This window comes from Camelus ferus, chromosome 6 (assembly GCF_009834535.1).
Source record: "Camelus ferus isolate YT-003-E chromosome 6, BCGSAC_Cfer_1.0, whole genome shotgun sequence".
NCBI classification, from domain to species: Eukaryota; Metazoa; Chordata; class Mammalia; order Artiodactyla; family Camelidae; genus Camelus; species Camelus ferus.
The window spans coordinates 18,847,575-19,135,932 of record NC_045701.1 but is presented as its reverse complement, the minus strand read 5'-3'; the positions used below and the strand labels follow the sequence as shown (position 1 = coordinate 19,135,932).

The following is a 288,358-nucleotide window of genomic DNA, read 5'->3' as shown; positions in this document are numbered from 1 at the left end:
TAATTTTGATGATTTAAAAAGCAGTGGTTGTAGGGACACATATCAGGAAGAAAAGAGGGTATCTATGCTTCTATCCTGGAACAAAGTCCTTTCCACCAGTCCCGGAGCTATTCCCCACATGGCCTCTCCGTAAATCAATAGTGATGATTTGTCTTCCGTGGAAAACCATGTTTACAAATAAAGGTCTCTCTCCCTGTTGGGTTATAGTAGGGAGATTAATTCACCTTCTCTTAACCTTTAATGCTTCAGCCAGTTCTGCCCTGTTGCGAGACCAATGCATTTTCTTTGCAGATAACTGTGTAGGTCATTTATTCATTATATCTCCACTGCTCCATCATCTCTATCCTGGAAAACCACAAACCTCCTAATTGTCTTCCTGTTTCTACTCTTGCTTACCCTTAAGTCCATTAGTCAGAGTTATCTTCAAACATGTAGATAAGATAACTTGTCACCCCCTGGTGTAAAATCCTCCAGTGGCTTTCCATTTAACAGAGAATGAAATTGAAATTTTCTCCTGCAGCCCATCAGCCCTGTGCAGTGGGACCTTCGCTCTTTCCTCCTGAGCTGTTCTGTGCCTGGCTCACTCTGCTCAGCTCACTGGCCCTTTTTCAGTGTTAGGATTCACCAGACTCCTCTCCATCTCAGGGACTCTGCACTGCTGTTTCTTCTGTCCCCTTTCCAAGAATTTTCTTCTCCTAGTTATTTGTGGGGCTGGCTCCTTCTCAACATTTGGGTCTCAGCTTAAATTACTTCCTTGGAGAATCTTCCTTGGTTCTGTCTAAAATACCCCCTCTCAAGGCTCCTTCCATTTTCTGTTATGCTTTCCTATTTATTTCCATCTTCGTACTTATTACAGTCAGTAATTATTTGGCTTATATGTCTGTTTATTTATTGTTTATCTTGATGAGACTGTAATAATAGCAGATGACTTTTATAGAGTACTTGCTATGTGCCAGGCAGTGGTGTTTAACATGAATTAACTTGTTCATTGTGACAGTCTTATCAAGTAGGTACTGTAGTATCACTGGTTTACAGGTGGAGAAACTGAGGTATAGAGAGGTAAAGTATCTTGCTCAAGGTCACACAAGCTGGGAAGCAGCTGAGCCAGGATGTGAACCCAGGTGGTCCAGCTCCAGCACCCACACCTCTCCCCTCTATGCCCTGTTGCCTCTGTGGTGGCATGTCTGCCTTTTGACCGTTTGCACCCAGCCCAGCAGAGTGTCTGCTGCAGGCTGTGGTGAGGACAGCTGTCCCTGTTTGGTGTGGGTGAGAATCAACCATCTCCAGTGAACCAGGGAGCCAGTGGGGCAGTGCAGAGAGAGGGGGAGAGAACCAGGGAGATGAGCTGCTTCTGTAAGGAATGCCGTGATTGTTGGAAGGGAAAAGTGAGTCAATTCAGTGTCCATTACTCAGATTGCTCTCAGACATCAATCCTTACTGATCCTACCTGAGGCCCCATGCAGAGCAGGGGTGTGCAAATTAATCATAAAAAGATAGTTTACCTACAGATGTGTAATAAAATTGTGGCATGAGCTATATTGTTTCAGGGCACCTTGAACAGAGGAGATTGGCTTTTTCTGATCTGTCCTCCTTTGCTAAGGACCACCACCATGAAGACTTGGGGCATCAGGGGAGGTGCCAGAAAGCAGCATCAGTGACTGATGGAGACCGTGGTGAGGTCAGGTTGAACAGAGAGCTCCTGCAGGCTGAATGCATCATATGTAAGTACTTTCCTGAGCACATTTTACTGTGTGTGCACATGTGTGTGTATATTTGCAGGATCTGAGATCTCATGTGAAAAGTCAGAGCCTTGATTCATTGGACTTTGAACTTACATGTTAATATGACTTCATTGGTGCCGTAGCTGGTGAGGCCTGGGGAAGCTTTGTAATTCACTCTATGAATATTTTTTATTCAACCTGCACTTATTGAAATACCTGCTATGTTTCAGGCACTGTGATAGGTGCTGTCAATACTGAATATCAGTGTGGCTTAAAATGTAGAGGATGTGAATATATAGAAAATTAATTATGAAATGTGGTTATAGAGTAGTGGGGAGTACAGAGTGCTTTGGGATTCACAAGAAAGCAGCACTTAATTCAGACTGAGAATGTGAGGAGAAGGGCAGAGAAAATATCCTGCAAGAGATGAGAGCTGATGTGAGCCTGGAAATGTGGGCAGACCTGAACAGACAGGAATGGGGGTGAAGAGGTCTGAGTAGACACACCAGTGTGTGCAGAGTCATGGAGGAACGAGAGAGTGCGGGAAACACAGGCACTGAACATACGTGGGACAGTGGGTGTTGAGATGTGATACTGGACAGGGAGGTGGGAGTCAGATCACTGGCACTTCAGGGGTTTGGATGTTATCCAGAGGCAGTGAGATCCACTGACATTGTTTAGATGGAGAAATACTGTTATTAGATTATGTTTTAGGAAGGCCAGTGTGGAGAATGGCTTGATAAGGGTTAAGACTGAAACAGGAAGCCAGTTAAGAGACTGTTGCAGTAATTCAGATGAGAAAGGATGAAGTGAAGTGTGGCAGGGCCAGTGGACTGGAGAGGAGGAGAGTGATTCTAGAGAATTTAGGAGGTAGACGCCACAGGACATGGTGACTATTTGGAGGTGGTGGCGGGGGTGAAAGCAACTTTAAGATTATTACTAAGTTTCTCACTTGGCTGACTTGGTAGATGGGTGGTGTCGTTTACTTAAATAGAAACTAGAGAAGAAGAAATTATTGTGTGTGTGTGTGTGTGTGTGTGTGTGTGTGTTTGTGTGTTTAGAGAGACAATTTCAGTTTTGGACATGCTGAGTTTAGTGGGTCATTCCAGTGGAGATGTCCAGTGGGGACGGCTATAGATCTGGCACTTAGCAGGAGCTCCTTATGTATTTCTCAAATAGAAGAAAATGATAAAGTTGTGGGATGCGAGTATAGACCTGTTAGTCATCCCTGCACCATAGTACATTTATGGTCATATAGATAGTAGTTGCTTTTATGGGAGTTGGTAAAGTCATCCAGCCAGAGAATGCAGGCAAGCAATGAGGACTCAAAGTGGTCCTAATTGAAGGCATAGAGGGATAGAAGCCTGTAAAGGAGACATAAAGAGTTGTCAGAGGTAAGAGAGCCTCCAGGAGAGAGAAGGGACCTGGAAGCCAACGGGGGAGATTCCAGAGGAGGTGCTACTGATGGAGAAAAGTCAAGTAAAGGCAGAACTGGAAAGCTCCAATGTAGTTCACCAATTATGGGGGAGACTGGCCAGAGAAGTTTATTGTCGACCTTTCCCCATACGCCAGGCATGTGTGATGCACCACCTGTACAATGACACAAATATACTTCAGTTAGGGTTCAGTGAAGTGGTAGAGGCTGAATCCAGATTGTATTGAGCTGATGAGAGAATAGTTGATGAGAAAATGGAGAAACAAGTGGAGAGCATAGTTCTATGGGTAGGAGTCTGTGGGGGGAGGAAAGAGATTGAGCGAAAATCAGAGGGATATTGTCTCAAGAGAGTTTTTCCTTCCTTCCTTCCTTCCTTCCTTCCTTCCTTCCTTCCTTCCTTCCTTCCTTCCTTCCTTCCATAGGGCAAGGTCTCTGAGGATGTGAGAACGGTTGGGATGGAAGCCCAGGTCGAGAGATTAGTCCCAGACAAGAGGAGGAACATCTGACAGGGACAGAGGTGTGGTTAGGAGTGGAGGCAAAGAGGTGAAGATCTGGGAGCAGGAAATAAAAGGAGTTTAGTCCTTGGGTCCCCATTTTTCTCTCTGTGCAGAAAGAGGGGAGATTGCGAGACAGGGGCCTTAAGAAGGGACGAGAAGTTTAGGAATTACTGAAGTGAGGAATGGGAGTGGGACTTGTGGAGAGATTGCAGAGCACCACAGGAAGTGGAAGGCTTTTGATTTTCTGCTTCCTCACCCCACAAAAGTGCGTGCGTGTGAGATTCTCTCTCTAATGGTCCTGATGCGGCATGGCAAGGTGGTAAGTGGCACTGAGCCAAGATGGGGATTCCGTGAATATTTGTGGCAGATTCTTCAAAGTCTAGTCCTTAGGTAAAACTCCTAAAGATGAATTAAAAAGAGTTGCAAGCATACTGCCAATTCATAGGACTAAAACTTTGCTGAAATAATAGAGAGTACCTCCCTCTGTTCAAAATCCATAAAAGCTAGCTACCAGGTCATTGCACTAAGACAGCCAGGTGGCAGAATTCAACACAGATGGCTGGAAACCCCAGCAAACAAATGGGTGAAAGTGTGAGCAGTGATGTGACTCTTAACTGGGCAGGAAGAATGGAACACAAAGCAATGAAAGGTGTGGTATGTGGCTTTCTTATAATTACTTACTATACACATTAACCTTCTCTGTGGAGGCACTGAGATACCTCCCACCCCGCCCCAAACCCTGAGTTTTCATTTCTATAATAAAGAGGATCTGATGAGATAAGTAACATAGCCAGGGAAATGTCATAGACCCAAGGTCTAGAAGAAGAATCTCCTCTAGGCTTTTGGGTGATAGGGTAGGAATTCACCACATAGGAAGAAAGGCTGGGGGAGTCTGTTTTTTCCCCTGCAGCTTTATTGAGGTGTAATTGACAAATAAGATTGTAATATATTTAAAGTCTACAGCATGCTGATTTGACACATACATACCTTGTGAAAAGATCCCCATAATCAAGTTAGCATACCCTTTACCTCATAACATCGTTTGTGTGTGTGTATATGTGTGTGTGTGTGTGAATGCTTAAGATCTACTCTCAGCAAATTTCAAGCATACAACACAGTATCATTAACTATAGTCATCATGCTGTGACACCATCCTCAGAACTTATTTAACTTATAACTGAAACCTAGTACCCTTTGACCAACCTCTCCTCATTTCCTCCACCCCAACAAGCTCCTGACAGCCACATTCTATTCCCTGTTTCTGTGAGTTTGACTTTTTTTTAAAAAATTATTCAGCTGTTAAGTGATGCTTTACAATATCTGTCTTCTGCTGTCTGACGTTTCACTTAGCATAATGACCTCCAGGTTCATCCATGCTGTCATAAATGGCAGGATTTCCTTCTTTTTTAAGAGTGAATAATATTCTGTTTTCCTTCTTTTTTAAGAGTGAATAATATTCTATAATATTATAATATTATAATAATATAATAATGTTATATATATACATACTGCATTTTAAAATCCATTCATCTGTTAAGGGACCCTTAGTTGTTTCCATATCTTGGCTATTTTGAATAATGATGCAATGAACAGGGGAGTGCAGATATCTCTTTGAGCTAGTGATTTCATTTTCTTTGGATATATACCCAGAAGTGAGATTTCTGGAGCATATGGTTAGTTCTTACTTTAATTTTTTAAGGTAACTCCATGCTGTTTTCTGTAGTGGCTACACCACTTTACATTCCCACCAATGGTGCACAGGGTTCCCTTTTCTGTACATCCACGCCAGCATTTGTTACCTCTTGTCTTTCTGATAAGAGATATCCTAACAGGTGTGAGGTGATATCTCATTGTGATTTTGCTTTGCATTTCAGGGGACTCTGGTTTTGATGCTGCTCTGAGCTGTGTTTTATCACATAGTTTAATGTGGGTGTAAGTTGCCGTAGACTTTTAGAGCTGGAAGGGGTAAATCTGCATTTGCATGCCAGTCAGGGTTTGAGTAATAGCCCACAGACAGCTGCATTTGCATTTTGTCTCTGAGGGGACTGACTTGCAGGTCCCTTGTGAAGCTTTCTGACAATGATTGGTGGGATCTTCTGTGATCCTGCCTGACCCACCAAGTCTCATTGCTTGCTTGCTCTCTCAGCTTAAGCCTGTTATTCTGCCCTGCTTGAGATGGACAAAAGCCTACTTTTTGCAGAATAGAGGATCACCATAGTTGGAGTTGCATGCCTCCTCCTGTCTCCTTCACCTGAACATATTTTGGTCTCAGATAAAACATGAAAGTAGGACTTGGGTATTCTCTCCAAGGGTGCAGGTAGAGGTGTAGGAAGTAGTGATTCCTATTAAGGGCCGAGAGGCTTCTAGCTGGATCTACTGGTTTTATATCCTTCTGCACTCCTCAGCAGAGAATTGGGCTGATGATGTCATTTCTCATCTAAACTCCAAGAAATTGACACTCGTATCTGATTGTCTCGTAAAATGACTTCCATCAATCATTATCCTTGCCTAATAGCATTACAATGTTAATAACGAATAGTTCTTGCCAAAGACTTGGGATTTTTAATATAGTTAAGTGTTGGTCTGTGGCCATAGGTTCCCTTTTCTCCAACCCCCCAGCTGAAATCTTGTTAATTTTCCTACGCTAGTAGGAGCGAGTGGAATGCCTTCGGGAGAGCACACAGTGCACTGTTAGAGTTGAGTGGTGCTGCAGTAGGTGGCGCTCTTTCCTCTGAATCCAAGCCGGCTTCCTGTTCTGCAGTTGGATAAGGGGTGTGTCTCATTCCGGGTAGCAACATTCCAAAGCAAGAGATGAAATGAAGACCTGCCTGCTAATCCACCCAAAGCCAGATTTCACCCCAAGCCTCAGCGTATGTATGGATCTTTGAGTTTCAAGCAGTGATTAGCTTGGCTAGATTAATAAACCTAGAAAGCGTTTGTACATATAATAACTTCAAAATTCAATTTTGGCCAAGCTGGGCCTTCGCTCAGCTCCCTATTTCTTGGAGCATTCTATGGAGTCAGAGATGCGATCTCACTGTTGTCTTTTTAGAGACAAAATTTATTCCTACATATATGAAACCTAAGATACCACTCATCTTAAATACAACTTTGGTTTCATAGGACTTCTTGTTGCCTTTCATAGGCCTGGATGTCAGCTTCACAGTTTGGGAGATTATGTTTTCCTGAGTGTAAGCAAGGCTACATATAATCCTGCCTGTAAGAAATTCGCTGTTTACAAACCATTGCTCAATCTCCGGTTTGAATCCTCCTTTTGTTCCTTTTTTTTGCCAAGCTACATCACTGGTTTGTGTCTCTAGCTCTGATGTCAGACAGGGAGTCCGGGTTAGGGATGATGAGGAATGAATTGAGTAAGAATGTAGATTTTTCTATAGACGATTAGCATTATTAAAAGATGTATCTTTTGCTTCATTGCATTCCATGTTTACTGTAGAATTACAAAATATAGTAAGTAAAAAGAAAAATTGACTCCACTTACACACACACACACACACACACACCCCATCAGGCTGTTACAGTTCTGGCAGGAGGCAGCAGCACACTCCCTATTTACACTGCCCGGGACAATTCACAAAGGTGCGGCAGGCCTTAGGGACACTGAGCAAGTACTGGAGGGCTGGCTGTTACTGCTCCTTCACCTGAAGGTCCTGAACTGAGAAGGCTAATGGATGTGTATATATACCACAACTTCTCTGTTTAATTATCTGTTGATGGACATTAGGTTGCTTCCATGTCTTGGCTATTATAAATAGTGCTGCTGTGAACATTGGGGTGCATGAATCTTTTCAAATTAGAGTTTTCTCTGGATATATGCCCAGGAGGGGGATTGCTGGATTGTAGGGTAAGTCTATTTTTAGTTTTTAAAGGAATCTCCGTACTGTCTGGCTGCACTACATTACATTCCCACCAACAGTGTAGGAGGGTTCCCTTTTTTCCACAGCCTCTCCAGCACTCATCGGGGATAGATTGCATCCTCCCTTGCCCTTTGGCTTCCAGGAGAGGTCCATCAGTGAGGGTCCCAGAAGAAGCTCTGAGGGCCAGGGAGAGTGAGGTCGATGTGCTTATTGATATTCTCCCTCTGATACAGGAAAATAGGGTGCCAGAGGATGGTCATGACCCAGGTCTCAGGTGAGTCCCTGGGATGGGCCCTGCCAAGTGAGAGTCCTTGGCTTCACACAGGAAAGACTTCAGGAGTGAGGCATAGTTGAGTAAAAGTAGATTTATTCAGAGAGATACACACTCCATAGACAGAGTGCAGATGATCTCAGAAGGCCAGAGAGGCCATTAGATGTGGGGGTGGTTAAAGGAAAAGTGGATACACACTCCATAGACAGAATGCAGGCCATCCCAGAAAGTAAGAGAGAGCCGCCACGCGGTGCGGGATTGTTAGTTTTTATGGGCTCATTATCTTCGTGTGCTAACAAGTGGGGAGATTATTCCAACTCCTTTGGGGGAAGGTGCTGGGATTCCCAGGAATTGGGCTATCACCCACTTTCTGACCTTTTATGGTCAGCCTTGAACTGTCCTGGCACCTGTGGGAGTGCCATTTAGCATGCTAATGTATTACAATGAGTGTATAATGAAGCTCAAGGTCAGCTGGGAGTTGAATCTTCCGCCATCTTGGTGCCAGTTGCTGTGTCATTCTTTTCATGGTTATGCCCTGCCCTCTTCCCTCCCAGCTCACCTCCCGGCTCACTTACCAGGGGTCGACTGCACCCCTCTACTGAAGGCACAGACCTTGTTGTGGGCAGACTTCGTACAGCCCTTTCTCTGAATTCTGGTAACCTCTCCTTCCTTGACCTTCCAGGCTCCTTGCTCTTAATAGCCCCTGGATATTTCTCTATCCCTTGTTAACTTCCCTGAACCCCACTCTCATCTTTGTAAATAGTCCCTTTATTAAACTTTTCTCAGATTCTCATTTGAGAATGCTGTCTGTTTTTCTGCCTAGATCCTGACTGACACCCATATCTTTCATCAATCCTCACAATTCTGTCATTGTATTTTGATTATTGCTTCTACCTCATTCTTTAATTTCTCCTCTTCTGGAATCCCAATGAGATGTATTTTTAATCGTCTCATCTCTCTTAGCCTCTTTCTTGTATTTTCCATTTCTTTATCTCTTGTTGCTGCATTTGGATGATTTCCTTACATCTATGTTCTCATCAGCCGTCTCTAATCTACTCTTTCATTTGCTGAATTTTACATTTTCACTTCTAGAAGTTCTGTTTATTCATTCTCAGATCTACCAGTTCTTTCTGCACAGTGCCTTAGGGTTCTTTCCTCAGGGTGTCAAGTCTTTTTATGTTATTATTTGAAACATAATTATTTAATAGTCTCTTTCAGGTTGTTCTATTCTTGACCGTGCAAATTTTCCTTTCTGCAGTAACTGTGTTTTGTAACTTCTTATTGTGAGCTCATTTTCAGCCAGAATATATTTATTTGTGTGTTTGTATGCCTTAGAATGTTCTATGTGTTTTGGGTTTAGAAGGCTTGTGTCTAAACAGTTTTGTGTTTACTTTTGCTGGCAGCTCCAAGGGTTTCACTTATTTGGGGTCCATTTTTACATTAATTTCTTGGCTGGAGACTCCCACATTATGTGAGTTGTGTGAATTCAGATGCCACATACATGTGTGGAAAGGCCTGGGCCTGCTGTTTCTAGTGGGAGATCTTTTCCCTGTATACAGGGCACAGACCCACTTTCTTACATCTTCCCAGAGCTGATGGGTGGAGCTAATGTCTAGCTCCACTGTACTGAGAGATAGCCTTTCAAGGGTCCTGGCTTTATGCGGGAGTGGAGGAGGAGTAGGAGGGGTACAGGGGAGGAGGAAGAGGGGGCTGTTTTCAGTTTCTACTCCTTGCATCGTACATTCCAGTATATTCCGAGACTAAGCTTCTTGTTCCTTCGTGGATGTCCAGCCCTTGTTCATAAGCTTATCACTTTAGCTTTATGTTCCTCCTTCATTTCTGGCTATTGGGGATTTTCCTTTCTTTTCAGCTCTGCTAGGTATTTATTTTTTTTAGTTCCTTATCCAATATTTCTATGAGCTTTTGTGAAGGAAAAGCTGGGCTGGGCTAACAAGATGACTCACAAATCTAAGTATCGGAACACTGATCTGAGTTCTGCTGGACTAACTCGTAAATCTGAGTTAATTAGTGTTGGTTTGCTGTTCATGTTTTTTTGCTAACCAGCTGGATTTTCAAAGAGATATATCTGGCTTTGGAATGTTGGTTTGCTGCCTCCCTGCCTCCACTTGTGTGATAATGATGCTGCTAAAGCTGTTCCATGCCTATTGGCCGAATACCCCAGGCTTGTACTTTACCCTATAAAACCTCATGCGCACGTCTTGGAGGTGCTCAGAGCTTCGGAGCAGAAGCCCCTCTGAGCCCGCCGGCGTAATACATCTGAGTACTCCAACCCTCCGAGTGGTGCTTGTTTCTTAAGAAACAGCCCAGCCTCTCCTTCACATTCCTAGACCTGTGAGTTATCTTGTTAGACCAGCCCGGTTTTTCCTTCACATCTTGGCTGGCCTGTTGTTTCAGTAACACTTTTACTAAGGTGAGGTTCCATGTTCATTTACCAAAGTAGCCCTACATATAGTTCGTAACTTGGTTTTTTACATAGTCATTTTGATATGGAAAGGTATCTGCTCTATATAGTGATTGTTGACTGAGAAAAATGCACAACCTAAAAGTTGAGAATTATGTTTTATTTGGTGGACTCTTTGAGGACTTCAAGCCCAGGAAACAGCCTCTCAGATAGCTCTGAAGGACTGCTCTGAAGAGGTAAGGGAGAAGCCAGGTTCTATAGGGGTTTTTGCTACAAAGACCGCCTAGTCGGAACATCAAAAGATTACTGTTAAATAAAGAAAACTAGATACCTCAAGTTAATGAATTTAGCTTTTCTACATATGGGAAGATGCAAACGTCTGGGCTTATTGAGATTATTCCTTTGATATGCACCTGGGCTATCTATGGCCAGCATCCTGTGCTTTCCCACCCTGAGTCTCCACGGGGATTGCCTTTGGGGTTAGCTTCAGTGGCTGAGAGCTTGATGGCTGCATTGTTTCCATCCTGAGTCCCCTCAGGGCTCACCGTGGTGGGGTGGGGGCTGCAATGTGATGGTTTGATGACTGCAGCATCCTTTGTTTACTGATACTGCAGGGGATTTTTTTTCATTCACATTATCATCTTTAATGACTTCTTGGCAGAAAAAGTCTGAAATAGAGGTTGTAAAGGGCTGTATTTAGAATCATGTTTCCTGGGTTAACATCCTTTCTTCACTGTTTACTTAATGGAACTTGAACTGATTACTTGAACTCTTCATGCCTCTATTTCCTTACCTGGTAAGTGGAGGTAATAATACACGTGCTTGGTGTGTTGGTTTTCTTGGTTTCCTAGGAATATAATAGATCACCACAAATTTGGCGGCTTCAAGCAACAGAAATTTTTTCTCTCACCATTCTGGAGGCTGGAGGTCTGAAATCAAGGTGTCGGGAGAACCAAACTCCCTCTGGAGATTCTAGGAGAGAATGTTCTCACTTCTTCCAGCTTGTAGGGGCTGCAGGCCTGGCTCTCTTATTCCAGTCTCTGCTTCCATCTTCCCATTGCCTTCTCCTTTGTGTTTCTGTCTGGAACTCCCTCTGCCTGTCTCTTACTATGTCTTTTTTTTTTTTAACTTTTTTTTTTCTTGAGTTATAGTCATTTTACAATGTTGTGTCAAATTCCAGTGGAGAGCACAATTTTTCACTTATACATGAACATACATGTATTCATTGTCACATTTTTTTTTGCTGTGAGCTACCATAAGATCTTGTATAGATTTCCCTGTGCTAAACAATATAATCTTGTTTATCTATTCTACATTTTGAAATCCCAGTCTGTCTCTTACTATGTCTTGATTCCCATGTGATTCATAACTGATGTTAGGCTTGAGGGAACAGCTCTTGCCCTGTGGTTGTTGATGTGTGTCTCAAGCAGGCTCTGGCCTTTGGCTCCCAAAAGCATCAATACATATACTCACGTGTTCAATCCTGTAATTCATTTACAACAGTTACAGGATTGCTGTGCCGATACCTGTACAAGAAACAAATGTATTAACAGAGTTCAGGATTCATTTGCAGCTCTAGTCATCACTCAGTCTTGCCCAAGGCTGGGGATACAGTCAAATATTATGTTCATAAATTACTTGGATTAGCTCTTTGTTTTGTTTTTATCTCCTTCACTATGATATAGAATTTGCTTGAAATACAAGTTCATTTGTTTCAGGTTTTTCTTTCCTCTTCCCATCATTGTTGATTTCATTTTGTTTTTTCAATGTGCAGAATTTTAACATGCTTTCCTAAGTCAGAAATATATCAAATATATACTTGGAGAGATGTCACTCCCATTTTTATCCCTTCAACCCTGTACTTCCCCTTATACCTTGTAAGTAACCAGATTTGTTGTTTTCTGTTTTATCTGCCCCGAGTTTCTTTTTGGACATGTATATGTGTGCTTCTTATTTCCCTTTCTTTCTTAGACAAAATATGCTCTTTTGCACTTTGGGAAGCTTCTTTCTTATTGGGAGAGGCAAGAAAGAAAGGATGAGATACCACTTTCACGATTTTCAGAACTCTTTTTAAGTTCTCCTTTCTTGCCCCTCTCAATATGTTTAAAGGGTGAGGACTTGTCATCTGAGTTGGCTGTGAGTTTTAACGTGCATATGTATCACCTAGGATCTTATAAAAAGGCCAGTGTAGTAGGTCTTGGGTGGGGCTAAGGTTATGCATTTCTAATAAGTTCCCAGGTGATGCTCGGGCTGCTAGTCCCGGACCGCACGTTAGTAGCTGGATCCCAGACGGCACGTGGGTGGGACTAGGCTGCACCAGGGGCAGTCTCCCTGGGCTCTCGATGAACTTCAGGCCACACTTTCTGGAATATCTTTTGAGAACCAATATGCATATTTGTCTAAACTGATCTCCGTTGTTCGAAAAAGGAGCATCTCTCCATATGACTGATGCTTCATTTTGGCATGATGGCGATAGTATGCTGGAGGAGATAAACATGAGATACTATTTCCTATTTCAGTGAGATATAAAATATCTTTCTCATTTCCTGCTCCTGTTTCCTTCCTACTACTCTGTCCAATGGTTTCATAGACTGCTTGCTTTTTTCTTTTTTTTTAGTTTTGTTTGTTTTTTGTTTTGTCAAAGAGACTCAAGTCATTGAGCAGGGATGTTAGCCATTAAGCAATGCACCAATTTTGCTCTCAAAGGAAAAAAGTGGGGTGTGGCCTATGGCATGGTGTACTATGACAAAGGGAATGCTGTGTTTTTTTTTCTTGTCTTTTTAAAAAACATATTTTTATTTTATTATTTATTTATTTTATTTTTCCCTTTATTGGAGGCACTGGGGATTGAACCCAGGACCTTGTGCACACCAAGCACATGCCCTACCACTGAGCAATACCCCCAATCCCTGGGAATGCTATTTAAACCCAGGTATGTAGGGTCATCTATGTCCTCCAGTTTCCAGTCTTTGGGAACAGATATGGTAGTTTTTGAGATCCACATTTTCCAGTATTTACACTTCTTCCTTCTCACACAGCCACTCAATTCCTCCTCAGAGCCCTCATCCAGCCGAGGGCACTTCTGGGAGTCCTTGGGGACCCATCTCAGTGGTGCTCAGGTCCAAGTCTGTTCCTGCTCATCTGATTCATTTCTTGGGGGCTGACACCTGCATCTCCCTCCTGGACTTCCTCACGCAAACCCCACTCTCCTCCGTACACAAACAAAACAGAAAGTCATGCGCGTCAGTAAATATCTAGAAGATGTCAACAGCCCGCTCGTCCTGCAAAGAGTTAAACCCCAAATGTCAGTTTGGGCTAGTTGTTCTCTAATTGACTATTATGACATTGAAAAATTGACCATCTCATTTATGTCTAGCTTTAATTGAGGTAGAGCTGTGTCCAGAAATCTATCGAGGGTGGTGTGTTTCATTCTAGGAAGAGCGGCAGTGGTTATCCTGGGCCCATGGCTTCTAATTAGTGAAACTGCTTGGGTTCTTCCCACCTCCCCCAATAAACAGAAAGTCCAATTTATAAGAAGAAGACCCTATGCCTTTTTACTCTGGAAAGAAGCTTAAAAAAACAACCAAACCAAGTCCCCTCTTACTGCATGGGGCTCTTCAGTCCTTCCTGGACAATAGTTATAATTGAAAATGTGTTACATGTAATTTCAACATCATTTAGCACAGCTGTCAATCTGCCAATGCAGAGCCCACAAACTGAGCTTCCGTGGAGACCACATCAGCTTCCTTTTAAACATGTCGTCTGCACAGTTGGCTGGCAGTCACCTGGAAGAGAGCACAGGGGAACTTTGTTTTGTCCCTTTGTTCCTGGCTACTTACCTTCTCATAAAAATGTATATTCAATTTATAGATGCATCAGCATAAGCTTCTCCAGCAAGTGTCAATATTTCCCTGGGAAAGGAAAACAAAATGATGTCTGAACTAGAGCTTTCGTTTTCTGTTCGACTTTGATGTTACTTTTTTATTTGAAGTCCGAGGAGAATAACAAATTGAATTCCTTTTGTCAAAGTGAGACATGGCAAAGGTTGGATAAAAATTCAACTCAGTTTGTAAGTTAGCCAAGGAGAAAAATGCTGCCTTTCACGATTAGAATTCATATAGCCTATATATTGTTAGCAACATTTTTAAGGATTTTTTTTTTCTTTTGAGCAGGGCATGGGGGAATGAGTTTTATGATAGTGTGACTGAGTTGCTGATTGACAGAGTTCATGGATGGCTCTTCTGAAGTGAGAACAATCTAATCCTGGAGTCACAGAACCATCCACAGATGTCACCCTAGGTCTCAGCTGTCAATATGCCATCTTATTTTATTGCCATTTTCTTTTGCTGTTGGCTTTCGTCAGCCATTGTTATTCAAGTAGCTGGACTGAGTTGTAGCATGTTGTGAACACATTTTTTTTCCCATGGGCAAAGTTAAGGACTGATGTTGCATGTCTGTTAAATTCACTTTTAGGGAATTTATCGTTTAAAGATATATCCAGTGACACTTTTTATGCACTAGAGTTACTCATGCCACATAGATCTTGGAGGGTAGGTCAGTTGGAGATTAGGTATCTTTGTCAACCAAAAAACCATTTCTCTTTATTTTTTAATTTCAATTTTTTACCAGTCATCTTTTATTAAGTATTAATTCTCCATCAGAATATGAAAGGATTCAGGGGTGCTGGGCAAAGGTCCTGGTCAGGAGTACTGGGTGCACCCCCTTCAGTGGTACTTGCATAGACGTTTACGTTTGAGTTCCTTGTAAGAACCATAGTAGTTGAAAAACACGTAAGCTGCCAGCACCACAGAAAGCCCAGCGATGCTCCCTTTCTTCACGTGACGTGCTTCTTGTAATGCTGGTACTAACTTCTTTTAAACCAGCAATGCCTATAGGGGTGAAATCCCGCATCAGTATCCAGCTCGGCAGCCCCCTAATTTGACATTCTGGAGCTTCTTCTCCTTCAGTGGTACGATTGGCATCATCTTGGAGTCCTGGCTGTCTGCTCAGCCAGGCCCCATTTATCTTTAATGTGAAATGATGTGAGAGAATGCAGGGACAAAAAAGGGCTATTTAGGATATCTGCTGAGATTTCGTTTCATAGCAATAGGAAAAAACTCTGGGGAGTTTTTGATGTCAGACTGCATCCTTGTACCTCTAAGCCTCAGTGCACATAATTACTGGTGTATAGAAGATCTCTAATTGTTGTGGTGTTAGGAAGGATATGGCCTATGCCAAGGCTGTGGGTGTTGGGGTTCAGGCCTGCCTGGGTATGCCCAGTCCACTGCTGGGATGGGCTGTAAGCTGCTGGCTTTTATGAGTTTATTTGCATGAGGGCGTGCATTTTTGGCTGAAGGAGGAAGGAGGCCATTTTGTGTGAGCTGTGTTGGTGGTGCTGGTGGAGGGTGGGGAGACTGGGGACAAGGGAGAGAGGAGGGACAGTCCTTGGGCTGGAGCTGACACCAAGAAAGCTGTCTTCAGTGACTGAGCCGCTGGGTCTGAAACAGCGTGGCTTGTACTGTCCCAGCTCTGAGTGTGACCTGGGGGGAAAGTAGCATCTTCCCACTTCTGCGTGAGGTGCACCATGGCTCTGGCACAAGGAGAATGTGTCATCAGGAGGGTGTGATGGCTTTGGAAGCAAGGAAGGTTACACTCAGTGTGGTCTTATGGTGGGCATGGGCAGAGAGGTGGCAGGGAGGAGCTGCTCGTGGAAGGAGATACCAAAGTGGGGCAGGGGTGGGAGAGGAGAAACATGGCTGATGCCATGTGGTGACCACAGCTGACATATTGATTTGTTTCTTTTTTTTTTTAATTGAAGTATAATCAGTTTTTAATGTTGTGTCAATTTCTGGTACACAGCATAATGTTTCAGTCATATACATACATATATTCCTTTTCATATTCTTTTTTGTTATAAGTTACTACAAGATATTGAAATACAGTGCCCTGTTCTATACAGTATAAACTTGTTGTTTATCTATTTTATATATAGTAGTTAGTCTCTGAAAATCTTAAACTCCCAATTTATCCCTTCAGATTGATTTCTAAGTGTGTGTGAGGTGCCCTTGGGAGGCATGGAGACAGAGCTGGGAGAAGCCAGTAGAAGCTTGAGAACTGGAACTAGAAGCTGGAGTTAGTTAGAAGTTAGAGAGTGAGAAACATTAAAATTTGGGTATTAATTATGATTCTGTACCCACAGCCTGGTGAAACTTTGGGAAATTCCAGTTATATTACCCAAGACTTTCTTTTTGCCAACAACTGAACAATGATTAATGCTAGGATTAGTGAGATTTATTCTCTAAGGTGAGTAGCAATCACAAAGGGCCAATAAGAATTATCGTAAGGTGTGTGCCCCCACCTCACATCCTTTGGCTCACCTTTCTACTCTGCTTGTTGCTGTGGCAACCAGCTGTGCTCAGGTGGAACGTGAGGGCACCTCACCTCAACCGCATCATTCATCCATTGCTTTCTGTCCTGGGGCATCTCTGCTGCCATCACCTGGGACACCTGCAGAAATCTGCTCAGTCATTCTGACACAGCCACACACCCAAAAGTTTTAGGAGGGTAAGATCCCAGAGGTAACCCTTGACCAGTGGGTAACGGGAGCATATGGATGAATTCTCCCATCTTCTTTCCCTTGGGGGGACAATTCTGAGATACTTCCTACATGGCTCTTCAGAGTGTTCCCAGTAGGTGAGGACCCCAGTTGCCCAAGAGGGGACTAGCTTGATATTTTGACTTTCCCTCCTTCCCTTTTTCACTCTTCCCAGCCCCTCCACCCACACTTCTGCTCCCAGAAGTCCTTTTCTCAGGCTCCGCTTTTTGGGAGAACCCAGTTGAGGACAGGGAGGAAGACCACGTGCGTTGTCGATTCCCTTACGTTCATATCAGTGACCCACTTGGAAAAGGGGACAGTGGGTAGGGAAAGGGGCGCGTCCAGTTTCCAATTGATAGCAAAAATCTGTTATTGTCAAACTCAGTGAACGTTTAATACACTTCCGTTATGATCTAGGGACTGCTTATACTTAGAAATTACCAAGACAGACCCCTGACATTAGCTAGTTCACAAGTCATTTGGAGAAGCAAATATGTTCATAACTTAGAAAGTAAAGAGTGCTAAGGAGAGGGTTAGCATGCATTGAGGGTGTAGAGGAAAGAACTGTTAGTTTTGACTGGAAGTGGGAAGGGCTGGGGTCATGGAGGTCTCCAGAGAAGAGAAGGCATTTGATCTGGACCTTGAGAGATGAAAAGGCTACTGAAGATGGTGAATTGAAGAGTTGGAGAAGCTTAAAAAGAATCTTCCTGAAATAGAACTGGGGTGAGCTTTACCGTCCTCCCAGCTTAAGGGGCAGTGGCCTGCAGCCCTCCTTGGCCCTAATTCCTCTCCCTTTTATTTCCATGAATAGTCCTCTCACAACCTGCTTTCTTAGAGGCCTCCTGCATTACCCTTTCTCTTTCTCTTTTTCGTTTGTGCTTTATCGTCTTTTCTATGGGAGAGAGTCAGAGCGCTACTTCCTTCCTTGCCCGTGCTCACTACGGAGGCCTTGTCTCTGGATACTGGACACTGGGAGGAGGCTTATGGTTCCCAGGAGTCTCTCTTCTGCCAAGAAGCCTTAGTTTCGAAGGGGGTTTTCAGGAGCGATTGATTCACAAGATCGCTGAATGAGATACTCAAGGACAAGTACCTTTACCTGTAAGTGGAGAGTTCACATTTGCAGGCTTACTTCTCTCCTGATTCTGTCTGCACTGCTTATCATCAAGTCTGGGTTCTTATGTCACTGAGGCAGTGGTGGACAGGGGTGTGTTACTGTTTTCTTTCTTCTTCTTTCAGGAGGACCAGAGATGCATTTATTTCCTGAAATGTAGAGATCTATGAAGAGCTGTACAATGTGGTCCCAGCAAGGGCAGGCTTGGTGGGAAAGGCAGGTGACTAGAAGGGCAGGACAGTGTCCTCCTCAGTCAGATTCTCTGCTGATAACCTCACTTAGTGACCATCTGCATGGCCACATCTCTCTGTCTCACTGGCATCCAGATGACACCTTTTTGAGTTTTACTCTCCCAGCAAGGTCCACATCATAGGTGGGCACTGAAGGTTGATGGGGAAGTGGGCATGGTAGTTACCTGTATTGCTGTCTCAGTCCATCTCATCTCTGGCTGCCAGACAAACACTCTTCTCCCTAGATGTACAAAGATGCCCTCCCTAGCATGTTTTATCACACGCATGTCTGGGGAGGCACTTCAGAGGCAATCCAAAGACGTAGTGTGTCAGTCAGGGTACCAAGGGTGAATGGTGATCCTTTCAAAATAATATAGTTTGATAAGGCTCATTTCTAAAAAGACTGTTTATAAAATTGTGGGTGAGAAGAACCACCAAGGATAGTGTAATACCCCAGAGCCTGTGGTGTCGGAGATGTTATCACCTTTTGTTCCAAGGGGATGGAAAGAGGAAATGATTTTTGGAACCTGAAAGAAGAGAATGACAGAGTCACCTGTGTTGAGAAGATCAATGACTTTTAATTGAGGGGCATAGCCAGACTGAAGTGACTGCAGAGAGATATCTGGGGAAACCATGACCTTGCTCTCACTGCTTCTTCACTTGTATCTCCTGTTGGGGCTCTCCACTGGCCAAACCAACCAGAGCCAGAGGGCACACAGTCCTGTTTATATACTGTATACATGTCAGCCTCTGGGCAGAGAGCCGGGTGGAGAAGGGTGGAGAATGGATGTGAGGGAAAATTGGCACAGACACACAGCAACTATACCAAAAGGTGTCTCAGGGTCAGTGTAAGAGTGCTCACCAGTCTCTCCACCTACAGTCCATCAACAGTCCAATGTTGTCCATCCCTCCTGGTTCCTTCGTGACCTTACCTAGCTGTTACTATTCACTGTTCTTCCATCTATGCATTAAAATGAGGTGTGATAAATACTTATTGACGATACTGCTAATCAATCATAGTTCTCTTTTTCACTAAGCTTGGATTTAGTATCAACATCCTTCTTAATACAGTGGTCCAGGCAGCCACCCTCAATCAATTGGCATTGATTCGAGTTGGAAGAAATTTGCCAAACCTCGCCTGTGCAGTCAGTCTACCACTTAACCACTTCATACACAAGAGTGGAGGAAGAACAAAATATGACTGAGACAATTAGAATAAAATGATAAGTCTCTTGTTTTAAAAAAATGGAAAAAAAAAAAACCCAAGAAGGTACTTTTTCAGTTCTTGCATTCTCTAGCAAAAAAAAAAAAAAAAAGGAATCTTGCATACAGATGGTGGCACAACCCTTGTCTCTAGAATTAGTCATGCATCCACAACTGGCCTGGAAGCCTTTCTCCACTGGTGCCTGAACTTTTTTTTTTAACATCTACAGTGGCCTAGACACTGTATTAAGGACATTACATAATTATCTCACTTATTTCTTATAGCAGTCCTCATAGGAAGTTCCTTATTTTCTCCATTGTACAGCTGAGGAAGCTGAGGCTTAGTAAAATTAGATTATTTGCCCAAAGTGATGAGTGACTGGTAGAGATGACACTCAGACTCAAATCTTTCTGACCCCAGAGCCTATGTTCTTTACCTTCCGGTGGTATGACTTATCCTTCAGTGTTCTCTTTTCTTTGGCAAACAAGTCTGCTGGCTAGAGAACCAGTGAGGTCCCCCTCTCCAGTCCCTCACCCTCCCCCAGCTTAATAAAAGCAGTTGACTTCTTCCTGGTTCTCTAGTAAGAAAATTCTGCTGCGCTTATGCCTGTAGCCCTTGTATCTTACATGCATATGTGTAAAGGGCTTGGGGAATCACACATTGTATCACAATTTCACCAGCTCCAGCTCCCAACAGAACCTTGAGGAACTTCCTACAGTGGGCAGCGAGGCAGCAGGCTGGCATCCTCCCACCCTATATAGGAAGGAGGTTGGCCACAACATAGATAGGTAAAGTGTTAGATAAAGTAAAGAAAGCCAAGACTTCCTCTGGTTAAGCTTTATTTAACAGCTGTCCAGTGAGATAGCCGGTGAATTTTATGTGTCAAGCATTATGCTAGGTGCTGGGAGTATTAGGTATCAAGGTGCTTAAAGACATCAGAATAATCCAGAGTTCCACAGAACACATTTTCCAATGCCATTTTCTCTCTTAGGGCAAGGTTAAGTTCATTCAGGAACCCCACCCACATTCATCAACCTTGGGCTGAAGGAACCAGTTTCCCCATTCTTCTCATCAGCAACTTTTGGCTGGGATCTGTTTTGAAGGGGATCTGCTCCAGCCACTTCTGTATCAAAGCACTTGGCTGGGTCCTGCTCATGTTGATTATATCCTGCTCGATTGCTGCTTTCCTAGTGTGGGAGGGTATCAGCCATGGGAGGCTGGAGAGGGATCTGAGGAGGTGAGCTGCCCAACTGGAAGAAGACGCGAAGAGCCGACATAGAGTAAAACAGCACTTTATTGCAGTACAAGTGGGTGGCGTGTGCAGGTGTACACACTTGTCCTTTTATAATGCCCACACATGCGTTTTGTTCATAATGCTGACTCATGCTGTTGGCACACGCGTATTGTTCACAATGCTGACTCATGCTACTAGTGCATGTGTACATTTACTTGTTACCTCATACACATGCAAGTTGCTGATGAGAAGAATGGGGAACTGGTTCCTTCAGCCCAAGGTTGATGAATGTGGGTGGGGTTCCTGAATGAACTTAACCTTTGACCTGGGTCCCACGGCCTACTCACTTCAGACTGCCGACATAGGGTCTTCAACGTCTCTCCCAAGCACTGAATATAATATACTGAAAAAACGTACACACTGAGGAATCAAGGGTCCTGAGTTTGGACCTCAGTTCTGCTGTTTACTTCCTGTGTTCTTCTGGGCAACACTTTCCCTCTCTGGGCTTTATACTTTTAGATGACAATAGCTTCTACAACCTATGGTTTTGTGGTTCTCATAGACGCTCATACATTTTTCTGGAACCAGGCTATGTCAGGCGTTTTAGCAACATCCATTTCTCTTGATAGGGGGAGTCTTTTGGGGGTTGCTCTGGCTATTTACAGCTTTATTGCCTCCAGATGGGCCAGCCAATGCAGCATTTATTTCACTCCTTTCTGCTCCAAGTGTGGTCTGTGGACCGGTAGCACTGACATCACCTGGGAGCTTATTTACACGGCAGAATCTCAGACCTGAACCAGACTTGCTGAATTAGAAGCTTCATTTTTAAAAGACCCCCAGGTGATTGGTACTAACATTAAAGCTTGAGAAGCATGAAGCCCGAGACACACGAGAATCTTGATTCCCATAGCAATTAAATCAGAATCACAGTGGTAGAATTCTGAGCCCTCAGGTGCTCAGGTGAAGTTCAGCGTGCAGCTAGAGTTGAGAGTCTCTGACTAGCCACACGCAGAGTGGACGTCTGTGTCTTTGTGCAGAATGTGAGATAGAAGGTGGACCTCTAATTCAGCTGGGGAAGGATCAGGGCAGAGAAAGCCTTCTGGAGGTAAGGTCTGAGCAGCTTGGGGAACATGGGAGGTCAGCTAGGCTGAGAGGAGCTGAAGGGCACTGACCGCAGGGAGGGAACTGCTGGTCGGTGTGGCTGGAGCATGGGGGTGGGGGGTGCTGCCGGAGATGAGGCAGGGGCCACCTCTGCCATGCTTGGGAGTTTGTACTTCATCTCGGGGACTTTGGGGGTCGGGTGGGGCAATAGCTGAAAAGATTGTTTAAAGCAGAGAATAATGTAATTAGATTTGTGTTTTAGGAAGCTCTCCCTTCCAGTAGGTGCAGCAGCTTGGAGGAGAATGAAAGCAGAGAGAACACTCTGGGGACTATTTCAAATAAGAAATAGACTAATGTTAGTGTCAGGAAGGATGGCAAGGAAGAGAGAAATTGAGAGATACTTAGTTGTTGACTAATTTTACAAAAAAAGACAATGAGGGAGGAGTTTCAAATGAGCCCAAGGTTTCCGGTGTGATGGTCTGGGGGATGGTTCACCAAGGTAAGATTTAAAGTATAGCAGAAAGAACAGGTTTGGGATGGGAGTAAAGAAAAGGGGAAAAGAGAAGATGCGAGTGGCTTTGACCTGTTAAAGCAGCCTGTGAGAACTGTATGAACTATAGACGTCCAGGAAGTAGTTGGAGATCAAAATTCAGAAGAATGGTCTGGCCTAGAGATGTAGACTTGAGAATTATTAATAAATTTAAAAAGTAGTCAATTACACATATTTGGATTTATAGGAAATCTTCCAAGGAGAAGGTAAAAAGAATCAGGAAAGGAGAGGGCCTTGTGTGGGATGTCAATCATCTGAAGATCCGATGAAGAAAGAGGTGGCATTTGCAGACTGCAGAACTAGCCAGAGAGGTAAGTACAAAAACAGAGGGGAGGGTGTCATAGGCGCCAGAGGAAAGAGCAGCAAAGGGTGGTGCGCAGAAATCAGGAAGGATAAGGGGTAAAAATATTTCCTGGACTTGCGAGTCAGGTCATCCTCAAGACAGTGAGACTTCGTGATTAGTGGTGGTATTAGAGAGGCATTATTAGTGTGCCAGACGTAGGTTCTCCCTGTGATACTTAATGGCTTGCCTTCAAGCAAATAACTTTTCATTTCAACAAATATTTCTTGAATGCCTGGTTTATGCTAGGCACCACGGCTCTAAAGATCAATAAATGTAGGACCCTGGCCTCTAGGAATTCCCTGCACCTCAGTCAGTTTTTCCAGTGCAGGGACGGAGCCCTCTATCTCCCGCACTGTCCTCAGGTTGGCCGAAGACAGGTCCACAGATGCAGCCACTTATTTTTTGAGCCCCTATGATGTGCTGGGAACTGTGCCAACTGCTTAGGATGCAAATACACGTTTATTGTGTGCACTGATTCTCTGACCTTCTGGAGTTCTTTGTCTGGTGGGTGAGGTAGATGGATAAATAGTTAAACTCTACTACTAAGTCGTAAGTACTCTAACAGAAGTTTCAAGATGATATCATAGGGAGAACATTCACTGAGCTTCTAATACACGCCTACGTAACCTAGTAGTGTGTCTTACTTGTTGTGCTTCTGCTTGGAAAATCGGCTCCTGTTTGTGAACGAACAGAGACTATGGGATTGCAGGACCCAACCACGTGGAAGTAGGCTGCCTGCAAGTGGCTGTTGCCTAGTTAGGGACTGGGGTTACATTCCTTTAGCGTCATTGGAACAGCTTCACGTAGAGACATTCTACAGAGTAAGACGGAGGGAAGGTGGTTATCAGGAACAGGTGGCTAAGGTTTCATTGTTTCATCACAACATTTCAAGTTACTTCTTTGGGAAACAGACCTCCTTTGCTCAAACTGAAGTTGGGGGAGATGGGAACTAACTGGTGGTTAAGTGTGTAGACTCCAGGCTCTATGGAGCAGGTATTGGTATGAAGATGGCAGGGGTGGGACAGACTCGGACTGAATAGCTTGGCTGTTGGTAATGAGCTTCAATCACAGGTGTTTTTCTCTTTGTGGGTATCTGGGGGAGAATCCTACTGGGTGAAAGTCACTCTGAATATTTCAGACTGAACAGCCTTTGAGTGGTTTGGAAAGCCAGACCTGCATTTTGGGGAGTTTGGAGGTTGTTTCTAGGTTTTCCTTGGTGGGGTGGGATGACCGGCTGGGGAATCCATGATCTTCTCTGCCATGTACGAAGCACCAAGCCTGCAGGTTGAAATAGCATCATATGATTATCTTTATAGTCATATATTTCCTTGAGGGAGAGGATGAGATTCATTCAATGCTACGTCAAAGCACAAATTTGGAAGGCAATTCGATCAAACACATAGCATGTTGACAAAAGTCCTTTTTGTGTATCTGGAGATCAGAGGTAAATATGACACTTACTCCACTCTCAAGAAAAACAGCCTGATCGAGGAGATGACATAAAAAACAAGAAGTCTAGTCCAATGAATGCATAAGGTATTCCGGAAACCTAAGAGAGCAGTTGACTCTTCTGCAGGATGTGTTTGGGGAGGAGGTAGTCATAGGAAGCACAGAGAGGAGGTGGCACTAGTGCTGGCCCTGAATGATGAGCAGAGCCTCCCAGCAAATGGCAGCCCTGAGAAGGACTGTAACAGAGGGTGTGAGAACTGGTGCTGCCCAAGTAGCCTGAAGTGGGCAGCTTTGGTTCGGGAGTTTAATCCTAAGAAATACACTCGATATTCAGAGGCCTGAACTTGGGCTGTTGGACTAGAAGAGACCTCCTTGGGGTCATGCATCCCAGCCTCTCAGAGAATAGTAAGGAAACTAGTTGAGTTTCCGAGAGTGGGGGATACAAACTCGCTACGGGGTCTTGGGCCTGTGCTGGGACTTGAAGCCATCCTTCATTTCCAGTGCTTTCCCTAGTATAGTCACTGCCCTTAGCCTCTCTCCTACATCTTCAATCCTTATCATTACTCATGCAAGAAGGGAGGAAAGATTTAGAATAAATCCTAATGTTCGTGGACCAGTAATACTGTTGGCAAAGTAGGACTGGGCCAAACCTGCCCTCTTAAGCCAGTGATACTGCACATAGAATCCAAAGCTGATTTCAGCTCACTGTGGTTACTGTCAGGAGGATTCTGCTCAGTGAGATCCAATTCAAGACATGTATGTATGTATTTATTTTTGAATCCATATTATGTGCAAGGCCCAAAGGAAGTCAGATCCTCCATTTCAGGAGTAGCATGGAAGCTGCTGTGATTTCACATCTGTGTTGGGCAGCCTGGACCACTCTAAGTGTGCCTTGTGCCACTGTCCAACCCAGAAGGATGCTTATCACAATATACTTAGTTTGTAGAAGCATATGCTCAACATATCTTTAAATTTCTGTAAAGCAAATGTGCATTTAATAATGATAGACTTTTCTGGGTGCCTGGCTGATCTTAAAGGGGGTCTGTCCACACCGGGTGCTGTGTCAGATGCTGTGAGTGGCACAGAGCATTTCGGACAGAGCTTGTGGTGGGTCTCTTGTCCATCTCTGGGGCACTGTCAAGCAGTGGCCCCCGGATTTTCATCAAGTGTAGGTCATGTTCCCCACACCACCTTTGCTGAACATGCAGGGGTTAGTACCATTTGGTCTTTTAAAGGGCTGACGTATCCTCTATTTGTTTCTAACATGTTTATTTATCATTCTAGGAGCTCAGCTCTCTGTTCTCTGAACCGATCCTTGCTTCTGTTCTGTTTTTCTTAAGGATGTTGCTTAGAATGCTAATAATTTAGTGTTGAAGCCAAAGACCACCAGGGACACACCTGGAGTAAAAACGAAAAGTGAGGTTTATTGAGCTTGCTGGAGCAGGGAGAATGCACTGGAGAGGAACTGTGGGCAGGCTCTGGTGCAGGATTCAGGTTTATGTTGGTTGATTCTAGGGGGGGCTTTGGAGAGCAGGCGCCAGTTCTGAATTGGGTGATGTCAAGAGCAGGGGCAATTGCGTGACTGGATATCTCAGTAAATTTTATCCAGGAGGCTGATGGATTAAAGGTGGGCTAGGAGTAGTTATTGGAAGAGAAACAGCAGCCTCTTGTGCTACAGGAGGGGTCGTCTCATCATTGTTGAGGTTATGGCATGGCCGTGTCTCTCTCTTATTCCAAACACAGAAGCAATGTGGCCTTGTCTGAGCACCATTCACATTGGTTGTTTTTGTTCAATTGGTAACAGCACTGTCTGGCTGCTGGCAGGGCAGTTTTTCATGTTCTCAGTAGCTTCCTCATTTGTAAAATGAAAGAATTGTATAAGTTTAGTGGTTTTCAAACTCTGCTCCCCAAGAAGAGGGTTATGTGGAGGAGCCTTGGGGACCACCGTAGGTGCCTTGGGGAGGCAAGAGTGAGCAGGGCTTCTGGTGCTCTGACCTCTTCTTTAACAGAGAACTGATGCTGTTCCAGTTTTACATTTGGAGGTTATGTGTTAAACGACATTTTAAACAAAGATTCCTTTGCTAAAGAAAAGCTTAAAAATTGCTGAACCGGACAAGCTCCAAGGTCTCTCTATTGCTTCAAGGCACAAAGAAGCAAAACAATTTGACCTAAATTTATAGAGCTGATTGGATTTAGTAGTCTAGGTTTGAGCCTCAGCTCTGCCACTGATTTCAGAATTTTGTTTATTTTATTTATTTTTCCCACTGTGTCCGAGTCCAGCCTGCCATGTCTAAAGAGCTGGCGGGACAGGCACACGGGCACACACATTTATTTGCATCGAGCCAAATCTTATGAAAAGGATTGCATTTAAAAAATGAAACTTATAATTTGGCTCAACAGTGTGGCAGGACAAGAATGAGAAAAAAATCCCGTAGTGGATCCATTTTTATCATCCAGTAGGTGAGTTCTGGGGAGTCATGGGCTTCATATTATTCCATGAGCGATCAGCTGTGTAATAGGACAAATTTAGCACAAATTAAACTGGGTTCTCATTTATTATATAATTCTTTAGGGGATAACTATGCTTCCATTAGTTCTATGAGATTAATTCTTGTATATTTACATTATTAGCTACTTGCTTATTAGATATTTATTTTCCACTTTAGTGGCAGTGTGGCTGTTGGAATTTGCCCTTTATTCTAAAGGTACAGTCTTAGCAGATTTTCACTCTGTGTGCACATTGGATGTTTTGAGATACTAAAGTGTTATGGTTATAATTTATGCCTTAATAATTATCCCTGATCAGACTAGCAATTGATTCAGCTCCTAACTTGTCCTAATTTGGACTTCCTTTGAGTTGACAATGACACGAGAATTTAGCTTTCTCTGGGGATTTAATAGCTGCTGTTACCTCTGTGTTACACACACCCTTTGCTCCCTCAGATGTGAGATGGTTATATAAACTTGAGGGGAACAGGGGAAAAACTCATAATACTAATTAGAATCTTGAAAGAACTTTATTGCACCAGGAGAGAGAACTCTGTTCCTGGAATCTATTCTTCAGTTGTCTGATTGAACCAATTTACCAGAAGGAAGAACTGCCTGCAAACTGATTAGATTATAGCTCAGAAGAAAGTTTCTCAGTAAACAGAGCAGGAAGAGTTGGACATTATGAAGCTATATTTCTTTTTTTTTTTTTTAACATTTTTTTATTGATTTATAATCATTTTACAATGTGTCAAATTCCAGTGTTCAGCACAATTTTTCAGTTATTCATGGACATATACACACTCATTGTCACATTTTTTTCTCTGTGAGTTATCATAACATTTTGTGTATATTTCCCTGTGCTATACAGTGTAGTCTGTTCTACAATTTTGAAATCCCAGTCTATCCCTTCCCACCCTCCACCCCCCTGGTAACCACAAGTCTGTATTCTCTGTCTGTGAGTCTATTTCTGTCCTTTATGCTTTGTTTTTGTTTGTTTGTTTTTGTTTCTGTTTTTTAGATTCCACATATGAGTGATCTCATATGGTATTTTTCTTTCTCTTTCTGGCTTACTTCACTTAGAATGACATTCTCCAGGAGCATCCATGTTGCTGCAAATGGCATTATGTTCTCGGTTTTTATGGCTGAGTAGTATTCCATTGTATAAATATACCACCTCTTCTTTATCCACTCACCTGTTGATGGACATTTAGGCTGTTTCCATGTTTTGGCTATTGTAAATAGTGCTGCTATGAACATTGGGGTGCAGGTGTCATCCTGAAGTAGATTTCCTTCTGGATATAAGCCCAGGAGTGGGATTCCTGGGTCATATGGTAAGTCTATTCCTAGTCTTTTGAGGAATCTCCACACTGTTTTCCATAGTGGCTGCACCAAACTGCATTCCCACCAGCAGTGTAGGAGGGTTCCCCTTTCTCCACAGCCTCTCCAGCATCTGTCATTTGTGGATTTTTGAATGATGGCCATTCTGACTGGTGTGAGGTGATACCTCATTGTAGTTTTGATTTGCATTTCTCTGATAATTAGTGATACTGAGCATTTTTTCATGTGCTTTTTGATCATTTGTATGTCTTCCTTGGAGAATTGCTTGTTTAGGTCTTCTGCCCATTTTTGGATTGGGTTGTTTATTTTTTTCTTATTGAGTCGTATGAGCTGCTTATATATTCTGGAGATCAAGCCTTTGTCGGTTTCACTTGCAAAAATTTTCTCCCATTCCGTAGGTTTTCTTCTTGTTTTATTTCTGGTTTCCTTTGCTGTGCAGAAGCTTGTAAGTTTCATTAGGTCCCATTTGTTTATTCTTGCTTTTATTTCTTCTAGGAGAAAATTTTTTAAATGTATGTCAGATAATGTTTTGCCTATGTTTTCCTCTAGGAGGTTTATTGTATCTTGTCTTATGTTTAAGTCTTTAATCCATTTTGAGTTGATTTTTGTATATGGTGTAAGGGAGTGTTCTAGCTTCATTGTTTTACATGCTGCTGTCCAGTTTTCCCAACACCATTTGCTGAAGAGACTGTCTTTATTCCAATGTATATTCTTGCCTCCTTTGTCAAAGATGAGTTGACCAAAAGTTTGTGGGTTCATTTCTGGGCTCTCTATTCTGCTCCATTGGTCTATATGTCTGTTTTGGTACCAATACCATGCTGTCTTGATGACTGTAGCTCTATAGTATTGTCTGAAGTCTGGGAGAGTTATTCCTCCAGCCTCTTTCTTTCTCTTCAGTAATGCTTTGGCAATTCTAGGTCTTTGATGGTTCCATATGAATTTTATTATGATTTTTTCTAGTTCTGTGAAATATGTCCTGGGTAATTGGATAGGGATTGCATTAAATCTGTAGATTGCCTTAGGCAGTGTGACCATTTTAACAATATTGATTCTTCCAATCCAAGAGCATGGAATATCTTTCCATTTTTTAAAGTCTTCTTTAATTTCCTTCATCAATGGTTTATAGTTTTCTGTGTATAATTCTTTCACCTCCTTGGTTAGATTTATTCCCAGATATTTTATTACTTTGGGTGCTATTTTAAAGGGGATTGTTTCTTTACTTTCTTCTTCTGTTGATTTATCGTTAGTGTAAAGAAATGCAACTGATTTTTGAACGTTAATTTTGTAACCTGCTACCTTGCTGAATTCTTCAATCAGCTCTAGTAGCTTTTGTGTGGACCTTTTAGGGTTTTCTATATATAGTAACATGTCATCAGCATATAGTGACACTTTTACCTCTTCTTTTCCAATTTGGAACCCTTTTATTTCTTTCTCTTGCCTGACTGCTGTGGCTAGGACTTCCAGGACTATGTTGAATAGGAGTGGTGATTGCGGGCATCCTTGTCTTGTCCCAGATTTTAGTGGGAAGCTTTTGAGTTTTTCACCGTTGAGTACTATGCTGGCTGTAGGTTTGTCATATATAGCTTTTATTATGTTGAGATATGTTCCCTCTATACCCACTTTGGCGAGAGTTTTTATCCTAAATGGGTGTTGAATTTTATCAAATGCTTTTTCTGCATCGATTGAGATAATCATGTGGTTTTTGTCCTTTCTCTTGTTGATGTGATGTATTACACTGATGGATTTGCGTACGTTGAACCAGCCTTGTGTCCCTGGGATGAACCCCACTTGGTCATGATGTATAATCTTTTTTATGTGTTGTTGGATTCTATTTGCTAAAATTTTGGTGAGGATTTTGGCATCTGTGTTCATCAGTGATATTGGCCTATAATTCTCTTTTTTTGTAGTGTCTTTGCCTGGTTTTGGTATCAGGGTGATGGTGGCTTCATAGAATGAGTTTGGGAGTATTCCCTCCTTTTCAATCTTCTGGAAGAGTTTGAGAAGGACTGGTATGAGTTCTTCTTTGTATGTTTGGTAGAATTCCCCGGTGAAGCCGTCCGGTCCTGGACTTTTATTTGTAGGGAGGTTTTTAATTGCTATTTCTATTTCCTTTCTAGTGATCGGATTGTTCAAGTGTTCAGATTCTTCTTGATTCAGTTTTGGTGGACAGTATGTTTCCAGAAACTTGTCCATCTCCTCTAGGTTATCCAGTTTGGTTCCATATAGTTTTTCATAATATTCTCGTATGATATTCTGTATTTCTATTTTGTTTGTTGTAATTTCTCCATTTTCCTTTCTTATTTTGCTAATTTGTGCTCTCTCTTTTTTCTTCTTTGTGAGTTTGGCCAGAGGTTTGTCGATTTTATTTACTTTTTCAAAAAACCAGCTTTTGGTTTGGTTGATTTTTTCTATGGTCTTGTTAATCTCTATTGTATTTAATTCCTCTCTGATCTTTATTATTTCCTTCCTTCTGCTGCTTTTTGGGGCTTTTTGTTCTTCTTTTTCTAATTCATTCAGGTGGTGGGTTAAATTGTTTATTTGAGATTGTTCTTCTTTTTTGAGGAAGGCCTGTATCGCTATAAACTTCCCTCTTAGCACTGCCTTTGCTGTGTCCCATAGGTTTTGAGTGGTTGTGCTTTCATTATCATTTGTCTCAAGGTATTTTTTAATTTCAGCTTTGATTTCCTCATTGATCCATTGTTTTTTCAATAACATATTGTTTAATCTCCATGCTTTCCTTTTTTTCTCCTTTGTTTCTCTGTTGTTGATTTCCAGTTTCATGGCATTGTGGTCAGTAAAGATGCTTGAGATAATTTCTATCTTCTTAAAATTGTTGAGGTTTCTTTTGTGCCCAAGTACATGATCGATCCTGGAAAATGTTCCATGTGCACTTGAAAAGAATGTATATCCTATTTTTTTGGGGTGTAATGCCCTGAAAATATCCACCAAATCTAGTTTTTCTATTGTAGTATTTAATTTCTCTGTTGCCTTGTTTATTTTCTGTCTGGAAGATCTGTCTAGTGATGTTAATGCCGTGTTAAAATCTCCAACTATGATTGTATTCCCATCAATATCCCCCTTTATCTCTGTTAGTAATTCTTGTATGTACTTAGGTGCTCCTATATTGGGTGCATATATATTAACAAGTGTAATATCCTCATCTTGTATCACTCCTTTAATCATTATAAAATGTCCTTCTTTATCTTTCTTTATGGCCTTTGTTTTAAAGTCTATTTTGTCTGAAACCAGTACTGCAACACCTGCTTTTTTGGCTTTTCCATTTGCATGGAATATCCTTTTCCATCCTTTCACTCTCAATCTATATGTGTCCTTCTCCCTAAAGTGGGTCTCTTGTATGCAGCATATTGAAGGTTCTTGCTTTATTATCCAGTCTGCCACTCTGTGTCTTTTGACTGGAGCATTTAGTCCATTAACATTTACAGTAATTAATGATAGATGTGTGTTTATTGCCATTTTGAACTTATCTTTGCAGTTGAATTGGTATATCCTCTTTGTTCCTTTCTTCTTCCTTTTGTGGTTTGGTAATTTTCCTTTGTATTATCATGGATTTTATTTAATTTTTGTGACTCCTTTGTAAATTTTTGGCTTGTGGTTACCCTTTTTTGTAAATCTATCAACCCATTACTATAACTGTTTTTATTAAACTGATAGTAACATGATCTCAAACCCATCCTACTGTTAAAACAATTTAAAAAAGAAAGAAAAAAATATTCTATATTTCCCTGCCTCCCTCTCCCACTCTCAGTGATTTGTATGTCTTCTTTTATAATTTCATGTTTACTTTATTTGTAATTCATGAGTTATCACCTTTCCAGTTGTGTGTTTCTCATTTCTGTAGCATCCTGCTGCTTTTCTATTTAGAATAGCCGTTTCAGTATTTCTTTTAGCATGGGTTTAGTGTTGCTAAACTCCTGCAGCTTTTTTTTTGTCTGTGAAACTCTTTATTTCTCCTTCTATCCTCAAGGATATCCTTGCTGGATAAAGGATCCTAGGCTGCATCTTTTTTTCATTCAGGGCTTTGAATATATCTTGCCACTCCCTTCTGGCCTGTAGTGTTTGTGTAGAGAAATCAGCTGAGAGCCTTATGGGGGTTCCCTTGTAACTTACTCTTTGCTTTTCTCTTGCTGCGTTTAGAATCATTTCTTTATCCTTGACTCTGGCCATCTTGATTATGATATGTCTTGGTGCGGGTCTATTTGGGTTTTTCCTGTTTGGGACCCTCTGAGCTTCCTGTACTTGGATATCTGATTCCTTCTTTAAGTTTGGGAAGTTTTCAGTCATGATTTCTTCAAAAACCTTTTCAATCCCCTTTGATCTTTCTTCTCCTTCTGGGACCCCTATTATGCGAAGATTGGGACGCTTTATATTATCCCATAGGTCCCTTATGCTATTTTCATTATTTTTATTTGCTTCTCTTGTAGTTCTTCTGAATGGGTGCTTTCTATTGCCCTGTCTTCTAGATCCCTAATTCGTTCCTCTGCATTATCTAGTCGGCTTTGCACAGCTATTAGATCATTCCTCATCTCTGTCAATGAGTTTACCCATTCTACTTGGCTCTTCTTTATAGCTTCAATTTCATTTTTGACATATTTTATATCTCTAAACACTATCTCTTTTAATTCCTTCAGCAATTCGATCACTCCTTTTTTGAAATCTTGATCTAGTAGGCTATCGATGTCTATTTCGTTGATCTTTCTTTCAGGGGATTTCTCTTGTTCTTTTAATTGGGAAAGGTTTTTCTGCTTCTTCATCTTGCTCATACCTCTTTGGCACTGTGGTTTATGGAGTATCAGTTGTTTATTTTGGTCCTTAAGGATTTTATCTATCTGATGCCTATTTAGGAATAGAACTTAGGAAAAAAAGAAAAAAAAATAAGAGAGAGAGAGAAAGAATTTTAAAAGAAGGGAGAATGAGGGTTTGAAAACAGTGTATAATGAATAATAGAAGAGTGAGTTGAAGCAGAGTATTAATCGGGTTGAGACGTCCTTTTAAAACCTTTACAAAAAAAGGTGGGGGGGAGATGAATAGATGTATTTGAAACCTGTGTCTAATCAATAGCAGGACATCAAAACCCAAGAGAAATAGAAATGAATTAAGAAATAAAGATTAAGAGAGTAATAGAAAATAGAACAGGTAAAAACAGATTTAAAAAAAAAGGGGGGGGGGTGTTTGTCGGTGTTCTCCTGGAGTCTGTGTGCTTTTAATGTGAAGTCTTTCTGTCTTCATCCTGTTTTGGAAGCTCAGCTTGCTGTTTTCAGAGGCCCTCCGTTGGCGCCCTCTTCTGTGCTGCTCCCAGCACCTGTCGGCAAGCAGATCGCGCCTCCTCCTAACACTGGGTCAGGTGCAGCTCTCTGCTGTGGGCGGGCGGGTCGCTGCCCCTCCGGATGCCGCAGTCAGATGTTGCAGACTGGCCGGGTACGAGGGCGGGTCGTGCCCCCTCCCAGCACCTGGGTCAGGGGCTGTGTTCCTGCCCGAAAGGCGGGGGGCCGCTCTCCCTCTACCTGCACCTCCAGTAGCTCCGCTGCTCTGTGCGGCTGCGCGCTCCGCCCAGGTCGACGCTCCGCGGGTGGGCTCGGGGAAGACGAGGGACAGCCCTGTCCCTGCTCCGAGCCAAAACCCAGCTCCTTGTTTGTCTTTGTGGAGCAAGTTCTCTGAGGGACCAGGATGGAAGGATCCTGTCTGCCCCCGGCTGCAGGCCAGTCTCAGTCTGGCCTTTGAGGCTGCTAAGCCCTTTGGTGCGGATGCGGGTTTCACCCCCGCCCCCGCCTGAGTGCTAAGCGCGGAGGATATGGCGGCTGTGCCTGAGCCCCGCCTCTCTTACCCCGAAAACTTTCCGCGGGTTTTCAGAGATGGGGGTGTGCACCCTTCCCCCGAGAGCACGTCAACCTTGCTGTTTTATGGAGGGCCCAGGTTGTTCTGCCCTGTGCACCCACAGCCACGGCGCGCAGCCCCTTGCGTTCCCCCGGGGCTGCCTCCGTGCAGCCACTTCCGTCCTCCGCCCGGCTTGTGCAGCCTGGCCCTGCCCGCCGCTGCCGGCCCGCGTCTCAGGCTGGGTGTCGGGGGGACGCTCTGTGCCCGTTTAACTTAGTTCTGTTAGTCAAGGGCTGCTCTGTACAGATCCGAGCCTTGGAGGCTCCCCCTCCGTCCCGCTGGCCTCTCAGTTGGAGAGGGGAGACCCAGCGAGCGAGCGCCAGGCCTCCTTTGCTGCTCCCTCCCTGTGGGACCCGTCCCGCGCTGCTTTGCCTTTTGTTCTTTCTTTTTTCCTTTTCTCCTACCAGATTTTTGGCGTCTTTATCTTTTGAAGAGGGCGATGTTCTGTCGGAGTTCCACAGGTGCTCTGGTTGGCTGAGTGGGTCTGTAGATGTGGGTCTTGGTGTATTTGTGGGAGAGGGTGACCTGCGAGCATCCTTCTACTCCGCCATCTTCTCCGTCTTCCAAGCTGTATTTCTCAGTGAGGTGTTTTGAGAATCACTTAGGTGAACAAAAGTTGATAGTCTACTTCAGGGGTCGGCAGAGGATGGCAAATGGGCCAAATCCAACCTGCTGTCTGCTTTGTTTGTCTCCTGTGCTAAGAAGTTTTCAGCTTTTAAAATCACTTTAAAAAAATCAAAAGGATAATATTTCATGAGATGTTAAAATTATAGAACGTTTAAATTCCAGTGTCTACAAATAAAGCTTTATTAGAACACAGCCATACTCATTCATTCCCTGATTGTCTTTAGCTGTTTTGTGCTGCAATGACAGAGCTATGTAGTTGGAAAAGAAACCTTATAACCTGAAAAGGCCAAAATATCTACTATTTGACCTTTTACAGATAAAGGCTTGCCAACCCTTCATCTGTATATTAGTGTTACTTATCCTTAATAAATAATCTCATTGAATTATGATTGCTTGCTGGAGAACGCATTCTAATATTTTTCTGGGGGGTAACCTTTTGGAATAAACATGTTTTGTCTTATAGGTAGGACTAGAGAGGGTTTTATTTTTCTAAATTTTTTAAATTAAAAAACATTTTTTTTCCAGAGAGGGTTTTAAATTTCTTTCTCTCCACTTCCTCTTCATTTAGAGGCACATTTTCCAATTACTGCATTGATCTTTACTGCTTTATGGAAAAAGTCATATTCTGTATCCCAGTTACTAATTTTTTCCATGTTTCTGCTTGTGGATGTTTTAGACATAGCCAGGTTTATGTATGCTCAGTTAGCTCATAGGTACTGGGAAAGTGAGTGTGTTGAGGCTTCAAGTCATTGGTGTCCAAGTCAGGAATGCACGGAAGAAAGATTGACTACAAGGCTGCAGAGTTCTAAGGGGCAGGGGAAAGGAGATAGAAGTCCTTAATACAGTCATGATGGTAATTTGTCAGCAAGTACAGCCCAGCATAATGCTGCTATTTGAAACTGCTTGGGTTGCAGTTTATATTGTAGTCAGGATAGAATCTGGAGTAACTGGGTAGAAAATGCCTATTTTTTGCCACTTCCCAGGTCACCGAAGGACAGAATGAATTAATCTTTGGTTCAGGGCAAATGCAGAAAAGAGAATCTGAGTTCTCAAGGAGCAAGGTGAATGTGAGCGTGCTGTTTGTTCTGAGCTACCAAGAGTTCACAAGAAGACAACTAAATTTCCAGTTGAGAACTCCTTGCTGGGAACAAAATATTTTAAGTTGAGGAGCATATTTTACGTTTGCAGGCTCATTCCATCTGTCTTTTCTAATCATGCTTGTTACTTACTATAGAATGTGGGTTGTTATGGTGATGTGAGGACAGGAACCATCTGCCTCACAGAACCTTAGAAAACTTTATGGATCTTGTAATGTTGGCAAAAAGAAGGGAGGAGAGGATGTGACATTTGAAGACCAGCTCAGAAGTATAAGCTTTCACCAAGATTTATGTCAGTTATATTCCACTCTTCATGGCCTGCTCTTCCAGAATATTTACTCAATTCCATCCACTCGTATCACCTCTAGAAACTCCTTTTAAGTAAGTGACTTCTGTCCTGTAAACCCTGTGACCAGTACATGACCCCAGTTCTCTGGGTACCACCTTCTTAAGCCTTCCTCAGCTGGGCAGTTTTGAACATCTGGTCGATCAAGTGAATATAGTCTCCCATATGTTATCAACTTTGTAGTAAGTAGACTCTATTTTCAGTACAATTGCTGAGGGAATTTATTAGCATTTGCCTCTTCACTGAGAGGGAAGACAGATTTTCACACTATCCAGTTCACACTTAGAGAAGAGTGGACTTAAATCAAGAAAGTTCTGAGAATCTCTGCCACATTCTCTTCTAGTGGTATGTGCTAATCACAGGCATGAAGATGTTGTGACCTGCTGTATAAGTTTAGCCAGTTTTCTGATCTCCTCACCATTCACATTGCTTTCTTGCTACCAAAAATTTCTAAGAAAAACAAATTATAAAAATGGAGTCATAGAAATAGAAGTTACAGGACAATATTTGTTTTATCGCAGAATAGAGAAGGACTTTCTAAACACAAAGGCAAAGAGAGAAACCGTAAAAAAGAAAATCTGACCAGTTCTAGAACAGGGTTTCTCAGCTCCAGCACTGGTCACCTTTTGGGTTAGATAATTCTTGTTTGTGAGAGGTTGAGCCTTACAGCGAGTTTAGCAGCAGCCCTGGCCTCTACTCCTCAGATGCCGGCAGTACCCTTCCAGGCATGACAACCAAAAATGTTTCCAGATGTTGTCAAATGCTCCGCAGAGGGTGAACTCACCACTGGTTGGGAGCCACTGTTCTAGAACAATTGTTGTGACTGCAAGGGGAGAAAAGCCCTCTCATAGTCAAGGCATGGGGGCTCATCACGTGCCTGTACAAGGCCTCGTCCAGGAAGTGTAAAATGTCAAGGCCACAAAGCAGATGAAGGGGCTGACTCTGGTCTCTCTCTCTTTCAGGGCAGCACTGCCTCTGCCCCCATACCCACCTGTCCTTTGTCCTCTCTCTGCTCGCTGGCTTCTTCTGTTTCTTTCACATCTCATCCTCTTTCTTCTGCTTGCTTATTCCTTTAGCTTGTCAACTCTTCTGGTGGAATCTATTCCTTTCGTATTCTGCCCTGCCGCTACCTGTGTGAGAGAGAGGTTCAGCGCACTAATAATCACATCTCTGCTAGTATGTCAGGCTGCAGGATAGGCATGGGCTGCAGGTTACTTTACGGAGAAGCTGTTCTTGGGTCAGGTGTATATGCCTTGTCCACCAGTTGTGACCCAGAAGGAAGGGTCACTTGGTACAAAGCATGGGTGCCAAGGAGCAGGAGCCGTGCTGACTTACTCACAAGGAGGGGTGGACAAGTAGGTACTGACTGACCTCTCCAGACTAAAGAGAAATGAAAAATATTCCATCTATTAAAAAAAAAAAAAGAAACCACCACCCAATAAGCATAACTAATCTGCATGAGATAAACTGGGTAGAAAATTTAATATGTAACCTGGGATTATTATAAAAAAAGATTCTATAAATCAGTATGTAAAGGACACATGCAAAGGGCAGGAACAAGGAAAATCACAAAATAAAAACGATCATGGCTACGAAAATTTGAAAAAATGTTCACACAATGTAGAAAAGAAGTGTCAAGTAAGTACACTTTAGTATTACAAAGCAATTAGAAAGTCTAGCCTTTCAAATTAGTCAAAAATTAAAAATGAAAATCTGTCATCCTGTGTTGGTGAAAGATGATTAGAATTGTCTTTCTGGCCCCCAAAGGAAAATTGCTGATGTTCATGAAAATCAGTTCAGTAGGTTTTTGGATCTAACCTGGCAATATAAATCAAAGCATCAAAAATGCTCATACCTTCTGAGTTAGTATTTTTCTTCTAGGAATTTTCCCTAAGTAAATATTCAGAGATGTGAGTAAAGATTATATAAGAAGATGAAATGTTCATCAGAGCATGTTTTATCTTAACAAAAATATTGAAATTAACCTAAATATCTAAAAGGGGATTGATTGAAACTATTGTCAAAACATTTAGTGATATGAGAAATGCTCAGAATATTATGTTTAGTGAAATTAATGGGTTACAAACTATTTCAAGTATCATTCATATTTTGCATGTATTTCTAGAGATACATACACAAAATTCAGGCTAGAAAGGAATATTTCAACTATTTAACAGTTATTTACAGTTGGTAAAATGGTCTTTATCTTCTTTTAACTTTTCTGTATCTTCTGAACTTTCTGCAATAAGAGTCCATTACATAGTCAGAAAAAAGGTTTGGTTAAAAAAATGCACCAGTTAATATGGTAAGTTTTAAGACGGTGTATAAGCTGTGCTCTGAGTCCTCTCAAAGTGAGAATCCACTACAGTCCAGAGTCCAGACTTAATGGTTGAGAAATCTGTTTTTTTTCAATTCACTAAATGCAGACCAATTTCTAAGGGACAGACTCGCATTGACTAAGTTTATAGAGACCGAGGTCTAAAACCAGAATGCCAGTGAATTAAGTTGCCATAAGAAATAGATGGAGGAAACTAGACGCTTGTGTCTTCTGGCTAACTTATTTTCTCTCTGTAGCTCATTTTGTGGGAAACCAGATTACAAGCATAATATTGTCTTCTAAGCAGGGGATCAGAGGTAGGGATGTTAATTGTAGCATTTTAATGTTTCACTGCATGAAGCTTTAATTGCATGAGGCACCTGGTCTACAGTAGGGATAATGTCACCAGGACCAGATACGTGAGTTCTCTTATGCAGGCTGATTGAACAGGTGTTGCCAAAGTTTGCCTTGATCTTTAAAAAATCATGATCACCTCCTTTCTTTAAATTATGTGCAGTGTTTCTGATGAATTTTACATTGGCATACACACACCTGCACACACTCTAAAGTAGTTTCAGGTCTCAATTTATTTAATAAAGGACACAGAACTTACTGAAGGGAGGAGCCACACGAAACTAAAACACACACTGTGTCTCAACCCAACTTCTTGAGACAGTTGAGCCACCAGTGGGAGGGCATATGGCTAACAGTGACATTGTCCACATAAAGTGGGGCTTGCCAAATCTGAGATGCTTGATTTTGAGTTTCAACACTGTTCCTTTTATACCTGAGACTTACATATCACCAATCTTTATATATGTATACACATATATACATATATACACACACACACACAATATATATATACACCATATATATACCACATATATAGACATATATACCATATATATAGACATATATATATACACCATATATATACATATAGACATATAAACCTGTATACAGACACTTATGTCTCATAATTTATGATATATAAAATTGAAGGGCTGGTTTACAAACACAAGACTCTCCTGGTCCTTTACCTAGACTCTCTTCCTACCAGTGAGGCCAGGCCTCCTGGGAAGAAGTAGTGTCCCGACCCCAGCTTTCTAACGCTCCAGCCTTCAAATTTCCCTGATAAGTCAAGAAATGTTGTGAAATCGGGTGAAAAATGAATGACTCAGCTGTGTCTCAGTCTTTACTTTCCCTGCCCCACTGAAGAGGTTTCTGGGCTGGTCCAATCAGTTTGTTCCCCTCCCCACCCTATGAGTGGGGTCCTGCCTCCATAGTCAAATTCTTGGGGGCTTTATTATGCAAAATCTGGAGAAAAGAGAAAGGTGGAAAGAGTTGGAGGTGCAGGACTCTAGGCCTGAGGGTGCAGTTTTGCAAGGACTTTGGAGAGAAAAGGGGAGAAGCGTTCTGATGTGAAGAAGGGAAGTGGAGCAGAGAAATAAGCTCCCTTCATGGTATTCAAGAAGTGCAAATAAAACATTTGACTTTCTCTAAAATTCCTTTTTCTGTCTGCTGACTATATTTCTCTGGAGATGACATTGTTCTGAGAACTAGACCGTATGAACCATTGTTTTATTTCTATTGTATTAATTTCTGATTAATTAGTATATGTGCATATGGTAAAAATTTATATAGAACTAAATGAAAAGTAAGTCTCCCTCCATCTCTGACCATGAATTGTCCAGTTCCTTTTCCCTGATGCAACTACATTATCAGTGTACCTATCTCTATAGTTTGAGATAGTCTATACATAGAGAAGCATATATGTGTAAGTAACCTCTTGACTGAAAAAAAAATAGAGCATTATACTCATTGTTCAGGACCCTGCTTTTTAAACTTAACGTATCTAAAAATGTTTCGTATTAATCCATGTATACGTCTATATATCTGTATCTACTTCATTAAAAAACATCAATCATGCCTTTATAAGCATTGCAGTTGAATGCATGAAGAAGTGCTGTATCATTGTAACTGTCAGCGGTGGCCACGGTTCCATGCAGTATCTTACTTGAGATTTCTGCCAGGTGTTCCGAGCTTGCCCACTGGCTGTTCTGGGGTCCTCACTGCGTTTCTGCTCATTGTAGGTGGGCACAGTCCAGTGGGTAGGCAGATGAGGTGGGAGAAGTGAGGTCTGCTCTGTTGAGCAGAATGCAACGATTGGAGAAGAGAAATGAAATGTGAGAAAGAAAGGAGGGAGGGTGACCACTGTCCTCTGAGTCTTTACTGATTTTAGGTTTGGTGGATTTTTACCCACATTTCACTTGACGTCTCTCCCAGACCCAGGCCACACAGCGCACAGGGTCTCTGGATTACACACAACTTTTCACCATCCAGAAGCCCGTAGCACATCATATAGTACAAGTTTTGTATATTAGCTCAGTAACTCTCTGAATAGCAATTTTACTTTCAAGTACCCTTCCTGGGCCATGTTCATATACTACACACATAATGGAAGGCTGAAAAAGCTATTTTTCATATTCTCCCAGGTAAAGTGAAAATGGTTTCCTCAAGTGTGTCTAAATAACCGTGGAGACAAAACTCAGTTATCACTGCTCCCAATCTCCTCACTGGACACTGCCCTTTATACAGCCACTCTTCGAACTTCAAGCCTACAAGATCCCCCATAACAAAAACCAGGGATGTTTCTTTTAATATCGTGCTAGGACTCAGGCTTTTTTTTTTTTTTTTTTTTTTTTTTTTCCAATTATAGTTGGGGGGAAAAAGAAAATTACAAGACCGGAGAGATGAAACAGATTTCCCATAAGACACTTTTATTTATTTATTCAGGCTTTTCTCATCTCCTTTCTCAGTCTAGATCTCCCTCCTTCCTGCCACTTCAGCTGAGAAAGTAATTATACACAACGCCGAAGAGCATATAAACACTTCCAAAGCCAATTCCTGTTATAAATGAGCCTTTAGGAAGTAACGGGCTTTGCAGCAGTTTAAAAAATCTCTGAACCTGTCTGGGATGTCAGGACTAAGGTTTTGATCCATAAAAATTTCCTCAACAGCTCCACAGAAATTGTAACCATATGTTTACAACTTTAAAATGCATATCTGAATTGCGATAAACCTGCCATCCCATGCATATGCCGTTGATGCAAATAAAGCATTTTCTCCCAAATACAATTTATTTAAACGAGGAAGCAAGTTAGATCTGGTGAGGTCTCAATGTTTCATTTTAGCAAATTGCCTCGAAGTGGTGCTATGATTTTAAAATTGGCTGCATCTCATTCTGCACCAGGTTTCCACACGTAGGCTGTCCCAGTGACTGTCACCACTAGAATGACTTTCCCTCTTGGGGTTTGATTGTACTGATTCTTCTGATTACAAGGATATGGATATTTTAGGACACCTAGAGTCAGAGTAGTCACAGAGTTTTCATTCACCTTTTGTTTCCTATCAAATAACATGTCACATTATCTTCTGATAGTATCTGCTCTGTCAGATAATGCCTCGTACAGCTGGTTCCTCTAAACTCAGAACACAGTTTAAGCACCAGAACTGGGATTTCAAGCTGGCTTCTAGATTGGTGTTCATATTGGGGACTTTGCCTGCAGCCCATTGTAGGGACCTGACCAGCCCGGGGACCGTTAGACATCTGTGCCAGCAGAAGGTGGAAGAACATTCTGATCTCATTTATTATCTTCCTTGGGCCTGTTATATATCCAGTAATAACTTTCCTTTGCCTAATGAAGGATACCAAGGAATAAGTTTTCCATCTATTTTTTAAAAGATATTTCTACCCATCCATGTAAATGTCAAGAAAGCAGAATTTCTAGTCAAAATACATCTACTTTACAATTTTTAATGTTTCCCTTTTTTTGGAGTAGATACATATCATATATATTACATATTTTGTATCTCTATAGATTTTGAAGATGTATAGCAACTTTGGCAGTGCTGTGCTTAAGGACAGGTCCCACCCACTCCTATGAGAAGAAAACATTATTACAAGATGAGGCCAAGGGTCAGAGACCCCGTTTAGGGAAGTGTTCCAAGGTGCCCCTCATACGCAGATGAATTCTTTGAAAATACACCAGGTGATGGTAGGAAGCAAGAAAGTCTTCCGAGATGAATTGAACTGAGTACCCATCAGGTATTCCTGGTCTGATTCACAGGGACTTACTTGTTTGCTGGGTGTAGCACAGTGGTGTGTTAGAATATAGTATATTTATAGAAAATTTGAGGGGTAAATCAGAACAGGAGATGTTAACATTGACAGGCTAGTTTAATACAGTTCCCAAGAGGAGGGGGCACACCATACCACGGGAGGCCACATGGAGAAGCACAGGGGTTGGTCAGAAGGCCGAGGAAGAAGGAGAAGCTGAGGGCAAGAGCCCTTACTGCGGATTTCATGGATGAAACAGGTGAGGCAGGGTAAACAAGCTTAGGATTGCCTAAGCTTTAATTGCCTAACACTTTCAGTGGCTCTGGGGCATAGGGGCTGTCCCTGGTCCTCTGCTATCTGGCCAGAGGGTAATTCTGGCTGACAGATAGTGGTCTGGAGTATGAGAGCCCGACAGAGGAGGTGGTTGGGGGTGTGAGCTTTGTATTGCTTGGTTTGAATTTGAAAAGCCCAGGGAGGATGCCTCTTCTCTGTGGCCTCAGCCTGGGAGCTGAATGCACTTCCCTTTATCTCTTCTACCCTCCAAGGGCAAGTCTTAACTAAAGAACAGTATAACAACCTGCTCAACTGTGGCCATGAGATGTCATGAAGGGAACAGGCGAGCATCCATAGTGATGGAGGAGAGAGAAGCTGTGACTGAGACGAGCATGCGTCAAGCAGGAGCAGAATCTATGTGTAGGATTTAGGATATGCCTCTTAATTCTGAATGCTGGACTCAGCCTATCTTTGGCCTTTGGTCTTCCTGGCTTCCAGGAAATCTTGGAAGCAGTTTCACTCAAGTTCCAAGTTCTGAAATGCTTCTCTGTGTTTCAGCTGAGATTCGTATAGAGAATCTTTGGCTCCTCAGCCAGCAGAGAGAGCCTTTCTGAACAACAACTTTTAATGACTTCATAACCTTTGTCTTTCTCTAGCATTCCTCTGTTACCATTTTTTTTTTTTGGTGGGGGTGGGGGTGGGGGTGGGGATGGGGATGAAGGATCTTTTATGTTCCCAGGCATATTACTTGCTTATCTAACCAAACATGTTTACATCAACCCAACTGCATGGCCTGTGATACTGCGCTCAGTATTGTTCATTTGGATTGTTGGGTTAGATGTAAGGAGGAAATGGGTGTGAGGGGTTTTCAGCAGGAACAGCTACAGCAGTTTGGAAAACTTGCATTCCTGTGTTCAAACAGTGCAGGCTAAACCCTCCTCTGTGCAAGTGTACAGATAACAGTGTGGGGGACCCTGTGGGGACTACTCTGGGATAACAATGTTTCACTGATCCGATGCCAAGGAATTCTAGACAACAAATAATCAGCACAATAGCTACTGTGTCCAGCAACGGCTGTATAGTAGTCACTCTTCCTGATTAAAGTACCAGATTGTTCTGCAAACCAGCGAGCTGGGCTCTATAGAAACAGAATATACATTTATTTTGGAGAAATGTGAGTTCAGAGCAATCAGTAAAACCCCCAACTTTATTTCCTTCATAGCAACATTTTAAACAAAGTTCCCTTCAGCTCCCAGTTCCTGGGGAGGAGTTCTTCAGCCTAGTTCTTCAGAAGGCATAAGAAGAAGCAATGAGCCCAAAACAGACCCAACACTTTTTCTTTAAGGAGAGCAGAAATCGATCTTTGTACCCAGTGTATGCATATATTCTTGACTTACGGTGACCATTAGTTCTGGGACTTAATGTGTGAAGATTCCTGAGGACATAGAAAGGATGCTTTTTTGTCTTGCTAGAATAGGAACATTTGAAACCTCTTGCCCAAGACTCAGACCGAATCTCTTCTAAGATCCACAAGCGTGGATTGAAGTCCAAGTACTCCTCTGGCTGGGCTGGATGGACTTTAGTAAATCATTGCATTTCTCTAGAGGTCCAGATCCTTCACGAGTATCAATTTAACTTAAAAACTTAAAACACTCATCAGTTTATGTAGAAAAATCAGGAGTGTCAAAGAACAAAACGAAGGATCTAAATTATTGTCATAATTTCACCACTTACAAAAACAACTCTTAGATGCTGGTGAATATATTTCTATTCTTTTGTTCCCTCTCTCTTTTGTCCATTTATCTGTCCATCCATCCATCCATCCACCCACTCACACATTCAGTGGAATCATACTGTGCCTAGGTTTGTATAATTTGCTCTTTTCTCAACAGTGTTCTGGAATATCTGTCTTTGTCACTATTGTGTTTTGTCTTCTTCTTGTCTCCAGAAAGGAAGAGCTGGACAATCCAATGTAATGTAGTCATCAATTAATACTTAAATTAGTTTATAGATACTTCAGTAATATGAAACCTTTATTATTTGGCATTTGTCTTTATTCTTTTAAAGGAAAAAGTAAACCTATTTCAATGTCAGGCTCATCTTCTATTTTTTCATAATGGATGTTTTTCATTTTTCCAGCTGTGCAATTTTTGGACATCCAGTTATAAAAAGGAGTAAGAGCCCATGTGAATTGGAGTTTGCTTACACCACAGATTCTTGGTGCAGAGTGTTACTTTTATGGCAGTGTTGTGTAAACCTCTTCCTGATGTTTAAAGTTTATGATTTGTGTCTGTCCTCCCAGATGCTGGGGAGCCAAAGTCTCATGTTCTGTAGAGTGAGGAATCCTACAGGCCACACCCTGTGATTTTACTTTATCAAAATGAATTTTTGAGCAATTATTGTGACGTATTTAAAAAATTTATATTTTCCCTTTTTAAAAAGTAATACATGTTTCTGGTTTGTTCTCTATCTGAGTCTGTTTCTTTTTTGCTCTACTTGTTCATTTGTTTTTCAGATTCCACATATAAGTCAAAACATTTGGTATTTGTCTTTATCTGTCTAACTTATTTCACTTAGCATGAAATCCACCAGGTCCACCCGTGTTGTCACAAATGGCAAGGTTTCATTATTATTTCTTTTTTGCATCCTTTTTTTAAATTGAAGTATAGTCAGTTTACAATGTTGTGTCAGTTTCTGGTGTACAGCGTAAGGTTTCCATCCTTTTTTTATGGCTGAGAAACATTCCATTGTATATGTGTGTATCACATCTTCTTTGTCCATTCACCTGTCAATGGGCACATCAGTTGGTTGCTTCCACATCTTGGCTATTGTGAATAGTGTTGCTGTTTATAGTAGCATTAGCATGCATGTCTTTTCAAATTAGTGTTTTTGTTTTCTTAGGTTAAATCCCCAGGGGTGGAATTGCTGGATCATATGGTAGTTCTGTTTATACGTTTTGGAGGAACCTCTGTACTGTTTTCCATCATGGCTGCAACAGTGTACTAGGGTTTCCTTTTCTCTGTATCCTCACCAACACTTGTTATTTCCTGTCTTTTTGATAAAGCCATTCTGACAGGTGTGAGGTGATATTTCATGGTAGTTTCAATTTGCATTTCCCTAGTGATTAGTGATGCTGAGCATCTTTTTGTGTGTCTGTTGGCCATTTATATGTCTTCTTCGGAAAAATGCCTATTCAGTTTCTCTATTCATTTTTTTCTTTCAGTTTTATCGAGATGTAATTGATGTAGAGCACTTTATAAGTTTAAGGGGTACAGCGTAATGATTTGATGTATTTACATCATGAATGATTACAGTATGTTTGGTGAGCATTGGTCATCTTGTGTACAAAATAAAAGGAAAAAAATTTCTTCCTTGTGATGAGAACTCTTAGGATTTACTTTAACAACTTTCATATATAACATACAGCAGTGTTAATTATATTTATCATGTTGTACATCACATCCCTAGTACTTATTTATAACTGGAGGCTTGTACCTTTAGACTGCCTTCATCCAATTCCCCTTCTCCTACTCCCTGCCTCTGGTAACCACAAATATGATCTCTTTTTCCATGAATTTATTTGTCTGTCTGTTTGCTTTTGAAGTTTCATTGACTTACAACACTATGTTAGTTCCTGGTACACAACATAGTGATTCAGTATTTCTATACATTTCAAAATGATCACCATGGTAAGTCTAGTTACCATCTGTCCGCAAAGATGTTACATTATTATTGACCGTATTCCCCATACTGTACATTTCATACCTGTGGCTCATTTGTTTTGTAACTGAAAATTCATACCTCTTAATCTCCCTCACCTATTTCTATCCTCCACCCACTTGCCTCTGCCCATTTTTTAATCATATTGTTTATTTTTTTGATATTGAGTTGTATGAGTTCTTTATATATTTTGGATTTTATTTTTTTATTTTTTAACATTTTTTATTGGTTTATAATCATTTTACAATGTTGTGTCAAATTCCAGTGTAGAGCACAGTTTTTCAGTTATACATGAACATACATATTCACTGTTATATTTTTTTCTCTGTGAGCTACCATAAGATCTTGTATTTCAAAATTATAGAATAGATAAACAAGATTATACTGTATAGCACAGGGAAATATATACAAGATCTTATTTTGGGTTTTAATTCCTTATTGGACATATTTACAAGTATATTCTCTCACAGATACAGACAACAAACTAGTGGTTACCAGGGGGGAGGGGCAAAATAGGTAAAGGAGATTAAGATTAAACTACTAGTTGTAAAATAAATAAGTCACAGAGATATAATGTACAGCATCGGGAATATAGTCAGTATTTTATAATAACTTTGTATGGTATGTAATCTATAAAAATATCAAAGTAGTTTGTCATACACGTGAAACTAATATTGTAAATCAACTATAGTTCAATAAAAAAGTAATACATATTTTTTGAAGACTAGAAAATACAGAAAAGTATGGAGAAGGAAATACAGAGACAAATTCATTTCTTTGTGCAATTATATTGGACGTACAGTTCTTTTTAAATGAGAAATACTTATTATAAGTTCAGATAGTATGATTATGAGAAGTTCTTTTCCACGGTCCACTTTCAGATTTCCTCCTCAGAAGTAAACACTGTCAAAATGATTGTGTATGCTTCTGTATATTTTCCTATTGAATTACGCATTCTTTAAAGACAACTTTAATGGCTTTGTGTTATTCCTTGTGCAGAGAATGACAAATTTCTTCTAGAATTATCTAAATAGTGGACATTTAGGTTGTTTCTAAGATTTATTATAGCATATCCTTAAAATATATGAGAGCCAAATCTTAAGGCTTTTGCAAATCCCGGTTCTGCAAGTACCTCCAAGTTGAGAATCAAAGCACAAAAAAGGCTTTGCTTTATATTTTTGTGATCTCATAATGATGGTTTTAACTTGAAAAGGAAAAAGCTCATGAATATATTGTCCTGATGGTTTGTAGTCATTGAACACAATCCAGAATTGCCAAACAACCTGCCTTTCCCCCTATTTTCAAAAGAAAATATTCCACTAACCTTTTTATTCAAATTCCCCAAATCATCCACTCTATAAATTTACTAAGGAACCAGGCTACCTTCTGTAGCGTGCAGTTTAATATTTGAAACTGGGGCTGAAATGGAAATTACAACAGTTGCTCTAAAAGTTTCAGGTTACTGTTACCATCCCTGTAAACTGTCCTCAGTTCAGCCAGCATCGGGTCTTGTCTTCATCTTTATTTGAACTCATAAAATGTGACATTATAAATTCAGAGATTAAGCAGCATTGCTAATACAGAACTACTTCTGGAGGTGGTGCATGAATGCTAATAATCATCCTTAAAATAATCCCTTAGACACCCAGCATTTTCTGAAATAGCTCTGTTATAATAAATACATCTGCACATCATCACTTTATGGGCATGACTCATGTGTGCACACATTTCTGTTGGTGATAAAGTGTAGGGAGTTAGAAGAATCTTTTTCACTCTTCCTGGAACCTTCCTGGTCACCAGAGAGAACTCAGGTTGTCCTGGTGAGCTCAGGTAGAGTGCCTTTATCTTGGATGTTTTATGGTAGATAAGAGGTGGATTCATGACTTAGTAACTTTATTTCTCCAAGACATACAGGGTTCAAATCTGAACAAAGTTAAATTTTTTTAAATTATTGAAGTATAGTCAGTTTACAATGTTGTGTCAACTTCAGGTGTACAGCATAATGCTTCAGTCATACATATACATACCTATGTTCCTTTTGAACACAATTTTTTCTTATACAACCAGCTTATCTTGGGCACGGGTGGAGCTGGAGTCTCCCGCATGATTCCATGTGAAGCTGAAGGGGGGCCCTCAGCTCTGTTTTACCCATCTCCTTGAACTCCTAAAATTCTACAGTTGGGAACACATTTCTTGGATAAAGGAACTATCCATACAGGTTTCTTCTTTTATATTGGATTTACTGTGCAGAATGAGAGTTAAAATACAGAGCTGTACTTTGGCATACAGCTGTCTAGGTACGAGAGAACTGCATGGGGGCACTACATTAACCTATTGGACAGTGAAATCAGTATAAGTAAGTTTACAAAGCTTAGAACAAATATATAATTGATTGAATGACTCTTGGCCTTGACTCTATTGCTTTGAGGACTCTGAGGTAGAACGAGGCTTCAATGGCAAGGAGCTCTGTGTTCCAGTAACAGTTTCTGCCGTGGGTGTGGAAGGAGGAAGTTGTGGCATTCAGAATGAGTTTTGGCTAAACAGGGCCCAGATCTTTTGACCATGGCTGAATAGCTTATTTTTTAAAAATAAAAATTGGGATAAAAAGTATAGCAAGAGGGTTTTTGTGCTATTTCTGGGCACAAGGGGGCATCATTTAGATGTGGAAAGAATGGGATTTCTAGCATAACGTATATGATTTATGGGAACAACCAAACATTTAACACGAAGACAGTCCTGGGAATTCCTTGGTTAACAAAATATGCTGAGTTAGCTGGATCCATAGCATTGAAGAAATGTGCATGCTGATGGAGGGATGCGAGAGAGAAGACAGGCAGGCAGGCTGGCAGGCCGGCCGGCAGGAAGGAAGGAGCCTTTCAGAAGATGTGTTAGTGCTAGGGAAGCCCAGGCTTGCGCAGGAAATGCTTAGGGTGAGACACTTCCCAGTGTAGCTCCTAAAGTGAATCTTCATAAGCTGTCCCTGTGTGGGCAAAATCCCACTACTCAGGCTGTGAAGGCAGGTGTCTCCTCCAGGCTGAGCCTGGCCTTTAAAAGAACCCAAATGACTTTCCTCTGTCTAACCAAGTGAAAGGTACATGGTCACACATGTCTAAGGAAACTAAACCAAACCAAACCAAAGCTGGAGGGACAGGTCATTTGAAACAATTGTTTTGTCATTAGTCCAATATTCATTGGGTCATTTAGAAACTGGATACATTTTGAACTACTCAGTCCTTCCCTAGGCTCCACTAGGCTGGTGCTGAACCTCCTACACCCTCCACTTTCCCCAGTCATGCAAGGGTGCCATTTGAGTGCAGAGCAGAGCCACAAAGGAGTGCGCACCAAACATTGAAAACAGCCTCCAGGAATTGTCACAAACCTCCTTCCGGGTGTGTGGTGCTCACAGCCCATCACGGTCTGGGTGCAGTGTTGCCTGGCCTTCCTTTTGCCCTTTTCCCACTGACGCTTGGGCCAGCAGTTGGCACAATTTGCCGCAACTGCTTTAGCCATTCTGAGGCCATGCACACAGCTGATGCTATACAAGTGAGTACTTAGGGAGTTTGGAAGCACTGCCGAGGTTCAGCCGGCTGTGGCCAGCCAGTGGCCTCCGAGTTCCTGGAGAACTCTCACTGGCTTCTGCTTGGCCTCTCGCCATCCTGATCAGGGAATTGGCAGCCTCCTCTGTCAGATGGTCTCTAGCTTTGAGTAAAGTGGTGAGCTAACCTCACACTTTTATGATTATTGACTCCTTGGGGTTTTGACTTAAAGAACCTAGCTGGCAGGTGATGGGTGTTGATGTAGAGACTATTTCTTCTTCCATTCCTCCTGGGCAGAAGACATCAGACATCTGGTCCTATTTAAGGAGGGTGGCTGGGGAAAATAACACAGCCTTTTACATAGGTGTCTGATTCAGTGGTGCCAGCTTTTGTTTTTACTTATGATGCCTCTAATTTCTGAAAAATCTTCTACCCTCTGTTAAAGAAAAATTCTGTCTCCTAGATGACTGAAATTAGCTCCATTTATCATCTACGATGCTTTGGTTTCCATATCCTTTCATTCTGCTCCCCAACTTGGCCTCAGGTTTTTCATCTGTAAAACAAGAATAATGATAATATCTACTTTTCGGGTGGTCATGAGCACAGTATGCTAGTTCACTGAGGCACTAAGTCCTCACTCAGGTTCTCCAGGCAAGACAGGGGGGCAGTCCAGGGGAGGAACACTGGATTGGGTCAAGAGGTCTGGGGATCAGTGAGCTGAGGTTCTCCTGCTATAAAATGAGGTTTATAATGCAAAATCTACCTTTTAGCCAAGGTCATGGTGGAGAACTAATGAGAATGAAAGCTATAAATTGCTATTCCAACCCTCATAGGAGTCCTTACTTGTTCTGTTGATGGAGTGACCAGATATGTGAGTCTGTGCATGTGCTCCTGCATGCTCATTCAGAAAAGGCGATCACCTTAAGCATGTGGCTATTGTTGCTACTACTACTACTATTTTTAAATCTTTAGGAAAAATAGTTTACAAAAGTACTATGGCTTGCAACAAAAATTTACACATATTTTCACTTTCCTGAGGCAACCACTGTCACCCCTGTGTTAGTCTGGATGCTCCAAGAAGCAGATGCCAACCTGGGATGAGAAATGCAAGAGATTTAAAGGGAAAATGCCTGTGAGGGACAGTGAAGAGTGAGTCAGAGGAGATGAGGACAGCCACTGGGCTGCAGTGCAGGTCTGAGCCCTGTGAAGGAGGGAAGGAAGGAAGGAAGGAAGGAAGCAAGGTCTCAGATTGTAAGGAAGTTTAGATTAAGCAAATGGGGAGTCTTTGAGACAGTCTTCTGTCAGGCGTCATATGTCTTCCAGAAATGGGCCTATATCTCTGCTGCTTTTAAGTCATTGGCTGAGATCCACCTCTGGGGAATGTGGCTTTCACGGTATCAGCGATGGATTTCAGAGCACAGCTGCTAGGATCAGTTGGTCAGTTGTGCTTCCTGCAGTAGAATATCTAAGAGGTACATTGTTAAGGCCTCTGCAGGTCATAGCTTTTCAGACTTTTTCATATGCTTATGTAATCTCATATATTACCCACACATTTATCTGCATGAATATGCATGCATATCTACAGAAATATTTATAGTTTCATGAATGGGATAATATTTTACATTTTGTTTTAGAACTTGCATTTTTCATTAAATAATAATTTCTTATGAATATCATATCAGTACATATATATCTTCTGGATTCTTTTTTTTTCTCATTCTTTTTTACTGAAGTATAGTTGATTTACAGTGTTTTAATTTCTGGTATACAGCATACTGGTTCATTTATACATATATATATATGTTCCTTTTCATATTCTTTTTCATTATAGACCATTACAAGGTATAGAATATAGTTCCCTGTGCTGTACATTAGGACCATGTTGTTTATCTATTTTATATATAATAGTAAGTGTTAATCCCAAACTCCCAATTTATCCCTCCCCACCGCCTTCCCCGCTGGTAACCATAAATTTGTTTTCTATGTCTTGTCTGTGAGTCTGTTGTGTAAATAAGTTCATCTGTGTCCTTTTTTTTTTTTTAGATTTCACATGTAAGTGATATAGTATTTTTCTTTCTCTTTCTGGCTTACTTCACTTAGAATGATGATCTCCAGGTCCATCAATGTTGCTGCAAATAGCATTATTTCATCCTTTTTAATGGCTCAGTAGTATTCCATTGTGTGTGTGTGTGTGTGTGTGTGTGTGTGTGTGTGTGTGTGTGTGTAGACACACCATATATACACCACAACTTTATCTAGTCATCTACTGATGGACATTTAGGTTGCTTCCATGTCTTGGCTATTGTATATAGTTCTTCTGCATTCTTTTTAATGACTGAATAGAGTTTCATTGTTTGGCTATACTTAATTTTATTCAACCAATCTCAATTGATTAGCATTTCCATTCTTTCTAGTTTTTCACTACTACAAATAAGGCCATAAAATCAACTCTCTCATGCATATCTTTATGTACATATATAACTTTTTAAATAGGGTGAATTCCCATCATTGAAATTGCTGAGCCAAAGGGCATGAAATGTAAACTTTTGATAGATACTGCCAAATTGATATCCAAAATGATCTTTAGCAATTTGCTCTTCCATGAATAGTATATGACAGTGCACCTTCACCCACTGCTGTACCAACACTGGGTATTGTCATTCTTTTCAGTTTTGCCAATTTTATGAGTGAAAAATGAGTGTATGTGCTTTGAGTAAATCAGTTTAAAAGGGGGAGTTCTAATGTCCATGATTCCTGAAACTTCTGTTGCTGGGTGGAACCATCCTCTGTTAAGAGCCTGGTGTTTGACTTTTCTGGACTTAGAACTCTGAACTCAGAAGCAGAGAAGCAAACTGTATATGGTCTCCTGTGCCAAATCTCAGTCACCAACTCTGAAAAGGTATCTGAAATGGCACCATTAGAGACTTGTTCCTTTTGAAATCTGAGAAACTTTCAAAACCCTCTATTAAAGTGAAAATACTCCCTTTGACCCTCAGATTGAATTCAACATCTATGTTTCACAGATGGGAAAATGAAATTCTTTCCCGGGGGGTGCTTTGACCACGGTTACAGAACTAGTTAATGACAGAGTTTATACTAAAATCGGATTTTCTGACTTCCAGTCTAGTACTCTACACTGAGAGAATACAAATAGCCGTTATTTTATCATAATTGCAGCTAGAAATGCTGGCGTTAGCAAACTCTATGAAAATCAAGGTACTAAAGTAAAACAGAGAAAATGAAAGCTAAAGGCAATGATGTTCAATATTTGGAGAATCACAATTTATATATTCATCTCACTATGTAGCATATATTGAGTCAAACACTGTGGCTACAATAATTAAAAAGATAAAAATGTTTGACTACAGCAGTGTTTTAGGGGAAATGCCTGTGATGCTTTAGCATTCTGACAAGTAATCTTTATCTGTAGTTACTCTGCATATATACATGCATATTAATAGGAAGTTTGGTGGTGTACATAGTTTAAGTAGTTGTCAAAAGACTTTCATAATTTCCAATTTAACCTAATAATGTGGAATCTAAACAAGTCACTCTAAACAGGCGAGTGCTTCTTTCCACGATTCCTCAGAGCTGGCAAACAGCATTCTTTTGATCGTATCACTCTTGTACCCTGCGATGTAATTTATTTTAATCTGGAAATCTGAATTCTTAGGGAGTAACTAGACATCTCTGGGTAATTTTTTACCAATCTTCTTTGAGTCAAAAAGACAAATTCTAGTTAGGAAAGACTGAAGATCTTGCTCTCTAGTTGAAGATGGAACTTCTCGCTTCTTATTTGTGCTGTCACAGGAACATGTTAACATTAATCCTTTTTCCATGAGTAGTGAGTCTGCTTTTTCTTGTTTGTATTTTTGCTTTAAATTGATTCTGCACTATCCTGATTGAATTTAGTCCTTCTTTAGGTTCTATCTATTGTCAGGCCCTCATTTTTCAACTTTTATGTAAGTTCTTTTCAGTTCTGAGCACTGAGATCACACTGCTTTTTTTCTTAACCTTTTTATTGTAAACTAAGGCACAGATCATAAAAGCCACATAAAGCAAATATATGGCTTAGTGAGTTATTATGAAGCAAGTATCCTTACAACTATCACTCAGGCTAGGAAACAGAACTTTGCCACCCAGAAGCTCCTCTTCGTGCTCTGTTACAGTTTCCTTTCACCTTCCAGAGTTACCACTCACTGTTACTATTATTATTCATAATAATCTTTTCTTGATCCATAAACACTGTATTTAAGTCTTGCTCATTTTATTTGCTTTTAAGTCTTTTTAAATATACAGTATCCTTTTATCCCTTTATTTTCCTTGTAACTTATCTGTTGAAGAACCTGAGGCATTTGACCGATAATACCCACCACAATTACCCTCTACTGTAGCATTACCTTCAGTCTGGATTTTGTTGATTGCATGTTCATGGTGCAGATCACCATGCTCTTCTGTCCTTTGAATTTCCTGCAAGTTGTTAGCTGATGTTTCTTCATTTGTTTTGTTTTTTAGATTCCACATATAAGTGAAATCATATGATATTCCATTTTGTGTGTGTATGCATGTATGTATATATATGCATGCCACATCTTCCTTATCCATTCATCGATCAATGGACCCTTAGGTTGCTTCCATATCTTGGCTATTATAAATAATACTACAATGAACAAAGGGTGCATATATCTTTTCTAATTCTAGTTTTTGTTTTCTTCGGATATACCCAACAGTAGAATTGCTTGATCTTATGGTAGTTCTATTTTTAATTTTTCGAGGAAACTCCATAATGTTTTCCATAGTGGCTACACCAGTTTAATTTCTATCACCAGTGCATAAGGGTTCCATTTTTTCCATACCTTCACTACCATTTGTTATTTGTTGTCTTTTTGATAATAGTCATTCTGAAAAGTGTGAGGTAATGTCTCTCATTGTGGTTTTGGTTTGTATTTCCTTGATGATTACTGATGTTGAAATTCTTTTATCTGTTGGCCATCTATTTGTCATCTTTGGAAAGATGTCTATTCAAGTCCTCTGCCCACTTTTTAATCGCATTTTTTTTAATATTGAGTTGTATGAGCTCTTTATATAGTTTGAATATTAACTTCTTATTGGATATATCATTTGCAAATATATTCTTCCATTCAGTAGGCTGTCTTTTTGTATTGGTGGTAGTGGTTTCTTTTGCTGTGTAAAAGCTTTTTAGTTTGATGTAGTTCCATTTGTTTATTTTTGCTTTTGCTTCCCTGGAATAAGGAGACAGATCCCCAAAGGTGTTGCTAAGACTGATGTAAAAAAGTGTACTGCCTATGTCTGGGAATTTTCTGGTTTTGGGTCTTATGCTTAAGTCTTTAATCCATTTTGAGTTTATTTTTGTGTATGGTGTAAGATAGTACTACAGTTTAAGTCTTTTGCAAGTAGTTGTTCAGTTTTCCTAGCATCATTTATTGAAGAGACTGTCTTTTCCCCCTTGTGTACTTTTGGCTCCTTTGTTGTAAATTAGTTGACCATATAGGTGTAGGTTTATTTCTAGGCTCTCTGTTCTGATCCATTGATCATGTGTCTGTTTTTTGTGCCAATACCATACAGTCTTGAATACTACAGCTTTATAGTATAGTTTCAAACCAGGGCATGTGATACCTCCAGCTTTATTCTTCTTTCTAAATATTGATTTGACTATTAGAAGTCTTTTGGGTTTCTCTACATATTTTAGCATTATTTCTTCCAGTTGTGTGAAAAATGCCTTTGACATTTTCGTAGGGATTGTGTTGAATATGTAGATCACTTTGGGTAGTATAGACACTTTAAGAATGTTAATTCTTCTAACCTCTGAGTGCAGTATATCTTTCCATTTGTTTATGTCATCTTCAATTTCTTTTTTTATTAATCTGTTTTAATGGGTCATTTAAGGGCAGTGATTCCTTTTGATTTTCCATCTAGATATTGTCTCATACTATTATTGTATTACTGAAAATTTCTACCTTTTTATTTGTCAATATTTGCTTTATGTATTTAGTGTTCCTATGTTGGATTTATTTCTATTTATAATTGTTATATCTTCTTGTTGAATTGATTCCTTTATTGTTTAGTATTGTCCTTCTTTGTCTCGGTACAATCTTTGTGTTAAAGTCTATTTTGTCTGATGTAAGTGTTGCTACTCAGCTTCCTTTTCATTTCCATTTGCATGGGGTATGTTTTTTCTATCCCTTCACTTTCAGTCTGTGTATATGTCTTTAGATTTGATGTCTTGTCATTTTGTTAATGGTTTTCTAGTTGTTTTTGTTGTTCTTTTTGGCCCCTTCTTTCTTTGCTCTCTTCCTTTGTGTTTTGATGACTACCTTTAGTGTTATGTTTGGATTCTTTTCTCTTTTTCCTGTGTGTGTATGATTATAACTGTGTGTGTGTGTGTGTGTGTGTAATTATTTTAGGTTGATGATCTCAAATGCATTCTAACAATCCGGCAGTTCTACTCCCTCCCCAACATTTAATGTTTTTGAAATCATATTTTGTATCTTTTTGTTTTGTGTATCTTTTAACTTATTGTGGATAAAGATGCTTTTACTATTTTTGTCTTTTAACCTTCCTGCTAGCTTTATAAGTGGCTGATCTAATACCTTTTACTCTATGTGTTTGCCTTCACTAGTGATATTTTTCCTTTTATAATTTTTATATTTCTAATTATGATATTCTCTGCTTGGAGAAGCCCTTTTAGCATTTCTTATAAGGCCAGTTTAGTGGTGCTGAACTCTTGTAGCTTTTGCTTTATCTCTCCTTCAAATTTGAATGATAACCTTGCTGGGTAGAGTATCTTAGCTGTAGGTTTTTTTCCCTTTCATCATCTTAAATATATTGTGCCACTCCTTTCTGGATTCAATTCTCTTTTTATCTTTAATTTTTGCCATTTTATATTTTTTAAGTTTTTGGGGGGTGGGGGATTAGGTTTATTTCTTTATTTTTAGAGGCAGTACTGGGAATTGAACCCTTGTGCATGCTAAGCATGCACTCTACCACTTGAGCTATACCCTCCCCAATTTTTGCCATTTTAATTATAATGTGCCTCGGTATAGACCTTTTTGGGTTTACCTTGTTTGGGATTCTCTGTGCTTTCTGAATCTAGATGTCTGTTTTCTTCCTCGGGTTAGGGAAATTGTCAGCTATTATTTCTTCAACTAAATTCTCTGCTCCTTTCTCTCTCTTCTCCTTCTGGAACCTCTATAATGTGAATGTTAGTATGCTTTTTGTTGTCTTAGTGGTTTCTTAACCTATCCTTATTTTTAAAAGTTCTTTTTTTCTGTTCAGCTTGGGTGATTTCCACTACTCTGTCTTTCAGATTGCTGATCTGTTCTTCTGCATCCCCTAATCTATTGATTCCCTCTAGTGTATTTTTCATTTCAATTATTGCATTCTTCAGTTCTGATTGGCTCTTTTTAATATTTTTTATCTCTGTGATGACATTCTTTCTGAGTTCATCGTTTCTTTCTCTCAATTTGTTGAGCTTCTCTATTTCTTTGTACTCTTCTTCTGGCTAGTTGCTTGTCTTCATTTCATTTAGTTCTTTTTCTGAGGTTTTATTTTGCTCTTTCGTTTGGAAGGTGTTCCTTTGTCTCCTCGGTTTTGCTTCTCTGAATTTGTTTCTATGTATTAAGTATATTAGCTACATCTCCTAGTCTTGAAAGAGCAGCCTTGTGAAGAAGGTGTGCTGTGGGGCCTGATGAGGCAGTCCTCCCTCACCAGAGCCAGGTGCTCCAGGGGGAGCCCCTCTGTGTGGTTGGGCAGCAGTTGCTTCGGGTACACTGGTGTGTGGGGCTGGACCCGCAGAGTGGGAGTCACTTTGGAGAAGTACTGATGCCAGCTCAGTTCTCCTGCTGAGTAGGGTACAGCCAGACCCCTGAAGTGGGAGTCACTTTGTAGAGGGTTGGTGCTGGCTGGGTCTGCTCACCAAGTGGGGTGTGGCTGGCCCTCCGGAGCAGGAGTCCCTTTGGAAGGGCACTGGTGCTGGCCAGGGCTACCTGCTGGGTAGGGTTGAGGGGAACCACTTTGAAGGGGCTGGCTGGGTGCTGGTTGAGCATGGCCAGTCCTCAGGGGAACACCAGGTATTAGCTGGGTTTCTGGAGAGTGACAGAAGTGGCATTAGCTAGGTGGAAGCAGAGTAAAATAATGGGGCCCACCAGCACTTTTGTCCCCTGAGAAAGTTTCACCAGATCTCTGCTCCTCTAACACATACCCTAAAAGTAGTCAATGAATCTCCTTCTTACATGACTTAGGGGCTTTTGAAGCTGCTGCTTCTGTGCTGGCTCTCGGAGTGAATGTGACTGTGTGTGAACCTTGAAGAGCAGAGTCTCAGTTTCCCACAGTCCTCTAGATGTTAGCCCCATTGTTTTTCAAAGCCAGGTGTTACGGAGTCTCGTCTTCCCAGTGCAGGTCCCCCAAGTTGGGGACCCCCTTGCCTCTCAGTGGGGAACTCCGGGATTGTGATATGTCTCTTGCTCTGTGGCTCTGCACTCGGGGCATGGTTCTGACTAGACTGTGTCTCTGCCCCACCTGCCTGTCTCAGTGTGGCCCTTTCTTTACATCCTGAGTTGTGGAAGATCTGTTCTGCTAGTCTTCAGTCTTTCTCAGAGATCATTGTTCTAAATGCAGTAGTTTTGGTGTGTCTGTGGGAGGAGGTAAGCTCAGGATGTTCCTAGTCTGTCATTTTGATCTGAGAGCCTAATGTTTCTTTTTCCTCTCGAGGTCTTCAAGACTTTTTCCTTGTCTTTGGTTTTCATCAAGTTGATTATCATGTATGTAATTAAAAGAAAATTTTTCCTGCTTTGATTTCTCTGAGGTTTCTGTACCCATGGTTTGTTGCCTTCATTAATTTTGTAAAATTCTCTGCTGTTATTCTTCAAATGTTTCTTCTTTCCTTCCTCACTCTTACTTCTCCTGTTGGGGACTCCAGTTTTACATATTTTAAGATATTTGATATTTTCCCACACATCTTGGATTCTCTGTGCTCTGTTCCCTCTTTTTTCCTGTTTGCTTTTCCATTTGGATACTTTGTATTCAGTTTTACATATTATTATATGTCCAGTTTGCACATAAAACCATTGAAGAAATTCTTTTCTAATATTGTATTTTTATTGCTAGCGTTTCTTTTGATTTTTAAAATAATTTCCATATTTCTCCCCTAATTTCCCCATTTGTTCATGCATGATGTCCACATTTTCTACCAGTTACTTTAATATATTACTAGTAGTTACTTAAAGTTTACATTTAATAGTTCCTCCAGCTGAGTTCTCCCTGGGCTTGGTTCTGTTGACTACTTTTATCCCTTGACAATGTGTGAATGTGTTTCTTTTTTGTGTGTCTTATACTTTTAAAAATTAGATCTTGGACATTACGTATACAATAGTGAGCCTGAGGAAAACAGAACTTATGCTTGAAAACAGGTAGTTCTCTTATGTTATGCTTTTAGTGTGAGGTGGTTGAGTTAATCTAGTTAATAGACTTTTCTGAGGTTGCCTTAATAGTTCTCATCCGTCTACCGCAGACCTCAGATTCCTTCAGCGCTAGGCTGCTGGTGAGCCCTGTGATCTGTGTGAGCCCTGAGGCTGCGGCAGGATGTTCCCCAGATTCCAGTCCTCTCTCAGCTTCCGCTGGCCTTGCATGCCTGTGCTACTGAGAGGCCTCTCTCCCCGCTCCTGCACCTTCTCAGAGGCGAACTGCTGTTACCTAGTTCTCATTGCTGGGCTTAAGATAGGGCAGGATTCAGGGTTGTTGTTGTTGTTGGCTTGTTTTTCGTTTTATTTTTAAATATCTTACCCTTTAAAACCTGGAAATTTACAATGGTAACATTTTCCTTTCGAGATTCTTTAATCTTGGGAAAGTATCTTCCCTTTCAGGTAGTCTAACCCTAGGATCTCATGTATATTCAGGAAGTGTCTAGGGTACATGCCCAGTTATACCAAGATTCTCATCACTTGCTATGACATATAAAATGATTTCTTTAGATTTATATCACAACTGCTTTATGGACTACTACTTTCTTATTGGCCAAAGTATGGAGTATCAGTTTCCTTAACTTTTTGAAAGATGAGATAGCAGGGCAAGTCATGCACTAAGTCTTTCTAATTCTTTCTGGAAGGGCACAGAGTTTAAATAATAAATGGAGAGATAAATTTTTCGAAGCTCTGCTTTTAGTAGAAAATGACTTCCAAGGAGGTAGACTTTGATAATGTCAAACAGGCTTGGTTTAAAATCTTGGTTAGCTATGTCATTTTCAGCAATTTAATTACTCTGAGTCTCAGCCTACCATCTGAGAAATAGAGACAATTATATTTATTCTTTTTTTGGCAGCCAGTATTTATTAGATACTTTCTAAGTTGCAGAAATTGTTTTAGATTCTGGGGACACAGCAATGACTAAACAGACAAAAACTCAGCCCTCAAGGAGCTTATCTTCTGTACTCACATAGAGGGCTTACAAAGATTAGATGAGACTTATTGTAAATTTCCTAGTTTGGAGCTTACACTTGGTAGTTGCTCTGTGAACATTGGTTCCCTTCTGCCTCATTTTAATAGATGTTTCCTATCACTTCCAAAATTGATACCTTTAATTTGTTTAGCTGTTTGGCATTATTATTTCAGGAGTCAGTGGTTTCCCAAGCAACAACAGCCTAGGCAATATAATTAAGGCATAAATCAGTGCACATTTTTGTCCTGACTCACAGCAGTGCTAGCAGAATCTACTGTCTTTGTTTCCAAATGCCTCCAACCTCATCCGGAGAGTCACCCGCAGAGCCCCTAGGTGCCTGTCTCTCCTGGCTAGCTCACAGCATTTCTGCCATCTGTGGCTCCCTTTCCATGACCTAGTGCCATGTTCTTCCCTACCCTAAAAACGTCTCACTTGACATTATCCACATTGGGATGGTAGTAACTTTGCTCTATTTGTGGTTAAATTCAGAGGGTAATATTCTCCCTGCACCTTTAGCTTTTTGAAACTAGGGCATGAGATGGACAGACCTTACATTTTCAGTTCCCTTCAGTGACCTTAGCATTTTTACCTTTTTTTCCCCTGAAAAGTACAACTACTGTTTTGTTGACTCAGGATTCCTTCCCTGCTCTTAGATACACAACCTTCTTCTTTTGGAAGTGCCTAATTCATCATTCGCATGGCTTTGATCTTTGTGTGTATGGCCTCCCATGTCTTTACATGTCCTAAGTTCCTGGTCCCCAGACAATCTAGGGTGGCTAACTTTTAAATCCCAGTACTGTGCATACCTGGTCACAGTTACTAGGTCCAGGTTTGGCTGCAAAATTCAAGACTTCTAAGATTCAAGATTCTGGATTTTTGAAGGTAAAACTGAAAAAGCTTGAATCCCTTTACAGTAGTGAAGTTGTGGGATTGATTGAAAGTCTTGCCTTCCCTCATTCAATACAACGTTGAGGGGTTAATTGAAGGGTATTTTTTCCCCCTAATTACTGGGAAGTCTTAACCCTTGTCTTGGTAAGTCTGTTAAGGCAAATTACCATAGACTGAGGGGTTTATAAACAACAGACATTTATTTCTCACAGTCTGGCAGCTGGAAGTCTGAGATTAGGGGGCCAGAATGGTCAGATTCTCCTGAGGGCGTCTTTCAGGTTGCAGACTGCAGACTTCTCATCATATCCTTATATGGAAGAGAGACAGCTAGCTTATTCTCTGGCCTCTTCTTATAAGGCCACTGATCCCATTCATGAAGGTGCCACCCTCAGGACCTAATTACCTCCCAAGGCCACACTGGAATTAGGGCTTCAGCATATGAATTTAGGGAGAGACACAAACCTTCGGTTCATTGTAACCTCTGATATACAGGAAAACATGCCTGGAAAAACATTTGTAGATCTATCTGATTCATTGTAGATCTGCAACTGAGGTTCTTGCTGCTTACTTCTTGCTCTTTAGAATATCCTATGAGAAAATTAGGGCAGATGCAATCTTGTACAATTTCAGTTTCTCTCTTTCTTTCTCTCTCTTTCACACACACATACATATGCACAATGAGATTCAAAGTGGCAAAATGCTTTGTCTGGTGTCATGCAAGTAGAATATTGCAAAGCCAAAATTATAACTCAAGATTCATGATTTTAAGTTTTGTGTTCTTTCCATTGGTTTATAAGGACTCCTTATAATTTTTATAGTCTGTGTTAGAAAAATAATATCCAGATATGTTGCCTGATGTTGCCTCAAAATTGTATCAGTTTTGTTATCTCATCATTTTTTTAAATGCTACCTAAGTTCTTCCTTAGGGTTTTCCTCCTTTGGCTTCCAGATTTCCCTGCACATTTCTTGATCCTATGTGTTGCTCCTCATCTATCTTTTACCAACCCTTGGCATTTCTTGGAGGTTCCATCTCCTTTTTGTTCTTATGTTACTGGTTCTTACTGACTACAAACCCGGGTATGTAGGTGCCTAAGGTCTTCAGGTTATTCTTGGGCTGTTTCGAGGTTGTGTGTCCCTGCAACAGAGGATCGTATTAAAGAGAAAGAATCTAGGTTTTCCATAGCATTCAAGAGAGAAGGTACAGAAAGGGGAGTAGGAAAGTTGGCACAGAAAAGCCAGAACAGTCCTGTTCTTCGTGCAGAAGGCAGGCTTGTGTGATGCTAAGTAGCAGTCACTCCCTGTTCTCACTCTGCTCACTGGCCTGTTCTGCTAGATGCGTGGTGTTGATGAAGTCAGGTTGCAGATATCATACCCACATAACCATCTTCCCTCCACTTCAGGGCCGCAGACACCTCAACCCAAGACAGACCCAGGATGGTTTAAGCAAAGGCGGAATGGTGTCAATAGTAAAGGAGAGAATGGCTTTTTCACTCACTGAACATCAGGGGGCTCCTTCTTTATATGAAAATGTTCTTTTTTTCCTTTTTCTATTTCCCCTGAGGAAACAAGGGGAGCCCTCTATCTTGCCCTGGGAGATAGGGGAGCAAATAGGGGGGCCTTCTGTCTCTCACGGGGAGATACGGTGAGGCTCCATCAACTGTTGGTGGATAGAAGAAACACTGTATCTCTGAATGGGTGATAAGGGCTTCCCTCCATACCCGGTCAGAAGATGGGGGCAGCCCTCTACCTGTGGCCAGGTGATAGGAGCAGCCATCTGCCACTGGCCAGAGATAGGAGCTATAAGAAAATATTCTTGAATGAAAGAATGTTCTGTGCAAGTACTGAAATGGTCAGCTTGGTGGTTTCAAAATAGGTCCTAAAATTCTTTGATGTCTTTCCCTCACTTCTAGATGTGGACCTTAGTTACCCTTCCCCTTGAGTTGGGGCTGGACTTTGTGACTTGCTTCTGACACTAGAATATGGTAGAAGTGATGGTGTATGATGTCTGAAATTGGGACATAACAGTCATAGTGACTTCCTCTTGTTCTCTTTCTTTGATTATCAACCTTGGGGAGAGCCTGTTTCCCCATTCAAGCAGCCTGATGGAAAGACCCATGTGGCTAGGAACTGAGGCTTTCTGCCAGTAGTCATATGAGTGAATCATTGAAAGTGGATTGTCCAGCCGCAGTCAAGGCTTCAGATGACTGCAGCGCTCACCGACATCTTGGCTGCAGCTCAGGAGAGTTCTTGAGCCAGACCCAGTTAAGCTGCTCTTGAATTCTTGACTATAGAGACTGTGATAGGAAGTGTGTCTTTTTAAATCCACTAAATTTGGGGAGCAGTTTGTTATACAGCAATAGATGAACTGAATTTGGTCATGTTCAGTTGGACTTGGCCAATGTCCTGGATTTTGAGTTGATGTCATAAAGGGATAAGACTTTTGAGGGGTCTCGGGATGTGACTCCATTTGCATAGCGGAGGGAGGACTGAAGGTAATTTTTGACCAGAGGGCAGCTGTGGAAGTTGTAAAATATGCCCCCAAATTCTTTAATGCTCCTCTCTTCAAAGGTAAGGCCTAAGTTTCTTCCCCCAGCAACAATTAACTGAAACACTTGGCTTCTTCTGGGGTGGATTCAATCTGTCCACTTGCAGGGTCCCTTTGTCCAGAAGGGCCACGCACTTGACCTAATGCTCAGTTGTCCCGTCTTGAGGTTCTTACTAATTTTTAAACAAGGAACCCCACATTTAGATTTTTTTCTGGCCCTCACAAATTATGTCGCTATTCCTGAGCTGCTGCTTCTGCCCTAACCTGGAGGCCACTGGACTTTCTTGATAGTCAGCCTTAATTCTATCCCCAGAGCACTTAGGGAGCTCACTTTCTGTGGTCTTTGGGAATATGGGAAGTGGCTACTTATTTCACTTCACCTTAGTTGGAAAAACGATTTTCTTCTGGTCCCTTGAACTATCAGCCCAACTGGTGACCACCGATCTCTGAGATTTTACTTAGTCAATGCCCACAGTCCCCCAAGGTCCTCCCTTAGCTCAGGTGGCACTTCATTTAGCCAAGTCTCGATTCTCCCCATCTCTTCCTTGATCTCTGTTCCTTTATGGGACAACAGAGAATCCAAAACCTGTTATAGCTCTTTCCTTTTTCCCCAGGGATCACCACATCTTTCTTCACTTTCTGGGAAGCCCTTGCCCCAGCTCTGAACCAGATTATTCTTTGATAACATTAGCATTTAACTTAATTACAATTAAGTATTGTTTCTATCCAAGTTGGACACATTCTTTAATCTATAACAATTCTCCTTGGGAGAAGAGACTTAAGTTCTTGTGGGCTAGAGATTCACTCTTTTTGAGAATGTTCAAAGCTTCCCTAATGTGTCAACAAATGGGGTAGTTCCTGAAAATGGTTCTGTTTTTAGCTCCTGAGGAGCCACTCCTTTGAGCAATAGCTCTTAAGGAGGAACTTATAGTGTGAGTGTCTTCCTCACCCTAGTTCAGCATTGTAGGATTTCTTATACGTACTCAGAAATACTGTAAACATCATAAAATCAGAGCTTAGGCTGTTATTTGTCTTCAGCACTTTTTTAGTATGGCTGGTGTAGTTGAAGCGGCAGAATGCCAACTTGGGACCTCTTTGACATCCAGAGCCTGGACTGGAGAACTTGCAGCCATGACTTAGGTTTGTCTGTTTGTTTTTTGGGGGTTGATCCGACTGTATTTGACTTCCTCTTCAGAGCAAGCTAGTTAAAAAATAGGATGTAGTTTTAAAGGTGAGGGTACTTTTTAAACTTGGCTCTCTCACTAAGGTTATTCCCAAACTCCTTTGACAGGGAGATGTCAAGAAGATATCTGGGTACCTACTAGGGAAAAAACCCGAGAGGAACTTGGAGATGAAAGAGGGTCGTGGGCCTCCTTAAGCCATGTAGACTTTGTCCAAATACCCACAAGGGGCAGTCTGGCCTTAGTTAGGTCAACATTTATTCAGGTCCACATATAGGGCAAAACTATTATTTTAGCTATCATAGTGGCAAACGCAGAGATGCATTGTTCACATCCCCCTTCAAGGAAGGACTTACTGCTCAGTTGTAAGGAGTGGTTCATTGGCAGCCTCCTGCTGTTTCCTTCTTCAGATCCACCTCAGCTTTTGAGCCGGACTCCCCTGATGGGCGACATTTCCTTCAGAGTCTCACTAGGTGGGCAGAGAGGTTGTCTAATATGCATTATGGTCTGCCACCTCTCCCTGCTCAACCCTGCCTCCTCACCTTTCTCTTCACAAGTATTACACTTCAGCCTGCATTCTTAACTCTGTCTCAGCATCTCTCTGCTTCGCAGAGGACTCAGCTGACACAGTGGTTCCAGGAGGGCTCGAAGCAAACAGGTGGTAGGATGAGGTTGTGGGCCTGGATCACTCGCTGCCTGGTTGGCAATGAGAACCCTATCCCAGGTGGTATGCAGCGACACCGATAATCTCTGACACACGCTGTTGGCCCAATTGCAAAAACTTTCTGTGGTGAATTGAGAGGTGTTCCAAAGCAGTGGTTTAGGCATTTGAAAAGTACAGAGGAAAAAAGAAATCATACAAGGGAAATGGAATTGGCTGGTTGTTATTAAGTTGCATTGGTGCTTATTAGAGGGATAATGAAAAACTGAAGGTGGTTAAAAATTGATAGCTAAGGAGTTCAGAAGACCATTTTGATAACTTAAAATGGAGCCTTTATCTCCAGCACTAGGGGAGAAGAAAAATACCAAAGTCAAGATTAAATAGAGTCCTGAGCTTCAAAGGCAGTTGGTTTTACAGCTGAGGCAGGACTGTTATGACAAGGTCAGGGCTCTGGTTGAGAAAACTATGCCCATCCTGACAGATGGGATGGGAACAGTTTGTTGCCTGTCTCTCTTCAAACTCCCCTGAATTCTCAGAGCTTGCAGAGGGGGTCTGCTTCCCTAGTTAGAGCTTATATACACCTCTTTCATGAGAGAGGCCACTGTAAGCCATTCTCCTGCAAGACCTTCATCCTGCCCCCATCAAAATAAGGCCCCACCTCTTTTCTTGGCTACTAAGCCTACAACAAGGGTTAATTCATAGCATGTCCACGTTGGGGATGTCCTAGGTCTTAGAAGGGAGGACTAGAATTAAAAGACTAGCCAGCATGTGCTAACAGGAGCTAGGGGAAGTGCCCATGGTACTGGATTTTGAGGGTACTTGAGAGTCCAGAACATAAGACTGGATGAAGAAGAGTTTACTGGCTTGGAGGCACTTTAGGACAAAGATTTACTACCTTGGCAAAAACTCCAGGGCATAGTGCAAACTCACTGCTTGAGTGGCTTCTAGAAGCAAGAGAAAATGATTACCCATGCTGAGTAAATTAGGAATGCCAGCATTCTCATTGCAGACACTGGAGGAAGGAAACCAAAGTCCCAGGGAAGTGGGCATGCTGGAGTGGAGATATTATGTGAGGCCAGAAGATTCACCAGAGGATTATGTTCCACGGGAAGAGGCAAAGGACACTGATCATTTACTAAAGCCACCAAGAAGGCACTTGTAAAAGTTGCACCAGTGTCATTAAGCATTTCAATATTGGCTCCCCTTTGCAGATCAGGCCTTTTGGTAGGAGAAGCTATCATAGAGCTTAATTCTTGTTAGCAATGGGGTTTTCAAGGTACCGTATTCCAGGTTTAGGAATGGTGCTTGGGCACATATACTTTGTAACATAAAAGATTGCCATCTTTGAATGGGCTCTGAAACAAGAAAGGCATCATTTCATCTCCAAGTTGCAGCACAAGCAGGTTGTTGCTTGGGATAGTTGATCCAACAGATCCTATCAGTGTAAGAATAAAAATGCAGACCCCTGAGTTTCTGGAGCAAGGACCTAGTACCTTTTGAAAAACAGCTCTTAGCACCAGTAGGTACCTTGTAAAGACAGAATATTTGTTGATGGGGGCACAAAGTGACCATGAGTCAGGACGTCCCATCATTTGTAAGATCTTGTCGAACCAGCAGATCATAAAGTCAGCCCAGCAGTGTTCCACTGTAAGTGGGAAGTGGTGCATTTAGGAGCTAGAACAAGCAGGACATATGAGTAAGTAGCCCAGATCCCTGTGGTACTCACTAGAGTTGCACCAGCAGCCCTTCTTCACCGCACTTAGGGCGTTTAACACATCGCATCACCCAGAAGCAGAGGCCTAGTAGAGTACTGGAACACTCGCTGAAAGTGCAGCTGAAACACAGGTCGGAGGCAGCACTCCGAGGACGTGGTGTCATCCTCCAGAACGCTCCTCGCACATGTATTAATAGAGCCGTCTATGTGGGGCTCTCTGCCCCTAAAGAAAGAATGCACAGGTCTAGGACCCAATTTAAGAAGATAGATTGAATTGTATTTTTATAATTATGTAAAAGAGGGAGGCTTATTAAGTGAATTAGTGGTTAAAAAGGGTATGTTTCATGAATGAAGGACAACATTTCCCTGATACTTTATTACCTAGGGTGTTACATTTACATGTATGCCTTACATCCCTGGATTATTTACATTTTGCATTCACTTATGGGAATGTTTAATGTACCAAAAGTAACGGAAAAGGGCTTAAAAGTATAATCTTTTGAAACAAATAACATTTTATTTCTTAAAATCTGTTGTATAAGTGAGCTTTTACTGATACCAGGAGTATATGTTCCTGTGCAATCCCTGAATTCGATGAAAAATGAAGACTTTGGTGAAGTGAACACATCACTTCCAGGGTTCCTTTTGGGCCTTTAGGAAACATTAGGCAATGTTTGTGCCACTGGTACACATAGGAAGGCCAAATGTTAGCAGAACTACGAAGAACCAGAATGCCTGAAGATATTAAAGTAGTTTGACTCAGGGTTACATACACATGGACTCCCATTTAAACTTATATTGAAACATCTTTCCTCATGTAGTAAAAGTTAACCTCTGAGTTTTCTTTACAGAATCTTTTAGTGCCTTAGCATTGTTATTTGGGAAATAAATGATCACACACAAACTCAAACTTTGGTGGGACAAGTTGTCGTATCAGTAGGTATATTAAGTAGTAAATACAGAATTAGAGAACACAGAAGGAATATGCAGACTTGGTTGAGTGTACATTGTCCCAAGAACAACCCATTTTTAAAAAATTGAAGAATAGTTAGTTTACAATGTTGTGTCAATTTCTGGTGTACAGCATACAGCATAATGTTTCGATCATACATATACATACATATATTCCTTTTCATATTCTTTTTTATTAGGTTGCTACAAGATGTTTAATATAGTTCCCTATGCTATACAGTAGAAACTTGTTATGCATCAATTTTACATACAGTAGTTAGTATCTGCAAATCCCAAACTCTCAGTTTATCCCTTCCCACCCACTTCCCCCCGGCAACCGTAAGTTTGTTCTCTATGTCTGTGAGTCTATTTCTGTTTTGTAAATAAGTTCATTTGTGTCTTTTTTCAGATTCAGCATATAAGTGATATCATATGGTATTTTTCTTACTCTTTCTGGCTTACTTCACTTAGAATGGTGATCTCCAGTTTCATCCATGTTGCAGCAAATGGCATTATCTTATTCTTTTTTATGCCTGGGTAGTATTCTATTTTTTATATATATATAAAAGTAATGTATTTACCACAACTTCTTTATCCAGTCATTTGTTGATGGACATTTAGGTTACTTCCAAGTCTTGGCTATTGTAAACAGTGCTGCTATGAACATTGGGGTGCATGTATCTTTTTGAATTAGAGTTCCAACCCATTTCATTGTTGTTGTTGTCTTAACTAGATTCCTGAGGCAATTGATAAATTAATATTTATTGAGTGCTTACCTTGCAAGTCTTTCCCTGTTCCAGGGGCTGTGGAGAACACAGAACTCTAAAAAAATGTCCTCTGCCTTCAAGTAGCTTATATACTAGCTCAGAGTAAGAGGTATGAATGCATGAAAAAGTTAGTGAACAACACAGCATTATACATGATTAAATGCTAATTCTGTATAAGAGGAGATGAGGGCTTGAGGTACCCTAGCCAGCCGTTGTGGCTGCCGCTCCCTGGTTCCCTTCTAGGTTCAGTGCTCTGCACAGGGCCATTTGATGGCCTTTGTGTGATGTGACTCTTGATTGATTGGATCAGAGGTGGTCATATGGCCCTGAGGCAGCCAGTCAATAGACTAACCAGCTACCTATAATATGGACCGGTGCAAACAACAAAACAACAACAAATCCAGGCAGCTGGGTCTGATTCTGCTGGGAGTTTGCACCAGGAAATAGTGAGAAATGGAACATTGTGAGCTGGGAGCTGAGTCTCATGTTCTTTCCTTCCTTCTCCCCTTGGGAGGTGGGAACAAATGAGTGAAGAAATTCTAAGTCAGCAAAGGCTTTAACACTGAGGAGAGAGATGGAGAGGAAGGGTGAGAAAGCCAGCTGATGGAGAGATTTGGACACACGGAAAGTTGTTGGGTGATGTTGATGGCAGATCACTTTATATGCCTCAACGAGGATCTGTGAACTTCTTCTCCCAAGAGTTACCTTGGGTCTGTAATCCCCTGCAGTGAGGTCTGGATTTTGTTTGTCCTGGGACTTCTGTGCTTGCGCATCCTTTCTGTGAGCCTGGTAGTACTTGAAGTGATTTGAATGAGTTTCAGTTTCTTGCAACCAGATAAACGTCTCTAGAATAGTGCAACAGGAGACTGGAGGGGAGGTAAAGTCTATAGATAGAGAAAGTGTTTGATCTGTGTGGAGAGTCTAGATGGAGACATGTTTCTCTACGATTGTCTTCTTTCTTCTGATGGGCTCCAGAAATGCTGGTGCATTCAGAGTTCCAATGAATCTAGAGTTTACTGCCATTCATTCACAAATGACGATGCACTGATTGTTCTCATGCACAAAAAGCTAGGCTTGTTAGGTTTAAGCTTGAAGTCAGAACTTTCTTCCACTAGGTATGGAATGTTTTTGTACATTGTACCTTTAACTCTGTTTTTTCCCTTTTTGAAAAATTAATTGTTTTATTGAAGTATAGTTGATTTACAATGTTTCAGGTATACAGCAAAGTGATTCAGTTATTTATCTATCTACTTTTTCAGATTCTTTTCCATTATGTTATTACAAGATATTGAATATAGTCTTCTGTGCTATACAGTAGGTCCTTGTTGTTTATGTATTTTACATACACTACTGTATATGTGTTAATCCCCAAATTCTAATTTAACCCTCCCCTCTTCCTCTTTGGTAACCATAAGTTTGTTTTCCTATGTCTGTGAGTCTATTTCTGTTTTGTAAATAAGTTCATTTGTATCATTTAAAAAAATTACACATATAAGTGGTATCATATGATATTTGTCTTTGTCTGTCTGACTTAGTTCAGTTAATATGATAAATCTCTAGGTTCATGTATGTTGTTGCAAATGGCATTATTTCATTCTTTTTTTTGGCTGAGCGGTATTCCATTGTATACGTGTATGTATGTATATATATATGTATATGTATACCACATCTTTGTTCATTCATCTGTTGATGGACATTTAGGTTGCTTCCTTGTCTTTGCTGTTGTAAATAGTGCTGCTGTGAACACTGGAGTGCATGTATCTTTTTGGATTAGAGTTTTTATCTTTTCCGGATATGTTATACCTTTAACTCTTAATAGTATTGCTCTAATTGTACCTATTATTAAAGTATCAAAACAGTATGAAAATTTCCATTTTAAACAAGTAAGTTGAAGGTCTTAAAATTTCTTTCCTAAGGATTAAAATAACTGATATGCAAAGAAATCCATGAGTGATTATTTTTTATAGATCCCTGAGGCTAAAACCTTCCTTAGGTGGGGAATACTTCATCTAAGTGTAAGTGAGCCACAAAGTTAACAAAGTTAGCAAGAAACTCTGCAGCACTGCTGAGCCCTGTGGGTCTCATTTTGCCTACATTTGATACATACAAAGGAAGCCCCATTAACAACTGCTATCCCTGCTGGTTGACGAAGATGAAAAGCTTAGCGATATGGAGGGTGGAGGAAGCAGGTTTTGTTCTCTCCTGACAAATTATATTCCAAGCAATCTGGTGAGAGGGGGAGGAAGGCAGGTCTGGAATAAAAATAGCACCCCTTTAATTTTGAAAAGGATGAGAGAAAATTAAAATAGCAAGAGCAAGAGCCAGTCCCGGAGGCAGACAGTTTGTGACACGAGCACTGATGAAATAGACAAGGAAAAAAGATTACAGGAAAATGTGGGGGTGATGTAGAAGGAAACTTTCCTACTACCTTACATCATTTATTTGTCAAATTTCTGTAGTCAGCCCAAGCACTAGTTGTGGACCATAGAAAGTCTGGGATTAACATGCATGGGGGGATATTTGCCATCTTTCTCTACTTTGAAAGATTCTGTCCCCTGAGCCCACACTACCACATACATTCCTCGCAAGGTGTGCGGGGCAGGGCTCTAATGGTGAAAGCAGGGTGCCCAGGCTAGCTAAAGTGGCCAGAATGGCTGTAGGGTAGAGCAAAATATTCCATGAAGACTTAGGAGCCCTTGGGACTCTTTTGTACTTTTTCCACCGAACAGTAGATTTCTTTGCCTAAGAAAAGTCTTATTTAATTAGTGGAGAAGCAGCCATGGAATTGTGGAAAAGAAATACTAGAAACAAGTAGCTCTTGCTTTGCTGTGAGTCTAGGCAGGCGAGATGAACTGAGTGTGCCAAGAAAAGGAGCCCTGAAGGTACAGCGAGAAGAAATCTAGTTCCACTTTCCCAGCTGTCAAGCTCAAACGTTCATCAAACACCGGAGTCTGCTCAACTTGAATTAAGGCCCTAGGCGGGGCATTCAAGTAGGTCCTTCAGTCTAGATAGGAAGACAAGATATACCTGTGCATGTGCACCTGTACATATGTGTATACATATGTGTGTATAAATATAGAACACCATAAGATCAAAAGTAACCTTGCTTGGTTTAGACAATTAGAGATGCATGGGTTCTGAAGAGAAGGATATTAGCAAAGGTTAGAATAGTCTGAAGATTTGGGGGAGCACCTCAGCGTGATCCCCAGCTACCTCCTCTTGCCTCTTCTAGCTCTCTCTCTACCCCTACCCTCAACCCCCACTCAGTGCAAGAAGGAGCACCTAGGAACATAGCCTCTCATTTATGGACAAGGTCAGCTTCATAGAATATAAAGTTTGAGGGGGACAGAGGCTGGGGCGGGAAGTGTGGCTGTGAAGGTAACAATAACGGTAATGTTGATGATGATAGCTAATGTTCAGACCTTGCATCTAAGCACTTTAAAGATGTTAATGATTATAATCTTTTCAACAAATCTATGAGGTGATAACAACAACAACAATAATAACTGTCTTAGCCTTTCTTAGGTCCCAAGAAAGCAGAAGCTTAGGTAGAAGAGTTTACACTATTATTTTATGAGGCAGTGCAGTCTCAGGTACCGAGAGTGAGGGACCAAGGTGAATAATGCAGGAGAGGAGGGAGAGCCCATATGAAGATGCTGCCCATCTGGCCACCAGTGTAACTAATTGCTCAAACTGTGGGACCACATCTCTGAGAAGCTGTATAAATTCTCAGAACTGTCCCAGGGTGGGAAGGAAGGGCTAGGGGAAGAATCTATACACTGACCCTTGCCTTCCACTGGCTCTTCACGTAATTCTCTTGCCATTTCAGTAACTCCTTCTGTGTTTGCTGGTCTACTAACACGAAGAGCAAGTTGATCAGGTGTTAGTCACAGCTTCAAGTTCAGCAGAACCCTTACTGCATGCTTTCTCAGAAGCGCTTCCTACCCTCTCCCCTGAACTGAGATTTCTAATCCAGTTGTGGCTAGGATCATGAGGATAGGAGGCAGAATTCTCCAGTGGGCTTCTGGAAGGAATAATCAGAGGAGCCACTCTGACTTCTAGTCCTGGATTCTCAGACTCATGTATTCTAGCTACTAGGGACAGAACACCATAAACACATTGGCATATTCTCATGTGTGTGCCTGTATATTCTCACGTATCCTTAATACCTAGAAAATGTGAAGTTGTATACCACTTCACAACTTCACAAGGTGTTATTCCCAAACTGGCGTCTTATCTGAATGTTGTGTGTTGGCTTGCCTGGGTGGCTGACTCTGGGACAGAGATTAGAGTGTAGGAGGTGTATTAGGCAGTTCTTTGGGCTCACCCTCTGTTGAAGGGAAGGAATGTCAAAGAATTAGGATTGGGCAGAGAGAGAAGTTGGGCTGTGATGCAGTTCTGAGTTGGGGTGAGGAGGCTAAGTCTTTATACCCCCATGCCAATCAGTCATAGCTACCCTGGGAAGGAATCATGCCCTTGGGAGAGTGACCCCTTTCGTGGAGATAATTCCTAAAAAGGGCTGGTTGCTGAGGCCTATCTGTTGTCAGCAGTCCTAGCACCTGGAGGAATATGTCCTTCATTGCTGAAGAGGAGCTTGGGTAGTGTATCATGACATCCACCTTCCTGAGCCCTTTAAAGGACATGTCACTAGTCTATTAGATTGGCCCCCTCTAAGGATAGGGTAGATGGTAAGATCACTGTCATAGGCCTATTATTATACCTCCTTTGCTGTAGGCTGCATTCCCTCAGTTTGAGGCACAGTTGTTTGGGGTCCCACGTCAGACATTCTGTAAGCCCTTAGATGATGGGGCAGAAGGGGACACTGAGAATAAGGAAGGTCAACTCATATCTGGAGAAATGTGCCTATTACAATAAGGATGATCTGTTACTTCTTCCAGGGTGTCAGGGATCTGATGTGATCAGCCTTCCACAGAGTGGTTGGTTATTCTTCTGAAGGAGTGGTTCCATCAGAGGCTTGACATTTGGATCTGCAGTACTGGCAGAGGGTAGGTCAGCCTTGGTGACAGAAAGGCTATAATTTTGAGCCCTTGCATAGTCTCCACTCTTGTTGTCATGACCAGTCTATTTGTGGGACCATTGTGCAGACACTGGGATGGCCAAGGAGGGAGCCTGGCTAATATCCACAGGTAAGTTATTCTCCCTGGTTGTTGAGAGTCTTCTCTGTGATGAATGCTCACTGTTGAGCATTAACAGGAGGAATAGACTGTGCACTGCCATAAGCCCACCCGCATACCTCTTCCTCAGAATTCCTTGTTTGCCATCTTCCACACCTGTTTACTTCCAGGACCTTAACTGTCCAAGCCATTTGCTACTACCTGGGAGTCTGTGGCTGGCTGTTTTCTAGCCACTTTTCTCTCCGCACAAATTGGAGCATCAAGTAAACCAGTTACAGATCTGCCCAGTAGGATGGTTTGCCTGCCTTTTCCTTTCTCCTTTAGGGCCACTCTTGAGGGGGACTGTATTATGACAGTAGGGCACTTTTTGATAGCACCAGCATATTTTCCCAGTCTGTCTGTGAACCAAGCCTGATTATTTTTTCTCCCTTAGTTTGCCCGAGCGAGGGAGTTTGTCATGAGCTGAAGGAGAAGCATCATCACAGTAGAGGTCAAGGGCGTGGGATCTAGGCTCTGTAACTTAATCATGCCGTCTGGACTTGTTCTATCTCTACTAAGGCCCAGTTGCATACCAGAAGCTGCTTTTCAAATGGTGAATAGTTCTCTGCTGTAGAAGGCTTGGCTGTGCTCTAGATCACCAGAGACAGGTACTAGGTAGGCTTCTTCTGTTTGGGCTTGCTGAGGATTTTACACATCCTTGATATCCTGCAATGGATACCTTTAGCAACTGGTTCATACAGCCTGAGTGGTAAGGAAACTTGCGCCATACCCTGTGTCCCACGCAGAATTGTCAGTTTACGAAGTCACCTGCTACATGCGTCAGGTGTGACATATACTACTAATATTTTAAAGTGTGACATATGCTATCTCCAAAATACAGGGAGATAAATCAAACACTTAGTATAGGAGATAAGTATTGAACAGTAATATCTTTACAGGGCATGTAATGACATTCCCCAGACCACTGCATTTCCCTACACCTCACTGATGTGCCAGACTCCTGTATCTTCCTAGGGTTTTTCTTGTATCTTCCAGCATCGTGTGTCTTTCCAGGGCATCCATCATATTTGCCACATTAGTGCAGTTGGTTTGATATCGTAGATGATCACGGTCCCTGTGGGTTATATTTTGACAGAGAATAGGAGAATTAGCTCGGTCCTTGGGCAGGAAAGTTAAAGCGTAATTCTGTCCTTGCCTCCCTTTTGATCTTTTTATCCTCTGTCATGATGGAGATAGAGAAGAATACATTCACTAGGTCACAGCTGAGAGCAAGCACCTGAGACCATTTTGTTTTGCTCCAGAAGAGATGCCACATCTGGAAACAGTATCGGCATGTGAGGCTCCCACGCGTCTAAGCTTATGATGGTCTACTGTCCTCTGCCACGTTTCATCTGCTTTTCTCAGGTGTCAAATGCCAAAGGGGGATGTGGTGGACAGTACCACCCTTGTTTTCTTTCAGCCTTGGAGGGTAGTGCTAATCTCTGAAATTCCTCTTGGGATTCAATATTATTTGTGACTTACTGTTTCAGCCAAGGCTGAGGCTGTTTCAGAGGCTCCCACTTGGCCTTTCCCATGATAATGGCTCTTATTCTGCAAGTGAGACAACAAATGTGAGGATTCTTTTAGGAGATAAATATGTGTATCCAATTATACACTTGGGAACTGAGGAATAACTGCAGGGCAGGTCTGCAGTCCTACTGGACCCTCTCTAATATGGTCTTGGTGTAACACTCCATTTACCACCTGGCCTCCACGGGCATACACTTTAACCACAGAATTATTACGGCATTTGGAGTTTCTTTCTAGTGGTGGCAGCTCAGATCCTGTATCTCAATATCCTCAAAAAATTTTGGATATGCTGGACATTCCTTTTCCTGGTGTACAGTTACGCTGGGAAATGGCTCCAGATCTTTAGGGGGAAGAACTGGGGAAGTGTTCATTGTGGTGGGAGCCACGGTTCTTCTCAAGAGGGTCTGGCTTCCTCTTCAGTCAGTGCTTTCGGAATCTGAGAACACAAGAAGAACAAGAAAATAAAAAGGTCATGGAAGCCAAGGAACTAGAAAATTTCCAGGAGACTGCTCTATATTTACCTAAGTCAGTGTCCTTCATTTCCTGGGCAGGTAGCTAAATGACGTTTCTCTGGCAGTTGCTTGAGGCCACGTGACTGAGTTCTGACCAACAGAACACAGGCAAGGTGATATACATGACTTATGTGGAATGCTTCTTCCATAGAAATCTCTCACATAATTTTCCATCTTCTCATTTCACTCATCACAGGGAGCAGAACGGAAGGATGAGGGGGCACCAAAGACACATTTTGCCTGATTTCTGGGTTTCCCTTTGTCTTCTCTCAGGTCTCCAGTAATTCATGCTCTTTAGATGGAAGATGATTGGAGCTGGAGTTAGGAGACCTGGGTCTGCTTCCTGGCTCCATCATCTTCTGTCAGCTCAGGCAAAGCATGTGTTCTTGACTGTCTAGTTTCTTCATCTATTAAGAGGAAGCATTGGGTAAGGGAGTCTGTTAGCCTCTTCTAGTCCCTAAAATTGTGTACATGTAGAATACCGTCTGAAGTCGATTCACGGTGAGGAGCCAGAGACTGATTTTGGGGATTACCCATTTCCAGGGTCTTTCATTTTAACGGGTTTCGTGAAAGCCCCTCCCTGGCTTGGCTTGTTCTGCTAGGGAGTTAGAGCAGTCTCGATCCTAAGTCTAATAAACCCCATTCCTTTTTCACTTTAAATTCTACTGCAGATTTGATGCTGGTCCTGAAGATTAGTTTGGGACCTCGATATTGCTGGGGAACTGCAGCAAAGCAACATACTGGGATGTTCTTAATCTGGGTAAGAGTGCACAGCAGGCCCCGTATACTTAAGTCCTCTGGAGAGTAAGATTGAATATTCAAGGAAAGTTTCCATGAATGGAACTTTTATGCTTAACATCTTCTGCCAAAATAACGTTTTCTCTTTTGATCTTAAAGAAATCCTCTGAAGAACAAATATAGAACAAATGAAACGTTCGCCCCCAGTAAGAATACTTTATAATCATAATTATATTACTCTAAAAGGCTATAATAAACTTTAAGCAAGTGCTTCCTATTTTATTCTCACTGCAAACAAGTTACACGCAGAGCTGTCCTCTTGACACGATAATGGAAGAGCAGTCACACGTGTCAGCTGGGGCAATTATGTTCTTCAGATGTCTGCCGTGAGCATTATATGATTCCTTCCTGCTGACACCTTCTCAACTGTGACATGCATATTAAAAAGAACACCCGAGAGAGCTAACTTTAAAATTTTTGAGTACTTTCAAGAAGTTCCATCTGTATCAAAAAGCCTTGTATCTCACCTTCCCAGATAGTCTTCTTTGCTCCCTGATTTTTGGATCTCAAATGGAAAAGAACAACAAAACCCCCACAGAAATACGTATTTTGATAGTAAACAGTAGCTTGGTGACTGAGAGCCTTAAAAATATACTTGGTTTATTATCTCAGTACGTAAAAATCCAGAGTCAGACAGATATGGGTTCAAATTTCAGCTCTGTCATTTCCTAGCTTTTTGACTTTGAAGGGAAAATTGTTTGAGTTTCATATATAAAAAGTAAAGATAGAGACCGTATGGCCCAGATTGCAGGGAGGTTAAATGAAAGAACAGGGACCAGAGCGCTAAGCTTAGGGCGTGTCACAGGAACACTGACATTAGTCCCCCTCCTTCTTGCATGTGTTTAGCAGGACCCAGAGGGTGCCTGCTCTGGGTGTGCTGTGGATGTTACCTAGAGGGTCCGTAAGCCCTGTGGCCTTTCTGTTGAGGAGAAGGAATAGGGGCTGAGGGGTCAGACAGCGTCTTGCACCTTAGTCCAGCTCCAGAATTCTCGGTCTGTAGGTTAAACATTTTTTTCTTGCTCTTCCTTTCCCATCTCTCCCTTCTCAAGACCAAGTCATCCAGCCCATTTCTTTGAAGCTGTCACTGGCCATCGTCAGTGCCAACTACCCACAGGCCTCCCAAGGGTCACTGTCCTCCTGCCAAGGAGTTCCTCCCACTCTTCAGTGTTACTCGTCAGGGGCCCAGGGCCCGGCGCGGCCTGGCACCCTCTGGTCCTCTCCTCACCAGCACAGCCTTCTTGTGTCTGTTCTAAGCAGTACAAGCCCTTCCAGGTAAAGACATCCAGGACTCCTCTGTCAGCCTTTCTAGAGCATTGTTCTTTTTTTTTTTTTCAATTGAAGTATAGTCAGTTTACAATGTTGTATCAATTTGTGGTGTGGAGCATAATGTTTTAGTCATACATGTACATATGTTCGTTTTCCTACTCTTTTTCACTATAGGTTACTGTGAGATGTTGAATATAGTTCCCTGTGCTATACAGTATAAACTTGTTGTTCATCTGTTCCAGAGCATTGTTACCTGGATGGTCAGGACACTTCTCTTTTATGAATAACCTGAATCTTTCTGACATCTCAAGTTTTGTCCCTCTCACTTAGTTACCTTTTGGCACCAAATTCCATCTGGTACTCAAACCCTCCCTTTTCTAGCCATGGTCCATTTAATAGGAAGGAAAGTAGGTCCTACATGAAAAGGTGAATCATCTTTTTTCCTCTATACTGAATTCTCTCCAGCACAACCACCTCTTTTTTAAAGTTTGGGGAACAAACTGCATGATCTTTAAGAGGGATTTTAGTGTATAAAGGAAGAATGGTATCTGGGCTCTTGGTCTTCACACTACTTTTGTTATATTCTGGAATCCCTGGAATTGGTTCCCTTATCTTTTTGTTCACAGTGCTGTTGTGTTGCTGACAGATGTTAAAAATCTCTTGCTGTAGCTGGTTGATATATACTAGTCTTTTTAGTGATTGCTCATTAGTGGTAACTATTCATTTTTATTTGTGGAATGTATGTATGAGAAAGATAGAGAAAGAGAGGTTCTGAACCATTCATTCATTCATTCATTCATTCACACTGGAGTCACTTTCTTGTCCCTTAGCTGTGGTAGAAGTGCTCTCAGGTGTGAGTTCAGGAGGACCAGGCTCTTGACCGGGCTAAAATCAACTTGCTGTGTGATCTTAGGGAAGTAGTGACAACCTCTTTAGATCTTAGAATCCCCAGCTGTAAAATGGGAGGGTAGGACTAGATCTATAAAGCACCTTCTCATGTCAGTATTCTAGGAGTCTATTCTGTTACGTTTTATGCTTGTCTTTCTTTAAATTAATTGATGCTGCTGTACCAGTGTCATCCATAGGGTATGGCAAGTAAGGATAGCTGTCTGAGATTTTAAACTCTGTGTGTGTGTGTCTGTCTGTGTGTGTGTGTCTGTCTGTGTGTGTGTGTCCTGCTATTGCGGGAGGTGAGGAAGCCAATCAGACAGTCAGCGGAGGACCAGGAAGTGATACTACAGTTGACATACATCTACCTACAAATTAGGTGGTAAACTTCCCTTCATTTTACCCTTTCTTCCTCTGACCATCGTCTAAAAGTTTGGGCTGAGTGCTAGATAATATCCTCCCTTTCACATAGACTGCACACTTCTTCTGTAAATGTCTCTTTTTTAAGGTTGTCCTTGACTATCATCTAAACCAAATTTCTGTAGACTGAATTATGAGAAAAATAAATGGGTTATTTTGGTTTATCTTTCCAGGGAAGAAGCTTGTGATTACTTGTTACAAAGTGGGGTTTTGATGATTCCTGTTGGCCTAGATTCTAGAGACACAGGCTTGAGTGTGAGCCTTAGCTCTGCCACTTACCAGCTCTGGCCTTGGACAACTCAGATTTGTGTTTTCCAATTTGCAAGTGAAGAAAATAACTACTTTGCAATGTTGCTGAGGAAGTAGGGAAGGAGGAAGATGACAGGTAATGTGTGTGTAATTAGTAGCTACTCTGTGACTTATTCTTGTGTTCAACTATGTCTGTAAAGGATGGAAGTAGGCTCTGGGTCTTTTTCTGGAAGCAGTCACTCTGGGTTAAGGACAAGAAAACCCTGTGAGAGTTCTGTGCTCCAGACCAACTCCTCCTAACTTGCCTGTGAAAAACCTTCTGAGGTTGAGTCTCTAAAGTTGCACTGTGGTCAGGAGAGACTTCTCTCTGCCTCTCCCATCCCGCCTGCCCTTGTTTAGATAACCTGCCCTTCTGTTAAATTAACGCGCTGTGATCAGTAGCTCCCAAAGCTATTTGATTGCACTTGTTGGTTCTTCGTTTTCCGAGTGATTATACATCGATCATTTGATGATCTGTTGCATTATCACCCAGGGTCTGTGACATTAAGGTGACTTGTCTATCATTTGCAGGGTCATTCTTCTTTTCTCCTTTCTAAGTTGGTTCTGACATTTGCTCTTTTCCAAAATGTGGGGACCTCTGTAATGGAATTTATTAAAAAATACTAAACAGCAGCTTGACAGTGATGTCCACCCATTGATTTGCATCTGCCACTATCATCAACTCTCGTCCTGGAAGGACCTGGCATATAAGAGGAGCCTCTCTTTTTGGTGATTTGGAATCTATGAGAGAAAGTCTTTAATTTAACCCTTAATATCACTATCTGCTTTCACACCTTCTAGGCACATGTACAGGACAGTAAAAATCCTTACGTTCTTTAATTGAGAAGGCTCAGTTAACCTCACTCAGGTGGGACTTGCAGTGGGTTACTAAGGTGCATTTCTCATCCCTGCCATCTAAAAGGAAGGGCTGCTGTGGCTCTGTGGGAATAATCTGATGTGGCACCTGCTTTGTTGCAGTGAGTAGTCACTGAGATCAAGTTGGGGAGAAACTCAACCATCTCTTGTTAATATAATAATGGTCAACACTTACTGAGCACTTCCTATAGCCCCCAGGCACTGTGCTAAGCACTTTATATGGATGATCTCATTTAGTGAAAGTGTTCTTATGAATTATATTCTATTACTTTTCTTATTTTACTGATGAGCTTGGGTTCGGCTCCAGGCTCCCTGTCCATCATAGCAGGGTGGATTTGGCCAAGTACTGAGTAGGGCTTCCAGATGACTTAACCTAGACAATATGGCCTTTCTTAATACTATCAAGTGTTATAGGCCTCAGAAGTGGCCTGAAAAAATCAGGAATAGAGTCAGAGAATCTAGGTCTTAGCAATTGAAATCACCTCTAGAGATCACTTATCTAGCCCCGTTTTTAAGGCAAGTTTTGAGACCAGTGAGCTCTTGCTAGCTTTCAGATCCTCATTTGTTAGAAACCCTAATGCTGTTAGTCATTGATAACAGGGAGGACCTGCAGCACAGTGAGAGAGAGAGAAGATGGAGTAGTTGCAAGTCTTGCATAGGCTTTTTTCAGTGATAAACATTTGATGTTAACATTGTGCCCACCTTGTGCTGACTCACTATGAAGTCCATGGTGTATTGTGAGCAGGCAGATGGACTGGCACATATGTGAACATAAAACGTGTCTGAACAGGGTGTAGGGTGGGAGGAGTGGTGTATGGAGACCTAGTTAACGTACAAATCTAAAATAGAATTTAAATGTAGGGAAATGGAAGAGTGCATAGAACTAATTTGGTGAGAACACCTCTTCCTCAGCATTTTCAAGTCAGAATAGTTCAGAATGTTTATTTTTTAAAAAACAGATGTCAGTCAGTAATGTAATAAAACATCTGCTGTACACTGATAACACATAATACTCAATTGTAACAAATGTGTTTACATAAACATTTTTAATCTGCCTACATATTAAGAGGACTGGTATTCTTACGAGATGGTTTTCCTAAGTCAACACACAGTTTCCTTCCCTTTTCCCCTGGAACTGTTTCTAAGTGACATTTCTAAATGGTAAGTTCAATGTTTCTTTTCTCCTGGAATTTCTCCAGCCATAGAATATTGTAAACTAATAAATACTAACTCTGTTTTCCCTAATGCCATTTTGGTTCTTGGATGTATATCATAGAGAAGGTTCAGTGTTACAGGAGTTGGGTCTAATTAATTCCTCAGGAACTCTTCTTATGATTTTTAGGTCACATAGCTTAACAATTCTTTCTAACAGTAAAAGAAGCAGGTATGTGGATGATAAGGAGAAACAACCCAGTTGTGGAAGTTTTTATAGGTAGTATTTTGTTGATGAGTAAATATAGGTAGTATGTAAATAAATTAGTTTAAATAATTTAAACCCTATTTCCTACAGGGTACATTGAAAATTAAATTATATACTTGATGGAGAATGGTGGTGAAGTTTTAAAACCCCAAACCAAGTGAGTTTAGAACCTGGAACTCTTACATTTTAAAGAAAAGAGCACCAGGAGGTGTACCAATATTTGGGTCTGTAAATTCAGTCTTTTCCCCCTGGTTCAGGAAAGACTTCAGAATTTGAGAGCAGGCGGCAGAGGTGAACAGAGAACTTGGGTTAATCCTGGAGTGTCTACATGAGTCAAGAGTTTAGGGATATTGACTGTATAGACATAACCTTCTCTCTAAAGTGTCTAAAATGAATGAGACTATTTAGACTCATTGACAGAAATTGAATTCGTTTCCTGTCCTCCAAACAAGGTTTTTTTTTTTTTTACTGTCACGGTTTTATACTCTCACGGGTATTGGACCAAACCCAAGTCTTTGACAAGAAATGAGGATAAGAAACCTCATTTGCAACAAATCTCAAATACACCCTTCCTTTCTGTTCCCTTTACCACAACTCTAGGTCAGGTCTTATATGCAGTGTTGCCTAATAATGATAACGTAGATGATAATAATGCAAGCTAACATTTATTAAGCGTTTGCTCTGTGCCCCATATGAAGTGCTTCACACATATTAACTCATGTAACCCTCACAACCAGTTTCTGAAGTAGGTAATATTTCTGTGCCAACTTTACAGGTGTGCAAATGTGGAAATGGGTGTGTACGCGGGGTGGGGGAGACTGAGGAACTTGCCCACGTTCACACAGTTAGTGCCAGAGCAGGAATGCCACATCAGGCAGTGGGACTCCGGGCCCTAAGTCTGTAATCTCTAATGCTTTGTTGTCTTCTAACTGAATGTCTGGCTTCTTGGCTAGCCTCATGATGCTGTTAGAGTTAATGTTCTTAAAATACTACTTTGAACATTTTATTTCCGTGCTCAAAAGCCTTCTTGGCTTCTTCCCAAACACGGAGTAAAGTCTAAACTCTCCAGCCAGGCAGTATCCGGTCTGGCTGCAGCCTAGCTTGCCAGCACCACCTTCTTTACTGCTCCCACTGAACTTCCCCTCTTGGAGGGCCAGCCTGCTCACTGCCTCCTTAACCCCCAGTCTACTCTGCTCTGAACTCACCTGGTATTTTTCCTCGTTTTGAGTCTTTGGTTATGCCTTTTCCTCTGCCAAGTATTTCTCCCCACTTTTTTTTTTTTAATCGAAATGTAGTTGATTTACAATGTTGTGTTAGTTTCTGGTGTACAGCATAGTGATTCACTTATACATATATATTCTTTTTCATATTCATTATAGGTTACTACAAGATATTGAATATAGTTCCCTGTGCTATGCAGTAGAACCTTGTTGTTTATCTGTTTTATATATAGTAGTTCGTATCTGCAAATCCCAAACTTCTAATTTATCCCTCCTCACCTCCTTTCCTCCCTGGTAACCATAAGTTTGTTTTCTGTGTCTGTGAATCTGTTCCTGTTTTGTAAATAAATTCATTTGTGCTTTTTTTTTTTAGATTCCACATTTAAGTGATGTATGATATTTGTCTTTCTCTGTCTGACTTAACTTCACTTAATATGATAATCTCTAGATCCATCCATCCTCACTCTTTTCACCTATTTAAACTCAGCACAAGACTTGCATTCAGCAGGGAGTGACCAGGATGTGATAGGATTTTAAGCCATGCCTCAAAACATGGGAATGTTAAGCCTGGAGGAGAAACGACTGAGTTGGACCAAACCAACCACTTTTAATTAAAAGTCTGGGGTTAGGGGTATAGCTCATTTGGTAGAGTGCATGCTGAGTGTGCATGAGGTACTTGGTTCAATTTCCAGTACTTCCATTTGAAAAGATTAAAAAAAAAAAAAAAGAAACCAAATAAAATCTACCATGTGGAAGAGGTTCATGGTAGTGTTGTTCAGTCCATCATCCTGCCGGGTCAGAAACAGATCCAGAATTCAAGTCCTTTCTTAACACAGCATCCACCCAGAGGACACAATTCCATTGGATTTTATTTTTATTTGCCACAGAAGGTGTCTGAATTAAGGTTTACTATATTTGGTACTCATAAACCAAAATATGTGCTCTTACCAGCTTCCTGAGGGGTAGTAATTGAACAAATGGTTTTCAGTAACTGACAGCGTGGCACCACCATTGTGCATACTTTCAGACTGAGATTAGGAGCTCTCAGGAAAGTCCCAGACACATGGTTTCATGATTAATTACTGCCTTTCTTTTTGAACTATTATAAGCATAATATTTATCATGCATTTATGACAAAGTTTTTTTGAATTAAAATTATTACTTTATTGTTATTATCTAGTTATTTGTGTACATTGTTACATTAATACTACAGTAGGATATATTTGCTTCAGAGCATTTTGCACCTATAATTTTCCATTAAATAAATTTTAAAACCATGTAATTAGCTCAAATATGAGTTATCCTTACCTCTATTGACACATTTCTGTCTCTAAGTATCTAAACCCAACCCCCACCCCCACCCACTTCCAAATTGCTTCGCTTTTTCAGTGATTTTGTTATTATTAGCACCAAGTACCACTCCATTCCCAAAAGAAGAAGGAATCCTGGGGTCTTTTTTGCATCTCCCAAGTATGGTCCTGAGAAAAAATGTCTACTTGATGATTTTTTTGTGTGTGTGTGTGCAGTGAGGATTCAAAAGCCAGATGGATGATTCAATGAAATGACCCTTGTGCTTTCTTCTGATTTTGATATTTTATGCTTTGCCGACTTTCTTCTGCAGTGAAACCTGGTGGTTATTCACTCCTCTTAATGCGTAGACTACCTCACATAGTTGAGCATTCCACAGTTTTCTTTCCACCAATAGAAGTTATAGTGTGACTGGGAAGTGGACTGGGCGGGGGTTTTGACCACCACCTTGCTATGGAGAGGGCTTCCCTTGGATCCAAAGCATTGGAAATATGAGTTCAAAAGAGAAGGAAAAGGAAATGTGTACCTGTTCCATAAAAATCAGTTTAATTTCTTTTGTTACTGAGCAGTTCTTTTTTACAAACAGGCCTTTTATTTTTAAGACCAGCTAGTGTTTTGACTGAGTGGTTTAAAAAAGGAATGATTGTTCATGCAGATAGCAGCAAGGTATTCCAATAGGGCTTCATTTCTTACTATTATAGGCTTTCCCTAAAAGAAACAGTAATCTTTGTGGTGAGCATGGGGAACTATTTCTTCAATACAAATCCAATTTATTTTGGTCAGCTGATTGGTGCTTGAAACCCGATCAATGAACGTGATATTAATTATTCATTAAGGTACTTAGAAGGATAGAATTTGCATTCTCATGCAGTCAAAATTGATGAGGCTTTGCATTTGTACTAAAGGAATAGCTTCCAACTCAATGCTAAAACTCAATATAGTCTTAATAAAATTTTTGAAAAAGCACTAATAATTTGAACTTTCTCATATCCACAGAACATTTGTTTTATTGGACCCTTATGTCCTATTAAAAGTGTGTTGAAAATACTCTTTTTATATCTAATCATATGGATGTGGTTTTAAAAAAGTCTCAAGAACATTTCAAATGAAAGGTCATAATCATTGTAATAGAGCTTAAAAAATTGTGATTTGGAGAACAAAGTTGCAATTCATATCTTTATGAAAGACATTTACTATAGCACATCTTCAGCATTTTAGTTCTCAGATAAGAAAATATTGGGACTGTAATGATCTTTAGTAGAGAGCTAAGTAGTAGTCCCACAGATTAGAAAAACCAAGCACAAAGCAGACTTGTCTTAAATCAGGAATATGTTTGGAGATATTGCATAGAGCCAGGCAACAGGCTTTGTCTGAGATTCTGACTTACGCGTGCAGCCACAAATAGATCTACAGAGCGCAGCCACTCCATTTATCTCACACTCTGAAGGGTGTGTGGAATGCTATTGTAGCACCTGGCTGGAGGGCATCTGTGTCTGACTCTTTTGTGCTTCTCTCAGGAGGTAGAAATGGCCAGTGGTACTGTTACCCCGAAACGGGAAGGGAAAAGACCCCAGTTCTTGTTGTAACTGAAAGATAAGAATTCAGACAGGAGGCAGACGTTGTGTAGTGAAAGATTTTAAAGGATTTATTTAGCAAAGGGAAAGTATACCTCTAAGGGTAGGAGGCAGGCCGATCTAAAGGGGGAAAAGCAGTGGTCTTTGTTTGCCCCTTCTCTTATACCCTTGCTTAGAGGTGGTCTTTTGATTGATGGATGGATCTTGCCCCCTGGAATGCTTAGTCATGTTTGCCCCCTTTGTGCATGTCCTTACCCATGATGCACACAGAAAAACCCATGGGGGGCCTAAACTGCAATGCTAATTACATTATAATGAACATTGGGTCATATCCAGTTAGGTCCTTCTCACTACCTCGCTGTTGTGGCTGTTAGATTCTAACCGGTTTCTTGCTGGCACTCATTTAGAGCAAGTTAAGTCCCTTTACGCTGGAGGTGGACATACTGCCATCTTCCTGATCATCCTCTCTCTCTTCCACCGATCTGCCTGGTGCCTTCACTTATCTAACTACCTAACAGTACTGATTCATATTTTTCTGTAGTATGTTCTGAACTCTGTTAAAAAAAATTCAGTTCCAAAGGCTGCACATGTTTTGGAAGGAGATACTCTAGGAGAAGGGGTGTGTGTGTGTGTGTGTGTGTGTAGGTGTATTGGTTAGGATGCCTCTGGCCACAGGAACAGAGAGCCTAGACTCTTGCAGACTTAAACAATAAGGAGACATGTCTCACGTACGTCTGGGAGCCCAGAGGCAAAGTGGGCACTAGGCGTGGTGATCGGAGGTTCAATGATGGCATCAAGGACCCTGGTTCTCTCCATTTTTCTACTGTGATGCTTTCTAGGGCTGTTTCCCCTATGGCTGCAGAATGATCACCAATGGCAATCAGGGTACATGCTTCCTTATTCACAAACAGCAGGAGAGAGAATGAGAAAAGTCTTCCTTAAGCATGGAATATACATTCTTTCCTTTGGTACAATTGGCTCATCCTCGGTCATGGGTCATGGGCTCATATCAGGACGAATAATCATCAGGAAAGTGTTATATACAGATTGGGTTACATCTATCAGGATTTCAGGAAATGAGTGGATGCTTGGACAACAGTGGGGTTCTGTTAGAAAGGATAAAGAGGAGAGATACATCTGTGTGAAAAACCGAAGTGTCTTCTACCAGAGAAGAGGACTGCTCTTTGTTACTTAGGGAAAGCCTGTATCTGGGGTACCTTCATCCAGATTCTTATCATAGTGGTCTGCCTTCCTGTCTCTATTCCTCTTTTCTTGCTCTCAGACTTTAGTAAATGCCTGCAGTATACACTGGTATTGCTACGATGACTTGATAATAATCTGGTTTTGTGTGTTCCATATTGCACAAACCTCTTCAGATAGGTTTATCTCCTCTAAATTTGAAGTAATGGAGAATACACTTCTGATACGTACCGCCCTATGTTCCTCTAGAAAAGTTTTACTAATGTGTGTTTGAACCAGCTCCATGTGAATATCCGATTTCTATTACTTAGATAATATCAAGGTAGAAAACAGATTTAAGAAATAATAGCATATTTTCTTGTTTTAAAAATTATGCTTTTGGGACCTAACAAAACTAGAAGGGACTCTAAAACATCTTATTTTTACATAATATTTTTTAATAATTACATTTCATTTATTCTAATTGATTGATCTTTTATATTTTTATTTTCCCTTTGTAAATCTTTTTGTGATTACCTGAGCCTTTTTTCCATTTATCGATGGGATGAGATTATTTTCTTGATTGATTAATTATATTGTGGGTTGCATTAATGGTCTCAAATTTTCACTTTTCCCTGTAAACATTATGCTTTGTCCTGTGACTTTGGAATTCCTCCCATAACAGCAGAATCTATTTCCCACCCCCTGGAACTTCTTTGATCAATAGAATGAGGCAGAAGTGACTGTGTGCCACCTCTGAGCCTAAGCCGCAATAGCTGTGCATATCTGCACTTTCCTTCCTGTACCTCTGCCGTCATTGTGAGTACATGTCAGGTCTGGCTTGCTGGAGGATGAGAGACATGGAGAAAGATGCAGAGACCATGTAAATCTGCTGACGTTAGCTGACTCCTAGACGTGAGAGTGAACACAGTCAAGATCAGCAGAGCCACCTGGCAGATGCCGAGTTAACCCCAGACTGTGAGCAATGAATGCTTATTGCACTCCTCCCAGGCTTCGGTTGCTTGTTAGGCCGTGTTACTATGATAAAGATGCTATTATCCTCTTTCGTCCATTAACTTACAAATATGTCCTAGATTTTGGTTTTTAGTTTTGTTTATAATGTTTTGACTTGTAGTAGTTTAAGAGGTTTATAAAACCAAGCCTGTTTTTCTCCTCTGTGATTTCTTCCATAGTTTTAACTTGCAGAAAATCCTTCTTCACTGAAAATTTAAATAAATATATACATATATTTTCTTCCATTTTGTGGTTTCAGTTTTACATCTAATTTTTACATATATTTGGGTCATTTGGTTATATGGTATGATCCAAGGAGCTAGAGGTTTTTTTTTTTTTCCAAAAATGATTTTTCCAACTAGTATTGAAAAAAATCCTTTCCCAATTTGATTAATGAAACCACCTCCATATATTTAGCTCTTAAATGTATATCAAAATTTACTTTAAAAATATTACTTTAAAAATATTTTAGGTATTGTAGTTTTATATATCCTAATATTTATGAGGATTACATGTCTCTCATTTGTGAAAACAGCAGAAACAAATTGGAAAAAAAGAATGTATTTACAGAAAACCTTTAGAACCACTTTGGCAATCTCCTAAATTTTTTTCCAATTTTGGTGGGCTTTTTATTAAATCTATAAATTAATTTGGAAAGACTTTTTATATTTGTAATAGTTAACCATCCTATTAATAATCATGCCAGATTTTACCATTTAAGTCATTTTTGTATCTTAGCATATTTTTGTATGTCTTACACAGAAAGTTGTTTTTCTTTAATTTTGTTTGGCTATTATTATTATTGGTATTTTCCTTTTTTTTTTTAGAGTACACTGAAGTTATATTTTTCCTTTTGTGTGTTTATCACAAATCAAGCTATATTTTCAGAATTATTAATTTCAATAGACTATTGGTTTCGTGATCTAGTTTCGAAGGAAACTACTTTCTTTATTTGAGTAAATAAGATGGACAAAGATGGAACCAAATTAGAGAACTCAGCTCCCCTTCCTTCTGATGAACAGCACTGGAGGGTGGGAGTGGTGGTCGCTCGCATCTCTGATACTGGATGAGCAGAAAAGGCCCGCATCATGGAGGGTAAGAGGAATAGGGGCTCATTCTCCTCTGCCCTTTGGTGGTAGCAAAGGACTCATGTCCCCTTCATCTCTGGGGACACAGGACAGGAGATTGTGCCCCTGTAGCACATTCTAAGAACCACAGCACTTATAAGTATGGTGATATAATTCCTAGTTTGCCCAGGACCATTTTGTTTTATACCTCTTCTAGGATAATTGCTTATAGTTCCCTCTTTCACTCTCAAAAGTGTTCTGGCCTGGATGATGCATTACACGGTCCTCCTAGTCATACTGCACCATGAAGCAGTGGGTGCAGTTACACTGACCACTGTGTCCTTAGACTGAGAACTGAGATGGGAGAACAGATGCTTAACATTCAATAGAGCCTTTGATGCCATGGATACAGGGCTCAGACTGCTAATTCGGGGAGGTAAAGGTCACCTTTGTGAGCACAAGCCCCCTACTTCTCTTTACAGGCCCATGTGTTTTTGATGGAAGGAGAAGTGGCAGAGGAGCAGGCTTTTATCAGCTTTTGGACCAATCTCTGCCCCAAGTAGCGAAGCCTTTTCAGAGCCCTGGGCTATTACATTTGCTTAATTGGAAGAAAATAATGTTGGGTTGCATCCTGGAGCAACTAAGTGAATCATCTCAAACCTAAGCAACAAGCAAGGCTGAGGCTGAGAAGGCAGTGGGAGAGGGGATTTTGGAGAGTGACTCTGGGGAAAGCCCGTGCCCTTCCTGTGTTATCGAAGGGGCTAAGCAGCAGCAGCAGATGCCAATGTCCTTGCCATGCATGACTTGATGACCTCACACGGGAAATCATCACCTCTCCCAAAGCCTTCTCCTCAGAGATCACTGGCAGAAGTGCAGACTCCTGGAAACCTGGCTCATGAAGGAGGTCTTAAATTAGGCTTGGTCATGCTCCCTTTGTTAAGCTGCCGGCCTTTTGTTCTTTAGGGCATGGGGTTCCTGTGATTTGTTCATATCATTTCCCTTGAACAGCACTTCCCAAAACGTGTTCTGCAGAGCTCCAGTACTGAGGGGGTGACACAAGCGGTACTAAGAAAAAGGGGGCAGATTTGGGAAGCAGCAGTTTCACGGTAGTCTGCATCTGTGTTCTCTCACTTTAACTTCAGCATCTTAGTGAAGTTCTCTGGAACCCGCAGACCTGGGAGGCAGCCTGAATGTGACAAGTCTGACTAAGGAGGGCCACCAACTCAACGCTCAAATTATAGTTGTTATCATGCCACAGGGGCATGATTAGGGTTTTGAAGGATTGTGTCAGAGTCAGGAAAAAAAAGTTTTTGAAAAGGTGAGTAGAATTTAGAGAGGGTGAGAGGGTTATATTGTGGAGATTTGAGTGACAGGATAAAGTGTACTAGAAGGTGAATTTCGTTTTTTACCCTGTGCAGAGAGGAGAGGCAAGGAACCAGAGGCAGATAAGGGAGACTGTTCTTGGACACCGTAGCAATAGTTGGTATAGGTATGACATGGTCAGAGCCTGAAGCAGGGTGGTAGTGATGGGAATAGAAAAGAGAAATTAGATGTAAGAAAATCATAGAACTACGGAAGACCTGCCCATGGGATGCCTACCTCTGTGGCCTCAACAGTCAGCAGCAGCAACAGTATGTTAACAGCAGCTAAAATCTGAGACCTCACCATGAGCTACGCACTGTGATGAGTGAACACAAGCTGTGGAATATCTCACCTAATCCCCCTAAGGACACTTAGAGGTAACGTTTGCATTTTACTGATTAAGAAATGGAGATTGATAGAGGCGAAGTTGTTTAAATAACCTAGGGCTAGTAAGTGGTGCATCTCACTTTGAACCTCTGCAGAGCCCCAGAGAGGAATGCTCAAGGAGGGTAAGTCCAGCTGCCCAGAGAGGTTGCACAGAGGTGATGTCCAGAAGGAGCAGGTGGCCGCCTGCCTTATAAATATTATGGGCTAATAATGCAGATGATAATTCTAATTCCACCACAAAGGAGGTGGATTTAATCCTCCTGTTACTTTGGAGGTGGTTAGTGGAGGGAGATTTGGGAAAAAGAGTGGCCTGGCTGATTTTGGAGGCAGCCTGAATGTGACAGGTCTGCCTAAGGAGGGCCCCTAGCCTGGTGCTCTAGGGGCTCTTGAATAGGTCCAGTGCTTTTTTTTTTTTTTTGCTTTTTTGCTTTTCAGTTACTCAGGCTTATTTTGTTTTTTGTTTGTTTGTTTGAATTAATAGACTTTATTTTTTAGAGCAGTTTCAGGTTCACAGCAGAATTGAGCAGAAAATACAGAGTTCGCACATAGCCCTCCCCACCCACACATGTATACTCCCCTACCCTCAACATCCCTCATCAGTGTGGCATATTTGGTGCAGTCGATGAACCAACATGGACACATTATCAACCAAAGTCCATAGTTTACATTAGGGTTCACTCTTGATGTTGTATATCCTATGGGTTTTGACAAAAGCATAATGACATGTAGCCACCACTATAGTATCATACAGAATAATTTCATTGCCCTAAAAATCCCTTGTGATCCACCTTTTCATTCCTCCCTCCTTCTCTCTCCCCAAGCCCCTGGAAACCACGATCTTTTTATTGTTTCTGTAGCTGTGCCTTTTCCAGAATGTCATTTGGTTGGAATCGTACAGTCTGTAGCCTTTTCAGACTGGCTTCTTTCATTTAGTAATATGTCTTTTAAGTTTCTTCCATGTCTCTCATGGCTTGATAGCTCATTTCTTTTCTTTTTTTTTTAATGCACATATATTTTCAAGTAGTGCTTATGATATTAATTTCAATCTAATATTTAGTCAAAGAAAACAAGTGATAAAATCACCTGCCCCATCATTTGAAATGGGTGTCAAAATCCTATTTAAAAAATCTGAGGATGACTGAAGACTGCAAATGGGAGGAAAAACAGTTTCTAGTTTTTGTGAAATAACTATGGAACATGTCAAGTATTTACTTCCCATTGCAGTTATAATGGTACTTCAGTATCTCCTGTGGTGAGATTGGGGAGCGGGGGAAGAGCATTTTTACAATTTAAAAAATGAATTATGATGCCAGATATTCTTCGCAACAATTTGAGTCAGTTTCTGAGCAGGTCCGTAGAGGCTGTTAAAATGCGAGATTACAGCAGAAAACCAATTTCAATATAAGCCTATGGAGATCCCATTACAATATAAAAATGAAATGTTGCCAATGTATGCTATACACTACACCCAGAAATAGAAAGCAATACAAGTTCCCTCATGCCTGTATAATATTTTGGTTCAGACATTCATCCATTGATGGAGCAGCATTCTCTAAAAGGAAGCTGACACAGCATCCTTGCCTCACATTATAGTTGTTATCATACCACCGATGATGTTTTATTAAATGGATTATGCTTTAAGTCGCCTGGGAAGACTGCAAAGAAACTGAATTCAAAGTCTTGGGCCATCACTAGACAACTCAAGGATGTCAACCGAGAAATGCAGGCAATCAACGTGTTTATTAATACACTAGTAATTCTCGACCCTGGATGTATATCAGAATCCCCTGGAAAGCTTTAAAAAGTACTTATGCCTGGGTTCTACCCCCAGAAAGTCTAATTTAATTTGTTTGCTGGTGATGTGAGGGCATCCGTATTCTAATGGGCAACACTGATTGACATAACCCCCCAAAGCTTGATTCAGTGGGGTCCGCTATGGCAACATGGATGGAGCTGAAGATCATCATATTAAGTGAAATAAGTTAGAAAGAGAAAGGAAAATATATGATATGACTTATATGTGGAATCTAAAAAAATAACACAAACAAACTTATTTACAAAGCAGAAACAGACTCACAGATATAGAAAACAAACTTATGGTTACTGGGGAGAAAGAAGGGGTAGAAAGAGATAAATTGGGAGTTTGGGATTTGCAGATTCTAACTACTATATGTAAAATAGGTAAACAACAAGTTTATACTGTATAGCACAGGGAACTATATTCAGTATCTTGTAGTAACCTATAATGAAAAAGAATAAGAAAAGGAGTATATATAAAATAAAATTTCCTCACAACCCTTTTATATTTCAAATGTTAAAAGGAAGGAAACATACCTTGTAATAGCCTATAAAGAAAAAGAATATGAAAAGGGATATAAGTATATATAATATACACATATATAACTGAATCACTATGCTGCACACCAGAAATTAACACAACATTGTAAATTGATTATATTTCAGTTAAAAAAAGGAGGGTCTGCTATGTGTGCCACTGGAAAAAAACAAAACAAAACAAAACTTAAGCAGGAGCCCTGCCGGCCAGGAACAGAAATTGCCTGCAAATAGGTACAATAACTTATGCCAATTTCTCTCTCTCCTCTACTGCTATATCATTTTGGAAGTTTGACGTTTGATGGAGGAAATGTTGAAGAATAGTCAAGTAGAGTTAGGAGCATTTAAGGTGACCTAGAGCAGCTTGCATTCCTGGCTGCTTGCACACTGATTTGTTACTGAGGCCGATGCACTTAGTCAAGCCAGATCCATTACCTAACTCTAAATAATGGGTGGATAACAGCGCTTTGGGTCTATTCAAGTATCTGCCCCATCTCCAACTTTAAAGGACCAGGAGCATAAGATCTTACACTCTTAATTGTGCATAATTTATTCAAACTAAGTTAAGCAATGAAGAACTGTATTATCTAAGAGGTCCAAAAGCATAAGATCTAAGTTTGCCAAATTGGAAGGGCTTATGTTTCTTCCCTACCTTGCATAACCAATATTAGCAAGCAAACACACAGCTTCCAGTAACAGTGCTCTCTTGAAACCCTGGAAGGAATCAGATTTAGGAGGAAGTTATACCTAGGAAGGCAGAGTGGAGAGATGGAAAGGACCTGGGTCTTTGGTGAGGGCACTGAGTTGCTGACAGTGGGGACCTTGAACCTGCTCTGTTTTGGACCTGTTAGATAATATAGTTCATCTTTGTTTAAGTTAGTTTACTAAATTATGCATAATTAGTGAATTACTTCAGATGGGCAGAAAGAAGAGAGCCTTCTAGTTAGAACTAGGAATCCCATTCTGACTTAATTCAAAGATCTTAGACCAAGGGAAATCTCCCTGAACCTTCAGTTTCCTCCTTTTGCGAAGTTAGGGATCTGAAAATGATCTCTGATTCTTTCAGCACTATTAAGAGCTAAGCGTACGCTGAAGAATTTTATTTGTTACAAAACATTTTCTATTATATCTCTTATTTGTAACCTAGCAGTTTCAACCTTTTGTAGATTGTTATTTATTCTCAAGTGAAATTTTAATACATCTTCATTAGTATTTCAGTTTGGGATTGTCAGTTTGGGGGTATAAAGGCCAATCTAGTCCTTGGTTCCTATTTTCTTTTTACTATCTGTCTTGGACTGTTTTTTCCCCCACTACAGTAGCCTTCTGTCTGGCTATAGCCTCTTGAAATGGCATTATATAGGTAGACCATGTTACATTTGCTCACATGGGGCTCTGGGCTCAAGCTCATGAAATGGGTAACATGTTCAGAAAAAATTATCTAACAGGGAACGATGGAGGTGCAGGTGGAGTGCCAGGAGTTTTGCTCATTTTGAGCCCTAGAATCTTGAATCTAATAGTCTCGCAGTGTCTATCCATGTGTATACCAATACCCAAAGAGGTTTATTAACTTCGGCTTTATAAAGACTTTTGTCACTTTCGACAAATCTTTTTGAGTTTACATTGTGAAATGAAAATGGTATAAAATTTACCATCTGTACACACCAAACAAATCTGAAGGTGTACCATGCATCTCAATGTCCGTCTTCAATTTTCTCGCATTAAGACTGAGGATCCATAGCCCGTGTGCTGATGGCAGTAATCTCACAACTCATTTGGTCTCTACCTTTTTCTGTTTCCCCCATGGCTCTCTTCCTTCTCTCCTCTCCTTCTTTCAGCAGTTAGTAAAGACCTATTAATGTGCCAGGCACTGTGCTAGGTAGTAGATATGCAGAATTGCTCCCTGTCTGATATGGGAAAACACAAAAACAAATGATTAACAAGAGTATAATACTGAGTTTGAGATTTGCAGATACTGACTGCTATATATAAAGTAGATAAACAACAAGTTTCTTTGGTGTATCATGGGGAACTGTATTCAATATCTTGTAATAACCTATAATGAAAAAGAAAATGACAACAAATAAATATATGTATATGTATCACTGAAACATTATGCTGTATACCAGAAACTGACACAACATTGTAAACTGGCTATACTCCAGTAAAAAAAAAAAAAAAGAGTACAATAATTTCTATATAAAAGGAGGGGGAAACCTGCCTCTTTGGCAAGATACAGTTTGACAAGAGATGACATTGTAATGAGTTTTTGAACTAAAGAGGAAAAATTTATACTTTTTTTTTTAGCACACAAAAGGCATACCTAGCATGTGTGTGGTAAAAACTGGCATAGTGTATATGAAGTTCACTGTAATATACTTCCTCTAGTGCCTTCTTCCACTTTGTCCATAGCTTTGTGACACTACAGGGTGGTTCTACAGGGTCTGAAAGCATAAATGAAGTCTACCGAGGTATGTGGAAGGGTGACTTGGTTTGTGGTTACGTATGATAACTGTGCTTTAGCCCCAGTGTATTTCTTGTTTTATAAGATCTTTAGAAAGAATTTCTTTTCTAACATTCTCAGTTTGCCTCTCCCTGACACCCTCTACAGACATCTTGCAAACCACCGAGGAAGTAGCCAGTCAAAATCTACAATCTTACTGTCACTCTAGGAAAAACCAAAAACTCTTTACAGAAGTTTTTTCTCAGAGTAGATGCTTCCGCAGAGCAGTTCATGGCTCTTGTATTGACAGCTCTCATTCACTTGTAAGCATATGGTCTTTATGGTAGGGCTGCCCAGTAATTTAAATATTTCCCAACACCGAGTCTAATCATGTAGTGGATGCACAGATGGTGCTGGAATGAACACACTGGTTGGTGGACTCTGAAGTTAACTTTCCTCATTTTCTGTTGCGTTTTCATGTTTTGGGACTTACTGACAATGGATTTGATTAGAGGAGAAATCTGCTAGGTAGTTTCCAGATTCTGCGAGCTACGTGTCTGGTAACTTCATGTGAGTGAGCGTATTGTCTGGTTAGTTTTAAGTTTTCAAATCTTGTCCTTGGGTAATACTTTAGAAAACATGAAACCTTCCCATGCCAGATAATTGAATAAAACAGCAGCTGATGCTGTATCAAGAGACTTAGACAATGAGCACATAGACTTTTGTGTTGTATTAGACCATTGCAGTGAAATAGAAAAAAGTGCAAGTATTATTCTCCCCAAAGAACATGGTGTCTGGGATTTTGGTATTTGTATTATGGCTCTGGATTTTAATAACCAGCTCTGTGGGCAAACTCAGCTAATCTATCTGGCCTCATGGTTTTCATCTATAAAATGAGAGTGTTTTCCGGCCAAAAACTTTGTACGTGGTCTTTAAATAAAATTGCAGGGGAAAATAAATTATATAAAAGATATACAGCTGGAGTTGTGGTTGAAACAGGCATGTCCAGGAATCAGGGACTTAGAAAAGCAGACACAATCTTGCTGAGAAACACTGTGGCAGCTTCCAGTGAGTGAGGGATGGAAGAGCCGTGGTTTCTTCCTTGCACTGATGATACCATCTGCGGTGCAAAATAATGTGATGAGTGGGAGTGTGAAGCTTCTCTTCTAGAGGGTAAATTTGGGAGATTGGTGTACAGGTGTGCTGCCTGTGAGGTAATGGCAAAATCAACCTGTGCTTGTTCCAAACTGAGTTTTTAGCAGGGTCATTTAGTCTTCAGCATTCTGTCACCTTCAAGTCTGAGATTCTGGGTCTCTAATTCTCCCAAGGATAAGAAGACACCTCATGAAAATACACCATCTTCTGAGATAGTCATCTATTCCTCAAGCGGTGACAACCTTGAAAAAACTTTCTTATGGTCGGAAGCCAGCTTATAGTGGTTTTGAGCCATGCCCTTAAAGTAATCCCATTTCTGGGTGATTTCATTAATCACTTGTAGTGACTTACTTGAACTTTCTCAGGCTGGAAAGTACTCATCTCTTCAGTGTTTATTTAATGTCTGCCACATGCCACGCATATGCTCAGTGCAAGGGATGAAACTCTTCCTCTTCAAGGAGGTTAAGGTGTAGCATGGGAGACTGCATACAAACCAGCAATTACAGTGCCCTGGGGTGAATCCCACTGAAGTCTGAACAAAGTGCAGTGGGGAAGATGGACAAGGAAACTGACTCAGCCTAGAGAGGTGAGCAGATCCTCTCCCTCACATGCCATAATCAGGGGGTTGAACTTTGAAGTCTGAACAATCCCTGATGGAGTGTAAATAAGGAAACAAGAAAATAGAGATTTATGTGTTAGGAGGCTCGCTCTGTCAGCAATAAGGAGGACTGACCCTGGTGGGATGATGGGGAGAGAGTGAGAAGGAATGAATTTAGAGGATAGGGGATCAGTTAGGGGACTGGTCCAGGGAAGAAGTGATCAATAGCAGATGGGAGGCCATGGCTTTTAATTACTCTTGAACCATCCTTTCACATCTCAATAAATCCTGTTGGGTCACGATACCTCTTTATTATATTCCTTTGGATTCTCTTTGCTAATACTACATTAGAGATTTTTGCATTGATGTTAATTAGCAAGATACTCTTATTTAGTATTCTTATTTCTTTTCTATGCTTTGAAATAATGGAAATGATATCACATGATTTGTTCCTCGAAGATTTAAAACCAATGCATTTGTGAAATTTTTTCAACCTTGAATCTTTTTCTTGATGGGGGGGCTGGGTAGGATGTGGGGAGTTGTTGTGGCCTCAAAAGAAGATGAACAAATCTATAGTCATGGAAGACATTAAGAATGCTCTCAATTTTGATAGTTTATAACTTAGAAACTATTCATTTCATCTAGGAATTCAATATTATTTTTATAGAAATTTTACAAAGTATTCATAATTCTTTTGAAAATCTTAGGCATGTGAGTCTTTTGGTTTCTTTCCCCTCTCAGTCTTATTGTTGATTGGTGTTTGTGCTTTCTCCTTTTCATTTTTTGTTTAGACTAACTGCCGATTTATCTGAAATTCTTTTCCCCCTAAGAATCACCTTTGGGTTTTATTGATTAATTCTCCTTTCTTTCTTCTGGCTTATAATGTGCCAATTTCTGCTTTTTATCTGAAATCACTTCCTCAGGTTTTATCCTTTTAAAATTAGTGAGTTGAAGTGTTGTTTAGTAATGCCAGTGTCTAGACCTTCATATTTTCGCCTGTGCACAGCTGTAGCTCTTTACATTGCACCTATTCATGCAGTGTTTTCATATTAATTGCTAGTTAGTCTGCAACATTGTGGAGTCAATAAAGAAATCATGATCAGAATTGCCAAAGAGTGAGTGATAAGATTTCAGGTGGTTGGTTTTATTAGTTAATAATTTCGACTTTAATTGTATTGTAACTAGAGATTGTGGTCATTACTACAATTACTATTTGTTTTTTGATGCTTTTTTGTGGCTAATGTGTGATCAAGTTTTGTAAAAGTTTTAACAAGTGTTTGAAGACAGGTCTGTTCTCTGTTTTCAGGGTTGGAGTTATAAAAATGTTAATCTAATGAATTAGCGTCCAGATTCTTTATATCCTCACTCATTTTGAGGATTTGACTTGTTTGGAGCTGAGAGAAATGAATTAAAACCCTCCTTCTTTTGGAGGAATCTTCTTAAATTTCCTGCTTTTAAAGCTTAATGAGTTCTTATGTTACAATAATTGGGATGTAACATACAACAGTAGTTATTTCTTCATTGTACATTGAATGTTACTATGATGATAAAATACTCTTTTGTCTTGTTTAATGCTTATTGCCTGGAAGTCTGACTGGCAAAGACATGACAAATAAAAGCAAAAAAGAAATCACAATTGCTTGTAATACCAGTCATTTTACTTTTAACATTTCTGAATGATTGAATAAGGCATGTCGTTAGTTTTTGTTTACTAAATCCACTTTGAGAAGCTTTGAAGGCTTTACTGTATTTAGTATGTGTATGTAACATACATTGTATGTATAACGTGTTTCAATCCTGTCATCTTAGGTTTTTCTCCTTCTGATGCTTCTGTTGTTTTTAATCTTTTGCTCTATGGTTATATCTTCTTTATTTTAGTTCTGTTGCACTCCTGCTGTTGATAATTTGAGAGATTTATAATCTGTTTTTTAGGTCCTCTAGTGACTACCTTTATGACTACAAATATTTTTTTAAAGCTAGATCTATTGACTCCTTGCTATGAAATACTGGAAAATTCGTGCCCTTGTCTATCCCTGTACCACCCCTATATCACTACCTTGCTTTTTAGTTCTTTATTGTCACAGTGTTAAAGTTTACAGTATATGTCAAATGTTACAAACTTCTAATGGCTTCAGTCTCCACCACTGGCTCTTAAATACCACAGCTTCTTCATTTCTGGTTCTTTATTTTTGTCCATCTTTTGGCTGGTTGGGGTTCATTCTCCACCAGTTTTTCCCATAAGGGCTTATGGTTGTTATATTCTGACTCACTGTGTGGTTGTAAATGCATAACTAGTAGTTGTATTTCGTGATTGATAACTGGCTTGAAATTACTGGGGTTATTTCTCCCCAGGAGTCTCTAAACATTGCTCTGGCAATGAATATTTTGTGGCCATGTTATGGTAGCCCACATTTTAATTTTTTATTATTATTGTACTTACATATACATTTGTAACATATGTATTACATATATAACACATGTTCTGTTTTTATTATTGCTCCCTCCCCCAAAGAGCTTTTAATACCACAGATACACTCTATATTTATTTATGTCATGTAGCGCTCTGGAGGGCCACAAACTTATAATACTGAAGATTTTTTTCACTCCTCTCTTCTCAAGAACCAATTTTTGTCCCCTTGGGAGTGATACCATTCCTGTTAGCAATATATGTGTTAACCTGATTCCCTGTGTCCTCTTGTAAGTGACTTTATTTTTTTTTTAGTGTAGATATTGTTTTCTTTGCACATTTTCTTGGGACATAGTGTGATCTTTGCTCCTGCAGATTTAGGGCTTTCTTTTTTCTCTGCCAGCATTTATTATATTTTTAAAAATATGTCTTGTGTTCATTTGTTTCATTCCCTCATTGAAAAATATCAATTATGTGTGTATCAGGTATTTGCTTCCATCTTCTGCATCTCTGATCTTTTTAGCTTCTTTTTTTTTTCTCTTTTATTGCCTAGTTGTCTCAAAAAGTCTATGCCATTGCAGTTCAGATATGTCTTTTTTTTTCTTTTTGGTGCTTTTAATGTTTTTTATTTTTGTAGTGGTTTATTATGTTCTCTTTCCGATTTCACTACCTTACCTTTCCCTAATATATGTATTGTTTGTCTTTCTTTCTTTTTTTTTTTTTTCTTTGTCTTTCTTTTGCCTCTTTTATTCCTTTTCTCCTTTTGATATTTCACAGCATCTATCCTGCCATCATCCCTCAGATCTTGGGTAATCTCCCCTTCTTCCCATCTCCTGGTAAGCAAATCACCATGCGAATTCACCACGGCATAGCTCCATGGTTCATAAGTCTTTTGTTTGGTGATTTTGTACTTATTTATCTTGCTTAGTTGGGTGTAGTAAGAAAGTGTGGATCTGGTTGCTGTCTCTGATCTATCTTCAACTTGGACTGACCTTTAGCTGTTCTCTGCATTGGAGTCCTAACTGGAGAAAGTGAAGATAGAAACAATACTTCTTCAACTCTTGTTCTTCTGTTCCTCAGTGTCTGACAAGCCCCCAGGGTGGTCTCCATGTGGCCTAGGCATGTTCTCATACCCATCTTTCTAGGTAAAGCTAGCTCCTTCCTGTTCCTCTCACTTAATTTCAGAGAAATATCTATTCTTTCTTTTTTTTTTTTAATTGAAGTATAGTTGATTTACAATGTATTAGTTGCAAGTGCACAACATAGTGATTCAATAATTTTGTAGATTATACTCCATTTAACATTATTACAAAACAATGGTTGTATTTCTCTGTGCTGTACAGTATACCTTTGTTGCTTACCTGTTTTGGTTTATACATTTGTTTGCTTTACTTTTTAGATTTATATATAAGTGATAACATAGAATATTTGTCTTTCTTTGACGTATTTCACTAAGCATACTCTTTAGGTCCATCCATGTTGCTTCAAATGGCAGAATTTCATTTTTTATGGCTGAATAATATTCTATTGCATATGTATGCTACATCTTTATTCATTCATCTGTTGATGGGCACTAGGATTATCTCTCTATCTTGGTTATTGTAAACAATGCTGTTATTGTAAATAATGTTCATCATTGAGGTGCATGTATCTTTTTGAATTAGTGTTTTTGTTTTCTTTGGGTATATACCCGGGAGTGGAATTGTTGGATCATATGGTAGTCCTATTTTTAATTTTTGGAGGAACCTCCATACTGCTTTCCATGATGTCCACATCAACTTACATTCCAAACAATAGTGTACAAGGGTTCCCTTACCAACATTTGTTGTTTGCAGACTTTTTGATGATAGCCATTCTGACTGTGAGAGGTGATACCCCATTTGGTTTTGATTTATGGAGTAATCTCTAGCCATCCTGGATGGCTTCTGATTTGGTGCCCTGGCCCCCGATATCCAGGGTGTGCATGTCCACGGATACCAAGATGGCCTTGCAGATGGAGGTGATGTAGGGGTGCAGCTTGAGTGGGTTGAGCACGTATCATACACCCCCCCCCACACGCATATACACATATATATATTACCCTTCATATTCTTTTTCATTATAGGCCATTATAAGGTACTGAATATAGTTCCCTGTGCTATGCAGTAGGACCTTGCTATTTATCTATTTTATATATAGTAGTTAGTATATGCAAATCTCAATCTCCCAATTTATCCCCCATCCCCTTTTCCCCAGTAACCATAAGTTTGTTTCCTATGTCTGTGAGTATGTTTCTGTTTTATAAATAGGTTCATTTGTCTCACTTTTTTTAGATTCCACAAATAAGTGATATCACATGGTGGTATTTTTCTTTCTCTTTCTGGCTTCCTTCACTTAGTATGACAATCTCCAGGTCCATCCATTTTGCTGCAGAGGCCTGTTTATTTTTACGGTTTAAAAAAATTGGCTTTCTGAAATTCTGCTTGGGGTCTCAGCGCTTCCTGCTTGCTGTGCCCCTGTGCACCTCCAGTGTTGGTATGTAAATGTGTGGAGCTTGTCCCCTGGAGTTTCCATGGGGTCTACATTAACTTTACTTTCCTTATATGGATCTAAGCAGCACTCAGCAGATTAGAATCAGTTCCTGGAAGATCATCTAATAGAGAGTTGTGGCTTAGCTGGCTAGGGACACTCTGCTGTGAGTCTTGCTGCTGAATATTTTAAAACAAAAATAGATCAAGGAACTGGAGAAAATCTCCCTCTGTCTTTGCCTCACCTCCCAATTTCTGCTCCTTTGGGTTTGTCCCAACATGATCTTGCTGCCTGTAATCATTGTGTTCAGGAAGGTGGAAGGCTTCCAAGACCAGGGCGCCGTTGCTGTTCCCTTTGTCTCTTCCTTGAGCCCTGTGGCTGAATGCTTCTTTTTTTTTTTTTTTTCATGCATAGGTAAAATAAGCAAATCTCGAAGAATACCAACAGGAGAAAAAATGAGGGTGTTTCTTGCCAATCCCCTTCTTGAAAGGCCCCCTTCCCATGCACCAGATGGGCTGGGGGGCTATGCCTCTCCCTCTAAGCCTGATTTCACAGTGATTTTTATGAAGCTATTCTGGCCCCTGATATGTTCTCTTAAAACAAAGAAGTGATCAGTGATCTTTTCTTTCTTTTTTTTATTTTTCTTTTTATTCTGGTGTTTTCTTTCTAATGAGAGGTATATGAATCATTCAGTCATATACTTCATTTGCATAAGAATGCACTGGGTTATGTGAGAGCTTTGCGGAAGGCAACAGGTTATGTGGATTAAATACAGTTCCTCAATGCTGACAGGTTTTTCACTGTGGGGAATTCTTTTTTAAGTATTACGAATGCAAAATGAAGGTGTGGGTGATGGTTGGGGGAAATCAGTCAAGAGCTGGTGACTTTAATTTTTGTTAAAAGAACAGAAAGAAATTTTCCTTGCGTATTTTATAATTAAGAACAGGGCGAAATACTCTTCTGTCCAATTGAATAATTCGTTACTGTTTTAAAGAGAGAGTGGGGTAGGGTTGGCAGTAGATACTGGAGGAGGCCTACATGCAGGATGGTGGATCATGTAGCAGTTTAGAGATGACAGTGAGGACGTCGGGACTGTGCGGCAGGGTACTAGACAAGGCTGTCCACTGGGAGCTAGACCTCTTGGTGTTGGCTCCAGAGGCTAGAACAAAGTTAAGTGAAGATCAGATCAGGGTCACACTCTAACCATTCTCACCCTTGCTGTCTGTATGTTGTTTAAATCTCAGTTGTGGCCAAAGACCAATTTCTGATGTGAGCCTGTTTGCTCTTAGTCACCCTGATACATTTTACTGAGGCTGTTCCTCTCTCAGGGAAGGTCATCTTTTGGCCCAAGTTTGCATTATTAAGAAGGAGGCCTGAGGAGCAGGAAGCAACATCTTTCTAACCAGTCAGACCAACTGAATCAAACTTTATAGTCAAAGGAGAGACAGCTGTTTCTTCTAGATCTTCCTTCCTTGCATTTGCACAAAAGTTAACTTCCATAGACTAAAAGGTGCAATCTTTTTACAAGATGTGATTTCCATTGGTATACTGTGCAGTGTTTTACAACACAATGTGCACGCGTGCGTGTGAATGTGTGTATTGGTTCTCTGAGTCTGATGGGAATGGTTTGAAAAAAAAATCCCAGAATTAAGATAACCTGGGGCAAAAAGCAGCAAAACAAACCTTCAAATATATCCTCAGAAGGTAGGAAGGGAAATGTGGGAGACCCAGAAATGTTCCACCCTCTAGAAAAAGACATCACCTCCTCTATGGGGTTGTGGGGCATGTGGTCAGCAAGAATGGCTTCTGGCTCTCAGCTGCTTTGGGATCTTCCTCAGCTCTAGAGAGCTGCTCAGTGGGGCTGCTGCTCTTCCTGGGACAGCCTGCGGTCGAGTGAAGTGGAGGGACGAAGCCTGGCCACGTCAGTCCACCAGCCAACTCAGATGGGCAATACGTAGTCCTGAACTTCCTACCAGTTTCCTGGAGACGTTGTTGGGTCTGCTTTGCAGTTCCCCTACTGCTGCTTCTGCAGCTTTCCTTGCAAAGATGTTGACTCTTAAATATTCTGCCTCCCAAACTCCATCCAGATGTCTGCTTCTGGAGAACCCACCTTGTGACAGTTGGTGCCTGTTTCTGAGAAAGCCAGCAGTGAGACTGGGATTTGGAGATGTTTTGCCGATCCTGGCTGGCACCGAGCACCCCATTACTTGCAGAAGGTGAAGCATAATGAGAAGTTCAGTTGAGAAAACTTCTGTCAGTGTTACATTGGAATGCTGTACGGGTGAAAGTGTGGTGCAGGCACTGGTGCGTGTGATGTGTCAGGTGTTCGGGGTCTGTGGAGGAAAGAGCTCTAAGGACAGCAGGGTTGAGTGGCTTTGGCTACTTGCCATTGATACTACAGAAAGATAACTAACACTTGAGGGCAAGTAAAAGCTTAGCTTGGCTCTCAGCTCCTGCAGGTGGAGGGCTGAGAGATTCAAGGACCAAGCCCAGGATTTAGGAATCAGAGTGGCTGGACTTCAAAGCAAGTTAAACACTCAATAAAGCAGCCATCATATGCTGAGGACAGGGCCCAGGTTAAGAAAATATGAGACTGACACCCTGGATATAGACTCCTTTGTGATTGCCCTTGAAGATTTTGCCTCCCCAGACTCTCGTGAGTATTCCTTAGTAAGAACTCCCCTTCCCCCGAGAAGAGGGAGCAGAGGCCTCTCCTGGAAGGTGCCATGCGCCCCGCCTCTGGGCCTGCTTCACCTCTGCTCCTGGCCACTAGGCCTGTGCTAGTGTTAAGAGGCCGTGTAGTCCAGCCTGGGGCAACATTCCAGCCCTGCTACCTCACCCTTCCTCTCAAAGGTGATTCCAAACTCCTCACCATTGTCTGCTTCCAGAGAACACATCCTATGAGAGGAAGGGTAGCTTAAGGCAGTCACAAAATCATTCAAAAATGTCACTGTGGGAAACTGGGAGTCCAGCACGGGAGAGCACCTGGGTTACATTTTGACAAGACATAACCCCAGAAGGACCATTTCTAGGCAAAACTGTCAAGTAGGCAGAATTTATCTTTAGAACGCTCTCCCATCACCCTGTCTGCCCCTGTCCCCTTGCCCCACCTCCACCCCCAGCTGTCAAGTCTTCTTTTCCCAAACATGTAAGGTCCTGCCCTCCTGGTTGCCCCCACCTTACTCTGGTTCCCTGTGTGCCAGGACCTCTCACTTTGGACTCCCCCATATCGAAATTTATCTCTGATACATAATACCTGTACGCATGAACCATGGACGATGTATTAATGTATTTCTTTCACAAAATGTTTACTCTAGCTACAACAGGTCAGAATTCCTAAAATCCTACTATGTGCCATGAAGAATGCAGATGGGATCTGTTTCCTTATTAATTCCACCTACCTTTAGCCTTGTCCTTCCTAAGTGTATTCATTACACTGTCCCTTGAGCAGGCTTTCTGGAATGCAAATTGATCATATTCTTTGCCTTCTTGAAATGTCTCCACGACACTCATGAGCCTCAGTTTTAGGTAACAAGGATGATAATAGCTATCTTTTACTAAGTACTTTGTAAAAGCCAGGCACCATCCTTGGCATTCTTTATGGGTTAGCTTAGTAGTTTCTCACTCCATCCCAATGAGGCAGGTAAAAATTTTTTTTTTTTTTTTTTTTGGTGGGAGGGAGGTAATTAGGTTTTATTTATTTATTTAATTTAAAATGAAGGTATTGGGGATTGAACCCAGGACTTTCTGCATGCTAAGCATGTACTCTGCCACGGAGCTATACCCTTCCTCTGGTAAATTCTTGTTTCCATTTTATAGCCCTGGATTCGGGTGTGAGTCCAGGATATGACATCCTGCTCCCCTAGCCACTGCACCACACTGCCCAGATCTTTTCTGTGGTTTGTAGAGGCCTATATAACATGGCCCCAGCTCATCTCCCCAGCCTCACCCAGGCTGTGACCATTCCCCAGCCTGAATTCACTGGACTCTACTATGCTTCCAGACCTTTCTTCCTGTTGTTTTCTAGAACTCCCCACAATGGACACTATATCCTGCTATTCTCTCCTCACTTAGCCTCTGTTCACCCTTCCAGAATCCATTTAGGCATCACTTCGTCAACTCCTCTCACCATTCTCCAAACATGGGGGGCCCTCCATGTGTCTACCCTTATTGTGAGCCCTGTTTGCCATCCCCACTGGCCTGTAGATTCCTAGGGGGAGAGAATGTCTTGCTCACTGCCGGAACTGGTAGTACCTGCTGCAGGGTAGTTGCTCGAAAACAGTAATGGTGGTTTAAATAAATGAATGAACCCGAGGGAATACATGAGATGGGAATTTCTTGGTGGTGGTGGTGGAGGTGCACAGGTGTGTGATGGTTAATTTTGTGTGTCAGCTTGACTGGCTCACTGATGCCCTGAGAGTCGGTAAAACTATTTCTAGGTGTGTGTCTGTGAGGATGTTTCTGGAAGAGATTAGCATTTGAATGGGCAGACTGAGAACAGACGATCACTCTCACCACCTCACCAATGGGAGTGGAAATCATCCAATATGCTGAGGGCCTGAACAGAACAAAGGTAGAGGAAAGGTGAACTTGCTCTCTGCTTCAGCTGGGACATCCATCTTCTTTTGCCTTGGACATCAGCACTTCTGGTTCTTGGTCCTTGAGACTTGGACCACAACTTACACCATTGTATCCCCACCCCTCCCATCCTCCAGCTAGTAGACTACAAATCATGAAACCCTTTGGCCTTCATAATCACGAGTCTCTCTCTGTCTGTCTGTCTGTCTCTGTCTGTCTGTCTGTCTGTCTCTCTCTCTCTCTCTCTCTCTATATATATATATATATAGATGCCATTTTCTGGCTATGCAGTCCTATCTTTCTCTTTGGATAGCCTTGTGAGAAGGAGGCATAATAGAGAAAAAAGCAAAAATAGCGGTTTGTGCACTGAGCTCTAGCCACCTTGCCCCCAGAATTCATCTGTGGACTCTCTGGTGTTTGGGGTTAAATTCTGGATCCAAGTCAGGTCCACAGTCTGTTGTGCCATTTTGGTTCTGACTATGTGTGCCACCCAGGAGGATTTGGGCTGGCAGTATTCCAAGCCAGAAGAAGCCTGACAATTGCTTGTTGAAAGCAAATTGTTACCAGCTCTCCAGATATTTGCAGCCTGACAAATAAACTGTCTTCCTCAAAAGAGTTTAGACACACCTAACTAAACACTGAATACCCAGATGGCCCATCACAAATGAAAAGGTGGTAAATGAGAAAAGCCCAGTGTAATCAATGTTGCTGTCTTCTCAACCACATGGAGAAAAATCCCAATCAATTTTTGAGATAGTTCTTTTTAAAATGAGGGAATGCTGAGAATGAAAGACTATTCCATATATAGAAAAAGATTCCAGGAAACCTTATTCTAATTCAAAATGTTCACATTCTTGCAATTAATGAGATTTGCTCTGTAGCAAAAGAGGAAAACTAAGGTATATCAATTTTAGAAGCTTTGGACAAAACTGAGTAAATGCTGCAAAATTTTTCAGTGTTTTTTTGTCTACAAAATAATAAAATAATAGCTAAAAGACAGCAAGAAATAAGCAGACTGGTGTGGAGGGATTATTTTGCAAATGCATTTCTTTTTTAATTAAAAAGAAAACTTACCTGAATTGTTTTTAGAAATGACATAATAATCTAAGAACAAAGATTTCTGAAAAGTTTGGATATTTATTTTAAACCAACTTGATGAAAAGACCTTTAACTTGCTGTACAGCTTGCTGACTGAATATTTACTACTCTATGAAGTCAGAGATTTTTTTTTTCCTTCATGGTCTCTGATTTTTCTCCCCCTTCATAAGGGAGATTGTCTCTTTCCTGGTTGGGTTTCAGTGAATCAGAATATTGGTCAAATATTTATTGAGGGCTCATGATTTGACACATGCTGGCCTACTGTTTAGATCTGACTTCTGACCATGCCTCTGTTGCTTTCTCATGTGTAGAGAGTGGTTTTGGCTGATTTTGAGCAGGCTGAAAGCACATTTTCCCCATGGATCTCAGGGCATCCTGGCTATACCTGTTTTAGCTGTGACTTTCTCATGTGTAGAGTGCTCCATTCTCTTACAGCTCCCAACCTTCCTGCCCACAGTGTCCTCTCTCCCCAATCTCAGTACCCACCCCACTGTACCACCTGGCCAGGGCTGAATGGAAACTCAGGGCACATTGCAGAAGAGCCACCTTGTACTGCTGTTCCTTCTTCTAAACCCTTAAGTACTTACTGTGTGTGCTGGGCACTGTTCTAGGTGTTGGAGAGATAGGAAGTCATACGTAAGCAAATGAATAACCAGCATGGTTTCAGAAATGATGAATGCTAAGGGGAAGTGAGGCATGGGCTTTCCTTTTTATTGGGAGGGTGGGGTGAATGTCAAGAAAGAGACTACTCTGCAGAGATCTAGAGGCAGAGAACTTGAGGCACAGAGGTAAGCAACTGTAAAGGCAATAAGGTGGAAACAAAAAGGCCAGTCTGATTGGATCACAGTGAGCAGGGAAGGGTGCCTTCTGGAGGGAACTGGAAGTGAAGTTATAGAGGTAAAAAGGAGGCAGACCATTTACCATTGTTTAGTGGATTGCCCCCACCTTCCCATCATGGCTCACTCTTCACTGCTCTGTGTCCTGTGGACTGCGTTTCCCTGCTGTCTGCCCTGTGCTTGGATCTGGCCAATGAGGAGTCTCCAGCAGATGGGAAGGGAGGGGCCTGGATATTTAGCTGCGAGTCTCAGCTTCATACAGTCTTTCTGTCCTCAGGTAACTGCCACCCTTTCAGGCCTGGTATGCTAACTGTGCCCTGCTGTTACTAGCTCTGGGGATTCCACTCTACCTATAGCTTCACGACAGCCTGCCCACACTCTTGAGGAGGAAATATTTACAACTTTTTCCTAATGTGAAAAATGTCTTCTGTTTCCTGTGGGACTCTGACTCAGATAGCTAAGTCAGCGGTGGCAAAGAGTGTGGATTTCATCTTAAATACAATGGAAACCTATTTGAGATTTTAATTTTAAGCCAAGTTTATTGCTGTATAATGTATAGGCAATAAAATTCACTCCTTTTAGGTGTGTAGTTTTATGAATTTTGATAAAGGCCTATGGTCATATGATCCCCGCTGCAATCAGAATGCAGAACACTGCCAACCCTTTGATAGTTTTAAACAAGGGGGTTGCATGACCTTGTTTCCATTTTTCAAACTTTACTCACACTTGAAGAAAGATTACAGGAAGGCAGGAGTAGTCAGTCACAGAGAGGCTCATTAGAAAGCTACTTACAGTGGTATAGACACTGTGCTGGACAATCAGGGTGTAACAGTGAATGATCCTCTGTTCTTAAAAAGATGATTGTCTAGTGAGAAATCAATGAGGAAACGTTGTAATTCAGTGTGATAGCTTGTGCCAATATGCTGAAATCTGGTGTGCTATGGGAGTAACTGGAAAGAACATATAAGGGATTAGTAATGTACAAATTCTACCTTCCTGTGACCTCTCTGATACAACCAATACCTCTGCCCTGGGCTGGGGGTCCCCATAAAAGGTCTGATTCCATCAGCACCAGTACTTGTGTACAGAGGAGAGCATCATATTTGAATTCTCTAAATCTCAACAGTTCCTAGGTATGAATGCCTCTCCTTCAAAGAAAAGAGCAGAAACATAAAGAGATTAATACCTCGACATCAGATAACATGTATCAGTGCCTCTTGACATTTTCCGTATCACAGTCCGCATAGCACACTCCGCTAGAGACCAGAGGCTGCTCCCTGCTGAGAGTGGACCAACCAGAGTGTCTTGACACCCAGTTCCCACCCAGTCACCTTGACGGCTGAGGGAGGTCCTGATTTTGGCTCACCTCTTAGTTGAGAAGTGCTGGCACTGTCTCCCTCCCCAATGGAAAAGTCTCATAGGAGAGTGAAGAGTCCTGGATTGAGATGAAGCCTGGTTTAAGTCACAGCATCATTTGGGTCATCTCTGCCAAGGCACCGACCCGTGTGAGCCTCAGTTACCTCACCTAGAAAATGAGAATATTTTACCATCTTATGGACTACTGAGCACTTTCTCCAACATCAGTGATTACATTGCAAAAACCTCAGTGACGGGGGGCATAAAGAACCCTCTGGGTTGACCACAGTGCTCTGCTTGACATGTGCACCTGGGAAAATGCTTGTGCTTAACTTTGGCCACCCTGGAAGAGCAGCTTCAGGAAGGCCAGGGGAGAAGAAGAGGAAAACGCTGACGGCTCTCAACACTAGCCACCCACTGTCACTACCCACCTGAATCACCTCCTTTCACCTATATCAACACCACCAGCTCTAATCACCACCTCCACCACATTCCTGGAGAGCAGAGACTAGGAGAAGAAAAATGAGAAAATGTGGCTGGAGGTACCATCTGGGTTGATTTTAGGTTATTAAATAACAGACTTGAAGGGGATTGAATATCATTCTTTTTTCACCAATTCGATCCTTGGTTATGTTTCCCTAAGTTTTAAAATCAACTTTCCCCCTCATTTATAGAATTATCTGAAATGTCTTGTTAAAAGTACACAACAGCTATTAAAGGCTCTGTTTTAGTAGACAAGTAGGTATCTCTCTTTATAATCGAGAGAGGAATGTCTTCAATTTTACAAAATGCTAAGTCAGTAGAAAACCCAGGCAGGAAGAAGAGGATGGTTTTTTTGGTTATCAAAATCACTAAGATGATGATAATAATAAATACAATAAGAAATATAACCCATAATGATAATGCTAAGAGATGGCATTTATTGAGAAGAGCTCAGTGGTACAAGTGAGGTCCAAACAGTTAACAAGCATGAAATCCAGGGCTCATTATTATAAAGTTAATGAAATGATCAGGCTGAGCCTGCTGTGGAGGTCAGGGATGAATGGCTAGGTAAGACCATCTGAATTTTCCAGGTTTCATTGTGCATGCTATGTAGTAGACATTGTGTTAGGCAGTTTATATGATTATCTTGCTTAATTCTGAAAGACATCCCTATGAAGTGGGTAGGTACTATGGATCCTGCCAAATAACCACTGAAAAAGCCAAGGCTCAAAGATTCAGTATGCTTTCAGCCAGGCTGAGGTCGGGAAGGGGACCAATGGCTTATTAGAAGACTTGTACCTTTGGGAGGCAACTTTAAGTCTTGAGCCCGCTTTTGGAGCTAACTAGCCAATGCAGTGGGCAATTTATTGCTTCAAGTTCTTTTATGATGTTCTGATATTATCCTTAGAAGTCTCTGAGAGGGACCAGAACATGACATCAATTAAGTTTACTCCAAGGTCAACCTATACACTAGGCTGATGGTTTTCAAATTTTGCCGTGCCTCATAATCACCTGGAGAGCCCATTAGCCCACAGAGGTCTCTCCCCTATCCTGGCCTTAAGTCAGAACCTCTGGGGTTGGGGCCTAGAAAGCTGCATCCCCAAGGAATTCTGACGCCTATCTGTTTCGGAACTACTGCAGTAGGCCAAGAAATCATCTCTTATTCTACTTTTTCACCTCAAGTTATGCTCGTATATATTGTCAAAAACCTTCTTAGAATCAAGAATCTGATGGATACAGTAAAACAGAATTGCATCACCAATATATAAAGACTGCATGTTTGTTGCTGTCTTTATTTAAATTTTTTAAACATTTTTTATTGATTTATAATCATTTTGCAATGTTGTGTCAATTTCCAGTGTAGAGCACAATTTTTCAGTTATACATGAACATATATATATTCATTGTCACAATTTTTTCTCTGTGAGCTACCATAAGATCTTGTATATATTTCCCTGTGCTATACAGTATAATCTTGTTTATCTATTCTACAATTTTGAAGTCCCAGTCTGTCTCTTCCCACCCCCCGCCCCTTGGCAACCACAAGTTTATATTCTATGTCTGTGAGTCTATTTCTGTTTTGTATTTATGCTTTGTTTGTTTGTTTGTTTGTTTTAGATTCCACATATGAGCGATTTCATACGGTATTTTTCTTTCTCTTTCTGGCTTACTTCACTTAGAATGACATTCTTCAGGAGCATCCATGTTGCTGCAAATGACGTTATGTTGTCGGTTTTTATGGCTGAGTAGTATTCCATTGTATAAATATACCATCTCTTCTTTATCCAGTCATCTGTTGGTGGACATTTAGGCTGTTTCCATGTCTTGGCTATTGTAAATAATGCTGCTATGAACATTGGGGTGCAGGTGTCATCCTGAAGTAGGGTTCCTTCTGGATATATGCCCAGGAGTGGGATTCCTGGGTCATATGGTAAGTCTATTCCTAGTCTTTTGAGGAATCTCCATAGTGTTTTCCACAGTGGCTGCACCAAACTGCATTCCCACCAGCAGTGAAGGAGGGTTCCCTTTTCTCCACAGCCTCTCCAGCATTTGTCATTTGTGGATTTTTGAATGATGGCCATTCTGCCTGGTGTGAGGTGATACCTCATTGTAGTTTTGATTTGCATTTCTCTGATAATTAGTGATATTGAGCATTTTTTCATGTGCCTATTGATCATTTGTATGTCTTCCTTGGATGTCTTTATTTAATTTTTAAAAATCAGTTTTACAGAAAATTTCTTTTTTATTACTGTATTCCATCATCTAGTCCATGCCACAATTTGTTTATCTGTTCACCTGTTTTTAGTTTCTAGCTATTATGAACATATTTGCATGAACACATTCTTTATTTCTCTTATATAAATATCTAGGAGTGGGATTGCTAGGTGGAATGATGTCTGTTTAACTTTATAAGAAACTGCCAAAATGTTTTCCAAAGTGGCTATAGCATTTTGCACTCCGACCAGCAGAGAATGAGAACTCCGTATGTGCACCATCCTCACTAGCACTTGGTATTGTTAGTCCTTTTAATTTTGGCTGTTCTGGTTGTGCGTAGTGGTATCTCATTATGATTTTAATTTGCATTATCCTAGTGAGTAATGATATTTGGCATATTTTCATATGCTTATTTGGTATTTTTAACAGCTTTATTGATGTAAAACTGATATACAAAAAATTGCACATATTTAATATGTGTCATTGGATGAGTTTGGATAATGTAAACATCTGGGTGCCATTACCACAATCAAGGTAATATACACATCTATCATTTCTCAAGAGTCTCCTTGTGTTCCTTTGTTTTTGTTTTGTGTTAAGAACACAACAGGAGATCTAACCTCTTCAATTATGAAGTGCACAGAATGTATTGTTAACTGTAGGCCCTGTGTTGTACTGCAGCTCTCTAGAATTGATTTGTCTAGCATAACTGAAACTATATTTGCTATTCATATATGTTCTTTGGTGGAGTGTCTATTCAGATCTTTTACCCACTTAAGGAATTGAATCATCTTCTTGCTATTTTGCTGTAAGAGTTTTTTAAGTATGTCCTATAAGATATTGGCAAACTTTTTCTTAAAGGGTCAGATAGTAAATATTTTATGCTTGTGGGCTTGTGGGTTCTGGATTGCAATTACTTGACTCTGACATGTTAGCTTGAAAGAAGTCACAGATAATCAAACTTGACTTACAAAAACAGGTGCCTGTAATTTGCCAACCTCTGTTCTAGATACATGTCCTTTATTAGATTCATTTTTGGTAAATATTTTCTCCTAGTCTATAGTCTTCCTTTTCATTCTGTTAATAGTATCTCTTGAAGAATAAAAGGTTTAAATTTTTGTGAAGTCAAATGTACCAGTGTTTTCTTTCATGGATTATGCTTCTTGTGTCTTATCTAAAGAAATCTTTGCTAACCCAAGACCATAAAGATTTAGTTTTGTTTTTTTCCTGTGGTTTCTTCTAAAGTTATACAACTTGAGGTTTAACCTTTAGGTGTATGATCCGTTTGATCATATTAATGTTATTAATACTTTTGTGTATAGTATAAGGTATTATTAACATAAAGAAATATCTTAAGATGATATTTTTGTGTATGTTTTAAGGTAACAGTCAAGGTTCTTTGTTATTTTCTTCTTTTTTTGGCGTATGAATATCCAGTTGTTTCTGCACCGTTTGTTGAAAATACTATCCTTTTCACATTGAATAACTTTGGCACTTTTGTCAAAAGGCAATTGGCTAAATATGTGTGGGTCTGTTTCTTCACATAAATACTCCTTGATTACTCCAGCTTTATAATATACCTTGAAATCAGAGAATATTTTTTCTTTTTCAAAATTATTACAGCTATTCTAGGTCATTTGCATTTCCACGTAAATTTTAGAAGTGTCTTTTTAACAACTACAAAAACACCTGCTGGGGTTTTTATCTTGATTGTGTTGAATCTGCAGATCAACTTGAAGGAGAATCAATGTTTCAACATTATTGAGTCTTCCAATCCATGAGGATTAGAAATTTCACTCCATTTTTTTAAAATTTGTGTTAATTTCTTTAAGCAGTATTTTGTGGTTTCTGATGTATAAGGTCAATATCTTTTGTCAAATTTGTCCCTACTTCACACTTTTTGATGGTTTTCCAATTTCCAATTGTTGATTTCTATTATATAGAAATATAGCTGATGCATGTGGACCTGCATCCCACAACTTTGTTAGACTCACTTTGTAGTTTTAGTAGCTTTTTTGTAGTTTTCTTAAGATGTGCTACAGAGATCATGTAACCTGCAAATACAGAGTTCTACTTCTTCTTTTCTAATCTGTATGCTTTTTCTTTCCTTTATTTAAAAGAAATTCCTTCTTTTGCTTAGGATATTTAGGACTATGTTGAATAAAGCTGGTGACAGTAAATATCTCAGCCTCTACGTGATCTTAGGAGAAAGCAGTCTTTCACCATTAAGCAGGATGTTAGCTATATGCTTTCACAGATGCCCTTTCTCGGGAAGTTCCTTTCTATTCCTAGTTTGCTAGGGGCTTTTTATCAGAAGTAGGTGCTGAATATTTTCAGTTGCCTTTTTTGTATCTATTAAGGTGACATATGGCTCTTCTTTTCTACTTTGTTAATATGGCAGATTATAGATTAATTTTTGAAGCCAATCTCACATTCCTGGGGTGGAGTCCACTTGGTAATGATGTGTTATTCTTTTTCTATATTACTAGATTCAATTTGCCAATATTTTACATCTATATTTATGATTTTTCTGTCTGTGAGTTTGTTTCTGTTTTGTAAATAAGTTCATTTGTGTCACTTTTTTTTAGATTCCACATATAAGTGATATCATATGGTATTTGTCCTTCTCTGTCTGACTTACTTCACTTAGTATGAGAATCTCTAAGTCCATCCATGTTGCCGAAAATGGCATTATTTCATTCTTTTTATGACTGAGTAGTATTCCACTATGTGTGTATATATACACACACACATATACATATCACAACTTCTTTATCCAGTCATCTGGATAATGGATTGATGATTTTAGATTGCTTCCATCAGTCTCTGCATTCTTGTTTCTGCTCTCCACAATCCACATGAGTTCATCTCCTTAAATGAGTTAAATGAGTTCATCTCCTTAAATGAGTTCATATCCTGCAGCCGTATCCTTTTGGGCCTTACCTTTGTGCAGGTACACACCTATCTTACTTCCAACTGCCAGCATGTGTGCCTCTTTGCTAGAGGGCTTGCTAAGGTAGCTGGAACCTGCTGCTTGTGCCCAGGGTAGGCTAGAATGCCCCATAATCAACAGCTTGGGTGGGATATCCCTAAACTGCCTGTTCTACATTGATTCCTGAAGTTTCCCAGCAGGGTGATACTCCAGTTGCCACAGTGGTAGCTGTCTTATGTCCCCCTGCAGCTGTCTCCTGGATCACCTCCCAAATAAAACTACTTGTACTCAATTCCTTGTCTCAGAGTCTGCTTCTGAGAGAATCCAAATTTAGATACTCCTGCTTTCTGGCAAGCAAGCAATTCCCACAGATAACAGGAGACTCTAGAAGTAAAATTCACAGCTTTGCATTTCCAGCAATGCTAGTCCCCAATTCTCACTGAATGCAGGAGAAAGAAGGAAGACAAATATAGGATGGGGAGTACTCTGCCCCCTACTGTTTCTTCATACTGTCAGGCCCCAAATATACTTCTCTATCTGAGCTGGGCCTGCCCCAATCTAGAAATGAATTCCTGTCCCCAAATAAGACCAGGTCCTGTTGCTCCAAGTGGGATCAGATACACCACTGTTGTTCTAATTTGTATTTCAGGAGTGAACCTGCCTTACCCCTTAAGATAAACCCGTATCCCCACTGAGATGACTTCTAAAACCATGACGGGAAACATCTCCAAATGCCAGAGAGTCTTTTCTTTCTACCTGGGGGGTACTTTTCCCATGAGAAGTAAAGTCGCTCTTGCAGTTTGATGTTTCTGAGTGAGTCTGTCTCCCGTATCCTGTGCTTTTCTGCATATACCCAACTCCACCAGGTGTGAGTCTGGAAGATTTAACTGGGCTCCTGAATTCTCAAGTCATTGCTCAGCTGCCTGTTGTGACTGCTGCCACTCCGTTTAGTCCCCGGGGATATGTGCCCTGGGTCCTTTCCAATGAAAACAGCTGTGTTATTAGTAGCCAGAGCTTTGACCCACGCTTGTAAGTGATATTGTACTCTGATGAATTGATCATAACTTCCTAACTATGAAGACTACTCATCTAGAGGTTTCTGCTACACGTCTTCCTTTTTGCCTCCGACATCACCACCATAGAAGAATGCCTCCTGCTAAGTGGACAGAGATTTTAGACAACTGTTTTCAGAAAAATCACATGAAGAAGTGGCTTATAAGAGAATGAAACAGTCTTTAAAAGGGAGGATAAAAGAGCTCTCTACATGGAAAACAAATTTATCTCTGCCCCACAGAAAGCTCAACCTCTGATTGCTTTTCTGAGTATTGATCACATAGTGTCCTTACAGGCCCCTTGAGGAGGGTGTGAGGTTAGACTGGGCTACCAGGCTGGTTGAAAATCAATATTTTTTTCTTGTTCCAAATACAACAGATGAAACTTGAACCAATGTTCATAGTATCAAAGAAATGTCTAAACTGAAGAAAGACAAACAGAAAACCTGGACTCTTGTGGGAGTCTGGAATAGGTACAGAATTTGTTCTTAGTTGGTGGGTGTGATGTTGTTGCTGGATTCAAGAAGATCAGCCTGAGAGGACTGAATTTTAGGACACACGGATACACTGATGAATTGGAAATAAGTGAAGAACTAGAAGAGAGATGTGGTAAAACAAAGACGAGATCATTGAAAGAAAGAACTATGGGAATTTTAGTAAGTGACTGTGTGAGTTACTTCAAATGATGCTGGATTTCAAAGATCAGATAAGAGTTAAGGTAGAGGAATAGTAGGGAAAGGAAGATGACTGGGAGGTATTTCAGAAGAGGGAGAGAGTAGGAAGGAGAGCAATGAGGAATGAATAGGTCTGATTATATGTGAGATTACACGTGAGAGAGAGAGAGCCAAGGTGAGTAGGTAAGGAAGAAAGTCAGGAAGTAGAGGAGAGAGATGGCCTAGACAGAGCAGGAGTCAGTGCCCTGGACGTCACATTTGGCCTTCTGCCTGTTTTTTTGGTAAAGTGTCCTTGGAGCACCGTCAGGCTTGTTCGTTTCCATTTTGCCTGTGGGTGCTTTCATGCCACAGCAGGGTTGAGTGTGACAGAGATATGTCACCTGCATAGCCTGAAATATTTATTTTTTACATAAAGGGTTGCTGATCCCCAGACTACAGGGAAGGGGGGGTGGAGCAGGAGGAATCAATTCGTTAATGAAACAGTCATAGGTGGCCAATTGCCAATGAAAATACTGTTAGTGGGTGTCGGTGGTGCCCTGCCCAGATCCTCCAGCTTCTGTGGCTGTCGATAGCCATCGCCAATGTCCCTTCTGAGAACTGACCTTGACTAATGACTGCAGCAAGCATGTAGAAAGCCTGGCCCTCTTCCTGCAAGGTGCGACTAACTTTGTGGTCCAGTCCATAGCCCAGAGCTTCCCCAGAGCTCAGACTGAAGCTAGTTTCCAGCTGAGAGCACATTTCTGCTTCTTTTCCTTTCCCTGCCTTATCCTGCTCCCCTCGCACCCCTACTCCTGAAAGTACTCCCTCAGTCAATCACTTGCACAAAAATTTCTTTCTCAGCCTCTGCTTCTAAGGAACCTGACTTAGGCAGTACTGTTTAATGCCAACAGGTGCATGCTTTTAATAGACATAAATGCAAAGAACAAAAAGCTACACAAATTCTGTATTTTCCATAGAAAAATATAATCATTAAGATTTTTACTAATAAATTGCAAATTACGGTCTGAGAAGCATACAAAAGCAATTTCACACATCACAGTCTTCTTGGTCATGAGCACTGGATTTGCTTGAGTGTACAGTAGATACATACATGCAGGTTTGAGGGCTTTGTCACCCATGGATAAACTGCCCTGGACAAGTGTCTGTGATTAGGCAGGGAGCCTTTCTAACTGGCTGTGGCATTCAGATCATTCAAAACTTTTTCTGTGGCTTGGAGCACATGAAACTTGACCCAATCAAAGAGATGCCTTGGATTTCTTCTGCTTGTGGAAGTCCAGGAAAATTAGAAAAGGACTCACAGATCACAGCAGTGGTTTTCTAGCTCTGCAAAGTCTCTTTCTGCTCTCACTTGGATGTCCTAGGATATCACCCGCTAATATACACAACCGAGAGGCAGGGGAGTGGGGGGTTCACATAAACCAAGCTTTTAATAGTTTTGGTAAGGTGGCCATGACATCTTTGGAGGAAGCAGCAGTAACTAAAAATTAAAAACATTTTCTCCAGGGCTGCCTAGCCTGAAATGCTTGCTTGCTTGCTTGCTTGCTTGCTTGCTTGCTTGCTTTCTTTCTTTCTTTCTTTCTTTCTTTCTTTCTTTCTTTCTTTCTTTCTTTCTTTTTTTTTTTTAACACAAATAACCTGCTTTCAAAATTCTATTAATCCTTCAAGGCTCAATTCTAAAGAGCTCTTTTCTTCATATTTGCCAAGTTTGCATTACCTACATGGTAATACCCATGCATTACCTACATGGGTATTCATCTACTATATATACTTCCCCAGCTAAAGCTGTCAACTTGTTTCATGGACCATGTCTAAAAGCAGATAATCGCATGCACAAACCAAATACTGAACCTCATTTACACACTTAACTGCCACACTTTTAACTAATAGTGAGTGACCCTAAATGCCCATGTATTAATTTGGAACATGCCTAGACAAGAACTGGATTTATACTGTCAGGTTAGTGGGTAGCAGCAAGCCACCGAGACAGATGGTAAACCTCACTGCGTGTGTGTGTGTGTGTGTGTGTGTGTGTGTGTGTGTGTGTGTGTGTGTGTGTGTGCGCGCGCGCGCGCGCCCCCCCCCCCCCCACCGTGGGATTTGGCTGTCCTCTATGCATTAGCCCGAGGGTAGAATACTTTTGTACTTTGTGAAAAAATACCACTCCCAACAAAGCCAACTGCGTGTCCTGGTAAAGACAAGGAGAAATCAGAAGTAGCTCTAAAACTTGAGAGATCCTAAATTAGGGTCAGCAAAAATAGAATTTGTCCCATCACCCTGTTTTCTCAAGCCCACGGCAGATACTGACCATTCATTCTTTCCTGCTAGGTTTATCCTCTGCATCACAGTCCTTTTAAGCTTACCTCTCTGGGCAGTCCCCACCAATATTCAGAATGGACACTTAAAATACTTGTCTCCCATCCTTGGCTTAGTCCACGGTGATTTTTCTCAAATCATCTTTTATCCTTTTTTTGCATAACTCAATTCAGATTTTCTGGCCTTACCAATGCTCTTTTCCTTTTTGGTAGCTCTGTTTTGATGGCTCACACTCTTCAATTGACTTTTGTTGTTTTTAAAACACTACAGCAACTACTATGGCTTGGTTCCTAAATTCTGATAGTTGGCACATACGGACTCCACTGGGTAAGTGACCTTTTGTGGTTAGGCATTACAGAATTCTTACTGGTCAAATTTTCTGTAGTTTAAGCCAGGTGTGCTCACTGAGATGTAGCACTGAATGACCCCTCTCACAGTAGAGTCGCGCTTCATGTGTTTTATATTATATATATTTTGTTGTTGTTGTTCTGTGACTATCTGACAATCTTTAGCTCAATTCTATAAATGCAATGCCTCGAAATGTGTTCCCTTTAAAAATTAGTTGTAAATACATGCTAACTGATATTGTATAGTTTTTTCAAATTACACTTAAGTAAGTGAACTGGGATCTAGTTCACATTTAACTTATTATGACTTAGTCTGAGACTTGCAATTTATCAAGATTCTGGTACCTCTGAGGTCCTGGGTGGATACCTCTTCCTCTTACAGAGTTTGTGGCTCTAAACAAGGTACAAGAAAGTGATGGTTCTCAGTTGAATTCAACACTCTCTATATAATTTATCCCAAATGATTTCTAGCTATTCTGCCCTTGACCAGAGCAAGTTTACCATATGCACTCCATGGAACAAGAAAAGCAATTTATAAAATTTCAGTGTGTGCTTTGGTTAGGCCTAAAGTGGCTCATAAAACAAGAGACAAAACTTCAAAATGCTGAATGAGCAGTTATGTCAGTGCTTGAAGATATGCTTAGGAAATCTATGACTGAGCCTCTTTGCAAATGTGACTTAAAATCAGGAAGCTGAACAGTCCTTTCATTGAAGTATTAGGAGTTTAAGGCTTATCTGTCATTGTTGACCCACACTTTTGTGGAGTAAGTAATATGCTATGGGGTTGTTCATGTATTGAGGGATTAGCCAAAGTCTCCAGACAGAGCCCTTATGAACGGCAAAACTGAGGATTGAGCATTTTGCTATTTAACACATCAAGCGAAATGCAAAAGTCTTCTATCTCCTTCAACGTGTTTCAAAAACTACTCAGTGCTGGGCAGTATTGATTGGAGTGAAATAAATTTTTTTTTTTTGGTGGGGGGGCAGCACATATGGCTAAGATGTGTTATTTTGGGGGAAGTCTCTCCTGCTCATATATACTTTATTCAAGAAATTTATTGTACATATCTTATGTACCAGGCAGGTGCATAAGAGGTACTGTGGCAGGTGCTGGTGATACAATGGTGGGAAAAAAAAGATTTTGTGATTACTTGATCATATTTGCAATGAAAGAAAGGAAACAGTGTTATAAACGAATAGCAGCAGGATGTGACCAGGTCTGAGTGGTCAGGGAAAGCTTAGAGTTGACAGCTGCAGGAGGATGGGGAGGAGGTCGGTAGCTGAATAGAGAGAGCACTTCAGGGAGACTGAGCAGCATGAGCTAAAGCCCAGTGGTAGGAAGGTGTTTGGAACCAAAGAAGGTTGTTGAGGAAACCAGGCAGGTCACTGTGACCAAGTGCAGGGAGCGGAGAAGGGCAGAGGGGTGAGAACAAACTCAGGGGAGGTGGGCAGGTCGCGGGCCACGCGGGGCCACGTCAGACACACCAGGTATTTCGCTATTTGTTTTAGGATCTGCAGAAGTCATCACAACCTAATCAAGCCACGAGAATCTCATTTTGATGAGATCACGCAGGCTTCCATGTTGAAAGGAGGTTAGGAGACAAGAACGTATGGAAGAAGAGCAGTTGGAAAGTGATTGTGGGAAACCAGGGAGGAAGTGATGCCAACTTGGACCAAAATGATTCAGAGTATCTGACATCACCACCAATCTCTCGTCTGATTTAAGGAAAAATAAAGTTCCTGTAAAAATGCAATCTTGGAGGCAGAATGCCATTTACTCACCAGTGCCACACACAGAAAGGATTGACAGACTAGTTCTGGCACAGAGGAAGGCCCCAGAGAATGGGTCCTAGGTTGGCAAATTATAGAACCCAGAATACTTATTTGGGGGTGGGATGTGGATGGGTGTGGTAGGTGAATTGGAGGTGGGGTCCGGACAGATGTGTTAGGTAAACCTCGGCAGCTGAGCATTAGCTGAGGTGTCCTCGGACCTCACACCTGCTAGTGCTAATTGGTTGCTAATTAGGACAAAAGAAAAGATACAAAGAGGCCCAGAGAGCCAGTCCTGTCTCTTCTCTATGTTGCTCAGTGTGTGCTCTGCCATGTATTTTATGAATTCGTGAAGATACTTTAAAAAATTCTAATTACAGTGTGTAGAGCTGGGAGGGCTGTGAGATATCATCTACTGCACTGGTGGTTCTCAAAATGTGGTCCAGAGACTTCTGTTTCTGGGAAGATGCAGTTATCCTATTTCCCCCTATTCCTCCTGGCAGGGGCAACAAGACACCCTGGACATTTTTATATAAAGCAAACATAAGACTCTGAAAAATGAGAAAAGAAGGCAGACTGGCTAGGGATCACAAGACCCCAGGGAATGACACAGTGATGAGTTCCTGAGTTTTCTTTTAGCTTCACATACAGACTTAACAGCCAAAAACACCAGCAACCCAGAGGCACCAGCAGCCACAGACAGAAACACCAAACCCCAGACAAAATCCCCAGAGTCCAGAAAAAGCATGCTTTTGGATCTGGAAAGGGGCAACTTAGCAAGACAGAAAACCTTTAGAAAATAATTTTTAAACTCTAGTCACAGTATGGGTCCTGGACCAGTAGCACCAGCATCATCTGGGAACTTGTTAAAAAAGCAAATTCCTGAGTGAGACCCAGCCCAGACTTACAGACTGAGAAACTAGGGGGTGGAGCTCAGCCATCGGTGTTTTGGCAAGTCCTCCAGGTGATTCTGATGCCTGCTAAGGTCTGAGAACCACTGATACAGTTCAGCTGGTCTTTCTTTAGATGAGGAAACTTGAGACCTGGTTGCTTTTCCCCAGGTCACAGCTTGTTTGGAATCGAGCTTTTGTTCTAGATTTTCTCAGAATGCCTCTTCTAGTGCTAAACTCCTAGGAGAAGAGAGGAAATTTTAAAGACACATTTGAATTAAGGGTTAGCACATGTTAACATGTGTGTTAGTAAGTGCTTGGGACATACATAGTAGGTGCTAGATAAATATTGTTGACTACTGAACAAGTTGTTAGTCTTCGATTCAGCTACAGTCTTAGAGAGGATGCTGAAATAAAAAGGATCTTTTGGAAAACCCCAAACTAGCATCTGCAAAAGCATCCACAGCTCCTGTAAATCCTGACCCAGTGGAGAGGGCTGCGGCAGGGAAAAGGATTACGTGATGTTCTTTCACATCCCTGGCCTCTTTTTTTCCCCCCAACTTACATGAGGCTTTATAAATACCTGATTTCATATCATGCCAGCATTTCTCAACTCTGAGTTATCACCTTCCTGACGAGGAAGTGAGGAAAGTCTAGATTCCTGTTGTTTAAGCACTAAGTTTATTCTCCAGGTTAGTTAGTACAAGGGCTTTCAACAACAGAGCAGTTTGTAATTGTTCCTCCACTGAGTTTTAGCCCTGGCTCGCTGAGTGATTACATTTGTGTCATTAACATTTTGGTTTAATTGGACGAGAGCAAAACAGAAATGTCTGCTGCTTGGGAAAAAAACATTTTTGTAATTTCTGAATGTTTATTTCAGCTTTTCAGGTGATATTTATAATTGCCCAGAGTCTAAATGGATTTTAAAATTTTAAAAGTCATGGCTGCTTGGATGGGTTGATGGAGGCCATGTTTGAACCCATAATGTGTTTTTATTTAAGTAATCTTCTAATAACTCTCTCTGTGCAACCTCTTACATGTGAGGAGAACTCCAGGGTGACTGTAATTATGGTGGTGCAGTTAGGCATTTTGACGTTGTAGATGCATGGGGGACCAAAGGCTGCTAGCCTGGCTGCTCCTACAGTCTCCTATTTTATATTTTGTAAAGTTGGGAACAGCACTAAAGCTTTGTTTTAAATATTTCCTAAGCCACTGGGTTCAACAGATGAGCAGGCATGATAACAGGGTGAGTATCTGAAAAGTCTACAGAAATATCCTATTCTAATTCTCCCTAAAGCTGTGATGTACAAAATCTGGCAGGAGAAGAGGAAGCCGTGCTCTGGGAGGTGCAGGCACAAGGCGAGGCAGTTTCTGAGGGGAACACATACATACAACTCTGGCACCTGCCTTATGGTGGCTCTTTGATGCCATTTGCAAGCTCATTGTGACATTCCACTCAGCTCCTAAATCCAAAGGAACTGGATATTGGTTTAGAGCAGCGCTTCTCCCAGGGTGGTGCCTGGACCAACAGTCCCAACATCACTGGGAAATGTACTAGAACACAAATTCTCGGGCCCCACCCCAGGCCCACTCAGTCAGAAACGGGGGGTGGGGCCCAGCAGTCTCTGCTTTCATAAGTCCCCCAGGTGACTCCCATGTACGCAAGTTTGAGAAGTACTGGAGAGATGATTTAAAAGAGGCCCTGTTTTTTTTAAAGGACACAGCATCTCACTGCTGATGTGGAAAATCCGTTTAGAACCTGCTTAGGAAACCAGAGTAACTATGTCAAAGGCAAGAAAGAAGGCTTTCAAGAATCAGAGAGACAAAGCCAAGGGCTCTCCCACTGCATTGAAAAGAAGTGACAAAATTCTAGGGAATTGAGGCGGCTTATATATCTTCTTAAAGAATCAGAAAGTGAATAGCCATTAGGCCTTTAAATAAAAATGAACTTAACTCATTTAGTCACTCTCATATTCTCTGCCTTCAACTTTCCCTGGATTATTTGCAGTTAACAAGGTTTGTACATCTTGTTAGTGAACTTTACAGCAAAACTAAGTGATAGACACCTCCACTTCTAACCTTTCTCCTTGTAGTCTTGAGTGGGAGATGGTAGGTACAGCTTGTGCATAAGTTGTGTCCTGACATCTAAGTATAACTGGGGAAGCACACCTCCCTGAATTTGTGACATGAGTAACTTGGGAGCCTCCTGGGATGGACCCCATCTTAAAGGAAGAGAGAATTAGACGGATACTGTTGACCCAGTAACCAAGCTTGAGTCATCAGTGAGGTCCTGCCCTGCCAGCCATCCAGATTTGCCTCTTGCCTAGGAGACCTGTGAATGAAAGGTGGGTTGTAGGTAAAAATGGAAAGTTGCTTCACATCAGCAACTCAGAAATCTGGGGGCATAAATAATACCGTTTTGGTTCCTGCAAGGAAAAGTACAACTCAGTTGGGGGAGAGAGAATCTATTGTCATTCTTCTGTGAGCAAAATGGCTTTTGTTTTAGGGCATTCCGAACTGCAGAAAACATAGTTAAGTGTTTTCTGATTGTCAGCAGCATGGGAGTCAGAGTCAGGCCGCGCTGGTGCTAGTCTCTGGTTGACCATGGCAGTGGCCTGGGACCACCAGCATCATAAAGAAGAGTGTGGTATAGGGAAGAGTGTGCATTTCCCTCCGTATCTCCTTGGCTGTATTCTCTTGTCATTTTCAGTTGTGTTGCTGGTTGACAAGGAGGGTGTGAGTCGGGTATAAGACAAATTTGTTTGTATCTTTATTTCCTCTGTCTCATACCATCGCGCCTAAGCCACAGCTCAGTATCCATAACAGGTGTTCCACTAATTATGTTGATTGAGAGACCCATGAAAGCAAATCTTTGAAGAATGATTTGATGCTTAACAAAAACGGTGCATGCCTGTGAATTATAAACAAGCCGAGTCTGGTTACTTAGCCAAATACAGCCAACCAACCAGAGACCTTGTGTTCAACTCCCAGTGCTGGGAAACTAGGAGAAAAGGACTCGAGAAATGTTAAAGTTAGGGGAGCAGCAAGGCACGTGTTTGTTCTACTGGGTGCTGCCTGTTTCCCAAATATGGTTTCTGCTTGAAAATCCTGCTTTGCCCCAGGCCTTGTTATGAGCACCCGTGAGTAGCTGAACTCCATGCACTTGCCTACCTTTCACCGCCCTCTTCCTCAGCCCTTCTCTGCTCCCTGCCCTTTGTTGGTACCCACTCCATCCTCACCGCCCTCCCACTCCTATGGGTCCTGTGCTTCGGTGGCTTTCTCAATACAGCCACTACCTTCCTGATAGCAAATACGGTTGGTTGATTGTGTTTCCCTGTGTTCCCTGCACTGACGAGGATCAACGATTGCCCAACTCTCTGCTGTACCTGCTCTGCCCTTACTTACACATACCACACTGTTGTCCTCATCCAAGGTCACTTAAGTCAGATTTAGTCTCCGTTGTCAGCCCTACCATGCTTCCTGGTGAGCACATTTTTGGACTTTCCTGGCTATCCCACTTTATGAAATAATACTCAGTTCAAAAAGTGTGCACATTCTAAAGGTGCCAAGTAGGATGAAAGCACTGTGTTTCAACCCATACGTTAGCAATGTTTCTAAGACTTGCATCAAATCATCTGCGTGCAAACTAACAAAGCAGATTCCTGGGCCCTGCTTTCAGCTATTGGTTTTTGATTCTGTAGGTCTAAGATGTTATTTTTTAAAAAACCTATTCAGTTTGAGAGTCACTGCTTTACATCTTGTTCTTCATCTTGGTTGAAAGTCCCAGCATGGAGGTGAGGGGTAGGGAGGTGGGGGAGGTTCTTTTAAAAAATACGATACGTGGGGGTAGGCCACACAACAATGAAATGAATTTCTGAATACAGGGACTAAGCAATGTAGGTTGGCTCTCCAACTTTCTCTTTCTTCCCATTCCTAGCATCCTTTCTCACTGGCATCTTCGTGCTAGGTGATGGGCTGTATTGTTGGGACCAGGACTGCCAAGTCTACTCAAGCTATTGTCTGACCGAGGCTTGAGATTCATGGACTGGACCAAGGCATTTCGGGGGGTATTTCATATTGTATGATGGGTATTCAGAGTCTTTTCCAGGATCTTGGCTTCCTAGAAGGTTAGGTTTTGTTTGCCCTAACTTCTAAATGTAGAGGACTAATGTGTTTTGAAAAAGCCTCTAAAATGACTCTAGAGTATAGCCAGGTTTGAAAACAACTGCTTTAGTCTAAATGATTCAGTGTATGCAGTTTCTGAGGTCTGTAATGCAAAACCTGCTTCAATAAAGTTATTTCCCTTTAACCACTTTGCCTAAAACCTTCCTGTCTGTAGGTCATGTCAATAAATGTATTCCTTTCTGTGTTTTGCTATGGTATCATCTCACCTTTTCCTCTATTCTTTTCATTTCTGGCTTTCTTCTGGTTAAGTCAACAACAAGAAAAATATGTAAAGCTGGCACAAACTGGTGGGTCACAGCTGCAACTGCTTTTGCAGGTGTGTTTTGCTGTAAAAAGATTTAAGGTAATACTTAAAAATAGAGATTTTCAAGTGAAAATTCTGACTAGCCACAAGGAGGGAAAAACCAGAAGTTCCAACATTGGATCTACCTTCCCCAGGAGTGCTGAGCAGCGTGCTGCTCCTTCAGAGCAGTGAGCCGTCCCCTGCCCCGCAGCCCAGCAGACCTCTCTGACCACTTACACCTGGTCCTACCGGACTTTGGATTTGTGACCTGTAGGATAAAGGAATGGATTTAATCAATCAACATTTGAGTACCTACTGTCACACACGCTAGGATAAATGTTTTTCTTTTTCTTATGCAAACCTATGAAATATGCATTGTCCTCTTTTTAAATTTTTTTATTGAGGTGTAGTTAATTGACAGTGTTAGTTTCAGGTGTACAGCAAAGTGATTCAGTTATACATATACATACATGTATATTTTCAGATTCTTTATTATATATTATTATAAGAAATTGAATATAGTTCCCTGTGCTATACAGTAGGTCCTTGTTGTTTATCTATTTAATATATAGTAGTGTGTATCTTTTAATCCTGGACTCCTAATTTATCCCTCCCCTGCTGCATTGTCCTCTTTACAGGAAACTCAGGCTGCATGGGGCTGAGGACCTAGGTCAGAAATCCATCCATCTCTATATACTCCTGAAGCTTCCCCAGATTCTCATGCTTGTAGGAACTGTGGTAATTTTGGCTTGGTTCCATACCCCTAAATTAGAAGGAACTTTTGGGGGGCACCTGTGAAGAAGTATTTTGCATTCTATTAAGACTTCATCACCTGGATTAAGGGAATTTAAAAATCAATCAGTAACTTTGGGGAGGGCTTTAGTCTAATTAGCATCAAGTGTAAAGGCAGCAGGTTTTTGGGCAATTGAAGACAGATTTGCATTCGTATCAAGTGGATGCAATCATGTATGTAAACTGAACATTTCAGGGATACTTAAAAATGACTTCTCAGGCACCTCAGGGAACAGCATGGGAAGAACATTTGTTCAGTATAGTTGGTTATCTGAGCAATTGTTTTTTTGTAACCCAAATTCTTGAGTGTACCTCTGGTGAAGTGAGGCCTCATGCTCACAACTCAGTGGTAGTCACTTCAGCTTCTGGTGGTCTGAGCACCACCTTTTTAGTATAGCTTTCAACTGGCATTATAAGTATTTTATCAGAGTTAGTTCGTTAAATAGCATTTTATGTTCTTTGTTTGATTTTCAGTGTCATCTTGGGGCCAGAATTATTCCTTTAGAAATGAATCTCACGTTATGAAGTATTAGTGGAAAACCTCCATTTCTACATAACTTTCAGTAGTACATTGCTTCCACTATTAAAGCATGCGATTGTTTTATTATCTAGAACACTTCAGGGTCACGGACTATGGATTGAAAAGAAGGCAGTGGTGAACCATTCTGTGTCTACACGTGGAATTTAAGAAGGAATGGAAGACATTTAAAACATTAAAGTTAATAGTTACCAGGATTGGCAGTTTACTGTAGCTGCTTAATGAGATCATGTTCAATGAGTTTTGGCCTTCATTCTTGCAGTTTCTGCTGAGGGTAGGTATTTGTATCTATTAAAGTATTGTCAACCTCAGTCCTCATTGGCCCAGGGTCCAGCCGAGCCTAATCCTGAGGGTCATAGGTCTTCAGAATTTATAGCTGACAACTGGAATCGACCAGATAGGTACTTCATCTCCCTCACCGCCGGGAGAGGTCTGGGAGACCCAGGGCTGACTGGTACCTTGTACTTTATTGGTGAGAGTCTATTCTTCACTCCCTCTGTGAATAGCGCATTGTAGGGGCTACCAAAGCCAGACCCAAGAAGGAGGGAGGATTGGCTAATTCCTAGTTCCCAGGGTGCTGCCCTGGATCATTGAAATGGAGGCAGCTAGGTAGGTTGTGTGCTGCCAGGCGGGCTCCTTCGCTCAGCTGGGCTGCTCCTAGTTTTGTGTGTCAGCCTCCTTTTTTCCCCATTGGTATGCATAGGTTCTCCAAGGCTGGGAATAAGCTCTCTCTAGGGTGGGTGTAGAGCCTGTAGATTCTGTCTCAGACCTGGTCTCAGTGGGTCGGGGAGATTGGCCTCCTCAGGCCCCCAAAGGGGAGATTTTGATTCTTGCAGTCTCTCGAAAGGAAGGACCCAGGACTGAAGACAACACTTTCTGGAATTCATCCACAAAGTGCCTGCAGGTCTGCTCATATCACAGCTAAGGGCAGTTTCCCTGTTTCATTTTGGTGGAGGCTTGCCTAGCAACTGACAGCTTTTAACCAAGCACCAGTCTTGTGACCTCTCAGCTTGGAGGTGGTAGAGCATAGTGATAATGAGTTCAAGAACTGGCATCACTCAGACCAGCATACAGATCCTGACTTACCAGTTACTAGCTGTGTGTTCTGGATCACAGTGCTCTGAGCCTCAGTTTTCTCATCTGTAAAGTGAGACAATATCAAACTGTGTGTGGGATATTAGAAGATTAAATGAGGATGTACATATATCAAGGGCCATCACAGAGCCTGGCATGTAAGTGCTCAATAGACATTGTTTTTAATAAGGAAATATTTCTAAAAGTAACCTCAACTTCTCATTCATCAAGTATCAAAAGGGTCCCTGATGACTTAACATTTTTACTCCCACATCTGATTTATTGATCTCTGTGTCTTGTATAGATAAGCTAGTGACCTGAAAGCACACAGAGAATACCACAAATTATTTGGTCCCACGAAGATGTCATTCTGGTTTAACATTAGCAATTACAAGTGATTACTGGAGGTTTCTTTTGGTCAGTCATACTGTTCTTCTAATGTAAAGGCAAATACAAAATGAATGGCCTGCTAATTACATTTGTCATTGTAAAATAGCTTTGTTCTTCCATGATTGGTTTATGGACTTTTTCTTTTAAATGAAGCAAAGTAGAACTAACATGACTTCCATGTCATTAGACACAATTGTCTTCACCATTAACTAAAACTTCTATGAAATTTATACTTAAGAAGTTACTGACCAAGAGCTTTGAAAAGTTTCTCAGAATTATGTGAACAGTTTTCTAATACAAATGGTTTTTATAGTTGACAAAGATATTTACACTATTTTCAATAAAATGTGTTCCAGCACCTTGACAAATTATTGTCTAATACTATACAAATATGGCATTAATCAAGAAATGGGAAAAATAAACATCACCATCAGCTTAACTGTCAAAATCATCAATATTCATTTTAAATTAATGTGATTAAATACAATATGATGTGTGAACAGATTGTTTCCTTGACTTACTGGTTTAAATTTTAGACAGCTGACAATACTGCAGAGTTGTTTATTTTGTAATTGCACTGCATGTTATGTGTCTAACCATACTATGAGGATTTTCTTAATAGAATATTCACAGTTGGGAATTAAATCTCAGTGTAGGCAAATTACATTTTTAAGCCTATTGGCTTAATATGAACAAAATACAAACTTGTGATATTTCTTTCTAGAATTTCTTTATTTTAAGATGCATTCCTTAAAGATGAATTTCTGCAGATGACAAAGAGTTGGGTGAAGTTAAGAGAAATAGATGTATTGAGGGATTGCAAATTCAAGGTGACTTTTATAAAAAATTGAATTGCCCTACGTTGGTTCAAATGCTAAAAGTCTTCCACTTCCCAGACCTTGCTTTGCAGATGGCAGCGCAGGACGGTTCTGGTTCAGTTAGTGTACTGCTAGAATGAATTATGAGAGGTGCAGGCATGATTTAGTGAGTTGGAGCTGCTGCTTTGAGTTCTGGAAATGGTGAATGTAGTCAGGAAACATCAGAAATAATCACAAAAAATGACCCCATAAATCTTAAACACTTCACTGAAAAAACATGTCCGGAAAGGGATGCTTACCACATATCAGTGTTTCATGTTGAGGAAGCAGAGATTCCTTGGGTTATTCAATTGAGCCATTTTCTTAAGCTTAGCTGGCAAATAACCCATGGCCAATTGTACTTTGTCTGAAATAACAGACCCTAGGATAACATGGATAAATGGGATGACATCTTTAATTTATAGTTTAAGTATTTGATGTTGATGCCTCAGTCTGCTTTATAATAATGATAGTTCTGGGGGAAAGGTGTTAGAAAGAATCTGAAAGAATTAGTCCTAGAGAAATGCACCTGACATTTTGTGTGAGACGAATGCTTAGATTTAGGGCATGACCCTGTGGTTAAGAAGCCTCCCATACAGAGTTCACTGGAATGGACAGGGGTTAAAACAATTTACTTGACTGAATTTCAGATTAACCAACTTAGAGACCATCATGTTCACAGTTATTTTTAAATGAACAATTTAGAATCAATGAAAGAAAAATCTCCCCATAATTCTTATTGCCTTGAAAAAGTCAAATAATAATGTTTTCCACAGAAGCTAAAAAATTCAGCGATTGCTTCCTCCAAAGTCTTTCCTGACTTACTTGCTAGGACATTTTCTCTATAGACTCACTATAGACTCTCATAGCACCATGTCTATTCATAGAGTTTATTTGATTATTTTATTGATGTCTGTCTTTCCCACTTGTATGTGAGATACATGAGGACAGGGATCTTGGCTGCTTTGTTTGCCATTGTTTTTTTAGTGTCTGTACAAAACACACTCAGTGGACATTGAGTGAATCATAAATGAGTGAGTCTGGCCCATGGTCCTGAGGGTCCTTATAGCCTACATGGAAACATAGACACCATGAATTTAATGTCACCCCGTGAAGCCCACAGGGTGACATAAACAGGTACACAGAATACACTAGAGAAGCAATGTACCTCAAGTTCTGAGAAGGTTTATTTTAAGGAGCAATCAGATGACAAAGGACAATGCAGTGACGCTATCTCCTCTACCCTTAGCTAATCATTTACTACATCATTTTGACACATGGATAGCCACATCCTCCTCTTAATTATTAGGACTTTTTCATGTGAAAGTGACAGAAAACCTAACTCAAGTTGGCTTTTTAAAAAAATACATTTTTATTGAATTATAGTCAGTTTATAGTGCTGTGCCAATTTCTGGTGTACAGCACAATACTTCAGTCATATAGGAACATACACATATTCATTTTCATATTCTTTTTCACCAGAAGTTACTACAAGATATTGAATATAGTTCCCTGCACTATATAATATAAACTTATTGTTTATCTATTTTATATATATAGTATCTGCAAATCTCGAACTCCCAATTTATCCTTTCCCGTCCCCTTCCCCCTGGTAACTATAAGTTTATTTTCTATGCCTGTGAGTCTATTTCTATTTTGTAAATAAGTTCATTTGTCTTTTTTTTTTTTTTTAGATTCCACATATAAGTTATATCATATGGTATTTTTCTTTCTCTTTCTGGCTTACTTCACTTAGAATGACATTCTCCAGGTCCATCCATGTTGCTGAAATAGGCATTATTTTATTCTTTTTATGGCTGAGTAGTATTCCATTGTATAAATATACCACATCTTCTTTATCCAGTCATCTGTTGATGGACATTTAGGTTGTTTCCATGTCTTGGCTATTGTAAATAGTGCTGATATGAACATTGGGGTGCATGTATCTTTTTGAATTAAGGTTCTCTGTGGATATATGCCCAGGAGTGGGATTGTTGGATCATATGGTAAGTCTATTTTAAGTCTTTTGAGGAATCTCCATACTGTTTTCCACAATGGCTGCACCAAACTACACTCCCACCAACAGTGTAGGAGAGTTCCCTTTTCTCCACAGCCTCTCCATATTTATCATTTGTGAATTTTGAATGATGGTCATTCTGACTGGTGTGAGGTGATATCTCATTGTAGTTTTGATTTGCATTTCTCTGATAACTAGTGATATTGAGCATTTTTTTCATGTGCCCATTGGCTATTTGTATGTCTTCATTGGAGAATGGCTTGTTTAGGTCTTCTGCCCATTTTTGGATTAGGTCAGTTGTTTTTTTCTTAAGTTGTATGAGCTGTTTATATATTCTGGAAATTAAGCCCTTGTCAGTCTCATCTTTGGCTAATGTTTTCTCCCATTCCTTAGGTTGTATTTTTGTTTTGCTTATGGTTTCTTCTGCTGTGCAAGAGCTTGTAAGTTTAATCAGGTCTGATTTGTTTATTTTTGCTTTCATTTCTATTGCTTGGTATATTGCCCTAGGAGAACATTGCTGAGATTTATGTTGGATAATGTTTGCCTATATTTTCTTCTAAGAGGTATATAGTGTCTTGTCTTAGGTTTAAGTCTTTAAGCCATTTTGAGTTTATTTGTGTGTATGGTGTGAGGGGGTGTTCTAACTTCGTTGATTTACATACAGCTGTCCAGTTTTCCCAACAACATTTGCTGAAGAGATTGTCTTTTCAAGTTGGATTTAAACATAAGGGAGTAGAATTCCACTTCTAATAATATGGATACTCAGTTATTTGAACTGACCTTTCCTCTGAAAACAAAAATGCTATATTAAATAAAAACTATTAAAAGTATTGAAGAGTTGCTGAGACAGTGAGGAAGTATAAGGCCAATATCAAAGGCGGTGGGAGCCCAGAGAGGTAAATTGAGTGTTAAATCTTGTTTTGTCCAAAGAACATTTACCAAAAGTGTCTTTTGTTTCTGGCACTTTGTCAGGGAATGACCTCAGAAAACAAGGTATAGCATTTCCCCAAGATGGGGCACCTCATGGGAGACCTTCCCTCCATAGAGCTGGGATTCAAAAGGCCATTTTTCAGAGTAAGGGTGATCCAGAATTACATCTGCTCTAGATCTCTACCCCCCAGGCCCTGTAGGCAAATTTATCTTTGTGTTGAGCAAAGAAGGAAGGTAAAAGGCCCTGAGAAATTTGAACAATAGGTTGGACATCAAGTGAAAGTTTAGCTTAAATTTGCATCACTTTGGTGATCCAATAAGTAGGTCAGGATTAGCAGAAGTCAGTCCAAATCTTTGGATGAACGTCCTTTTATCCTAGGTCCTGAAAAAATCTCTACCAAAATTTTCCAAGTTAAATGACAATCTCACAGAAAAAAAGAGGAGGGGGAGAGCAACTCAGCACAGAAGAAAATTAGGAACCATGTCCTGATGTTGCTTCTCATTATAGCAGACTCCAAGACAAGGATTTGAGGGCATGTAGCTTATTTGGGAAGTGCTGGGAAGTAGAAATGTGATATAGGGAAGGCAGCTAATAAAACCAGAAGTAGACAATTAGAATTTAAACTCATGAGGAAAATGGGAAATAATACAAAACACACATCTCAGAATAATCCCATCTGAGAGGTGAGGAAACTCACCTCTTATGCCAATTCTGGTTGATTGATTGTTGGGTGATGGTTGCTTCAGTGTAGGGTTTGATATTGTGAGTTCCTTAGCATTTCTAGCCAGCCACACTCATGCATAGCACAGCTGCTGAGGTTCTGGGGAAACGAGCTGCAGGTACACAGTACAGAGTGCAGATTCTGGTGGTTGGGAGTCTGCCAGAGCACACTGAGAGGTCCCAGGGACATGGGCGGGACAGCATCCACTACAAGAGAAATGGCAGAAACATATCCACAAGGACTTAAGGTAATGGAATTGTCAGACACTGATTTTGAAGCAATAAAATAAAAAAGACACATTTGAAAACCTAAGAATGGAACAGGAAACTATCAGAAGTGACAAAGTAGTTTTTAAATAAACAAAGTAGAACTTCAGGAAATAAAAACTACTATAACCTAAATTAAAAACTCAGTGAGTGTTAAATTATACCTCAATAAAGTTGGTATAAAAATAAACCTTACTAGATGAGCTTAGTAGCAAATGAGACTCAAGTGAACAGAGCATTAGTGAGTTGGAGGATAGATAGATGAAAAGAAATTATCCAGAGTGCAACTCAGAGAGACGAAAAGATGGAAAATGCAGATAAGAGCAATACAGACTTACTACATCTAGGGAAAATGTCCCACATCTGATTAGAGGCCCACAGGAGAGGAGAGAGCAAAGAGGCAATATTGAAAGAGATAGCAGTTGACAGTTTCCTAGAACTGAGGAAAGACTCCAAACCAGAGACTCAACCCAAAGAATCCAAAGCAGGATAAATAAAAGGAAACTCAGATCTAGACACACAGGTACCCCACAGTGAACTGAAGACAAAGTTTTGAAAACAGTCATAAAAAAAAGATTTCTTCTAGCAAGTGGGATTGAGTAGATGGAGGCTGTCTTCTCAATGACAGTAATGGGAGCCAGTATTCAATGGAATATGACCCTTAGTAAGTTGAAAAATATCTCTGCCATCTTCAATAAGGAAGATGAAATAAAGATATTTTCAGATAAATAAAACTCTATATAGTTTATACTAGCAGGCAGGCCCTGACTAAAGAAAGTTTTGAAAGTCAAATGGAAGAAAAATGATCCTAAACTGAAAGTTTGATGTGCAATAAGTAATTAAGAACAAAAAGTGGTAAATATATTGGTACATTTAAATGCATATTGACTGTATAAAGCAATAAAGAAATCTAATGAAGTTAAACATATAGAATCAAAGTACATGACAACAATGACATGGAAGTGGAGAAGGGATTAAATGGAGCTGAAGTCTTCAGAGGGTGTAGGGAGAAGGTACGGATTAAACCTTCTACTATGATAAGACATTGTAACATTTACATTACCACTAAAAGAATAAAAATTGAAAGGAATATAAGCTAGTTGAGGAAAAACTGAAAAAATAAACTATAATCAACTCAAAGAGGGCAAGAGGAACAAAAGAGACATAGAAAAGGCAAGACAAATAGAGTATTTAAAATGCTGAGAGTGTGTCATGACCCAAGGTTTATAATTGATACAATTTTGTGCACCTGAAGTCCAAGAAAAAAATAAAATAGCAAAGCCAATCTAAGAAATTGAAAAGAAGGAAAAAAGTTTAAGGGTAGAAATTACTGAAACAAAACACAATAGAGAAGACATATAAAAATCCATAATTTGTTTCATGATCGATCTCACCAGTTTTTTCCAAAAGGAGAAAGCAAAATAAATAAATAAATAAATAAAACCCAGTATAAAAGGGGCATCACCATAGATCCTCCAGTTCTTAAAAGGTTAATGAGAAAAAAGTATAAGCAATTTTATGTCAATAACTTTGAAAATTTAGAAAAATAGAAAATTTTCTATTAAAAAAGGAACTTAGCAAAGCAGACAAAAGAAACAGAAAACATGGACAGTATTTTATGGATTAAAGGAATGGAGCCATATTAAAGCCAAAGAAAATGCCAAATTGTGTAGATTCACCAGTAAGTTCTATCTATCCTTCTAGAAGAAATAGTTCCAATCTTAAAACTCTTTCAGATAATTGGAAAAGACGATACTGCCACCAATTAATTTTATGTCAGAAAAACTTTGCTACTACTTTAACATGTAAAAAAAAAATTCCACTCATGAAGAAAAATGCAAAGTCATGAACAAAATATAAGGAAACAGAATTCAGAAATATGTAGAAAAAAGATAGATACATGATAAGAAAGTTGGATTTAAGCTACTGTTGATTTAACATATTGATCAGATATGTTTTTGCATTACTTCAAATCCTCTTGGACTTACGTTTTACTCCAACCATCGTTAGGGAGACCAGTACCACACAGCTTTAACCATCTTTGTGTGACTGTCACCTGACAGCACCCCACCTTGGCCACAGACACTTTCTCTTCCTGCCTGTTGATGACACCTCAGTGTGAGGTGCATGTGGGAGCCTACTGTGCTTATGAATGTATAGCAGGAAAATGTGTGGGAGTTTGGGTACCATTTTGACAAGTGAGGGACAGGTCCCCATTGAGGGACCAATGGGAAAGTGATTGCTGAATGCATCCCTCTTTTCATCTCGTGGATGGACAATTCTGCTATGCAGATTCATAAGGCTCCTCAGAATGTCCAGTGTGACTGAGCATCAGCTACCGTTCGGGGTGGCCAACTTGATAATGCACCATTGTGTAGGCTTTTCCTCTTCTATTTCATTTCCTTGTCTCTCACTCCTGCTTTCTGGAATTACTTCTCAAGTTACCTGCACACAGTGTTTTGTCCCAGACTCTGCTTCTGGGGAGGATCAACTTGAGAAAACAGAATTTTAATGTAACTTGCCATAGCAATAAGTTGAGAAAAAAAAATCATGTGATAATCTCAGCAGATACAGAAAAACACTGTAATAGATTTCAGCTTCTACTCATGATAAAAACTGTTAAAAACCTATGAATAGAAGAAACTTCCTTCCCTCATTGACAGCCATACTTGGCGAAATGTTAAAAGCTGTCCCTTTGATATGGGAGGCTAGTCTTTTATTGTTCTTAATCTCATAGTCTAGTCAGGAAAAAAAATCTAAGTATTTCAATAGAATTAAATACAGGGAAATGATTACACAGGTGAAAAGAGAGCTGAGAAACCAAAGAGAGGTTGGTGGATTTTACCAGAGATTAGAAATGACAGAAGCTCCTTGGGCTGGAGGGATATAGGGAGGGTGGGGGTATTACCAGAACCTGGTCACTGGGGCGCTCTGATAAAAGCTAGAACCATAATGGCCTGGGGACCACGAAGAGAAGGGCTATGCTTGGAAGGATCTTCAAAGAAGAGACACAACAGCTGCCAGACACTATCCTAGAGCCAGTAGCAAGGAAATTCTCTGGTTTCTCCTCCCATGTTGTAATTTTCCTTCAGTACTTCCTTTTGGTTACATTCAATTGAAAACCAAAGGATAAGAATGTCTCTTAATGTAACACATGAATTTATTTCTCTTGGGGTATAAAGCAGGTAAAGGATGGATGGTATATCTGGAGGGCAAACAAAAACTGTGGTACAGAGGAGAAGTGATTATCACAAAATCTAGGCAAGTACTTACCTCTAGGGGTGGGAGAAGTATCCAGGTGCTTTCTGAGGTGCTGGCAATATTTAATTTCTTGCCTTGATTGGTGTTTTCATTGGTGTTTGCTTTATAATAATTCTTTTTAAAATTCACATGAATTTTAGGTTCCCTTTGGTGTATATGATGTATCTCACAGAAAGTACAAAAAAAGAACATTCATAGACTCACATAACTGGAAAACTCAGAGGTAGGACTACTTTTAAGTATCTTTTAATCCAGAGGCTCAATCATTGCCAAAAGGCTCTTCTCTATTATCCCTCCTCATAGCTGCGACAGTCTCGTCTTTCACCATACTGATTTTCCCTCCCTCTTTCCCAGAAACTTCATTAGATATATTTCATTGGCTCTTTCTGCATCACATGCCCATGCCTGAGCCAATCAGTGTGGCCAAGGGGAGAGGGGACTCACTTCCATGCGAATTTCATCAGCTGAGACTGTAGGACAAGTGAGTCCTCCAAAGGAATCCGTTCCATTAGGTGGGGGAAACAGGAGGCACAACTCAAGTGATCATTCTTCCACCTCACCCTGTCCTTATCCACTGAACTCCTGGTCGTCTCATGCCTGGCGTAATGCCCACCTGGAGAGAAAGAGAAAATGAGGGAGATAGAAACTGAGCTCTTTGTGGATTTGTGTTTCTGTTCTGAGTCCTGACAGGCTACCCTTACTAGTTGTTCCAGTATTATCAAATAATTGCTTAAGTTGCAGGGTAGGTTTCTCAAAGTTGTCTGTTCCCCTGTCCTTCACCACAGCCAGTTTAATAGAGCACTGCATCAGGCTCTGAAGGGGATGAGACACAAGCGAACCCCAAGAGCATCACTAGATGCCTGGTGGGAACTAATTTGTGCAGCTTAGATGGCGTAGACCCTGCACTTGGTTTACTGCATATGTAAATAATAACTTCAGGTGTTTTAAACACCCTTACTTACTCATTTCCTTTGAACAAAAAAGGCTTGTGTATCCTTCATGTCTTTATCTTAATGTATATATTTATTAATTTGCTTTGAAACATTGTATTTCTTTAATTTTTTTTACTGACGTATAGTTGGTTTACAATATTGTATCAATTTCGGATGTACAGCATAATGTTTCAGTCCTACATGTACATATATATTCCTTTTCATATTCTTTTTCATGATAGATTACTACAAGATATTGAATATAGTTCCCTGTGCTACACAGTAGGACCTTTTTAGTAGTTAGTATCTGCAAATTCTAGACGCCTTATTTATTCCTTCTCACCCTTCCTCCCCTGGTAAACATGTTTGTTTTATGTGACTGTGAGTTTGTGAAACATAGTATTGAATAAACTTCTTGACTGCAAATTGAATTGTTGAATACATTTAATTAACCTCATAGATGTGAAGAACGCCAAAGGGCGCTGCTCAGATTCTTCTTCAAGGAAGGATTCATTGCCCCAGCTGCTAGGAATGCTATCAGCTTGACTGTTTTCAGCTGTCAGCCCCTTCGGAGATTGCCTTAGCTATAGAGAATCATCTTTCTCAAGATCATTCCCTTCCATGGTGGTTAAATGCATGTGTCTACTTGGCTAGACCACATGTCAATCTTTATTTTAGATGTTTCTGTGAGGGTATTTTTTTTTTTTTTAGATGAAATTAACGTTTAAATCAGTAGACTTTGTGTAGAGCACGTTGTGAGTGGGTCTAATCCAATCAGATGAAGGCCTTAATAGGAAAAGGCTGCTCTCCCCGGAAGAGGAGGGCCTTCGGTCAGCAGCCTTTAGGCGGGACCTGCAGCTCTTCCCCGCGTCCCCTCTTGCTACCCACCCTGCGGACTTCCCAGGCCGCCACAACTGCGTGAGCCAACTCTTTAATGTTACTCTCTTTCTCCCTCTATTTCTCCAGAGAATCCTGTTGGTTCTCTTTCTCTGAAAAACCCTCACTAGATTGTTGGGCTACATTCTAGGACTAGTCAAGGTGGGAATATAAGAGTCCAGCCACTTTAACTCAAAATGGAAAAACTCTGAGTTGGCTGAGGCTGCTGGATTTATGTTGTAGCTGGACTTCTGTCCCCATCAGCTTCTCTCCTCTTCTAACACCTGCATTGATCCTAAGGTGACTCCCTAATAAACATACTGAATGCTAAACTCCATCAGAACCGGCTTCTTGCAGGACCTAGCTTACAACAAAAGGTAAGTGAAATGTATAAGGAAAATACAATAATTTCCATTCTCCCTGGAAAAAAATTCCACATTCTAGAAGGAAGATATAAGAGACCAAAATAATTGAGGTTTGGGTCGAAAAGCAAGTTGATTCTGAAGGGAGTTCCCTAGTTTGGAAATAGAAAGGAAAAGGATGGGAAAACATTTAGGTGCTAATCTTTTCCATTAGAGTAAAAGAACCTCCCTAGGCAGCTACTCCTGAGGTTTGAAGAGAGAGTGATTTGGACAGAGAGAGAGAGCAAGAAACACGGAAAAGTGTTGGGACTGTCTCAGTGAGATACCGAGGCACGTCTGTTAGGAGGTGCGATGTGGGGTGTCTTACATCTATGGAGAAGAAAATAAGAAATTATATATGTCCCTCTCCCTCCTCCTTTCCCTGCTCTCCCTTCTTCCCACTTATTACTGATTAGAGCTGTGTGTTCACACTCTAATTCATTACCTTTTGTAACCTACAGCATGTGCCTTTTAAGGTTAAGTTCGTTCTTGTCCTGTGGTTACACCACTAACTCTAGTCAGTTACTCAGAAGCTAAGTTTAAAGTTGGGGCAATTTAATTTTACTGACAGTGGTGTTTGAGTCCTCAACTGGCCTACAGACTTTGGCTATTGCTGACATATTTACTTCCGTTTCAAAGCTCAGGTTTCTCTTTTGGATTTTCCTAATTACCTCTGAATATATTTCTCTTCATCCCTGTTGTGCTGAAATGAAATATAATACAGCAAGATAATATGATTAAAAAAATTACTGAAATAGTACCATTCTTTGGGAATTGAACATGGGTTGTGTTTCTTGCTGCTGCAGGATTGACTTTCTCAGTCCGAGCCTGATCTTGAAGTAGAATACTTGTTTCTTTCTTTTTATTGAGAAATGATTGATGTAAACATTCCATTAGTTTTAGGTGGACAACATGATTTGATACACCTGTATATTGTGAAATGATTACCCCCATAAATGAATACCTATTACCCCACATGATTACAATTTTTTCTTGTGATGAGAACTTTTAAGATCTATCTTAGCAATAGAAGAGTTGCTGAGGTTGAAAATTCAACCCCCTTTGGGGCTCTTCCATGCTTACTATAATTAACACCTGGGCCCAAGCAGCTTTTTCTGCTCTCTGCCTGCAGGAGGTAAGAGTCTCTTTATATTTTGCCAAGGAGGGTCTCAGGCTTCCTCGTTTTACCTTAAAGTGGTGATTAATGATCCTTAGCCCTTCATTGCTATTTTCAGCACATTGGGTCCACCCAGGAGCAGCCAGCCAATTCCATGCTCTCTGGAATGTAATAACTTCCCCTGTACTTCTCAAATGCCTTGTATGTTTCCCCTGATGGTGCATTCACTTCCACTGATAGTCTATTCCAGTTTATCATCCATAGAGTTTTCAACAATTGCATCACCACAGCAAGCCAGGGACTATCTGTACTCCTTCTACTACCAATAATGGGCTCCTCTTTGCTAGCTGGTCACTGAGTGATTCAGCTCCAAAATCCGTTTGAGAATCTGATTTGTGGGATCATTTCCAGACCAACTGTGGCAGATCAGTTTCCCTGGGAAAACAGACTCTGAGACTTTGGGATTTTCATGCGTGTGTTCAGACATGCTCTCTGGATCAGTATCTTTGAGGGAACAGTGAATGTAGGATTGGGCTGAGGGAGAAGCTGAACTACAGTGCAGTTGCTACAGCAGCTTCAGCCAGTATTGTAGGGAACTCTCAAACTAGGCCGTTCAGCAGTTTCCCAGTTCAGGTAAGGGGCCAGTCTCTTGTATCAGCATGTCAGCCAGTTACTAGATTGTCCTTGGGGAGGAGGAGTAATACTTGCAGCTTCCTTCAGTCAAGAGCAATGGCTGGATGGGGACACGGCTATGAGCCTTCAGTAGCCGACACCCCTTGTGGCTGGGGGGTGTGAGTGCCTTAGTCCTGAAGGTGGTGCAGCACAGCATTTACTACAAGACTGATGGAAAATTAAGAGGTATTTTTCCAGGGACAGGAATATTGCTACAAGGGTTGAAAAACATCCCCACGCTTTCTGTGACATTGGGTTCCTCGGACTTAGAAAAAGATCACACTACCAAGTTCTACAGGTGATCTAGTAGACTTAAGCCTGCTTGACAGCAGCACCTTAGAGGTGCTGAATCATGAGTGTCTGGCTACCTGTGTACCTGTAAGCAAGGTATTAAGTGTCGTATGAGTCTTAATATCCCCTGTGTATAACCTTGCATAAAGAGGGGGAAGCTCAGCACGATTGTGATTTTGAGTGGACCCCCGAGACACACAATGACCTGCTGGCATGTGAGACCCTGGATGAATCAGTAGGGCTAGACAGAGAAGGCTCATTCCACGGTTGTGAGATCGCTGTTGCTCCTGGGAGTTGCCCCTCATGCTGTTGGGCTATGCTTTCTCTTATCATTCTGGATTTTACCTAAATAGAAGTGGGCCTAGCTCAAGGAGCCTCTGTTCCCAAATTGGTGGACAGTCTGAAATCATTAATTGGGGGGATCATCTCATTGGTGATATGTGATTTTACTTCTACTTTGATTATGGTGGAATAATTTACCTTTATAGCATTAATGTAAATTACTGCGGTAGATTCTGCTGTTCAAGATGCTTGCTGCTTTCCCCCTCGGGAAGAATTATATATCCCCACCTGCTCCTTTGACACCAAGCTCAGCTGTGTACATTGCAATGAAGTGAAATGGTTAATGAGTGAAAATTTCGTGTCACTGCTGAATAGAAGCTTTAAGCATCGTTGCGTTGTCTGTGACTTGGCTCCCTTTTCCTCTCCCACAAGATGAGAAATATTCCATTTAGGGGCTGCTCTGTCAGTCTGGGCCTTGACATAAGGATTCAGGGAACACACCCGCAGCTGATTGATGTTGAAAATGCAGAGTGAGTGAGAAATAAACCTGTGCTGTTGTCGAAAACTCAAATTTTTAAGGGGTTGCTCATGATCGCACTATAATTTAGCTAAAACTGATTGATACAGTTGGATTTCATAGGTTTCATTTTGTATGTATTTCATTTGGAGACTTGATATATGTACTTAAAAATGTCTAAAGGGCACTAGACTAGTAATCCTCTCTGGTAGGAATATTGCTAAAGTAAAATTTGCCTTTGTATTTCATTCCTATAATCTGGTCATTTTAGTGTGTTGCTTTCCTTTCATTTTCCTGACAACAGCTAAGGCATGGAGAAGAAAGGAAGACAGACAGGGACGTAAGGAAGATAAACTGTTTAAAAAAAGATCCTGGCTGAGGGAGGTGGTGGTGGACAGGAGGGGTTGATAATGGGTGGAAATAATAGCAGCTTTATAATTAAAAAAAGATAAATTAATTTTGAATTCACAGTTTTGGAAGGTATATGTTTTTAATCTTTTTGAAAATAATGCTGTAAGTAGCCTGTTGTGCAGTTCTGGAAGGATCAAGGGGAAAAATAAAGTCTGTCTTGCACCTTGCTCTTCACTCAAATGTAGTGCACATTTGCTGGATTTTCTCTCTCTCTCGCACACACACATACACACACATGCATACACATGCAGGAAAACACACATACACTCAGTAAAGTTAAGGTTTTATTTCTTTCATTGATGTCTGATACTTAAAATAGTAACACAAACAGCAAAACCATAGTTTTAGTTAATTTAAAGGAGTTTTTCTATATATTTGCCTAATTTATTCCATTTTGAGGCGGGGCATAAGGATTCCTGTTGGACCATATTGCTTGAATTTTATACAAATATAAAAGTATGATTCACCAAAAAAATTTATACAATTCCTAAAAGAAGAGCTACCATTTAAAATAGGCTTTTATGTGAGACACTGTACTAAGTCCACTCCATGATGTATAGGCAGTACAAACAAGATGGATAGCTTCTGCAAAATGGGGCTTTGGAGACCAAACTCACTGGTTTGTCAAAATAGGAAGTAGTTAAATAAGAATGCATGTGGAGTGCGTAGCTTAGTGTGTGACACAGAGGAAATAGGAATAAATGATAACTAGCAGGCACTCTAGTATAGTACTTTCCTCCCACCAAATGATACAAGTTTTTAGCTTCATTTTCCCCGTTTTTCAAATTGGAGAAGATACCAGAGAAAATGGACCAGGGTCAGTGTATTGAGATAAAAACTTTCTGTGTTTTCAGTGTCTCCTGACTTGCTCCTTTCTCTCTTATTTTGTACCCTGCTAACACCTGGCTGTCCTTCCCTTTTTGGAATTGGATTGTGGCAGACAGGATTCTAAGATTCTGTCCCTTATGCACATGCCCTGTGTTATACCCTCCTCTTGAGTGTGGGCAGAGCCTATGAGTATGATGGGATACCATTCCCATGATTAGGTTACCACTCCACTGATTTGGAGGGAAATTACTCTGTGTGGGCTTGATTTTTAAGAGAAGGCAAGGCATCAGGGCTGCTTCTGCTGGCCTTGAGGGGACAGACTGCCAAGCTGTGAGGAGGGCGACATGACAAAGACCCAAGAGAGGCTTTTTGGTCCCCCAACAATAGCTCACAAGAAAAGAGAACTCAGTCATAGGGCCATAAAGAAATGAACTCTGTCAACAAGCCACTGGAGCCTGGAAGTAGACCTTTGAGATATGGATGCAGCTGCTGACACCTTGATTTCAGCCTTCTAACACCCTTGGCTGAGGAATTGCAGAACTGTAAGATAAAAATAAGTATTGTTTTAAGAAGCTAAGTTGTAATTTATTATATAGCAGTAGAAAACTAATAAGATGAAACACACATCTTAGGGCATGGGACCTGGCCTCCTGACTGACTGCTGGTGTGAGATGATGTAACTCAGAAGTGCAGGGGAATTAATTCCTCCTGGGATAAAGATTGACCAATGGGAATGAAAGAAGGGAGGAAGAGGAGCATACATTCTCACCCTTTCCCCTCACCCTCAGTGGATTACTCTGATTTTTGTTTTCCTTGTTACTCTTCTAAAGAAGCCCTACATGCCAAGGAGATGTTTAACTTGCTCTGTCTTCTCACAGCCTGTGAGTTGCAGCCAGCTTGGTAGTGTATCACCTCACACATTTCTGATTTCTTCCCTCTTCATCCACACACCCCAAGTAAGATGTTAGCACTTGAATCCTTACCCCAGTTCTGCTTTCTGAAGACCTGGTCTGAGTCAGTTACACAACATTTAAGTGGCAGAACCAGAATTGAGTGCATGTCTGACTGTAGAGCTTGAGTTAATTTCAGGCTACCTGATTTCATTGTAAGGAAATTAAATTTAAAAGTGAAAAATACGTACATGGTAGACGCAGCACACAATTTCTATGCTAATAACCTCTCAGGAGGACGTGTAATAGGGATTTCAGATTGTCTTGTTATTCAAAATAGAGTTTATCTGTTAGAAGGAACAGTTTCTGGCTCTTTCAGTAGGTTCAATTTAACATACATTTGGGGACAAAGAATTCTGTTGCATAAGTGATAGATTCCTGTAATGTTCATTTGCTAGTACATCTTGAGACAATAGTATGATAAAGAGTCACTTGCTTTTTCTATAGTGAAGACAGAATTTCAGGCATACCCTTTTCTGTTTTTGTTTTTTTAATAGTTAATTTCCTAAGGTTGGAATTTTGCCTTGAACTATTTCTTAGATGCTCTTTTCTTTGAGTACAGTGTTCAATGAGCCTGGGGCAGAGTTTGAGGCAAATAAATAGAAAGAGTACCCAAGTTCCTCTTTAACACTGAGTTCTGTTGGTGAGTAAAATTGTTCCTTTCAGATTGATTAATCTTGTTGGTGCAATAGGGCCTGATAGGGTGAGCATCACACTTTGCTCCCTTAATGACGGAGTCCAGAGAGTAGGTTAGCTCTGAGTTCTGGTTTATTTTTTTCCTTATTTCTCCTGGGTAACTTGATGACCAGGACTACAGGTTGAGTATGTTGCTTTTAAATACTTGTTCTTGAGGATTCAGTTACAGATTCCTTGGAAATGTCTGCGTTGCCCTAGTTCTTTGAAATTTTTTACTGATAGTGTGGGTTGAGTTATTTGGCTGTCTCGTCCATACCCCAGCATGCCTGAGTCACATGTGGTTGAATGGGATGTGACTATGTGACTGAAGCTTGGCCAGACATTCTCTCTCAGGAATTTGGAGTTGAGATGGAGACCAACAAGGAGATAGGCCTCATCTCCTGACCAGAAGGCATGTAGACCTGGGAGCTGCAGGGTGGTCATCTCCCCTCTGTATGTGGATGAAGAAGGTAAAAGCCAATCTGGTTTTATTTTTTATGTGACTTCGTTCTTTCCCATTTTTATAGAAATGCAGTATGAAGACAGCAGGGATGGTTTTTCATTTTTTCCCTTCTGGACTTGCTTTTTTTTAAATGGAGGCACCGGGGATTGAACCCAGGACCTTGTGCGTGCTAAGCATGTGTTCTACCACTGAGGTATTATCCTACCCTCCAGATCCACTCATCACCTTCTTCCTCCCTGCTTTGTTTCCAGGAGACTGATCTCCACCATCGATTTTATGTGATTCCCTTGCCCTCTGGCTTCCAGGTGGGTTTGGCCAATGTGGAGAGTCATTAGGAGATCAACAAGCAGAAATGGAGGTTGGAGTATTTATTTCCTTGCTTCCTCCCTCTCAGGCTACTGATTTGCAGTGGTTGCCTTTCTGGAGCAGGGTCACAAATCTTACAGGGTGATTTTTCTCTTTCAGCTACAGCTATAGGTCTCAGTATATTTCAATAAATGAACCCCAGGCAGACTCTATTACAGGCACTAGCCCTAAAGGAGAAAGAGGAGGGATCTTCATCTTGCCTTGCTTTTTTCTCTTAACTCTGTCCTAAACCCTTTGTATTTGATCCAATTATGCCTTTTAAGAGTGTCTTTTATTTCCTGCTGGGATCATGACTGATGAATGACCTATGCTCCTGAAGTTCTAATTCCTTTTGGTCCCTGACTGTGAAACAAACCTATGATCTTACAATAAATTTGTTTTGCTTTAACTAGTTAAATGGGTCTTAAAACCAACTAGCCCTTAAAAATGAAGGTTCCTTGAATTACATATACTTATATAATGGATACATAGCCCTAAACAATTTTTCAAAACAGGATAAAAAGTTCGTTTATAAATCAAGTGGGCTGTTTGTTACTGTGTATATGCTACTAGGATTTGTAATGCATTTTTTCTTTCAGTTTTATTGAGATACAGTTGGCACATAACATTATATTGGTTTTAAATGTACAACATGATTTTGTATGTATATATGGTGAAATGATTACTGCAGTAAGTTCCATTAACATCCATCACCTCACCTAGTTACAAATTATTTTTTTTTTTGTAATGAGAAGTTTTAAGGTTTGCTCTTGTAACTTTTAAATATATGATATATTATTAACTTTAGTCACCATGCTCTGTACATTACATCCCCAGAACTTATTTATCTTATAACTGGAAGTTTGTATCTTTTGACCACCTTCACCCATTTCACCAACCCCCAACCTCTGGCAACCACCAATCTGTTGTCTATATCTCTGAGTTTGGTTGGTTGGCTGTTTGGTTGGTTTTGATTCCACATGTAAGTGAGGTCATAAAGTATTTTTTTTTTCTCTGTCTGACTTCTTTCACTTAGATGTCTATTCAGTTCCTCTGCCCATTTGAACTAGATTATTTGGGTTTTTGCTGTTGAGTTGAATGAATTCTTTATATATTTTGGATATTAACCTCTTATCAGCTATATGATTTGTAAATATTTTCTCCAGTTCTGCAGTTTGCCTTTTCAGGTTATTAATGGTTTCCTTTTCTGTACAGAAGCTTTTTAGTTTGATGTAGTCTCACTTGTTTTTGCTTTTGTTGCCTTTACTTTTGTTGTCTAACATTAAAAAAAAAAAATCACCAAGACTGATATAAAGGCCCCATGCTTTCTTATAGGAGTTTATGGTTTCAGGTCTTTTATTCAAGTAATCCATTTTGAGTTGATTTTTGTGTATGGTGTCAGATGGGAGTCCAATTTCATTCTTTTGCATGTGGCTCTCCAGTTTTCCCAACACCGTTTGCTGAAGAGACTGTCCTTTCCCCATTGTGTATTTTTGGCTCTATTGCCATTAAATTAATTGACCATAAATATGTGGTCAGTTTTTTATTCTGGGCTTCCTACTTTGTTCCATTGATCTGTCTTTTTATGCCAATATCATACCGTATTGATTACCATAACTTTGTAGTACACTTTGAAATCAGGAAATGTGATGCTTCTAGCTTTGTTCTTTCTCAAGCATGTTTTAGCTATTTGGGTTCTTTTGAGGTTCTACACAAATTTTAGGATTGTGTGTTCTATTTCTGTGAAAAATGTCATTGGAATTTTGACAGGAATTATACTGAATCTACAGATTGCTTTGTGTAATATGGATATTTTAACAACATTAATTTTTTTCAATCCATGAGTATGGAATGGCTTTCCATTTATTTGTGTCTTCTTCAGTTTCTTCAAGCAATGTGTTAGTTTTCAGTATATAGATCTTTCACCTCCTTGGTTAAATTTATTCCTGGGAATTTCATTGTTTATGATGCAGTTGTAAATGGGATTGTTTTAATTTCTCGTTCTGATTGTTCATTATTAGTGTATAGAAATGCAACTGACTTTTGCATATTGATTTTGTATCCTGCAACTTTACTGAATTTGCTTAACAGTTTTCTGATGGAGTCTTTGGGTTTGTTTGTTTTTTGTAGGCAAAAAAGTTTTAAGAAGTTGTACTTCTTCCTTTCCAATTTTTGGATGCCTTTTATTTTTTTTTTCTTGCTAATAGCTAGGACTTCAAGCTTTGGGCTTGTCATATATGGCATTTATTATGTTGAAGTATGTTCTCCTACACCCAGTTTGAGATTTTTAAAATCATGAATGAGTGTTGAGTTTTGTCAAATGCTTTTCTTGCACCTATTGCAGTTATCATGATTTTAATCCTTCATTTTAAAAATGTGGTGTATCACATTAATTTTGTGTATGTTGAACCATCCCTGCATCCCTGGAATAAATCCCACTTAATGATGATTCCCATGATCCTTTAATCTATTTTAGAATTTGGTTTGCTAATATGTTGAAGATTTTTGCTTCTCAGTTCGCTAGGGATATTGTTCTATGTTTTTCTTTTCTTGTATATTCCTTGTCTGCTTTTGGCATCAGGGTAATGTTGGCCTCATAAAATGAGTTTGGCAGTGTTCTATTTTTTTGAAAGAGTTTGAGAAGGATTGGTTTTAATTCTTCTTTAAATGTTTGATAGAATTCACTAGTGAAGCCATCTGGTCCTGAACTTAGGTTTGTTGGAAGGTTTTTGACTTCTGATTCAATTTTATTACTCATTTCTCATTCTTTGATTCAATCTTGATGGTTTCTAGAAATTTATCAGTTTCTTCTACATTGTCAGATTGGGTGTATAACTATTATAGAGTCTTAAGATCTTTGTATTTGTGTGGTATTAGGTGCAACATCTCTTCTGACTTTGAATCCTCTTTTTTTTTTCTTGGTGAGTGTAGCTAAAGGTTTGTCAGTTTTGTTTATCTTCTCAAAATACCGGCTGTTAGTTTCATTGATATTTTCTATTGTCTTGTAATTTTTTTCATTTTTTTCTGCTCTAATCTTTGTTATTTCATTCCTTCTAACTTTGGGCTTAGTTTCTTTTCCTAGTTCCTTGAGGTGTAAAGTTAGGTTGTTTTATTTGAGATCTTTCTCATTTCTTAATCTAGTCACTATCACTATGAACTTCCCTTTTTTGATGCATCCCCTAAGTTTTGTATCCTGTATTTTCATTTTGTCTCAAGATGTTTTTTTGATTTCTTCTTTGACCCATTGCCTATTGTTTCATCTCCACATTTTTGTTAAATTTTCAGTTTTCTTCTTGTAACTGATTTCTAATTTCATACCTTTGTGGTCAGAAAAAATGCTTGATATGATTTCAATCTTCTTAACTTAATATTAAGAACCTGTTCTGTGGCCTAACATATGATACATCCTGAAGAATGTTCCATGTGCCCTTGAAGGATGTGTATTCTGCTTTTGGATGGAATGTTCTGTAAATGTCTGTTTAGTTTACACCCAGTGTGGCTTTACTGATTTTTTCCATCTGGATGATCTAACCATTGCTGACAGTGGGATATTGAAGTCCTGTTCTATTACCGTGTTGCTCTCTGTTTCTCCCTCTGTGTCCATTAATATCTGCTTTATATTTTTAGGTGCTTCTGTGTTGGGTGCATAAATACTTACAAATGTTATATCCTCTCTTTGATTTGACCCTTCTATCATTATATAGTATGTGTTTGGTTTAGCACAGTGACTAGCACATACTATCAGGACATGAGGTGTTTACTGAATGAACATGACTCTAATCCTTCTCCCTTTCTTCAGGATAGGGCCTGCGCAGCCCCATTTCAAACCTTTTATTTATTCATGGTACTGGTAGTTTTTCAAAAAGTGTATTTCCGATGTCTCATAAATTACCTTAAATTTTATGTGAGCCAAGATAGGCATAATAAAAAAGGAGAAAAAAATCCTGTTTGCTGTTTGTGAACAGGCAAATTGGTTAAAAATTTTCAATTAATGGCAACTAATTCATTATATTGGGGTGAGAGCAGTAGGTAGGGGAGGACTGTAGTGTCCTCCCTGACAGACTAACTGCTAGGGGTTATGCTGTGCTTAAAATCGTGCTTTGCTGTGTGGTGTCTTGCTGATTCCATTATGCCACAGGCACCATCATGCAAGTTTGGTAAAGCCCTGTCACTCTGTTCTGCTGGACACCCTAACCTTCTTGCACAGAAGGTTCATTTGCAATTGATTGGATAATTTTCTAGTGCGATCCAGCTAAGTTTCTTACTGAAATTAAATGGCTGCAGTTTTAAAATGGAATCCTGAGTTTAGTGTATGTCTTGGTCATTTGAAAAGCTGATTAAGGCCACGTGCTTGTACTGGGGGTCCAAGACTAGGGAATTAAGGCTGAGGAAGAAAAGGGCAAATATGACATGAGACATGAAGCAGTATGGTGTTACGTGCTCCTGGCTAACTTTGTGCAGTGAGCTGGAGGGACACTTGTCATCTGTGCTCACTTGGCAAAAGGAGAATGACCACACTACCTCATGGATTATTGTTTTGAATGTGTTAATCTGTGTAACGTGTTTAGAATGCTGCACATAGTAAGACCTGTTTAAGCTATTGTTTTTTGAGAAATAGACCTTGCTCCAGGGCTGCGTGATATTGTTCAGGTAAACTCATCAGTTGCAACTAGCTTGGATTATATTCTATTTCTAAAATAAAATTCTCACTGAATCAGTAAATATTCATTAACAAATTTCTATGCTTCAGAAGCAAAGAATATGATAAAGTCTTAGCCTGGGGCCTCTAAAAGTCAGAGCGTTAAGACAAGGATTAAGGTGCTACGACTTTGAGAGGCGCAAGCACAGGGCAATGAGTGTGAGGGTGGAAGGGAAGTGAGTCAAGGAAAGATGTGAAGCAGTTCAAGCATTACCCCTCTGCTCAATCAGCTGTTGGAGGACATAGCGTGTGGCTCAGCAGTTGTATTTCACTCCCCACGTAGGGCTTCTCCAGGAAAGAGCCACACCTCAAAAATCTCACAAGGGAGAGAAAGGAGAGACCTTTATCTGTCTGCCTTCTCTTGTCTTTTGTTCCCTACTGGTCCTCAAGGGGCGCTAACTCTCCTGTACCACTAATCCGTCAACAGTTCATCAGGGTGTCAGATCCATGTCCTGCGTTGTGGTGTTTGATCTAAATCCAGAAGTAGAGGGGCAACTCTGCATGGGTAAGTTGATAAGAGGGAAAAAGAAGGAAGCTTCTGTGTCCACTGGTGGGATAGAAGTCCCTCCAATTCAGTGTTGTTCCCTCAATGACTGCTGGGTGGATTTGTGTACACCTTATATCTCACTCTGGTTCAAAAAAACTCATCAACAACCCAGTGTCCTGAGGGTGTCTGCTTGATAAAGACTGTTGCCCACTTTCTCCTGTTCCTATCTATGCCTTCTTTTGGACTTTTGGAGATCTCTGAGGAAAGAAACAATTATTTTTATGAATGGCATGCTCGGCATCTTTTGTAAACTCATGTGTACCCTTCAGTATAAGAATATGTAAAAACTCTTATCTGCTCTGTTAAATCCAAAAATCCCTGAAGACAGGAACCATGAATTATCTTCTCTGAATTTTGCAAAGCTCTCAGCAACAAGATGGTCAAGGATGAATAAATAAATATTGGTCATAGAGACTAACCCTTAGATCTTCCCTGCCATGTCTGATATCACGTCCTTGTCATTTCTACCTTCAGGGACTGGTCCACTTGTCACCTTAGCCAAAAGTGATAAAACTTTCCTGAGAGATCTTGTTGCATGAAGTATCCCCCATCGAATTTCCCATGGCATTTTATTGGAAAATCTGAATGCATCCTGTGATACTTGGCATTGCAATCTAGTTAAAGGTGTATTTTTAAAAATCTCACTTTTGCTTATTTTATTCAGTAAATGTTGAAAACCTATGTCTAGGAACTAGAGTTACCTAAAGGAGAAGACTTGACTGTTGTCTTCAAAGAGCTTACAATTCAGGAGAGAAGGATTCACAAAACAATATCTCCATCACAGTCATATTGTTAGGCTAAAGCTGCAGTGTGAGCAGAAAGAAAAGAGAGGCTTGGGTTTTTCCAGTTTTCTCAGAGGAACTCATGTTAGAGTTTAAAAATGAGTGGTGAGTGAATGTGTGTATGCTTCAGGGCATAACGAGGCTGGAGGGTAATGGATGTTTGGCAGTGGTGGGGGCAGTTCTTGGATGTGCTGCAGGGGTGAACTGGTGGAAGAGGACAGTTGTCCTTTTGTGAGGCAGCGGCACAGGACATTTCAGAGAGAACTGGAGAGATCCAGACTGAGTAGGAAAGCTGGGGGGCTAGCAGGAGAGTATGATGGACTCTACAGACATTATCCTAGGGACAAAGGGGAGTCGCCAGAGCACTATAAATAGAAGGAAGGATGCAGGCTTCCTGAGGGTCAGGGGCTATATCCTGGACACATTTGTTTTCTTCGTGATGCCTCACAGAGCTTATGGGTACCACGTACTCGGTGAATTTTGGTTAAATGATGAAACTCCATAGTTCTGGCATGCTACATGAAAGGCACAGATCTTAGCAGAATTTGCAGCAAGACAGTAAAATGTTTAGAATTCTTTGTTCCTGGGGACAAACTTCTGAATTACGACCTTGTATTTCATACAACTTTGTTCTTCAAAAATTGCTGCCGTATAATACTTTTTGTCAATTAGTTGGAATTGCATTTGGTTAATGGCATGTGTAATTAGCCATCTTATCTTGCTTGAAAGGGCACCTAACAAGAGGTAAAATGAGCTATTTTCAGTGGTTGTAAAACTACTGAGCCACAGAAACGATGGTTGAGACCCTTTAAGGGCTCAGGGGAAATGAAGCTGAAACTGACAAAAAAAAATCACAAATGGAAACTACTCTGTAGAAGGGGAGAGAATTCAAATCTGATTTTTGGCATTACACTGCCATATATGTTAAATTCCCAGGAATCAGTTAAACTTCTCTAATATACTCCCAAGTTGCTTTTTTCCTTTTCCCAAGTACGTAAGTATTGAACCAGGAGATAATTGTTTACTTTCATAAATCTGTATTTTACCAAACTACAAAAAAAGCTGGTTACTAATTAAAATTTAACAACTAGCTACATAAAATAAGAATATTAATAGAAAAGCTAACATTTATTTTGTGCTTACTATGGACCAGGTAATGTTTGAAGTTCTCTACATGTATTCTTATTTAATCCTTGTAACAACTCTGTGAATAACAAAATGGAGTAACTGCTTGATTACACATTTAGTAAGGAAATAATTATCCTTTCTCCCCATGCTTGTGTCTCCAGAGCTGTGCTGTCCAGTACATTGGCCACCAGCCACATGCGGCTATTTAAATTTAAGTTGAAGTAAAAAATTCAGTTCCTCAATCACACTACCGCATTCTAACTGCCCTATAGCCATGAGTAGCTAGCAGTTAACCTTATTGCATAGCACAGATATGGAACATCTCCATCAGAGAAATTTCTGTCTGGCAGTGCAGTTCTAGAGAGACCTGACAAATACTGTCACAGAGTTCAGAATATTTAGACTTAGAACTAAAAGGTCATGTGGTTCAGTATCTTTATTTCCAGTTGAAAAACTATTTGCCAAAGCCATTAAGGCACTTGCTTAAGATCATACGGTTTATAATTGGGAGGGCCAGGACATAAACCTATGACGCATCTTTATCCATCACTTGCACTGCTGGATCCAGGTAATGCGCAGCAGGAAGGGGGCAGTGAGGACATGGTAATAACCACGGCCTTGGCCAGAAGAGCTGCTGTGAACAGTAACCTCAGGAGGCATGTGACTACAAGAGGATTCAACTCCAAAGGGCACAGACTAGTGTTCATTACGCTCCTTTTGGACACCTGGATGTTAATTGAGGTGAAAGAAGAACACCAAGGAGCAACAGGGTGCCCTGTACTATGGGACAGCCTGAGAGGTGGCAGATACAGAATCAAACCTCCAGTCCTTCCTTCATGAGCCAGGGAAGTCTGAAGCTTTCAGTTGTTACCAGGAGAAGGGGAATAAGAGTTACCTGGGTTCTTAGTCACCTGAAAAAAATGAATTCTTAATGAGAGACAAAAAGCATGATATAAATAAGATTTATTAGTAAAGTGAAGAAGTAGTAAAATACAGTGTACTCCTGAGAATTGTGAGCGGGCCAATCCAAGAGAGGAAAAATGGCGCTGCTCCTTTGTTTTTCCTGTTTTTATATCCTGGCTTAGTGGGTGTTTTTGTGATTGACTGATTCACTGCTCAGGTTCTTTGAGTGCTCAGGCAGATTGACAGCTCGTGTTGCTTGTGCTCAGGCTGATTGACAGCTCGCGTTCCTTGTGCTCAGGCACGCCCATCTCTTTTACGCATGTTTTTACCCATGATTCACACAGAGAAACCCACGTGAGGGGGCTGAAACTGTAACTTTAATTACATTAGAAAGCGCATTGGGTCAAGTTAAGCCAGGTCCTTATCTGTACTGTGCAGCCGCAGCGTTCCATCCTAGCCGGCTTCTTTGCTGGCCCTCATTTAGAGAAAGTAAATTTTTGGAGCCCCTTATCCTGAGCGCAGGTGTATTGTTACTTTCTGGGTTGCTTTTTTCCCCTTCCTCTTGACCTGCCCAGTGCTCATTTCTATTTAACTGCCTAACACAATGACTCCTTTGATACCCTGTGGCATTTTTACCATGATTTTTGTTCAGCACCTCTGAGAGATGGTTTGTGCCAAAGCCTGGGAATGTATTTTAATGTTTTCTAATTACTTTCATTATGACTGTCTTTGGTTTAAAAAAATTTAAAACTTCAAGTATTAATAAATATCTCAGTTAACATTATGTAATGTCTTTCGTACATTTTTACAAGTATCTCCATGTTCTACTGTTTTAAACTTTTTCAGTTGTAGCTAATAGTTTAAGCATATCCTACGTATCTAATAATTTAAAAAATAGGTTTTTTCAATATAATTTATTGTTCTTTCTCCCCCTTTATTTTAAATTTATTGAGGCTTCTCCCATTATTGCAATGCAGCAGGTGATCTGGTGCCTAGCTGACTTCCTCTGGGCCCTTGCAATTCTGAAACATGCTGAAGGCTCCTTATACGAGCAGCTGAGACTCACTGCTCCAGGGCGCCTCTGGATGCAGGAGCTCACTTGTTTGCCCAACATGGAGGTGGCAAGAAATGCTACGGAGGCAGTGCCCTCTAGGAATTGGTAGAAAAATAACCCCATCTTTTTGCTCGGCAAAACAAATGAGTTGTCCCACATGAGTGGGACATTCATGTTTTTGCCTTTAAGGGAACCCATGAGGAATCACACCCTTGGATAATCTCCTTCACTTGGGTGAAGGGCAGAACCTGAGACTTGCTTCTACTCAATAAATAGGGCAGATGTGGTGGAGTTGCATTCTTCACATGGAGCTGAATTCTGCCATCAACTGCGCGAAGTTGGAGAGGACTCTAAGCTCCGGAAGGAAATGCAGCCTTGCTGACATCTTGTTTGAAGAGAAGATCTAGGTAAGCTGTGCCCAGCTTAGGACCCATAGAAACTGAGATGATAACTATAGGTTGTGTTAAGCTGCTGTATTTGCAGTACTTTGTTATGCAATGATAGAAAATTAAAACAGGGTTCTTAAACAGCCTCCCAGAGGTACCCAGTGGGATGGAGCCCCAGTTGTTATCAGTGGTAACTTATTCATTATTGTACCTTGTGCAGGCTTCCTTCTATTTCCTTGCCAACTTCCCTATTCTAGTACTATTTCTTGGACTCATCTACTTCTTAAAGTACTTGCACACAGATCCTTACAGGGAGAACCAAACCTAAACCTTCACCATTTTGGCTCCTTATTTTTAACATGTTATTTTTTAAAATTGTTTTATGAACATATAATTCATGTGTCATGCAATTCACCAACCTAAAGTGTACAACGCAATTAAAAAATAGTTGTGCAATCATCACTACAAACAATTTTAGAACATTTTTATCACCCTAGAAAAAACGCTCTACACAAGCAGTCACTCCACATTCCCAACCACCTTACCCATTCTAAGCTCAAAGCAACCCTAATCTACTTTGTGTCTGTATAGATTTGCCTATTCTGGGTGTGCCATAGACATGGAATCATAAAATATATAGTCCTCTCTGACGGGCAGCTTTCACTTAGCATAATATTTTCAAGGTTCATGTATATTGCAGCATGTATCAGTATTTTATACCTTTTTATTACCTGGAATTCCATTATATGGATATAGCACATTTTATCCATCTATTCACCCATTGATGGGCATTTGGGTTGTTTTCACATTTTGGGTATTATGAATAATGTTGCTATGAATGTTTCTGTACAAGTTTTTGTGTGGACACATGTTTTCATTTCTCTTGGCTATATACCTAGGAGTAAAATTGCTGGGTCATATGGTAACTCTATACTTAACATTTTACAGCTGAACTTAACATTAACTGCCAAAATGTTTTCCAAAGCAATTGCATCATTTTATATTGCCGCCAGCAATGTGTGAGTATTATAATTTCTTCGTACACTTGCTAATACTTGTTATTATCGATCGTTTTGATTACAGCCATCCTAGTAGGTATGAAATGATACCTCATTGTGGTTTTAATTTGCATTTTCCTAATGACTAAGGATGTCAAACAGGTTTTCATGTGCTTACTGACCATTTGTATATATTCTTCAGAGAAATGTTTATCCATATCCCTTGCTCATATTTAAACTGAATTGCTGGTCATTTTATTGTTGTTGAAAGTGTTCTCTACATATTCTGGGTGTAAGTTCTTTATCAGATATATGTTTACAAATGCTTCCATTCTGTGAGTTATTTTTTTCACTTTTCTTTTTTAAAATTTATTTTATTGAGATACAATGGACATATAATGTATAATTTTAAGGTTTACAAAATGTTGACTTTGTGCATTTATATACTGCAGTATCATTACCACCATAGCACTAGCTAACACCTCTGTCATGTCACGTAACTAATATTTCTTTTTTTGTGGTGGGAACAATTACGATCTAGCCTCATGGCAGCTTCATAGTTTATAATACAGAACAGTTGTCTCTAATGACTAGGCTGTGCCATAGATCTCCAGGACTTACTTATGTACTAGTTGGAAGTTTATACCCTTGAACATTTGCCCAATTCTACCACCCTTTAGCCCTGGTAACTGCCATTCTATTCCCTGCTTTTATGAGTTTTGAGTTTTTTAGATCCCACATATGTGATATCATATATTATCTGTCTTTCTTTGTCTGACTTATCTCAGCATAATGCCCTTAAGGTCCATCTGGGTTGACACAAATGACAGGATATGTTTCTCATGGCAGAATAATATTCCATTGTGTGTATATGTGTATATATATATGTGTGTATGTTTGTGTATATATATGTGTGTGTGTGTGTATATATATATATATATATAAAATCTTATCTCTCTCATTCATTTATGGGCACTTGGTTAATTTCTATATCTATGCTATAAAAATATGGGAGTGCTTTTATCTCTTCAGTATTTTGTTTTCATTTCCTTTGGATATATAACTAGAAGTGGAATTTCTGGATCATATGGTAGTTGTATTTTTAATTTATTGAGGAACCACCATACTGTTTACCATAATGGCTGAACAAATTTGCACTCCCACCAATAGTGTGCAAGGGTTTCCTTTTCTCCACATCTTCACTAATACTTGTTATCTCTTCTCTTCTTGAGGACAGCCATTCTAATAGTTGTGAAGTGACACATCATTATAGTTGTGATTTGCATTTCCCTGGTCATTAGTGATGTTGATCTGTTCATGTGTTTGTTGACCATCTGTCTGTTATCTTTAGGAAAATGTCTATTTTGTTCTTCTACCCATTTTTAAAATCGAATTGGTTTTTGTTACTGATTTGTGTAAGTTCTTTACATGTTTTGGATATCAACTCCTTGTTGAGTATATGGTTTGAAAATATTGTCTCCCATTCCATAGATTGGTTGCCTTTTCTTTTCTTTCCTTTTTTTAATTGCTTCTTTTGCTGTGAAGAAGCTTTTAGTTTGATGTAGTCCTGCTTGTAGATTTTGCTTTCGTAACATGTGCTTTTCTTGTCATATCTAAAAAATCATTGCCAAGACTGATGTAGAGAAGCTTTTTCCTTCTGCTTTCTTCTAGGAGTTTTATGATTTAAGATGTTTAAATCTTATGTTTAAATCTTTGATCCACTTTGAGTTAATTTTTGTGAGTGGTGAATAACAGTGGTTCGATTTCATTCTTCATGTGGTTATCGAGTTTTCCCAGCACCATTTGTTGAAGAGACTGTTCTTCCCCAGTTGAGTGCTCTTGACTCCCCTTGTCAAATATTAGTTGGCCATAAATACAGGAGTTCATCTTCCATTTGTCTGTGTCTATTTTTGTGGCAGTATATTGTTATAATTACTATAACTTTGGAGCACAGTTAGAATTCAGGAATGTGATGCCTCCACCTCTGTTCTTCTTTCTTATGATTTCTTTGGCTGTTTAAGTTCTTTGGTAGTGCCATGCAAGTTTTAGGATTGTGTTTTCTATTTCTGTGGAAAAAATTGGATTTTTTTAGGTTTATATTTTTATTGCAGTTCAGTTTATTTACAATATTAGTTTCAGGTACAGCAAAGTGATTCAGTTTTTTATACACACACACACACGTATATTTTTCCAGTTTCTTTTCCATCATGGCTTATTACAGGAAGTTGAACATAGTTCCCTGTGCTATACAGTAGGTTCTTGTTGTTTATCTATTTTATACATAGTAATCTGTATCTGTTTAATCCCAAACTCCTGTATCTCCCCCTCCCTTTCCCCTCTGGTAACCACAGTTTGTTTTCTATGTCCATGAGCCTATTTTTGAAAACTATTGGCGTTTTGATAGAGATTGAGTTGAATCAATAGTGGCTTTGGGTAGTATGGACATTTTCACAATATTAATTCTTCTGATGCTTCAATACAGGATATCCTTCCACTTTTTGCGTGTGTGTGTGTGTGTTGTCTTTAATTTCTTTCATCAAAGTCTTGTTTTCGTTGCACTGATCTGTCATGTCCTTCATTAAGTTTATTCTGAAGTGTTTTGTTCTTTTTGATGCTATTGTGAATGAAATACTTTCCCATTTTCAGATGTTTTGTTCTTGGGGTATAAAAATGCAATTGATGTCTGTTATTATATCTTGCAACTTTACTGAATTTGTTGATTATTTCTAACATTCTTTAGCATTTTCTCAATATAAGATCATATCTGCAAATAATGGCAATTTTATTTCTTTCTGATTTTGATTCCTTTTACTTCTTTTTCTTGCCTAATTGTTCTAGCTAGAGCTTTGAGTAGTATACTGAATAAGAGTGGTGCAAGTGGTCATCCTTGTCTTGTTCCTGATCTAAGAGGAAAAGCTTTCAAGTTTTCACCATAGACTATAATATTAGCCGTAGGTTTGTCATATATGGCCTTTTATGTTGAAGTATGTTTCTTCTATACCCATACTGAGGGTTTTTATCATGAAAAAATGTTGCATTTTGTCAAATGTTTCTTATGTATGTATTGAGATGATTGAGTTTTATCTTTTAGTCAATTAATGTGGTATATCAGTTTTTTTATTTTTTAAATTTATTTTTATTTGATTTACCGTTATTTTGGGGGGAGGGTAATTGGGTTTATTTATTTTTGATGGAGGCACCAGGGATTGAACCCAGGAACTCAAGCATGCTAAGCACACGCTCTACCACAGAGCTATACCCTCCCCCTGGTATATTTTGTTTATTGACTTGCATATGTTGAACCACCCTTGCATCAGAGGTAAATCTCAGTTGGTCATGATATTTAACCCTTTTAATGTGTTGGTGAATTCAGTTTGCTAATACTTTGTTGAGAATTTTTGCAGCTGTATTCATTATGAGTATTGGTCTGTAGTTTTCTTTTCTGTAATGTCCTGATCTGGCTTTTGGGATCAGGGTAATGCTGGCCTTGTAAACTGACTTTAAAAGTGTTCATTCTCCAATTTTTTGGAAGAATTTGACAAGGAATGGTGTTAATTCTTCTCTTAATGTTGGTAGAATTCACCACTGAAGCCATCTGGTCCTGGGGTTTTTTACACTAACACAGAAAAGGGTTTTGATTTCTGATTTAATCCCCTTACTCATTATTGGTCTGTTTAGATTTTCTGTTTTTTCCCTGATTAAGTCTTGGTAGGTTGTTTCTGGGAATGTGTCTGTTTCTCCTAGGCTATTCAGTTTGTTGGATATAATTGTTCACAGTAGTCTTACAATTCTTTGTATTTCTGTAGTATCGGTTGTAATGACTCCTCTTTTATTTCGGATACAATTGAGTCTTTTCTTTTTTTTTTTTTTTTCTGTTATCCTAGCTAAAGTTTTGTCAAGTTTGATTACCTGTTTAAAAAACTAGTTCTTAATTTTTATTTTTTCCCATTTTTTTTCCTGGTCTGTATTTGTTTTTGCTCTGACCTTTGTTATTTCCTTCCTTCTGCTAACTTTGGGCTTAGTTTCTTTTTCTAGATAATTAAGGAGTAAAGTTTGGTTGTTTTTGAGCTCTGTCTTCTTAATATATACATTTATCAGTATAACTTTCCTCTCAGAATAATTTTGCAGCATCCCATAGGTTTTGGTATTTTTTTACATTTTTGTTTGTTTTGGGAGATTTTTTGATTTCCCTTTTGATTTCTTCTTTGACTCACTGGTTGTTCAGAGTGTGGTGTTTGGTTTCCAGACATTTTTAGATTTTCCTGCTTTCCTATTGTTGATTTCTATTTTCATACCCTTGTGATTGGAAAAGATACTTAGGAAGATTTCAGTCGTCTTAAACCTGCTGGGTAATGTTTTGTGTTGCATTAACTCATCTGTCCTGGAGGATGCTCTGTGTCTACTTGAGAAGAATGTGTATTCTCCTTTTCCTTCTATAAAAGTCTGTTAGGTTCATTTGGTCTAATGTGTGATTCAAGACCAATATTTCCTCGTTGATTTTTCTATCTTGTTGAACTATTCATTGCTGAGAGTGGAAGTATTTAAGTCCCATTCTCATGTATTATTGTCATCTATTTTCTCTTCAGATCTGTTTTTGTCTAATATATTTTTGCCTAATATATTTAGGAACTCCCTTGTAGGGTATGTATATATTTATGATTATTATCTTCTGATGAATTGACCACTTAATCATTATATATTAACCTTCTTTATCTCTTGTTTCCAGTTTTGCTTAAAGTCTGTTTTGTCTGAAATTGGTGTGTATGTAAATATACTCACTGCTGCTTTCTTTTGGTTTCCTCTTGTAGGGAATGTCTTTTTCCATCTTTTCACTTTGTGCATATCCTTAAAACTGAAGTAAGTCCTTGAAGGCAGCGTATAGTTGGTTCTCATTTTTTTATGTAGCCACTCTGTGCCTTTTGATGAGTGAAACTTAATTCCTTTGCATTTAGATTTATTATTGATATATATGGACTTAATAGTGTCACCTTTTTAAATTGAAGTATAATTGATTTAAAATGTTGCATTAGCTTCTGGTGTACAGCATAGTAATTCAGCTATTTACTTTTTAATATTCTTTTACATTATAGGTTATTACAAGATATTGAGTATAGTTCTCTGTGCTATACTGTAAGACTTTCCTTATCTACTTTACATAAAGTAGTTTGTATCTGCTAATCCCAAACTCCTAATTTATCCCTCCCTCACCCTCTTTCCCCTTTGGTAACCACAAGTTTGTTTTCTATGTCTGTAAGTCTGTTTCTGTTTTGTAAATAAGTTCATTTGTCTCATTTTTTAGATTCTACATATGATATCACATGGTATTTTTCTCTTTCTGGCTTCCTTCACTTAGTATAATAATCTCTAGGCCCATCCATGTTGCTGCAAATGACATTATTTTATTTTTTATGACCAAGTAGTATTCCATTGTATATATTCCACATCTTGATCCAATCATCTGCCGGTGGACATTTAGTTTGCTTTCATGTTTTGGCTATTATAAATAGTGCTGGTACAAACATTGGGGTGCATGTATCTTTTTGAATTGGAGTTCCCTCTGAATATATGCCCAGAAATAGGATTGCTGGATCATATGGCAACTCTATTTTTAGTTTTTAAAGGAAACTCCGTACTGTTTTCCATAGTGGCTGCAACAGTGTAGGAGGGTTCCTTTTCCTCCACAGCCTCTCCAGCATTTATTGTTTGTGGACTTTTTAATGATGACCATTCTGACCAGTGTGAGGTGATAAGTCACTGTAATTTTGATTTGCATTTTTCTGATAATTAGTGACTTCGAGCTTACATATTTTCATGTGCCTATTGGCCATCTGTATGTCTTCTTTGGAGAAATGTCTGTTTAGGTCTTCTGCCCATTTTTTTGGTTTTGTTTTTTTGTTGAGTTGTATGAGCTCTTTGTATACTTTGGTAATTAAGCCTTTGTCAGTTGCATCATTTGCAAATATTTTCTCCCATTCTGTAGGTTGTCCTTTTGTTTATGGTTTCCTTTGCTGTGCAAAAACTTAAAAGTTTGATTAGGTCCCATTTGTTTATTTTTGATACATTTCTATTGCCCTGGGAGACTGACGTAAGAAAACGTGGCTACAATTTATGACAGAGAATGTTTTGCCTATATTCTCTTCTACGAGTTTTATGATGTCATGTCTTGTATTTAGGTCTTTAAGCCATTTTGAGTTTATTTTATGTACAGTGTGAGGAAATGCTCTAACTTTATTGATTTACATTCATCTGTCCAGTTTTCCCAACACTACTTGCTGAAGAGACTGTATATTATATATTCTTGCCTCCTTTGTAGAAGATTAGTTGACTGTAGGTATGTGGGTTTATTTCTGGGCTCCTTATTCTGTTTCATTGCCCATATGTCTATTTTTATGCAAATACCATGTGGTTTTGATTACTGTAGCTCTATAGTAAAATTGTCTGAAGTCTGGAAGGGTTATGCCTCCAGCTTTGTTTTTTTTCCTCAGGATTGCTTTGGCGATTCTGGATCTTTTATGGTTCCATATAAATTTTAGGATTATTTAGTTCTGTGAAAAATATCATGGGTGATTTGATAGGGATTGTATTAACTCTGTAGATTGCTTTGGGTAGTATGGACATCTTAATATTAATTCTTCCAGTCCAAGAATATTCATTTCTTTGAATCATCTTCAATTTCCTTTCAGTGTGTTATAGTTCTCAGAATATAAGTCTTTCACCTCCTTGGTCAGATTTATTCCTAAGGATTGTTTTTTTCTGATGTAATTTTAAGAGATTTTTTTTTTTTTTAACTTTTTGATATTTCATTGTTAGTGTAAAGAAATGCAACAGATTTCTGTAATAATTGGTCTATCTTAAAGTTCACTGATACCTTATTCTGCCAGCTCAAAGCTACAGCTGATCCTGGTAGCAACATTTTTATTCCAGTTTTTGTCTGTTTTAACCAAAGAATTTCCTTTTGATTATTTTAAGATATATATGTCTTTATTGACATCATCTGTGATGAAATATTGTATTTCCATACTTAGACGTTACTTCTTTTAGTTTTTTGAACATATTTATAATAAGCAGTTATTATAAATTTCTTATTTTTATCTGCTAAATCTGACATCTGGGTCCCCTCAAAGGCCAGTTCTCTTGCTCCGTTTTCCTGTATATGATTCACACTTTCTTTCTACTTTATATGTCCCATAATTTCTGGTTGAAAACTGGATGCTTTAGATGATATAGAGAACATGGATACTTAGTTCCCCACCACCCCACTTCTGGGCCTTATTGTTGATGCTTTGTCATTTGTTTAATTTGTTTAGTGGCTTGGCTGAATTTCGATAAAGTTTACTTCCCCCTCAATATGTAGCCTCCAATGTTGCTTTTTAGCAGGTACAACCTTGGGCATGTGTACAGTCGTTCTGCCCTCCTCATCTTCCATCCTGGAGAGGACAGTGGCTTTATCCAGTCTCTTTAAATGTCTCTTTCCTTGATCTCCTTGTTACCTGATTTTACCTGGTTTATCTGTTAGTATCACATCTAGCTGCTACCCTCCAGTAATCACTGATTTCTTTTATAGTTTTCCACCCGGGGCATAAAGTGTTCTGTAGTCTGATCCAATTAAGCTCAGGCTGTTTTGCAGGAGCAACCTTTGAGGATTATGCCAACCCCAAGAGGGCTCTTCTTAGCTGTCTCTTCCCCTGATTCTCTCTATTAGTTGGTCTACCGTGTTGCTTATTGTTATCATGAAGTCTACTACCAGTTGTTTAATTGCTCACTACCAAAATCTTCATTGTTTTGACATCATCCTTGGCTTGAATGTCTATGATTTGTTACAAACAAAGTCAGTTATCTTAGGGAAAGCTTTGGGTCTCTTTTTATCACTGCCTGCCTCTTTTCCTGGCAGAAATTCTGTGCCACAACTCCAGGGGGCAGGGAATGCAGCCTGATCCTCTCAGAGTCAACCCTGCTCTAATAGGAGTCAGGGTAGCAGTCCGTGGTCTTCTTGGCTTGCCTCTTCCTGCATGGAATGCCCACCCTGTGAGTGATCCAGTGCAAGCCTGAATCAGGGACCAGTATTCTCGTCCTCCCATACCTGGAGTAGAGCTTCTACCCTATGAATGGGGGCTGAGTGGAAGAAAGGAGTCACAGACCTCTCAGCTGCATTTTTTGGGGAAAGAGCTTCTGCAGACCTACTGGGAAATGAGAAACACGAGCCAGTGTGTCTCTCTTAGAAAACATAGCTCTGTACTGGCAGCTGGGAAAGAGGGACCTCCTTCACCTTGGCTGCTTATACCCACAGTAAAGCTTCCATAATACAGAGCTGGCACTGGGGAGGGGTAAAGGAGCATTTCATAGTTCAAATGCACAGACTCTCACCTTTTGTAGAGATTTAATAGATTTTTCTGCAATAGATATTTCTACATTAGCTGTATTCCTGTATTCCCTTAGAAAATTTTCTAGAAATTTTAAATGGTTCTTTTTTTTTTTAACGAATACATAACTTTCACCAGTTGTGATTGTTTCTCTTACAGAAGATCTGCAGAGATCCTCACCCACCATTGACAAAGTCTTGCCAAGTTCACTTTTGCCTACCCTCCATTTATTTTATAATGTCATGTTTTCCTCCTTTATAACAGTTTTCTGACTTTTTTCTAATGAAGCAGGAAAACATAATGTACCTCCACTGGATATACTTTATGATTCAGGCACCTCTGGACTATTTGGACAACTTTGTGAGTACAGGCCTTCTAGGATTACATTTGTCAGAGAGAATGCGGAAGCCCCTAAGGAAAAGTCACTGGAGGAAGGACTACACAACTGCTTCAGTCACAAGGCAGGTGCAGGATGTCTGTGACTCAGATCTGAAAGTGTGAAACAAAGTTGGGGGGGAAAGGGAATGTCCTTGTGATTATAAGAGGGTAGAACAATGTTCATCAGGTTGGAAAAAACACATCTCTACAGGCAATGGGATTTCCTAGTGGTCCAAATGTAGGAGGCAGGATGTGCTGCTTAGGGATACCAGGGGACCATTTTTCTCTGCTCCTCCAGATGCAGATACGTACTTACTGGCATAGAATTTAGTGAGAGAACTGACTCTGATGTCAGGCAGTACTCCATTAAGTGAAAGCATCAAGATCATTAGTCATCTATATGATTTCTTCTTGGGAAAAAAAATCTGTGACTTTGTATTCTGTTTTTATAGTTATTGCTGTTATTTACACATTCACACCATGGTACCTAACCAAGGCATTATAATTTCCATCCACAGTGGCAGAGGACTCACATTTCAGACATGCTTTCCAGGAGCATGGCTCTTCACTGTTCACTGTTTGCTGTTAAGCTTTCTGATCTGGTAAGACATGTCTCCCATGCACACGGCTGCTTTGCAGCTATGAGCCAGTTGGTATTGGGTGTGGATGACTGTATGAAACCGTGACCCCAGAGGGATGAAGATTCTAGATTCTAGAAGGGGAGCCTCCTAGTTAGAGTTTGCACAGATTCATGATATCTGTGATGGATGGAAAGGGAAAATTGGTCCTTTAGTATGTTGTCTTTGCTCTGGTCATTGCCACACTGTGATGTGGAATCCATACTTCTTGGCACAACAAAATATGTCACCGTCTGAGGCATTAATAGCAGAGGTGGGTTTGGCATCTTGAGGACTTCAGCACTCATTTGTCTCCCTGGTAGGAGGTCTGCCAGTGGTAGGTGGTTTTCTGGAAAGCTCTGAGGGCAGAAGTGAGGCATCCATATGGCTTTTCACAGCCGTTTACAGATACATGAAAGTCATGATTTATAATAGCTTAAAAAAAAAAGACCATATTTTTTAGAATTGTTTTAGGTTCACAGAAAAATTGAGAGGAAGGTATAGAGATTTCCCATCTTCTCCTGCTCCCGCACATGCGTAGCTTTCCTCATTCTCAACATCCCCCACCAGAGTGGTACATTTGTTAAAGCTGATGAACCTACACTGACACATATATAATTACCAAAAGTCCATAGTTTTCCTTAGGGTTCATGCTTGGTATTTTACAATCTATGGATTTGGACAAATGTATAATGATGTATATTCATCATTACAGTATCACACAGAGGATTTTCACTGCCCTATAAATACTCTGGCCTCTGCTGATTCATTCCTCCACTGCCCCCTCACCCTCCTTTGGTAGTAGTTTTTGAAAGCTTACTATGTGTGAGTAAACACGTTGCGATCCATTGCAAGGTAGATCTTTTCATTAACTTCATTTCACAGATGAGGAAACAGACATTGAGAGGTTTGCACATACCTTGATCAGGTCTAGCCAGTGGAGGAGGAGGGAACCTAACTCCTACTTGAGCATTGTTGACCACTACATTATGTTCGCTCTACAGAGATTCTTAGGGGGAAGTGTGGATGGTCCTGGTAGGTAGGAGGAGGGCAAGAACTAAGGAAAACTACTGTACTACTTAGTGATCTCAGTTCTCAGTTCTTTTTTTTTTTTTTTTTCCAAAAACTCCAGGCTGGGGTGTTTGAGAAATACTGTTCACATTTAGTAGTGTTTTTGTGTTTTTTTTTTCATCATGTAGAATATAGCATTTAATAGACAAACATTTCACATTTTTGTTTCAAATTGCTACACTTGTTATAAGTATTAAAAACCATATTTTCTTTAATCACATATTTATAGATGTTATCTAATATCAAATGAAATTTACAGAAAAATTGGGTAATTCCTTTGCTATGATTCTCACATACACCAAGAGAAACATTTATTTCTCCTACGTATGTTTATGTTCTTCATAACATTTCTACAGTTTTACTTACCCACCTTTGGAACAAAGCAATTAAATTACATTTTTCTACATTTTATTGTCAACAGATAATCTATAACCTGATGAATAGTGTTATAATGACTCTATTTGCATATTTCCTGAGCCATGAAGTTACCATTATTTACCATAATTGTATTTGAAGTGTTCAGAAGGAAATCGTTGTTCTATACCCTCTGCCAAATTTACTTAACACAACTTTGAACTGATAACTCTCTAGATATATTGCCATCCCTGACTGCTTCTATGCACTAGACCTTTGCATCAATTACCAACTGGACTTTTGTGATGGTAATACTCCCTGTGGTGGACGCTGATGCATTGTCCAGGTCTTTGTTTAAAATACCTCTTATTCCAGCTGTGGAGTGTTCACAGCTGTCAGCCTTCATCAGGGACTGTCCTGGTTAGAGAGGCAGCTCACTCAGTCTCATGTCCCTTTCCTGGGGCAGCTCCCTTCCCTTATACACGCCGACCCTCTCACTCAGCTGGGGACAACTCTGAGGTTTATTCATCTTCAAAGCTCCCCGTAGGCCTGCCTGTGCTTCCATTGAGACTGATTGCTGCCTAGCTTTTCCCACTGCCCAGTCCTGCTTCCTTCCCTTTACTTCGTTGTGAGTTGATTCCAAGGTCACTCTAATAAACCCCCTGACTGCTAATCTCCACTGCAGGGTCGACTTCCCAGGAAACCCAACTTGCAATACTGACAGATCACTCAAATATGGCACGCTTCATACTTAACATGGATTTGGGAAGAAAATGAGGGCGTTTCTGGATTTCCTAAACCAGTTAATGGCACCATCATCCACTCTGACAGCCAAGCTGGAGATCTGGGCGTTGGCTCTGGACTCTTGATCACTATTGTTTCCTTGGTTACTAGTCCTGCTGACTCTTGCTCAAATTCATTTCCAAATACCCCCTTTTCTCTTCATCCCTGTTGCCACTGCTGTGGCTCAAGCCTCTATTACTTCTTGCCTGCCTAGAACAGCAGCCCTGTAATGTACAGAACTGGCAGATGCTATCAGTGCTCTGCTACTTCCCTTGACAGTCACTGTTCCCAGACTCGCCAAAGGCTTGTTACAGCAGCCACCTGCACCTCTCTGCCTGAGGGCTCTCTCTGGCCTCGGGAGACTGCTGAGTTTGTGCCATGGGCAGACAGGAAGTGCTGAGGAATTACACTCCCAGGAGCAGCCCTAACCATTGGCAGATAGAAGTTGGTGGATGGATATTCTGATGGGAAACTGAGGCACGCTTTTATATGATCTTCCAGAGGTCACCATGGATTTAAACTTTAATTGCCTGTAGTTGTAACCGTCTCAATAATGTAAACTTCAACAACCCCTTCCCCTTCCCCTTCCCTGTCCTGTTTATTCACTCCTGTATCAGTGTTTCCTGGTATTGCCTCTCCTAGGAACTGGCTATGAGAAGGATCTCACCATAGGCTAGGTTGCCCCAGAAGCTGACCCCAAGGTAGGGGTTAAGTGCAGGAAGAACTATCCAAATAAAACACAAATGCGATGATTTTATTGTCTCATTTAAAAATTGAGGTTGCTAAAGGTAAAGCCCAAAGTCCCTGTCATGCCATCCAAGGCCTTTATGACTTCTAGCATAATCTTTGGTGATTGATGGATCTCTGGTGATTGGAGCTAGCAAATCAAAATCATGGCCCTCCTGAATAATCCACACTCACCTCTCACTTAGAAGATAAGACCTCAAGTTGCCAAGCCTACCTGGTTCAGGCTAACCATAGGCTGCACCTAATAGTTCTAAGACTAGTTCAAACATAGCTTCATTGGGCCAAGAAATAAAATGACCTCTACTCTAAGCACACAAAAATGTGGGGCTTCTCAATAGCCCACAATGATAAGGTTTCTCACCTACATCCTATTTTAATGGGATTTGGACTAAAATCTTGTTAGTTTTCCACAGTTGAGCATTTCTTTGAAGATTGAAATTTTAGAGCTGAAAGGAAAACTAGGGTGGGAAAACAGACATTCATTCTTTTTTGTGCCTTTAACTTGACCACTAGGGTCCAGATGGACATGAAACCAAAGCTAAGATTATTAGATTTGAAAACAGGGCAAGATGGTACTTAAGTGAACATTTATTGAACACCTACCATACAGAGTGATGTGAGAAATACAGGGGCGGCTTTGGGGCCAAGAAGACTTGAAAGAGAAGGGAGACTATACTTGACTAGATGCTAAATCAACTTAAAAACCGAGTCTTTTCTCAAAGCCTTTTGCTGAACTGTTGTTTAATCCTTTGTGCGCTGAAAGGGTCTCCACTTTGCACATAAGGCAGTGATCTTATATTGAATAACTAGTCTACAGCCGCAAACTTAAACACCCCAGGGATGACTTTCTTACCCCATAATCTCTTTTCCAGAATGCTTAGAGTTTTTCTTTTTAGCTATTACAATTTATAATTGTTCATTTAAGTTCCATCTTCTTCACTGGACTTCACGTTCCAGAGGGCGGAGAAATACGTGTGTTGTTTGCTACCATATTCTTAGTAACATCCTGCCTGACACATGGTGGGGGTTCAATTAATATTGAAAAGAAATGCTGAAATGTGACACATCAAGGAATTGATCTCAGGTCTGACTTTCCATCCTTGTGTTCTTTACAATGCATACTTTTAGCAGGTTGAGAGGCAAACATAGTACAACATGTATTTATAAAACTGGTGCTTAAGTGCATCTTTATTGGCACTGTTAAAGTGAGTAAACAGCCACTGGGCACTCTGACCAAACCTCTGGGCCTTTGTGTCACTTTTAAAAGATGCTTTTCGTGCTTCATGGACTGTGGGGGCTGAAGAGATTCTGAGTTAGGAATCCACCCACGTGGAAAATTCAGGACCTGGGCTTCTCAGTGATGGATTTCACACACAAGCTAAATTAGGTTATGGACTGCTCTGTTAAACTATTCACCCCACCTTTCATTTATTTATCCCTGGCTTAGCCCATGAGAAAATTTTATTTCCCATGACAGCTGTTAGCATTGTGGCTTGGTCTCTAGGCTGTTCCCTTCACGGCTACAAGATGGCTGCCACAGTTCCAGGCAGGGCAGGTGGACAACATCTCGACAAAAGCTGTCACTTTTCTATGAGTCCTCTGATTTTTCATTGGGAAGAAAAACCTTTTGAGAAGCCTCATGTAAATATTTCTCTTTAGGGAAATTTGGCCATGACAGGGTCCCATGCCCATGTTTTAGTGGACAAGAGGCTGGCAAAATGCAAATCTGGCATTTTTAACTTCTTCATCCATCTTCTTTTCTTGTGGGTTTTGTCCTCTATTAGAGAGTAGCTGGAGGTAGTCAACCAGAGATATCCTCACGAGAGCTCTTACTCCGTGAAATAGGCCAACTTAAGTTTTTACTAAAAGGTTTGATTTTAGAGTTGATTTTCATAAGGATTAAAGGGAGATTTGATAATTTAAACAATGTAGTGGCTAAGACAATAATCCCTGCCCCAGCAAATGTCTCTCTCCAGTATGCCCTAAAGGTTTTTTCTAAAATAAGATGTGTTAATTCAATCTCCCTCCTTTTTGGCAAATGGAAATCCAAAAACTGTGACTCTCTGTAAGAGAAAAGGCTGGAAAATCAGTTAGGAGATAAAATGCTATTTTCTGTCTTTCTCATCCTCCACATAGTTGGGTTCCTGGGATTTCCTAAATAGATCATGTACTTGTTACCTTGTATTTTTGTTCCCCTCAGCCTATTAAAATATTACTAATCCTTCACAGAAGAGCCATCAGAACTGGGCCTTGAAATCTTTAATGATTTCCCCTCCCTTCACCATACTTCTTCCTTAGCACTTAATGCCATGTGATCCATATCATTGTAGTTTCCTCACAGTCTGTGACCTCAAGGACTCCAAAATGTAATGTCTTTTTTAAATATTTTTTTTTGAATTATAGTCAGTTTACAGTGTGTCAATTTATGGTGTACAGCACAATACTTCAGTCATATAGGAACATAAATATATTTGTTTTCATGTTCTTTTTCACCATAAGTTACTATAAAATATTGAATATAGTTCCCTGTGCTATACAGTATAAACTTATTTTATGTATATTAGTATCTGCAAATCTCGAATGCCCAAATTATCCCTTCCCACCCGTTTCCCCCCATAGTAACCATAAGTTTGTTTTCTATACCTGTGAGTCTGTTTGTTTTGTAAATAAGTTCATTTGTCTCTTTTTATTAGATTCCACATGTAAGTGATATCATATGGTATTTTTCTTTCTGATTTACTTCACTTAGAATGACATTCTCCAGGTCCATCCATGTTGGTGCAAATGGCATTATTTTATTATTTTTTATGGCTGAGTAGTATTCCATTGTGCAAATACACCACAGCTTCTTTATGCAGTCATCTGTCGGTGGACATTTAGTTTGTTTCCTTGTCTTGGAATTTGTAAATAGTGCTGCTATGAACATTGGGGTGCATGTATCTTTTTGAATTAAGGTTCCTTCTGGATATATGCCCAGGAGTGGGATTGCTGGATCATATGGTAAATCTAATTTTAGCCTTTTGATGAATCTCTGTACTGTTTTCCACAATGGCTGTACCAAGCTACACTCCCACCAACAGTGTAAGAGGGTTCCCTTTTCTCCAGAGCCTCTCCAGCATTATCATTTGTGGACTTTTGGGTGATGGCCGTTCTTACTGGTGTGAGGTGATACCTCATTGTAGTTTTGATTTGCATTTCTCTGATAATTATTGATACTGAGCATTTTTTCATGTGCCTATTGATCGTTTGTATCTCTTCATCGGAGAATTGCTTGTTTGGGTCTTCTGCCCATTTTTGGATTGAGTCATTTGTTTTTCTCTTACTAAGTTGTATGAGCTGTTTATATATTCTGGAGATTAAGCCCTTGTCAGTCTCATCTTTTGCAAATATTTTTTCTCCCATTCCGTAGGTTGTTTTTTTGTTTTGCTTATGGTTTCCTTTGCTGTACAAAAGCTTAAAAGTTTAACTAGGTACCATTTGTTTATTTTTGCTTTTATTTCTATTGCTTGGGTAGATTGTCCTAGGAGAACATTGCTGAGATTTATGTCAGGTAATGTTTTGCCTATGTTTTCTTCTAAGAGGTTTATAGTGTTTTGTATTATGTTTAAGTCTTTAAGCCACAAAATGTAGTGTCTTACTTATTTTAGTACTTCTTTGACCTAATGCCCTGTGTACAGTCAATGCTTGAAGTGGATTCTCCCTCCTCCCTGTATTTATACCCATTGCAATATTATTACAGACTCTGCTTATTGATGGGAGGAATTGCAATTTCCCTCCCCCTTGAAACTGGGCTGACTTGTGGCCTGCCACAGTCCTTAGGCAAAACAGAAGTGACAGTACATTCATTCTGAATCTAGGCTTCAGGAGGCCTTGTATGCTTCTGCTTTCATTGTCTATCAGATAAGCCTGAATTTGTTTTCACAGAAAGCAGAAGGGGTGGGGGAGGGAGCGATAGAGACCATGGAGAGGAGAACTGAGTCTTCCCTAGACAAGCTGATGGCCAGTTGACCCCCAAACAAGTGGGAAAGCCAAGACGAGATAATCGGATCTGCCTACTCATGTCACAGAAGCCATGTACACATCTGTGAGCCTCTGGAAACCAGAAAAAAAATCTCCATCCAACCTATAGACATGTGAACAATAGAAAATATTGCACTTTTGAGCTACTATGTTTCTCAGTGGTTTTTATAGAACAGTAACCTACTGATAGCATGTCCAATAATTTATTGCATTGAAACCACCTTTTGTAATTGAATGAAAATTTCCATCCTTGACAAAGAAAGGTCTAATGAGAACATGTCCCAAATTCTTCATGATAAAATTACCGTAGATAGTGAACAAGCTAACACAAAATGAGAAACAAGTTAATAAGATAATATTTCCACTTACTTTTTAAAGGTTATCTTTAAAGTATACTTGCTATGAAAATAAGATGCAAAAGTCCAAGTATAAAATCATTTAATACAAACTACTTTCGTTCCTGGATAAAAGATTTTAATGTGCCAACAGAGAGGGTAGTAATAACATTCAAAAGTCAAATTTATTCAAGAAGCCTTTCAAGCTTTATTGTTATGCTAATGAAAATTAATTCATAAATAAAATATCAAGTTGAGATGTATGTGCTTGGCAGGTATGGTCTATTAAGGAACACAACACTTAGGTTCATAACTCCTCCTCTGAGTTATTAATACTGTACGGTTCTCTGCCAGGCCATGGGGCTTATTCTCATGTTAAAGTAACAGGTATTTGCCCAGAATCCTGACTTAACTATGTCCTCATACAACTATAAAGAAATCATCATGGAGTCTCAGCATTCTACACAGAGAGGGATCATCAGTAGCCTGGAGCTCCCTAACTTAGAAGTTTAGATTTTATGTGTGTGGGATCAGGATGCTAGTCTGCACTAGGAATGCAAAAGATGTTTTTAGACTCAGACTTTTGAAAACTGTTAAGGAAGGAAATATTATTCTACTTTAATCAGAATTTAAACAAATGTAAAAGATCTGTTTGCTCTTTTGTACCTAGCAAAATCAGCTTTGTGTGACTCTAAGATAAGCCACAGAGAAACTCAGTATAGGGACTAAGAGTTGGTCTCATGTCCAAATCTTTTGCTTCAGGGGCAAAGCAAATGGGAGGTTGAAATGTACACAGCGTTGCCCTACTCATGTTAGAATTCAAGAAAGAGACAAATGCTTAAGTGGTGGTTCTACTCAAAGCTTTCTGTGCGTCCAGAGAAGGCATCTACTTGGAGGTAAGTCCTGGAAGTGGGAAGTTCATTGAGAGATGCTGACAACTGGAGGTGATAATACTGCAGCATTTCTTTGATATGGCCCCCTAGGATCTGGCTTTCTATGGAATGCTCATGAATTAAAATTCAATCAACAGTATTTACTGAGTACCCGGTGCACCTGGGTTGTATGTTGGGTGGAAGGGAGCAGGGAAGGACAGGGTACTACTTTATTCCTACTCAGAAGTTTACTGTCTTTTTGAAATGGGAGGGGAGACTTGAAGGACATTAAATACATATTGAGCAGCTCTGTGCCTCCTGCCTCACATATATCTTCACAAGCAATTACGTAGCTGCCCCCCACCCGCTGCTGGCAGTTCTGCTGTAATAAATAGTAGACATGATGGACCGAGACTCTGAGAATTTGTGTAACTTGACCAAGGCCACATAACTAGCAAGTGGTAAAGCGAGGATTCAAAATCAGGTGTGACTCCAAATCTCATGCTCTTTTCACTACACAACACTACAGAAGAGCTAGAAGAGTAATTTTTGTGACTCTAGTGCTGTATCTGTGAGAAAGTACGTATACCTACACATTTATGTAGATGCTTTTCCAGGGCAGATTGCCCCCCACCGAAGTACGATTTCCTGAGGGCCAGGCTACTGGATCTTTGAGTACAATCGCATCCAATTGCTTTTTGTGGGGAAATAATATATTTTCCTTAAAAAAAAAATTCCCACAAATCTTGCATATCAGCTCAGCTCACAGCATTAGAGATGCATGGGAGTCGAGGGGACTTTTTTCCAACTGTAGATTTTAGGGAGCCTAAAATATTAGAATCCCTCCAGACATTGAAGCAATTATGTCCAGTGCCATTGGTTTTGGGGGCACTGTTAAGAGAAGTCATTGACCTAAGATATGTTAATGATGGATTGTGTAATTAGTGAAGGTAATTTTTTTTAAGCAAAGGGTGCTCTGATTACCCTCAGGAGACATTTCTCAGATACCACTTCAGGGCAAAGATGACTAGTAGTAAACTTTTTGCTTCATGTAGTTTGTGGCAATTTAAAACTGCTTACGTATATGGCCTTCTTAAAAAAATATTTAGATATAACTTACGTGCCATAAAATTAATCCAATTAAAGTGTACAGTTTAATGGCTTTAAGTATATTCATAGTTATGAAACTACTGCCACAATATAAATTTAGAATATTTTCCTTAAGAGTCCCTGTACCAGATTTTAAAATCCATTCTTCATTTGATGAATATTTGAGTTGTTTCCACTTTTTGGCTGTTATGAAGGTTGCTATGAGCACTGTGCACAAGTTTTTATGTGGACATACGTTTTCATTTCTCCTGGGCGTCTCCCTAGGACTAAAATTGTTGGGTCATATGGTAACTCTATACCTATCATTTGAAAAACTGCCAAATTATTTTCCAAATCGCCGCACCATTTTACATTACTGCTAGCAATGAACGAAGGTTACAATTTTTCCACATTTTTCATTAGCAGTTGTAATTGTCTGTTGTTCTGATTTTAGCCATCCTAGTGCATGTTGGGTTGTATATCATTGTGGTTTTGACTTGTGTTTCCCTGATAACTAATGACGTTGAGCATCTTTTCATGTGCATGTTGGCCATCTCTATCTTCTTTGGAGAAATGTCTTCTCAAATCCCTTGTTCATTCCTAAATTGCCTTATTTGTTTGTTTGTTTATTCATTTATTTATATTGTGTTAGAGTTCTTCAAAATGTATTCCAGATACAAGTCTCTTATCAAATGTATGATTTTCCGTTGTTTTCTCCTGTTGTATGGATTGACTTTTCACTTTCTTGATGGTATTGTTTGTAGCACCAAAGGTTTTCATTTTGATAAAGTTCAGTTTATATGTCTTTAATTTTGTTATTTGAGCTTACAGTATCATATCTAACTTCCTGGTATCATATCTAACATTGCCTAATCCCAGGTCACGTAGATTGACCACTATGTTTTTCTCCTAGGAGTCTTATACTTTTCGCTCTGACGTCAGGTTGTGGATGCATTTGAGTTAGTTTTTGTGTATGATATGGGGTAGAGGTCCAGATCTCTTCTTTGGCATGTGGATATCTATTTGTTCCAGTACTGTTTGTTGAAAAGACTATCCTTTCCCTCATTGAATTGTCCTGCCGCCCTGGTAGAAAATCAATTGACCATAAATTTAAGAGTTTTTATTTGTCCTTTCAATTTGTTTCACTGATCTATATGTCTTTTCTTATGCCATTACCACACTGACTTGACTGTAGATTTGTAGTAAGTTTTGAAATTGAGAAGTATGAGTCCTCAAACTTTGTTTTTCTTTTTTCAGTATCTCTTGTTTATCTGGGTCCCTCGTATTTGCTTATAAATTTTAGGATCAGCTTGTCAATTTCTATTTTTAAAAATCAAGTTGGGATTTTGATAAGGAGTATGTTGAACTTGTGGATCGAACTGAGGAATACTGCCATCACAACAGTAAGTTTCTAATCCATGAACATGGGGTATCTTTACATCTATTTAGCTATTCCTTAATACCTTACAGCAATGTTTTGTAGTTTTCAGTATATGGGTCTCCTTTTTGAGGATCTGTGATACTCCTCTTTGAGTACCTACTCTATTCCTTCTGGTTTACAGGATAGAGGGACAAAGCATTGTTTACTGCTGGGCATTCCTCCAGTCCATAAGAAGCTCTGTAAGTCTCTGAGGTTCCCCTCCTACCCTCCTCACTGTGAGTCTGGCAGAGTCTAAGCATGCCCCTCTCTCTCCCATAAACTCATGAAAGGCCTAGACTTCTGTTCATAGGCTCTGCTCAACCATACAGCTGTCAAAATTTCATGTGATAACTCTCAAGTTTGTAGTTAAGATGTTGCTAGATGTAATTTACATTTGAAGAAGGCTCATAGGCTTGCCGTTAGTTGATAGGTTACAGCTCTTGTTCAGGAAAGTTAGACTTCCCTTATTTCACTTTTACATCTGTGACTACCTAGACCATTTTTTTTCCTAGATTGAGATTCTCCTAAATCACTGGGGCTTAGAAGTCTAACCAGCACTTAAAGAAGGGCTTAGGAATGGGATGAAATGCCTGCCTTGGAGCAAGTAGTCATGCAGGAACACACACTCTTCAAAGACCAAATCTACTTGAAGGTAGGATTCCTCCAGGAGAAGATCTGCTAACACATACAAGTGGAGAGAGATGGTGGGAGAGGGTAGGTGAGTTCTGATGTGTTGGATGTTTGGAAAGCAGAACAAGGTGACAAAATATGGGGCTTTCTTTCTCTGACATTTCAGGATGCTTGTGAGAGAGCCATTTGCAATATGGGAGGCAGCATGATTTTGTAGAATGTGCAAAGTTTTTATTGTCAAGGGGTAAAATCCTGAATCTGACAACCTTCATGGCTTTGGGCAGTGTTACTTCTCACCTTTGGAGCTTCAGCTTCCTTAAGTCAACACTGGAATTTCAGTACTGTGTATCCAGTGCCTACCCCAAAGTGAATGCTGTTGTGCTTACCAAGGTCTTCTCCATGGTGACGTTGTTGTTTTGAGGGTTATGTTGGGTCCCTCAGGGAAAAAAAGGGTAGATTTTCAGTTGCCAATCATTTTGGTGGAGGAGAGATACGGATTGGAGAGAAAGTAGGAGAGGTCAATCACCAAAAAGGGTGCCATTGTACATAGAACACTTCTGAGGGTGGTGGTGAATTGATTGGCATTTACAAAGCAAAAGAAGGAACTGCTCCATTTTCTCTTCAGTTTTCAAGCTCCAACTAGCAAGTGAAAGTAACCAGAACTGGAGTCCTGGGCATGAATTGTGGTGGTGGCACCTAGTAATGTGAGGACAGCAGATATTAGGGACAGCATTTCAGACTGGCTGGAAGCAAAGACACTACGTTTCCCCTGCTGGGGAACCACTAGCAGTTTTCTAAGACATTTTAGAGAAATCAGCATCCAAAAGCGGTTGTGGAGTCCTCCAGCCTCCGGGAGGCACAGTGCAATTCTGGTTCTAATGGTGAGGACAACCAACTAGAACTGGTGCTTCTTACTGATGCATGAGGGGATTGAGATATATATAGATACATATATCACACACACACACAGTGACAAATATTAAAGGTGTGGTGTGTGTAGTGTGGCAAACGTAATGGCACTTAATTTGATCAGATGGAATGTAACTTTTTTTACCCTACATTGAGAATTAGAGTATGTATTTATTCAAAGTATCTGACATGGTAGATAATCAATAAGTGATAGTTATGAATTTCCTGAAACTGAGATCAGTATTCTCCTTTTTTCTTAAAACTGGATTTAATGTGTAGTAAAATCTAATCAAACTTGCATTAATCAAATATGACTACTTATCTGTGATGTGATTTCAGGTTGATGAAACTTTATTACAACCATTCCTGAACTCTGAGGAAGGCTGGTATTCCTTTTTTTTTTGGTAGCAGGAAGCAATGAGAGGGTCCATACATCCAAAAATATAGACCTAGGGGTGACTTAAGACAAAATGACAATGTACAATGGGATTCTATTAATTGTTAGATTAAGCCACACTTCATTCATAGACAAAATATCAGTACTGAAGAACGTAAGATTACTTAGCAGTGTCTTTATAAGTCTAGTTCTGATGGGTTTAGAAGGACTGCTCCTAATAAATTATCCATTATTCTCCAGGAAACTTCCATTTTTAGGGTCCTTTATAGATGTAAGAAAACTCTTTGTATTTGCATATTTTTACATTTTGTGTGAAAATTAAAACTGTTTGTATTTCTTCTTTCTAAGCTTTCAATCATAAAAAATTTCACCCTCACCCATAATCCTACTTTAAGTGAGCACTATTAATTTGATATGCAGAGGATGATCTTAAAAACTTTTAGAACACTCCCAGATCAAATGAGCATTCAATTTTTACAACAGTATTTCTCAAAATGAATTGTTTACTGTAATATAAAGAGTATACGTTGTCTGTGGCAAATGACAATTCAGTGGCTAACATGTGCCTAATCTTTACCTCAAAATGGCTCTGGTTATAATGTATGTGACTGGTGAGATCACTACAATGTCAAGATTTTTGACACTGATTATTAGATCAAAATTTTAAAATAAAAACTATTATTTCAGTGCATTAAATTGCAATTGGGAAAGTATATAGTCATCAATTAATTCATATATTAGGAGGAAAGAAGTCGAAGAGAATGCCTCTAGGTGTTGGCACTTGTGTCAGTGTGGGTCCTTGCATGTAGAAGAAATTTACTGGGGAAACGTCCTGTGAAGAATAAAGAGAAGAGGAAGCAGAAGTAGGCAGGGAAAGTCATCAGACTATGATCCAGGTCTGACCTCTATGAAAGGAGAGAGGGAAGGAAAGAGACTTGGGGAGGAAGTGCCTCAGACTAAATTGCAGCTCTGAGAAATCCTTGGCCAGGCTTCATCAGATCCTAAGGTGCACCACAAGCTCTTTGGGTTAAAATATATGAAGTTTGGAAATACTGTTAATCCGTGAAAGTCAGCTTCAAATGTTTTAGATATACAGTCTTTTACAATATTTTTCAAATCTTGAATATTTTATATATGTTATACATTTAAGAACAACAAAATAACTGGGATTATTTTAATATGTGAACCAAACATAAAAAATATAAGCATGTAGGTAATTATTTTCATGCTACTAGGGGTATGTATGTGCGTGTGTGTGTGTGTGTTATGTGTATGTGAGAGAGAGCGCTTCTAGTGAGCGCCTCTTATGCATAATTTAATGACTTCTTGGCTTCTTTTATTCCAGCCACTACTGAAATGACTAGTTTGACACAGGCTAGCTTTGTATAGGTACAACTCTTGTTTCCTATCATGGGACTCCTGATGCCATTATATGGGATGCCCAAGGGCACCTGTTTGGCACTCTGAGAAGTGCACACCTGTAAGCACAGCCTAGAAGTACAAGAGAGGTTATGTCTGTGGTCCTGTCTTGAGCAATGGAGGAAGGTACTTGATGGATAAATGCTGCCCCTTTTCACTGGGTGGCTGGTTCTGAAAGTTGCAAGGGTCTGCAGACAACCAGTTGTCTGTTGTGGTAGAAAACATATCCTCAGATTGCCTTCCCCTACTTCCATGTTTCATTCTTCTATCCTAAAATCCTGCTCCCTGGCATCGTATGCCCTAATTAATGTCCCGCTCTCAACCTCTGCTTTCACGGCAACTTGGATCAAGTCTTGAGGCAAAGACAGCCTTGTTTAATGGTGGTGTAACCCTAATTCTTATGACTATGATTGTGCTGTTATTGGTGCAATCTTTATGGAAACTGTTGGATGTTTAGAAAAATGTCAATTTAAACATTGGGATGAGCCTCTTTGCATAAGTATTTCTCTGACTGATTTGCTGTAAGGTTTATAAATCCTCTGGCTTTCTTTCTTGGACTTGGTAGCAGGTTACACTTCTCTGTGATCTTTGAAGTGAGGCATGGCCCTAAGATTTGCTCAAACCAATGAAAGACGGATGGAAGGGAGAAGGATCAGGCACAAGTTTTATGAGCCAAGACATGTTTTTTTATATTTCTACCCTCTTGCCATAGGGACGATAAAATATTGATGAGAGTATATTTTTTCATCAACCTGGATATCAGAGCAACAGTGATCAGCAGATCCTACCTGTTGCTGCATTGAACATGTAGTATTAGCAAGAAATAGACTTTGTCATGTTAAACTGCTGAGACTTTTCAGTCGTTTGCTATGGTTTACAAGTCAGGATGGGCCAGGTTATAATGCATTGTCACAACACATACATGTGTGGACACACACACACTCTATGTACCAAGCGTTGCTCTAAGGATTTAAAAAAAAAAAAAGCTGTTAAAAACAATCATGCAGTAGCCAATGAAGTGAATGAAATGAGCTTCTCAACTGTAAAGTCATAATTGTGTCTAAGGTTGATATGCAACAACGTGCTCAAGATCATCTTGCTGGTAAGTCAAAAAGCCAGGAGTCAAACTTCAGAACCCTATTTCTAATACCTACACCAGTGTTTCCTGGTGTGGATATAGATTGTTGGTGATCCCTGGTGGTCTATCAGGTAGCACACAGAGGAATTTGTATTTTTAATGACTTCTCTCACCTATTTCACAAATTTTTCATTGAGATTATTAATTGTAAATAGTTACATAAATTATATAAAAATGCATCCCGTTAACAGGCGTAGCTAATATTAACTAGTAAATTGCACAGGTGCTAGGATGGACTGCATTTAAGAATACAATCATGAAGAACATAAGATATCTGTGAAAATAAATAGTAATTTCTCCTTACTGTTATATCAACAATTTTCTGAAGTTTGCAATTCCACAATAGTGCAAAAGTGGTTCTTAAAGAAAAGGAAGCAAATAAAGTAGTGATAAAATAGGAGTTAATTACTACAGCTCAAAATAATGTAAATACTGTATAGTACTGCAGTGAATGTGAAAAAAAATGAGTATCTACTAAAAAGTGATTTGGTTAGTGTAATGATTTTTCCATAAACAACCAAGGAAAGATGAGGAAGAATCTGAATTGATTTTTATTGGATGGAACCACAATACAGTCTTAGGAAGCTGTCATGAGACCCTGAATGTTTTTTCATGGCTTTCTAGCAAAGCACAATGACCTCTCTAGCAAAATAAAATTTTTTTTCAGGAAAAGTCTAAAATAATGCTTAGAGTACAAAATTGATTGTCACTAAGACAGAAAAAAGACTAAAACCTTAGCAGCATTGTTCAAAGTTACAATACTTACAGAAAACACAAATACAATCCCTGCTCCTGCTAAGAAGCTTGTAACACCACTCATAAAGTTGACAAATAAAGCTTATACGGAAAGGAAAAGCTATAGGCACAATTTCTTTGTTAAAAAGACATTTTGTTCATTGCCTTATATCAATGGCATACAACATGGAAGAGCAATTACTGTCACTTATGTGCGGGCAGATAATTTGCTTTTATATTTGGACAAAACCAATTCCAGCATATTTTGTGTAGCACATGAAGAAATTTCCAGGCACTGCTTTTTGTCCCATTTATCACTAAAACTCATTTTGTGAGCCATGTTATCAAGGAGAAACCTTTTCAAGAGTAGTTAAGTGGGAAAAAAAGGTGCCCTGGGATCAGTATTGTCAGAACAGTACTTGTGAACGAGGAGGATTGCTACCTGAATGAAATTGCACTAGAATCAGATCCACGCATCACTTTACTTGCAGGGAACAGTTGTGGGTCAGTATGATGTGGGAAGGATATCCTCCCTTTGCTTCAGTGGAACAATGCTCTACCTTTCTGAGCTAGGGTCCCCACAAAAATGAGATGGCATGCTCAAAATAGGACAATTCAAGGAAGGTTTGTTTACAAGGGAACTATTTGCAACCATGTGGTTGGAGAACTGCAGGGCCACTGCAGCAACCCAAGGCTTAATGAGAGCCAACTCATTACAGTGTTCTCACTCCTTTTTGTAGGTCTCACCAACTTCATATAAATATTGATGACACAGAGCTAAGGAATGTGCTAGGGTTCCTGTATTTAGACGCCTGTTGGGTGAAGTCTCTGCCCAACCCAATTCCAGCAAAGTCATGGCCAAGAATTTCACACCGACTCTGATCTGCTTTGTACCAGCATCGACTTGCCCTAGGTTTGCGCTGAGTCTCTTGCTTCCTGCCTGGGTCTTCTGCTGTCACTCATGGGGGACCCTGAGAGCACCCACTGGGTATCCCCATATTCATCTAAAAAGTAAGGGGAGTTAGTGCCTTAAGGAGCAAAGCTCAGCCAGTGAGGGATGGAAGTCAGCAAATACCTTTGATCCCTTGGGAGGCTGTTTTGAGATGTACCCCGCGTACTTGTCAGAAGGTTCCCACGATATCTAACACCAACCACCCACAGCAGTTAAATCCAGTCAATAATGCATCCTTGTATTGACTTTCCCGCCTCTATTTCAACGTAGATAATACCCAGAAGGGATAATATCTGCAGTTACCTCTAGGAAGGAAACATTCTTCCTCACCCTGACGCCATTAAGGGCTTAATTTTAGGCATTAGCATCTTTGGTGGGGAGGGCCATATCAGAAATTTTGGAGGCACAATTGTCCTCCTCTGGATCCAGACAACCCCACATAAAGTTGAAGTTTAGTTAGTTTTATATACCAATATGTTACTTAGAGTGAAGGGCTCCAAGCCCAGGTGAGGTGGTCTCAGCATATATCCAGGTTAGGCTGAGTAATTTACATATATAATGTGACTGCAAATCACAACAGTTTCCTTAAGGCTCATTTATCCTCCAGAGTCCACAGTCTTTACTTATCATCGTTACATTCTCTGGGACAGTAGCACCTGATTCAAAAATATTCCTAAACTCAGCTGTAAAATTAAAATAGGAGTCAGTGTTCTAATATTTCCTGGAGTTGTGCTAACAAGCTCTTAAACTAGCTCTAAAATTCACACTCTAGTAGATGACCTGTTTTTCTTCTTTTCTAGCAGCTTGGAGAATTTTATATCTAACCTTAAACAATGATGTTTCAATGTGGATAATTTTCCTATCAAATCCTTCAGTGGTGGAAAAATCTTTTCTAGTGTTTTTGATAACTTCTTCCTCCTTTGCTTATCTTTTTCTGAAATTCCTCTTATCTAGAGGAATAATCCTAAAGATTCAACACTCCTGCCTCATCTTATCTTATTTTTCCATGTTTTAGGTGTAGATACTGGGAACTTCTAAAAAATGCAATTTGAAAAGATAATATCCTTAAACTAGTTTTCTTTGGGGGGTTATTTTAGGTAGGAAATAAAAGGGCTTTAAAAGATCAAATATTTTGATTCAATTGAGGCATATCTTATTTGAAGCTTAACTGTTTTGTTTGTTTCCTTGCCTGCTGTTCATCTGGTAGTCCTAATAGTTGAGTTTAATCTGTTCATTTTTGTGGTGTTTACTGGTAAATTTAGATATTTCTAGCAGCTTATTTTGTATTGTCTTTATTATCTATTTTCTTTTTTTTTCCTTCCTTGCTTTCTCTTGGTTGGTAAAATTCTATTTCTTCCCCCTCACTGATTTAAACTTTAAACAGACATTTAAAATTTATATTTTATTATAAAGTCTATAATTATACAGTGTGTCATTATGTGCTGGTGTTTTCTCCTTGAAGATACCAAAGTCACCCTTTCCATCTTTTCCATTAATGTTTAGAGACTTAGTTTTACCTCTGAAATAAGATTTCAGTTATTAGTTATGTTTACCAATTTTTTTTAGTGAAGTATATTCAGTTGACAATGTTGTGTCAATTTCTGGTATACAGCATAATAGTTCAGCATACATATGCATACATATATTTGTTTTCGTGTTCTTTTTCATTATAGGTTACTATAAGATATTGAATATAGTTCCCTGTGGTATACAGAAGAAACTTGTTCATCTTATTTTATATATAGTAGTTAGTATCTGCAAATCTCAAACTCCAGTTCCCACCTCCTTTTCCCCAAAGTTTGTTTTCTATATCTGTGAACCTATTTTTGTTTTGTAAATCGGTTCATTTGTCTTTTTTTTTTTAGAATCCACATATAAGTGATATCATATGGTATTTTTCTTTCATTTAGAATGACAATCTCCAGGTCCATCCATGTTGCTGCAAATGGCATTATTTTATTATTTTTTATGGCTGAGTAGTATTCCATTGTATAAATGTACCACAGCTTCTTTATCCAGTCTTCTGTCAGTGGACATTTAGGTTGTTTCCATGTCTTGGATATTGTAAATAGTGCTGCTATGAACATTGAAGTGCATGTTTCTTTTTGAGTTAAAGTTCCCTCTGGATATATGCCCAGGAGTGGGATTGCTGGATCATATAGTAAATCTAATTTTAGTTTTTTGAGGACTCTCCATACTGTTTTCCATAATGGCTGCACCAAACTACACTCCCACCAACAGTGTAAGAGGGTTCGCTTTTCTCCAAAGCCTCTCCAGCATTTATCATTTGTGGACCTTTGAATGATGGCCATTCTGACTGGTGTGAGGTGATACTTCATTGTAGTTTTGATTTGCATTTCTCTGATAATTTTCAATTTTGAGCATTTTTTTCATATGCCTATTGACCATTTGTATGTCTTCATTGGAGAATTGCTTGTTTAGGTCTTCTGCCCATTTTGGATTGAGTTTTTTTGTTTTTAATTAAGTTGTATGAACTATTTATATATTCTGGAAATTAAGCCTTTGTCAGTCTCATCTTTTGCAAATATTTTCTCCCATTCCGTAGGTTGTCTTTTCGTTTTGCTTATGGTTTCCTTTGCTGTGCAAAAGCTTGTAAGTTTAACTAAACTGTAAGTTTATTTTTGCTTTTATTTCTATTGCCTGGGTAGACTGTTCTAGGAGAACATTGCTGAGATTTACGTCAGATAATGTTTTGCCTATTTTTTTCTTCTAGGGGGTTTATAGTGTCTTGTCTTGTGTTTAAGTCTTTAAGCCATTTTGAGTTTATTTGTGTGCATGGTGTGAGGGAGTATTCTGACTTCATTGATTTATATGCAGCTGTCTATATTTACCAATATTTTGCTTAGTTTTTGCTCACCATTTCTTTTGCATTCCATTCTTTCCTGTCTTCTTGCTGTGGGAATGATTTAATAGCATTTACCATCCACAGAACCTTACTGAAAGGAAGAGCGTAGTCCTTCTGCATCTGAAAATAACCTACTGTTCCCTTACTCTTGAGTAGTAATCTGGCTGGTTTAAAGTCTACGCATTTAATATTGCCCCAGAATTTTGAGAATTTCAGTCTATTTTCACCTGTAACTTATTTATGTTGATGGGATTTCTGCCGTCTATCTGTGAGGTGGATGAGACAGTATATATAAAAGCATGGCAACTAGACTAAGAGAATCTACAGACTATCATGAAGTCTATAGTTTCTCTAGGTTTGGATTTACTTTTATTAATTCTACTTAGATCTTGGTTAAAACCTTTCTAGAAATGAAGAAAAACTCACATATTCAGACTGAAAGTACATAGTATTATTTTTCACTATTGCTTCAACTCTCATCTCCTGGAATTTGTTAGACTCTGGGGCTTCTCTGTTCCCACTTCTTCCACATATTTTTTGCATTATTTCTGGACTGTTCTCTGAGTGAATTTCTCAGGATTAATTCTTTAACTGTCTTACATCAGGAGTTTATCTCATATATGTGTGACTTTGAAAGAGACTCACAAACCTGTCCAGGCCATTTCTCAGACAGAACTACAAATGAATAAACTTACTACTCATCACAAAAAAATCCCCCAATTTAAGTTGAATGATAACAGTAAGAAGGAGATGTGATCAGTGTTTAAATAATATTTCCCTACAATTGTAATTTTAAAACCTTGCTAAAATATGTCTAAGCCTTGATATTTTCATTTTACTTAGAATTTGGAGAACACTTTTAATCCCATATGAAGATTTTTCATCTCAAAGTTTTACTCATTTATGTTATTTTGCTGCTGCTCCTGTTAAGTTATTCCTGAAGATCTGTAATTATAGAAATGGGGGGAAATGGGTATCTACTCTTTCACCTCATCTTGACATTTCCTTTGGCCCATTTTCTCTGCACTCAAGGAGAGCTTATCAACTGTGTCTTCTATGTCACTGGTTCTGTTATCTGCAGTTTGAATGCTATTTGTTTCTCCTTCCAATAGGACTTCAAATTATTCTACTACATTTTTAGTTTTTTTTCATTTTAATTCTTTTTCTTATATCACATATTGAGTTTCTTATAACTTTTGGTTTACATTCCTCAGGGACCACATTTTCATGCATTTTAGTGAGGATGACAGAACATTTTTCTTTTTTTTTTTTTTTAATTTTTTGTTGAAGTGTAGTTGATTTACAATATTAGTTTCCGGTGTACAGCAAAGTGATTCAGTTATACAGATATATATTTTTTCAGATTCTTTTTCATTGTATGTTATTACAAGAAATTGAATGTAGTTCCCTGTGCTAATACAGTAGGACCTCATTGCTCATCTGCTTTATATATAGTAATGTGTATCTTCTAATCCAAAACTCCTAGTGTATCCCTCCTCCCTCTTTCCTCTTTGGTAACCATAGTTTGTTTTCTATGTCCGTGAGTCTGTTTTTGGTTTGTAAATAGAATTTGTATCTTTTTTTTAATGTTCTACATAGAAGTGATACCATATGATAATTTGTCTTTCTCTGTCTGATTTGCTTCATTTAATATGATAATCTCTAGGTCCATCAGTATTTCTGCAAATGGCATTATTTCTTTTTTTTTAAACATTTTATTTAATTGATTTATAATCATTTTACAACGTGTCAAATTCCAGTATAGAGCACAAATTTTCAGTTATACATGAACATGTATATATTCATTGTCACATTTTTTTTCTCTGTTAGCTACCATAAAATCTTGTATATATTTCCCTGTGCTATACAGTATAATCTTGTTTATCTATTCTACAATTTTGAAATCCCAGTCTATCTCTTCCCACCCCCTGCCCCCTTGGCAACCACAAGTTTATATTCTATGTCTGTGAATCTATTTCTGTTTTGTATTTATGCTTTGTTTGTTTTTAGATTCCACATATGAGCGATCTCATATGGTATTTTTCTTTCTCTTTCTGGCTTACTTCACTTAGAATGACATTCTTCAGGAGCATCCATGTTGCTGCAAATGGCGTTATGTTATCGGTTTTTATGGCTGAGTAGTATTTCATTGTATAAATATACCATCTCTTCTTTATCCAGTCATCTGTTGGTGGACATTTAGGCTGTTTCCATGTCTTGGCTATTGTAAATAATGCTGCTATGAACATTGGGGTGCAGGTGTCATCCTGAAGTAGGGTTCCTTCTGGATATATGCCCAGGAGTGGGATTCCTGGGTCATATGGTAAGTCTGTTCCTAGTCTTTTGAGGAATCTCCATACTGTTTTCCACAGTGGCTGCACCAAACTGCATTCCCACCAGCAGTGAAGGAGGGTTCCCTTTTCTCCACAGCCTCTCCAGCATTTGTCAGCAAATGGCATTATTTCATTCTTTTTTATGGCTGAGTAGTATTCCGTTGTGTCTACATACTCCATCTTTTTTATCCAGTCATCTGTTGATGGACATTTAGGTTGTTTCCATGCAAGACAAGATATTTTTCTTACAATAATTTTCTAAGTTTTATAGAAAGTAATTTTTGGGAAGCTTGCTCCTCTTGAGTTTATAATGATAATTTATTTTTTAGTATGCTTTTCACTGGTTAGACGGAAGAAAATGAATATTAGAGCTTTCTTGACTAAAGATGTGTTTAAATGTGTTGTATGAATTGCATTCAGCCCTGTTCACATCCTCTTATCAGAGCTACAGCTGGAAGGATGCAGTCTTGCATGGCCCCTGCACAATTATTAGTGTTTTCGGGTTTTTCTTTACCTTAGTTCATTAGTTATAAGAAGTGTCTTACTCTACCCTTGCTGCATGGTTCTAGGATAGTTTATATTTAATATAACCTAGAAGAATATCATCTCTGTCAGAACACTGTAGGCAGGAGAGGTGAAGAACCCAGCTGGTGGCAAATGCTGGGATTATAGTTTTATAATTGGTTCCAACACTCCCATTTTCTCCTCTATTGTTTTGTTGGAACTAGAGTTTTTGAATATTTGTAGAAAGATGTACTGATGGGGGCCAAGAAGGACACAGTACTTGACTTGTAGGTAATGATTTTTGAGACAAAGTTGGCTGCTGAATAATTTATTATATAAACCTTTATCTATAATCTAGACTATAGGGGAGGGTTGAAGCATATATCCACTTCCATGCTGGTGGAGTCCCTCTGTAAGTAGACTTGGTGCCTTTACAGATTTTTTTCATTGGTAAGTTGAGAAGAACTCCAGAGACTATCAGAAATCACAAGTTCCTTACTACTGCTCTAAAAGCCTGCATGTTCTTTGTTCTTCTCACTCCGCCTATGGAACTTTTCCATTATTGCTTAAGTTAATCCCTCTAAAGTGCAATTCTGATCATCATTTTTCTTTGCAAAGTCTCCAGTGATTATATTTCTGTAAGCGATGGGTCATTTCTTATCCTTGTGTTCCATGTCTTGTGTAACTGGAAAGGTAGGGCAAGAGAATCTTTTCATAGTACTTTTATATTAGAGCTTATGTTCTGGTCTAACTTGCTTATAACTCACTTGAAAGTGTCAGGTTTGTTTTGTTTGTTCTACAGTATTCATACCATTTGATCCATGCTGAATGCCTTCTGCTTTCTCTGTCTGATAAATTCTTGTCCTACTCATTTGAGATATCATCTTTAATAGCATATCATCTGTACTTCACATAGCTGGATGTTGAAGCCCTAATGGCCCTTTGCATTTCTCTTTTCTCTTATGACATGTATACCATCAGGTAATGTTTTGAAGAGGGACTGAATCTTTAACATTATTAGTATGTCTGTACTATACGTAGTTAACAGTGTCTTATACTCTATAAGGCTTCATAAATGCTATTCAGTACTTCTGGTCTTTGGGTCCAATTTACATGTTGGAAAGTTCTAGAGTTTTCACTTATGCTTGTAATCATATAACCCAAAGTCTTACGTTCTATGACTCAAATGTCTTCTTTCTCCTTAAATGTGTTGCCCCTCCAGAATTATACAGAAATGAATTTGTCTTTTATAGGGTGATAAAATACCCAAATGTTTTTTTAGCAAGTGTAGAAACTGTCTGATCCTGTGATTGTAGAAGGGCTCAGAAAATAAGATTCGGTAAGTCTGGGTGTCTATGCAAATATCCAATGCCCTCTGGGTTTATAGCTGAAATACAGACTGAATTGCCTCAGTATGCACAACTGTCAGCAAGAACAACAGATATATAAGCAGCTTGTTGAATACGAGATCAGGGATTCTAAAGTTCTTAGTGAGCAAGAGATAGCCAATGATCCATAGTTAGCTCTCAGAATTAAGTAACATTCTGTTATCAAATACCTCAAGTATCGTTCATGACTTTATAGAACATTCCAGGACTTGGTAGATCGGGTATAATCACTTACCTGAGTCAACTTCTCAGAATCAACTCCCAAACACTTCACGGAGATCTTCCTTACTTGTAACAAGAATAGAAAGTTGTTTTATCAAGCATGGTACATATGAATTAAGTGTAGAAAGATTACTCTGGTAGCCACATGGAGGCTGGGCTGCAAAGACTAGACAGTAGATTCCAATACACCAGTCTGAAGACTGGTGGCACAGTCTAAATGATCACAGCTTAAACTCAATCCAGTGCAATGAGAAGAGGTTGAAGAATGCATTGGAAAGATGAGGTGGACTAAAACCATGCTGTCCTCTGTCTCACCTGCTTATTTGCAGTTTTCAAAGGTGATTGTCTGCAAGGTTTCTAGTTTGGGAAATTGAGGCAGCAATGTTGTTAATGGAAATAAAACCACAAGAAAAGGAGGCTGCTTTCCTTGTCTGTTTCTGCGGAAGCAATATGAGATGCTCTTCTCCCCAGTTGGGACTTTTAGAGAATCACTAGAAGGATGAGACAAATAAAGAGGGGAAAGTTTGGGAGCCCGGCAAACGTTAGGTAGATTTGAGCTAGAGAACCAGTACAATTTAGGCCTGGGATTTTCTGAGTTATTTGATTCTCAGTACAGTATACTTCTTGATTATGGGAAAATTACTGTCCCTGGAGTTAGAACAAATTAAGTCTGGGGCCAGAGGCAGTTCATAATTGTGCTACTGAAAAATGGTTGTGGATGTCAAAGACACTGAGACATACTGATAAACTGTGCAAATGATGAAATTGAGTTCATGGGCTAAACTGCATGGAGTTCTTGGTAAGATGTGCTGAGAACGTCAGTGCAGACTTGCTAGTGATTTCAGAGCAAACTGATTATTCTGCAAATACAGGATCAATTTAGGAAAGGGTGGCAATCTGAGTAGTGATCTCTCAGTCCCTTAACCTTAACATTTTTACAATAAGATGGATGAAGAGTGAAAGATGTGACCCATCTATCTCAGGAAGAGAGTCATAAGCCTCGGCTAGGAAAACACCACTACCATTCCAAACCTGAGCACATCTTCAGAGACATGGGTCCAAATATTGGGTCAGTCAGTAGGGAGGGCTGTTCTATGTGTTGGAAATATCATGAGGTATCGATAAAGCAGACTGTCTTCAGAGTTTTACTAAGACCAAGGAAATAATCCTTTACCTCTGGCCAAGGGGGGCAATGCCGACTTCAAATAATGAATATTTAGGGCTTATAACCATCAGCCTCTACTTTTCCACTGCAGTTTATAAGCACTTATTCAGCACCTCAGTATCATGAAACAGAAGAACAATGTTTCAGAATTTTGTCTTAATTAATCTAAAGCATTTAGTTACTCTTACAAACATTTAAAAACCTCTAAATGTAGTCTGAAGCTTTTCACTTACGTATTAGAGGGCTGAAAAGATCTCACTTTATGAAATAACTTCTAACATAAATGAGATACATATATATGTATATGTACATATATATATGCAGGAGAAGAGCTATAAATTGATTCATTTTGAACAAATGATCGATGGAATTATAGATAGTAAGATTTTAGCTGAAGTTCCTATTACCAAATTAAGGAGACACCCTAATGATTTCCTAATGAACCAAACCAAAACAAGAAAGTGGGATGCTTCTGCTCAGAGCAGAGATAATGAGAAAGCATTTGAGAAAACTGAAATTTCAAAGACACTCACTAGTGCTCTGGTGACCAGGGCAGATGAGAATTTGACTCAACACATGAAAGCCCCAATAGCACACAGGAATTCAGGAAGGACTGGCAGAAAACCATAACTGCAGGATCCTGAGAAAGGGAGGTAAAGATGATGGTGTGGGAAAGATAAAACAATGTAAATTCTGTAGTAAAGGAAAACTCTCTAGGATTCAGAGGGTTAAAAGGCACTTGAAGGTTAAGAGACTAAGGGTCCAGCGATACCAGTTTCCTCTGGCCTTCTCAAGGGCACAACAGGCATGACAATCTCTTGGTTACTTTGATGAAGATAGGTGGGCTGTGGAAGGGATGAGAAACCAAGGGCAGAGGGGGCTGGGTGATGAATGGAATTGAATAATGAATCAGGATTGTCTGTAACTTAAACCACTTTACGAATGCATCAGTTGGGTCCTTCAGACAGCAGAGGCAGAGATGAAATTAGGAATGAAAAAGATGTATTGGCCAGTAATACCTATGAAAGGAAAAGGGAGGTGACAGGATTGAACAGAGGGAGCTGTTTGACCATGCATTACTGACCGTCTCTCCCAGCCAGATCATGAGCTCCTGAGCAAAGTTGCCCATTACTGGGTTTTCTGTTGGGTATAATTGGTAAGGCTCTTTTACCACAGTCTTGTGCAGCCATTGGCTGGGACCAACCCCCTTTAAGAGCATGATCTCAGCTCAGAATGTGAGGCAGATGTGACGGGGACTATCAGCTAGCCACACTCCTCACATCTGGGCAGTCATTTCCTGGAGGGAGATCTGAACAGCACAGCCACAGGTTACCCTTGTGCCAGAGTTATTCCTCTACATCTTTTTGGGGGAGCAGCTGATCTTGGATTTCGGTGAACCACTTACACTGAGGGAAAATTTAGAAGGAAATTGGTGCTATGTACTACAGTTCATTCCCGTTGCTGCATTTGGTCTCAGGGCTGCAACTGGTCCTCACTGTCTCCCTCCTCCAACAACCATCCCAAATTCTCTTTACCTTTAGCTCCTGCCTCTGCTAGGTTATCTAGTTTGTCACCTGGTGTGATCAAACTTTGATTCCTGAGGAGCTTGTTACCTTGGTAACCATATTCTTCTGAGGATAGAATTGCTGTATTCAACCCTTCACTATCACAATTAGGTAAGTGTTATGAACTGAATGTGTCCCCTCCCCAAATTCATGTTGAAGCATTAATACCCAATGTGATGGTGTTTAGAAGTAGGGCCTTTGGAAGGTAATGAAGTCATGGGTGTTGGGCCCTTGTCATGAGATTAGTGCCCTTATAAGAAGAGATATCAGAGAGCTTGCTCTCTCTCCACCATGTAAGGACACAGCTAGAAGGAGGCTGTTTACAAGCCAGGAAGAGGGATCTCACCAGGAACCAGATTGGCCAGTGCTGAACTCTTGGACTTCTCAGCCTCTTGAACTGTACAAAATAAATGTCTATTGTTTAAGCCATCCAGCTGATAGTATTTTGTTATGGCAACCCAAACTAAGACAGCAAAGGAATTCCAAGAGGCACCCAAGTAGACCACCTGAATTCCATGCATATGCCTCCCTGCTGCTATTGAGTCAAAGCAAAACTACCTCATTCTGTTGAGGGGGTTCCATCACTCCTACCAAGGAGACACCTTGTCTTGCCTGTTCATCCATGGGCATAAAAAATCCAGAGTGCTCAGGTGTCAGCTGTATCTTGTAGTGCAGTGGGATTCTTGCTGAGCTCCCTGGCAAAAGTGCATATTCTCTGTTGAACAGAAACTCTAGTCCTGGAAAGCTGACAATTATGGGAATGAAAAGCAAAAAGTCCTCCAGGGAGTCATTGGACTCATTATAGGTAGAGCCATTCCTGCTTTCACCTTTTAGATCCGGATCCTATATAATCTTCTTTTTGGGGATAGAGTGCCAAAAAGAGGCATGGCATCCTCTCTGAGCATTGCCTCTGAGCTGGCCCTTCAGTTCACATTCAGGAGACCGTTTCAATATTTTACCAGGTCAGCAGATGTGAGGTGGTACAGGATGTGATAAATCAGTGGATCCTATGGACATGGACCCACTCCCACATTTCTGTTGTGAAGTATGCCTATTGGTCAGGTGCTTTGTTGTGTGCAATTCCATGACTATGGATCAGGTATTCTGTATATCCCTGGAGACTGCTGCTGGCTGGGGCTCTGTGGGATGGAAGGGCAAATTCACCTGAAATAAATATCTATTCCTATGAGAATAAATCAATAACCTTTTCTATGATGGCAGTGGCCCACCTAGGTCAACCTGTTACCAAGTATCCAATTGGACAGAAGGAATAGTGTCATATTAGAGGCTCAGCTTTATTTTACAGGCAGGTTGAACATCAGAGCTGCAGTGGTGATAGGACCCTTGACAAGTGGAAATCTATGCTGTTGGGTCCAAGTATAACTTCCTTCTCTGCTACCATGGTCATTTCATTTATATTCCCATCATACCAGCATTGGGTAGCTGCTGAAAAATGAAAGCTGGTATAAACTGACTGAGTTATTTTATCTGATTGTTTAGTGCTTCTGCTAAGGTGAATGTTTTATGATGAGCATAAGTATGTTATATGAAAATTTTAAAATTTGTGCCCATTCCTATATGTCTATCTACATGCCTCTACTCTAGACTTCCTCTTCTTTGATCTTACAGAATTTTTCCTACATATGTTCTAACCTTGGACCACTTCACCTTTCATATAAAATAGATGCCTGGTGTACTCTCCAAAGCTTTGCCCATTGGAAGGATTTTCTATTTCCACTGTCTGAGCCATCCCTGAGTGTGATACCTGTCTTTTTTTTTTTTTTTTGCTTGCATCCACATACTGAGCAAACCCATCCCTAAGTCAAGTTGAGAACCTTCCCTCCTTCTTTAGCTTAATGCCATGGATTTGAGAGGTGCTGGAGGAGTGCTGGTACAACAGTGGTGGATGACATGTAGGTCTGGGCTAAATGCTTGTGGTGCTTGTGTGTGACTCTGGTTCTACGTGTGCTTGGTCCAAGCGTACCATTTCTACATTACTATGTATTCCTACTAAGTCTACCAGGTTTTACGACTTGGAGGGTCCTGATAGGATCCTGTTCATGATGGTCACATCTGGATGCCTGGGCACTTGATACCCAATGGTAAAGCACTCGTCTATACAAAATCCTAGGAATCTGCCAGAAAGGTGTTTGCCAAAACATGAGCAATTCTCTGCTATAGATGGCTTATCCTTGCTCTAGAAACCTCAGAGCCTCTGCTGCAAATGTATGTGGTATTCCACTCCATGTGAATGCAAACTGTCTGGTTTTCCTTCTTAGTTGAGACAGAAAATAACCCATTTTCAAATCAGTAGCTGAATATCATGTAACTGTTCTAGCAGTGACTCTATGACCAGCATGGAAATTATGATTGGAATTGGCTTGGTTAAACTTGCAGGAGTCTATAGTCATTATCTAGGACCTGTCTGTGTCTGCTGGTATCTGCAGGAGACAGATAAGGGAATAAAAGGGAGATATGATAGGGGCCACAACCCTTGCATGCTTCACATTTTAAATCCTGACACTAATCTTTACCATTCCCCACCACCATGAAATGCGATATTTTTCTTGATTTACTATATTGGCCAGGAAATTGGGAGGAGTTTCAGAAGCTTCCATGTGGCTTGTGGGAAACAGCTATAATGATAGGAAAGATCAAAGACTGATGCAAAGGTTATATCAACTGCCATGTATATAAATTTCAGTTATACCATGGGTAACTGGGGAAATGACTACCAAGTGGGTCTAGGGATCCAATAATTTCATCATAATTTGAACTTTGGCCAGGACTTCACTTAGTGTCTATCTCCTGTATCCCCCATTCTAACTGGGAACCATGACAGTGATTCAGGTCTTTGGGTATCAAATGCTTCTTGACGCCCCTAGGTCACAAGAGTCTGAGTTTTCAGAGCATCTCTTTCCCACAGTGTGTAGTTACCTGAATAAATGACATTGGTCTCTTTAGGAAAAGACTTAGGGGAATCATTTCAGTATCCTGGTGACCTGGCACTACTATTAGTCATTAGGTTATAGGTCTGAAATATAGCTTAAGTTAGGAAATTTGGATTGGAGTGATCGTTGTTAGCTTTCTAATCATCCGTTCTTTCTTTTGATTATATATTTTTCAACCATTTTACCCTCACTGGCTGCCCATCAATTTTTCCCCTGTGAAACTATGTCCTATTAACTATTTCCACAGCCTTCTATGGGTCAGGGCCCCTTGGCTGTAACTATGAAGGTGCTTATTGTTGTGATAACTGAAATCCCCTGGCTTCTGGAAGTTGTGTGCTGCCAACTAGCCTGTATTGCTTTGGAGCCCTTTCTCCCCTATTGCTATCAATAAACCAAGCTCTGTGACAGTCTCTCCTATTTTCAACACTGGCTGAACTTCTAAGTGATGCTGATGTCCCCTTACTAGCCCATTCCTGATGGTCTTGGTGAGTAGTATGCCCTTGCAATCTTCTCATGCAACATAATTTTCTGTTGGATCTTTTGGTCTCGTATAATATGTTCATTTCAGCAGTGTTCACTTTGCTCAGGCTTCTGCTTCTTCGTGTTTATATTTTATTGCGGTAAGGACACTTCACATGAGTTCTACCCTTTTAACAACTCTTAAGTGTATAGTACAGTATTATTAACTGTAGGCGCAATAGTATATAGCAGATCTGAGCCTTTTTACTTCTCTTCTCCACAATCTGTACGGAAACTCAGCCATTGCAACTTCGCTCAGTATGAATCATCACTTTCTCCAGACTTCCAGGTGACACTCTTAACAGTGATCTAAACCATCGCTTGGGATTCTTGTCAAGGTGTAAATCTCACATCCTGGGAGAGTACTCCCTGAATCAATAAACTCTTTCTTATCCAGGGTTGTGTTCCAGCCCCTTTGATCAAGCTTTTTAAAAATATAGGCCTACTTTTACTCCGTTGGCTCCTGTCAGTAGAATTTGGTTAATTCTTGCAGCTCTTTGAAGATACCAGTCCTTTCCTTCCTTATCAGGGCCTGCACATCTCCTGCAGTGTTAACTTACCCTAAGTTATTGATCTGGCAGCTAGAGAAGGAGGTGACAGTAGACCGAGAGGGCCATCTGTTGCCTTCTCAGTAACAGGTCTCTGAAGTATCTTTACACATGAAGGGATTACTAGCTCTCAATAGGGGAAAGGCCACCTCTGCAAGTTCTGAGAGGACAGCGAAGTATGTGAGCTAAAGCCCTCAGGTACATGCAACTAACTGTCCTTTTCCCATGTGTCCCAGGCTTTTCCAGCAGACTTGCTTCTTGGCCAAACATTCAGTCTTAAAGCTCTGTGACTTACTGTTAAGTCCTGAGTTTGGTTTTCCTTCTGCTCCCCCGCTATACAAACTAAGGTCTTTTGGAAATCTGAGAGTTCCCTCTGGCCTTCAGCTTTACATTTCAGTGCCCCTACTTGTCACTATCCTTTTGCAGGGCTTTAATGCAGCTTAAAAATGAGTTAATTCTATTGTCTAAATACGAAATATAGTTGACTCAACATTGCTGGTTTTAGGGGCACCAACTACTATGGAGCTGAAAATCTGCACGTAACTTTACAATCAGCCTTCTGTATCCGCATCCACAGATTCAGCCACCTGTGCATCGTGCAGTACAGAACAGTACCCATCTCCTGAAAGAAATCCGTGTGTAAGTGGACCCACACAGTAATAAACTGTTGTTCAAGGGTCAACTGTCCTCTCCTTTCTCTTACATTTGTTCTTAGATTTAGAAAGTTTTTATTATATGCTGAAAATATGAAAGTTAATTTCACATTAATTAATTCTGCTCATGAAATACTGTATAGAATAGTAGCAAGCTTTCTAATGTAATTTATTCATTAATAAAAATTGTATATACTTACAGTGTACAACATGGTGATATGATATACATAGTGAAATGATTACTACAGTCAAGCTAATTAACATGTCACCTCACGTAGTTACCATTTTTTGTGTGTGATGAGTGCACCTGAATATCCTCAGCATGTTTTCAGTGTTCAGTACAGTACTATTAAGTTGTCAACATGCCTGTACGTTAGATCTTTAGACTTACTCATCCTACAGAACTGCAAAGTTACACCCTTTGGCCAACCTCGATCCCCATCCTCCCCATCTCCCACCACAGCCCCTGGTAACCACTGTTATTTCCTCTGCTTCTATGAGTTCTACTTTAAAATTTTTTTTCTTATAGTTTTCCTCCTTCCTTCCTTCCAGCCCTGCAGGTTTTATTTAATTTATTGAGTTGTACTTAATATGCAATATTATATAAATTTCAGATGTACAAAAGAGTGATTTGATTTTTTATTTTTAATTTTTAAAAATTGAAGTATAGTGATTTTATTAGTGATTTAATATTTTTATACATGTTTAAATGATCACCACATTAAGAACAGTTAGGTACATCACCATACACAGTTGTTACAGCATTATTGACTATGTTCCCCTTGTGTATATTACATCCTGTGACTTAATTATCCTATAGCTGGAAGTCTGTACCTCTTAATCTCCTTCACCTTTTTTTTTTTATCCATCTCGTTACCCACCTCCCCTCTGGCAGCTACCAGTTTGTTCTTGGTATCTGTGAGTCTGTTTCTGTTTTGCTTGTTCATTTGTTTTGTTTTTTAGATTCTACATGTGGGTGAAATCATGGTACGGTTGATTGTTACCTGTGCTGTGCAGAAGCTTTTTAGTTTGATTCAGTCCCATTTGTCTATTTTTGCTTTTGGTGCCATATCCAAAAAATCATTGTCAAGACCAATGTCAAGAAATTTTTACTCTATGTTTTCTTCTAATAGTTTTATGGTTTTAGATTTTGCATTTGGCCTTTAATCCATTTTGGGGTGATTTTTGTATACAGAGTGAGATAGGAGTCCTGTTTTGGTGTTCTGTATGTGGAAAACCAGTTTTACCCAAACCATTAATAAAGAGACTGTCCTTTCTGCACTGTGTGTTCTTGGCATTTCTGTCAAAGATCAATTGTCCATAAATGAGTGGATTTATTTCTAGGTTCTCTACTCTGTTTCTTTGGTCTATGTGTCTGTTTTTATGCCAGTACCATGTTGTTTTGACAACTATAGCTTTAGAGTTTGAAAGCTGGTAGAATGATGCATCTGACTTTTGAAAATTTGCTTAAGATTGATTGGGCTATTGGTAGTCTCTTGTGGTTCCATATTAATATGGAATAATTTTAGGATTGTTTTTTCTACTTCTGTTAAAAAAAAAGTCATTGGAATTTTGATAAGGACTGCATTTAATCTGCAGATCACTTTGGGCAGTATGGACATTTTAACACCATTAATTCTTGCAATCCATGAAATTAAGATATCTTTTCATTTATTTGTGTCTTCAGTTTCTTTTACCAATGTTACACAGTTTTTGTCCTCAATTTTTTTTTAATCAGTGTGATACAGTTTTAAGTATATATGTCTTTCACTTAGTTGGTTCAGTATATTCCTAAGTTTTTTCTTTCTGATGCTATTATAAATGGGATTGCTTTCTTAATTTATTTATTGGATGGGTATTAGTTTATTGAAATATAACTGATATTTGTATGTTGATTTTATATTTATTATTCATTGGGATATAATTGACATAGCATTTAATAGTTTCAGGTTTACAACTTAATGCTTTGATATATGTATATATTGTGAAATCATTACTACAATAAGTTTGCACATGGTTACAGATTTTTTTCTTGTGATGAGTGCTTTTGAGATTTACTCTCTTAGCAACTTTCAAATATACAATACAGTATTGTTAACTATAGTCACCATGCTGTAAGTAACACCCCCAAGATATATTTATCTTACACTGGGAGGTTGTATCTTTTGATCACCTTCATCCATTTTATCTACCCCTCCCTACCCCTACCACTGACAATCATCAATCTGTTCTCTGTATATGTAAGTTCAATTTTTTTTAGATTTAACATATAAAGTCATAATTACTTGTCTTTCTCAGACTAATTTCACTTAGCATACACACACACAAACCACATTTTCTTTATCCATTCATTTGTTGATGAACTCAAATTGTTTTCATGTCTTGGCTATTGTTAATAATGCAATGAACATAGGGATGAAAATATATTTTCTTGATAGTTGTTTGTTTTTCAGATAAATACTCCGAAGCAGAATTGCTGAATGGCATAGTAGTTCAATTTTTGATATTTTGAGGAAACTCCATATTATTTTCTATAGTGGTTGCACCAATTTACATTTCTATCAACAGTGTACAAAAGTTCTCTTTTCTCCACATCCACACCAAGACAGGTTATTTCTTGTCTTTTTGATAATAGGCATTCTAACAGGTGTGAGGTCATTTCTCATTGTGGTTTTAATTTGCCTTTCCTGATGATGAGCACCATATCATGTACCTGTTGTCCATCAGTATGTCTATTCAGATCCTATGCCCATTTTAAAATCAGGTTGTTTTTCTTGCTATCAAGTTGTATGTGTACTTTATATATTTTAGATATTAACCTCTTATCAAATAATATGATTTGCATACATTTTTTCCTACTTTATAGATTGTATTTCATTTTATTGATGGTTTCCTTTTTGTGCAGAAGTGTTTTAATTTCTTATAGTTTCACTTGTTAAGTTTTGCTTATATTGCCTTTGCTTTTGTTGTCAAATCCAAAAAAGTCATTGCCAAGACTGATGTAAAGGAGCTTACCCCCTACATTTTCTTTTAGGAGTTACAATTTCAGTGAAGTTTTTAATTCATTTCGAGTTGACTTTTTGTATGATGTAAAATAGCGGTCCAGTTTCATTCTTTTGCATATGGCTGCCCAGTTTTCCCAACATCATTTATTGAAGAGACTATCCATTCCCCATTTTATGTTCTTGGCTCCTTTGTTGTAAATTAAATAAACATACTTGAGTGGGTTTATTTCTGGGCTCTTGATTCTGTTCCATTGATCTGTGTGTCTGTTTTTAATGCCCATGCTATAGTGTTCTGATGGCTATATCTTTGTAATATAGGATGAAATTGGGAAGTGTGATGCCTCCAGCTTTGTTTTTTATTCTCAAGGTCATTTTGTCTATTGGGGGTCTTTTGTGGTTCTATACAAATTTTAGGATTGTTTTTCTATTTCTGTGAAAAATGCCGTTGGAATTTCAGTAGGAATTACACTGAACCTTTAAATTGCTTTGGGTATTACGGACATTTTAACAATATTAAAAGATTCTTCCCATTCATGTACATGAATATCTTTCCATTTGTTTGTATCTTCTTTAGTTTCTTTCATCAGTGTCTTATAACATTTTGTATAGGTCTCTTACCTCCTTGGTTAAATTTATTCTCAGATATTTTACTCTTGTTTGGTACAACTGTAAATGGGGTTATTTTCTAAATTTTTTTCCGATAGTTCATTATTAGTGTATGGAAATGTGATCGATTTTTGAATATTGATTTTGTGTTCTGCAACTTTACTGATTTTATTAGATCTAATAATTTTTGTTGGAGTCTTTAGGATATTCTATATATGATATCATATAATCTGCAAATAGAGAGATTTGAATTTCTTTATTCAACTGGATGGCTTTTATTTTTCTTGGCCTAATTGTTCTGGCCAGGACTTTCAATACTGTATTGAATGAAACTAGTAAGAGTAGGTATTCTTGGCTTGTTCCTGATTTTAGAGGAGATGTTTCCAGTTTTTCACTGTTGAGTATGATGTTAACTATAGGTTTGTAGTATGTGCTCTTGCTGTTCCTTCTATACCCACTTTGTTGAGAGTTTTATCGTGCATGGGCATTGAATTTTGTCATAAGCTTTTTCTGTGTTTGTTGAGATGATTATGTGATTTCTGTCATTTATCCTGTTAACATGGTGTATCACATTGATTGATTTGCAGGTGTTGAATCATCTTTGAACCCCTGGGATAAATTTTTCTTTAAAATGATGTATGATCCTTTAATGTATTCTTGACTTCAGTTTACTAATATTTTGAGGCAGATTGTTCCATCTCTGTTTATCAGGGATAGTGGTATATAATTTTCACCTTTTGTAGTGTTCTTATCTGGCTTCAATATTAGGGTAATTGTAGCCTCATAAAATATACTTGGAAGTGTTCTTTCCTCTTCAATTTTTTTTTGGTGGGGTTTGAAAATAATTGGTATTGATTCTTTTTTTCAATGTTTGGTAAAATTCACCAATGATCATAGGCTTTACTGAGGTGGGGAGTGATTTTTGATTACCGATTCAATCTGCATATTCATTATTGGTCTGTTTAGATTTTCTATTTCATCATAATTCACTCTTGGTAGGTTGTATATGTGTAGGAATTTGTTCAGTTTTTCTAGGTTGTCCAATCTGTTGGCATATAAAAGTTTATAGTGGTCTCTTATGAGTCTTTGCATTTCTGTAGTATCTGTTTTAATGTCTCCTCTTTTATTTCTAATATTTGAGTCCTCTCTCTTTTTTTCAGTTTAGCAAAAGATTTGTTAATTTTGTTTCTTTTCAAAATACTAACTCTAAGTTTTGCTTGTTTTTCTAATGTATATTTTGTTTGTTTCTTTAATATCTGTTATTTCCTTCCTTCTACTAACTTTGGGCTCAGTTGTTTTTCTATGAGGTGCAAAGTTAAGTTATAATTTGAAATGCATTTTCTCAATGTAGGCATTTATTGCTACAAACTTCCATAGCCAAACTGCTTTTGCTGTATCTTAGTTTAGATATGTTGTGGTTCCATTTTTATTTGTTTTAAGATTTTTAAAATTTCTCTTATGATTTTTTCTTCAGTCCACTGGCTATTCAAAAGAGGTGCTTGATATGATTTCAGTCTTCTTAAATTTGTTAAGACTTGTTTTGTGGCCTAACATATGCTCTATACTGGAGAATATGTGCTTGAAGAGAAGTGTGCTCTTGGTGTTGGATAGAATATTCTGTATTGTCTATTAGGTCCATTTTGTCCAGAGTCTTGTTCAGATCTACTCTTACCCTATTGATTTTTTTGTGTGGATGATCTATCCATTGTTGAAAATGCGGTATTAGAGTCCTGTACTATTACTGTTTTGCTGTCACTTTCTCCCGTCAGTTCTGTTAATATTTGCTTTATACATTTAAGTACTCCAATGTTGGGTGCATGATTATTTGTGATTGTTATATCATCTTGGTGAACTGACCCGTTTGTAATTATGCAGTAACCTTCTTTGCCTCTTTTTACAGTTTTTGATTTAAAGTCTATTTTGTCTGGTAGAAATTAGCTACCTTTGTTTTTCTTTTCGTTACCACTTGCATAGAGTATCTTTTCCCATCCATTCACTTTCAGCCTATATGACCTTTCTCCTTCTCTTAAATCGTTGCAACTGCTTGTATTTTTCTCTCCACCAGAAGGTTTTCAAGTTTCTCCCATTGAATGTTTTAGTATCTGTGCTGTTATCTTGTTCCAGGGATTATTTGTGTCTCATATATCACCTGGGTTGGGGTCCTCATTGCCATCTAGCCAGTGCATGACCCAGTTCCCAAATCCCATCTTACAGACTGCATTCTCAGAGCACATCTGTTACCACTGTGTCAGTTGGACTCCTCCACGGAGTAGACACTGGGATGGTGTTAAGGAGTGCAAATGGTTTATTGGAAAGTAGCACCTGTTAAAGGAAAAAGGAAGCAGTTTGGTAGGAGAAAGTGTCAGACTATGATGCATCTCAGACAAAGTCTCTGCCAGCATAGCAGGGAGTTTCAGAGTTTCGGAGAAAAGGTTATCTATTAGATACAAAATGGTTAGGCCATTTTAACATAGTCTTTCTCTTTTTGGTTGGGTTCACCTCAAGAGTGTGATAGCTAGAAGGTGGAGATATGAAGGAGTAAACATTCTCAAGGCCATGTTTTTAGAAAATCCAGGATAAGCCAGTAAGATTGAGCTAAAGTAGCTTTTGTTAGTCAGATAAGGAAGAAGGACAATACAAATGGGTAGAGAAATTGATGAGAATATTTCAGATAATCTGTTGTGAGACTCTAATCACATCCCCAAGATGAGAAGGCCTACTGGGCAAATAATGTAAAGCTTGTTGAACAGGGAGAAAACAGTGGTGAATAGTAGAAGGTAGGTGTTGAAAATCTGTTGTTGCTGGAAGGCATTTACTCTAAAGTGGTAGATTCCTTAAGGCTGGGAAATACTTTTAGATTCAGATACATGATTGTATTCTAATTTTTTTTCAGACAAAGTAGATTTTATTTTTTAAAAAAAATTTATTGACGCGTAGTTGATCTACAACGTTAGTTTCAGGTGTACTGCAAAGTGATTCAGTTATACATATACATGCACATATATATTTTCCTTTCAGATTCTTTCCATTATATGTTATTACAAGAAATTGAATATAGTTATATTTCCCTGAGCTATACAATAATTTCTTGCTGTTTATCTGTTTTACATATGGTAATGTGTTTCTGTTAATCCCCAATCCCTAATTTATCCCTCCTTGTCCTTTCCCCTTTGGTAACCATAGTTTGTTTTCCATGTGGGTGAGTCTATTTTTAGTTTGTAAATAGACTTTGTATCATTTTTTTAAGATTCCACATTTAAGTGATATCAAATATTTGCCTTTCTCTGTCTGACTTCACTCAATATGATAATCTCTAGGTCCATGCATGTTGCTGCAAGTGCCATTATTTCATTCTTTTTTCATGGCTGATGAATATTCCATTGTGTGTATATATCTATATATATATATCTATATATCTATATCTATCTATCTATCTATCTATCTATCTATATATGCATCTTCTTTATCTAGTCAGCTGCTGATGGACATTTAGGTTGTTTCCATATCTTGGCTGTTTTAAATAGTGCTGCTATGAACACTGGGGTGTGTGTGTCTTTTCAAATTAGAGCTTCCTCCAGATATATGCCCAGGGGTGGGATTGCTGGATCATATGGTAAGTCTACTTTTAGTTTTTTAAGGAATCACCATACTGTCCTTCATAGTGGCTGCACCAATTTACATTCCCACCAACAGTGTAGGAGGGTTCCTTTTTCTCCACACCCTCTCAAGCTTTCATTATTTGTAGACTTTTTAATAACAGCCATTCTGACTGGTATGAGGTGATACCTCATGGTAGTTTTGATTTCCATTTCTCTAATAATTAGTGATATTGAGCATGACTGTTGGCCATCTGGATGTCTTCTTTGGAGAAATGCCTATTTAGGTCTCCTGCCTATTTTTTGATAGTGTGTGTGTATGTGTTTTTTTTTTTTTAAATTAAGCTGTATGAGCTGTTTTGTATATTTTAGAAATGAGTCCTTTGTCAGTTGTGTCATTTGCAAATATTTTCTCCCATTCTGTGTGTTCTAATTTTTGGTGGTGTGCCAGGTCCCAAGAGGTATATGGACCAGACTCCCTGCTTGTAGTAGCTAACCCCCGCAAGGGCTCCCAGTGATCCTTCCCTCCTGGTATTTACACCCTTGTGTGGTTAGTCTTCCTCCACATTGTACCAGTGTTGGTCTTTGTGATCGACTGGGTATAGAAAAAGTGACAAGATGTCACTTCCAAGATTAGGTTATGGAATATATATGGCTTTGTATTGGTTTCTCCCCTTCCCTCCCCTCTCTACTCCCCTCCCTTCTCCTCTCCTCTCCTCTCACTTGCTTAGGGGAAGTCACTTGTGAGATGCCTTATGGAGAAGTCCACCACTGAGATTTCTTGCTAACAGCCAAGTTAGTGAGCTTGAAAGAAAATCATTGTGGTTCAGTCATGCCTTCAGATCACTAAGTCCTTGATCCAGGTTGACTGCAAACCCATAGGAGATCTGAGCCAGGGCCATCTAGCTAAACTACTCCTGAATTCATGACCTCAGAGCTAATACATTTTTTACTGTTTTATGCTGCTCAGTTTTAGAGAATTAGCATGCAGCAATAATTAATACAGTGCTTGACCCACTGAACAGATGGTTCTTCTCTCCCCTTTTAATCTGAAAGTATGCTTCAACCATTGCAAAGGTCTTCCTGTTGAAACCCATTCTGCCAGCCATCCTTGTGCCAAAAATTTCAGATAAATAAACCAGCTGTGAGAGAATTTTCTCAAAGTGGTTGAGGAGCTTCCAAACCTCATTGAAAAAACAACTGTTAAATTCATTTGCAGTTTGCCTGTCTGCCAAGTGGTTATAATCCATTTCTGAGTCTGGGGCCCATGGATACCAAATGAAGGCAGATGCTCATCATATTTCCCTCTCTCCCACAGAGACGGAACAAAGGCTTGTGGCAGGAATTGTGACCTTGAGTGCAGTTACCACTATTGACCATTACTCTGTCTCTCTGATTTCTGGTAGCATGGGTAGCTCTGTGGAGGATGAATCTTTATTTAAAAGGACTAATTTGCTCTCTGCCATGTGCAGCCATAGATCAGGTATAAACACTGAAGGTGAGCACGACCCTGAACTTACAGGTTAGTTCCACATGAATGATGGCATTTGTGTTAGTTTTGTATTGCTGCATAACAAGTTAGTACAAGTTTAGTAGCTTAAAGAACCATAAATTTATTATTTTACAGTTTCTACGGGTCAGATGTCCAGGCTCAACCTTTGTTCAGGATCTAATCAAAGTGTCTGTGGAGTTGAACTGTAATAATTCTACCTAATAAAACTGAAAAAGGAGAAAAAAATATCCCACAGTAGGCATGGACACTCTGAAATAGTAAATACATTAAAATTAAATGGAATCTTTACTTGACAAAATGGGACCCCTGGGCCTTCTCCCCCTCCTCCTCAGTAAAAACAGTTAAAGTGGTCCAGTGTAAACAGGGCTTCCACGTATTGAAACCCATTATAGAAAATCTTCTTAGAGAAGGTGTGATTATCCTTACAGTTTACCCATTAATTGTTTAATACGATTTAATATTTAAAACCTTGTAGTGAGATATCTAATGTTTTATGTCAATTATAAGTTTAAGGTGTACAACATACGGATTTGATACATTTTTTATTGCATTATGATTGCCACTGTCCTGTTAGCTAACATCGCTATCACGTAACACAATTATGTCTCTTTTGTGGTGGAAACAATTAAGATCTAGTCTCTTAGAAAATTTTGAAGTTTATGATACAAGATTGTTTTCTGTAATCATTATGCTGTGCATTAGATCTCTGGGACTTACTTATCTACTGGTTGCAAGTCTCTACCCTTAAACAGGTCTCCCACCCACCCAGCCCCTGATAACCACAATTTCACTCTCTGCTTTTATGAGTTTCAGTTTTTTAGATTCCACATATAAGTAATATCATACAGTATTTGTCTTGGTATGTCTGACTTACCTTATTTAACATAATGTCCTCAAGTACCCTACATGTTGTTTCAGATGGTAGGATTTCCTTCTTCCTCATGGCTGAATAATATCCCATTTTGTGTGTGTGCAATCTTCTTTATCCATTCATCTGGTTTATTTGTTGAGGACACATAGGTTCTTTCAACATCTTGGCTATTGTGAATAATTTTTCAATACACATGGGAGTGTATCTAGCTATCCCTTTGGTATCTTGTTTTTATTTCCTTGGGATAGATACCCAGAAATGGAATTGCTGGCTTATACTGTAGTTCTATTTTTAATTCCATACTGTTTTTCATAGTAGCTGAACAGATTTACATTCTTACCAGCAGTGTACAAGGGTTCCCTCTTCTCCACATCCTCTCCAACACTTGTTATCTCTTATCTTCCTGATGAGAGCCAACAGGTGTGAGGTGATATATTATTGTAGTTTAAATTTGTGTTTCCCTGATAATTAGTGATGTTGAGCACTTTTTCATGCACCCATTGGCCATTTGATGTCTTCTTTGAAAAAAATGTCTGTTCAGTCCCTCTTCCCATTTTTAAATTGGATTTTTTTTTTTTTGGTCATTAGTACAAGTTCATTATATTTTTTGGACATTAACTCCTTGATACATGATTTGAAAAAATTTCCTTCTATTCTATAGGTTTACTTTTCATTTTGGGGGATTATTTATTTTGCTGTGTTTTACCTTTTGAGTTTGATGTAGTCTAATTTGGTTGTTTTTGCTTTTGTTGACTTCGCTTTGGGGTGTCATATCTAAAAATAAAATCATTGCCAAGACTAGTGCCAAGGAGCTTCTTTCTTATGTTTTCTTCTAGGAGTTTTATGGTATTAGATCTTATGTTTAATGCTTTGATTCATTCCAAGTTAATTTTTAAGAGTGGTGTAAAATAGGGGTCCAATTTCATTTTGCTATATGTGGTTATCCAATATTCCCACCACCATTTGTTGAAGATACTGTCTTTTCCCCATTGAGTGTTATTGGCTCCCTTGTCAAATATTGGTTGACCATAAATTTGGGGGGTTATTTCTGGGCTGTCTGTTCTGTTCCATTAGTGTTTGTATTTATTTTTATACCACCACCATAGTATTTAAATCACCATAGTTTTGTAGTATATTTTGAAATCACGAAGTGTGATGCCTTTGGATTTGTTCTTCTTTCTCATGATTGCTTTGGCTATGAGAGGTTTTTCTTGGTGCCATCCAAGTTTGAGGACTACTTTTTCTATTTATGTGAAAAATGCCATTGGAATTTTAATGAGGATGGCTTTGAATCTACAGATGGCTTTGGGTTGTATAGACATTTTAACAATAATAATTCTTCTAATCTGTGAATATATGCTATCTTTACATTTGTTTTTCTTCCTCAATTTCTTTCATTGGAATTTTGTCTTCATTGTATAGATCTTTAATTCCTCAATTAAATATAGTTCTAAGTATTTTATTATTTTTGATGCTGTTATGAATGAGATATTTTTTGTTTCTTTTTCAGATTTTTCATTGTTAGTGTATAGAAACACAAATTATTTCTATATGTTAATTATATATCTTGAAACTGTACTGAATTAATTCCAACAGTTTTGTGAATGAGTCTTTAGGATTTTCTATATATAAGATTGTCATCTGTAAATAACAACATTTTCTTTCTTTCATTCCAATTTGGATGCTTTTTATCTCTTTGTCTTGCATTGTTGCTCTAGCTAAAACTTCCAGTACTATGTTGAATAGGAGTGGTGAGAGAGCACACCTTTGTCATGTTCCTGTGTTCCTAATCTAAAATGAGAAACTTTCAAATTTTTACATTTGAATAAATGTTAGCTTGGGTTTGTTATATATGGCCTTTATCATGTTGGAGTATATTCCTTCTGTACCCAGTTTGTTTTTTATTATATGTTGATTTTTATTATAAGTGGGTGTTGCATTTTGAAAAATGCTTTTTCTGCATCTTTTGAGATGATCGTATATTTATCTTTCACTCTATTAATGTGCTGTATGGTTCAACTTATATTAATAAATGTGATTCTTGTATTCTGGGCATAAATTCCACCTGGTCACATTGTATAATCCTTTTAATGTGTTCTTGAATTTGATGTGTTAATGTTTTGTTGAGAATTTTTGCATCTATATTTATCAGGAATATTTGTCCACAGTTTTCATGTAGTTCTTATCTGGCTTTGGTGTTAAAGTAATGCTGGACTCATAAAATGAATTAGGAAATGATCCTTCTTCGAAGAGTTTGTCGAAGAGTTTGAGACTGGGCATTAATTCTGCTTTAAGTGTTTTACACAATTCACCAGTGAGGCCATCTAGTCCTAGAATTTTCTATGTTGGGATGTTTTTGATTAGTGATTTAACCTTCCTACTCATTATTGATCTGTTCAGATTTTATAGTTCTTCCTAATTCAGTCTTGGTAGGCTGTATATTTTTAGGGATTTATTTCCTCTAGGTTATCCAGTTTGTGAGTATATAATTGTTTATGGCGGTCTCATAATCTTTTATATTTCTGTAGTATCAGTTGTAATGTCTCATTTCCTATATATTTATTTGAATTTACTTTTTTCTTAGTCTAGCTAAGGTTTTGTCAATTTTATCTTTTTGAAAAAATTTTACTTTTGTTTTTTTATATTGTTTTTTGGTCTTTATTTCCTTTATTTCTGCCCTAATTTTGTTATTTTCTTCTGTTTGCTAACTTTGGGCTTAGTTCTTTTTCTGATGCCTTGAAGGGTTAGGTTGTTTATTTGAGAGCTTTTATTTTCTTAATTTATGCATTTGTGGCTGTAATCTTGCCTCTCAGAGCTGCTTTTGCAGCATCCCACAGATTTCCCTCTGTTGTGTTTCCATTTTCATTTGTTTCAAGATTTTTTTTATTCTTTGACCTACTAGCTGTTCAGGAGTATGTTGTTTAGTTTCTACATATTTGTAGATTTTCCATCTTTCCTCTTGTGTTGATTTTTAGTTTCATATCCTTGCAGTTGGAAATGATACTTGATCTGATTTCAGTCTTAAATTTGCTAAGACTTGTTTTGCGTCTCATATTCCTGTCCTGGATAATGTTTCGTGTACACTTGAGAAGAATGTATATCCTGCCTCTGTTGGATGGAATGTTCTATAAATGTCTGTTAGGTCAATTTGGTTTAATATATGGTTCAAGTCCAACGTTTCCTTGTTGATTTTCTGTCTGCATGATCTATCTATTGCTGAAAGTGAAGTATTAGAGTCCCCTTTTATTATTGTTGTCTACTTCTCCCTTCAGAGCTGTTAGTATTTGCTTAATATATTTAGGTGCTTTGATGTTAGGCGTATATTTATGATTATTGTATCTTCTGATGAATTGATCTCTTTATCATTGTACAATGACCTTCTTTGTCTCTTGTTACTGTTTTTGGTTTAAAGTGTATTTTGTCTGATATATGTATAGCTAACACCACTTTCTTTTGGTCTCCACTTGCAAGGAATATCTTTTTCTATTCCTTCACTTTTAGCCTATGTGTATCCTTAAAGCTGAAGTGAGTCACTTCTAATCATCATAGCTGAGTCTTACTTTTAATCCATCCAGCCACTGTGTCTTTTGTGTGGTGAATTCGAGACATTTACATGTAGAGTTATTATTGATATGTAAGGACTTACTAATGCAACTGTATTAACTGTTTTCTCATTGTTTTGTATTTTCACTGTTTCTTTTTCCCTCTGTTTCTGCCTACCTTTGTAAAATCATGATTTTTCTGTTTAGTGAGCTCTTTTCCCCCTTTATCTTTTGTGCCTCTATGTTTTTGCATTGTGGTTATCAGGAAGCTTATATAAGACATCTCATAGATAAAACAGTCTATTTTAAGCTGATAGCTACTTAACTTCAGTTGTTAACTTTACCCTTTATTCCTGCCCTTTCATATTTGTGATGTCATTATTGACCTTTTTTATATTATATATTTGTTAACAAGTTGTAATAACTATAATTATTTTAATACTCTTTTCCTTTGACATTTATACTGTAGTTAAGTGGTTAACACACCATCCTATTACAGATTTAGAGTTGTCTGTGTCTGACTGTATATTTACCTTTACCAGTGTGTTGTATACTTTTTGTATATTTTTATGTCAGTGTTTCTTCATTTCAACTTGAACTTTCAGCATTTCTTGCAAGGTAGGTGTAGTGTAGATGAACTCCCTCAGCTTTTGTTTGTTTGGGAGAAATCTTCATTTCTCTTTCAAAACTGAAGGATAAGTTTGCTGGATAGAGTATTTTTGGCTGGAAGTTTTTTTCTTTTAACACTTTGAATATGTCATTTCACTCTGTCCTGGCCTATAGGGTTTCTGTTGAGAAAGCCATTGGTAGCGTAGTGGGGGTTCTCTGTAGGTACAATCATTCTTTTCCCTGGCTGCTTTTATAATTCTTTATCTTTGATTCTTGACAGCTTTATTATAATGTGTCTTGGGGAAGGTTTTTTGCATTCAGATAATAGGATGATCTATTGGCATAACAGACTTGGATGTTCAGTTCTCTCTCCAGATTTGGGAAGTTTTCATCTGTTATTTCTTAAACTTTCTGTCCATTTCTCCCTCTCTTCTCAATTCCAATTATTCTAATATTTGTTCATTTGATGGAATCCCATTAATCATGTGGTTTTCTTTTCTTTTTCCGTTCTTTTTTCTTTGTTCTCCTTTAACTGGGTTATTTCAAAATCACTGTCTTCTAACTCACTTATTCTATGTTCCATTTGCTCTGCTCTCCTGCAGACGCTCTCTATTGCATTTTTCGTTTCATTCATTGACTTCCTCAGCTCTAGAATTTCTGCTTGGTCCTTTTTTAAATGTGTTCTTTCTCTTTGGAAAAGATCTCATTTTGAATCTGATTTTTTTTTTTCATACATTTGAATTGTCTGAAGTTTCTTATGGCTCATTGAATTTATTCAAAACAGTTATTTTGAATTCTTTTTCACCTGGCTCACAAAATTCCATTTCTTTAAGCTTTGGTATTAGAAAACTATTATCTTTTGGTGATGATATGTTTCCTTGATTTTTCTTATTGTCTGTAGTTTTGCATTGCCGCTTTCACATTTAAAGTAGCAGATGCCTCCTTAAATCATGGCTACTTGCCTTCGGATGGGCTGTTCTGTTAGTTAGTGCTGTTATTATCTGTTTTTTTCCTCTGCCTTTGTATAAGTACACCTGTTCTTCTCTTGCTTTATCTTGTGGCAGAATTCTTAAGCTTTTATGTCCTCCCTGGTTTTTATAACTGACCAGGCTAAGCTGCTAGAAGCCTCCCATTTGTTTTCCAGAAGGTGGCACTATAGCTCAATTTTGTGGTTTCTCCCTTGCGCGCAGACCTTGGCCTGTTTTCCGAGTGTGTTCTCCATCTACCAGAACTAGGCCTTGCCTCTGCACACAAAGCAGAGTGGCGGAGGTGTGGGTTTTGCAGACCAGTAGGGAGATCACTGGTTGTGCTGCTCCTAGAGGCTCAGGGGTGGGCTTCCTGCTGAGTGCAGTTAGCAAGAACCAAGTCCCTTTAATGCCCTTTGATGTTCTTATCTGTCTCTTTCCTGATCTCCTACCAGTCATGGAGGTTCTGCCGCAGTACCTGAGGTGCTGCTGGAGAGAACTAGGTTTCCCTGGATGTATCCCACACCCCCGAGGGGGCGAAGCACGCACTCACTGCTCTCCTTCTCCCCCGAGGAGAGACTGCTCCTGCCTGACACTTCACCTCCATCCAGTGTTGTCTTGGAGGTTGGGCAGTCCTGGTAAATTTCTTCTTCCTGTCTCATCTGCCTCCAAACTGTTGTTTCCCGCAGGGACATGATGCAGTCTCCCCTCTGGAAGGCTGGACTTCTGCAGTTTCTTGTCTGTGGGTATCTGCCCAGGTCAGCACTCTTCTCCGTGTTTCTCTGACCATGGCAGAAGGAGCTGGGGCAGGTTTAGTGCTCCACTGGTTCCACAGCCTGGGCTGAGGTCTGTGTCTATCACTGGATGCAGAGGTAGATGAGACTCTTCTGGCTCCCTTGCCAGGTGGTGCTGGATCCCAGAACTCCTACAGGGGTGCTTTTGTTTGTGGATGGGTGTCTAATTCTTGACTTAAAGGGGGACAAAAAGGAGGAATGACTCATGACACCATAATGCCGATGTCACTTTCTGTAGCTCCTCCATTTAACAGTTTGGCTGGCCTGTTCTTAAACTCAGAAAGAATAAATAGCATCTCACAGTGGATTATCACAACCTTAGTGTCAGGGACCTACCCATTGAGGTCTCTATATCCAATATTATTCAATTACTGACTCCATCCAGTTTGGTAAATACTTTGCAGTCATAGATCTGGTTAATATGCTTTATTTAATGTCTGTTTCAACAGACTCTCAGATGCACTCATTCACCTTTGAAGGGACACAAGGAATACCTTTACCTACTTCCTCAGAGTACTTGAACAGCTTTGCCACTGCACAGTGTCTCTGTAGGCAAGATCTTAACCACGTTCAGCTTCCTCCCAGAGCACAGGTACGCGTTGTGTATCACTAATGACATCCTCATCTGAGGATTTATTTTATCCTTTCATTCAAGACTTACAGATCATCACAGAAAAGCTCCCAGAAGGGAACTGCCCACTGGCCCACACATGGTGCAAAGTCCCACCATCTCAGTTAGACTCCTGGTAATTATTTGTCAAGTTGAAGACCTTTCCATCACTGAGACAGTCAAGAAACAACAGTTGACCCTCTGAGCACACACAACTGTAAAGCAAGTCCAACATCATCTAGGCAATTTTGGGTCCTGCAGGCAACACATTCCTCATTTACAGTTTTTCCTTAAGCCAGTTTTTACTGTTGCTCACCATTTGGCTCACCTAGAATAGGGCCTCTTATGACAAAAGGCTCTGGAATCTGTCTAATTTGTAACACAACTGATAACTTCCCAAGAGACTCTGGCACAGGAGATGTATTAGCAGCCTCCCCTCATGCCTCCTGTAGTCCCTGGACCGCCTGTAATGGCCATAAGTTGCCATGGATTTTGCATTCCTTGGCTTCTTGCTATACACCATTAAAGTGGCAACTGCTGATTTTATTCTGGATTCTCCTGAAAGTGGAGACTCTCACAGGTCCTGACCCTCTGTCCTCAGCTGCTCATCATGCCTTGGGTCATGGGAGCAGCACCCTGCTAGGCTTGGGTAGACACTGAGGACTCCTTGCTAAAACAGAAATGGCCTCTACTGGATAAAGCCAAACCTATACCCACAAGAGCAGTAGGGTCTCCTGTCCTCAGCCCTCAGCCAGATGTCAGCGTTGGAGGAGGACACCCCTCTCCCAGACCCTTTGGGTTCTTGGGGAGTTCCGTGGGATCAACTGAGTGAGTGGCAGAGGGAGTTCATATGCTTTAGGGATGACAGTGCCACCATCACAGGTGATGTCACCCACTGTTGAGCTGCTGCTTTTTACCCCTGATCTGGGATATCTCTGATAAATAGGACCCAAGTGTCAGCACACTGGCTGAACTTCAGGCTGTCATCTTTGCACTGGATACATTTTTACAGATTCCTGGGCCGTTGCCAACGGTCTGGCCATCTGTCTGGCCAATGGCAGCAGCAGTTCCTTATCCAAGGTTTCCTCCTTTGGGTAAAAAACTGGGAATATTTTGTCTCAAAGGTACCCCCAACATAATTCAAGCTTATACATGTCTACCTATATTAAAGCTACAATATAAGGCCTTATCAAGACACTTATTTCCTTTGAAGTTCTATATATTACTGATGTGAAAAGGAACACATTTTACTTCCAAAATATTCAATGCTGGGCTTTTGCACAAGGTAGTGATAGAAATTTCATTTCCTTTACTGGCCTCAGGCTACAAGTCCTCATAGAATGCCAATAATGGATTATTTAAGTTCAAATTCAATTAAATGAAACATGACACATTTCAGTCATCAAACATCAGGGTAAGCTGTAATCAAGAGTCTAATTCCATTTATGATGTTTGACTGCTGACAGCTTTCAAATTTTCATCATTGCCCCACCCCCACCCCCACCCTGCTGCCGCCTTCCTCCCTTGCCCTACATCCAGGCAAGCTGATAAGACAGCTCACCCACTCCTTCCTTTGATGCTGGTAGGAAATTCTAACCTCACAAGTCCCAACCTGTGCATGGAAACCCTCCCACCAACTCCACCCTCTTACCCAGGGTAACCCAAGCTAGTCTCTGTTCCCTGCTTGTCTCAAGCCATTTTTGGACCTGCTTGGGGTCTTGTGTGGTTCTCTCCAGAAAGCCTCATTATATAAGTAATGGACTTTTTAATACCCTCTTAGTTTGTGTGTGGTCTCATCGGTCTCAACATGCAAGCCAGATTTTGGGTAGTACTGGGGAGTCCATCCCGGCTCTGAGGATTGCCTACAACAATCCTCAATCAACAATCCAGTGGCTTAGGCCACCAAGACTTAAATAAACCATTAACCCTTGAAAATCTGGCACAAAGGAAAGGATGGTCTGTCTTTTTTCCAAATCCTTTGAGATTATTTTCTGAACCCTGTGGGTTAACCCAACAAAAGTTATCTCCTTGGCAATGCTCTGCTTTGCTACTCTGACTTTTCAACGATGTACTGGAGAAAATTTCACTAGAAGAGCTTCATAGTCACTGAACATTATTTACAGCTGTTTTCAGTATTTTAGTGCAGGAACCCCAAAGTGTGTGAAGCTAAAGCATTACCTACCTAGGAGGCAGAATGGACTAAATCTTGGGAGGATTAGATGTGGAAGCCTATTGAACATGGATGAGTAAGTAGCCCACGTACCAGGTATCTGAGTCCAGTTGTGCTGTGCATTTCTACTATGGATCATTTAAGATGTTGACTGTGATCCTCAGGAGTTCATGGCAGTATCATAGCAACAATGGCATTTGTTACTGACATATCTGGGCCAGGGGATGACCCAAGATATTGCTTCAGAGTCATGTCAAGGAGTAATATGGGCTACATTTTTTTTTTTCAACCCACCTTGCTTCACGCAGTCAGGGCAGTGCATTGCTGCACCAAGATGGTGCCCTCATCTCCTGCATGGTTGATAGGAAAGTTGGCCGAAGCAAAATACACTCACACAAGCACACAGCAGAATTTTGATCCTGCGGCTTCCCCATCTGCAGCAGTAGTTTATCAAAAGTCAGTGATTTAGGCATCATCCCAGTGTCCTAGTAGAATACACTTTTCTAGAACATGGACAGTTTAATTAGGTTGTGAAAAACAAAGCAAAGGAATATTAAGTATTCAGAGAAGAGCAGGCTCATCTTCAGGAAATGTCACTTCAAAGACACGATGCTGTACTTTCACAGAAATACTGGTTCCCCTACCAGGACGTCCCTATACAAGAATCTGATGAAGTTTTTCCAAAGTTAAGATCTAGCCTGAAAGTTCTTCAGAAGTATAAGTTACCTATGCCCCTTATCAATGTAGGGTTCGATTTTGGATGAAGTTTTTACATAATTTACAAACTGGCCTTAACCATCTCATGAGAATTTTTACTTTAAGTGTATTTAAATATTACTGTTAAACGCCACTCCCTGGGTAGATTTTTCGATTCCATCATCAGGGTCTGTCACTGACTTTACAGTCTTGGTTGTAGGTGTTCATTGATGACATTTAAGGTCGTCTTTGCAGTTTGGAGAGCTGAAACGGCAGAACTGGGCAGCAGGGTAGCTGCTCCTGCAGCTCAGACAGGGCCCGGTAAGGGGTGGCCGCTGCTGCACTTGAGGCCTGAGGTACAGGAAGAAGGACTTTGCAGCCTGGTGGGGCTCCACGTGTTGCTATCTGCCTTTAATGGGGGCAGTTGTGAGTCCTATATTTTGTGGAAGTTTCATGTACCAATTTCTACATTTGTGGCTGTACTGGACCCAGTTTTTAGTCCTTCCAATATTTTCCTGGTTACACCCATCCCTCAGGCCTCGGCACTTGCTTGAGGACGACTAGGAGCCATTGTGCTTAGAAGCCACTGCTGTTCTTTCATTTCCTAAAGCCCTGAGCTGTTTTAGCCTCCTCCAGAATTGGGGCCAGGATTAGGCACACCCTCCATCATACCTCCTTAGTGAGAGCCACAGTGGTGTCAGCATCTAGATCCATCTCAACCCGGTCCTTAAAGGCTCTGCATCCTCACACCGTTTCTGGACCCACAGCAGCACAATGTTGGGGTGGTGTGAAATCTAGATTCTCCAGTGGCTTCCCAGGGTGGCCGGGGATCAACATGTAGGCGTGGTGCAGTCATCACCCCAAAGGATGAACTTTATTAGAAGGAGGGAAGGAGTGGGATTTATCAGTTGCTGTTTTCCTGTCTCTAGTTTCTCATTCATAGCCTCATTCTGAGACACATGGTCTGTCTGGAAGGTTTACCATGAGATTCAATGGCTGGCTCTACTTCATTATGAAATTGTCAGTTTGGTAATACCCTCCCTTTTATGTGTTTTCCTTCCTTCTCTGTTCATATCACTCTTGCTGCACTAAACCTTCGACCTCATGAGAATTTAAACCAACTCCCATTCCCTGATGGCGAGAAAAGACTCTAAAGTCTGGTAATTAAGTTTCAAAATGCTGGACAGAGAAAAATAAAAGGGATCTGGGACTGCATGTCTACCGAGACATCTTTTAAAACTTGGAAAGGCCCACTTTTACAGCTTGTATAAAAAGCACTGGAAGTCTTGAATTCTTTGACCCTCTGATCTGCCTGTAAAGGTTTCTGTTCTTGAGATCTCTTAAAAACCTGATTACGCTTTGAAAAGGAGATCAGTACCTAGTCTATTTTTCTGACACTGCTCCTGGAGTGGTTTTTATCTGACTACTCAGACACGTTCTGGAAACCGTCCTCTTAGGATGCCAACATCCTAATTATTACTACAGTTTACCATGAACCCAGGAGGACATGGGGGCAAGCTCTCTAGGGGTGGATTTGATGGTGGCACTGAGGTTGGAGGAAGGTGCTGAGGATCCCTTTCATTACATCCTACAAGTCTCATCAATCTTTCCCTGACTAATACAGTTCAGTAGGGTTTTGTGTTCTTCCTGTCCACCCTGATTCTGTTATCTTCTGATTGTTGAGGTTTTGCTAGAGAGTAGGTCAGGGTAATAGGAGTCTCCTTCATGAAATATTCTAACTTAATGAGAAATTAGGCTGCCTTGAGAATTACATTTACTCCCTGTGAACTTTCCAGGTTTGCTGAGTTTCTTTACACAAGGAGAAGATCCTGGAAGGGAATCCAAAAAAAGGGAAATAACATAATCAGAGGCAGAGGGAAGAAGGCCATAGGAGTTGTCAGCTGGATGAGTACTACAACCTTCCTGTCAGTCATCAAGACAATTTACGTTCACTTTTTAAAGGGAAAGATTTGCCAAGCTGGGGCTCAGGCTGAAAGAGCCAGACAGCATGTAGGGCGCCACCCACATCACTTAAGTTATTCCCAGAGGCTGTCTGTCTGTTCTGTACACTGGCTATGGTTGTGGGACTAGCTAGTAAGATGTATGTAGTGGATAGAATGATATACCTTCCGGATCCCCCTGGAGGAACAAAACACTTGTTATCTCAGCTGCTGGGAGTGTCGTGGGAAGATGGTCAGTCCTCCACTGTCAGCACTGATGGAAACTGTCTCAGCTGAAGAGAGCTGCCATCCCCTCTTCCTGGAGTGGCCTGTGTCCAACGGCTCACCAGTGTGGGGACATAAAGCCTTGGACTTCTCTCTCCAGTTCAGGAAAGCTTTGAATTATCCCAGGTTCAGAAATCCTCACGGTTTCAGCCAAGTTGTTGTTGTGATGGCATCTCTGGTCAACTTCTACCTCTGCCATCCCTGTTCCTGCCACAGACGTTGATCCCAGGAGCACTCTCTACCAGGCCTGCAGCATGCTGATCTCTGTTGCAGGTTGGATTCCCTGGGAAGCCAACTATAAGGCAACGTCTGACTTCTGTGTCCACTTCAGAGGGTTGGGAGTCCAGATGTCTTTAGGATCACAATCTTTTGCAAGATACAAACTTGTTCAGAGTCTGCTGATCCCAGGGAAGGCGGTGGGAGTGTGGAATACTTTTTTCTTTCACTATGGCTCTAGCTTCCCTTTGACTAGCTAAGGGAAACCGACTGCCGCATTTCTTTTGAATGGAACTGACACATTTCTCAAGTCAATCTCATTCACTTTCAAATACTTCTCATAAGAAATGCTTTTCTCCTTCAACTTTCAAAGCTAATTTACACCTCAATGGCCCTACCTGTGCTAGTGCCTAGGATTCAGTCAGCACTAAGGCTGGAAGAAAATCCAGCTTCGTACCAGCTGTAATGAGAGCACAGCTGAGGGCCTTTCAGCCCCAAGCCAGCCTTTACTGGAGGAAGTTGCATGGTGGCCACATACACAGAGACAGTGCATCGGTCTCCTAACAGAAGAAACTCCTGGGAGGATCAGCTATGAATGGTTGAATTAGTGTTTTGCCTTTTGACCCAGACTTTGTGACTGTTGTGTGTTTAAACCCAATCCCAAATCTTGGATATTTTCTCTTGGCCAAACAGAGTTTATGGTCTTTGAGGTCCTAATCCTCCTGTGAATGTTTCACCTCTTGATCATGAGCGATGGCCAGGGTCATCTTGGCTACCCTTGGGAGGATGAATCAACTCTGAGACGTGGCAGGATTTGTCTATATGAAGACCCAGACCTTTGGGATACAATCAAGTTGTACTGACTTGTGGGGAAGGGGGTGGTAAATTGGCTTTTTTGTTTGTCTGGGAGTCTAAATAAGAGAGGGAATGGGAAAGCAGTTCCGCTGGGGGAATGAAGTGAACTTTGATATGAGAATGTAGGGCTGGTCATTTTGGAGGTCATGGTGTGTCTCACCAATTAATTGAATTAGAAATAAGGTTAATGTCTCTTAAAAAAAAAAAAAGCTTATTTCCTATCATCTCTGTCAATTGAAAAGCACTTGTTAGAAATGTTGACCAACCCATTAGTAATGAGCTCTTGCTTCCAGCAGCTCTCATTTGGAGTGCTACCATCGCTGGTGCCCAGAGCGCAGGTGCAGACACTGAGAAATACCTGGGAGTTGAATCCCTCACCCCCATGAATGGCTGTGCTTAGTCCGTTATTCCTCAGTATTTGCTCTGATTTGAAGCAAGAGACCTGGGCTTTCGTAGTCCTGCAGCCATCAGTGTTCCCTGACTTGTCTTCTTCCCTCCCTGACCTGGGATCCCACTCCCTTACTGTTTCCTCTGAGGAATGTTCTCTGAAGAAGTCACATGCACATGAATTGTTGTCTTAGGGTCTGCTTCTGGGAAACTCGGAAAAAGTCTTAGGTACTCTTAAGATCTAAAGCACAACATTTTTGGGAAATTTTAAAAGTTTTCTATACATTATGAAATGCAATAGGGTCACATGGAAATGGGTAACTTAGAAACTTAAGCTACCACCACTAATACAGAATAGAGAATAATTTACCTGGAAGCCATAATAAATACCTCTGAAGGTTACTGCAAGCTGAATGTGAGTACACAAAATTTGTAATCAAAGAAAATACTAACCCTGGGATCTAAAATCCTAACTCTGGGCTGTGTTGAGTAGAATCTGGTTAGACTCCTTATGAGGTCATAGAATCTAGGGGTTCTTTAAAAATATACAGTGAATCTGGAGACATTGCAGAAAAGAAGGGACATGGTTTCTTTTAGATGCAAATTAAGAAGGATTGGGATGCAATGGAACCTTCTTTTTCTTTGTCATTCCCCCATTTCTGGATTTGGAGGTGATGCCACACCACAAGATGGGAACTGGCCTCCTCAGTGGCTGCAGAGGGGCAGGATGATGCCACCTGGACATGTGAGAGGACCAGCTCCCCACAGGATGAGCCTACACCACAGGGAAACGGGAGAGGCCTGGGCAGATAGAACTTTGTGCAAAGACTACTCAAATGTGCATTTTTCTCAGTGTAAACTTTCCAGAGAAGTTTGGATCATGTCTGTTAAGACAGCTGATATTTCTCAGCACTCTGGGAGATGATGGCCAGTATGGCAGCCCATCACGCTGAGTCTTTGCTTATTACCTCGCCTCTCTTTTTTCCCTCATTTTTATTGCCCTGGTCTTGCACCGTCCATAAGATGTCATCAGTTAAAGATTAATCTCTTGACTCCAGTTCTGCTTTGTAGAGGATGCAGGCTGAGGCATTTATTGATTATTTCCTTGGAGGCAATCAAAAGATAATAAAAAACAGAATTCTAAGCAAACTGCATTAAGACAATGTAGATCGTTTCAGAGATGTGACTTAGTTTACCCCATGCATTTTAAATTCTGAAGGATGCATATGTCTTGTTTTTATTTCTGTTTCTCAAACAGCAGAGAAGGAAAAAAAAAAAAAGAAATTTAGCGTTTAAACACCTATGGACAATATGATTGTAAAGGTTAATACAATCTTTACAAAAGAATTTCTGAAATAGTAGATGAAAATGTAAAGAAGGGAAGAGATGTAAAAAGATCCTTTAAATACAATGACACAGAAAAAATTAAAGTAAAAGTATGTTAAAAATGTATCAGATAAAAACTGAAAACTAAGCAAATATTTTGTTCAATATTAATACTATCACAGGGACATAAATATTAAAGGAAGCAGAGGTAAATTTGATATTGATGAGGCATATCTTAGCAACATAAATCAAATAAATATTTATGTAGAGAGCATGCCACAATATATGAAGCCAAAAACTTTCAGAAATGAAAAATTGACAAAATCCATCACACTGTAACTTTAACATTTTTCTTGGAAACTAGAAGATCAAAGTAGACCAAAAATAAGGCTGTAAATGATTTAAGCAATTAACAATCTTGACTTACAAATTTGATTAAGGAAAGTCAACAATTTCTCAAAAAAAGAAATTACAGTGTCACATTCTAAATCCATTTCAATAAGTTAGTAAAATAGCAAGAAACATTCCTGGAAACTAAATACTCTTACAAATAACCTGGGCTAATTTATTTATTTTTTCTTAATCCACTCAGGAATTACCAAAATGAGAATTTGCTTTTAAAGATGCAGAATTAGTACTAAGAAGGAAATTTTGTGAAATTGTATTCATTTTTAGAAAACAGGACTGACAGAAAATAAGCCAAATAAGCAAGAATCTAGAGGAAAAGTTAACCCAAAGAAAGTGCATGTAAGAATTAATAAAGATAAAAGCAGAAGTTTCTGAGGTGGAAGAGATAGGGGAAACCCATCTACAACCAATAAAACCACAAAAGCTGCTCCTTTTAAAATATTGGAAAAGAGACATTCCTCTGGCAAAACCAACTTTTTGCCAGTGAATTTGAAAATATAGATGGAATGCATAATTCTCTAGGCTGATATAAAATTATTTAAAATTGTGTCAAGAAAAGATTGGAAGTCCGTGGCAGGACCGCTGGTGTGAATAATGGGTTAACGTCACACCTGATCCAAGCCTGCCTGACATCGGGGTCCACCTGGGAAACCTGAGTTCAGGTCAGTGTGGACTTGGTGGTGCCTCACGTGCTGTGAGCCTTGATCTGGGAGACTCGTCTGGCTGGGCGGAGGTGGGAGCTTGCATACAGGCCTTGGTCCTACCTGACTAGAATGGTGTCAGATGCTGTGGGAAGGAGAAGCTGTGATTTCTCGTGTCAAGGAGACCCACACATGCCTTGGATCCCATTTAGGGCAGCTGTACTCACTTCATGTGTGTGAAGGGGCAAAGCATTCATGAACCTGGGGAGCTGTGGGCCCTCTGGATGAGGTTAACGTGCTGCATTTCCTTAGCTGTATCCTTCTGTAAAGCTACGTAAACACAGAGTTAGCCTAAAGCTGTTGTGTCTCCTGAGTCTGATTGCAGATTAGAATCTGTAATAACCACTAACTACTGGTAAAGAGCTACCTCTAAAAACACACGAGGCCTGGATGGGTTTAGTTGACTACTTTTAAAGAACCTTCAAACAACAGATTTCCACTCCCCTGCTCCCCTCTCCCCACCATTATTTAAATAGTTCTGGAGCAGATAGTAAGATGCAAAGTTTCTCAATTTCTTTAAAATGCCTAGTATAACCTTTTTACCTAAGTTAAGAACAGTTGAGCACATAAAAGAAAACTAGGCCAACTTCACTTTTGATGAGAGAGAGAGAGAAATTCTAACTAAAACATACTAGTATAGCACAGGGAACTATATTCAGTATCTTGTGGTAACTTATGGTGAAAAAGAATATGAAAACAAATATATGTACATGTATGACTGAAGCATTATGCTGTACACCAGAAATTGACACAACATTGTAGACTATACTTCAATAAAATACATATATATATATATATACACCAAAAAGAACCATACTAGTAAACTTTGCTAATCTTTCAAAATTAAAACCATACAATCTATTTGACTAGGAGTTCCACTCTAGGAATTAATTCTATAGAAGAACTTGTACGTGTAAGTAAAGATACATAAGTAACTAATTACAGCATTATAAGTATGAGAAAAAAATAAAATCAACCTGAATGCCCACTAACAGGGAAATGGTTAAATCATATTAGGTCCATTCTGTGAAATTTCATATAGTTCTTAAAGAACAACATAGAGTTTTGAGAATTAAATGGGAATGTGTGGGTATGTGTCTATGCATAGACATGGACATACATATATACACATATTAATTAATTTATTTGCATTTAGAGCACGAAATGTGGAGCTGAAAGACTCAAGTTTCTGCCCAGGCTTTGCAACCTCGTGCAAATCTCCTAACTTCTAATCCTGAAGTTGTCCACTCACAAGCATTTAATAATGAAAACCAATGGAGCGTTTTATATCCAAGTATTTTTATACTGTAATGTACTCTCAAGATATAAAAGATCAGAATATTCAGAGATAGTTAAAATTATGATTTTATATAATGGCAATTTTCCAGGATTACCTTGCATCCAATTAATACCCAGGTAAAAGGACCGTTGCCTGTGTCAGTAATACCAAATAGAACAGTGACCGGCATATTAGGTTTATTGTAAGTATTAGCCATTGCATCACACTGCCTTTAGAGACCTTCCATCACATTAAATTATTTGCTTTTAACTTTCACCTAGCTTATCTTATTATGAAAAGAGAATGGATGTAAGTTTGGTCTAGACCAATATTGATATTCTCCATGACCATTCTCTAAAGCTACATCTTATCTGATGATGGTTTTCTTGGGGTCTGGTAAACCATCTTCTCTTTAAACTATGATAGGACAATTTAGTTGGTTTCCTAGTGGAACATTACAGGGACAACTTTAAGACACGGATATTTACAGTCTCAAGTGAAACTAGCATCAATCTGACAAAACATAATGACAGAATAACTACCCAGCCATACAAGAGGGCACTCAAGTTTTGTCTGTAAAGAGTCCATCAACAAAGGCAGTTTTTGAGGGGATGGGATGCTTAGATTGTGATTTCAGTTCTGAAAAAGTATTCTGAAATACCCTCTGTGCTGTGGCTGTAGGATTTATTGAATGGAGGAAATAAAACTAGTAACTGGTTTCAAGTCTGAGCCTCTGACACTGATGTGATTCAGTTAGAAGTGGTGTCAGATATAAATTCTTACCCTTTTATGGTGGCTTTTAAAGAATAAAAATTGTTTGGTAAAACTTTAAAGGGGGTGAGTATAGCTCAATGGTAGAGGGTATGCTTAGAATGAATGAGGTCCTGGGCTCAGTCCCCAATACCTCTATTAAAAAAAACTTTAAGGAAACAGTGGCAGGACCAGCCATGTTCATCATGTGGTTAATTCTGTGTGATTTGAGCAGGCTCAGTGCTTAATTTTGTCTCATCTTCATCTGACCTGAATTGCCTGAGTGACCAGAGGTCTACTCTTCCAACACCCTCTTTTTGAAGAGTGGGAAAGAAGAAAGGAGATTAACTTGTTAAAGAAACCTACTTCTACCTTTAATGAGATCTCAGATAAAGACTTCCCGATTCCTAGCCCATTCCTCTTAATACTGAGTAAAATTACGTACTCCACTTTTAACCACATCTGTTATGGGTTGAATTATGTCCCCCTAAAAGATATTTGATTTCCTAACCCCCTGGACCTATGAATGTGACCTCATTTGGGAATAGTCATTGCAGATGCAATTAGTTACAAAGAGATCATACTAATACAGGGTGGGCCCTTAATCCAATATGACTGGTGTCCTTATAAGAAGGGAATTTGGGCATAAACATAGAGGGAAGATAGCCACGTGAAGACGGGCAGAGATTAGAGTTTTGCTGCCACAAACCAAGGGACACCTGAGGCTCCCAGAAGCTGGGCCAGGCAAGGAAGGATCCTCCCATAGAAGTTTTGGAAGGAGCATGGCCTGGCAGTGCCTCGATGCCAGACTTGTAGTCTCCAAAAGGGCAAGAAAGCTAATTTCTTTTGCTTTAAGTTTGTGGTACTTTGTTACAGCAGCCTTCTGAAACTAATACAACATGTAAAAATTAATTCTGTGTCTTTGTATGAAGGTGCCATGGTTATGCCATAGCTGGTAGCCGGATTTCAACACTGCAAGCAGCAGGTGATTTAGAATTAGTGTTGGGTTTAATTGTTTGAACGTGAAGATCTTATGCTTTAGTGAACTACACTCTGAAACCTTCATGTTAGAAACCTTTAGCCTCTTAATAACATTAATACATACTTTTAAGTGCTTATATAGTGAATTCTAATGGCTTAAAATAAAATGTGGACACAGCTTGCTAAGTATATATATTGGCTCAATGTGTGAAAGATCGGATTACTCCAGATTACCTAGTAATGATGTATTTCTTTACTGTCTACCCTCTGAGAGCTGCCAACAGGAAGTAGCTCTTCTATAATTACCACAGCCCTTGTCAGCATTAAGTCTCCACTTCTGTTTTAATAGCAATGTAATAAAATGATCTTAAGAGGCGTGCCTAAGTAGGACTGGCCAGGTGGACTTCAATGCAGTAAGCCAACTGCAGTTTAACCCAGTATATCTAACGAGTGTGTCATCTTCTATGTTCAGAATAGACTGGGGAAGAGGACAGACCTTGCCTTCCCTAGAAGGGAACATGGGCAATAAATTCATGGGCAGTAAATTAACATGGGCAATAAATTCGTCATTAGAATAATTCCTGCATGATTACAATGGTGAAATATGCTATGAAGATGAGCACAAGTTGGGGTGAGGGGTTACGTATGACCTGACCTGGTTGGTGGAGAAAGACAGAAACGCATCAGAGGAATTAACACAAACTATTTCTAAAGAGTGAGTAGGAAGCTCACAGCCCTCATCTAATTGATCAGTAAATCCTGTGAGCTCTCCTTCAAACAGTATCTTGAGTCCAATGATTTCATCACCTGCTTTGCTAATACTGTGGTGGCTTCCAGTACTACCACCTCAGCACCTGGACTGTTTCCTTGTGTTCCTGACTGGTTTCTTGCTTCCATTCTCATCCCTTTACATTCTGTTCTTTATTGCATCAGCCAGATTCATTCTTTAAAAATATGATTCAGATCACGTCAGTCATCTTTCCAAAAACTCGAATGGTTTCCCAAACTGGAGTAAAATCTGTAACTCTTACTGTGGTTCATGGTCGATAAGCCACCCTTCTGACCTTGTCCTCTGCTGCCCTCTGTCTCCCTCCCTCTGCTCCAGCCACAAGGGCCTCCTTGTCCACTGAGAAACTTGACTTTTGCTGTTCCCTCTGCCTGGAATGCTCTTACCAAGAGAGCTGATGGGCTCGCTTGTGCATTTCACATCTCTGTCAGTCTGACCTTTTTAGAAAGTCTTTCCTGATCATTCGGCATCAAATGACAACACCCTCCTTTCCCTGAGTCACTCCCTGTTCCTCTCACCTTGTCCTGTTTTTCTCTGTAGAACTTAGCACCATCTGCCAAGCTTTCACTTACTTTGTTGTGTTATGAAAGGGGAGAGGGTGGGGGTGATTGGGATGCGCCTGTACAGGCAATGGTACAGCGTGGAAAGGAACTTCGCTTGTGGAAAGAGTTGAAAGAAAAGGCCACTGTGAAGGGACGGCACTGAGCCGAGGGCAAGTGGCAGAGGGAAAGGAGGGGTAGGCAGGACTGAATCAGGTGAGCTACAGAGGACAGATGAGGATGGGGGCCAAAGCTTAAGAGAATCAGGTAGCCACTGAACATTTTAAAAGGGAAACAGATGATAACATGTACACACTACAAAGAATACTCTGTGAGTAGGGAGTGGTGGTCAGGTGACAAGTTTGGAGCAGCCCATTTCAGTGATCTGGTTGGGAGGTGATGTGTCCTGGATCATAAGGTGGGCGTGGCGGGTGCAGAGACAGAGGGACTGTAGACAAGGGTGGAGACGTTTGGGGAAACTATCAAGACTTCCTCTAAGGCAGCAGAGGTGGGGTTTCCTGACAGGAGTGTGGGTGGCAGGTGCTGGTTCTCGCTGAGCCTGGGGATCCTGAGACGGGGGAGTTTTGTGGGTATTGACAAGAGGGGCTGAGAGAGCAGCTGAGGAGTTCTGTTGCAGTTGTATTGTCTTTACACCAGAACTCTCCCCTTCCGGCAGCTACACGCATCTCGCTCATCACCTGCTTCACGTTTCTACTCACATATTTATAGGCAGCACAGAGCTCAGCATGTAGCCTGTAGGGGGTGTTTGGAACTTGCGGAAAAGAGCTTCTAAGGAGGTATGTGTGAGAAGTAAACAGATGAGGGAGCCTGGGACTGACCCCTGAGACATTCTGACTTGTAACAGAAATCAGGTGGAAAAGAAACATCCCCAGACGTTTGCCCTTCACTCCCTTGGAGATTCATTCTGATCCCTTTTTGACAGATGAAGAGACAGATGCCAAGGGCAGTGAGGCAGCTTGCCTGATCTCATGGGTAGTTGAGCAGTGAGTTAAGCAAACTTTCTGGATCGGGGTAGGGTAGAAAGAGTAAATAAGTCAAAAATAAGAGATTTTTGAACTCCCAGTGGAGTGCTTAGATCATGTAACCTGTTGTCCATCATCTTGGACAAAAGGTCTTGACTATGTTCCTACCTGCTTCTGTGGGAAATCTTTATCTATCCCCCGCTTAGAAATATCTAGAAAAGATAATTCCATTTATCTTTTTCAGAAACCTCCCCTCCCTAGCCTTGTGACACTAAAAAATTCCTAAGAGTTATAAGGTTCTTTTAATTTTTAAATTCATTTTCTCTCTCTGATTTCTCCTTTTCTGTGTGATGTATAGTCATGTGTCTGTCACTCTTAACACTGTCAGTATAGAGTAGATTGTTGATAGACATCTATTTGTTTCTTTCACTTTATTTTTTTTTATTGAAGTAGTCGGTTTACAATGTTGTGTAATTTCTGGTGTACAGCATAGTGCTTCAGTTATACATATATATATTCCTTTTCATATTCTTTTTTATTTTTATTACAAGATAGTAAGTATAGTTCCTTGTGATATACAGTAGGACCTTGCTGTTTATCTATTTTATATATAGTAATATTTGAATGGAATATGCAGAATGTGACAAAAGTGCAATTTAAAAAGTTTAATCCTAAAAAATTAAAATAAAAAAAAATAAAAACTTTAATTCTAGAGACTTTTCAGTGTCTTGAGGGGGAGCTGTAATTTTCACCGTTCTGGGTAAAGAATAGATTCAGATCATTAGCATTCCGCTCCTCACAGCAGGGGAAAGTTTTGCAATAAGTCAGGCTCCTCAGAGCTCTCCCAGACCCTTGCGAATGAGGCTCACTGAGCCCTTGAAAGCAGCTTCTACCAACTTTATAAAGGATGCGGAAACCAGTTGAGACAAATTGCTAACCACACATGTAGATCCTATAGAGGACTCATCAGATCAATGTTAGTAGACCCCTTAAATCCCCTCAAAAGAACCTTGTTATCACTCGTCTTTAGAGTTATCACAAAATTTTAAGTTCGTTCTTCAGTGCCTTTTACAAAGAGTTCAAGTCCCTTGCTCTTCCCCAAGAACAGCATTTTAGTCAAAATGTACTTGAGCTCCAATTGCTGGGTGAAAAATAGGTCACTGCTAGTCATGTTTAGCATTCTTCTTTCTTCCCCTTTGGGATGGAATCTGCCTTCAGACTATTTTTCACACAGAATAAGGATTAGTGCCTCTTTATCAATGTTGTCCATACCCCCACTCAGTATACTTTATTATCACTGCTAGAAGGTGCTTCTCAAAGACTGAGATGTAGAGCTGTTAAAAAAAAAAAAATCAAGCTCCCTAAAGTCAGGGAAAATTGAAATGTCACTCTTTACAAGGAGTTTTCAGAGGGAGACTAAGCATTTACTTCAATACAGACCATCCATTCTGCGGTCTAGTTTAGAAACTTTCAAAGTCAATTTTAAATCTTTTCTTTATAGCTTTCACATCCCTTCAATATCTTTTTTTTTTTTTTTTTTTTTTTTTTGGTGATGAAATTGCCTGGGCTTGGCAGCACAGGCTGGGGTGGGTTGGGCTTGGGGAGGGTCAGAGGGAGGCGGTGATTGATGGATTGTCCGGCACGGTCCCTCCTGCTCCTGCAGCGGCCTGGGCACCAGCCTGGCTGCCGGCCTTGGCGCGGGCCCCAGATGCACCGAGCCGGTCTGCTGTCTGGCAGATATTTCCCTTTGTTTGTGCTCCTTGTGCTGCTCTAATAACCCTCCTCAAGGCCAAATTAGATTTATATGGAAGGGGAAGTCAGCTAGAGGCTTCAGAATGACTATGCTAATTAGAAACCAAAATATAAACAGCAACTCCACATGGATGTATTAAATAGACCAGCGTTCTCCCCGGCAAATCAAATTAAGAGAAATCCCATTATCTCGTTCAGGGCTTCTTCGTTTTTTTCCTGACCGCCTGTTTTCGTGTTTGAACAGAACGAGGGTGCGAATAGATTGCATTCCAGGGGTCTGGTTCTAAACTACAAGTTCTTTCTTCCTTACCCCCCATATTACAGTGCTGTTATTCCCAATTAAACTAAACTCATCTTTTTAATCCACTATGAATTTAGGTATCACCCTCTATAAAGATTTTAGGTTTCGCTGCAGCCTCAACTATTTCATCTATCCTCACCAGTCTGGCTTCATTGTAAACTAGTTACCACAAAGTATTGGAAACCACCCTCTGGAAAGCCCCACGTATCCTGTGAGGGTCTGTGAGTATCTGCTACAGGAAGTGAGTGTTACATCCCGTCATTGCTAGCCTTGTGTAGTCAGGCTGATCCTGCAAGGGAATGTAGAACAAAAGGAGCCTTTCTCCTTCTTAAAAATGGACCAGCACGAGTGGTCAGGGAGTTTTAGGAGTTTCATGTTTCAGGTGACAAAGCAGGTGGGGAAGGGGAGTCACTTTTGCAGCTGAAAGCCGCTGCGCTGGTAGTGGAGGAAGCAATGGGCTTGAGAGGTTTTCTCAGAGGCTGGGTCTCCCATAGTCATCCTGAAGTGCTTCTGATGCACAGGGCATCCCTGAAAGGCAAGGACACCAAAGCTGCATCAGGTGGAGAGTCATGGCTCCTTTCTTTCAGCTTTTTATAAGTGTTTTTAATAAAAGTAAGTTTTCCACTACTCATGGCTTTTCATTAGCAGCATTATGTGACAGATACTCTAAGGACACAGCAGTGAGCAAGGTGGAAGTTCTTGAGGGCAGAGGAGGGTGCTGCAAGATCAGCCCCAAGAAAACCAGCAGGACTGTGAGACTGGGGCTTCAGGGCAGCCAGGACAGCTGTCATGCTCATCTGGCTGAGCTCTTAGAGAAGAAATCATGAAAGTACACTTTCCACCCAACTTGTGGCCCAGGTTTGTTCTGGTCATATCAACTCCTTTCCTGCTCACTGTGAGGAACCTTCATTCTGTTTTTCCTCTTGAGAAGAAGTCATTCCCCAAAATTGCAAGTCAGAGGCAAGCCAATCTGTTGCAGCGATAGAGGAATCAAAGAATTGTGGTAAAGGAAGTAGTGGAGAGGGCACGTGCCCTGGCAGCAGACAAGGATTCTGGTACTCAGGACTAAGTGATGGCGGGCATCCCTTCACAACAGCAGAGACGCCCTGCCCTTGATTTTTTTTTTTTTTTTTTTCTGATGACCCTTTTCTCAGGGCTGTTTCTTCTTAAGTAAATGTTAAGCCTACTACCTCTTCTGGGGAGAGCTAAGAAGAGTGAGTAGAGGAAAGGAATGTCAGATTACATCATGATTCACATTATTTATGGAAAATAAGGGTCTCTGAGGACTCCCCGTTCACCTGTCATCTACTTTTCCAGTGAAGGTCATAGCATCAATCTTCCTTTTTGATTTCCTGTGACAAGGACCCTCTCCTTAATCAAAATTTAGTCACCCTCCTCTGAGCCCTCTTTTTGACTTGGCCTTGGTCTTGGCTGGGTTCCATCTTTGGCTGACCCAGCCTAGTTGTAGCAAGAATCCTGCTAAGTCAGTTCAGAAAGAATCCTCTCACCCTTGATATCTCATCACCTGCAATACCTGATCAAATTCCTGTACCCCTCCCACCCCCCAGGTGATATCTGACCACCTGGCCTGCCTTCAGCAGCAATCCTGTGAGTCAGTTTAGCAAGAATCCTCTACTTTAGATTTCTCCTCTTGGTGGTTTTATAGCCATTGCCCCTCCATTCTGTGACTATAAATCCTCAGTTATCTTTACAGTATTCTGAGTGGTGTCCCATCCCTCTCCCCCATTGCAACAGTCTTGACACCTATTACAACAGTTCTGGATAAAGTCTTCCTTGCCGTTTGAAGTGTCAGAATCATTTTTTTCTCTAATGCTTGCCAGGAATAAAGAGATGCCCTCTTCTGATAAAAGCAGTTGAGTAAATAAAACATCTGCTCAACATCTTGCTTAAACCAAGTTCTCTGTGTATGCATATACCCATATACATCAGACACACGCACATATGTATATGGCTGAGATTTCTAAAAGAATGTCAGAAGAAATAATGTTAAGTATTCTTTATTGCTTATTGCCACCTTCCAGGTAAAAATTCTGAATTCTTAGCAGGTGTACAACATCTTCTTGTTTAGGCCTTTTCCTCCAAGCCCCTTACTTTCCACTCAGCTGTTCTTCTGTCTACTCCAATTTTAGTCTAACCATCAAAGGCAGGCAAACAGGCTGTACTTAAAAAAACTCTGCCCAGCATGGGGACCACTAGTCAAAAATGGCTATTTATACTTAAATTATTTAAATTGAAGTGAAAACACCCCCAGTCATACTAGCCCCATTCCCTATGTTCAGTATCTACATGTGGCTTGTGGCTACATTTGACAGCACAGATATGGAAGATTTCCATTATCCACTATTATTAGAAAATTCTATTGGGCAGCAGTGCTATGTGTAAGTCAGACTTACTGGAACAAAAAGTATGGACAGTTCTCACAGCCAGGCTTTCAATAGCATAGAGGGCATGGAGAACACTTCAAACCAACTAATACTCGTTTACTCATTTTCAAGGCTTGTCAAGTGTGGCACACTCTGTGAATCCTTTCTTGCTTCTCCCAGCCCAAGTTCATTCATGTCTGAATTCATGTCTGTTGCTTATATAATTTCTTTTGGTTTCCTGGCTGTAAATCTGAAAACTAAGAGGCAGAGTTCCATTTCTAAATCTACAGGAGGAAGGAGATGGAGTGAAGAGCTTGTCTCTATAGCATGAGTGCAAAGGGACCGGTGGGTTTGGGAAAGCTGAACTTTTGGAGAAGGTACAAATCCTCGACTCTTTGACTTATTATCGGGTGTCATAGATTTTGGCAAAATTACCTATCTCCTTTTTATAGATACTGAAACAGGCTTAGGAGTTGAAAATACCTGTCTTAGGGTTGTGTAAGCATTGTTTAATAAATCACTTACCACTGTGCTTGGCACATGGTAAATACTTCATGTTGGGTATCATTTAATTCAAATTTTGCATCCTTAGTTGTAGAAAATTTTTATTGGGTTATCGGGGAAGAGATCAAGTTAATATTTTATACAAAATATTTTTTAAAACATCATTTTGATGTTCAAAACAAGATAAGAGTTTATTAGTAATAGAAAAAGGGAGATACATTTCTAGCTTGAACTTAAATTAGACTTTAAGACTTGTATCCAAGTTGGATGCAAATAATGATACTTTGTGGTCAGAAGGATCTGTGTTAAAAAAGAGATCAAGAAGAATAACTCAAAATTATTCTTTAAGCTGTAAAAATGAGGCAACAGTAATATCCTTAACATATTAGACACAGAGTTATTGAATAAAGTCTCAGTGATGCAATAGATGTTCCTTCTTTCAATTTTATCAGTTTGCAAAATTCATGAGGTTAATAAGTATTAAAAATCTCATTACTGTCCCATATCAGATAGGGATGTAGCTCGAGGGTGTAATAAACTAGTTCTATTGTTGAAACTCCATCAAAAAAGCAAGACTGCACTTACCCAACATTATAAAAACCTCTATGTCTCCCTGCATACAACTTAATCTAATGAAAAATATTACATATGAGGTTTCTGAACGCTCACAATTCAAATCCTAAAACTCATTGACTTTGCATATAAAGTTATAGCAGGTGGCTATTAGAGTTTGCAAGAGATTCACTGTCAGCAAAGTGCTGTTGGTCTAGCAGTAGATACACTGGGCAGTTACATCAATAGCCATATTTTGCATTTTTTGGAAAATCATGTATAATTTTGCTGAAGCAATCCTAGTTTCAAGTACTTTGCATAGTGTAACTCTTACCCCTCCTTCCTGTAGAGGATATAAGTCAGTATTGATGGGGTTTAATAGCTGCCTACTCCCTTTCAGGAAGCAGTGAAGAAGCTTCACTAGCATTCACCTGTGTTGACTCTAACTCCCCTTTCTGTGCTTTTTTCCCACCCTCCCAGCCCCGCCTGGGAGCTCACATCACCCCCAGTTAGCTGTCAACTCCACTGCTGCCCTTCTCAAATGTCACTTTAAAAGAAGACTTAAGATACATTACCCTAGAGATTCATGTCAGGGGTCCTGCTTGTAAGAGGCAACTGAATGGGGGAAACCCTACTTTGATAGTATATGAGATATTTATTCATCAGCCCTTAAATTATCCTACGTCCAGCAGGCAGAGAAGGCAGGTTTGGAACATATATTGCCTCCCTACTCATGTCTTTTTGCCTCCTAAAGAACTCCTAATTTTCAGGGAGCAGCTAGGGTACCATCTCTGATCTCAAGGAGGTTAGGCTCTTATTCCAGGTAATAAATCATGATTTGTCTAAACCACTCATGGATATCCATCTCGTCAGATTGATGTATGTAGCTGGGCAGGCAGGGAGCCTGACTCAGTTTTGGCAGATGAGCTATAAAGGAACACTCTGATTTTTATTCAGAAAGGGAAACCATCCTCAGCAAAGCTTTAGGCGGGAAAGGCTTTTGCTCCTTCCGCATTCTTTCTGCCTGGAAGTCAAATGAGATGCATGGAGATTATCTTGCTATTACAAATTGAAGAACTTGTGGACAAAAATCAAACATTTTAAAGATGGAGGAATGAAGAGCCTGGCCCCAACATGACATCAATGTTGAGGTAACCTCTAGAAATCTTACTACGTGAGAAAAATAAACCTCCATTGTAAACGTACCTGTAAGTTTGGTTTTCCTGTAGCAGGAAACATTCCTAGCTAATACAGTAGCTGACAGGCATTAGCATTCCCAGGCTACACTTTATTCTCCATGGCCGGAACAGGATTTTTAGGACTACAACCCTGTGCTCTCTACTGTGGCAGGGCATCAATAGACAGCGGTCAGACTTTGTCTAAATCATTGTGTTAGTCAGCTTGAGCTGCCATTATGAAATATCAGAGACACTGTGGCTTAAAGAACAGAGATTTATTGTCTCATGGTTCTGGAGGCTGGAAGTCTGGGATCAGTGTGTCAGCACACTTGGGTTCCGATGAAGGCTCTCTTCTTGTCTTACAGATGGCCACCTTCTTGTTCCTCACATGTCTGAGAGAGCACTCTGGTGCCTGTTCCTTTTTTTTTGGGAAAGGGCACTGATCCTACCATGAGGGCCCCACTGTCCTGTCATGATCTCACCTAAACATAAAAGCCAAAATGGCCCATCTCCAAATACCATCACATTGGAAATTAGGGCTTCAACATACGTGTTATTGGAGGATGGCGGGGTGCACTTCAGTCCACAGCAAAATGCATCTATACTATTTTTACTTCTCAGCTCTTAGAGGGCCTTGCATGCATGAGGTATATATGACGAAGGTTACATATACATCATTTGAATGGTAAGGCTATTCTCTGTGCTGGTTTCACAGACTTGTTGGGGCTTATATGATAAGAAGGCACCTGCTCATGCTGATCGGGTTTGCTCTCACCCAGGGCATCATCATGCTGTGTGGCTTCCTTATGAAGGTCAGTCGCCCATCTTTTCTTCCTGGCCTCCTGCATTGTCCACTTGGTTCCTTTCTTCATTTGCACTCATCCACCCCATGGCTAGTCACCTTCCCTAAGTGGGTTTCACAGGCCACAGCAAATGAGCAAATGTGAAAACATGCAACCTTTTTTTTTTTTTATAACTAACCTCATCTTATTGAGTCCCTACTAAGTATGAGACATAAAATATTCTAAACAATTCAACCACAAACAAGTCATCAAATTAGGCACTTCAGAATTAAACAAGGGTAAATCCAGGATTTTACCTTCCTTCTACTCTTATTTCCTGGGGCTTCTGACATGGATGACAAGGGCACTGGGAGAAATGAAAAACTTCCTAGCAGTGTTTGGAGACACCAAGCAGACGCAGCTGCTTGTGCCCTGGCTTGCTCTGTAATACGCTTCTGCCTTCGACATCTCTTTCCTGGACAACGCAGTGGCATCCTTACTGATCTCTACACATTGACTCTGTAATATGTGCATACACTGGTTCGCTGTTCAAACAAGACAGAAGGACATAAAAATACGAATTTCAAATCTCCTTTCCAAGCTCTAGTCCTACTACTGAGGCAATGACTTATGACTCTAATTCTATGGTTGGCATCATAACTTTAAAGCTGACAAAAAATAAAAGAATGAGTGTTTAGACAGGATTTATTGTCTCTGCTTGGGAAGATGAAGAATTTACTAAATTTACCCAACCTCTTATCTCTTCTACCAAATCTGTTAATTATAGTTACAGAAAAGATTGTAAATGTCAAAGCTTGATTTAAAAATAAATTATAACTAAGTCTTCCATGGTCTGGTTTATAGATTCAACCCCATAGATAATGAATGGCATTTATCATATTATGTAAATGTTCTTTTAAAACCAATTAATATGAATGGATTCTTTCAGAATTAGACAATCCTAGATTATTGAAACATTGCTGTTTGAAGGAGACTTTTCCATGTGTTAAGGTCTAATCTATCATATTAATTTCCTTTTATCTAACTTCTTTGGGTTCTTATAACTATTTGCTTCCTCAGATCTAGTATTAGAATGTCTCCTTCTGTTGCTAGATCCAGGGAATATTGCATATCCTTTTGTTTGTTTCTCTGTACCCTGTACATACTCTGAGGAACCTTTAACAAAGAGACTGTTCACTGAATATCTGACTGTGTGTGTCAGCTTGTTTTTATTAGGACCCTTGTAAGTCTATTCACAGCCAAACTATTACTCATGTGGAAAGGTGAAAATCCAAACCTTTCACTCAGAACTCTGATGTACTGAATGCAAAACAACAACAAAACAAAACAGAAAACAATACATTGTTGCTGCTAAAATATCTGTAGAATTACTTAGAAACAAATTTCTGAAAGCTGGGATAATTTAGGAATTCTAAGGATGATAAAGTTCTCAATGTGTGTTTAGGTATTGGTCATAATTTGCTCATCCCGTTCAGTATGTGGCGGATCCTTTCAATCAGAATGTCTTAAGTATAATTAATTTATAAAACATTATTCAAAGTAACGCATTCATGGAGTTAAAGTCAGATAGTGCTAAAAGACTTAGGGAAAAAATGATCCCTTTCTCTACTTCCTCCTCCACCGGTGTTCCCTAGGGGGAGCCACTTTCAACTCTTAGCTGTTTTATCTGGAATTTACCTATGCATTGAAAATAATGTTTCCTTCTGTTTATCAGTTGAGATATTGCATCTCATTATGGATATTGACGATTCAGTCTAGCCTCCTACCCCTGGCATTAATCTACCCACCCCATGATTTTTTCCCACACAATTATCTGTCAAATGAAGCCAGCGTTTACAGTATAACTAAAGAAATACTGCTCTCTGCTGCGCCAGGTAGTGTACTATAATTAAGATGCTCTTCTTGTACAATGTTAATTTTCTATGTGTCTATTTTTTTTTAAGTTCGGTGAGCTGTCAAGTACCAACTGATTTTTCTAAATGCCAAAATACAAATCTGTCAGTTTCCTTTATTTCCTAGATGATTTCCTTTTGCAGCCTCTGTGCTGTGGCACCAGTTGGGATGGATGATTCTCTAAGCATGGCTTGTTACTCATCTGGGACTTTCCTCCTCTGCCCTCCAGGGTTTGAGCTTCCATTTCCTGAATCATGTATCTTATTGTTTTTGTTGTTGTTGCCGTCATTGTTTATCACCTTGATTTGATGGAACCCATCCTCCAGCAGCATCTGAGGAAAGGGACATGTGAGGTGTATTTTAGTTTCTAGGTCTGAAAATGTCCTTTCCATCTGTGTTTCTTTGCCAGTACAAACCACCCATCAAGTGTGAGTGTAGAACAGTAAGTTTTTCCCTCAGAACTTTAAGGGCATTGTTCTGGTGCCCTCAGGCATCTAGTGTTGATGTTGAGAGCTCTGAAGGCACTCTGATTCTCATTCCTTTTTTGTAAGTTATTTCTCTCCTCTGGAAAATTTAGGATCTAACTGTCTCTCTTGTTTAGTGATGTAACATGGTGTAGATCTTCCGTATTTTACAAGCTTTTAAGTGATTTTAAAGGGTAATTGACTGTTCATTTTTTTTTCTTTTACTGATATTGGAACTAGCATCTTTAGGATGTCAGATCAATTTTGATGTACAAAAACCAAAGAATGAATGAAAAAGAATATGAAAAGGAAAATATGTATGTATATGTATGACTGAAATATGCTCAATGCCAGAAATTGACACAACATTGTAAACTGACTACAGTTTAAAAAAAGAATGAATCTGTATATACACACACTCATATCTGAAACAAGCATGTTGGCTCAACCCCTATACATGTACAAAGTTATGATGTTAAAAAACAATGAGTCTACAGTGTAATTCATATCTAGTATTAAAATAAACTTATTCTTATTTTTCCTTAACAATATAAATAATAGTCTATCATGCTCAAATTCCAAAGATTCAAGTTGGTAAGTGGAAAATCTTCAGTGTGGTTAATAAGAGAACAATTTTTAAGCCTAAAAACCACATTACATTAATAATGTTAACTAGCATGTTGTTATTTAGTATGTTTTAAAATCAGTTTGTAAATCCGCTTTGGTTTTATAATTGCATAGAAGGCTTGATTCCAATGTTTGCTACATTTCTACAATGTGTAGGACATTGCTTTGTGTATCACTAAATACCACGTATATAGCACAGAAATCTCCGTAGGCTTATATCCACTATACTGTAAGTACTGTAGACTGAATGTGCCCTCCAAAAATTCACATATTGAAACCTGATCCCCCAGTATGAGGGTATGTGGAGGTGGGGCCTTTGGGAGGTGATGAGGTCATTAAGGGCATTAGTGCCCCTAGGAAAAGACCCCACAGAAGTATCTGACCCTTTCTGAATATGAGGACATAGCAAGAAGACAACCATTTAAACCAGGAAGTGAGTCCTTACCAGGCACTAAGTCTGCTATTTCCCTGATCTTAGACTTCGCAGCTTCCAAAACTGTGAGAAATAACTGTTATCTATAAGCTAGCCAATGGTACTTCTTATAGCAGCCTGAACTAAGACAGTAAGTTTTATGAGGAAGGATTTATTCCTAGCTAAATTCTTAGGACATTAGACATTTCATATATACTTATTTAGCATATGGAATGTGTATATGTACCTATTTACAGATATAAATTTAAGACTGAGTGACTACAAGAATGTTTCCTATTAATGAGGTCCTCTGACATTTGAGCAGCATGTTTATTCCTTGTATTTCCACAAGTACTTCCTTCAGACTTCTCATATTTTCCCTACTGACTGAGAATGGAGAAGAACCTTAAAGATTCACTAACATCCTTGTCTTATTCTAATTATTCTTCTCAGCAGGCATAAGTTTCCTCATTGATAAAATGGGAAGGTACCAATTTGCATCACAAGAGATAGGGCCGACGGGGGTGAGAGAAACAGGTTCTCAGAGGCATGCTGTTCAATGCCTCTGAGCATGAAATACCCCTTATACTTGTGTGGCTGACTTAGAAAGGGACAGAAGGAGCATCCTGAGGAGCTGTCCACTGCAGCTCCCACGGAGGACTCCGCAGTGCGAACTGTTTTCTGCACTTGGGGAACACCAGGGCATAGAGGAAATAAGCCTGATTTTTTTTCCTACTTCAGCAAAAACGAAGTTATGGGCAAGAACTTGGCTCCTATAGAAAAAAGTTAGCACAAAGATTGCTTCTCTTCAACAAATTTATTTGACCTCATTTCTTATGGCTTTTCTTACTCGTATATGCAAGAATTGAGGCAAAAAAACTTACCTGGTTGCCGGAAAGAACTCCCATGGCATAATCAGCTCTCAACACATTGCTTTTGTCAAAGGAAAAGAGACACAGAAAGTGACAAATTCAGATAACAGTGCAGTGTGGGTGAAACATAGCGTGCTTTTCTTAAAATGGAAAGGACATCTGCTAGTTGCCTGTTTGTATATGCTTCCCTTTACTTCAATGCTTAGAGTACAAACAGACTGGGGACCTTTGGGAAATGGGGTTCAGACTATAAGAATGCCTACTGGCTGTCCTGTATACAGTTAATGGCTAATGTGGATGGAGGCAGTGACCAGCCTCCATTTCATCTTTCCATTGTCTGTTAGAGTAGCAGGTAATCTATTCCAGCATCTGCAACTGGAAGCGAAACATGCCAATTATTTTTATTGATCTAAAGCCTTCATAGGTGGGACACCTTGCCAGGGCAGCATATGGAAATTTAGATAAGGAAATGATTGCAGAGTCATGGAAAAGGGCTGGGGTATCTGGAAAAGAACGTGTAGGCCTTAAAAAAAAAAATGAACAAGCACTTGGTATTCCGGAGCTTAAGAGCTTCAAAGATGAATTATGCAGTCGCTGCAATGGAAATTGATTACGAAGCCTTCGATGAGTCACATGCCTTAGGAATTAAGTACTCCAATCTATTATTGTCAGTATCCTGATGGGTCAACCAGGCTGTGAATGGGAATTTGCATTAAATTGATTTGAGTGTTTTTTTCTTGAACTAACATCACTCAATCAAGGGACACATTCAGACAGAGCTAGATAAGTCTGACTGAATTTGATTTGGAAAAGCAGAGTAGCAAGGGATTAGCAGACAGAATTTAAAAGCGCCATAAATCTGGCACCACAGGCTGGGCTGGAGGAGGCAGGTGAGTAGTGTCTGTGCCACAAAGAGGGTATACAGTCTAAGCACATTTGGTTTGCAGGTCTGCAGCATGTCAATACTACACGATACAGACGTGCATCACAAAAATCATCACCGTGTAATGCGGAAGACTACTTGGAGGATTTCAGAAGATCTGATTCAGAAATGACAAAGGATTGAGTTTGTGTTTATAGTGTATATTTGCCGTGCAATGGTCTTTCGACATCAGGGAAGTCATTCACTATATGTGTAATGAAGCTTTTTTGTGAAGAGGCTAAGTAGATTAGATGACCTCAGGTCCACTCAAGTTCAACACAACATGATTCTGTGAGCAGAAAGATATCATCAGATGCCAGGTTTCACTCAAACACTTGATGCTCTCTGCTGGCCAGATGCTGGGACTCATAAGGAGCCTCAGCCGTACCAGGGCCTCTGTCCTGGCATTGAACTGATGGTTTAGGGATGCATGAGTCCCCAGGGGCTGTGGTGGGTTGGGAAGTTTTGCGATGAACTTGTCTGAGGTACTGAGAGTTGACAACATTTGAATGTTGAGTGGATAAATACCCACAGCTTAGGAAGGAGCATCTGTTGGTGCTCAAAATGATTCTGACTCATTAACAAATTATGAATAAGAAAAAAGAGTTCCTTTTTTTCTGCTATTAACCACTCACACTGATACAATAATAAGGGTCCAGCTTTGAATGGTGGGGAAAAGGCATAAAAAAACTTGCCAGATAGTTCTTTACAGTAAGAAAAATGGGAATTTTCAGTGAACCTACATACCTTTGCATCTTAGCCTGTTCAAACTAAATAACACCAAGTTGAAATTTTATTCCTTCATTCTCAGCAATATCTAACTTTGAACTCTTGCACTGTTGCTCTTAGCTGGTTGAAGGCTACTTAGAAGGATCATAACTAATATTCACCTGTACTAACCGCTAAGCTGAAATTTTGGTAGAGATGGGAGGTTACTGGTTTCTTGACCAAGCAGGACTTGTGGGAGTTATAGCTGACCTCTTGTCAATGTGGAGAGTCCCGTCCATTTCTGTCTTGTCTGCTCCCAGGGTTGCCATGGTAACACCACCATCAGGGTGTCCTTACTGTTGATTACTGCTCGCCAGAAGTCTCAGAGGTATCTGAGAATATAGACATTTGTATTGCCACATATCCCTTCTATGACTCTACTAATGCAAGGTACAGAAATCAGTAACGCTGTATAAGTCCTTAATCATGCTTGTACTCAGGACATGCATCTTTGATGTTTTAGACTGTATCTTTGCTTGGCTTGATTAAAATACAGGAAGTACTTCCTAAAGATCAATATCTTGAAAGTTACTTTGTCCCTTGAAGTTCACTCCTAAGCAGAAGTTGAAATTTTGAAAATAAGCCTTTTGCACAAGAAGTGCTCTTTGTTTGAATATGTTACCATTTGAAGATACAGTGATCAATATTTTTGCAGCATTGTGCATTAGGGTTGTTCAATCAAACTCCATTCAACTTGAACCCCAGGTCCTGTTGAGTTCTTGTTTGAATTAGAAAGCTATTAAAGTCAAAACCAGGACAGCAAAGATACAATGACTGTTTTATACTGCTCTAGTGAATGTACGGAGGGTACTGAACCCAGAATGATGACAATTAGATAGAAACCAAGTAAAAGAAGTTGAGACTCATTTTTAAGGATATGAAAGTTTGGTCAGGAGATGACTTTGAAGTAGCAGTACGTGTGTCTATTATCTTCAGCTATTAAGCCTATAGAAAGGGCCTGGGAAAATAACCCTAGAGAGAGCACTATTTGTCCATTTACAGTATGGGGGGTAGGGGGAGCGATGACCCTAGACTGCACATACTCAGTGGGTCTGCAATGGAAGTTTCAGGATGCCCTGAGAGCATGCAGAAGACTCGTGCTGCAAGGCTGGGAACTGGAATTAAAGCAAATGGTGAGAGGCTCTGTGAAAAGAAATATGGAGTGGAGGCAGCTGCATCGCCACCAAACTTCTGTTAAGATTGGGAGAAATTGGGGTGTGAAAGAACTTGGCTAACATTTCCTCAGACACTAGGGGACCTCAGTTGAATGTATGGTGTGTCTCTAAAGGCTCTTCTCTTTTGTTCTGTGCCCTCCCTCTTCTGACCTTGGAGAGAAGATAAACAGCTGGTTGGTGTTTATACAGAAGTCATGGTCTGCGTTTTCAGCTGTATCTATAGTGACCTTCAAAGAGAAGAGACAAAAATAGGTGAGGACACAAGCTCATTCTTGTGGTACCTCATATTTAAGAAAAATGCTATTTCTGAACAATAAAACCGTACAGGCCACCTTTAACTGAGGTGCTATGATGTGAAAAGTCAGAAAGTTTACAATTGAATAAATTCATGTTTATACTTTTACCATTAACTTCATGAGAAATAAAAATACTTGATCTAAAATTTAGCAAAAAGAAGTCAATACAATATTATCTTCTAGGTTCCAGAATATGTAATAATCATCAATATCACAGGCATTGGTTTAAGTCTAACATGGCTATTATGAAACATGAAACTGTTCAGAGATTTTCCTTGAATTGTCTGAGCCCCTGGTTACCATACTCTTCTCAGGCTAGGGTTGTAGTATCTGTCCATTCATAGTCACAGCTGGGCCACTGAATCCCAAGAAGTGCCCAGGAGGGTCGCATGTGCTAAAGCAGTCCTACTTCCTCATGATGATCAAGGTCTATTTTCTCTGTCAAGATTGTGACTCTTTTCTTTGCTCACTAGTCCCTGGATACAAGGAAGCGCAAGTGCTCATGAGCCAGCTGTAGCTTATAATTCAATGGGATGCTTGCATGTCCTCTGTCAGAGTGTCAGCCCTCTGGGCCCCAGGATCTTTCCATGCTGTGACTTTGCCAGGAGTTGCAGGAAAAAAAAAAAGACGCATAAATTAAGGTTTTCTGTGAGTCATTGAGTTAGGGTAAATGGTGATTGGAACTATTACTTGGTTGAGGTTTTGGTAGTCTCTAGTCGTCCCCAAACTCTTCCTGGTTTTGGTGAATTATACAGAGATAAATGGGAATTGCCATCCTTGCATCCTTGAAGTCTTTAAAGACAGCACTAATATCCACTGCCCTCCTCCCCAAGATGTGAGGTTGTTTTTGATTTACTGCTTGGCAATTGGTGGAGCAGTTTTAGAAGCTTACATTTAGCCCATGGGATTAAAAGTTTCATAGTGGGAAAGGCCATGACCCCAGTATGGGAGTTGCACCATTTATTAAACATGCTAATTCTAGTCATAGTTTCTGGAAATGGAGAAATGATGAGCATATAGGTCTGAAGATTAAGCTGACTTATTGTAAACTGGACTTTAGTCAAGACTTCATTTATTATTTGGTCCTCATATGCCTCAACACTAACAGGGGGCCATTATTATATTTTGAGTTTCCAGGTTTCATGATCAATTCATAACATTTCCTCAATAATCCTCAAAATATTGGGAATTCTCTTTTCCCTAGGATATAGTTTCCCTGAGTAAATGGCCCAGAATCCCTTTGGGTAAGGAATTATTACCATGGGTACTTGCTGTGGCTTTGCAGGATCCTGGAGACCTGGTCACAACTTCAATAAATGAGTTCAAGTCTGAAAACTGGTTCAGCGTTAGAAACTATACAATGGATCATGCCCTTTAATGAGGGCGCCCTCCCTCAGGCTCTTTGTCATCCACCATTGACTTCCTTTGTTGGTACAAGTTGAATAGTATCCCTGTTGTCTGCCCACCTGTTTTTCTCCAGGGGTTGCCATGTTCCATTACCTGTCTTCATACGTTTCTATGCGTTAGGTCCCTCTGACTGCCACTCCAGTCTTGGCACTCACTGTGGTAATTGTGATTCTTTGGCTTGGCTTCTGTCCACATATCCTAACTTTCCAAATATCATCCCTCATCCATAGAGTAAAGCCACTACTTAACGTCTTAGGCTGGTGCCCTTCTCAATAGCACGTTCTTTCCGGTCTTGGTAAATGGTATTTGCAGTGGGTTGTCCTGTGGAACATAATCATCTGGTGGGTCTTCCAACTGGATATACTATAACCATTCTAGCATGCTTACTTCCCTAAGCCTTTTAATCTGTTCCTTCAGTGTCTTCTGTAGATATTTGAGCATTTCAACCTCTCCAGCATTTTTTTTTTTAATATTTCTAGGAGTCATCATAGTAGCAAATTCATACCATTTCCTGGAATTCTTGCAAGGATGCTTAATTGTGTACCTCAGGAGAGTACTCTCAAGTCAATGTCTTTCTTATCCAATGTTCACATCCCAGAGATAGGTTAAGAGTTTACTGACTTGGGAGTATTCTGGCCCCCTTTACCAAGCACATTCATCATCGAGCCCCACATGTACTCCCCTGATTCCTGCTTACACACTGGCTATGCTTTGCAGCTCCTTTGTGGCATAGTCCTTATCTTTTCTCTTCAACCAACCATATCCTTAGCTGGGCTATGCTGCCAGCTTTAACAGCTAGATATTGTGCCGGAGTCTCTCTGTGGTGTTTCTTCTATTACCAGTGATGGGGGCCTCATTGCCAGCCAGGCAGTCAGCTCCAAAGCCCTATCTGTTTTCTCAGACCATTCTGATACCAACTCTCTAAGGTTGGGTTCTCTGTAAATGAACATTGAGATAAGCTTATGGTTCATTGTGTTTATTAGAAATCAATACATGTGAAAGATAAAGAGTGAAGGAAAGATTGGACAGAAGTAGTAAAAAAAAAAAAAAAAAAAGCAATGTAGACCCAACAGAGCCTTTGGCAGGGAGCTCTGGAGCTAGTGTTGTACATCTGAGTTGTCACAACTCAGAGTGGAATTCCATCTTTTATATGTCTCTTTTCCTCAGTCCCCAGGTGTGGGTTTCTGGGGAAGGGAACAACCTTGGACAAGGCAGCTCTTTGCTGCCTTGAAGGAGCTGACAGCTGAAGGCTGTTCGCATTATCTACTGTGGTTGGTAAACACGGAAAAGTACTCCCTCCTCCTTCAAGGAGAGACTTGCCCAGGTTGCAGTCAGCAAACAACACTTTGTGTGCCAGTATTTTCTTTGAAAAGCAAGTGGCAGGGGTTGCGTGATAAAGGGCAGGGTTGAGGAGGAAGAAATTGTCTTCCTAGATGAAATGTGATGGGGTAATAAGGTCAATAGGTTTACTGAAAGTAACTAGGTCTAGTTCTGGTTTGACTGCATCCTGGTTCTCTGACAATGCCTTCTTCCCCATTTATGGTTGAAGGCATAAGTGCAAAAATAGTAGCCTGACCCAGCACAGAACTCAAGCTCAGATGCTGTCAAGTCATCTCACTTAAAGTTCTCCATAAGAAGCAGAAGAGCTGCCGGTCTACATGGGAACTGGAGGTATTGCTCCTTTGATAATACTTTTTCAGCTCTGAGGTCTTAAAGGGAGGGAAGAAGTTGGTTTCCATCCCTTCTTTCTTCTTTCTCAGACTCTCACATCCAGAGCACTGTACACAGTGGTTTGCTCTCAATGTGTGTGGTGACCTTGATTCTTTGACAGCAGTCAGTTCTAGGGTTATAAGACTTCCTGGGGTGTAAAATAAGAACTTTGCAGCTTGGTGTTGCAACCCTTGGCATTTCTACGTGAAACTTTATATATTTTATGAAAGAGTTTTCTGCAGACGTTTATGTTCCAGATGGTTTCCTTGCTTTTTTGTTTTTTTCTGTAAAGAAGCAGCATATATTTATGATTACCTGTATACCAAAATTATAAAAATACGTACTAAACACTGATTTTTTTGCAAAAAAAGTTACATAAATTGTCTCATACGGTATGTTTTCTGGACTTTGCTTCCTCCTGCCTCCTTTCCCACACTGAATTTTTAAAGAACTATCCATGTTTGTACCTACAGTATATGTATATCTGTGTGCATGTTTGGGTGTGAATACATGTATGTATACACACACACAAACACACATACACTTATCTGCTGAGGAGCACAGCATTATTATTGCCCAGTTTATCTATTTTTTATTGACATCAGGTTGGTCCCCATTCTGCACTATTATAAATTTTGCTGCATAAATCTCATTGTTCATGTCTGCTCCCCATGGAATTCTCCAGAGAATGTTCTTAGAAGCATAAATGCATATTCCGTATGATCGGGAAAAATTTTTTTGAGGTGCAATTTGGCAACATTTCCTGACAAACTGCCAGTTGACAGTTCTGTGAGCAGTTTGGTAACAAAGTCTGAAAATTCCAGCTCTTGGTTTTTTCAATCTGATGAGTGTCTGTCTGTATCTCGTGGTAAGTTTATTTTGAATTTCTCTGATAATTCATGTGGTTAAAGATCCTTTGCGGCCATTGGCCATTTTGATTTTATCTTGTGAATTTTTCTCATCCTTTCTGCCTATTTTTCTTTGCTTGTCTCTTCTCAACTTCTAGGAATTTTTCAATTACACTAAATACAGTCCTTTGCTATTCTTGTTGCAATTATGTTCCCTTGATCTGTGGCTTCTAATTTTTACATTTTAATGTAATTACATTTGTCACATGAAACAGTTTAAACCCACTTCCTTTATTAGCTTTGTTTGCTTTGTCTAAGAAATCCTTTCCTCTTGTGAGTTCCTTGAAATATCCTTCTGTATTTTCTTTCAGTTTTTCAAGTTTTACTTTTCACATTCTGGCCTCATGGACACTGTTTTTAAAGAAAATATTGTCTATCTCCAAAATTGTTTTTATGCTGGGAGGTGGGGATCTGACACTTACTGAGCAGTTCTTCACTGGTCAGTACCGCCACCTCTGTCAGGTACCATGTGTTCAGGCCTTTAGCCGTGCCTGACGTTCAGTGCCTTGGGTCTGTTTATCACTGCCTGCTGCGTCCTCTCCCCACCAACACACACACTCTACACCCAAATCAATAGACTGCAGTTTTTCTTTGTCGGGCATCTTTATATCTTTGTTTCTTTATCTTCACAAAAATCAGAAGAACTACATAAGCAAACTTGTAAGATACAGAGATTTTTAACCACTCTGTAGGTTAGAGTGTCTATTTTACTCATAAACATCTCAATGTGTGTTTCTAAGGGCTGATTTATTCAATTTGCTTCCAAATAATACAGAAGTAGGGAAGCAAGTGGGGTGTAGATGAAACAAAGCTGGCTCTGAGTTAATAAATGAGGCTGCATGACGAGTACCCAGGGCTTCATTAAACATAAAAGTAGGCAAAATAGTAAAGGCTCTTTTAAGTTTATTGTAGAAAATTTTATTGACTTTTTATTTAATCGCATTGCAGTCAGAGTCCATGGTTGGTTTGTTTAGAAACCAAAAGTATCTTTCATATATATATATATGAATAAACATGAATAATATATATCACACATAGATAAATCAAACTTTATAAATGTTCAGTTTTTGTTAGCTATAGTGTCCTCCTAGATATGTTCATTGAGGTAAGTTTGTTAATGATCCAAATATTCTCTATACTTATGAATTTATTTAATTTATTAATTTGGGAGAATTACCAAAGAAATATAAGGTGAAACTGAAAAATCGACAATCATAATAAAAGCTTCTGCCAGTTTTTGCTTTATATTGAGATTCTGTTACGGGCATACTTCTGATTAGTAAAAATGCATTGTAGGGATAAACACCATAGATCTATGGCTACTTAATCTGACATGAATATTTTGACTTTAACAAAGTTTGTTTAGTGTTTGCTAGGAATATCTCTTCTATTAACTTATTTTCAAATTGTGACCTAGTCAGCCAATAACCAAGTTTTTTAATGAGCCAGTCAGATTATTTCTCTTTTAAGGATACATTTAATCATTGCATTTGGTGATGCCACTGTCTTCTGATTTAAAAAAAAATTGTTTTTACCCTTTTTTCTCCCCTAACTCTTTACTTGAATTCCTGGTTTGATTGAACCCTCTTTCCCCTTTTTTCCTCTTTTTGTTTGGAACTTACTGATTCATATCTGGTGTTTTAGTGCTCACCTTTGTGTGTTAACATTAATATTGACTTAGAGGAAGCTGGATCATAGACTTTGTATTGGTCGGAGGAAGATAAAGACGGAGAGGACTCTAATGCATCTCCCCTTTCACCTTCCATGTTATCGTCCATATTTTAGTCCTATATTATTTAGCCTCCTGGTCAGACGTCTCTCATGCACCACTTCCCATCCTCTCAGCCTCATTTGTCTTTTTTCAGCTGCTACTGCAGCAACTAGCTCCGTGTGGACTGTGACTGACTTCACACAGGCGCAGTCTGACAGCATCTCCCCTTGTGCCTTGTACTTCTTTCCTCCCACCCTGCTATTCCTCTTGGAGCTCTCACATATTTATCCTGGAAGCATAAACAGTTAATACCCTGAAGGGCAAAACTCCATCCATTTCCACTGGTCAAATGTTTCCTCATTGGCTCCGCTTTCTCTGTCTATCCACAGAAGGTTCCTAGACCCATTTTGTCTCGTGGTTTTTTGGGGAAAGACATGGGCTTGAACAATCGGTCGTGTGTTTCTACTGGGTCCTCCTCCTTTCCTGCTCCATCCCACCTGTCACTCATTCCTGCTCTCTAGGATTGTCTTCTCCAAAAAAAAAAACCCCAATAATATTTAGTATATAAGCTCCCTGTCTTGGGCTCCAGTAGTTAAAAATTAGAACTCTGAGAACTGAGATGAGGACTTCGGGATGGATGAGCCTGAAAATCCTAAAACCCTGGAATGGCAGATGCTCTTAAAACCCTGCCTCATAAACTCAAGCCCTAAATTCACCTAGAGCAGTGGTGGACAGTTCCTAAGCTTACTGATGGCTTATCATTTCAGTACCTGCTTCTCTGCCTGGGGATGCTTTCTGGTGCCTCAGGAGCTTGCTAAACACATGTGCAGAGCAGCCCAGGAATGCTGGGGTAAAAAGCCCCTGCGATAACCTTCAACCAGTGAGGAATGGAAGTTGGTAGATACACTCCAGCTTTCCTGACCTCTTTGTACACATTTACATATTCTACAAGGATCCCCAAAGCAGGATGGAGCCCTGGCTGCTCACAGTAGCAACTCTGTAATGTACTCTTCATTGCACTTTCTTTCTCCTCTGTCTCACTCTCCCCACTTTTTTTTTACTGGGTGCAGGTAGGTTTTTTTTTTTTTTTTTTTTTTTTTTTGGAAATTATCTTAAACACAAGCCTTTGCCTCAGGTCTGTGTTTAGGAGGGTCCAAACAAAGATAACCCAGATTCCCTTGCACCCACCATGAAGGCAAATTAGCTCCCTTGTCCTTGTCAGAGGAAAGCAGCATCCTTTAGCCTGAAGAAGAGAGAACAGTTTCCTTTTGCCCAAAGACCATGCAATGCCTTTTTGAGGGAGGTGCCTTACGGAATGAGGATCCTTGTTCTTCTCAAGCACCAACTCAGGCCTCCAGCCCGTAATCAAGGCCGGGTCTCAGCACAGCTTGAGCATGGAAGTGCCATCCTTGTCTCAAGAGAAAACAGTTCATGTGCCAAAGGAACTGCAGGACCTGGCCAACATGTACTCTAGGAACCAGGAGAGCTCGGGTAAAAGAGTATCCTGAGGGAGTTAGATAAAAGGAGGGGAGAGCAAAGGCTGAGTAAGGGAGAATTTATGGACGCAGTGTCCCTCATCCGTGACTCAGAAGTCAATATACTGGCAAGGACGCCTGCAGCCATTGCTGAGAGTCTTGGGATGGCTCCTTTAAGCTTCCTCCTGTGTGCTTTCTGGGTGGATTCCCTTGGCTGTCTCATGTGTGATGTCAGGGAAGCCTAAGGCAAGAAAGGAGAGGGGCACCGCGAGATGCAGTAGACTTGCACAAGCGGTGGAAACCCGCAAGGTGCTGGTCAGGGGCTGGAATGAGAGGTGAGGCTGACAGGATTGGAAGGGATCTGAAGTGATGTACAGATCCACGTCTTGGGGATTTTCTTCCTTGGATATTTCATAGAGCTCTAAAGCCAGAATCTGAGCTTTCAGTAAGGAACTCCTTTAAAAAAAAAAACCTATTTTTAGAACAGTTTTACACTTAAAAAATTGCAGCTATTACAGAGTCTTCACATATGTCTTGTACCCAATTTCACCTATTATTAATATCTTACATTAGTATGGTACATTTGTTGCAAGTAATGAACCAATATTGATATATTATTATCAATTAAAGTCCATTCTTTTTATTGAAGTACAGTTGATTTCGTGTTGTGCTAGTTTCTGGTGTACAGCATACTGATTCAGTTATACATATACATTTATTCTTTTTCATATTCTTTATCATTATAGGTTATTACAAGATATTGAATATAGTTCCCTGTGCTAGACAGTAGGACTTTGTTGTTTATCTATTTTATATATAGTAGTTAATATCTGCAAATTCCAAACTTCTAATTTATCCTTCCTGCCCCCTTTTCCACCTGGTAACCATAAGTTTGTTTTCTATGTCTGTGAGTCTGTTTCTGTTTTGTAAATAACTTCCTTTTTGCCATTTTTTAAGATTCCACTTATAAGTGCTATATTTATCTTTGTGTGACTTACTTCACTTAGTATGATAATCTCCAGGTCCATTCCTGTTGCTGCGAATGGCATTATTTCATTCTTTTTTTATAACTGAGTAATATTCCATTGTATATATGTACCCCATCTTCTTTATCCAGTCATCTGTTGATGGACATTTAAATTGCTTCCATATCTTGGCTATTGTAAATTGTGTAAATAGAATTTTGGGGTACATGTATCTTTTTGAATTAGATTTTCCTCCTAAAGTCCATTTTTTATTCAGATTTTCTTAGTTTTTACCTGATGTCTTTTCCTTTTTTTTTTCCTTTTTGTCTCAGAATCTCATCAGGATCCTATATTATATTTAGCTGTCATGCTTCCTTATGTTTCTCTTGGCTATGACAGTTTCTCAGAATTTCCTTGTTTTTGATGATGACCTTGACAGTTTTGAGGAACACTGGTCAGATATTTTGTAGAATGACACTCAAATGAAATCTGTCTAATGCTTAGCTCATGATTAGACCAAGGTTATGGGCTTTGGGGAGGAAGATGACAGGTAAAGTGCCATGTTCACCACATCATGGATAGGGTACATGCTATCAACATGGCTTACCATTGTGAGGTTGACCTTGATCATCTAGCTGAGATAGTGTTTTTTCAGCTTCTCTACTGTAAAGTTACTGTTTTCTCTCCTATTAGTGTCTGTCTTCAGGAAAAGTGAATCTATGACAGTGAGTGCCTATCTGTGATCTTACTATAAAGCCTATTAGTATAAATTATACCTTGAGTGAAAAATAATTTGTAAACTTGTCCAAATTACTACTGATATTGTCCTCATTCTTACAGATGAGATAGTTAAAGCCCTGAATGTTCAGTCAGCTTGTTTGGAGACACAACTAATACAGGCAGAGGGGGCGATGGGAAAGTACTGTTCTGCCCTGGAGAGTAGGGTCTTGTCATTTATACCAATGAGTGGAGTTAAGCCAAAAACTGAACACATAAAGAAATTGTTCCTACTAGTCAGTGATACTCAAAAAGTCCCTCTTATAATCTTGGTTTGACTTTTTAAAAACTTTTTATTGAGTATAGTTCACTTACAATATTAGTTTCAGGTATACAAAGTAATGATTCAGTATTTGTATAGATTATGTTCCATTTAAAGTTATTACAAAATAATGGCTATATTTCCCTGTGCTGTACCACATATGCTTGGTAGCTTATTTATTTTATAAATATTACTACTTTGTGCCTTTTAATCTGCTACCCCTATCTTACTTCTCCACTCTTCCCTCTCTCCACTGTTAACCACTATTTCTTCTCTATCGGTGGGTCTGTTTCTGTTTTGTTACATACATGAGTTTTATTTTTTTAGATTACACTTTTAAGTGATGACAGCATATGTCTTCCTCTGTCAGACTTATTTTAGTGATCACAATACTGTCTAGTCCTATCCATGTTGTTGCAAATGGCAGAATTTTATTCTTTTTTATGGTTAAGTAATATTCCATTAAGTGTGTAAATATGTGTGAGTGTGTGTATTATATACCACATCTCTCTTTTTTCTCTTGATGAGCCTGGCTAAAGGTTTATCAGTTCTGTTTATCTTTGTACATTGGTTTTATCGATATTTTCTATTTTGCTGGGGGAGGAGTTTCTATTTTCTTTATTTCCTCCAAGACCTTTAGTATTTTCTTCTTTCTACAGACTTTGGGCTCTATTCTTTTATTTCCAATTTCTTTAGATGGCAGGTCAGGTTGTCTGTTTAAGATTTTTCTTGTTATTGATATAGGCCTGTATCACTGTACACTTTCCTCTTAGAATTGCTTTGCTGTATCCCCATGGGCTTTGGAAAGTTGTGTTTCCATTTTCATTTGACTCAAAGTATTTTCTGATTTTCTTTTTAATTTCCTCACAGACTTACTGGTTTTTAGTAGTATGTTGTTTAACCTCCATTTGTTTGTGTTTTTTCCCCCATTTTTCTTCTGTAATTAATTTCTAGCATCCTACCATTGTGGTTGGGAAGAATGCTTGATGTAATTTATACCCACTTAATTTGTTGAGGCTTGTTTTGTAGTTTAGCATGTGATCTATTCTGGAGAACATTTCATGTGCACTTGAAAAGAATGTATTCTGCTGTTTTAGGACAGAAGTCCTGTGCATATCTATTGAATTCCAGTGGTCTGTTGTCATTTAAGATCACTGTTGCCTTATTGATTTTCATTCTGGCTAATCTGTCCATTGCTGTAAGTGGGATGTTAAAGTCCTCAACTATCGCTGTATTATTGTCGATTTCTTTCTTCATGTCTGTTGCTTTATATATTTATTATTAAGGTGCTCCTGTACTAGGTCCATATATGTTAATGAATGTTATATCCTTTTCTTGTATTGATCTCTTTGTTATTGTATAATGCCCTTCTTTTTTCTATTGTTATAGACTTTGTTTTAAAGTCTATTTTGTCTGATATGAGTATTGCTGCTCCTGCTTTCTAGTCATTTCCATTTGCATGAAATATCTTTTTCTATTCCTCACCTTCAGTCTGAGTGTATCTTTAGCTCTGAAGTGAGTCTCTTGTAAGCAACATAGAGATAAGTCTTATTTTTTTTTTATTCAATCAACTGCCCTATGTCTTTTGATTGGAGCATTTAGTCCACTGACATTTACAGTGATTATTGATAGCAATGTACTTATTCCATCTTATTACTTGGGGTTTTTTCCTTGTTTTTTGTTTTTGTAAAAGTTCTCTCTTTTTCTTTTAGTTTCTTCCCTTGTAGTCTGACGATCTTTTTTAGTGGTGTGCCTTGGTTTCTTTCTAATTTTTGTGCATCTATTGTGGTTGTTTGATTTGTGTTTATCATGGAGTTTATATATGTTGAGCCATATCTATATCTACTTGTTTTAAATTTCTGGTCATTTAAGTTCAAACGCATTCTAAGAGATTTACTTTTTTACTCCTTTCCTCTACATTTTGTGTTTTTGATGTCACATTTTATATCTTCATGTTTATCCCTTTAGTGATTATTGTAGTTAAATTGATTTTATAATTTTTTGTCTTTGAATCTTCTTACTAGTTTAAGTGGTTGATCCTCAGCCCTTACTACACATTTACCTCTCTTGGTGGGATTTCTCCTTTCTTATAGACACCTCTTGTTAAAGCCTTTCTTTCCCACTTAGGGAAGACCTTTTAACATTTCTTTTAGGGTAGGTTTAGTATTGATGAACCCTTAGTTTTTGCTTGTGTGAAAGTTCTTTCTCTCTCCTTCAATTCGAAATGGTAATCTGGCTAGGTAGAGTATCCTAGTTTGCAGGGCTTTTTTTCCTTTCAGCACTTTGAATGTATCATGCCACTCCCTTTTGGCTTGCAAAGTTTCTGCAGAAAAATCAGCTGGTAGTCTTTTGAGGGTTCCCTTGTATATGACTCTGTTTTCTCTTGATGCCTTTAGAATTATATTTTTATCTTTAACATTTGCCATTTTAATTGTAATATATCTTTGTATGGATCTGTTTGGTTCCATATTGTTTGGGACCTTCTGTGTTTCCTGTACCTGAATATCTGTTTCCTTCTTCAGGTCTGAGAAGTTTCCAACCATAATTTAATCAAATACATTTTCAACCCTTTTCTCTCTTCTCCTGGGACCCCTATGAAGTATTAGTACACTTGATATTGTCCCAGAGGTCCCTTGAACTGTTTTCATTTTTTCCAAATTAGTTTTTCTTTTGATGTTCTAATTGGGTAATTGCTATTATTCAATCTTCCAGATTACTTCTGTATTCTTTTGTATCACTGTAGACTGCTGTTCATTCCTTCTAGTGTGGCTTTTATTTCATTTATTGTATTCTTCAGTTCTCACTGGTTCTCTTTATATTCTCTAGGTTCTTGTTAAAATCCTGTGTTCATCTCTTCTTTTCCCTAATTCAATTAGCATTATTACTAGTGCTTTGAAGTATATCTGGTAAGTTATTTGTTTTATTGTTTTTTTTTTTTTCAGAGGTATTCTCTTGTCCTTTCATTTGAAATAAATTCCTCTGCCTTCTCATTTTGCTTAACTTTCTCTGTCTCTGTGAAATTAGGTGAAACAGTTACCTACCCTGGTCTTGAAGGGCTGCCATTGTGTGGGAGGGTCCCCATACCCTCTGTGCATGCCCAGCGGCTGTGGTGGGAGAGCTGGATCTGACGTAAGCATGAGTCACATCCTCCCCTAGGGTGTGCTGGCAGCTATCATCCTGTTAGGAGGTGGGGATGGAGGTAGAGGGGCCAGGGCCAGGTGTGAGCTAGGGCTTCTCCTCTGCTCAGTGGTCAGAACCACCCTACCAGGGGTGTGACTGGGGCCCCAGTTGCTGCAGAAGAATCCCAGAGGGTTGAGTCTGAGCTGGCTCTGTGTAAGTGTGTGTGCTGCCCCCTCCCAGCTCTGGCTCTCCTGCCCCCGAGGGGAGCAGTGCTGGAGCAAGAGGGACTGATGTGGGTGCTTGGCACGGGTCTGAGTGTGGGCTGTGACAGCCCCAGCTGCAGCTAGGGTCCCGGATGGCTTCTGATGTGCTGCCTCCTTAAACGCCAGTAACAGTTGCCCCTGCCCCACTCAGGTACCACTCTGGTCCGAGCCACCTTTGTCCCTCACAACTGAGCTCTCCTTTCAGCCATTACAGCCTCTGCGCTGGTGTGGAGCTGTGTTGCAGAGGAGGCAGAGTGGTGTGGGTGCTGGGCGTAGGTCTCGACATGGGCTGTGTCAGCCACAGCCACATTCAGAGCCCGGGACTGCCCAATATGGGACTTGAATTGCTCACTCCCCAGAGAGGATCCCCCAGCCTGTGTAATTCCCCTCCGCTCTGAGTCCTCTCCCAGGGACACAGGTCCTAACTTTGATTGCTTTTCTTCCCTTCCTACCCAGCTCCATGTGTATCTTCTTACAGACTTGGTTTTATCAGTCTTTCTGCCAGTCTCCAGGTAGTTTTCCATGAGAAATCTTCACATGTAGGTGTATTTTTGTTGTGCTCATGTGGGGAAGTGAGTTCTGTGTCCTCCTACTGCACCATCTTCTCTCTCCTTTCTTGGTTTGGCTTTAAAATGGCATTCAAACTGACCAGAAGTGGTAAGGGACCAATATTCTAGCACATTCAGTTTTGGATTCCAGCCATCAATTATTTGTTTTGAGGTGGCATAAGATTCTGTTTAGTCTTCAGGAAGTTTCTTGAGGAAACCATCTTTGAAGTGTTATTACTCTGAATATGTCTGGACTACACTGTCCAGTCGTTTGTTCAATCCATGTATATTGATAACCTTTAATAAATTTGTATTAGATGCGACATAGTTGACCCTTTTACTTTCAGAAAATAGTTTCCCATACTATGAGGAATTTAAAAATGCAGGAAGTAGACACCCAGGTCTTTCTCTTCTGCCAATCCTTTGTGAAGGGTGCGACGGAGTACAAATGAAAAAGTCTACCTGATAGTCTATGGTAGAAAACCGTGCATATCAAGCTAGAGCTTTGCAGAAATAGGCCAAGGAGCTCGAATCAGCTAATAGCATTTGAAAAGATTAGTCACGTTGGCTGTGCTAGTATATCACACTAAAGAATATAATTCATAGATTGTTTTAGTTCAGATCCTAAGGGACTACACAGGCATAAAGAAGACTGATGTTTCCTCATAGGTCACTGTATCTTCCCTTTTTTTTTTTTTCTCACTGATGCTAAGGTGGCCATTGTCTCATACCTGGACATTATAGAACGTACTAGTCTGTTTCACTCCAACATCTAACATCCCATCATATGTTGGATTTGCTTTCATAAGATACTGCTTTTATCAAGTGAGTCTCCTTCTGAAACTTCTGGTATCATTTTGTTCTGGGGATGGAGGAGTTGGTTATCCGGTCCCGGCCTCTTCCTGTTTCTGTTCCACAAGTAGTTATAACCGGGCAGATATATTCGGTTCCCAGTGCCCTCTGAGCATTTTGAGGTCTGCTTTTGCTTACAGTATCACCTGTCTCCCTGTGGACACTGTCCATCTCCCACAGGCTTGTCAAGAGTCTCACCTCTGAAGCCTTTCCTCAAATGGTCTGCAGTGATTTCTCTTTATTCTAAAACTAAAAATACAAGTAGCTTCTACTACTCATTCTACACTACAAATATTGCGAACAGCTAAGCATTTCTGTACTGATCTTTCATCCTCATTACTCTACACTAGTTACAAAGGCAACATCCAACTGCATTACACATCAATCCACTGGGAAGCAGCGTCTGTCTCTACTACCTCTCCTCCCAACTGCGCGTAGACTTCAGGAGGTAATGCCTAAAGACCAGGGAGGTCCTTAGCAGATGCCTAGTTATAAGTTTCCCTTAGAGACCTTCCCTCTGTTGAACAGACAGGTAAGGATAATAAGGAATATTCTTTGCTTAAGGGTATATACGGCTAAAAAAGATTACAGGTCCAATCAGGATTGAGAGAGAATTTTGCTCAATAATAATCAGAAATATTCCTTTTGTATGGACATTGTGCACTTGTCTCAGAATACAAGCTCACATTTTTGGAAACTTGAAGCTTCTCTACAGAGCTACACCAGGCAGCATGATGGCTGCTGCAATAAGTCGCCCAGATCCTTGTTCAGTAACGAAGAACTGACTCCCCAGGCCGCTGAAATGCAGCAGCAGGCACACAGCCCTCAGCTTTCAGCCGCCTTCGGGGGGTTCTCCGTAACAGAGAAGAACCTTGTCCAAGTCATACGTCTTTTCTGGATGGGCTGCATCCAATAAATGATTGTCGCAGGAGTATAAAGGCCTGGACCTCTTGTCCCAAATGTGGGCATCCCTGAGGGATAATTTTATCTTTAGAGCTCTCCCCCAGACAGCACTGCAGTTTGACTTGTCCCTCTGCTCAATTCTGTTTGCTTCCTTTCCATTCCACAGCTGAGGAATCCAAGAGCGCTCTCTAAAAAAGCCTTCTGTCTGCTAATCTCCATCTCAGAGTCTGCCTGTTACAGACTGAGTCTGCCTATTGCAGATTGAGGTTTTCAGAGAGCAGAGAAAGAAAGAAACACAGTGAACACCATGGTATCTCCCTTTTGCTTACAACCTTCCCTTAAAAAAAATCCTTTTATCTAATGGAGTAGGGCATGGGGGGAATGAAAAAAAAAAAAAAGGGGGGGGTGGGCATAAGCCAAATCTGAATCTTGGAATGAAGTGTGACGTGGAAGACACTGGACTAAAGAGCCTGCGAGATACAAACGGGACCTTGGTGTTCACTGTGCATCTGGTGTCACCGTAGTTACACCCATGTTTCACCACCTCCCCCTTTGACAATGCTTAACGAAGAGCTGTCCCCATTTTACATATAACCTAGCCGTTTGTAAATATCTGGACTCTTTTTTTTTTTTTTTTCTAGAATTTATATGTGAAGGGTTAGAGGTATGCCTGTTTGGAGGAAGCCTGAATGGCAGAGAAAAATAGGTCAATCATGCTCCCAGAAGTTGATTGCACCAGTAGGCTGCATGCTTGGAGAGTAAGGGCAGTGTAGCAATGTTTGAAAGCGTGCCCGCGGAGTTGGGGCCGTGAGTCTAGGTGGGGTTAAGTGCATTCTCTTCTTTCTTAACTGAACCGTGGTGGGTGGTGAAGAGGAGAACTCGTTTTTTGTACTTTTATATGGATGAATGGTTGAATTTGCTCAAAGCTCTTTAAAAGATCCCAGCAGGTGTGTACAAAACAGAAGCAAAAGGAACATGTCAAGCTGAACCTGACTTGTCCATTCATCCCAAACTAGCCTTCCAAGGTTCTTGGGGAAGGTGAGCTCAGGGGTGAAACTCTTTGCCTCCCCTTTACAAAACCTCACTTAAATGGCCAGAGATGAAAATAAAGCCCATATTGTTAGCACTAGAAGGTAAAGAAGAATGCCGTTCCATCCAGTGCATTTTTTAGGTTATTGACAGCATGTAACCAGTAGAATGAGACGGAAGTCAAGGGTGGCTTCTGCCTTCCTATTGTGGATTAATAGCACTGGCTACCTAGGGAAAAGGGAGCTTAGTCTTTTAAGTCTAAACCAGCGATGCTTTTTCCTGATATGGGTGGGTACCAGGAAGGAGGCAAACTGTGGACATCACCTTAAAGTTTAACAAAATTTGATTAAGAAAGCCAATCACCCCTGGCACAGCAACTTCAAACAGTCAAAGCCAGTTTCTATATCGATTTCCCTTAGGATGAAATGCTATGGAAACATTAACAGAAGAATGTTGAAAAGAATGTTGTTTTAATTCTGGAGTGTATAAGGGTTTAGTTTCATTTCATCCAAGAAGACTCAGGTCAGCTATTTATTACCCAAAATTAGACTTTTCCAAGGTTCCACTCATACGTCTCCCTTAACCCTTAAACTCTTTTTGTAAGAACTATTGTTAATGAATAGTTTATCACTTCTCATTGATTCAGGGTTTAGCAGGTAAAAGTTAAAAATGAGGTTATGGGAAAACAGGCATTTCCCTAAAAGACACACAAAATCAGTTTGACTGTTTTGTGTATGTGACAAATTAAAATTGATTGTGAAACCCTCAGAGATTTAGGTTGCTAATAGCAGAGACTATTCTGGGGGAAAAAACAACCTATCTTTATATCTTTATGAAGAAAGGTTTTTTTCTCCCCTAATTTATTAAGTGTTGAATGATTTAAAAAAAATGTATTAGTTTGATAATAAGATACCCAAAGTCACTCACTCAAGAAGCCTCAACTTAATGAAGGCCTTCCCAGGGAAGCTGCTGAAGTATGTAACCAATGACTCCCTAGACCAGATCAAACCCCCTCCTGTGCTCCCAGAGCATTCCAAACATCCTTTAATATCTCTCATATTTCTCATTCTTGTAATTAGTAATTGTTTCTCATTTTTCCTGCCAGGCACTCAAAACCATTAAGTCAGGGAATAAGTAATGTCTCTCTGGTCTAGAACACAGATAGGCATATCCGTTGTGTCATTTGAAGTATTTGGAACATTTCCTCTGATTCTCTACATTCAAGATTAAGACTTTGAGAAAGCATGAATTTTATAAAATGGTAAGAAAAGAGAGGAAAGATGGTGTGTTAAATGGCTACATTTATGAGAGAAGGAAATGAAGCTGTAAAATTTTAAAAATCATTAGGTGTAATAAAGAGAGAATGAACACTGAAGGCCATTTTTAAGCTCTCTCAGATCGCAGATGAAGGGGGCCCACCTTAAGCTGGAGACTAATCTCAAATCTTAGCTCAAATCTTAGACAGCGACGTGTTACAGAGGCACAAGTCCAGATCCAAGAGAGCTAAGAAGGGATTCCATCCTTTATAACTACTCTGCTCCTGAAAGACCTTAAACGGAAAGCCATGGTCCACAGCAACACGTACTGAAGTCTGCTGCTCTCAAACTACCCATCTCTGGCACCTTTCCATTCCTTTACACGGTATACGCTTCCATTCACTGCCAAGAGCTTTTTCTCTCCTCCCTTTCTTTGTCTTTGATTCTTCCTTTTTGGGGAAAAGGCTCAGTTCATCCCAATAAAAAAGTAATAAATCTGTCTATAAACTTCCCCTTTCCTTTCTCCTCTGTCAAGGGCATTTATTTCCAGGATTCTTCTTGGTGGTTTGGCAAAGGAAAACAGGAGGAAGTCCTTCTCCCAGGCTGTTAATGTTTATATTGTCATAGATTGAAGTGTGTCTGTCTGCTTATTACTTCTCTTCCCTTGTTACGGTCTCTTTGCGAACATCTGTTCTGTCCCCCGTATCTATGTTTCATCCAGATAATACCTCCTCTCTGATCATTTATCTGTCACGTATCTAAGAAGTGGGTAGTTAAGAATCAGGCAAGGCTGTTCTGTCGATCTACAAATCCTTTCAATATTCTTGCCCCCACGGTGCGCTCTCCCAGATTTCTGCAGCACCGGCACGTGGCTTGCAGCTAGGCATGGACTGCGGCAGCTTTTATATCCAGTTCCAGCAGAGAATGATCAGGCCTTTGAGAGAAGCTGGTACGGGTGCCCAAGCAGGCAGTCTGGCTAAGCTGAAGAGAAAATTCATGTGTGTACAGTTACATCCCAAACAATGAACTCAAACATCTGAGCAAAGGCTGGGCCCTCTTGTCCCATAGCATTGGGAAAGGATCAGGGGGACAGTTTATCTTGCTTCAGAATTTGCCACCAGAAACATCTCTGGTCTGCTGGCCACGGTGGACTCCAGAAATCTGAATTCCTGGATCCTGTGATTTTCAGACATACTTTGTGGGCAGCGCTGATGTGATCTGTTGTGTGTGGTCAGCGGGTCTCTCCTGGAGGCCACAGAGCTTCCTGCTTTACGTGTGGGTTGTTGATGTTATGTGGACTTTGGAGTAGTGGTTGGGAAGAACACTGAGGGTCAAACTAGACTGCTGGTCTTATGCCAGCAGTCTGGGATAAACAGCTGTTTCCCCCTTCTGGGCCAGCGTTGGAATTAAAACATGGTCCATCTGCCCCATGGTTCAGAGCAGCCTCTCCTACTCAGCTGGAGCAGACAAATCAGAACCCATGGCTGTTTCTGTTATTGTTGTCATAAGGCAGGGACCAGTCTGAGATCTGTCCCTACTCCTGGTTCCTCCTGCCTGCAGGGTCAGTTTCAAGGGGTCCACTTTTTTTAAGAAGTTGGATTTTCAGGGAATTTACCTCATTTGGACCTCTGAATATTAAGCAATGTTCTTTGAGGTTTCAGTGTCATATTGGAGCATGGTGATCTCCTTCTGACTTGCTCAGTCTGGCATCACTAGAGCTCAGAAAAAGCTTTTCCTGGCATGTTGCCACCGTTTCCTAAATTTCTGCCTTGTTAAAAAAAAAAAGTTAACAGCTTTATTAAAGTATAGTTGACAAACAACAGACAAACTGAACCTATTTAATGGAGATAATTTGGTAAGTTCTGACATACATATATACCGGTGAAACTATCACCCCAATTAAGGAATATCCATCATGGCCACAAGTTTCTGTTGCTACTTTGTAACCAGTCCCTCCCACTGGCTTACGTTGTCACCATGTATTGGTTGCTCCGTGTCCTTATTCGCACTTGGTAGGGGTCAGGACTAGCGAGCAGAAGTAAGCTGCACCAGCACCCCTCCTATTTGGGCTCAATTCCAAATGCACCATTTCCATCTTAGAAGGTTAGAAACGCCATGCAACAATCCACTGTGACTTAATGGGCCAGGTACTACCCAGCTTGTAACAGATGAGACAGATGCTCACAAACTGTCCCACAGTCAAACATTCCATCTCTACCAGGCCCTAATAATACACCAGGAACTGTTTCTCAAAGGCCTATAACTCTCTGTTGTAGATGACATGGCCTTGCTTCAGAACCCCAGGGGCTTTCCATAAACTCTACAATGAAACATTCCTCACCATTGATAACATCAGGACCACTGAATCACCTGACTGAAGATGTAAAGCTGCTTGCGTCGTAGTCTGGACCTGATAAAGAGCACATTTCTGCTCGGGGCCCCACTTAAAACTGGAAGCCTTTAGTATCGCCTAGTTTCTAGGCCAGACCAGTGTCTCAGATGAGGAATTTGCTGTCCCCAGAATGCAAAAACGCCAACCAAGCAATATGCTTTCTTCTTTGTGGCAAAGTATGTAAGAAGCAGCAATTTGTGTTTTACTTAGGAGAGATCCAGGCACATTCCTGGTCACTAGATCTCTAGAAACTATTAAAATTAGATTCCTGAATCTTGTAAGGGTTCATCTCTTGCTTTCTATGAAGCATGGTTCTTATCAAAACCTTCAGTGTTTTAGCAAACTCTTACGCATCCTGCCCAATCAGCATGTTTTTACAGATATAATGGATCCATGTAATGTTCTTTCCATACTCACATAGTCCAGAGCTCTTCTGACTATGTTATAATAGCGAGGTGGAGTCACTGTGGTTTTTAAATGCATCTTCTTGTCCATTCCATGTGAATGTTTTCCCCAGGGCTATTTTTGATACTCTTTCCTGAATTGGCTAGGAAAAAAAAAAAATACATTCACCTAATCAATGGCTGTATACACTTTACTCATTCATCTGCTCTCACAAAGGTACTACCCCCAGCACAGCAGCCACAATTACAGTTTCTGTTTGGTTGAGTCTGCGGCAGTATGCATCCTTGCTCGTATAATGAGGCACCCCATAATCTACTGCGCCAACTCAGGCATTTCGGCTGTGCTCAGAATGGGTGATCATTTTCTTTTTTTTTTAATTGAAGTATAATTGATTTACAATATTATATTAATTTCAGGTGTAGAGCATAGTGATTCAGTATTTTTATAGATTATACTCCATTAAAAGTTATTACAAGATAATGGGTATAACTCCCTGTGCTGTGCAGTATACCCTTATTCTCTATTTTATACATACTAGTTTATATACCTTAATCTCATATGCCTCCCCCTTCCCCTCTCCCTTTTTAGTAACCATGAGTTTGATTTCTGTATCTGTGAGTCTGTTTTTGTTTTGCATTTGCATTCATTTGTATTTTTTTTTAAATTCCACATATAAGTGATATCATACCGTATTTGTCTTCCTCTGACTTCTTTCACTAAGCATAATATTCTCTAGGTCCATCTACATTGCTGCAAATGGGATAATGTCATTCTTTTTTATGCTGAGTAATATTCTATACACACACACACACACACACACACACAAGAAGATGTGAATATATATATCTTCTTTATCCATTTGTCTGTTGATGGGCATTTGGGTTGCTTCCATATCTTGACTATTATAAATAGTGCTGCTGTGAACATTGGGGTGCATGTATCTTTTTGAATTAGTGCTTTCATTTTGTCTAGATATATACCCAGGAGTGGAACTGCTGGATCATATGGGAGTTCTGTTTTCAATTTTTTTATAAACCTCTATACTGTTTCCCATAGTGGTTGCACCAATTTATATTTTTCACCAACAGTGTACAGGGTTCTGTTTTCTCCACATCCTCTCCAACATTTGCTACTTGTAGTCTTTTTGATGATGGCCATTCTGACAGGTGTGAGGTGATATCTCATTGTGGTTTTTGATTTGCATTTCCCTGTTGCTATTGATGTTGAGCATCTTTTCATGTGGCTTTTAGCCAGCCATCTGTGTGTCTTCTTTGGAGAAATGTCTATTCAGGTCTTCTGTTCAATTTTGGATTGGTACAAGCTGTTTATATATTTTAGATACTAACCCTTTGTTATCATTTGCAAATATTTTCTCCCATTCCACAGATTGTCTTTTGGTTTTATTGACAGTTTCCTTTGCTGTTGAAAAGCTTTCAAGTTTAATTAGATCCATTTTAAAATTTTTGCTTTTATTTCTTTTCCCTTAGGAGACAGATCTAAAAAAACATTGCTATGATTTATGTCAAAGAGTGTTCTGCCCGTGTTCTTTTCTAGGAGTTTTATGTTTTCAGGTCTCAAATTTAGGTCTTTAATCCACTTTAAATTCATTTTTATATATAATATGAGGTAATGTTCTAATCTGATTGTCTTACATGTAGCTGTCTAGTTTTCAGTACTACTTGTTGAAGAGACTTTTTTCTCCATTATATATTCTTGTTTTTAATTACCTCTAGGCTTCTAAGTAAGTATCACTTTAGCAGTTAGTTTGTCGTAGTCCCTAGGAGGCTGGGGAAGTGTTTTAAATCTTGTGTACCCAAGTCAATGAATTATTGCTTATCCAGTCTTATATTTCAGCCAAAGAACACTCAAAATCCAACCCTAAAGCTAGCACATGCTAATCCCTACAACTTCCTATGGTTATAATCGCTTTCTTTCTTGTCGCCCAGGTATCCTAGCCATGTTGTAATTGGATAACCCTAATTACACAACTCTGGGAAATTTCTAACGAGAGCTGCTGCCACCTTCCATACAAGAGGATTATATACTACCTTTCACAGAGTGACAGCAGGGGTGGGGCTAGCTCCAAAAAGGAGGGTTGCACTGTCTCTGGAGTGGTTTTAGTCCAGAAATCCACAGTTTACAGGAGGTATCCATCCATATTGGCTTCCTAGGTTTTCCCAACCAGACTCTAGCCTTAACATAACAGACCCCCTTGGCTGAGAGGTCAACCATTTTTGAAGCTCAACAACAACCGTATCAATCACATCCTTAGTCTCGTTCTTGGCTTTGTGTGATCTTCTACTGCAGGAGATAAGAGCTTCTTTAGAAACTGTAAGAGGGACTTCTGCCCTCACATTCAGCCTTTAACTGTTTGTTAATTACCCTTATTTTATCATTATAGCTTGCAGGGTATCAAGTCATCTTTAAAGATACAGCCAGTCCCAAAGCTATGGGGGAACAGTGCACACATAGGAAAATATCATGGTTGGCAGAACAGCCCGGTTGCTGCTGTGATTCAGGCTTTTGTCTAAGTAACTACTGGTGAAGTATTTAGTAATGGGGCTGCCACTTAATGCCATGGATTATCCATGTCCCAGATTCCACTCAAGATGAGGTCTTCCTTATCTGTCTGGTAATGAATATTCTCAGAATCCCATATTATCTCCTGCCTTCTTTGACCACTCCTAATACCAATTGTGTTGGTTCTGGTCTTTTGGGAAGCATATGCTAAGAAGAAGTTAGAAGTCTAAGAGAGTTACTGTGAAAGACAAAGGGAAGAGAGAGCAGAAGTAGGCAGGGAAAGACTTCAGGTCATGAATAAGGTCTTATACCTGTGAAAGGTGAGGGCAAATGGGAAAAGATTGGGAAAGGAAGAGCCTCAAACTATGATACAACTCTGAGAAAGCCCTGGGGCTCTTGGCTGGGCTGGCCAAGACTAAGATTGGCTATAGAAACATCTCATGTGGGGCAGAAATGTCTTGTGTCTTGTACAACTGCCATGCTCAGTCATTGGGCTGGGGGCTGCTCAAGAAGAGTGTGGCCCTGGCTTGGATACTTCAGGGGATCCTAAAGGAACTCCTTACAACCAGTGTAAATTTTTTCTTGGAGGAAAGTTAGAATGAACATCTATATGGATTGATATACCAAACACAACCAAACCCTAGTGACATAATGCTTCCAGGGGAGACAGATGACAACTTAAGTGCTGTTATTTTTAATCAAAATTCAAGAGCAACAAAGACACTCCCTAGGACTTAATGATCTGATTTTCTTTTTTTCCTTTATTTTTTATTTTATTATTGAAGTATAGTTAATTTACAGTATTAATTTCAGGTACACAGCATAGTGATTCAGTAGTTTTGCAGATTATAATCCATTAAATGTTACTGAAAGATAACAGATATAATTCCCTGTGCTATACAATATATCCTTGTTGCTTATCTATTTTATACATACCAGATTGTATCTCTTAATCCCATACCCCTAATTTCCCTTTCCCTTTTGGTAACTGCAAGTTTGTTTTGCATATACATTCATTTGTATTATTTTTAGATTCCACATATGAGTAATATCATACAGTATTCATCTAGCTCTGTCTGACATTTCACTAAGCATAATATTCTCTAGGTCCATTGACACTGCTGCAAATGCAAATGGCATAATTTCATTCTTTTTATGACTGAGTAATATTCCATTATGTAAGTGTTGTGTTATATGTATGCCATGTCTTCTTTATTCGTTCATTTGTTGATGGGTACTGGGGTTGCTTCCGTATCTTGGCTATTGTAAATATTGCTTCTGTGAACATTGGGGTGCATGTATCTTTTTGAATTAGTGCTTTCACTTTTTCCATATAGATACCCAGGAGAGGAATTGTTGGATCATATGGGAGTTCTGTTTTCAATTTTTTTATAAACCTCTATACTGTTTTCCATAGTGGTTGCACCAATTTATATTTTCACCAACATTGTGCAGGGATTCTGTTTTCTCCACATCCTCTCCAACATTTGTTACCTCTAGTCTTTTTGATGATAGCCATTCTGACAGGTGTGAAGTGATATCTCATTGTGGTTTTTGATTTGCATTTCCCCGATGCTAGTGATGTTGAGCATCTTTTCATGTGCCTTTTAGTCAGCCATCTGTGTGTCTTTGGAGAAATGTCTATACAGGTCTTCTGCCCATTTTTCAATTGGGTTGTTTGTTTGTTTTAATATTGAGTTATATGAGCTGTTTATATATTTTGGTTATTAATCCCTTGTCAGTCACATCATTTGCAAATGTTTTCTCACATTTTGTGGGTTGTTTTTTTGTCTGGCCTGATTTTCTATTGAAACTCTTATGTAAGTGAGTGAATAAAATGGATTCTGATTTTCTAGGACACTAAGTTGGTACTCAAAAAAAGACTTTTTTTAAAGCACAGGCTAAAAGTACAAAGATACAGATATCATGAGGGGAAAATAAAAGACTTGGAGCATAGATCTAGGAAACTAATGTATAAGTAATAGAAATTCCAATAGCAGATAGGAAGATCTGTACCATTAACATGGAAGAAGATAATCATTAAATAGAATAATTTTTTCATAAAACCAAGACCAAACTGAATTTGAATATTGAAAGGATTCAGAAAATTGCATGATGAATTAATTTAAAAAAGATCAACTTGAGCTTATCTTAATTAAACTTTTCTGAACTCCAAAATCAAACGAAAGTCTTTAAAGATCCTAAATAGAAAAACAAAACAATGAACTACAAAAATAAACAGGCAGCAACACTGTAGACGCCATGTCAGTTTCTCCTAGCTTCCGACCGACAGCAGAATATCTTTGCTCCACATAGGAGTCCTAGATTGCAGTTCTTTTATATCAGAGAAATAAGGAAGATATAATCTCAGAATTGAGGCGTATCTACTGATAGCACACATTTACTACATCTGAGGAAAACATCTGAAAAAAATCTTCAAATGGCTATGCAAGAAGGGAGATCAACATGGGGGAAGATGCAGAAAGGAAACAATGATGAAAAATAAACCTTGAAATGTAATTAAATCTAAATGGATATTAGATTATCTGGGAATACATAGCATTGGTGCCATAGAAGGACAATTCCTACAGACTGTAATACAATTAATTATCTCAGCAAAACCTGGAAGTTGTCAGAGGCGGGTGGAGGAAGATGCCTGCAATGAAAAGGTAAAGTGAAAGCAGTAAAAATCCCTATGGAGAGAAGCAGGCAAAACAAAAACAAAAACAAAAACAAAACGGGAGAGAGAAATCAAAGAATTCGGTGGGTCTTACCTTATGGGGACTAGGGTAGCAACTATTTGCTCTACTAGGTTATTGTTATTTTCGTACTGATTTGATTGTGAGAATAAAGAAAGGAATGGTAAGCATTAATGAATTGGAAAAGTATACATTGGATAGCAAGCTGATAAAATCAGAAAAGTACTGGAAAAATATAAAAATAAAAAAAATTAGTTAAGTATTAATTATACTAAATACTGGACTGAATTATCCTTTTAAAAGATAGACAGACTGACTTAAGTAAAAGCCTAGCTATATACTTTCTACAAGACATAAGTAAGCCAAGGTGATACAAGTTAAAAATAAAGGCACAAGTAAAGAGACTTCTGACATGCAAATAAAAATAAAGCAGTGGTGGCATTATTAATAACAGCAATAGCCAGGATAACACACATTAATGACAGCATGATTCATGAAGTCATAAACCCGTATTATGAAACATACATATAAAGAAAAGTATTATTAGAAATAAGATAGCTTGATACAAATATATTTAAAGTGGCAGACTTGTTCTATCTCTTATAATTGGACACACCTAGATCATAGTAAGGACATAGCAACTAAATTGATTTTTGCAACCATTTCAAGGATAGGACATTACAATGTGTGTCATCTGAAGACTGTTTCTCATAATTAAACCCATCATATTCTTAATCACATACAAAGTTAGGAGATAATCTGCCCATGCATTCTTGGGAGTTCTCCAACCTTCTTTGAGTCTTTGCCTTAAATATATAGTTGAAGTAATCTGAGAACAGTGACTGCAAGATAGAAGCAGGTGCTGTGTCTGCTGCCTCAGTTTGACCTACTACAATAATAGGAGATTCAAATATATTATTTTTCTTTCTTAGATTCCACATATAAGTGAGATCATAAGGTATTTGCCTTTCTCTGACTTCCTTCACTTGGCAACATGTCTTCAAGGTCCATTTGTGTTGTTGCAGAGGACATGATTATCTTCTTTTTATGGCTAAATAATGTTCTAATCATTAGTCTCTGAAGATCCTTTGTATTTCTGAGGTATCAATTGTAACACTTCTTGCTTCATTTTTAATTTTATTTGAGTTTTTTTCTTAATGAGTCTAACTAAAGGTTTATCAATTTTATCTTTTCAAAAAAATCTGCTCTTAGTCAATGATTTTGTTCTATTGTCATTTTAGTCTCTATTTTATTTACTTCCACTCTGATCTTTGTTATTTCCTTCTCTTCTTACTATTTTCAGTCTAAGTTTGTTCTTTTTCTAGTTCCCTGAGGTGTAGTTAAGTTATTTGCGGTACTTCTTATTTCTTGATATAGGCATCTGTTACTGTGAACTTCCATCTTAGGCGCATTTGCTGCTTACCAAAGGTTTTGTATGTTGTATTTCCATTTTAATTTTTCTGAAGGTACTTTTTTATTTCTCTTGGTTTCTTCTTGACCCATTGGTTGTTCAGCAACATGTTTAGTTTCCACATTTTGTGACTTTTGGAGGTTCAAATCTTAATGAAATAGTTTCTAAGGAGTTTTTAGCAACTTCTGGAAATATGAAGTTGATGAGTGTCATGGATCATTTGGGGAATATTTGAATACACACAGTCAATCACCTTGGCATTTACAGGGCCATCACCATATCCCAATATCTAGTTACTAACATCTAACATGACTTTAAATGGGGAGGTTTTTATTTATCTAGATAATGAACTAAAAATAATAGTAAGAAACTCAGATCCAGAGCTGGATAGATCACCCAGATGGTCAATGGGATAAATAAAACCAAAATAGTGGACTTTGTAAGTGAGGAGTCATGGGCATTGTGACAAAAAACAGAGATGCCACTTAACATTGAGAATTGTGAAGAAAAAAGGAGATACCATTTATAGAGTGGCTGGATGATGTAGTATTCCATCAATACCAACTTACCAGCTATAAGTCAGGAGAAAGAAATTCCAAGTAGTCAAAAAAAAGAGGCAGAAAAATTTCGGTTCCCATGCTGCTTGAGTAGAGCTGTGCTGTTGGATCGTGGCAGAAGAACAAGCTCTGCTTGGTCAGGCAGCCCTGAGTTAGAACCCAAGGAGAGCGCTTCGGAAGACAACATGCTTTGAGTTAGGGCTCTACTACTCATGTCTTGGAAATTACCTTGGGTTCAAAATGCCACTTTGTTCCTTAGGATACAGAAGTCTCTGCTTAATGGAATTACTTGAAGATTCATGAGACAAATAGGAATCACATCTTATTAATTTTAATGTGGTCCTTTTTTCATAGTATCCCATTTGGCTGTACACAATCCTAGAGAAAATGGGTAATCCCTAAACTGCTAAGGTGCTATAGTAATAATTGTTTGGATCTAATCTATCTTCCTAAGCAGAAGGAAATTTGGAAAACGTAACTTGGTTTTATCCTTTCTAGGCACTGCGGTTACGTTGTAAGTTTTTAGCTGTAGGAAAGTAAAGAAGGTATAACAACTCGGCGTAACTCAGGATACCTGCCGAGGCACTGAGCTGCAGCCAGTGAGCGGGGGAATGAAGGGTTAGCTGTGGATGACCGTGGCCGCCTGCTTCTTTCTGGTGGGGAAGGATTAGTCCTGAGAGCTGTGTGTACATCTAGATGAGCTGTGAGGAGCAGCCTGGAGTTGGGAGCCAGGCCTGGTCCTCTGTACTAGGTCACGCTTACCCATTCATAATTCAATTTTTGGCCTCCAGTTCTACTTATATACCCTGATTTACCAAACTACTTGCCTCTCAGGACTTAATTCTGCTATAAATCAGGACAGATCCCAAGAAAACCCCTAGGATTTCACAGCCCACTACAAATATGTCAGCAGACAAGGTTTTGGTTTGTACCAGGGAAAGTTAGACGACCTTGTCCGGTTCTAGCAGGTGGGGGTATATATACAGGGAGAAGGGCAGTCATTCCTAGCATGACCCCATCTTTAGTTCCAAAGGTATGTTTGGTATAACTGCCAATAAATAAAGAGCTATCTGCTTCTATCCCATCAAGGTCTGTGTGCCTGCTAAGAGCTATAAAGGAATACACTTGTGTATCAGCCCAAACTAGGTGAAGACGTATCACCTTGGCCATGAAGGAACACTGACTTATTAGTGGTCATCATTTTACAGACATGCAGGAGCCTCAGGCATTTCTACAATTTTCATTGTGTCTAAGGCTATCTCTGTTTTTCTTAGGGCCTTAAATAAGGCTATTGCTTCATATGTGAGGCTCTTTGGTCTGAGGGCCTTACTAGAGGGGCACATCTGAGTCGGCAGCTATGCCCAAGCCTTTCCATGCTAGAAGTGTTCTAGGATTTTGTCCATAAAAACAGTGTCTTATTTTATATGCTTCCCTGAATTTTGGCACACTAGTCCTTTTACTGCTGTCTGCTTTTCCTCACGCTTTGTAAGTAACCCTGATGGCTTCCAGCACCATGGAGACTCCTTTCTCTCAGGCCTGGCAGGAGAAGAGAGAGGGTCAGTGGAAAAACTGAAATAGAAGCCCCTTTTCCCTATTGGGGGGTATTCTCCACTGAAGGATTTGAAAGTGACTAACTCTTCCTTAATCCCATGTTAGCGTACATCGGTATGTATTTCCCCTACTGAAGCTGATGAAAGTTTTCTTGCTGGAGCTTACCAGGCCAGGAGTATCTATAAACCCAAGTATGGATGAGAAACCACACGAACTGTTCTCTAGTACCTGAAGGATAGCGCCAGTTAGGGGTGTCAGTATCGAGAGAGGAATACGGCCAATGACCTTCAATCCGAGCTTATAGATACATATAGGAAGTAGCAGGGCGTGAGGGAGGGGAGGACAGGGCCAGCCTGGTAAGATATCTGAGGAACCAGTGGGACCCTAATAAGACAAAACAGGGACGGTAACACAAGGTCAAATTCTATGATACTCATTGTATGTGTAGATTGACTGTGGCTTTCCTATAATTATCACACATTTGTCTTGGCGGCTAAGATATTATTTTAAAAACTGTTGGCTATACTATTTTCAGAATTTATTATTTCAGGATCAGTTTTTTTCCCCACAAGTGGTAAAAGTATGACCATAAAATACATTACAATTACTTGAATTTGGGGATATTTTTCAAATATTGGTCTCCAATGGAAGGTTAACTCATGTGTAATCTATCCTATCTCTTGAACCAACATCAGAGGACCCCTGTCTTTCATTACCTCTGTCTCTTTCATAGACACAAATGAGGTGACACCCTCATTCCAGACCAAGCTTGGACAATGTGATCAGAGGCTCATGCTCTCTGTCCTCAGCCCATATTATCACCTGATGTCCTATCCTATGAAAAATCTGGGTGATACTGGCATTAAGGTAAAGTAGAAAGCATTTGGGGTCAGATCTGCATGTAGTTTGAATTCACAGTTTATTTTTGGTCATTTAATGAATATGCCTCATCTTAAAGGGACTTGACCAAACTAAAATAGAGGTACCATTTGTCTGTAGAATAGAGACACTGAAGTGAATCCTGGACTTAAATAAGGCTACATTAATTCTCATAAGCAAAGAATCCCCAGGTCCTGCAAATATGAGATGGGTATTAGAACATGTAGAGACAGGGCCAGAATGCCAATGTTCCAGGTACCTGGACTTGGTTCAGAAGACTTCCTGGTGTTTTAAATTCCCTTTTCTCCGTAACCACAGAGGAACATTCCCACTAACAGGACCACCTCATCTCTAAGCCAAAATCTTAATGCCAGTCTCTCTGGAGTAGCTTTCACAAGGCACTTCCTGTATTCATGCTGCTTGTACCACTCCCCATCCTAAGGTTTTTACATAGCTGGCTAACCATACACCTAGGGAGCACCTCAGAGGTTTTGCTACCCCCATTAGATAGCTTTTCACCCTCTTGCCCTGCCTACAGGAAGATTTTCAAAGATGTCTAGATTATCTTCATTGGGAGCACTCCAGAATGCAACCAGTGGTTTCAGTATCCTTTCTTTCTCCTTCAGGGTTGATGGCTACTGTGTTTCCCATGTCACTGTAAACTTTTCCCATAAGGTCAAGAGAACAAGGTCATAGTCAGTAACTAATAATGAACTGGTCATTCATGAGGTATTTGTGATGGACAACATCAGGACTGGTCCCATCTGGGAACCAGAATAAAGATTCTAGACCTCGAGCCAAGAAACCAGTGAACTTCTGCCTCTAGTTTTCATTCCATAATTTATATCCTATTACAGGAGTACCTCCTCTGTCAGCCCTTCAGACTGTCTCCTACCCAATCAGGAATAAGTGATACAGGCCATCCTAGGATGCCAAGCACAGGAGGCTATTTAAAGTGGGAGGTGTGTCACTTCCAGCGAGAGGACTGCTGGAGACTCATGAACCAATTCAATCAAGCTTTTAGTCTACAAAGGTATAGAGTGGCATTTTTGTCAGAAACACCGTTTAGGCCTCAGGTAGCAAGTTGTGAGGAAGAAAAGATGTTTTGGCACATTCTATCTTAAATCTAGGTTATACATTCTCAACAGTGGTGTCATCCCCAAGGGGGTAAAAATTGGTTCTTAGGGAGCAAAAAGCCTTCATCTTTTTATATGTAGAGCATAGATTATATACAGTTCATTACCAAATATGCAGTATATATAATGTCTAAATCATACTGGAGGATAATTAGAGAAAGTAGTAACAGTTCCTTAGGAAATGATAGCAATAAAAAAGGTAAACTCTGATTTTTATTATACTGACTTTTAAAAAGATAATAGTATTTTTGAGTCAATTTTCATGTAATATAAAATTCACCCTTTTAAAGTGCAGAGATCAATGGTTTTTAGTATTATCACATAGTTGTTCATTTCTCAACACTAGCTAATTTTAAAACATTGTTTTCATCCCAGTAAGAAACCCTGAACTCATTAGTAGGTATTCCTCATTCCTGTTCCCCACAAGCCTCAGTCAACTATTGATCTATATTCTGTCTCTATATTTTCCTATTTCTGACATTTCATAGGAGGGAGTCATACAATGTGCTGTCCTTTGTGACTAGATTTTTTCACTTAGCATAATGTTTTCAAGGTTTTCGTAGTGTAGCATGTGTCAGCACTTTATCCTTTTTACTGCTGTGTAGTATTTCACTATATGGATATACTACATGTTTATTTCTCAATGGATGGATATTGAGTTGTTTCAGCTGAAAGAAGTCTCTCTACCATTTATTGTAAGGCTGGCCTATTGGTGATGAATTTCTTCAGCTTTTTCTTGTCTGGAAAACTCTCCTTCAATTCTGAAGACCAACTTTGAAGGATAGAGTATTCTAGGTTGGCAGTTTTTTTCCTTTTAGCATTTAGTGTATTGTGCCTCTCCCTTCTGGCTACAAATTTTCTGCTGAAAAACCTATTAATTGTCTTATGTAGGTTCCCTTGTGCATAACAGGTTGTTTTTCTCTTTCTTGTTTTTAAGTTTCTCTCCTTGTCTTTAACTTTTGAGAATGTGTTAATTATGATGTGTCTTGATATGGGTCTCTTTGGATTAAACTTGTTCTGAACAGTCTGAGCTCCCTGGCTCTGGATGTCTGTGTTCCTCCCCAGGTTAAGGAACTTTTCAGCCATTATTTCTTCGAATAAGTTTCATCTCTCCTTTTCTCTCTTTCCTTCTGGGAACCCTAAAATCAAATATTGGTCATCTTGATGTTGTCCATAGTCCCATACGCTTTTTTACGATGCTCTGATGGATGCATTCCATTGCCTTTTCTTTGAGTTTGCTATCCTTTCTTCTGCTTCATCTGGTCTTCTGTTGAACCCCTTTATTGTATTATTCTGATCAATTATTGTATTTTTCACCTCTGTGATTTTTATTTGGTACTTTCTTATATTTTCTGTCTCTTTGTTGAAATTCTCACTTTGTTCATGCATTGTTCTCCTGGTGGGTATCGTTATGACTGTAATTTTGAACTGTGTATCTCATTAAAGTCTTTTTCTGGGGTTTAATCCTACTCTTTAGCATGGAACATAGTCATTTGTTTCTTCATTTTCCTTGACTCTTTTTTTCTCTGCATTAGACAAAACAGCCACCTCTCTGTCTTGCAGGACTACTCTTCTGTAGGAGATAAACCTTATTGTTTAACCCTGCCCTAGATATCTCCATGTTTTTTGATTGTCCAAGAAGCTTTTTGTTCTTAGTGGATCACAGTGTTCAGTGTGTCACAACCTGTCAGTTCCTGAAAGGGAGGTCTCAGTCTGCATCTGGATGAAGGCTGATTGGAAGCCAGACCCTCAGGCAGCAGCTTTTAAAGTATGTAAATATACCTCCTGCAGGGGATGACTGGGAGATGGGTGCTTCTCTCTGTTTTTTTCTGCATTTATCCCTGAGGGGATAAGCCCTCTGGAGTGAGGAAGAGGGACAGCACAGAGATAGCACCCACTGGCCTCTATGGTCTTTGATGAGTATTTCAGTTGACCCTTGGATGTGTGTTTAAATAGAAATCATCCCCTTAGACTGAAGCTTTTAAGATAAGCAAATAGGCCTCTTTCATGGAAAGACTGGGGACATTTCAGTCTGCTCTCCTCTGTGCCAGAGCCCTGGGGGGTTATCCACCTGTAAATTATCTGACCCCTTTAAGAACTGCTTCTCAGTTCACGATAGTCTTAGGGGGTTGGCTTTCAAAGCTAGGTTGCTTAGGGGCCCATCTTTCAGGTACAAAGCTTAAAATTTGAATGCCAGATGTGGGGTTCACACCCTTCTGTCCTCAGGGAGAAGCCAGAAGTGGTGACCTCCTTCCAAATTAGGGGTCACTGCACTGGGGGTGGGGTTTATGGTGAGACTGTTTCTCAGCCTCTCCTACCTGTTTCGATGTGAGTTCTCCTTGTTCAAATGATGTGCAGGAGTCACTCGGTTTCTGGATTTCTTTCGGAGGAATTGTTCCCATGCAGCTGTAGATTCAGTGTGCCCACGGGGGTAGGTAAGTTCGGGATCTGCTGTATTTGCCATCTTGAACCAGAGCTTAGTTCTTGTTTTATTTTAAATCTGGCTTCCTAATGATCACTCTTGGTCAGTATAATTTAGACATCATCCAACAACCAAGAAGAAGCTTTTCTTAAATGCCGTACCTGTATGTTCTCCACCACTGAACAGGGACGTCCATGGGATAAGCATGTCTTCAGCTTTTTCCTTCCTCCTTGCACAGGGTCTCAAGGTCAGCCAGAGGTGAGAAACTTCTCCTTTACCAGGCACCATATATCATTCAGATCTTGACATTTACTGTGTCTCCTGTGACTGTCTAGTTTTCCGGAAGTTCCTCTAGAATTCTGGGCCAGGCTCTTATTTTCAGCAACTGAGATCCGTCTTAGGCAGGTGTGATATTGCCAGCAGATTATATTGATTTTGGTAATGCCCTAGGATTAGAGGATTCCCCCCCTCCACCCCCGAGATGAAATTAAATAGACATAATACCTTGGGCATAGAGATTTCTTAGTGAGCTTCATCTGTATTTAAAGCAACTACGATAGCGATTCAGTGTCTCCATTAACCTTGAGGCCACTGGATTTTATAGTTACTGCACCACTGACATGGTTAGAGAGGGGAATGCAAAAATACCAAATTAAAACTTTTTTTAAAGATACGAAAATTTAAAATCCCACCATTTTACCAAGGTTCACTAGTTTCTCTAGGATAGGTGATTTGTAGTGCACTCTGATTTCTGAAGTGGTTTAGTTGTTTTGCCAGTCATTTTCATGCTTTTTGTGGCAGTGTTCACTAAGGTCCTTACTCCCTCGTCCTGGCAGTCAGTCTTCATGTAGCCCTTTGTTCTCTGCTCCAGCACAACTTGTGGGGACATGGGACCTAAGGCAAGTAGGCTGGGTGAGCTACAGAGAGGCCCATGTATCCACAAGTAGCTGCAGCAAAGAGGAGCTGATCCACGTGGCTGAAAATTCATCCTATCTTCTGTACCATGAGAGCTGTGTAATCAGAAGAATCTGCAAAACCCTGGACACAGTAAGTGCCTCAACTGATAATACTGATTATCAATATTATTTTAGCCTGAGTAATGAAAGAAGGCACGAAGTAGATGATTTACTTACTTCTGTAGCAGGTTCTTCTGGAATTCTAGGCAGTATCCCCTTTGCCTGTCAATAACAGCACTTGTAACTGTGGTTAAAAAAAAAACCAAACAGATCATGCTTGACTATAGTTTCCCGATTTAAGTGCCTGCCAGACCTGTCAGCTTTTCTTTCCTCGGAGATCTGGAGTGTCCCTCAGCCGAAACGGAAATGGAAGATGAATCCACAAAGGGTTACCCTTACCAATGGATGAGGAGTCAGTGCATAAATGCCCCAGTCTCCCATTCTCCAGAGGGTCCACAGTGAAGGAGCTTTGGAAAGTGGAACCTGTAAAGAGTCCTCTCAGAGAGTACAAGTAACTGAGGATAGCTGGCCAGGAACTCGTGAATGCGGCCCCCTGTGAGGGCAGGCGGTGAGAGTCATGCTTAGGCTTGGACGGGGAAAGGTGGACAGGAACACAGTGGTTGGGGTAGGTAACCAGTCTGGTGGTGCCCCATACACTGTTACATGGTACTTCATTTTCTAAGTTTCTACCCATTAAGCAGACATTAGAAGACATATTTACACTTTCAGAGGAAAGAGAGTAAACCTTGGCAAAGAATCTAGTGGACCTGGGGGAGAATCATGCAAGTTCACTGAGAGAACTATTTTCATTTTAGGGAGTTTGCACTGCTGCCTTTACATTCTGAGTAACAGATGTTTAATTGTGCCACCTGAAAGCTAAGGTTTTGCTGTGACAAATAACTGAACACTACTGAAAACGTACCTTTCAACTCTAAACAGGTTACAGATCTGCCATTTTGCGAAACACTGCATCATTTGTATGTAGAGATTAAGCTGATATATGGGGTTATTTCCTTTCCAGTGATGTTTCACACAAGAGGAATCTTGTTATTCCTGAATGCAAATGGAAAGTTAAGATGGCAGTTAGAGAACAGAAACAGATAAGTAAATACAGACCTACTCCATCTCTTCTCAAGAGGGGAAAAAAAAAACAAACCAAGATGCACTTTATCTTAAATGGCTGTTACAGGATGCACTGAGCAACTTTTAACTACGGTGAATTAACCTATGGCTGATAGGATACTCATTACACTGTGATTAATTGGAATGAGCTTGCCTGGCACTCTTGAAGCTTTTTCTCCTTCAGAACAAGATTGGTTAGTGGGTCATAATTCCCTTAACACTGAAGTCTCCCAGGGAGACTGAGCTCTGGTTGCCCACATAGCTACCCTTCTTTGTCTCTCTCTTCATCCTTGTCTTATATTCCCTGCTCCTCCCCTTCAGATCTTGAGATTATTTTCCAAAATGCTGACCTGCATCCAAGTCCTTGTCTCAGGATCACTTTTCAATGACATCCAAATTAGCTCATCTCGATTCCATTCATAATGCCTGTACCTTTTCTGGCTCCGTGAAAAATTTCCTGTGAGGCATTAAAATTAAACCAGGCCTTGTTTAATCTGTGACTGTTCTGTGTTGCTCTTTCTCTTACTCCCAACTTTCTGGCTCTTCTGCCAATCTTTATTTTTGGCAACTCAGTTTCACGTTACAAGTTCAAGCCAAAATTTACTGCTGGGCCACAGATAAGCTTCTCAACAGAAGTTTTGTGAGGAATAAAGAGAAATAGTCAATTGGAAGATAATCTTGCTTTTAAGTGAACTTGTTTTTATAGAGTAGGAGAACCCTAACAAGCCACTAGGGACTAGCAATTCAGTCGCTGGTTGCTTCACAGCATCGCCAATTTTTTTATCTACTCTACTTTTACGCTGTTTTCTAATCTTTGACCTTGGCCCATCACCTCTTTGCCATCTGGAATTTTACAGCCAGAGCTGTTGAATTCTTGCATGGACCAACATCTGTTTTTCATTTTCCCAACAAATAACTAAGTTGAACAGAATTCTCTTGGATAAGGCTCAGTATGCTGGAAAACTAAGGAATTACCCCAGTGAAGTCTGTTGCCACCCAAGAGATTACAGTTCTTAACTGGGATGCCAATTCATCTTCATTCCCTAGGTGATCTTTGATGCACAGTAGGTATTGGTTCACATTTCTACCACATACATGGACCTCCCCAATTTAGACATTATTTCCAAATGGTTTTCCATCATTGCAGTATACTCATAAGTAGAGAGAAGATATAGAGCTTAAGATAACTTTAAACTTTTTCTAAAATGGACCACACCTTCATTAAAAACATCTTTAACATATATTCTATAACCCATGTAATAAAATTTAAGTACTTACTGTCAAGAAATTAACATGCATACAGTTAAATTTAATTTTTCAGTACTATTGACATATAATTGACATGTAACACTGTATATGTTTAAGGTTTACAGAATGACTTGATTTACATATATTGATATGATTACCACAGTAAATTTACTTAACATCCATTATCTCATGTAGTCTAAAAAGAAAAACTTTTCCCTTATGTTGAGAACTTTAGGATCTACTCTCTTAGCAACTTTCCAATAGACCATACAGCCGTGTCAACTATAGTCATGATGTTGTACATTGTACCCCTAGTACTTACTTGAAGTTTGTACCTTGTGACCACATTTGTCCAGTTCCCTCACCTCCAACCCCCAACCTCTGGTAACCACAGATCTTACCTCTTATTTTAAAAAGTTTGTTCCACCTATAAGTGAAATCAGATACTCTTTGTCACTCTGACTGACTTTTGTATGTTAATTTTGTATCCTGCAACTTTACTGAATTCAGTTATTAGATCTAACAGTTTTGGGGTAGAGTCTTTAGGATTTTCTAATACATAAGCAATTAGAGACAATTTTACTTTCTCCTTTCCAATTTGATGACATGGATTTCTTTTTCCTGTAGATTGTTCTGGCCAGGACTTTCAGTACTATGTTGAAAAGGAGTGGTTAGAGTGGGCACTGTTTTCTTGTTTCTGATCTTAGAGGAAAAGCTTTCAACCTTTTACCATTGAGGGTGATGTTAGTTGTGGGCTTATAAATAAACCTTATTATATTGAGGCATATTCATTCTGTACCTAATTTAAGGCCTTTTACTAGGAACAATGTTGAATTTTGTAAAATGCCTTTTCTATATGTACTGAGATGATCACATGATTTTTCCTTCATTCTATTAATGTGATGGATCACATTCACATGGAGTGATTTACGTATGTTGAGCCACTTTTGCATCCCAGGATCGATCCCACTGAAACACAGTAATGATCCTTTTAGCGTGCTGAATTTGGTTTACCAGTATTTTATCAAGAATTTTTTTCATCTATATTCATCAGGGATATTGGCCTGTAGATTTTTTTTCTTTTCTTTTTCTGTAGTGTCTGATTTCGGTATCAGGGTCATGTTGGCATCGTAAAATGAATTTGGGTGTATTCCCTCCCTCTTTGATTTTCTATAAGAGTTTTTGTAAGTTTGAGAAGGATTAGTGTTAACTCTTCTTTAAGTATTTGGTAGAATTTGCCAGTGAAGCCAGCTGGCCCTGCACTTTTCTTTGAGTTAGTATCACAAGTCTCCAGTCACCTCACCAATATTCGGTCGCATCAGATTTGGCAGGTTGTATGTTTCTAATAATTTTTCCATTTCTTCTAGGTTGTCCAGTTAGTTGGAGTTTACTTGTTTATAGTAGCCTCTGATGATTCTTTGTATTTCTTTGGTAACAGTTATAATGTCTCCTCTTTTGTTCATAATTTTTTTGATTTGGGTCTTTTTCAGTTTTCCTCTTATGTTTTCTAGGTTTATACCATTGTGGTCAGAGGAATTACTTAACACAATTTCAGTATTCTTGAATTTGGTAAGACTTGTTTGTGTCTTACCATAAGAGTATCCTAGAAAGTGCTCCATGTGTGACTGAGAAAAATGTATATTCTGCTGTTTTCAGATAGAATGTTCTCTATGTGTCTATTAGGTTTATTTGATTGATAATGTTCAGACTGCTGTTTCTTCAGTGATTGTCTGGATGATCCATTCACTGTTGCATTGCTGTTCGTTTCTCCTTCTAGTTCTGTTAGTTTTGCTTTATAGATTTGGGTGCATAATTATTTACAGTTGTTACATATTCTTGGAGTATATATGATATCATCAATATCTTTTTCCATCCTTTCATTCTCAGTCTATGTGTGTTAAGGCTAACGCGAACCTCTTGTAAGCAGCATATTGATACCTTATTTGTTAATCGATTCAGATACTCTGTCTTTTGATTGTAGAATTTAATCTATTTACGTTTAAAGTAATTATTGAAATGTAGGGGCTTACTATTGGCATTTAGTTAATTGTTCTGGTTGTTTTGTAGATGCACTCTACTTCTTCTCTTCCTGTCTTTTTTGTGTTTTGATGTCTTTTGTATCAGTATGCTTTGATATCTCTATCATGTTCTTTTGTGTTATTACAGGTTTTTCCCTAGTGGTTACCATGAGGCTTACATAAAATATCTTAAAATGTTAACATCCTATTTTAACTGATAACTTGAATACTATTCCTAAACTTTAAATTTTTACTTCTCCCTTCACATTTTTGATCATTGATGTCATAGTTTAACATATTATTGGATAAACAATATGAAAAAAATATTTTAGTTAGGGTTATTTTTATACTTTTTAAACTTTTAACAGTATTAAGGGTGTTATGCATTTCTATTACCATATTATGGACTCTAACTTTATATATTTACCATTAGTTTTACACTACCTTCTGTTTCTATGATGTTAATTAGCATACTTGTGCTTCCACTCAGTGAAGCCTCATTAGCATTTCTGGTAAGGCAGGTCTGGTGCTGAGGAACTCACTCAGCTTTTGTTTGCTAGGGAAAATTTTTAATCACTTTGTCAGGTATAGAATTCTTGAGTGACCATTTAAAAAAAAAAAAGTTTTAAATATATCAATCCATTCTCTCTTGGCCTAAGAAGTATCTCTTGCAAAATCTACCCACAGTGTTATTGAGGGTTCCTTTGTATGTAATCTGTCTTTTCTCTTGGTGCTTTCAAGATCTTTCTTTGTCTTTGACATTTGACATTTTAATTATATTATGTGTGTCAGTGTAGCCCTGTGCAGGTTCAGCCTCTCTGGGGTACTTTGGGCCTCATGGATCTGGATGTCCCCTACTATTATTGTGTTGTTGTCAATTTCCCTTTTGTGTTTAGAGGACAATGTCTATCTTTGTCTCTTGTTACCTTTTTTAGCTTGAAGTCTATTTTGTCTGATATAAGTATTGCTATGCACACTTTCTTTTGGCTGCCAACTGCTTGGGGTATCACCTTTCATCCCTTTACTTTATGTTGGTCTTTAGAGCTAAGACAAGTCTCCTGGAGGCAGCATAGAGTTGGATCTTATTTTTCAATTTATCCAGCCACTCTGTCTTTTGATTGGTAAATTCAGTTCACTTATTTTTAGGGTGATTATGTGTAAATGAGGACTTACTACTACTATTGTGTCTCTGCTCTAGATTTATGTTTTGTGCTTACCATGAGGTTTGTATAAAACATCTCATAGATAAAATAGTCCTTTTTCTGCTCAAAGCATCCTATTTTTATTTGCCTATATAATCCCATCCTTTTCCCCTTTTATTTATGTTTTTTGTCTCAAATTTCCCCTTCTTCTGTTGAGTTTGTTACCAAATTAAAGTAAGTATAGTTATTTTTACTGCATTTCCCCCCTTTAACTTTTACAATTTAAAAATCTATTATGTTCTAGTTCTATTTATCATCTTGCTCAAAGTTTTGTGTATTTTTGCCCTTTTGTTTCTAGAGTTTCTAGAAGAGCTGCTTTCAACATCTCTTGTAAGGTAGGTCTAGTGAATTCCTTCAGCTTATGTTTGGGAAAGCCTTTATTTCTCCTTCATATCTGAATGGTAACTTTGTCACCCAAAATTATCATCTAGCAATTTTTATTTATCTTTCAGTATTTTGAGAATATTATTGGCCTCTCTCCTGGCCTATAGAATTTCTGCTAAGAAATCTGATAGCCTAATGGGAGTTTATTTTTTTTACCTGGATGCCTTTAAAATTCTTTTGTCACTGACTTGTATATACATCTTATAGAGGGTCTTTTTGTATTGAGGTAATTAGGTGTCTTCACAGCCTTATGACCTTTACCAGTTTTGAGACGTTCCCTGTTATTGTCACCTCCTTAATGGAGCTTGATAGTTCTCATAGATTTTTAATTTTCTCACCTTTACCTATATCATTTCTAGATTTCTACCTTCAAGCTGTCTAATCTTCTCTTTCATATGGCCTGCTCTATTTCCAATGCTTTCTAATGCATTCTTCATATTTTTTTACTGAGTTTTTCAGCTAGAGAATCTGCTTGGTTCTTTTCTTTGTTTCTTTATGACAGCTATTTTGAATTCTGTCAGTTACATTACAATATTCTGTGACTTTAAGATTTATGGAGAATTGTTAGCTTTTGTGAAACCATGTTACTAAAGTTTTTCATGGTGCTTGATGAGTTGTTCCTCTGCTGGCACATTTAAAGCAGTAAAATACCTTTCTTTAGGTTTTTTCCCCTTATGTGGCACTAAAGCACAAGTTTTGAGAATAAGAATTGTCCACCCTCCATCACCTGGGGCACCAGCATTGTGAGCACCACCTCTGTGGCTGGCAGGCCAGGGTTTTGGGCCCCACTGCCTCCCCTGCTGCTACTGGGTTCTCTGGCACCGTGGGCTCAGCGTCCATGGCCTGGAAGCCAGGGTTGCAGGCACGACCGTCACTTGATTCTGCCTCTTTTATGTGTTCCCATCCACCTACTTTTAGAGAGAGGTTTGGATCTCTCGGGCATCCTGGTGGCTCAGGCAAGGAAACCTTTGTTAGTTATGGATGTTTTCATGGTTTTAGATTGAAGGAGAGAGACAAAGGCAGTGCTTTACATTACTATGATGCTGCCATCACTCTAAAAGACAATACACTAAAATGTGCCCAGTCTTTCTGTGAAAGACGCCTATTTGCTTATCCTAAAAGCTTCAGCCTGAGAAATAGGCCTTCTAATTTCACACACAACTAGGGGCCAACTGCAATATTGCAGAGATGGTGGAAGTTTGCTGGCACCATCTTTGCACTCCGTCTTGTTCTAGGCCCCTACTATCTCCTGAAAAGGAACTTGTGTACATGTCAGCAGCCCACGTTTTTCAGCTGCCACCCAGGAAATGTACCTTTTTAATCTGCCTCTGGTGGCCAGCAGGTCTTCTGTTTCTTTGCTCATTACCATTCTATAGAACACATAAACAGTTCTTAATCAGCTATGTATCTAGGGCAGAGCAAACCAGGAGACAGAAATTCCCAGCCTTTCCTTTAGAGAGGCCAGCAAGAGTGCCCTCTTCACTGTCCCTCTGCCCTGCTGCAGGTCACCAGTGTCTCAGAAGAGGAGTTTGTGCCCAGTAAAGCTCCATAGCTTTAGGCCACATCCCTTCAGGATGCAGTGCAGAATGAGTATTCAGACATCTTCATCTCCCAGTCTTCCCCTGAAAGAGGTACATTTTCATACTTTAAAAGCTGCTGACTGAGATCTTTCCCCTTTCCCTTTGGGACACCTGAGGTAGTCGTATCCTTACGTACTGGGAGCCACTAAAAACACAAAGAATTGAGGGGCAATAATGATCTGGGACAGGGCTGACCAAAGTTTTATTTCCTACACAAGATAATCCTTCAAGACTAGGAGAGGTGGCTGTTTTGCCTAATGCAGAGAGACCAACAAAGAGTAAAAATGAAGAAACACAGGAATATGTTCCAAAGTGAAAAAACAAGATTAATCCCTAAGGGAAAAAAAAGGTAAGTAATTTACCTGGCAAAGCAAAGAGTTCAAAATTATAGTCATAAGGATGCTCACTGAGTTCAAGAGAACAATACACAGAGTGAGAATTTCAACAACAAGATAGTGATTTCTGTTTGGTACTTCCTTATATTTTCTGAGCTGAATAAAATAACTGAAAACTTCCATAGAGGGGGTCAACAGCAGACCAGATGAAGCAAAAGAAAGGATTAGTGACTAAGACAGATCGGTGGAATTCATCCAATTAAAGGAGCAAACAGAAAGAATGAAGATAAAGGGAATTATGGGCCAACATTAAGAGGACATATATATTACATTATAGGTCTCAAGGGAGAAGAGAAGATTCAGGAAAGCCGGAGAATTCTCCAAAAAGACCCATACCAAGGTACATTGTAATTAGTCAAAAGTTAAAGAAAAAGCAACAAGAGAATAACATGTGGGTTCCTTTTTATGTAACAGGTTTGTCAGCAGAAAATTTGTAGGCCAGAAGAGAGAGGCACAATATATTCAAAGTGCTGAAAGAAAAACAAAACAAACAAACAAAAAAAACCCCCTCAAAAACGCTCTGTCAAATAGTCCTTCAGAATTGGAGAGAGAGAGCTTTCCAGACAAGAAAAAGCTGGAGGAGTTTACCACCAATAGACTGGCCTTACTTCTTTCAGCTGAAGTATGTTTTCCGCTTCCTAATTAGGGTTCTTAAGTATACATCTCACTCACTGGATAAGGTAAATATATATTAAGAATTAACTTCCCACAATACAACATAGTTTATTGAAGGCTAAAGAAAAAGCAGTAAAAATAATATAACTACACTAATTTGTTAATGGATACATAAGATAAAAGAATATAAATTATGACAGTAAAAGCATGATACATACTGGGAGAGTAAAACTGGAGAGCTTTAGAATGTACTTAAATTAATTCATTATCAACTTATAATTGACTTATTTACATAAAATATCTTGTATTTATATCATGTTAACCACAAGTAAGAAAAAGATAAAGAAATTCTATGCATTACATTACAGAAAATCACAAAGAGAAAAAAAAAAACAAAGGGATTACTACAAAACAGCCAGAAAACAATTAACAGAATGACAATAGTCCACACCTATCAATAATTATTTTAAATATAAATAGACTAAATTCTCCAAAGGACAGAGCAGCTGGTGGATTTAAAAAAAAAGAACCAACTATATAAGGGACTCACTTCAGCTTTGTGGGCACAAATTTGAAGACTGAAAGTAAAGGGATGGATAAAGATACTCCATGAAAACGTAAACCAGAGAGCTCAGGCATCTACCCTGACAGAGTAGACTTCAAGATAAAGGAGTCAATCCAACAAGACATAACATTTGTAAGTATTTATACACCTGACATAGGATCACATAAATATATAAAGCAAAATTTAATGGATTGAAACAGAAATAGCAATATAATAATAGTGGGAGAGTTAAATACCCCACTTTCATCAATGGATAGATGATTGAGATAGGAAATCACTAAGGAACCACTGGCCTTAAACGGCATGTTAGACTGGATGAACTTATCAGATACTTACAGAACAGTCCATCCAAAAGCAAGAGAATACATATTCTTCTCACACACCAACGGAACACTCTCCAAGATATATATTAGGCCACAAAATAAGTCTTAATAAATTCAAGAAAATTGAAATAGCAAGCATTTTTTTCCACACAATGCTATGAAACTAGGAACCAACTATAAGAAGAAACTGGAAAATTCACTATTTTGAGATTAAATAACATGCTAATGAATAACCAATGGGTCAAGAGAAATAAAAATATTTCTTGAGACATAAGATAATACATATACAATGTAGCAAAAGCAGTTATATAGGTATTTATTGCTATCACCATCCCTATTATAAGAAACATAGAAGATCTCAAATTAACAACACAACTTTATACCTCAAGAAACTAGAAAAAAAGAATACACTAATAGAAATAAAGAAATAAACAAGATTAGAGTGTTTTGAACCTTTAGCTAGACTCACCGAGAAAAATTAGAAATGAAAAAGGAGAGTTCACAGCAGATGCCACAGAAATACAAAAGAACATAGAGACTACTATGAACAATTACAAGCCAACAAATTAAACACCCTAAAAAATAGTAAATAGAATGTTTCCAGGAATTTATCCAAGACTGAACCAAGAAGAACTAGAAAACCTGAACAGACTACTAGTTAGGAGATTGAATCAGTAGTCAAATATCTCCCAGCAAATATAAGAAGTCATATCTTCCAGGACCAGAGGGCTTTACTGAT

General features: G+C 39.7%; 1 long non-coding RNA gene, 1 other non-coding gene and 1 pseudogene across 2 annotated transcripts; 1 reads left to right on the top strand and 2 right to left on the bottom strand.

The window, feature by feature from the left end:
• Positions 1 to 13,053: 13,053 nt before the first annotated feature.
• TRNAT-GGU lies at positions 13,054 to 13,125 on the bottom strand. Its single transcript has one exon. It is a non-coding gene; the product is annotated as a tRNA-Thr (tRNA).
• A 1,820-nt stretch (positions 13,126 to 14,945) lies between these two features.
• Positions 14,946 to 15,313, bottom strand: LOC102506088 (annotated as a pseudogene).
• A 141,353-nt stretch (positions 15,314 to 156,666) lies between these two features.
• Positions 156,667 to 287,777, top strand: LOC116664127. The gene is made up of 3 exons (XR_004320476.1): positions 156,667 to 156,819; positions 284,056 to 284,092; positions 285,646 to 287,777. It is a non-coding gene; the product is annotated as an uncharacterized LOC116664127 (long non-coding RNA).
• Positions 287,778 to 288,358: the final 581 nt, after the last annotated feature.